General features: G+C 40.4%; 7 protein-coding genes across 20 annotated transcripts in view; 6 read left to right on the forward strand and 1 right to left on the reverse strand.

Annotated features, from left to right (window-relative positions):
* The window catches only part of LOC114547427 (alcohol dehydrogenase 1-like), a 6,125-nt gene extending 5,017 nt beyond the window's left edge, over positions 1 to 1,108 (forward strand). The window contains exons 6-9 of the mRNA XM_028566805.1: positions 1 to 60; positions 265 to 397; positions 524 to 662; positions 767 to 1,108. The exon at positions 1 to 60 is cut by the window's left edge and continues 201 nt beyond it. Coding sequence (XP_028422606.1) covers positions 1 to 60; positions 265 to 397; positions 524 to 662; positions 767 to 800 — 366 coding nt within the window. The 3' untranslated portion in view covers positions 801 to 1,108. The remainder of the gene's footprint in view (positions 61 to 264; positions 398 to 523; positions 663 to 766) is intronic.
* A 5,704-nt stretch (positions 1,109 to 6,812) lies between these two features.
* Positions 6,813 to 21,319, reverse strand: metap1 (methionyl aminopeptidase 1). Of its 2 annotated transcripts, XM_028565212.1 has the most exons (11): positions 21,080 to 21,319; positions 19,251 to 19,302; positions 18,951 to 19,060; positions 18,048 to 18,108; positions 12,598 to 12,689; positions 12,391 to 12,474; positions 11,674 to 11,812; positions 10,837 to 10,968; positions 10,170 to 10,313; positions 9,991 to 10,056; positions 6,813 to 8,560 (listed from the first exon to the last, which is right to left on the reverse strand). In XM_028565212.1, the coding sequence occupies exons 1-11, from the start codon at positions 21,194 to 21,196 to the stop codon at positions 8,394 to 8,396; spliced, it is 1,164 nt and encodes a 387-aa protein (XP_028421013.1). In that variant the 5' UTR covers positions 21,197 to 21,319; the 3' UTR covers positions 6,813 to 8,393. The 2 variants fall into 2 exon arrangements, with proteins under 2 accessions (XP_028421013.1, XP_028421014.1); XM_028565213.1 differs by lacking the exons at positions 18,048 to 18,108; positions 18,951 to 19,060; positions 19,251 to 19,302; positions 21,080 to 21,319 and adding an exon at positions 12,997 to 14,049.
* eif4eb (eukaryotic translation initiation factor 4eb) lies at positions 21,001 to 32,458 on the forward strand. 2 transcript variants are annotated; one of them, XM_028565214.1, is made up of 7 exons: positions 21,001 to 21,376; positions 22,625 to 22,728; positions 25,552 to 25,647; positions 25,796 to 25,859; positions 27,600 to 27,713; positions 31,407 to 31,546; positions 31,635 to 32,458. In XM_028565214.1, exons 1-7 carry the CDS (start codon positions 21,359 to 21,361, stop codon positions 31,747 to 31,749), a joined length of 651 nt encoding a protein of 216 aa, XP_028421015.1. In that variant the 5' UTR covers positions 21,001 to 21,358; the 3' UTR covers positions 31,750 to 32,458. The 2 variants fall into 2 exon arrangements, with proteins under 2 accessions (XP_028421015.1, XP_028421016.1); XM_028565215.1 differs by lacking the exon at positions 21,001 to 21,376 and adding an exon at positions 21,878 to 21,955.
* Positions 32,459 to 37,277: 4,819 nt separating this feature from the next.
* On the forward strand, positions 37,278 to 88,357 carry lingo2b (leucine rich repeat and Ig domain containing 2b). Of its 3 annotated transcripts, none has more exons than XM_028566129.1 (3): positions 37,278 to 37,350; positions 50,453 to 50,624; positions 84,950 to 88,357. In XM_028566129.1, exon 3 carries the CDS (start codon positions 84,993 to 84,995, stop codon positions 86,859 to 86,861), a length of 1,869 nt encoding a protein of 622 aa, XP_028421930.1. In that variant the 5' UTR covers positions 37,278 to 37,350; positions 50,453 to 50,624; positions 84,950 to 84,992; the 3' UTR covers positions 86,862 to 88,357. The 3 variants fall into 3 exon arrangements, with proteins under 3 accessions (XP_028421930.1, XP_028421932.1, XP_028421929.1); XM_028566128.1 differs by having other exon boundaries at positions 37,309 to 37,350; positions 50,310 to 50,624; XM_028566131.1 differs by lacking the exon at positions 50,453 to 50,624 and having other exon boundaries at positions 37,306 to 37,350.
* Positions 88,358 to 109,456: 21,099 nt separating this feature from the next.
* Positions 109,457 to 124,907, forward strand: c9orf72 (C9orf72-SMCR8 complex subunit). The gene is made up of 10 exons (XM_028566269.1): positions 109,457 to 109,819; positions 110,769 to 111,266; positions 113,351 to 113,446; positions 114,108 to 114,172; positions 115,342 to 115,414; positions 116,154 to 116,270; positions 117,115 to 117,350; positions 117,462 to 117,519; positions 118,578 to 118,687; positions 123,698 to 124,907. The coding sequence occupies exons 2-10, from the start codon at positions 110,820 to 110,822 to the stop codon at positions 123,882 to 123,884; spliced, it is 1,389 nt and encodes a 462-aa protein (XP_028422070.1). The 5' UTR covers positions 109,457 to 109,819; positions 110,769 to 110,819; the 3' UTR covers positions 123,885 to 124,907.
* A 4,017-nt stretch (positions 124,908 to 128,924) lies between these two features.
* Positions 128,925 to 220,101, forward strand: kiaa1109 (KIAA1109 ortholog). Of its 10 annotated transcripts, none has more exons than XM_028566582.1 (90): positions 128,925 to 129,068; positions 131,769 to 131,901; positions 135,046 to 135,162; positions 136,533 to 136,611; positions 136,707 to 136,771; positions 137,267 to 137,441; positions 137,742 to 137,823; positions 140,452 to 140,645; positions 141,711 to 141,790; positions 142,598 to 142,748; positions 144,318 to 144,474; positions 144,754 to 144,832; positions 146,064 to 146,155; positions 146,344 to 146,461; positions 147,508 to 147,663; positions 148,324 to 148,421; positions 148,636 to 148,820; positions 150,259 to 150,365; positions 150,563 to 150,795; positions 151,900 to 152,118; positions 152,599 to 152,736; positions 153,432 to 153,608; positions 153,957 to 154,085; positions 154,680 to 154,799; positions 155,413 to 155,744; positions 157,038 to 157,288; positions 158,029 to 158,269; positions 158,679 to 159,170; positions 161,693 to 161,978; positions 162,185 to 162,322; positions 162,518 to 162,588; positions 163,278 to 163,451; positions 164,224 to 164,344; positions 165,004 to 165,153; positions 165,863 to 165,990; positions 166,415 to 166,617; positions 166,948 to 167,148; positions 167,255 to 167,466; positions 168,375 to 168,526; positions 169,041 to 169,191; positions 170,309 to 170,461; positions 170,593 to 170,833; positions 171,634 to 171,782; positions 172,732 to 172,963; positions 175,017 to 175,178; positions 177,632 to 177,825; positions 178,142 to 178,317; positions 178,491 to 179,067; positions 180,954 to 181,152; positions 183,083 to 183,346; positions 183,894 to 183,987; positions 186,438 to 186,644; positions 187,296 to 187,531; positions 187,944 to 188,188; positions 188,292 to 188,397; positions 189,005 to 189,102; positions 189,319 to 189,507; positions 189,637 to 189,805; positions 190,339 to 190,550; positions 191,572 to 191,655; positions 192,649 to 192,847; positions 193,140 to 193,199; positions 193,349 to 193,575; positions 194,417 to 194,593; positions 195,190 to 195,320; positions 196,596 to 196,719; positions 196,850 to 196,962; positions 197,423 to 197,513; positions 197,880 to 197,939; positions 200,066 to 200,334; positions 200,518 to 200,733; positions 201,029 to 201,209; positions 201,308 to 201,497; positions 201,851 to 202,012; positions 203,991 to 204,130; positions 205,779 to 205,974; positions 206,910 to 207,110; positions 207,266 to 207,442; positions 208,001 to 208,138; positions 209,168 to 209,413; positions 210,044 to 210,197; positions 212,673 to 212,830; positions 213,432 to 213,621; positions 213,961 to 214,178; positions 214,598 to 214,849; positions 214,982 to 215,185; positions 215,804 to 215,998; positions 216,482 to 216,616; positions 217,972 to 218,137; positions 219,103 to 220,101. In XM_028566582.1, exons 2-90 carry the CDS (start codon positions 131,799 to 131,801, stop codon positions 219,317 to 219,319), a joined length of 15,531 nt encoding a protein of 5,176 aa, XP_028422383.1. In that variant the 5' UTR covers positions 128,925 to 129,068; positions 131,769 to 131,798; the 3' UTR covers positions 219,320 to 220,101. The 10 variants fall into 10 exon arrangements, with proteins under 10 accessions (XP_028422383.1, XP_028422384.1, XP_028422387.1 ...); XM_028566583.1 differs by having other exon boundaries at positions 216,485 to 216,616; XM_028566586.1 differs by having other exon boundaries at positions 207,272 to 207,442.
* An 11,951-nt stretch (positions 220,102 to 232,052) lies between these two features.
* Positions 232,053 to 288,358, forward strand: part of sntg2 (syntrophin, gamma 2) — a 76,960-nt gene continuing 20,654 nt past the window's right edge. The window contains exons 1-11 of the mRNA XM_028565746.1: positions 232,053 to 232,422; positions 258,705 to 258,842; positions 258,958 to 259,014; positions 259,170 to 259,227; positions 260,465 to 260,508; positions 263,023 to 263,064; positions 263,921 to 264,008; positions 266,669 to 266,751; positions 275,450 to 275,574; positions 284,963 to 285,092; positions 287,128 to 287,166. Coding sequence (XP_028421547.1) covers positions 232,354 to 232,422; positions 258,705 to 258,842; positions 258,958 to 259,014; positions 259,170 to 259,227; positions 260,465 to 260,508; positions 263,023 to 263,064; positions 263,921 to 264,008; positions 266,669 to 266,751; positions 275,450 to 275,574; positions 284,963 to 285,092; positions 287,128 to 287,166 — 873 coding nt within the window. The 5' untranslated portion in view covers positions 232,053 to 232,353. The remainder of the gene's footprint in view (positions 232,423 to 258,704; positions 258,843 to 258,957; positions 259,015 to 259,169; positions 259,228 to 260,464; positions 260,509 to 263,022; positions 263,065 to 263,920; positions 264,009 to 266,668; positions 266,752 to 275,449; positions 275,575 to 284,962; positions 285,093 to 287,127; positions 287,167 to 288,358) is intronic.

Here is a 288,358-nt window from a genome sequence, read left to right on the forward strand (position 1 = left end):
GAGATGACTAACGGAGGAGTGGACTTCTCTCTGGAATGTGTCGGGAATGTGGGAGTCATGGTAGGGAGATTCGATTTAATCTGGTTCAGGAATATAGTCCAGAGGTGTGACCTAGCTTTATACCAATCAAAGTCAACTGAGCTCACTTGCTCTGTTTCAGCAGTAGTTAAGTTACCCAGCCCACATGTCCTCTGCTAGTCCAGAGATTTGGACCAGCACCCTTCTGGTTACAAGCCCCTGGCTTTGTGCTGTTTCTCCATCTAGCGCAGTGCCTTGGAGTCCTGTGTGAAAGGTTGGGGTGTCAGCGTGATTGTTGGCTGGACGGACTTAGAAGACTTTACTGCCCGACCCATTCAGCTCATCGCTGGACGCACATGGAAGGGCTCTTCATTTGGAGGTGAGACAAATGTGACCATTACCACTGACAAATGACTCTCTGGTAATTACATGGCTGTGCGCTTATGTTCTGAAACTCTCTAGCTGTATTCTGCATATGACTCTATGCTCTTATTTTGTTGCGTAGGCTTTAAGGGTAAGTATGGTGTTCCTCAGATGGTTAAAGACTACCTGGACAAGAAGTTGAAGTTGGATGAGTTCATCACTCACAACATGACTTTGGACCAGGTCAATGATGCCATTGAACTGATGAAGCATGGCAAATGGTAGATTTACACTCCTATACTTTCTCCACCATTCATGACTCAACTACAACACAGATAAATGAACAGTTGCATGACTGCTCATTTCTCTTTGTCTTGTTCCACAGCATCCGGACAGTCCTGCATGTTTCTCCACAATAAGAAGATTGTGGTCCAAAGTCCGTGGACTTCCGTGGACCCCAGGATGATTACCTGTGCTTAAAGGCACAGTGAATGGGGATCATAAAATACACTAAAGTAATTAAAAAATTCAACAAAGTCTCAACATATGACAGATAATACAGTGCCCACAATAAAGAGGAATTTCAAATTATGCATGCTATACATGCCTGACTTTGAATACGCAATAGTAAATCCCGTGGATTATTTGGGATCTGTAGTGTTCGTATAAGGAAAAAGCTAAACATGTAAGTGATTATAGAGCTAAATAAATGGTCTAAACAAATGGGTCTGTGGCTTCCTTGTTGTGATTTTGTTTTGTTGTATGTCAATGGTGTCCAAATTATCTTATTACTCAAATGTGTATTGCATTGTGTTTAGTGTGACAAAAGGGCTTTCTGGGGATTTTTCTTTTTATCCGTTTGCTGATAAAACACATTTTAAAATGTGCTTCTTTGGCTCTCAGGCAGCTGACCTCTCTCTGTCTGTCAGTCACCACTCTGTTAGTCGTTGCCGTTGTCAAACTTCCTTTGCTTGGGGAAATAACAACAAACTTCAAGCTAGCAAGCTTCACGCTGAAAATGTCAAATTTTGAAGAAAATTTGGATCGTGCAACCAGGCAAGCCTGCCTCTTTTGGGGAATGATTGTATTGCTATGGACGAAGTACACACGTTGATACACTAGTAAGAGCAAATTACATTTAACCATGTATCCTGCTAATTTAAATAACTCCCATTACTGTATGTCTTGAACGGTTAACTTCATTTAATATTGTATGTGGCGATTTATGGGGTGCAATTGTTCCACCAAAACTAGTTCCTTCCCAAGACCATTTTGCAGAGCCACCATCGCTGTGTCCGGAGCCAAGACGATTGTGATTGGTTTAAAGAAATGCAACAACTCACAGCATTTTTTTTCTCCTATCCCAGAATGTATGTGTGGTGAAGTAGCCAGACCTTACTCCACAGCGCTGTGAAGGTAGGTCTGGCAATGTGAGACTACCACTCTGTAGACTCACTCAATGTACCGACCAGAGTGGATGAATTTGTAGTCTATATCCGCAACGTTCCACTTCCGGGATTGCTCCGGTGCTAATGGTTAACTGCCCCTAAGATCTCTGCAGGGTAAATCGAGAGCTAGCTAGACTAACGCTGAATCTCATTTCTCTGAAATCGACACAGCTAGCTAGACTATCTGTCCAATCTGAGTTTTCTGTTGCACGACAAAACGTACACCTTTGTACGTACACGTTCCACCCAAACAAGTTCTTTCCCGAGGCTATTTTGCAGAGAAGCTGTTGGTCCGTCCGTTAGCACTACCCAAGACGATTGTGATTGGTTTAAAGAAATAATAAACCAGGGGAAGTTTTTCTCCCATCCCGGAATACTGTGTGGACTAGCCAGACCCTGCTCCGCAGCGCAGTGGAGGAAGGTCTGGCAATGCGAGACTACTGAATTTGTGACTCAAACTCGGATCTTTGAGAAATCACATGAAAACCTAGTGTGTCACATCCCGCTCTGCTTTCTTTTCTTTGGTTCTTGTCATTTAGTCTTAGTTTTCTGTTGTATTTTAAAATACTCTTCTCTTTCTCAGTTCAGATACTTCGCTTCCTGCCTTTTTCCCACCTGTGTGATTGTCTGCCCCACCCTGATCGCTTTCACCTGTTCCTTATCAGCCCTGCTGTCATCTGTCCCTCATTATCGCCGTCCTTTCCTTTTGTATTTAGTCTTTGTGCTCCCCTTGTGTTAGTTTTGGTCGCTGGTGTTACTTATTAGATGTTCTCCGTGTGTTCATCCTTTGTTCTTTGATTTACTGCAGCACGCTACTTCAGTTTAGTGGCCTGCCTGTTTCCTCTCTCCAACCAGCTTTTGAATGAAAGCTTGCCTTTGGGTCTATCATCCTGCCTGTTTGGTGTTGTGCATTTGGGTTCTCTTTTTGAACCGTAACATGTCATGGGACTCCACAACTTGGTATTTCACCCAGGGGCGGGGGCTTATGTCACACAGATTGTTGCAAAACTGTAACCTCTCTCTTGGCCGGTTTCTTTGTGGCACCATATTTTTTTTCTCCATATTGTCAAAATTGGTTTAATGGTGCTCCATGTGACTTCTGAAGGTAATTTGGGAGCACCAGATCTTTTTTTAGGGGCTTGTCTTTTTGGTCACTTCACCAATTTTCACTATTCTGTGTAGGTCCATTACATAAAATCCACATAAGTTAAAGGTTAATGCAAGAAAATGCAGTTTGAACCCAGCTATCATACAGGGGCACATAATGAGCACATACTGCACAGAGCAAACTAGTCATGCATTTCCTACAATGAGTGCTTTGTGCCTCTGAATTGAAGCCAGGCTGTTACACAAGCATTTACTCGTACACTGAACAAAAATGTGTTGATTTAGAATAATCATTCTTCAGTTTGTCCAAACTTCTAAAACAAGATATTTTTCACATGTATAAACATCTTACCCTTTTAAAAAAAAAAAAAAAAAAAAAAAAAAGTTTTGTAAAATTTAAAAGGAGTTTGATTCAGGGCTCATTTTACACTAATAAATGGCTCAGCTCACATTCACATATGCACACTTGTAATAACTTATTAACACTTACACAAGTTAAATCTCAAATAACTACTATCTTAAATTAATGAGCTCATTTACATACATGTATCCTTTTCCCAGGACACAAGAGTGTTGACAGTGTTCCCAAACTGGTGGAGTACGTAAACAAGAAGCTCAAAGTGGATGTGTCTATGTGTCTACAGTACATGTGTTTTTAACGGGTATGGACTGTTTTTCTGTGTACTGCACCAAATTCCTAGCAACTTAGTTGCATGGCAATAAAGGACTGAATCGTGACATTGTGACTCACTCTGCCCTTTATGATCACAAATGTTCATGATCTCATTCATGCTGTAAGCCTCGATTTAAGATACATTTTAAAAGTTGTTTGTTAGGTTAACGTGCGTCGTGACTTAGTGTATCTCTGAGTTTTGTCTGTTGAAGGCGTTGTGCGTCACTGCTGCCCTCTGCTGAGGACAAAGTTGAGATGTGATGAGATGTGTGAGAAAGGATTTCAGAATAACTTGCACCATGAGAGTTCTTTCTTCAAATAGGAGTACTAATTCAGTCAATAATGTATTTTAAGCCTAAAAAAATCAAACCCAATCCAATCCATTTTTTTTTTCTGTTAGCACTTGCGTCGTCCTTCAGTTCAAGATTCAGAGGAGCCCGGGAAACCATGATCTTATTCCATGTTTACCCTGCTCAGCTCAATAAATACACTTTTCAATTCCCGTTCAAGTGTTTTATTTGAACAATACACAGTCAGACACCTCTTTGATCTGCATTCTGCCCGTGATGGAACACACACATACAGTACACAGAGAACATTGTGTGAAGGAAAAGCAAAGGGAACCAACACAAGATTATTCAGAAATATTCTTTGATCTAGACCAAATGAATAATAAGGTAGTACAACCGCAAACAACCAAGTGGCATAAGTGTTGGAAGGTTGTTAATCGAGGAGGATTTTTGAGTGGCTCTTTTCGATAGCAGCTTGGGCATCAAGAGCCTGATGATGTTGTGTTCAAGACACTGCAGATAAAGTAAAACTGGCCTTGCAAAAGAGAACAAGGCTGGTTTCAGTCTGGTCTATTTCATAATGTTTCACTTTAAACGTGACTCTCCAAGCTTGGGTGATGCAGTTTTATTTCCAAAATGTAGACTTAAGGCCATTTTATAGTCATGCGTAAAATCGACAGTGTAGCCCCGCAGACCCCTCTGCGTCTACGCCGTAGCCTGACGCGCACCTCTCGAAAAATGTAACTACACGTCGCAGTGACGCACGTCGCTCGGCCGTGGCTTGGTAGCGTTGCATTTTCCCCCGGCTCATTTCCAGGTTCTCCTTCTCCATAAACAACGTGAAATCAAAGAGAGGGTTAACTTTTCCTGCTACAGATTTCCCACCATGGTCAGAAAAAAACATGGCATACACTTTGTTTCTCTCACTATGACTCCAGAGTCGGTACTCGCTCCAAAGCTAATCGCCGTCACTCTCTTCTCCCTCGCTCTATCACCCACTCCCCACACACACACACGCCGGCTCAACGCACACACCAGCGCACAAGTATAAACATCAGGCCATTTACCATTTACGTAGGCTACGGCGAAAGCTCTGCGTGGAGCCTCCGCACAACTGTAAAACGAGAGAATTACTACGACGGCTTGTACGCGGCTATGTCAGACTGAGTTAGGCGAAACGTGAACGGCCATGTTTCCCCAACAGCTTAGTTCATGCTCTGTAGCTGAAAAAAGCTGTTCTTTTGGTGAAGACCGGTCTACTGTCTGTGAGGCAAACATATGAAGGATTCTTGTACAAGGACAATGAGGGCACATAATATTGACATGGACAGCATGCCTTTTAGCGAGATGGGGTTAATTAACTTCAAACTAGTTCTAAATTTTCAATAGGCCTTTTTTTCAAAGCACACATTTTGAAGTGTAATTAACATTCCATTCCATTCAGTGGGTATGAGGTGAGGTTTCTGCATTGTGAGGACTGAGCACGTGTAGCCTTGCTCTGCCAGACCCTCTTCCAAAGCACGCTGAAGGAGGGTCTGGCTACTCCACATAAAATTCGGGGATGGGAGGAAAACATGCTCTGGTTTAATGGCATTTCTTTAAACCAATCGGACTTGTCATGGGTGGCGCTAAACTCTGCACAGAGCCGCTGCAAAAATAGTCGTGCGAGAGAAAACTCAGATTGGACAGATAGTCTAGCTAGCTGTCTCGATTTACCATGCAGAGATCTGAGGAGCAGTCAACAATTATAGTCCTCATAAATCCACCGGATTTAAAATTCCAACACAAAGGAAGCGGAAGGAAATGGAAAATACATGCATCCAGCGATATTTCCTGCAGCACCGGAGCAATCCCGGAAGTGGAACGCGAAGGATATAGACCAGAGCATGTGTGATGTGATTTTGCACTTTGCATGCAAGGACAGCAGCATGTCTCTTTAAGGCCCCCTCTAGAAAAAAAGCCCATTCTGCTCCGACTGGTCGGCGTTTAGGGGTCTCCATTGTGCTCAGTTCTCGCCATCTGTGTACTGCCGGGGAATGACTGTAACCCAGCATAGCAGCACTTCCTACCATGAAAAATCATGATCTGCAACCAAGATTACAGACCCTATGAAAAAATCTGGCATGGGTTGACGGCACCTTGAGAAAAGTAGAAAAAAACTGTTGGAATTGGAGTGTTCAGGACCGTCTGAAATCGGAGGGATTTATTTTACATGAGCTCAGCACATTATTTGCAGCTTTGGTCATGTTTAATATGAACATCTGACATTGTAACATTATAGGTCTTCCTTTAAGACTGTTTAAGGCGGGCACCTGGGTAGCTCACCTGGTAAAGCACACACACACACACACACCCATATGCAGAGGCTCAGTCCTTGCTGCAGCGGCCGCGGGTTCGCTTCCAACCTGCGGCCCTTTGCTGCATGTCATCCCCCTTCTCTCTCTCCCCTTTTCAAGTCTAAGCTGTCCTATCAACAATAAAGGCCTAAATATGCCAAAACAAATCGGTTTAAGGCTCCGCAGCTTTGTTTAAACTACCACCAACTTCTGACCATGCATGAATTATCTTCATGCATGCATCAAAATACTTCATTGGCAAAGCTTTGAATAATCATGCTTATGGGCAGATAGAATCATGTATTTTTATAGAAGCAGAGAAACTGTCATTGTAACTTCATGAAGTTGAAAGTTTACCGATGTATTCACGCTAGCTTAAAAGTAAACTAATAGTGTCCAAATCAAATCTCAAATGCAGTTTAGACCATCATTGTACTCCACGGTGTTTAACAATGCATTAAAGCTCACAGGTACCCAGATAGTCATTTCTACTAATAAAAGCATTGTAAATTAAACCACTTTTGGGATTTAGATAACCAAACCAATCCATCCAAGGACAGACTCGCCCACACAGAGCTACAGAAGAGTCATTTATTACTCCATTAGAATAAATACAAAGATGGCAGAGAAACGGTGATCACATTACTCCTCTGCAAATAGAAAGAATGAATGCTGCTCACACCAGGAAAATCCGCCCGTCAAGGTAAACGGTGACTGACGAGATCAGGGGAAACATCAGTTAACGTGCTTTGAGTTATCCAGCATGTTTTAATTCCTAGACTCACATATTAAGGCTGCTACACCAGGGCTATTGGACACTTAAAGAGTATTCCTCAAAGCAGGATCAACAAGCTTAGCACTTGAACGATTTGGTGTTCAATGTCATAAATAGTCATTCTGGATATTGACTGTAGATTTCTCTGTGGTTGCGTCATAATTCTCCTAGCAACCACGGCTGACATAATCAACTGGAAAACTGTCGGTGCACTAATAATAGCCACATTTAGTATGTAAGGAGTTAAGAGCGCTTCTACTGGACACGTCACCAGGTAAATGAGACCGTGATGGGTTGCCTTGGTAGCGTGATGACTGCCCAACAGGCCGGTATGAAGCAATACATATTTCAAAACCAGTGCAGAAATTTTCCAAACATTTTTGGAAATATGCTAAATTGGCATTCTTGACAAGAGTTAGATGATAAGATTAATACAACTCTCATATCGGACCATCACATATTAAGCGCCAGCAAGGAGAGGTTAGCTTAGCTCAGCTTTCCTTAGGATAAAGACTAGGCTAGCTGTGTCCCCCAGCTTCTGGTCTTTATGCTAATCTAAGCTAACTACTCTCTGGTTGTAGCTACATATTGAAGAGACAGATATGAGAACGGTATTGATCTTCTCATCCAACTCTGGTCAAGAAAGCTACTATGTGGATAGCTTAAAATATATAACTACTCGTTTATATATGCCTAACTCTGCTTCTGTTGCATAAGAACTGATAGACAATAGTTTTTTTTGTTGTTGCCTGAAGTCTAAACTTAAATTATTATCTAGTGTTTTTTTTTTTTTTATATACCTAAAATATGTTTTGAGTTGCTAGTTGTTAAGGTTGTGAGACTCATTGACCACAGTTTTCAGGATTCCTCCCTTTGTCTCTAGTATTGCCGATTCTTTTCAGTTCATCTCTGGGAAAGTCATATGGAGTCTGATTACGTTAGCAGAGGTTGAGAGAAAACAGACGAAGCACAGCGTACCAGTTGGATTTGCCCTGAGCACCACACACCACAGACAACAACTAGCCAGCCAGTAAAATCTCTGGGTGACATGAGCTAGAGTTCAAAACAGGCCGCTAGGCAAAACCAAATCTCCTAAATAATTTCCTTCAGAGGATACAATTTTCACTAATAAAGCGATCCACGTTTGATATAAGACACATTCAAGTACTTCCATTTATTTAGAGGAAACGATATTTAATTCAAAGAACAATGAAAGCCACAGTTAAACTGAGCTCTAGGAGTGGTGCCTCTTGTTTGAGGGGTGTATGTGTGTGTGTGTGTGTGTCTGTGTGAGAGAGAGTGACTGTGTGCGTATGTGTGAGGCCCAGAGGTGCTGGGCGTCCGTGTCTGGAAAATCCAGTCCTTGTTGCGTTCAAGTCTGGCCTACACTTGGTTAAGGAAATGAGCGCGACCGTTGTCCTCCAGGCGGCGGGTGAGGATCTCGCAGCCGGTCTCCGTCACCAGCAGGGTGTGTTCGAACTGAGCCGAGCGCTTCCCGTCTCTGGTCACCGCCGTCCAGCCATCGGGCCACGTCTCGTCTTGCCAGCCACCTGAGACGTGACGCACAAACACACGGCTTTGGCTTACACAGCATCAATTAAACAGAAGTCGCAGAAACAGGCACTTCCAAGTCTGGCACCTGATACCTGTGAGGTATAGAGTGCTTTTTGGGGATTTTAATGACCGGTTTTAAAGCACGACTGGGTCTGCTGCATTACATATAATTGAACCCCTAGTGAGCCAGTTAACAGCCTCAAATGTTCACTCTGGAGTCTAGGTTTGAGTGACCTGGTTTTCAGGAACACACCAATTTTACAAACTTGCTTTAAGACACTTATATTTTTGTTGCTCTCCCTAATTCAATGACAAAGCCCCAACCCAACAAAGCTGAAATTTTTCTTCGCATTAACATTTGGAGATACATACAATGGTGCTCATAAGTTTATGAACCCCTGCTAAAGTTGACTAAAAAGAGGAATAAAAAAAATCATCTTTAGGAAATTGATCTTAATGCCTTAATTAAAAATAGTAGGAAAAGCCAACCTTTAAGGACACCAATTTCCTTTTGTGAACGAATAATGTATCATAAATAAAATGTTCTTCCTTAAAATACAGGGGGCATAAGTAAGCACACCCCTATGTTAAATTCCCATAGAGGCAGGCAGATTTCTATTTTTAAAAGGCCAGTTATTTCATGGATCCAGGATACCCCCCCCATCATCACATACCGTTCACCATACCTAGAGACTGGCATGGTTTTATTTCAGTTAGCCTAATAGCTGGTTTGATTTGCACTGAGAGATGATTTTATGGAAAGTACCCCATGCCAATCTCTAGGTATGGTGAACGGTATGCGATGATGTGGGGCTATTTTAATTCCAAAGGCCAAGGGAACTTTATCAGGATGCATAGTATCCTGGATCCATAGAAATCTGCCTGCCTCTATGGGAATTTAACATAGGGGTGTACTCACTTACGTCCCCTGTATTTTAAGGAAGAACATTTATTTATTTACGATACATTATTCATTCACAAAGAAAATTGGGGTCCTTAAAGTTTGGATTTTTTCCTAGTATTTTTAATTAAGGCATTAAGATCAATTTCCAAAAGATTGTAGACTGTAGTTTTCACAGGACAGCGATAGTATGTTCTATCACATATAATAGTATTTTACCCTGTTGACTGTGATATTTGTTTGATTTAAACAGTTTAATTAAGGCAATTATTTTTTTTCCCCCAAAATATATTTATTGGATTTTTCTCTTGAAAGTGCACAACAAAAAGACCATTGAATCCCCCTTTAAACCTCGTAATACAACATTTTCGGCCTAAATAATAAATTAAATTACAAAACAACAACAAAAATGAATTAATTAAGGCAATTATAATACCATTATTTATATCAATTGAAATAGTTATGGTCTCTTTAATTACCATTATCAATGTTCACATTATTTATACAAAAGGCAATTACACTCACCTTCACATATCATGGGCTCAATGGTAAACACGTGGCCAGGCTTCATAACTCCAACTGCTTTATTTTCTGGGAAATGAATGCATATAGAAATCATCTTGTTGTAGGAGAGCATGAACGAAATTCAATAATAACTTTCACAGATTAAAAACATGTAGGATGGCAGGTATGTGACTACTCACTGGCATAATGTGGCACATTGGGAGCAGTGTGGAAAAGTCTATGGATACCATGACCACAGTAGCTACGCACCACCGAGAAGCCGTTGGCCTGAGCGTGCTTCTGAATGATGTTACCTAATTCTCTGTAGCGAATGCCAGGCTTCACTGTAAAAAAATAAAATAAAAATAAAAAAAAATATGAGGGTTTTAGGCCTTGGAAAAATGTATTGTAGTTTATAGTCCTGTGGGGACTGGAATTCTGAGGGCAATATTGCTATTTGAGAGTTTAAAATAAATCAATAAATTGGAAACCCAATGTATTGCCAACATTTTGATAAGGGCCCCTTACAGAATTGTGACCACAGTGTCGTCCATGTTAGCTTAAAAGTTGAGATTGAAACTTCATTCTTGAGTATTGAAAAATACTGTTTCCAAGGTCAAAAATGAACATTCAAACTCAACTTGCTCTAAAATGTCAGTGCTCTCTGGTGGACAAACTATGTAATGGTGACACTGTTTCTAATTTCTATGAGGCATCTTCTGCATTTCTGTACTGCGATTTCTTGATAATTGACATATATGCCAGTACCCTATATCCCCATAGCCCAACATCCATATAATACTGCCGGAGTCTTCTGTATGCACACATTATCAGCGAAATGAAAGAAAATCAAGCTGGAATTCCTACCGGAGTCGATGGCTTGCATAAGGCATTCATACGTGGTCTGAACCAGTTTCTTTGCTTCTTCATCTACTTCGCCGATATAGAAGGTCTCGTTGAGGTCACCATGGAAACCGTTGTGGTAGACGGTAATGTCAACTGCGTAAGAGTGAGACGGTGAATGGGTCAGAGCCACAGTGTTACACGACAAACCAGATTCTATTATGTTTAACACAAAGGATTACTGTTATGAATAACCTGAAACATATAGGTATGCATTCATAAAACATATACATTCATAAAACATCTAACGTCATGTGCAAGGCCAAACAAAACGTGACAAACTGCTGATGAAATTGGAATCGCTAGTGGGCAAACTGGGACTTTGTTTCCCCCACTTAACGTGAAATACAGAGAGCAGCAGATCTGACGAGCAAATCCCCACTGGTAAAGGTTAATGAAACTATTTGTCTTGTCGGACCACGCAGCGAGAGACGAATTGTTGGCAAGTGCTCCATCAGACGCTCTGAGGGGAGTGGCGGATGAAAGACATCGCCTTAGCAGAAATATTCATAAAAAGAGGCTAAAATTGGCCAAACTCCCGCTGACACCATTTTAGGATGCTGGTACAATCATTTGTCATGGCAGAGGAGTTGGGGGTGTTTAAAAAACAAAAGTAAAGATCAGTGTTAGGTTTGTTCGTTGGGAATGTTACATACAAAGACGTACAAAACTGTCAAAGTCACATAAAAATGTGGTACCGTTAACTCTATTCTAACAAAAAGATATAAGGCAATCTCACATATGAGAAAAACCACTTGTAGAACCTGACCTGTCCCAAAATGTGTAGTGCACTGAGCATACCATTGAGGATATCTCCTTCTTGTAATGGTCTTCTGTCTGGGATGCCATGGCAGATGACTTCATTGACAGACGTGCAGCAGGATTTGGGGAAGTTGTAGTAGTTGAGGGGGGAGGGGTAGCAGTTCCTTGCAATACAAGCCTGAACAGAAAAAAAAAACATGTCAGTTATAGAGACAGTAAGAGCAGAAAGAGTTATATGTACATACCGGCAAACGCAGAAGGGCTGAAAAAGGTGACACATCTTCCTGTAATAACTATAACAATAACTTATTTCACCAGTAAATTCCTGTTAAACGACAAAAACAACCACTGGATGGGAAAAATAAAAACTCTTTGGATCTAGCTACACGATTCACGTGCATGACATTTTCCCATTCAAAACGGCGATTTCCGCCGAAAAGCGACTAGTTTGCAGGTATGTAATGAAGATGAGTGAGCCCTTTCCCCTCGAGTAGCTGCGTCACAGCTTAATGCATTTGGTAAGATCTGTATGTGTACACAGTGATTCTACATCACAATAGACAGGGAATCACATTGTGTTTGTGTAAAGGCTACTTTGGGTAAGAGAGGACCCTACCATCAGACTCCAGAGGTGGATGATGACACAACATCCCAGCCTCAATAACTGTGTGTGTGTGTGTGTGTGTGTGTGTGTGTGTGTGTGTGTGTGTGTGTGTGTGTGTGTGTGTGCGTGTGCGTGTGTGCGTGTGCGTGTACCAGATGCACAGCATGGTCGATTTCTTCTGTTGTAGCACCTGGTTTCACCAATACGGCTGCAATGTCCAGGACTTCCCGTGCTAGCTGCAGCAACAACAACAACAACAAAAAAACAAATGCATGTCAAAACCAAAATGCATTAAATGGAAAAACGAAAAATGCAAAGCACGACAACATCACGACAGCGACGGCAGTCAGTTTTGTTACCTTGCTCACTACTCTCATGGCTTCAATGTCCTCAGGACAAAGGATCTTGATCTGTGACGTCCCCTTCAGAAACTGCTCAGACTCAGATATCCCTGTGTGAAGGAAACAAGGCCAGACAACCGGCATCATTCACACGCCAATACTCAGCGAAGCCGATGAGCCGACTCAAGTAGGACCTTGCAAAGCAGTCGTCGTACGTCTATCAACTTTTAGACGCAGCATCAACTTGGACTGTCACAGCCAGACTGACATACTCCTAATCAATTGTTGTTGTTTTTTACATCATAAGTGACAGTTGACAATAAGCTACACCGCAGGCTAGCTTGGTGCAATTTCAACTAATACCGTATGCATTTTTAGTATAAGAGCATACCATGTGGATGGAGCCATTGTATTTACCTTTATTATTAACTTTACCTTCTGGGGTGTCTGGGGTGTCTGACTCCTGGCAGCTTAACACACAGTACACGATTAATACAATTCCAGACCATGAGTACAGAAGAGATTTTGTTTTCACTTGTGAATTTACAGAAACATCTTTCAAAAAACCAAATGCACATCTGTAGCCCAAACCGGCTCTCTTCAATGTAAGCGGCATCTCCTCGCAGCATTACCCCATGTCCAGACCAGCACGCGTTTCAGACGCCTTTTTCCCCCTCACAAGTCTCACCCTAACCCCAACAGATACGCTCTCATTTCAATCTGTGCTGCCTGTCTGTATTTAGCCCCGCCTCACGGGCGTAAACGCGAATAGAAGTGTTTATTTGCACTTTATTTTTCAACAATATATACGTGTAAACAAAAGGTTGATGTCCAATAAAAAAAGCCTTAATAAATATATTAATCTACATTTTGCATCCCAGGCAGAGCAGAGGTGCCGCGTCTCTGCACAGAGCCAGAGAGCAGCACACTCTGCTCTGCTTTTTAATCCCACAGACTCTCGCTCTACTTTCGCCCAGCAGCTGGGAAGCAAGACACGGGATCTTCTTGGTTACCGAGGCGCTGCGGTGTTTATTCATGAACAAACCCGAACCTACACGGTACAATTACCGCCACTACACGACGCCGCTCCGATCGCCAACACTTCCCTGTCCTTGCTGCTGAGGCTTTGAAATTCACACACACCCCAGCTGGAACCAGTATAGACAATTTGCTTCAGTGTCGCATCAACGCAGTCGGCACGTGAGCGTGACGCTGGCGGTGCATTTGCGGTCGAGGCGCGTCTGGAGTGCTAAACTTAAAATGATCACATTTAGTGTTGGGGTTTATTGAAATCGCTTAGCCATACTGGTGATGTTAATTCTTTGTTGTGATAAATGTTGAATATAAAAAGTAAGTACGACTAATTTCCAACCAGTTATCAAATTCCAAAATATGAAAAAAAAGGGACCTAACCCTTGCGTTGTCTTCCCGTCGACCATGCAACTTTTTGTTTTTCCTGGGCCAAAATTTAAACCTTTTTTCCGACACTTTTATCGCTTTCCCCAATGTTTTTTTTTATGCTTTTGCCCATTTTTAGTAACTTTTGACATTTTTTTCAACGCTCTTTTATAAAAAACAAATTCCCCCAAATGCTATAAAATTTGATAAAAACACCCAAATTCTATGAAAGTAGTGAACTGATCATTTATTTTACTTGTGAAGAGCGTTGTATGAAACGTTATTGCTTTTTGACAATTTAGTTGAAAGAAAACTAACTACATTTCTGATTTAGAAACTTAGTGAAAATGGGTCAAATTCGACCCGAGGACAAACGGAGGATAACATAATTTCACAAACAAGTTTTGTTATTTAACTTGTTTGTTAAATCTGCAGACATTCCACCCACACAGACTGCAAATTACCAGGAAAAGTAAAGAATTGCTTTTTTTGTCCCGATTTTGTGTCACAGCTTTGGGACTCCTTGCTTTTAGATTGCTTGTACATTTGTCTTTTAAATCCCCTCATCAAAACAAGACATTCTTTTACCGTAAATCACACATTGCTAACCAATGTAAAAGCATCTTGCAGTGCTATGGTACTATGGACAACTAGCTGCTCCTGCACAGAATAAGTTACAGCATCAGCACCTGAGCAGAGGCAGACTCTAATTAGACACTCACACTGTCTACTCAGAGGAACAGAGCAGGGCTGTGACATATACCGTATTTTCCGGACTATAATTCGCTCCGGAGTATAAGTCGCATCAGTCAAAAAATAAGTCTTGAAGAGGAAAAAAAAAACATATATAAGTCGCACCGGACTATAAGTCGCATTTATTTAGAATTTTTTTTTTTTCATCTGTCAACTACACAATAGCACACAGAACAACAGGCTGAATACGGTAGGTGTCCGATTTGTTAACGTAACACATTAACAGTTATTCAACTATACAATAGCACACAGAACAACTACCAGGGCGTGGAGCATGGATGTATTAAAAGACGTGGAGACGTAAGTGCACCGTTGACCAGCCCCTCCAGACTCGTTCCTCCAGCTCTGGTCACCTCGCTTTCAGCCCGCGATTAGCCGATTAGCTTTCTTTGTTTTATTCATTGCAGTAAAAGTCACCTTTTCGCCAGTCCCTCACACGTTTCTTCCTCATTTCAAACTTTCTTTCTGCTGCTCGATTACCGTTTTCGGCTGCATATTTTACCACCTGCAGTTTATCTCTTTTCTTTCTCAGTTGTCTTTAGCAGGAGCATTCTAGTTGTCACAAGCCTAGAGCGCCCTCTCGCGGGTGTAGACGGTAATGTTTTCAGTATTAATTAACATTTAAAAACACGTTAAATTATATATATTTTGATATATAAGTCGCACCTGACTATAAGTTGCAGGACCAGCCAAAGTAGGAAAAAAGTGCGACTTATAGTCCGGTATATACACACACATACATACATACATACATATATATATATATATATATATATATATATATATATATATATATATATATATATATATATATATATATATATATATATATATATATATATATATAGATAGAGAAGAACAGAAGCACAGGTGTCAGCGCAGTCACCTTGGCAACACATTACCTGCAATTTAACTACAGATTAAACACGATCAAATCATAATTCTTAGACTGAAAAGCACATCAGGATAGTACTTAAATACAGTACATGGTGTTCAAGGCACTGGAGTCGTCAACAATTTGCTGATCTATAATTTATCAACTCAACAAGATGATTGCTGCATGACCACAAACGGTTGCCTAGCAACACAGACTTTAGACAGGTTTGCGTACAAGTCGAACACAGCCCTGCTTTTGACCCGCGGAGCCGACAGTGTGAGTGCGACAATCAATTAGACTTCACTTACGCTCTGATACAGCTGCTCAGAAGAGGAGAAAGGTGTGAGAGAAACACAGAGTGTGTGCACATTATAATGTCTTCACAATAGTATGGTCCGTTAATTAGAAAGGAATCAGTTCCGAGATTTGACATTGGCTCGATAACAATGCCACATTAAAAAAACATTAGCCTGTAACAACTGTGCTTCGGTCCCTGACAAGGCGTCACAGGAGAATGAAAGAAGCCTGTAACCATGACTACCAGAGTATGGATTTATGCAGTCAGATGACAAGGATGTAGGGGTTGCCATGGTTGCACAATGAATGACTTGCCCAGAGAAGCATACGTTAATAAGCCAGGTTACAATTATAGGTGTTTAATAATTAACACCCAAGAGGCAGACTGGTCGTTAAAACATAGTGGGACAGCAATCCATGTGTTGCCTGCAAAAAATACGAAGCCCTCGACGGTAAGGGATCAGATATTATTGGGCTGTTTAACAGAGCAAAATAGATTGCAGTCATTGCAGTTTAAGATTCAAAATATTAAGAGAGTAAAGAGAAATGTCATCAGGAGAAAGGCACCTACATGAAGCTGACTCTTACCTGTCGAAATACTGTACTAAAAGAGGAACTGCATGTGCATACCACTCAGCAGAAATCAGTTTTAAGAGAAGTAACACTGGATCAAATAAAATCCAGCGAAATGATACTAGTACTACCAATCCTACTGAGAATACACATCTCATTCTGCAGCTGTATACAGCCGTCAGCCACTTGCTCACCCACATAACAAGGGCGAAGATGCGTGGAAAGAAAATCAGCTCTACCATTACACAAACTAGTGACAAAGCATTGTTAAACCGTTACAAGTGAGTAGCTTTCACTCTCAATTGCTAAAGAAAACTGGGGTGGTCTTGTTTTTCTTTAAGTCCCGTCTTCAGCATTGCCTACAAGGGTGCAGACGCTCTCAGACCACCCTGTTTATACAGAGTTCTTTAGCCTACAGCACAAGACATATCAGCTCATCTGTGTATTCAGGCAGAAAGTTAAAACGCATGCATGGATGGCCGCTTTGTCTACCATTGTTAACACGCTCAGACAGGCCTTCAACAGCTTGCAGCTCAAAATGGGCACTCGCAGGCTATCAAATCTACGCCATCAATGGCTAACTGTTCTGTTGAAGTCATCTAAAATGATCTGTGAATCTCAGAGGTGTCATTGGGCACTCTTCACTCTGCCAGTAGGCAATACATTTGATTGGTTCTCATTCAGGGTTGCACAAAAACCCTCTTCTTCCACCAATACAGCGATGACGCTACCAGATATACTGGGTATACATGCTTTGCGTGAGGCAATAGTAGAGGTGGTTGGAAAAACAAATCCATTACAGTATATAATAATCACTATTCCCTATCTTCTAAGAATCTGAATTGATTCACAAATGCCAAAAATCGATTTTTGTAAACATGTAAAACTAATAAACAGTACGTTGATGGAAAGAAAAAGGAAATCAATTGCGAGGGCACAGTGCAGCATTACGTTGTTCCCATTTAATGACTCAATAATTAGCTTTGCGAGACAAAGGTGAAGCATTCTGAGAATACATCGTACCTACAGGCTAAAATTAGCAGAGCACTGAACCCCGGCACTAACAAATGAGACTGGCTGACCAACACACACTACTTGCACTTTTACAAAACGTCAACCAACTGTGGTAGGGTAAAAAAAAAAAAAAAACTTGACCCATAGTCTTTCAAAAGCCCTGCGTCTGCACAGTGATTTGGATAACAATGGCTTTCTCCGGTACTAACACTGCAGTGTAAATGTCATGGAGCAACTTTGCCAGTGGAATGGTAGTGAATGGTAGTATTGGGTGATTGTCAATACTTATTATAGTTATAATCTCAGATTTTTGCTTTTTTTTTTGCCCATAACAAAGTTTTTCTCGTGATGCTAGGATGTTATTGCTACGCTTCCAGGTAAACGATATGTTACACTCGAGTGCATTGATTTGGTGTTGTTCCTATATATTTCAACAACAACAAAAAAAAGCTAAAATTGCCGTTTTGTGTATTTTGCCATGTCAAAAAAAGTCTCCCAGGTGATGAGCCAAAGTGATCAACTAAGAACATGGGTCCTTGAAAAAGAAGGAGGTTACCTCTGGGATGATCAGCATAGTCAGGTCGTTGGATGTCACCGGGCACGGGCCTCATGGGAGTCTACACCAGGGGCCAAGAAGAGGACAGACACATTATGGCATTCACATGACACATTCAAAGCAAATATACACAGACAGGTGTCAGTGTATGGGGTCACTTAGAAATTTCCATTCCACTCCATTATAGACAGAATACCAGCAGAGATCAGTTGCATTGTTTTTTATTAACCAGGGCAGCAGTTTTCAGATTACATTATGTGATTACATAATTGCAAAAGGGTTCTCCGATGATTTCTCAGTTAGCTTTTTAAAATTATAGCAGATTAGTAAACAGAATGTGGCTTTGGAACATTGGATGAATGGCTGCTGATAAGGGGCAATGTAGATATTGCATTAAAGATCAGCCACCCATTCAGATCAGCTGGTGTTCTGTCTATAATGGAGTGGAATGGAAATTTAGTGACCCCAAACTTTTGGCCGGTAGTGTTTACCCATTTTGGATTTTTCCATGTTTTCAAATGTATGATGTTGTGTGTGTGTGGCAGTTACTGTTTATCAGCTCTGCTTAATGTAATGTCCAAAGTCTGAAACCATGCTGAATACAGTGACATCCTTTAGCTGACAGAGCACAATTGTGTCACAAGGGAGAAGTTTGACATTTGAAACATTGTTATAAAACGTTTTTTTTTTTTTTTTTTTTTTTTTTTTTTAAAGTCATATATTTATCGAAACTCTCTTCCCAGTTGCTACCATTGTTACGGCTGTGAGTGGTAAATGATCGGGAGACTTGTGACAAAAATGGGTGTCATAGCTTATGCATTTCTGCACTACTTCTTTACATTTTTTCATTTAATAAATCATACATAGCTAAATGTATGCAATCATTTTTTAACAGCAACTTACCAGTGGGTAGTAAGGGTGTAGTTTTCCTGTGTAGCGGTAGCCCGGCCATGGGTCTGTGTTGATGTTATTCTCCACACAGTTCTTTGATTCATTCTGGTTCTTGTCCTCCTCTGACAAAACACAGCACAAGGTATCTGAAGCATCTGACACCACTGTGTTAGTTAACTGTTGGGTTCTAAAACCTCAACTTGTCTATCAGTACTTTTAACCAAACAACATGCGACTTATTCATATACTGTGATACGAGTCCACCACAGATGTTACCAAAGTACAGAGCTGACAATGATCGGTAATACATACTTGCTTTTTTGTGCAGCAACTTGTGAGACACCCAGCTCCCTTTGAAACATTCCTGGACATGAAAACACAGAGAGAAACTCTAAATGGGGATGTACAGTGACAGAGAGACAGAGTTATGCATTTGTTATTACTGATACAGTACATATTGTGCTCAAGAGTACACTTAACTAATGTCTGACAATCACATGCATGGTCACCGACTTTGTTCTAATGCACAACCTATTCAAACCCAACCAAAAAAAAAAAAAAATGCTCCTTGGTTGCACACTGTGACAGATATTGCACCATAGTACCTTAAAAGGTAGACACTTCCACAAAACTATATCTGTATGTACCCTTGAGACAATCACTCTGACTGAGTAACTAGCAAGTATTGCTATTTCAATGGTGGTGTGCGCCTTTATTGGAAAGTCAACAGCAGAGAGGGAGAGAGAGGAAATATAGAAAGCAGGGTCAGGTTACATACTCAAAAATGCAATCGCAGCAAAAATGTCTTGGGTCAAATACCATGGCACCACAACTTCATTTTAAACTGCCACCCAACCTAACTATTTATAAAACGTTTAACTCAAGAGAACATTGCGGAGCCCTTCTGCAGAGGGAGCAATTGCTGTAGTTTAATGTGTAATCCTTTACTGGCAGAGACCTTTTCCAATGTAGTGTCTGCTGCAAGAAAATGTAGCCTCAAAGCAGAATCCACAAACTTGAATCTATAGGATATTCAACTCTCACATGTGATTCATCAATTTAATCAATCATTTGTAGTTGTGACAGGAAATTGTACAAATTGCAATTACAGTGAAATGTATCCCATCAGCTCCTTCAACTTATGCATCATAAAGCAGAATGTGGCCGTCGGATCGACACACAGAAAAAGAGTCCCCTGGTTGAATGGCACCGGCGCTCAGGATCCAGCCAAGTCTCTGCAAAAAGGACACAACAGATCCCGACATCCCCGCTGGAAACCGACGCAGGCATGGAGGCCACCCAGCTCACCATCGGGCGCCTGCACACTGGCCAGCAGGATGCCCAGCAGAGAACTCGCAGTTAATGTTCAATTCCTCCACGCCTGCCTCGGTGCCCCCTCTAATGTAGAGATGGAGATGGACACAGAGATGGCCTTGCTTGTCTACATAGTCGTGATCGTAGCCATAGGTCATAGCCATCTCCACCTTTTCCTCTGTGTTTACATCTGTATTGGAGAGTAGCTTCTGTTGAGCCCTTAAGGGCTCAAACTACTGATGAGGTATTGTCGAAAAGAAACCCATCTTTAAACTGACATATTTGTGAGTGGGGTTTGGTCTTGTAGAAGACAAAGTACCAGGGTGAGGGTCAAACATCGTGACCACGCACTTCACAACTTATTGTATGCAGTCTATTGCATTGCTAGACTACCTGGTTCCTACCCAATATACATTTAGTTCAGATCACTTTTACGCTGTCAGCCTAAAAAAACAACTTCACACTAAATGCTTTTCATTTTGAGCAGGGACAATACATCACTTACTTTAGCTAATCAGGCAACAGTTAGCTAGCTAATGTTAACATTTCGTTAAAACGTTTTCCCTCGGCCTACAGTTAACGTTACGGACACCAGTTACAATCGCTCATTGCATTATTCATCCTATGCAATCTGTATAACATTATACAGCCAGAAGGCATCCGTTAACGTTAACCAAATACGTTATTAGCGGTTTACAAAGCACCTAACGTTACACATGTCTACCTAGCTTGACAGTTGACGTTAGCAGCCTCGTGATAGGACAGAGGGCCTAGGTGTGTGGCTACAGCCGACGTTTAAACCGGAGAAGCCGAAAAAGCAGCGGTACCTGTGAACAGAAATAGGAGCCTTGAATACCAAGCTTGATACATGTGGGACACTGAAGTTTGGCGTCTTGGCCGCAGCCATCTGTCTCACACTCCCTTCTAGCCTCGATGCTCGCCATGCCTTCGTCTGCAGGAGGGGTGGAGTCGCATAGAAGCAAGCAGCCAGCATAGACAGCCAGCCAGCGACTGCACACAGCGCATGTCCGCAGCAGGGCCGTCACGTTGCACAGCTCGGTCCAATCGTCCAATCAACGGACACTTTCCTAACAGAGATTTGTAAGATGGCTACCGCCGAACCGGTGAGCACTTTCTCTAAAGAATATATCAAACCATTTAGGGGGCTTCCTGCTTTTATTATAGAGCAAGTTCACATTTAAAGTTTACGTATACCTTTACACATTCGTCTTCAAAAGTAAATTGGTAGTTGTTATAAGCATACGTGCTGTTTTGACTAGTTTAAAGTGTGTCTTCTGTGCCACGACCTAACCGTAACAGAGGAATGCTTGTGAGTCGAGAGCTCCCAACTTTTAGGCTGACGTTACAACTAACCGACGTGCCGTTCACCTTTTGCATAGAGAGCGACGCCAAGTTCCATTACAAAATTAGTTTGTTTGCTATTAATTAGGTTAACCGCGGCAAAAAGTACATACCCGAGTGACGATTATTCAAGACATGTATGATTATTATGAACTAACAGTAAATTCGGCATGTAATATAAGCCCCAAAACAGAAGTAACAGTTTGTTTTTGTAGCTACAGTTTCACTGTCAAAATTGGTTGACAGTGCCCCCCGACCTCTACGATGCAACGTTAGCTAGCTACTTAGCTAGCTAGTGGCTGAGGTTAACGTTCACTTTTAGCTAACGCTAGATGATGATGGTAAGGCAGCTTAAGTGCAGTTTAAAAAGTTTTTTTCTTTTCTTTTCTCAAATAAACACTATTTGGTGTCTATAATTTAATTTGTACCAAGCAAGCAACTTAACGTTACCGTGACATTTTAAAATGGCAGATATATGAATGGAAATTGCGTGGTGTTATTTCTGCTAATTAATAAACATCTTGGGAATAATGGAGACGTGTCCAACAATTAGGTTAACGTTACCCCTTTTTCAAAATGACATGTCACCTGTGGTGGGTAACGTAAATGTTATCAGTAAAGTTAAAATTAGTTCAACTCTAGCTTCACATAACAAATGTGTACCATATGTTACATCGGGTTTCACTAGTGAACGCTTACGTCACGGATTTTTGTTTTTAACGATAAAGCAAATTAATTTGGGAGAAACAACACTATTGTTTTGTCAGATGGGGCTCTGTTCAAATTGTATCTTGTATTTAAGTGTACCAGCATCTAGTTGCCATGGCTGAAGTGTTAATTTATGTAACTTAATCAACAACTGGAAAGTTGTTGCTCAAGAGATTAGACGTCATGCTACTGTTGCAAGATTATTTCCCCAGTTAGAGCTACTAGTATGGTCATTTGCACCAGAGATAGAAACCACTGCCTACTTTCCTTAAATGCATCCCCTCTACCTCACTGCTTTTTAGGAAACCAACCCAAGTTCAAATCAGCCTGATGAAGATGGAGCTGAGGAGACTGGACAAGAGATTGTGAACCCAGAGGCCTACATCAAACACCCCCTCCAGAACAGGTTAGGGTCGCATTTCAAAATGTATTTGGGAAAGCCAGTTTAATTATGGCAATAATTAGACTGCACATTTTATTTTTTATTATGTACCAGATAGGTAATGTCCGATCACTCTCTAAAGCAGTACAATCATGTTCTCTCTGTGACATAAAATAATCTAGTTTTAGTGCTGCAGAACTTACTCTACTGTATACTTTTATATAGTATACTAGCATATGTATACTGTGCAAACAGAAACAAACTAAATATTAAAAAAATGTTGTGCCATAAACTAGAGCTGGGCAATATATCAATATTGTATCGATTTTATATCAATATTGTGATATGAGACTAGATATCGTCTTAGAGTTTGGATATTGTAATATCGTAATATGGCATAAGTGTTGTCTTTTCCTGGTTTTAAATGCTGCATTACAGTAAAGTGATGTAATTTTCTGAACTTACCAGACTGTTGTAACTGTTCTATTATTTAAAGCACCAATAGTCAACACTACAATATCGTTGCAGTATCAATATCGAGGTATTTGGTCGAAAGTATGGTGATATTTGATTTTCTCCATATCGCCCAGCCCTACCATAAACCCACTATATTAAGATCCGTTGCGATGTTGGGACAATTTAAGGGTAAGAAAATAGTTTTTGATCATTGACATTTTTTAACACAATTCATCAGTTAATCAGTGAGTGGATTGACAGAAAATTAACTTACTAAAAATACTTTTAATCGGTTATTTTAATGTTTCAGTAGTTAAGTCAAGCAGAAAATCTACTGCTTTTCTCAGTTGAATGAATATTTTTGGGGTTTTGTACTGTTGATGTTTGAAGACAGTACCATGGACTTTAAGACCGTGTTATGGACATTTGACTTAAATTAAATATGAATAAATAAATTGATTAAAGAAATCATTGACAGATTAATTGGTAATAAAAATACTATTTTAGCTGTTATAATACTGTAATAATTGCTTTGGTTTGCGTGTTGAATTGAAATGCTTTTGATTGACACAGTGTGGGTCAAAAATGTAATTTAAGGGCGCCCAGGTAGCTCAGTTGGTAGAGCGGGCACCCATATATAGAGGTTTACTCCTCAACGCAGCGGGCACGGGTACGACTCCGATCTGTGGCCCTTTGCTGTATGTCATTCCCCCTTTAATGTCTTCAGCTGTCCTGTCAAATAAAGGCCTAAAAATGCAAAAAAAAATATAATCACATATATTGGCCCTTTTCAGATACACCAGTGTCTGATCGCCCACTGGTTGCACTGGGCTGCACCCAGATGTGAGTGTGTGGAACTGTATAAATGTAAAGCTGGAATAACGTATGAATCATCAACAACAAAGTAAAGAAGGTGACTTGTGCGTCACATAATTGTTTGATCTCTAAGCATAGTTCAAGAACTTAATGACCCTACCTCCACACAACTGAGTGGAAGGCTCAAATACAGAAGTGAACGCGAGACATGAATTGACCAGTCACTAAAAACAATGTTCACCAGGAGGAAGCTGAGCAATTTATTAAATGGTCTGTGCATAGCGCACAATAAAGACAATGTCAAAATAAAATCAATACGATTGACTGATTACTTATTGATAATTTATGTAATTCTTGGCATATTGTAGAAACTAATTTAATATACCAAAATATATTATATATAATTTAATGATTATAATACTGTGCCTGTAGTTAGTGGGTCAGTGGTTAGGCTAGCTGCGTTACTAGTGGCCCCTGCTTTATATCTGTGTGTTTTCATTTTCTTTATGTGTTAAAGTGGATTTTCTCTCGCACTCGAAACAAATGCAGTCTGCCGGATGGGAGACTGTATTTCCCCACAGTAAGACTTTGATTGTCTGTGATGGTCCGGTGACCTGCCCAGACTGTTTCGGTGCTTTTCTCTCAATCCGTAACCGGATAGTTTCCAACTCCCTACTATGCTGAATGCAAATAAGCAACGATTGAATATTTTACAAAAATTTAAATTCCACATGGATATTTATGTCAAAGGGTCAAATAAAACATAGAAAAATAAAACCCTCAACAGAAAGTCTGTCGGCTAAAGGAGCTGTTGGACCGTAAACACTTGACTGGTGTTCCACAGCTCAGCTGTAAGGTTTAAAAATACATTGGTGGCATTTTAATAGCAACGTATTCCCACAAATTGACAATTAATTGGATACATTGGTACAGTCAGGGGTTGTGGACTGCATGAGGCTAACCCTGTAGAGGTTAATCTAAGAGACTATAAAATATATGTTTCCTCAGTTTATGGCCTTTAATCATACATTCAAATATTTTACCAGACAAGTTAACAAGGAATACACAAACGTGTCATAAACTCAAGCTCACCGACTGTTGGATTTTCATATTTGCTCATCAGACGTTCTGTCATGCATATACAATGCCACTCAAGGGAATTTCATTTGTATCCGTTACCTTATTCCATTTCCTGGCATTCATTTGGACTGTGCTCTCATTTAAAAACACAACCCAAACCCATTGACAGACTAGCTGCTTTAATTAATGTCTTTGTAATAGTGTCAACAGCCACAGTTTTCTTTATTATCCCTCAACCCAAAGAGCTGAAGGCAGTCACTGAGCCATTAGAGGATTCAGCGTCGAACAAGTATGACACAGCGTTCACAATGAATTGGACTAAGACAGTGATGGCATGATTTACCGAACAGTTTGTGTCAGCAGCATCCAGGGGCATCCATACGTTGCTCATTTGCTCCGAAGCTCAATGGCTTTCGGTTAATTTTGTTTTACCACGTATTTAATTAGGGGCTTGTTACATTTATGCAAATTCATTTTCTGTTTTCGCCCCAACAGCTGGTCCCTGTGGTTCTTCAAGAATGACAAGAGCAAAACATGGCAGGCCAACCTGCGACTCATCTCTAAATTCGACACAGTTGAAGATTTCTGGGCGTAAGGAGCAATAAATCCTTCCAAGTCTTTTTCTTTTCCTTTACTTTTATGGAGTGACTGAAGCAGTGAAATGTCACGACTGTAGACCATGTTATGAAATACTGTTAGATCAAAATGTTTTGTTAATGCTGTGCTCTCTTCATTTCAGTCTCTACAACCATATCCAGTTGTCAAGCAACCTCATGTCAGGCTGTGATTACTCCCTTTTTAAGGTACATTTGATTTATTTACCATTCATGTAAATGTGAGTAGTTCAAGTACAGATTAAAGTATAGTTAAAACTAGTTTTTTAAAATATGTCTGCATGCCAATATCCTCTCTGGTGCTGAGATCCGTCAACAATTGTTTGTGTTTATATTTAACAGTATGTACAAGGACAGCAGTGTTTTCTCTCTATTTCTGATGTTGACTCAATGAAAATAAAAGAACCATCTATAAGGCTATAAAAACCTCTTTGTTTCAAAGTGGACATATTTTGCAAACAAAGCAAAGGCCCGGGCCCTCACATCTGGCAGCTAATATCATTCAAACTTGAAGTACAAGGAGAGAATGCCATCTTTTGCCCGTTTGTTGAAAACGGGCAATAGCTCATGCAAACAGAAAAATACCTGATTGAATTGTCAACACAGTTTTAGTCAGGACAACCTTATTACTAGACGGGAGTCTCTCTGACTAAATCTGTCCCGAGCAACTAAGCTCATCAGCAAAAGAGCTACAGTCATGTGAAAAAATTAGGACACCCATGCTAAAGTTGACTAACAAGAGGAATACAAAAAAATCATCTTTTGAAAATTTATCTTAATGCCTTAATAAAAAAAAATGAGGAAAAACCCAGTCTTTAAGGACACCAATTTTCTTTGTGAATGAATAATGTATCGTAATGTAATTGCCTTTGGAATTAAAATAGCCCCACATCATCACATACCATTCACCATACCTAGAAATTGGCATGGTTTTATTTCAGTTAGCCTAATAGCTGGTTTGATTTGCATTGAGAGATGATTTTATGGAAAGTACCCCATCCCAATCTCTAGGTATGGTGAACGGTATGCGATGATGTGGGGCTATTTTAATTCCAAAGGCCAAGTGAACTTTATCAGGATGCATAGTATCCTGGATCCATGAAAAATAAATGGGAATTTAACATAGGGGTATACTTACTTATGTCCCCTGTATTTTAAGGAAGAACATTTATTTATTTACGTTACATTATTCATTCACAAAGAAAATTGGTGTCCTTAAAGATTGGGTTTTTTCCTCATTTTTTAATTAAGGCATTAAGATCAATTTCCAAAAGATGATTTTTTTTTTCATTTCTGTTTTTAGTCAACTTTAGCATGGGTGTCCTAATTTTTTCACATGACTGTAATTTAACCAGATGTGATGATAGAAAATGAGAAGCGTGTATGGAAGTTTAGTCATTTAAGTGGCAGGAGGCGGCTAGCAGCCACTAATTATACCATGGGAGATAGGTGGTGATGATGAATGGAAAAGCAGCAAACAAGTATGACTGCGGTCTATAATGAGTGTGCTTTAATTTAAATCATTAGCAGGATCACCTGTGGCTAAGACTACCTAGTGAACTTGTATTCATAGCAGGGGAGTTAGTTTATCAGCTCCTGTACAGTTTAAGTTTTACACTTCGTTACAAAAACCATCTGAGTCAGAACTGTTGAGGCAGAGCTAATATAAAAGGGCAAAACTGCAACTTGTGAAAAAGACGTTAACCCAACATTGAACCATCACTGCACACATGTTAAGTTCTTGCTACCTTTTTAGTATTCCAGCTGCAAACCTTTTTTTATTTAGATTTAACAGATGTCATCAGTTGAAAAAGATGCCTTTCATCAGGCAGTGTTGAAATCATGTTGAAACCTCACCATGAAACGTTGTTTTGAAGTTTTGGTGCAGTGGTTAGGGATGTGTATTGACAATTTGAACCATTGCTGCAGGATGGCATTGAACCCATGTGGGAGGACGAGAGGAACAAGCGTGGCGGGCGCTGGCTGATCACACTCAACAAGCAGCAGAGGAGATTAGACCTGGACCGCTTCTGGCTGGAAACTGTAGGTTTGGCTATTGCTGCTGTGCTTTATATCCTGCTCTGTGCTGTTACTCAAATGAGTGATGCTATTACTGATTTTTGAGCCTCTCGCTAGCACATATATCACCTGCATCTAGTGCTGGGCAGTATACCGGTTTATACCGTACATCGGTATTCATTTCCTGTGTGGGCCAGTGTAATCTGCGAGTGAATTGACAACGGGACCCCTGCGTGCGTACCCTTTTCACCCATGGTAGTAACTTCATAACACAACAATTGATAACCCATAACTAACTCACTTTAACGTGATGAAACACCATAGCGCACAACAATTTGTGACAAACAATTTTTAACACTACAGTAATAGTTGCACATTTACACCCCCGAACGGCATGCTGGGTAACATTATAGCTGCTAGCTTGCTGGCTATATTGACAGTCATAAAAGCCCACGCTCACGCGGAGCTCTGTACCCAACTGACAGACACACTTTTGGCTTAGAATTACAGTAGGAACCGCTAAAAAACCCACAACCTGGCCGTCCTCTCCACACGCCAGACAGACACACTTCTTCGGCTTAGAATTACGATAGGAACCGCTAAAAATACCTTCCCGTCCTTTACCACTTAACTGAAATACACCCTTTATTGGCTTAGAATGACGGCAACAATCGCTAAACACACTGCAAACTCACGGTCCTCTCTTCCCGATTTACAGCCCCCCTCTCTTGGCTTCAAAGAACTCACCGTTGTCGGCCACGGACGCTGAACAGGCTACACGTTGAAAACCGCCGTGACTCACTTGCCTGGTCCTCCGGTAACGTTAGCGGTTAGCATGGCGGCGTTAGCCACGGTTAGCCAGGACCAGTCGGGATCACTTTACTGGCTGTGTCTCAATTGTTTTTGCGAGAAAACCAACATCGGGTACTCTAGCTATATAATTCAATGTGAGTAGCTACACGAATGTTGAAATGAAATAAAATCAACCAAAATAAAGGACGACCGCCCCTCGGACGGACAATGACACGGAACACACCGAACAGACTCAAGTCACTGACTTTGCCAGACTGTCCGACGGCCGATTATCGGCTCTGTGTCTTTAGAAACATGCAATTTTTTTTAGGTCGGGTAGACTGTATCTCCGTTGATCCTGTTCGTTTGTTTGCTGCTTTCAAGGCTGTACTAACGTTACAGCTGTAGCATGCTGGGTTTATGGTTTTACAGGTATATCTGGCAACCTGGCCTGGCTGTCAAACTGGGCAGTTGATAACAACACGCAGGTCAAAACAGAAATTCCGTCACGGAACGGAAATTTCAAAAGGAGAATACTGGCATTAGCATCATTGTCAGAAAAGATAGTATTTTTAACTTAGCGTTTCCTTAATAGCTGATGACGCATTGGGGTCATTTTTGGATTTATTACGGTGAATATATTACATATTGGACCTTTTTAAAGTTGTTGGTATGTGTATTATTTGATTTAAGTTTATTTTACTTCTTTGCAGTTTGCACAATGAGTAATAGTTTAGATAGTTTAGGGAGTGCTAGGGGCACTTTTATGCTAGCCTCAAAATAGCTATTTTTAAAACGCTAAGAAGGCTCGACACAACATTAAACTTTGCTCAAAGTATCACCAGGGGCTCTACACCTTAACGCAAGCATTGACAACATTGTTTGTGTACCCAGAGTTTACTAGAAAAAGGTTTTGAACAACTCACCGTAGCTCTTGTTGTTTCCGGCCGCTACCACCTTGGCAGTCAAAACGAGTCGATATCCGAATGCAAATGAACAGACTCCATACGAGGCTGCTTTTTCAACTACAAGGTCAATATTGTTTTTCAATAACAACAAAACAAGAAATAATCCGTGCATTTATATGGAACTAAGCTTTAGGATCGTTCCATCTTTGCTCTCCTCCCTGTTATGTTGCATGTGTGTGTGTGTGTGTGTGTGTATGTATGTATGTATGTATGTATGTATGTATGTGTATATATATATATATATATATATATATATATATATATATTGCCTTAACCGTTTGCTGAGCTGATAAGGGGCCACAACACAGTTAAATGAGAGCAACTGAAAATTGGCTTGGTTGCTGCTAAATCTGCAGTCCACAAAGTGTTGTGGCGAGCTCTCTTGCTGCTTTAAAGGTCACTGACAGTGATACAGTCATCTAGGAAGCATTCACTTGCCAGTTAGCAGACACTTGCTTTATTGGCAATACTGCAACCAACCACTGGGCTAAAAGGGGTCACTTTCTTTTTCAAGGTCATTCTTACTATTTGTTTTTACCGTATTTTAAGCTGTAACAATATTTTTTAAACAACTGTGGACAGTTTTAAATGAACATATGTTGAGCTGGGAAACTGGGTTGTCTTGCAGGGTGGCGCTTTGTCCTGGTCCATCACCTGCATGGATATCTGCCTTTGCAGATCCACTCATACAATGTGTTACAGGAAGAATGTAGAAAATTCAAACTAATCGGTAGGTCTTCTTAGCGACTTATAAGCTAGGAAAAAATGTCAGGAGGCTGGAGTGCTGCTGAGCAGCGTAGCACTCAGTGCTGCCGCCGGTGGCAGGAAATTGTATTGTAGTCATACTATTTATTAAAACAGTCATCTCATTTATAAATTCTCTGCACTCCACTGCTGAGCAGCACTCCCGGTGGTAAGCAAGAAAGAGCCCTGCACCATCTTTCATTTAATATTAACCTTTCTCTATGAGAAAAAAGTTACGTTTTTGTTACATTACAGCCTCTTGAAGTTGCTTTTGCCCAGCTTATAGTTTAAGATGTTTTCCTACTACCCAATGAGTTTGCATTTCCGACCTACTAGCCTACCACATTTCCCCAAACTAATTTTATGAGCGGATCTGTGACTGAAATGTCCTAAGTTCTGGCAGATATCCATGCACAAAGTCCTGGATCTGGGATGGTGAGGCTGATCGTCCTTGTACTTTTTTCTGTCAGTCCGAGTCCTGTGCATGGCTTGTCTAGGCTACTATGTGTTGAAACAACCTTTTGGTTCTGTTGGGAATGCCATACCACAGGGATAATATGAGTTTGAATTATTGGTCCTTACTATGTTTGCATACAAAATGTACAAGGGGGGCTCCTGGGTAGTTCACCTGGGTAGCTCACCTGGGTAGCTCACCTGGTAGAGCGTGCGCCCATATATTAGAAGTTTACTCCTCGACGCAGCGGCCACAGTTTCGACTCTGACCTGTGGCCCTTTTCTGCATGTCTTTCCACCTCTCTCCCCTTTCATGACTTCAGCTGACCTATAAATTAAAGGCCTAAAATGCCCCCCAAGACAAGAATGAAATGTACAAGGGCAAAAGAAAAGACATTCGAATACTATTCAAATAATATTATTGAAATTGAAATCTTTTCTTCAATGTTCTTATTTACTAGAAAAAGTAATAATGTCACTGTACAATGCCACTATATAATATCTTACTACCTCCCTGATCTTCAAGGGTTGAACGTGAATTGCTCTTTCTTGTAAAGAACTGGTGCAGCTTGTAAAACTGGTGTAGCTTAGATAAAGGTAACAGCACCACACACAGTAATGAAGGTGACAAAGCTAACGATATCCAGGCCCTTACTCCTTTTATGAGAGTGTGGCGGATTTGTACTCATAGTCCAAGTCGAGATTTGAATCATCATCATGTTATGACAATGGCTTTTATTTCTCGCCATCCCTTCACCAGCTCCTGTGCTTAGTCGGAGAGGCCTTTGACGACTACAGTGATCAGGTCTGCGGCGCTGTGGTCAACATCCGCACAAAAGGAGACAAAATAGCCGTCTGGACCTCAGACTATGACAACCGGGATGCTATAACACACATAGGGTGAGGCGTGTCTTCAGTATCAAAGTATTTATATATACAGGTGATGGCATTCTCTGCATCTTCTTATGGTGTCATTTCCTGTCAACAGGAGAGTTTACAAGGAGCGCTTGGGCCTTCCCCTGAAGATGACTATTGGCTACCAATCTCACGCAGACACAGCTACCAAAAGCGGTTCAACCACCAAGAACAAATTTGTCGTTTGAGAAATGTGCCTCCCTATGTGCCTCTTTTATTTTCTTGTCATATTTGTTGTTCCTTCATATGTTTACTGTGCTGCAAAGACTCTGCGGAATGCAATCTAAAAAACGAAGAAAAAGAGAAAAAAAAAACGATCCAAGACTGCGTGACAAATGTTTCCATGACCTGCCCAGGACTTGAACCACATAAACAACATGGAAAAACAGATGAACATGTAGCTTCCAAAACACTAACCATGAGAGGTAATGTAGTGGATGAGATTTAGAGTGCTGCATACTCCTTCTAAAGAAATGTTTTTTTTTTTTTTTTTTTTTTTTCTCAACGTCAAGGAATCCAGAAATGCAAAAAAGAAAGTATATTTCTCTCCCATTTACTACAGCATTGTTGGTTTGCCATAATACTGAAAGACAGTAAACCCTTTTAATTTATTATTAGTCTGGCAACGCCGGACCTACACCGCTTATCTATCTAGCAAAATAGATAGCGGGGATAGCGGAAGGGACATCTGATGGACGTCAGGCTTTATCCCAGCAATTTACAGCCATTGAGCCAGACTAATTTATTAATAATTTGCTTGCATATGATTAGATTGTTAGACCTTTGTTTTATGCTTTTTATGCCTTGAACTGTTGCACGTAATCAACCTTTTAAAAGTACTTCATGGCTCATATTCTTTTGAGTGTTAATATAATTAAAACCTTGGTTTTGCAATTATTAGTTGTTAAACTGTGTAGTACTTTTTTGCAACCTGTAATTGGTACATTCCTTGCTATAAATGATTTGCCTTTTGACTTGCAGTGATGCTGTATTGTAGGATATTGACTTTTGGTTTGCTGAGGACATTTATAGTAGACCATCAAATAGTTTTCTACCGATGGTCTACTTTCCCCACTGTATCAAATATCAAAACGGTTCGTATGGTATCTTAGGAAAAATCATGCACAATCTTTGGTGTGTTATCCGATGTCCATCAACATGAGCGATAAGTGCGCCTGCGCAAGCCCCGGCAATTCAGAATCTGTTTAGGCAACAAAACGACTTGGTTAGGTTTAGGAAAAGATTGCTTTGGATTAAAGGACAATTCCGGCGCAAAATGAACCTAGGGGTTAATAACAGATGTGTACCCACTCTGTCGTTCTCTGGGACATGTTTTCATGCTAATCGAATGTGTTTGTAGCTTGAAACAAGCTAGCGCGGACCGCTGATTAGCTTACAACGCTAGTATTCGGGGCACAGGGAAAGTAAAAACAAAACGCTATTTATACCATAATATAATATACCTTAAATGTTAACCCAAGCATTGAGAACTTTGTAAGTGTACAGACAGTTTATTAAAAAGATAGATTATAAAGACAGTCGCGTTCTCGTATACAGACGGCCGCCGTCTTAGGAGTTACTGTCTTTCTAAACTTTCTTTTTAATAAACTGTCTGTACACTTACAATGTTCTCAATGCTTCGGTTAACATTTAGGGACCCTCATTATGCTACCGTTGAAGTTTGGTGATATTTTGAGCCTTTTTAGTGGTATAAATTTTTAGTGGTAAAGATTTGTTTTTACTTTCCCTGTGCCCCAAATACTAGCGTTGTAAGCTAATCAGCGGTCCGCGCTAGCTTGTTTCAAGCTACAAACCCATTCGATTAGCATGAAAACATGTCCCAGAGAACGATCGAGTGGGTACACATCTGTTATTAACCCCTAGGTTCATTTTGCGCCGAAATTGTACTTTAAAATTAAGTGTATAATTTATGTAAAAAATTATAATAATAAATGACCATAAGTCAAGGCTGACTTTTGCTTTCACATGGGACACAAACAGTGGTCTCCTGGGTGAAAGTCCTGTGTTTGTTTGACCCATTCTGCCAATCAAACTGTGTCGCTCTTTATACTACGTCGCCTGACTTCCACTTTAGAGGCAGCCCTGCACGTCCTGGCTCACGATTACGTGGGTCATATACTAATTAAACAGTGCATTACTTTTCGTAGGTATAAATACGAACAGTGAATGAGAACAGCCTGGAAATAAGAATACTAAAGGAGAGACAATCTTGGGGAAACGGGAAGTCGCTTCCTCAGCTTCCAAGTTGCTTGGGACTCACCATCTGCCTTAGTGAAAGTGCCAAATTCAAACCCACCCACCTCCAGCCCATCATCCTGAGATCCCTTAGAATGTCAGTATACAAAGAACTTGGAAAGAAAAGGTTACTTTGGGCAACATGGCTTCCCATCTCAGTTCATTGGCACCTTTAGAAATGTCACTTCAACATGACAAATGTCATCACATTCTCAAGGATCGGCATTCTTTAAGCCAGCGGGCGAAGCATCTACGACTAGATCCTTCTTGATCTGATGAAGCATTAAGTGGCTGATCAAGTCCTTGTTGAAGTTTTGCAATGCTTGTGGTAGTAACCTTTAAAGGCCAGCTGATCTCCTTTGCAAGCACAGACTCAAATGATAAACACAGTAGTGAGTGAAATGAATGTTTATAGCACCTTTCTAGAGCAGACATCACAAAGGGCCACACAATAAAAGCAACAGACAAAATAAAAGCAATATGAGAGTGTGCAAAACTAGTCCAAATATGAATAAGGCAAACTCCAACATACCAACTGAAATAATTATGGTAGTTAACACCTGTCTAACCAAATAATGTGGGGGGGCGCCAGAAATTACACACTAAGTTAGTTAAACATTAATAAAAAAGTACCAACTATTCGGTTTCATGTCAATAAACAACATTTTTAAGATGTTTTTATGTCTGATCTGGTCGCATAATTTTCATAATGTTACAGAATGTTATCTGAAGTGTCAATATTAAAAATTGAAATATCAAATAACTCATCTGCTTTGCTATGACTCTCATCCTTTGTGATTGGTATTATTTAGAATGCAGAATGGATATTAGATAATGAATTCATCTGTTTAGTAATCGTCATGAAAATCTTTCCCTTGCGGGATTAATAAAGTATATATATATATATATATATATATATCTATACTGTACACCCAGTTGCCAGTTTATTACAGCAGGTACGCCTATCTTAAACTGATGCAGTCTAATACAACAGACCTACCTTCATAAAGATTATCTACATCATTTTGTTAAAGCTGAGATGTGTTGACGGCTTTAGTGCCATTTTGGAGGCTGTAGTTGTGATGTTGAATTGTGTCATACTGAGAGGTGCTGATATAAATGGAGTGGACAAAATATTTAATCCCCTACATATTCAGTGTTAAGAAGCCGTGGTTTGCGTCTTTGACATACAAAATACAATTAAACAGTTTTATTTGTGAAGTTACGGCATTAGTAAAATGTGTTTTGCAACAGTCACAAAAAAATAAATGCAGGTTTGTCCACATCTTGCATTTATTAAAAACTTCCCACTAATAAAGATGATATATCTTTCTGCTGTGAATAGTAATAAAACCACATGCCCCAGTCTGTGCAGACAGGTAAACAAAAGGCCACTGACACGGTCACTTTATTAAATGGGGTTACAGGCTAACCTTGGCAGCAATGAATGCAATCTGTGGCAAATTGAATTGAGCACAGTTTCTCAGTCTCCAGTTGGCCCCATGTTACCACAGGAGGACCTCCTTGTTTTCCAATCAGAGACGCAGACAAAATCCCCAAACCCTCTGATGTGAGATAACCGGTCAAATCAATCAGGCAGAAGGACATAATCCAACAGGGGAAATATGAAATGAAGGCTAAAATCAGAATACACTTCCAAAAGAAATAGTATTGCTAAAGCAATCATATAAAATGCCGACCTCAATCTAAGCAGAAAAGAGCCTAAACAAAATCGTATCACTGGAATATTTATCCAGTTCACTTGTTTTAAGGCTTCACTGGGGCATTTCCGTTGATGCTGTGGCTCCAGGCAGGTTTTTAAGGTAATCGTTTCACTGCTGTCCATCACTTTACACTGGAGGGAGCTGCAACCCAAAATAACTTTAAACTGGTGCTTGTAAGGGCCAGTAGGCAGTATAGGGATGGATTTGTTTACAGCAGTAAGTATACATACTGCAGGCTTTCAACTTAAAAGGCAGTGGTTTAGGGGCTCAGTGTTGTGTGGATTACACTGTGGTCTTGTCTGTCTGCCTGGGTATTTCTTATCTGGGGCTTTAATGGTGGCAGCTCACAATTCAGAGGAAAAGGAATTAGACAGCAGCACAAGCTGAAAAAATGTATTGTGTGTGTGCAGAGGTGAAGAGGGAATTTCAGACAATCAATAAAAGCATAAACCTTTGTGTGTGTTGGTATGACTGGCGGCGTAGTGGGTGAATACTGATGTCTAGAAAGAGTGTATGCTATGAATGAGATTACACATTTAACAGTAAAAGAAATGTGTACTACATATGTCGCCAGTAGCTATAATTAGGACATTACACTGTGTAGGATCTAAGCCATGGCCATTAGTGAAGCTCAATGCTTTATCAGCTTACCATTCTTTTTATGGCTGATCAATTTCCCCAGGGTCTGTTTGGGCGCTCATATCTCTCCCAGCAGTATAGGGATCAATGGTGGGATTTGTTAACCCTGATTAAATTAAAGAAGAGGTTAACCAGAGAGGCCTTAGTTTTTGCAGCCTTGTGTTTGCGAATGCTTGGATTATATTTTAAGCCTGGACACATATACTTATGGTATATGAAGGACCCATGAGACACAATCACTGCATAAACACAGAACACAATCGTGCAGTGTGAAGCAGTTATTGTACACGTGGTGGGGTTTTAAGTATTGATTCAAACTCCCTGTACAACTGCCTGAGCCAGTGTCTGTAATGTACAGTATATAAGTCCCAAATAAAGAAACACCATATTATCCCCATTTTAGCTTCACATTGCTGGTTCACAGTGCAGTGTGGGATTGATTTTTATCATTTTATTGATCACCTTTAAGGCACATCTTGGAGCACCTATTTATTTATCTTTACTTTCAACTGTCTGTGAGATCCTAGGGGCTGAGTAGAGCTTTCTGTTCCCTTTGGCAACATTCCAACTGCGTGTCTTGCTTTAATGTACACCCTGAAAAAGGTATGAAATTCCGAAAGCCTGAAATTTCAGTACCCGGCCAAGGAAAGTGTGTGTGTGTGTGTGTGTGTGTGCGTGTGTGTTTGTGTGCGTGTGTGTGTGTGTGTGCGTGCGTGCGTGAGTGCGCGCATTGCTCTGTGGATTTAGGGTTATGATGATACTTTCACATTATTTATCTAGCACCTAGACCTGCTTTATAATTTAAAAAAAGACATGGAAATCTTTATCCCAACTTCCTTTGCTGTGTGGTCATTTTGTGAGTTTCAGAATCTGACTTTTTCTCATTTAATCATTGCAACAAAACCTCATTGCTCTTTTCTTCTTTCCTTTGCTAATTGAAAAGTTGACATTTACTGTAGTATGCACTGTGCTAACCAACACGGTGATTTCTCAATCCTGTTCTCAGGACCTACAGTGCTGCTGGTTATCCATCTTACCAGGTGGTTAATTGCAGTTAATCACAGTCACCTTGCATCGCAGGTGTCATTTAGTCCCTCATTAGATTGCTGGTATAAAAACCAGCAGGGCTGTAAAACCACAGGATGGAAAAAGCACTGCACAGAAAAGAAAGTAAGAAAACTTCAAAGGTTGTTTCTGCTAACACAAGTGGGTCAGTCAATGAGTTTGAGCACTTTCATAGCAGCTGGAAGATATTTAGTCAATAGAATTTCTTATTCATTTGAGCTGTGCAATCATCAAACATTCGAAGTATGGTGAGGTCACCACTGGCAGGGTTCACACAAACTAGAGATTAATTAGCGTAGACTTTTGTGACGTTTCACACTGTTTGCACTTGCAGTTATGTATTCAATTGGCTGGTTATAATAACCCCATGTGCACTCCATGCCTCATTCATCTGTAACAAATGACCTCAAGAGATTCAGTAGTCACATGTAAGATGTTGCCTCGATTCAGTAACGTGAATATTTCCTAACATTTAATTTTATAGTATTTTGTTATGTCCCACACACAACGCACTGGCAATGTAAACATGTATTTATTTATTTATTCATTTATTTATTTGTGTCCAAGATATTGAACAGGAATTTTTACGGTAAAAAAAAAGAGTCAACTATGTAACATTTTGTAATATAACCAAAGCTGCATTGATCACTTATTTATGGCCACTTGAGATCAAGCTGAACATTGAAATATTCTAACCTTAGAAAGTTGCTATGGCAAACATGTTAGCAAACAATGTCCTATGCAGACAAGTCAAGTCAATTTAATAGCCCAATAAAACAAATCACAAATTCACCTTGAAGGGGCTTTACACAGCATATGACACCAAAGGTAATTAATTTGCTGATTCAAAAGAGAGGGTGGATTCAAATGTAACACGAAGATTCTTGGCTCTGATTTTGGGATTTCATCTCGACTTACTATTACTTTATCAAACTGGTGTCTATGTCGAGCAGGGCCAATGCATAGAATTATCAGCATCTCAGTTGTATCAAAATTCAGCAGCAGAAAATTATGTGGCATCCAGTTTTTCACAGCAGACAATTTAATAATAATTTGGAACTGATGTCTGCTAGTAAAGGTAGCCTACATACAGCTGAGTATCATCAGCGTAACAGTGGAAATCAATTCCATGACTTTGTGTAATTTGGCCAGGAGGTAAAATATAGAGACAGAAAAGCAGAAGGCCACGAACAGAGCCCTGAGGTACTCCATAGTTCACGTCAGAAAAATTTTATGTAGGATTATTATAGGAAACATACTGTACCAAGCTATTAAGCTGAAGGATGCTAAACACATAGTCAAGCAGATACATTGCTGATATAAAGATATTATATCAGTGCAGTTAGCAGCTGATTTTACTAATTAGAACAACAATTAACTAATCAGTGAAACCACCTGGATGTCATGGTTGAAATGAAAGATCCAAGCCCTCTGTAGCACCTTACCTATTCCTCTAACTGCACATTTCAAGTCAAGATTATTTGTGTAGCCCACTATTACACACAATAAGTGTGTCTCAATCATAGACTGTAAATTGCATAGTATGTCTAATCTACTTTTTAATGTGTATTGTGTTCACACTGGATTTTCAAAAAATAGAAATGCTTTGATTGTGCTGTTGTCCCACAATCCAATGCACAAATGAAATAGATAAGCCGCTCAGAGCTGCACAACAATTACACTAATTGCAGGTGGTGGTGAGACAGCTGCATAAATATCTAGGAAAACAAAAGATAAAGAACCTTGACTTTGAACTGCAAAACACTGTACTATGACAATTAACATATTATGCATAACGTGTATAAAGTTAGTATACCATCAAAGAATTGGGACACAGCTATTGTTCCAGTGGAAAGTGGAAAGTGAAAAGTTGTAACAGTTAGTAGAAAATGAAGAAATTATGTCATACTTTAGGCAACTAAGACTGGCTAATGCATGCAATGGAAAGGAGATTATGTTGTCTGCCACAGTTTTATGGATTATCTATCCTTGAGGCCACTACTGCTCTATAGGACTTCTGCAACATTATTGCTACTTTTTGTGAAAAAAGCATGGTTGTACTTCAAAACATGGTTTCTCATTCATTTAAATCAGCATTCATTATACTTCTGAATACATAATTGTCTGTAATTGAGTCTGGTGAGATACAATGACTATTTATATTATACCTTTACAAAACCTGTTTTACAGTAAGTTACGGCTAGATGTTTGCTGCTAGTTTTTAGTGCCATGAGTAGGGTAAACGTACCCATTAAGCCCACCAAAATCTGAGTTCAGTTATTTTTCCTACATACTGAGATAGTTTATTAACATAATCATTTGTTAAAATGTAAGATTAATCTCTCCTTTGAAAATAAATTAATTTATTTGTGTATGTTTTATTATATAAAATAAAGATATTTTATGAATAAAGTCAAAAGTCTGGCATAGGCTTAATTGGTACAGTGGCACCATTTAAGTCCACGTGTTCCAAATAAGCCCACAACAAAAATGATTGACAAAATATAAGTAATTATTATTTTACAGTTAGTGAAAACACCAAATATGTATTCAATAATATGTCTTCATTAACAAGTATCTAAAAAAAACCCACTTCATTTTATGTTCGGCTTGCTTTAGCCAATTTTTCACTTGAACCAATAACGACCATCATCACACCACAAACATGACTTGAAGAGCAGCTTGTGAAAAAAGATAAGACTACAATTATTATTCTGATAAGCTACATTCATAGGTTTATTTATTTTTTTCAATATTGATAATATAACAATTTTTAAAAGTAGTAAAAACACTGACACTGCGTCATTAACCTGTCTTACGTTAACATTTACTTTTAGTATTTAGTATTTAAAAAAAAGTTTGTTGGCATGCTTTTGCCAACTTATCACCTACATTTTAACATCAGATATCAAACATGACTTGCAAAACAGCTCATAAAGTACAGCATTTTGATTTCTTGGTGGTTTGCCAGATGAAAAGGGTCAGCACCCTGCAGGTTAGCCCGGCAAAGGATGAACCTCCGACATGCCTGATGATTTTAGATGCTGTAATTCTTCCTCTTTGTTGTCATTTTTCTCACTGTAAACAAATGATTATGCAAATTAGGTTACATAACAATACTTCTGGCCAGTGTGTACTCTTGTTAATGACGTCAGTAAGATAAAAGAACATCAAAGTCACAGGATTACAGTAAAAATGACAAAATTACAAATCTTTACATCAAATATTCCTATCAAACTCCTCATTTAAGGATTTTGAGATGGGCTTAAATGGAACATACCGGGCTTAAATGGTTCTACAGTGACTACCGGGGAAATAAAGATGATATGTTAATACCAAAATGAAATAAATTTATAAAGATATGCCTGGAGCCTAAATATGTTGTAAACTTTCCGTCATAGTTGTCCCTCTGTTGCCAAACTTTCAGAATTATCAAGGTATTTTCATTCAAAGTTGGCTTGCGCTACCTGCTTTTTAGCTCACTGTACCATTTAAGCTCACCTTGGAAAAAAAGGCCTTTTAAAAAATATTTAGCTCACCCAAACCATTTATTGGGTCTTAATTTGTAGATTGATGTAAAATGAATCAGAAAACATTAAGTGTACATGCTTAACATTTTTAATCCTTCGGCAGTGTATCTATCAGTATGGCTATATTTTGACCTTGTGATTAGCTCACTACGCTAACTAGCAAAACCCATCTTTCCAAATGAAATCAAATAGTACAAATTGGCAAAAAACTACTTGATAATACACAACAATCAAATCATTAATCTCTCAATTTCATAATATGAATGTACTTACCAAGTTAGTGGATGTAAATTGTTGAAAATAGATTCCTTCTGAGGGGTCCCAAAACACCAAAGTTTTGAGGCGACTTTATGTGAGCCTCCTTTAGACTGCACTGATGTAGGCTGGCATATCTCAACACTGACAAATGTGATTGGTTCTCAACAAAAACTGATGTGTAATTAAGAACTTGTTAGATTGGATGAAATAATGAGTAGCATAAGACAGCCCCCCTTTTTTTTTTTTTTTTTTAAATTTACTTCAAAGTTGCAAGTGGGCTTAAATGGTGCCTGGGCTTAATGGGTACGTTTACCCTACATTACAGTCACTTGCTGCCTTTGTGCACTTGATGCAGCCTCCAACTTTTCAATGCCCACCTCAGAGCCGCTTGTCACATTTTCATGGTTGTTATCACTCAGTAATTCTCCAAACAAGTGCATTTGTGCAAGACTGTATAAAGGATTGGCTCGTGTGAATTTAATGTGCACAATAAATCGGCTTTGCCTTTGGTTTAATTGCTTCTCTGAGGAGTTTACAGCACAGAATTTTGCATGATTTACATGACTACAGCTAAAAATGATACAATATTTTGAGCCTAACTCAGAATAATGAACATTTAAACTAATTACAAACCCTACCGTATATTGTTGCAATAGGGAAGGAAGGCTAAATGAGGGTTATTTGATCTTTTTATGTTCGTTTTAGTATCTTGTTGTTCTATAAACACATTTTCACTGAGCAGACAAAGCATTTAAAAGCATTAAATTTGCCAGTTATCTTGACATTATCATAATATGCTGAATATTTTAGGCTCAGTCTGTCTCCCATGCCATTCCAATAATGACCTGTTTATAGTTCTGTGATCTGAATCATCATCCTCTGATCATTGCCTCCATGTTCTCATTTGCCAGGTATTGGTGGTAAAATGATTTCATTACACGTCTTGAACACGCAGCTGCTTGTTATTACAGGCGGTCACCGGGTCTTGCTGCTCTCTACTGACCAATTTGCCTCCCACAACACATTAAAAAGGAATAGATGTTGCAGTATACCTTGCTGGTGCTGTTAAGACTCAGGGCACTTGATAAAATGGTTAATACACCTGCCTGTTATGCTAACCAGACACTTTATCCTCTCCTTTCCAACATCCTGCATTTCTTTCCCTGTAGGCAAAGTCTTAAAATTGTGCAGGTGATCATAGCAAACCATTGTAAATTCTGCTATTAATAAAACATAATCAGTGCAACCATAATCAGTTTGTTCTCTTGTGTTGTTGAGGTAGTGTGGTTTCTGAAAAATAAGTTTTATATTCTATATTCATTGTCCAGTTACAGATTGTAAACCAAATCATTTTAAAGTGGATTAAATGATATCCAGCAACTGGACACACACACACACACACACACACACACACACACACACACACACACACACACACACACACACACACACACACACACACACGTAGTATACATTGTACTGTATATATTAGGTGGTAAGGTTAGCTTAGTTTAGCGTATAGTCTCATAAGGTTTTCTTATCAGGACCAGTGACCCTGATCCCGCTCCTGGCAACCTCACAGTGAAGACAAGACTCAAGAAATAGTGCCAACATGTAATCCCACGTAAAACTACAACCTTTCATTTTTTTTTGTCAGATTTCTTTGTGTGGACAAAGCCGTAGCTGGAACAGAACAGAACCACTGATCAGTCTTTATGCTAAGCTAATCACCTGCTGGCTCCAGTGTCATATTTATTTAGCGTACAAACATCAGAGTGGTATCAATTTTCTCATCCATCCCTCTGCAAGAAAGCAAATAAGTGTATTTCGTATATATATATAATTATTCCTTTAAAAAGACCCTGATCTGACGAAGTCCACTCCAGACTCAAGAAAACGGTTTCTTATGAGTCTGTGATATTCAGCAATTACTAAATGTCAAATAACATTTGACTTTTTGGCAAGGAGTAAGCGAGAGCAAACCAAACAGCTCTCATCTGTGTTCTGTACTGTGTTACTTTGCAGCATGACCTTTAAGCAGATTTCTGACAGCTCAGAGTGGCAATAAACAACCTGACTCAACCCCTGTACAGCAGCAACAACTTTGGCAGAGCACATCAGCTGGGGGTGCTGCATGGTCTGAGGCCTTACACAACCTTCTGTGGTTCACACGACCAACTAGGAGGCTGGTCAGCCATCAGCTAGGGACATAGTCTACATCCACGACGTTCCACTTCCGGGATTGCTCGGTTTTCGCCAGAAATTCCTCCGGATGTCTTTCTCTTCAGCCGGATGTCCAGTACCTTCCGCTTTCTTTGTGTTGTAGCTTAATATTAAACTGCGGTTGATTTATGAAGACTATGGTTAACTGCTCTTCAGATCTCTGCAGGCTAAATCCAGACAGCTAGCTAGACAATCTGTCCAATCTGAGTTTTCCGTTGCACGACTAAAACAACTTTTGAACGTACACGTTCCACCAAAACAAGTTCCTTCCCGAGGATATTTTGCAGCGGCACCGTGGCTCTGCTCGGTGCTTAGCGCCGCCGATGACAATTGTGATTGGGTTGAAGAAATGCCAATAAACCAGAGCCCGGTTTTCTCCCATCCAGGAATGCTGTGTTGACTAGCCAGACCCTGCTTAGCAGCACTGTGGAGGAAGGTCTGGCAATGTTAGACTACTAGGGACATGATGCCACTATGGACTCATGGAAGCTGTAAAGGGTTATGTAACTTTTTTTGCCTCAATGAACACAATATGTGATGCATATTGACAGTTCCTGTCCACAAGAGAAGGAATTAATGAGCTACCCAGGATCTAGCCACAACACTGGTGTTCATGGATTGCCTTGGTAATACCACAGGATATCCATGTGCTGAGTGCACCATTATGACACCAGCAAAGACACCCAGCGTTGTCCCAGGGCTCACTCAGTCCCAGAATACCTTTTGGAATGATAAAGTCAAGATGGCATCATAGTTTTCTTTAAGGCCTTGGAGGTGTTGCACCAAATGGTGTGCCTTCTGTCTCTGTTGTTTCTGCCTTTCTGCACAAGCTCTTCGTGAGTACAGGCGACATTTACAATGCAAGCCATATGCTTGTGATCCAGAGGCTCCACCGCCACCCAGCTCTGGGACAGGGGAAGCGTGAGCCGTGTTGAGAGGAGGGACCGACCTGCAGCCTGTCACTTTGTCCCCTTTGATCTTTCAAATTAGGTTTATTATTTCCTTTGCTGTTAGGTTACCCCAGGAGTTCAAACAATATTAACTATTTAAAGGCATCTTGTGTTTTTTTTGTTTCTTTTTACATGCTCCTATTTCCTGGCTTTTCTTTCTCCCAGGCTCATCTCCCAAATAACAAGAGAGAGTGGGTGAAGCAAAACAGATATTAATTATCACAGGTATTAATTCAGGACAAATTGGATGATTGCTAAAATGACTTTTACTTCATAAGGCACAATTACTGTCTCCCAGATGTGGCACTGTGTGCTCCTCATTTATGAAAGGGCTGTCAGTCTCAAATTAAGTTTACAGTCTCCTCTTCTGACCTTTTGAGTTAGATTAGAAAAAATAAAAATTGAAATGTCACGGACCCTATGTTTTAATCACTCGGGATATTAATACAGTGAAATAATATTTCCTGTTTATCAATCCGAAATGTCAAAATGCAAGCTGCTCAGCCTTACCTCCGTCATTATTTGCTTTCAGTCAAGAAAATATTCTCTCAATTTTGGGAGCAGTCAGCAAAAAAGACGTGAGTTGGATACCTAATATAATGCTTGATTATGTATTCACTTAATATATTATTTGTGCCTCTACTGTATCTATCTCCATAGTTCTCAGGATCCTGCTGGTTTTCATTGTTGTAGCTGTATTTAGGGGTTGATTTCCACCTGGTACAAAACTAACGTTTATTAGGATACATTTTAGGCTTGTAGCATTTCTTTTTTACTAAAATGTTTGCTACCAATATCAAGTTGTTTGAGAATGAACTGTTTTCTGTGGTTTAAATTGCTGGAGCCTCAGTTAAGATCTGCAAGACAAATCAAAGTATTGTCATGGGGAAAAGCAAATTAAATGTTGTTATAGAGCCTCATGCAAGTTAATGTAATTAAAGTTGCTTTACCACGGAAAAAAGCTGAGATGAGGACAATGCATCAAACTGGGAGAGGAAATATTTTATGTTAACATCACAAGTAATGGGAGCGTTATGAATGATGGAGCAATAAAAAGTGTGAACAGCTTACAGGGATTTTAGGTTAGGCTTTATTTCTTCCTCAGGCATGGCTGCCATATATGCCAGATCTTTTGGTCTCCGGTTCTGTCTTTACTGCTTCTATTTTGGTCCCCCTCTCAGTCCAGTGGCGCAGGAGGGGAGTGGCAAGCCAGTCTTTCACCACAGGGACAGAAGCAGTGTTAGGTTGTCTAGCCAGAACCCCCTAGAGACATTAGCCCCACAGGTACATGCTAATGAAGACAGTGGAATCAATATTCCTGCCATCCACACACACACACACACACACACACACACACACACACACACACACACACACACACACACACACACACACACACACACACACACACACACGTTTGTATTTCTATAGCCTACTTGTGTGGACCCTCCATTGACTTCATTCATTTAATTCATTACTTTTTGGGAAACACACTTTGCTTTAAACTGGCTCTTATAATTAAGTTAACAACCATGTATTTTATTTTTTATTTTACATGTAGGCTATGTGAAGAGACCAATAATGTTAAAGGAATACTTAAACATTTTGGGAAATACACTTGTTCTCTTTCTTGCCGAGAGTTAGAGGAGAAGCTCGATACCACTCTGACATCTGTCTGTTACATATGAAGCTACAACTAGAAGACAGTTAGCTTAGCTTAAAAGAGGAGGAAACAGCTAGCCTGGCTCTTCCAAAAGTAAATAAAAAAAAAAAAATCTGCCTATACCAGCACCACTAAAGCTCGCTAATTAACACGTTATATCTTGTAAAACAGCCCATAAAGCCACAACTTGCAGCTATTTTTCTTTTTGATTTTATATGAATTAAAGGAACCAGATAGGTAATGTGTTAGTCTTTTTATGCCGAGCTAAACTAATGTCTCCTGGCACATCATCCAAATACCTTCCTTGAAACAAACCTGTAGGCTATAAAAATGTCAAACCTTTTCTCACTTTGAAGGATTTTTCTCATTCCTTGCTGTCCCTGTGAGGACATTTGGTCCCCATAAGGATGGAAGTGTAAAAAAAAAACTCACACACATCTCATATCTTCATTATGTCACATGTGAGTCAGGGGTCCCCTATGATTCACAGTGTGAGCGTATGTCACAGAAGATTAAAATACAGGAAAGATAAGAGGAAGTGTGGTGTGTATGTATAACAAGGATAAAGGGAAGGAAGGAATCAAGGCTGATCTCTGGAATAAAAGTTGCACAGAGCAGATTGAGAAAGAAAGAAAGAAGAAATAAAAAAGGGGAAGTGGAGGTAGAAACAAAATACATTCCACATGCGCTCCTCTCTTTTTTGCCTTTGCCTTATGCTGTGAGCTGGTAATGGCAGACTGATTAACTTGGAAGACTGGCTTCCCACCATTCCAGGGGCAAGCCAGCCAGAATATGAAATGTGACTTCCTATGAAACCTTCAAAGTAAAACATTAAACGAGACGTTTTTCCACAAAAATCATTTTAGTCTTGTATGAACAAAAACCCCCGTCTGAAATCACATAGTCTCGCTTTGCCAGACCTTCCTCCACCACAGCGCTGCGGAGGAAGGTCTGGCTAATCACAGCATTCTGGGATGGGAGAAAAACATGCTTGGGTTTATTGGCATTTCTTTAAACCAACTTCTTGCAAAACAGCCTCGGAAAGGAACTTGTAAATTCAAAAGTTGTTTTAGTCGTGCAACAGAAAACTCAGATTGGACAGGTAGTCTAGCTAGCTGTCTGGATTTACCCTGCAGAGGTCTGAGAAAAGGTTAACCACAGTCCTCATAAACCAAACAGAGATTACGCTGCGTTCCAGACACAGTTTTTAGCCCGTAAATTAAGGCTTCAAGTCACGACTCACGAGTTGGTAGCGTTCCAGGTAAAGTCACCACAAACCCTTCTAGCTAGCGGCTACCTAACATTGACGTTAGCTATCTAGGTTACTTTACGTTGTCTATTTATGTCTATTTATTTCTACTTATCACTGTTAATAAACGGCGTCTGTACAGCCTCAACGGGGGTCGCCATTGTTGTTTATGTGTGTGTGACGTCAAAAACTGTAACTGGGAGTACAACGATCTGGTACGAGTTCACGGGTAGTAAGTTACGGGTTTGACTGCCGTTCCAGGGCACTTTCGCTGGTAAAAGGTTGTGAAAACACAAGTTACGGGTTGCCTGGAACGCAGCATTAAAATGCCAACATAAAGGAAGCCATAAGGCAACGGATATCCGGCCTAAATGAGCGAAATCCGGCGAAGCAATCCCCGAAGTGGAACCTCGAGAATATAGACTAGAAATCACAGTACTATAAAAATGAGGGTTTTTTTCTCTAGTTGAAAAGTAGTTGCTGCTGTCTATATATAGGCGTGAAATCAAATCCTGCTTAGGAAAAATGTGATCAAGGTTTGAGTGATCTGAGTTGCAGGTATCGACCTGTTGTTAAAACCCAGATAAGCTCATCTTGAACACTGCGTTGTCCACCTCGGACGTAATCATTAATTTGTTTCAACAGAAATTGATTGGAGAATTGATCAGTGGTGCTTTGTCTATGACAGCCTTTCAGTTGATGCTAATGTGACATTTTAATCTGATCCACACACACACAGACACACACGCCCACACGCCATCATTGTTATGTCATCTTCATTGTCTTCTAGTGCTTCTCATTATTCTAAATTTGGGGTTGACACAAGAGGCTTAGTATCCCATGCATAGTGATTTTGTTTGTTTTGCATGCTAGGGCCTGTGTGTGGTTGAGTTGTCCCACTTTGGTCAAATGTCCTGTCAGAGGGTCCAATACTGAGTTATTTGAAAATGAATATATGGATGGAGGAATAAATGGTCAAATATGTTGGGAAATAAATAACTTGAAATGTGACAAAACAGAACTAAAAAAGATAAATAAATCAGGAAATGGATCTCTAAAATGTTCGGAGACAAATAAACAAATGTGATCAGAACTGTTAGCGAGATGCGGGGATCCACTTGGGTATTAGAGATATTGACAAAACGACAAACCGCAGCTGAAAGAGACCCTACCTAGAATTGATTAGACTAAAGATAAAGTATTTAAGATAAGATTATATAGTCTTTATTGTCTCGAAGGAAATATGTCTTGGACACGTACACATACAGTATCTGCTGTTGAGGAAATACAACATAACATAGTGCACACATACCGCAGCCTACATACTGTCATGGTTGTGGTTTTCTGTTGTGATTTTCCCTGTTCATTTTAGTAATTCATTCCCTGTTTTTCCTCCGTGTCTTCAGTTTTTCAAGTGTTTTTTGGGATTTTGTTTTGGACTTTCCTTTAGCCTGCCTGCCTGCTTCAGGACACCTTTGTTTTGTAAGCCGTTACTTTAATAAATCTTCTTTATCTTCCTCTACCTCCTCGTCCCTGCATTTCTGGGTCCAATCCTCACAAATCCTGACACACACAGACTGCCACTAGTCCGCATGATCACACTAACAGTTTGGACCCAGGCCGACTAGGTTACCATAAACTAGGGATGTCACAAGAACCGATACTTCTTTAATTTCGTTGAAGACCTGTTTCTGTGTCAGGAACAAACTCTCTCTCAAGATCTGGCAAGATAGGCTAAAGTTAGTCTCGCTTTGCCAGACCATCCTCCAAAGCGTGCTGATGGAGGGTTTGGCTACTCCACATAGAATTCGGGGATGGGAGGAAAACGTGCTCTGGTTTAATGGCATTTCTTTAAACCAATCAGAATCGTCATGGGCGGCGCTAAACTCTGCACAGAGCCGCTGCAAAAATAGTCGTGCGAGAGAAAACTCAGATTGGACAGATAGTCTAGCTAGCTGTCTCAATTTACCCTGCAGAGATCTGAGGAGCAGTCAACAATAGTCCTCGTAAATTCACCGAATTTAAAATTCCAACACAAAGAAAGCGGAAGGACACGAAAAATGCATGCATCCAGCGGAATTTCCTCCAGTACCGGAGCAATCCCGGAAGTGGAACGCGAAGGATATAGACTAGGCGTGTAAATATCTAATGTTAGCAAAAAGAAAATATAAATTATGCAAAATAGTTTTCATTTGTTCCGGTAAGTAAATTTAGTTTTAAGGCCTTGTTTTCAGCCAAAATGTCCATCCCAGTTAATATGTTAAAGTGAATTACGGGAACACCTTGCTAACCAAGCTAGCTAGCTTGTGCTCGTGTTACCTGCCTTTTAAAAGCAACCTCCTCCCCAGCTCCACGCTCTCGTCCTAATATGGTCACTTCTGGCTCCAAAAAAAACACTTCAGGCTTCAAAGCGGTAGTCGGTAGGAATTTATGTCTCGTATCGTCACTTTAAAATCACACTGAACTTTGCTCTGTTCAGAAACAAACAAATTGTCCCGGATTTGTTATTAGCCGAACTGTAGGCCTAAGCATTTGTTGCATGCAAATGGAGCAGTGATCCCATGTGATTGGGCTACTTTTGGTCATAAAATGTTTATATGAAAATAGTTACCGTACATTAATGTATTGGGTTGGAATCATTTAAGCACGTTTTTAAACTGAATATTAGTCCATCACTGCTGTTGAGCAAAAACAACCCTTATGAGACACATACCATGACATTTTTTATTTTCTCAATGTATTTATTTCTTCATTTTATTCATTCACTCCTCCATACCACAACATCAGGATCAGGAGCACATCAGTCTTGCTCTGGATAATGAGCAGTGTCCTGCAGGTTTTTTCTTTTTTCTGTGATCCAAGTCTATGCTAACATTTGCAGTGCATACATGTGACGTCAGCCACCTTGTCTTTCGTTATTTATTTATTTTATATTGGGGGGGGGGCTAAGTTATAGCCTATTCTATTTTAGGCTTTTACTCTGAAGGCAAGCACGTCAGCTTCGCTGTGGCTGCAGCTGCTGGCTTAACGCATCTCTCTCTCCCTCCCTCTCTCTGCCCCTCTCTCTCTCTCTCTCTCTCTCTCTCTCTCTCTCCCTGCCTCTCTCTCTCTCTCTCTCTCTCTCTCTCTCTCTCTCTCTCTCTCTCTCCCTCTCTCTGCCTCTCTCTCTCTCTCTCCCCCCCGTCATCCAGCGCTGTGCCGATGCCTCGTTAAACCTGGAGCCGCTGCCAGGAAGGATGAGCTGCCCGGTTACCGGAGAGAAAACCAGATTTTTGTGGAAAAATTAAGAAAGGGAAAAAAAACCAGATAATTTTTTTTTTCTTCTTCTATAAAGGTAGTTTTTCATGGAAGACAGAGTGGAAGGAAACCAACTCAGTGAGAGGACTGCATTCACAGTCTGTGCAAGTGTGTGAGCGTGTCAGTCAGAGTGCGTGCCTCGGACTCCCCACTCAGCGATGTAAAACGTGAAGGTGGATTTTGGCATGTGGAAGAAGAGCAGGTAAAAGGTAAGACTCCCGACACTTCACATGGGCACTGAGCAGCTTTCACACTCCAGTTTAGAGCTCCTGTCGGTTTCAAGCTGTTGCCAAGATGAATGGAAATCATTCCTTCCACAGGTCAGTGTTAACTCGCAGGTTAAAAAAATAAATAAAAAAATATAGATATTGACACTTGGTTTCATCAGCAGACTAATAGGCGTAGTCCCTATATCTTGGGCAGGATGCAAATTCAATAAATGAATAAATAAATAAACAAGAGAAAATGATGAGCTCCCCATGACGTCTGTGATGAATGAGAATGGAGATAAAAAAAAAAAAAAAAAAGCTCAGCCTCAGTTTGGGAGTGATGTAGGTGTTGAGGGAAGAAAATGTGGTGCATTCACTGTTTGAGTTTTGGGTGGATGGCGACACTTCCCTCCCCACAGCTTTGTGGTATGAAAAGGAAATCAATTAAGTGATGTTACATTTTTTTTTTTATTTATTTAAATGTGTCAAATTTGCCCTGGGCGAATGGTTTGGTGACGCCTGTGGATGTGAATGTATTTTTTTTTTTTTTTTTTTTTTTTTTTATCCCACTGAAGATTGATGCAGCATAGAGATTGCATCTGTGCCCTGGACGACATGATGACACCAACACACTTCACAAGGTGGATAAAAAACCCTCCCCGAGCTGCACAGCGGGGATGACACATGCACTGTATGAAGTTGCCGGCGGGTGCTCTGCTGTGAGTCAAAGTGGACCTGCAGCACAGGAACACAGTCCTTTTTTTTTTTTTTTTTTTTTTTTTTTTTTTGTACCCCCCAGAGTGGACCAGGATCTCTAAAAGCCTGCGGGGGTGAGATATAGTGTAGAGATACATCCTTTCATGCGGATGAGTGCTTGCAACAAAAAAAAACTCACTTTACACACTTCTTAGCCTGACCTTAAGTATGAGAAATAGGACTGAATTATAAATGAGTTATGCTCCAGCCAAGGGACTCAGCTACTACAAAATCAGCTTGTTCCTATCTTCCTAATGGAGAGCAAAGTTCAGGGGAAATTGCCAAGAATGCATTTGTAAGATATATAATATAATAAAAAGAGGCGTTCAGGAACAACAGTTTGGTGAGCCGTGTCAAATAATTTATCACACTGACCAAACTATAACATCTTGTGACCATCAATCCAGAATATCAAAGAAGGTTTTTAGAACTTTTTCTCGTGACAAATGGATTCAGGCGCGGGGACTTTTTTTTTTTTTTTTTCGACAACTGCCGCCCCTGTTGTCTCCGAGCAAGAAATATGCTAAAAGAGGAGAGAGAGAATACAGGCGTTACCGCTGAGAGAGAGAGAGCGAGAGTCTGCGAGATAGTGTGTGTGTGTGTGTGTGAGGCGTTTCCATAGCAACGTGTCAGGGGCGTGTTTGGTCCCTGGAGACGGTGAGGAAAAGAGGGGAGGAGAGAGATGAGAGGCGAGGAGAAAACTATCCCTCGTTAAGGGTGAGAGGGGGATGGGGAAGGAGATAATAGAGGGAAGAGGGGAAGGTGGCATTGTCTTCCGCCCCCCTTTTGTTTTTCTCTTTTCCCGTGCTGTGTTCTCCTCACGCCACCTCCTTTCCTCACGCCACCTCCTCTGTTCATTTGGAAGTAACTGGCAGGGCTTGTCCAGGCTGCACTTGTGTCATCTTGGAGGCTCTACATTTTCATCAAGTGCACGGAAGTGTTTGAAAGTCCTTCTAGTTCTCGATCATTTCCTGTTGACTTTGTTTGCACTTGTGTAATTAGTAAGACATACTAACCACGACCAAAATCTTGAACTCCACAGCCTCACTGGTCAGTTTCAAACCCCCGCATTTATTTATCACTCCTATCTTGGTGAGCAAACTAATGAGTTAACATCCCATCCATGTGGCTGCACACCAACCAGCTGGTTGCTTCTTCTTAGCACTTTTATTTCCCTCAGCAATGTGAAGAAGCAATGCCAGCGTTTGGACTTTATCTGCTCCATGTTTATCTCTGTTTACTGATTGTCTTATTCGTATTATTAGGACCTACATGATCTGTGGCTATTAGCTTCAACTCAATAGACACAATGCAGCTCGCTTCTGGCCACATCCGCATGACACACCCACAGCAAACTGCTACCAGTATTTCTGTAGCATCCAAAATCTTAAGCCAAATGTAAGAATTTAGGCATGAACATGAAATTTCTTAAATTGATGATGTAATATATATCCTTAATATTTGTTGTTATTGTAAAAGGACAGATGCCACATGTTGTAGCAACAAGTGTCACCTAGAGATCCAGATGTTTGATGCGTATGTCTACTACTTGCACAGACGTTAAACATATTATGCCTTAGTGAATTTGAATAGTTCATAGCCGCATGAATTTTATACAATACAAGAATATTTAAAATGTGTCTTTCTCCTATGATATGAACACAGGATAAGGTAACATAATGTAGGTTTTGAATGCAAGGTGTATTGCACTGACATATCGCTAAGGCCTACAAAGCAGGAGTCCACTGTGTTTAAGTGCCTCATTTTAGTAATAGTTAATGATCAGCTGTCCGGTACCAGTGCCTGTTTTATTGTGCTTGGTAAAGTAAGAATGGCATGAATGAGCTAAATTAGAGAGTGAAATGATTTGTATTCAGACAAATTTGAGCTGCGTGTATTTTCTTATTTGTGGCTCTTACACCCCATATTCTGCTAATAGTGCACGCATTTAAGTTATTGTATTGCAAAAAAAACTATTATAAGCACAATAGAAGAACAGCTGGCTGCTGAATAGCACCATTATTAATGCAAGGACTTGGCTAATTCACACGCACGCACCCACGCACACACTTTAATTGCTTTAATAATTATCTTTTGGGTTTAATTTTCCTACAGCATAACTAATAAATAAAATGCTGTTCAGCAGTCACCTCGTATATCCCAGATGTTGGAGCTTCCCACCAACATATGAACATGCCATACTATAAATCAGCACTTAACCAAAAATGTGTCACATTTTTTTAATTGCATTACTAATGTAATGATATATGTGTGTATATATATATATATATATATAGTAATGATATGGTAGAATGTAATGGAGTACTAAGGCCGAGCAAGTTTGAAGTCTCATCACCTTTATTTAAATAGTGTACTGAGATTGCCTGAAAACAGGTAGCTGTTTGGATGATACACTCAACTGTCTGCAAGACAGCTATGTGCTTCAAAGTGGTCTGCAGTGTTGTAAAGAATATCTCATTTGTAGTACGGAAACATGTAGAAACTCCAGTTTAGGCCGGCCACACACTGGCTGCGTGGCGTGAGCGTGGCGTTTCTGTTGCGTGTCAGCTGCGTGGCGGCTGCGTGGACTTTTCTATGTCTTTGCACACCAGAAACGTGTCTGATGCGGCGCTGCTGCTGCTGCTGGCCTTGTACACATGTATGTTTCCCATTGATTTACTGCACTCAAGCAGTATACTTTATGTTAAACATAAATATATGCTGATTTGATTACAGCAAAGACAATGTTGGCAGTATTCGCGGCAAAATAGGCTACAGAATATTTTGTTCTTTATTGAAAGGTGAAATAGATTTTTTTTAATTACATTTATATCTGCATTTAAGTAAAAACCTAGAGACTTTCAAACATCAACATGTCATTTATTTATATGTATTTGTGTGAAAATGACATATGAACATCTTTTCCTATTCTATTTTGCCTGGAAACGCTTCCAACATGCTTGCGTGTCGCGTGGAAAATAGGCGTTGGTTCTATTTCTAGCGCACTCGAGCCGCACCTGAGACGTGCGTGTCACGCAGGCAGTGTGCAAGCTCTAACCTGTTAACATGGGAGCCAAAATAAAAACGGACATGCACGCAGCTGACACGCTCGCGCCATGCGGCCGGCCTAAGCCTTTACAGAAAACCAAGAGCAAAGCGATTGTCAGTGGACAACAGCCACGTTTTTCTTCTAGGCTTCCACTTTTTTGTGCTTAATAGCATATTGTATTCAAATTCAGTCACGTTTCTTGGGAGTATATCATTAATTCCGGTCCTTTTCTGGAGGTTTCTTTGTAGACTTTGGTAACAAAAGGCCTTATGGTCATCAGCTCGTAAAGCAGCAAAGGAACCGCCATGGTTATTGTGTGTAGGCTACGAGTCAGCGCCAAAAGCCTTTCTCTTTTTTAATGTTAATGGGCAGTAGTCAGAAACTGAATGGAGAATTAACTGTTCTAAACTACCTTCCTCTAAGCAGTCCAGTTAGCAGAGCAACGTCGAGCTCATAGCAAAAATCTCCACTTTCATTGAAAAGAATGTTGTCTGCAGAAACAGTGACCACACCTGAAGAGAGAGATTTGGCCCCAGTGGTAAAATTCAAAAAACAGTAATATGTTGTATAAGGATTTTCCCTGACAAGATTAAATAATATTGGAGATAAAAGCTACGGAGGAGTACTTTCATGTAAGTCATGGATTTTTTTAATCAAAAGAAGAGGATGCTGCAAAAAGAAAAAAAAAAAAATCATCCAAATGTTGAATTACAAAGACTTGATGAAGTGCTTCAAATTGCAGGGATGGAACCACTCCTGAACTGCAACTGCTTTTTATATGTGACATTAAGAGCTTTCTGAGAGTATTCTCAAAATAGGCAGAGGTGCTCTGCCAAAATGGCTACAAAGCTAAAAGACAACTCTCAATAAAAACGAAAGAAAAGTTTATGAATCTTGCAATGTTTGTGAATACGTTGAGGTTTGACCTAAGTTATGTAAAGGAGGTGGCAGACAAAGGGATTCACAGATGTCTGAATTAATATAAAAGCACCGACAACATTCGCACATACTCACCAAAGTAACAGGACAGTGAAGTTCTCTCTCCAGATGTAGCCCTGCAAAACATTAGCCTTATTGGAGACACATTATTTTTGGTTTAGTTTCACAGGAAAAGACGAGGCTTGTCTGTGGGGCCCTTTGCTGGAGTGTGATTAGCATTGCAGATGCAGGTTTCTGTAGGCGTCAGTTTCAACAAACTCAAGGTTCTTCCTCGAGATACAAAGGACAAAGACTGCTGAAAACCTTTCAAATAATTACAATCCTGCACTAAGTTCATAGTCATAAGCGTAGTCATAATTATATTAATAAACACGACACTAATCATAATAACAGATATACCCATTCCCATAATAATAAGACTAACAATAATACCATATTCATAGTTACGTAATCCTGCTGACATGTTACATTAAAATCAATGCAGGGCACGGCCCTCACACAGGCAACCAGCGTAGTATTGATCCATTTCAAAGTAAATATGCAATCCATCAAACTGCATCATATCCATTGCTGTAGACAACAGTTAGAAGCTTATTCTTAATGATAGCCTGTAGTATTGTGGTCATTTATCAGTAAAATCAATATACTTGATTGGTGTCAACCTACTGTGTATATATATAAATATATATCTCTATCGGGGGTGGAGCTAGTTGATGTACAGATGGTATGATATTTTGCTAATAGAGGGTGGAAGAAGTACCGTGTAGAAATACTCTTGTTACAAGTAGAAGTCCTGCATTCACATTTTACTTAAAATAGCTATGTGTAACTTTCAGTTTTTGTTGATTATAATGTAAAAAATTGTAGTGTTTTTACCACATCTGCTGTCGTAAAGATATTTTCTTTACGGTGCTGTATTGCCTGAATTTAATGTCCGCTACTGACGTACAACCACATCGAGCATTGTAAAGTTAATTTATGAATGAAATAGACATATTACATACATGAGGGCCAATTCAGGGACGGTTTAGAAGCATTTACAAGCCTGTAATTTTCTCCATCTGTTGAAAGCCCGACCGAGATTGACTCGCACGTCGTCTTTCACTTTCAGATTTTAGTTGTTCTTCGTTTAATTTCCTTCTTTCCTGTGATGGCCCTGCCCCAGTATCAGCCATAACTACAGCAGATAACTTCTAAAATAAAATTAAAATACAATAAGGTCTATATGAAGAAATCCCCTGCTACCCTTTACCTGGCTGGATACTCACTAACACAGGCTTTTCCAGTGTTACACCGAAATCTGTTTCCTTCACAATGTGTTACTGTAGCGCCGTCTACCTGCCGTAAATCATTTTGTGACTTCTTGGGAAGAATCGGACCCGGGCAGAAGCATTAATAAAAACTTTATAAAAATAGCGTTCTTTTCACTGTTAGTCTGGTTTGCTGTTACAGGTCATTTATAATCATCAGATGAAAAATTACAGTTTCAGAAACATTTAAAAGTTACATTATAATAACTTTAAGTAATAGTACAAAAGTATCAGCATTAAAATACTAAAAGCAAAATGTCAGAATAATGTATATTATATTATTATAATTGTGTTTAATGTTGTAGCTGGTAAAGGTGGAGCTCACACTTTATTTACTGCTGCATAGCTTAACATATAACAATGTATCATCATTTAATAATTGATGTATATGTCATATTAATAATCAAAATTTGTAACTAGTTATTGAAGTTATCAAAGAAAACCTCAAAAAAAAGGATTGAAATAATTCAAAGGAAAAGCAGCAGCAAATCTTTACAATGGCACATGAAATGTTTTTGCATGAACAGTTACTAAAACAGTTAAGGAGTTGCCAACGTCAATCAACTAAATGACTTTGACTTCAAATGTTTTGTGTGCAAAAATCTTAATTTGTAAAGTAACTGGTAACAAAAGCTGTCAAATAATTAGTGGAGTAGTGGAGTAAAATGTACAATATTTACCTCTGAGATGTAGTGGAGTAGAAGTACCACCTGGACATACTCAAAATTGTACTTAAGTACAGTTCTTGACTAAATGTACTTAGTTACATTCCACCACTGTATACGTGTAGCAGTTTAAAAGATCATTGTGTTTTATGAAATTAACTGTAATGATTTAGAGATCGATATTAGTTAGTTATATAGTTCATACTGCTCTGTACAGACTTGACCAACTGCAATTACAGATTTATTATTATTATATGTTATTTGTTTCCTTAATGCAAGGCGATCTTCATTCTACCTCGTAGCACATTACATAGTAGAGGAAACCGCTCCAGTCTGAAAACCCATTTAAAGTGCTAAAAGTCAAAATGTTTATAAGTGCCTGTCACTCTTGCTGCTATATATAAAAATGCTCAGTCCTCAGCAATGTCAAGAGCACATAATGGCTCGCATCCTTCCCATTAAGAAATGAGTGATCAAAGCAACAGGCAGGCCTCTGGAGGACACACTCCTGTAAGAGACACTGGTAAAATGGGGGGAAAAAAAGCTTTCAGCACAATGGAGTTCTCAGATTAGTGTGGGCTTCCCTTTCTCTGGCATCATCACATACTCAGAGGAAGGTTGACATTAGCTGTTTCTCAGATGCCTATTTTTAGATTGTTTAAGAGCACTGTCGGTAAAAGGAGCTGGGTGCCCTTTATTAAGCAGTACATTCATTAACTCGGTAGTGTAGTTAAGTAAGATATTTATTTTTCTGCCCTCTGAATGACATTTTCTGAGCTTTTTAATTAATGCGAGTTGTGTCATCACTAGTTAACGAGGAGTTTTAGCATATGGTTCTCCTGGGTGGCTAATAAACTGAATATCCAAACAATTTCATATTTTCACAACCTTAAAAGAAAGACTTGTTTTTTATAGACCCCCTATAGTTCTGACTTTATCCAATGTCTCATTAGGACATAGGAAGCACAGGTATAGGGGTCCTGCCCCAGAAACATTTTAATGTTTTTAATATCCTTTCCTGAATTCTGGCAACAGGTGGTTTGATACAAGCATGAGAAAAATGATGGGTCCATTTTGTAATTATACCCAGAGGAAGTGCTTGGCCCCAGATTACATTTGAAGATATTATACAGCACATCTACAGAAATTGATTTGATGACAAATTCAGAGCCATCTTTAATAGTAACCTCCTTGTTCATTTAAACTTGAGGATCTATGTATGCTTGCTTATCAAATCAGTGACTGGGGAAGTGGAGAGGACAACTGTAGTCAAAGTGCCCCACTGCATTCTCCAATAACCTATATTCATCTTCCAATCATTTTTACTATGAAGAATCACCAGGACATCTCAAAGCTAGATTATGTTGTTAGCCAGTTATCTTGGTGGCTGTGTTTACACACATTTTTACAAAAATCAATGCAACACTGCTACTGAGTAGCTCCCCACTACCAGTGATGCGCGGGTCGAGATGACAACCCGCAGGTCAGGCAGGTTTCGGAGAAGCTTACTAGATAATATCAGGGGTTCGGGCTGACAGGTCAGAAAGTGACAAGCAGCATTCTGAGTAAATTATTAATACTTTACAGAAACATTACATGACATAGACCATGGCATTTTCTTAAAGGACAATTCTAGCGCAAAACGAACCTAGAGGTTAATAACAGATGTATACCCACTCGATCGTTCTCTGGGACATGTTTTAATGCTAATCGAATGTGTAGCTTGAAACAAGATAGCGCGGACCATTGATTCGCTTACAACGCTAGTATTCGGGCATAGGGAAAGTAAAAACAAATCGCTATTTTATACCACTAAAAAGGCTCAAAATATCACCATACTTCAACGGTAGCATAAATGTTAACCGAAGCATTGAGAACATTGTAAGTGTACAGACAGTTTATTAAAAAGATAGATTAGAAAGACAGTAGCTCCCAATACAGCGGCCGCCTGTATACAAGAACGCGACTGTCTTTATAATCTATCTTTTTAATAAACTTACAATGTTCTCTCACCCTTTTGCGATATGACTCTCTGATTGAAAAATGACATTTAACTTAACATCAGTGTGTTTTTCCAGAAACAATGTCCTGGTTATTGTGGATAATACATCTTGATTTCATTATTAATACTACGTTTGAATGAAAAGCATTATACCTGAGCTATGGAAATTGTGTGGGTTAACATCTAACAAGTCTCAGAAAGGAAGAGTTAGGCTATGTTCACACTTTGCGTCATTTTTTAAGCTGCCACAGCATCTGTTTTACATTATGATCCTATGGAGTAAACCGTGTTTTCCAAAAAGTCCTGAACGCTTTTTTAAACATCACTGCCGACCTCTTTTTTGCAGCTTGGAGCGTCTTTTTGAAGTTTAAAATAGTTCAACTTTTCTGAAAAAAAAAAACAGCCTACGTCAAGCGCTTTTTTGACAGCCAACCATTGACAAGCGGAGTAGTCAGTCCTGTTGTTTTCATAACAATAAAAAATGGAGTCGGAGCACAGCGAGTTACGGTATGACCGGGTGCTCCCTGTACACGGAACTCGCTTTGTTTTATGTAACGTTAGCAGCACTACTTTCTCTCTCTGTTCTTTCTCTAGCTTGCTCCACCACTTTGTTTTATCTAACGTTAGCACCGCTCCACATAGCGCTCTAGCTAGGATACTGTAGCAGTAGCTGTTGTTATAGCAGCTGCCGGCTTTTTTTTTAACTACAAAAGCCCCGTAATCAACTTCTTCTTGTCAAAAAAGACGCCAAGTGTAAACATAGCCTTACAGACATATTTTGTGCCAAAAAGTCAAACTTTTTGTAATACCAGAAAAAGATGACTTTATATTCTGTTTCAGTGGGTTTAGCAGCAGACAGACTATTGTGGAAACAAATTGGAGAGGTGAGGAATTAAATGTGACATAAGCCAAGAGGCAGATTTGATATCTGAATCTCAGAGTACCTGCCGGCCCTCCCGCCTCACCCTCATCTCTTTCCATTTTGGTATTTATTAATTTCAACAGTGAGGCCCGTAACTCTGCATCTCCTGGAGTTCTGCCTGTATCTGGCCCATATTCTATCATTAGCTCCCCCGACCTCTCTCCCGCTGCCTCCCTCCATCTCTGCTACAGCAAATTTACTGTAGTCACATATACAGTAAAGAAAATGATAGAGGGTAATATATTACACATTGTGCAGGTGATAGAAATGTGAACCCAGAGGGGTTTATGAAACTAAAACAGAAGGAGACCAAAATGAACATGAAGAGGTTATAAAGACCTTACTGAATTGGATATTAGAGTGGAAATGATGCCAAAAGTCAACAGGGAGGCATTTTTGAAATGTCATTTAAAGTGCACGAACGGCACAGCATACAATAAAGTAAATCTGATACAGGAATTGAAAGTGAGAGCGGTGGTAGCTGATTAAGGAGCGTGATCTGAATGAGATGTTTTGACTTAAAAGCATAATGTTAAGGCAAATCAAAATTTCTACAGTCCTACATTCTGAATCTTACCATGTTTCAGGGCAAATATATGTGAGTGTGCAGTAACTTCAAGGCTAATATTGATTTTTTTATGCTTTCATGTTTTTTTTGTATCATGTATTTGGTGCGTTGGATTCTGATGCGTTTGCAGCAGCAATGAAGACAAATTACACATTATACAGTTAAGCATTTCATTGCCCTGTGAAGTAAAGATAAGGCAACATAATGCAGCATAACATTTTTATTATTAGAAAAAAAGAACTCCTGTATAAATAGATACTGTTAGACCAACCACAGTGTAATAAATGACACCAGGTGATAGACAAACACAAATCATACTGATTTCCTGACATCGTATGCGCGGTAATAAAAACAACTGCTGATTGCCTGTCATGATAGAGGTAAAAAGAGGGCCCGCTGTTGCACATTTCGGGAACAAATATTGTTCCAGTCTAGGATGGTCAATATGGTTTTATTCACCTCTGTGACAGGAAGCGGGATGGCTATGCTGAAGTGCTCAGTAATAACACAAATAAAGCCAGCGAGTGCAGATACAAACAGGTTGTTTGCTTAGACAGGGAACAGAGCGGCACTCCCAGGGAACACCTGCTATACTTTTAGTAACCACCCTGTCAATACGATTGGCCCAGCGAGCTGTAGCCTTAATGCACTCTCCTCCTCGCCATTATAAAGCACTTCAAAGAACACAAAGGCCATTAAACCGACAGTGTAGCGCCAGGGCCTGCGTGTTTCCAGTTGTGGAGCCCGTGGCCTCTCAGCTGTCCTGTCGTGTGGATGCCAGCTCTCTGGCTGATCCTCTGTCTGAGAGCACACTCCTTGCCGTGGGGCCATGTGGCTGGTTGCCGGCCAAAGCCACAGCTTCAGTGACTTTTTTAGGATGACAGCATCAGCGCCACATGCCCTGCAATAGCTGCGTCCTTGTGTGCTGCTGCCACACTGAGCATCTGACCCAGAGGTAGTGTGCAGAGCTGCCTCTCAATCAGGGTAACTATTATTTATAGTTTTCTGTTTTAGTTTGGTTTTTGATTTTAATATATAATTGAGTATGTTACTTTTTTAGTTAGGTCGATTGGTGGCACATTGTAGTGTTATATGCGTAGATAGAGGTTACAAACAGGTGTGAAAAATTCCTCTACAAGTTATTTGTATTATTGGTTAGAAAATCAAGTTTGCTGCTTAGATACACTAAATGATCTTTAGTGCTGACTGGTTGTATCTTCACTGTTGAAATGTGCATGCCCCACATGTGCAAAGGACTGGAGGCAAAAAGCAGCAACAAATTGTCCTTGGCATATGACATTGTTTTAATTCCCTCTGGAAAAGAATAGGTGACCTAAGAGTTACGGTAATTTAAATTGGGAAGTTTTATGTAATTATGTCGGTAGATTGTGACTCACTGATTGTGACTTTCTCCATTGAGAAAACACGAGGGAAGTGTTTTGTGTAGTGTTTCCCAATGTGTCTCCCAGTTAGTGTGACCTGTAATATCCTCTGAAGTGTTTCACATGTCCATGCAGTGAAAGGGATTTGACTGGAACTTCGGTTGCAGAAAAGGTTTGAACTGATGTGGGTTGTTTGTCTGAATACATCCAAGATTCTACAGACAGCCACAGAGGAATTTTCTAAGTATTTCTAGTGTGAGACAGGCAGAGAGGAGGATGACAAAGGAGCAGTGGAAGTAATTTCATTCAATTTCCATTCACCTCCCCTGTATTGCAGTGTCAAATCTCAGCAGCAGACACCTCAAAACCTCAGCAAATAAAAGTGAGACTGGATCCAAGCCGTGGTGAGAGACTACAAGTGTTTTTTTGGGAGAATATTTGGGTGAACTGACCCATCAAAGTTCTGTTACTGTAGGTGTAGTCTATATCCACGAAGTTCCACTTCCGGGATTGCTCCGTTGCCAACGGAAATTCTGCCGCATTTCACTCATTTAGGCCGGATATCCGTCGCCTTGGGCTTCCCTTGTGTTGGCATTTTAAACTCTGGTCGATTTACGAGGACTATGGTTAACTGTTCCTCAGATCTCTGCAGGGTAAATCCAGACAGCTAGCTAGACTACCTGTCCAATCTGAGTTTTCTGTTGCACGACTAAAACAACTTTTGAACGTACACATGTTCCACCAAAACAAGTTCCTTCCAGAGGCAATTTCGCCGCTGCACCATTGCTCCGTACGGCGATTTGCGTCACCCAAGACGATTGCGATTGGTTTAAAGCAGGCATGTCCAAAGTCTGGGACGGGGGCCAAACATGGCCCACTACCAGATTTCATACGGCCCGCAGCCTCGGTTTGTGAAAGACAAGAGCTTGTTGTAAACTTAAATGTTAGCAAACTTTGCATTACTAATAATAAGTCATAAGTCAAATTGACATGAGGTCAAGATAATTATGAACTTCATGGAAGTTTAAGGTATTCCATACAGTTTGTTCTGTCGTCTGACTACAGATGTAAAAGTAAAGGCAGAACTGTTTTTGTTTTTTAGATTTGTTCACACCTGAGTGGGGTAGATTTGGTAACACAGCCATTTTAAAAACGATGAAAATAAAAACCTCCTCCGCAGCGCTGTGGAGGAAGGTCTGGCAATGCGAGGCTACTGTAGGTGTGGTCAGAAGTGGGCTTTGTTGCACCTGTGCCACACAGCAGTGATGTCATGGTGTACTGATAGACTGAAACCACTCAAAGTCAGCAAAAAAAAAATTTAAAGTTAAAGTAAACAAATTGATGTAAAAACTTAGTAAACAGAAACATTTTCACAAACTGACTAAAACTATCTTTCATCCTTGAAAAAACGTAAGCAGAAATGTTCCCTGGGTAGAAAAGAGAATCAATTTTATCACAGACTGCAAAACAACTTCTGAAAACATAAAGTAATGGTTCTAAAGTTGAATATATGATTCTGTCACTGAACTATGAATCTAAATAAAAGTGAACTAAATCCAAATGTTTCTTTTCACACCCAAAATTAAACCTATTTTAAACTGAACAAAAAAAAATGTAATTGTAATTAATGTAAAAATAAAAGATTATATTTTATGAAAAATCGGACATCTGTAAACATTCACCAACAGAATATTAGCGTAAATAGGAAGAATCTGAGCTTTGCAAATGGGATGTTGTAACTCCACACTGAGATTCAGACTGATAAGATGGCTGAGTTTCTACACAAGCATCTTGCTGTGTGCAGCACTAAGGCAAGCTCTGTGAATTTTAAGCAATTGTGTGCTCGTTTGCCAAAACAACTGCATTTGCTGTAATGCTGAAAGATTCTTGCAATCCAGCTGGCAAATACACTGGAATGAATTAAAGCTTCTGACTGTAGAAACCTGCACTAAAAGCAAGCAAGTGTTTGGCGAGAGCCAGATTTTGCTGAACAAATATTGCCGAACAATCTCAATGTCACACTTTGGAGTGGGTAAGCGAACAGAGAGCTGCTGTTGGGACAGTGTCAGTTTGACGAGAGAACATCCTGAATGTGTTGCATTTCGCTAATCTTGCAAAAATGTGCAAGCAGTCCATCTTGCTGTGTTTGTCAGCTGCTTTGGGGATTAATTAGCATAGCAGTGTTTTGAAATGGATCCACTGCAGAATAAGACTGTCCCTTATTTCACACACTGTTAGTGGGCCAGCATCACGCTCTCACAGAAATAGACGGCTCGTGGTTCAAGAAAATGAGAGATAGAGACTGCAAACTAGTTGCTACTTGCAAATGTCACTTAATAATATTGAATGCACCTTTCTGTAAAACAATAATGTGACCTCTCTATCTTCTTGTTTTTAAAAATACTTGCTTTAGAAGAGAATCTACGCTGCAATGTTTGTTTTTTTCATTTTAATGAAGAAAAATCAATTCCAGTGTAACGTCACGTGTCAATGTGATATTAGGATGCTATTTTTTTTTGTAGTTTGACACAATTTAGGATAAATTGACGACGTTTAATTTACGGGATAGTTCTGGTGTCTGCCGTAGGTTCCGCCAGATGTCCCTCACCTTCCGCTTTCTTTATGTTGGCATTCTAAACTCCGGTCAATTCAGAAATATCAAATTATGTTTATCTTTTTATATTTGAGTAAAATTCTCATCAGACACTCGACAGCCATTTTAATTACAAAGCTTGCTTCTCTACGTGCACATGTTCAACCAAAACAAGTTCCTTCCCGAGGCTATTTTGCAGAAGCACCATTGTTGCATCCGGACAATAAACCAGAGCACATTTTTCTCCTATCCAGGAATGTTGTGTGGACTAGCCAGACCTTCCTCCGCAGCGCTGTGGAGAGAGGTCTGGCAATGCAAAACTAGACACAATTTAATTACAGCATTATAAACCCGGTAACTTTTCTCATATCAGCCGTAAATTCGGGGTGAAACCAGACTTTTTACAGTAATTCATAACGGGCACTAGGCGATTTGAGGGAGGATGAGGGGGGGTGCCAACCACCTTGTTAGGAACATGAATAAAATGCATGCCCCTTGTTTACCTGCCATACCCCTGTCCATCCCCTAGAAGAAGAGAGAGAGTGCAGAGTCAGAGGGGTTGTTTAGTTGAATAAGTTAGTCTATTCTTCTCATTGATCCTTTTTCTAGCTGAGGTTTGTGCAAGTTAGAATCTATGGCCCCGACCAAGGCTCTGAGATATCAGTAGGCTAACTGTCAATCGATAAATCCATGGCACTGTCCGTGGTGCCTAAGGTAGCAGACGGATTTGTCATTTCTACTTTTTCTCTGAGTCCTTCTGTCAGTTTAATCTTGATTATATGTCATGATGTGCTGTGTGCACATTCAACAGCTCCTGTCTTTCCAAATTCGTGTTGAGCAAGCATGCGTCATCTTCTTTGAATCCTTTGTGCATGCACATTCTATGTGAATGCGGCACGGGAATGGCAGAATCCATGGCTAACAATGTACACTATGGAAAGGTAACTTATGGGTGTAAATACATTTAATGACCAATATAAATAGTATCAGTAGTATCATACAATTGGTTTCTTAAGGACTACATATTTAAATTCTAAAACCTTGGTATATATTTGTAAATTGAGTGGATGACAGAACCTAATAATGCGCTCAACGTTTCTAAATGCTGATACCGTCAACTTAATTAACTGAGAAGTTGGTGTGGGTAACGGTAATGTGCTCTCCTCTGTTTGGAGACATAGTTTGTTTGTAACTCACCGTGGGCTTCATTAGAGGAAGAATGATTACTGGAGTATTTTACTTAAGAACAATTCTGTTCCTTCACTTCCATTTTCCCACTCAGAGTTGTCATGAGAGGATTGCCTCTAATTTCACCGTCAGACATTTTCTGTGTTGCACAATATGCCATTATTCTCTTGTTAAGTGCATTAAGGGATTTCTGTTGTTGACACAGTGTTGTAATTTACCTTTTTGTTGTACCCACTTTCCTTTAAACTGCCTTGCCTACTTCAAAAAAGTAAGTATGTTCAAAGAAAATGTCATAAAGAAAATGTCATAAAAGCATTCAGCTGGGTTTTACACGTCATGTACATGCAGCATTTAAGTAGCAAAATATCCCCGCATAAGCCTCGTTTGAGACTTAAATAAAAATATCCTGTGGCTGCATTGCATTATGGTCTATTGAATCTAATTTGGAAATGGAGAAATCTGCACACTAACCTTAGCCAAACACAACAAATAGGACATGGCTTGTTGAGCTACAAAAGCTTGAAGGAAATTAATTAGGCAAGTTGTTGCTGATCGCTCTCTAAAAGTAAGAATACTATTTCTGTGAGCATTTAAGTGGTTGAAATGTTTCCGGCCATTTATTTTAATGGGTCATTAACGGATAGGGAACTATCAGGGTGCACTCAGGTTGCCAAGACATGTGCTAAGTGCACTCAGCATTCCCACATGGACAGGACCTCGATCACTGGGCTTTGCCATATTTAATCTCATGTCTCTAAAATCAATATCTCTTCATGTGTTATTTGCACGCTTTCCATCCCAAAACTTACCAAGACTTAGATATCTTGTTTTTCCAAAAATCCTGGTAAAGTTTGTTTTTTTCATACACCCAGCATGGAAATGGGGACAATCACTGAGTATGTTAACACGCACACCAATATTCCACTATTATTCCGAATATGACAATATTCCAAATTTGACACAGGTCATGTAAACAGCATATTCCGAATAAGGCCTTTTTCCGAATATAGCATTTTCCGATTAAGACATGTGGGATATTCCGGTGTTATTCAGGTTTTAGATAGCCTGACAAGCCAGACCCACATCGGTTAGTCTGGGACCCGGTCTGGGAACTCACTATTGACAGGGCTCAATCCGAGGGGCGGGATAAACGGTTATCTTTCAAATTCCCTCTGCACGTAATAGGATAGCGCTACAACCAGGCAGAGCAACGAAGAAGGTAGTGAAGCTAGTTGATAGATTAAACTTTTGCCATATCCGGTCGGCAAAAAAAGGTTAAAGGAATGAAATAGAGATGCTGTATTCGCACGGTCCAACAAGTCTGCCACCGCTGGTAAACTTTGAAAAAATTGTATTTTGCACGGCTACATGTAAACGGGAATATTAGTGGAAAATTCACTTTCATTAGCCATGTAAACGGCTTAGTCGGAATATCGTCTTTTTCGGAATAAGGGCAAAAAACAGAATATTGGGTGCCTGGGTAGCTCACCTGGTAGAGCAGGTGCCCATGTACAGAGGTTTACTTCTCCATGCAGTGGCCACGGGTTCGACTCTGACCTGCGGCCTTTTGCTTCATGTCATTTCCCCTCTCTCTCCCCTTTCATGTCTCAATTTGTCCTATAAATATAAAGGCCTGAAATGCCCAAAGATAATCTTAAAAAAAAAAAGGAATATTATGTGCATGTAAACATAGTCAATGTTAATCTCCATTGTTCAGCTTTCTAGTACAAGTGCTTATGCTCATCTACTGCCCAAAAAAAAACTGTTTAAGAATATTCAGTTGGATTGTCATGAAGATGACAGACAGAAAGAAACAAGCAGTGAAATGCATGGCTTGTGACTGATCTGGAACCATCATCTCTGCATTTAAAATATGAATGCTCAAAATGCTAATGTGAAGGACAAAGAAATCCAAGCTTTTGTAAAGGAAAAGGCCCACCCAGAATGCCACAGCACAGTACACTCTCCTTGATCAGCCGTACAGTGATCTGACTTGAGCCCTATGAAGAAAAAGAAACAGCTTTCAAACGTATTAAGATCCAGATTTCAAACAATAAGTGAAAAAGGTAGTATCTGTTGCTGAGAAATGTGTCTGGTTGCCGGAGCAGGTGCCACTATTTACTATGCTGCTCTGTGTTCCATTGATAGAAAATAGATGAGGTGCTAATGGATGCATGCCACCAGTAGTTCTCCATCCTGTGTGAGACATTGACTTTAATACAGAGGCCCTTTTGTCCTCAGCTTCCCTGTAATGATTTCCTGGCATATGCTTGGCTTTCTTGAATGGTACAAATTGCAAGATTTAGAATGTCCAGAATTCAGGACAGATTAGCCGCAGAGTTATAGACAGAGTTTGCAGAAGAAAAAAAAGCGTGGCTTGACTTTGCCAAAAAAAAGAAGAAGAAGTCGGGTTTAATAATTTGATGTGCTACTTTCTCAACTGGATGGTCGTTTTGATGACTACATGAGGGAAACACTGTTCAAACATATGATATGATAAGCTCTATCCAAACCACAATTCCTTTGAGCACAGACAGTATGAACTCAAGTGCTTTTGCAATGGTAGAATTCTTCCTTCTAACTTAGTCACAAGGCTTTCAAGTGGATAGCAGACTGTACATAATGTTTTTGGAATATTTATGCATGCATGTGATGTGAATATGTGTTAGCCTGGGATTTTCGTGCATTTAAGCACATTTAAGTGGTCCAAACCCGCTTCATTCCCAGAAGAGTACAGTTTTTGGCTTGTCGTTATGTTTGCAAACAGCCAATTAAGCAGCAGGTGTAAAAGGCAGCTAATATCCTGCAAAAGCATCCAGTAAGCTCAGACTCACTAATTTGATGCCGTTACAATAATTCTGGCGCAAACAAATCACAGGAGAAGAGCTTGTGTCTCAGTCACAGTGAGCCTTAGGCTTCTGTCACATTTGTTGTAGAAATCCACAAACAGTACTCTGCAGTCAGCGCTTTTTATTGCTGCAACAGTTTCACCTAAATAACAGATACTTTGGGGGATTTATTGGTCTTTGTGAATTACTTCTTTTTAATTTTTTATTGTGGTGTTGAGAAAAGTGACTTAAATAACAAATGTGTTATTTCTGAAAGACATTATGCATACCTTTGTGGAAACATGGCAAACACAAAACATCCAGCGAAGAGGTAACCTAAGTAGTAATAATCTTATAAATACTTAAATAATAAAACTAATTTGGCTTTTGTTTACTGGCTAGGGAACATGGCTTTCAAGAGTGTGGGAGTGAAATTGTTGTGTAGAGCCATGGCCGGATTAACCTGTTATGGGACCCTGAGGCAAACATTTTTTGTCGGGCTCCTATTATTGCACCCCCACCACCCCTCTCCTCATCAATGTGCATAGAAACCAAGAAGCCAGCCAACACCTGATGGTGTACCAAATGGTCTTTTTCTCTGTCAGTTAGCTTGAGGCAATATGATTTAACACAACAAAGAAAGGGACAGAATTATTGTTTCTGCAGTGCATAATAATCCCAAATAATTTGGCAAATAATCAAGTTACGTACAAAGACCTGAAACTAGGGCTGCGGGATATTAGGAAAATATCTAATTGCGATTATTTTGAGTGATATTGCGATATGATTCACGATATTGGAGGGATTGATAATTTTTGTATTTTTGTATTATTCTTATTTTCATTGAAAAATATTTAAAAAAAAAATGTTTTTAAAGGATTAAAGTGTGACAAAGATTTTTTCTTTAGTCTGTAAGATACGATTTGTAGGGCGGGATGTCTCTGCAGCACCACAATACTTTATTTTAGAATGGTTTAACACATATTTTGCCTTTTAACAAATATTGCGCCCCCCCTGCGATTTGGATATTCCACTTGTTCATTTTGCGATTTCGATAAAATTGCGATTAATTGTGCAGCCCTACCTGAAACATGGTGAAGCTGGGGTTGTCTTGTCCCCCGAGGGTGGCGCCCCCAGGCAGTTGCCCACTTTACGCAGTTGATAACCCAGTCTTATGCATTAATACATTCTCACTTCCAACTTCACAGACACTCGCTTGGGTCAGGACACCTTGGCGTCACTTTTTAACGCTTTGGGTACTCCTTTAGCATCATTTCTTTTAACGTGCAGGGTATTCCAATAGACTTCAACACGTGGTTAACGTTGTGAATAACAAAAACAAAAACACTTGGGTTTAGAAAAAGATTGTTGTTTGGGTTAAAATAAGTATGTTTTATTGCGTAAAGTTAAAATGAGTTAGCGTTGACTTTTGCTTTCACATGGGACACCAACAGCGGTCTCCTGGGTGAAAGTCCTGTGTTTGTTTGACCCATCCATCCACCAAGCCTTTTTTTGGATTCTGTCACTCTTTATCCCCACAGACTTTGTCGCTCTTTATACTATGTCATCTCACAGCGGCGCCCTCGAGCAGTTTCTCTAAGCGTCTAATATTTCCGTGGAGGGTTTTACATTGGAGTTGAAAGCCTGTTGCGTCTCATACAGACTCCAAAGGGTGCCTTTTGCGTCGGTATCAGACGCTGAGAACCGGTTGTATTTAGAGAGACCTTTCAGAGAGACATTGTGGTGACTTTGGAGAATGTTGAAACCCCCAGTTAGAATAGATTCTGGGTTTCCTGTTAAACTTCGATTTCCACCCAGATACCTTCCTCACTTTAAATGTGAACTTTTACATATATATTTGGTGCAGCTGACAAAATTGGCCCTTGATCTGTGGCTGATGCACTCGTTCAACCGTATGGAAGCCCACCTAAATAGCTTTAGCTCCCACTAAATGTCCGTCACGCTATCATTGTCCATGCTGAGCGTGGTGCCAGACTCTGAAAGGGTTCAGAGAAAAAAAATGACTCATTCCCTTTCACTCCAATGTCACCTTGGCTGTCGCGCCAACTTGAATTCGTTTGGAGCCGGAGTGAATTCTCGAGAGTGACGGTGGAGATTGCTAATCCGTCAGAACGATTTGGTGACAGGCGAAAGTGCTAATCCTCCCATGTTATTCAGTGCCAGTGAGGTCTGCCTAATCCCTCGCTGAGGGTCTGATGTAAAAAGAGATGACGCTCACTAAACAGCTCTCTAGGAAAATGAGAGGAGAAAGTTCACGCTTCCAGTACACACTGACATTAACACCGCCAATATTTACTGCTGCTCTGTGTATTATGTGGTAAATATCTTTTGATTCTCATCCAAAAACCTATTCACGGGATGATTGACAGCAGAGTGAAGACATTTTGTTCCTCAGAAATCATGACTTTTGGGGAAACGAGGGCTTCTGTGGGATTTAAAAAAAATCTTGGTGTGAGTTATTTAAAACTGTTGCAAGTGATGCCGCTGCAGCTTATTTTTCTCACCCCCTTCCTAAATACAAACTGATTTGAAGCAAGTGAGAACATGTTGCGGCTTTGGCACAAAACGTCCACATGAGTTCAAACATCTGTCTGAAAAAACTAGCTGCTCCAGAGATCCAGCCAGCATTCAGGCTTTCATCAGATTCTTGTTATTAATAATTGGTAACAGGCAAAATTACTACCTAGAAATGGGAAGCTGAATACAGAGAAAATACCAGGTCCCATGCTGACATAATTTGTAAGTGGAGAAGACTTTCCAGGGAATGAGAGAAGTGTAAGTTCTAAGAGGAAAGAATTGGGAATGAGAGCATATTATGATCGCAAACCCCCCCTGGCAGCTAATAGGAAATGACTTTTAAAAGCTAGTGTTAATTATAGAGCGCTGTCAGGGGCATCTTGCTTTAGTTTGAGATACCTAATGTTTTTATTATTAGTTGAAACAATTTATTTTTTAAGAGGAAATGAGGTATGCAGTGACCCAGAGGTAGTGTGCAGAAAATAGAAGCAAAAGTATGTCCCCAAGCACAGCAAATGAATTGGAAACTTGTATTCAAACTGCATGAGTTAATCACCTAATTATTAGCACTCGGATGCAATACAGTATTGTTGACTCTGGGCCTCTCGCTAACAGAGATGAATCATCGTTTCTGACTGAATGAGAGGCCTGAAGCATGGGAGGAAATGAGCACGAGGGATTTGACAAAATAAGTGTCTAAAAATATATTTTGATTGTAGAGAATGCATGTAGAAACGGACAAACCTAAAGAAATAGTTTGACATTTTGGAGGAAAAAAGCCTATTTACTTGCTTGCCAAGATTTAGCTTGTACGATTTTAAAGCTTGTAAGATGTATTTATTTGATTAGGACAATGCACATAAATCAACATTTTTGTAAATGAGCCCGTTTTAGCCAGACAGCTAATTTTCAACTGTAGTCCTTGCTAGTTACCTAGCATGCACGTCTTTAGATGATGATGAGAAAATTGATGCCACTCTTGTGTCTGTCTGTTAATCCTGTAAAGCCTGACACAATCTCATTAAAAAAAAAAAAATGAGGTGCTTATTGAACCTTTTGACAGATTTTTTATTTTATTAAATTTGCATATATTATTTTTTGTTTGTATCATAGAGTATACTTTCATGACAATTTATGTATCTCAACTGTGTTTTTTTTATAAACACAATTGTGTGGTTTCATGGGGGATTATGTGTGGGGCTATTTCTTGGCCTGCAGTGACTTTCTGGAGTCTCCGCTGACTGCCAGGGCAACCTCTCAGTAACAACAGGACTTCAGGAATCAAAGAACACAATAGTCTGGAACATTACTTTCAAATATTAATTGTATGAATGATTAACAGTTGGCTGGTCGGCAGTGTCCACTCATAGACCTAATCATTGGCGTATTTTTATTTATAAAGCTATTCTCTGTCTGCTTCCATCTTATCTACAGCGCTATATCCATGAGAACAAAAAAAGGAAGTTGTTGTCTTCGTTCCCAGGGCTTATTCCTCTTATCTGTCCCTAAAGTCTGCACTGAACTGGGTAGAAGGGCGTTTTAATATGCTGCTCCCTCTACTTGGAACGATTTGCAAAATTGCCTGAATCTTGGTGAGTTGGTCTCACTAGATGCTTTTAAAGTCATTTTAAATGACATGAAGGCAGGCACATCTGGCGGTAAATGTCTTTGACTGATTGATCTGTTTGATCCAAGTTGTATAACTTCTGGCGAACATTGTTGAATGTCTTGATATTTCATGATCCTGTAATTTATTATGTATTTTCATTGTGAATTGTTATATGCTTTATGTCTGAAACTCTGGTAATTGTGCTGCTGCCTGTCTGGGCCAGGAGACTCTTGTAAAAGAGACTCTTAATCACAATGAGTATTTTCCTGGAGAAATGAAGGTTAAATAAAAATAAAATAAAGCTGATATGAGGTGTTGATTTACCTTTGGACAGAATCAGGCTAGCTCTTTTCCCCTTCTCTCAGTCTTCATGCTAAACTAAACCAATTACAGTATCTCCTGGCTCCGGCTTCACTCTGAATGGACGGAAGTAGATAAGCATATTTCCCAAAATGTTGAACTATCCCTTCAACTACTGTTTTGGTTATTGTAAACTGAGATTGTACCAATACCTGTATACAGGAGGCAAAATGTGTTGCTCCCTGTATTTATGTATTAGTGCTTTGATGGGTTAAACTTGATTCTTTTCAATATCCAAACATCTGTATATTATATAAAAAAAGTCTGTTGCGTTATATCTGCTTATCTCTCCTAATATTTGAATCCAGCTGTTCATATTGACTCTTATCAAAGATTCCGTTCTTTTGAACACAACGTAGACACAAGATGTAAAGGAAGTCATGTTTCTCTTCTTAAAGTCGATTAAAATGCCTTATTTATGAGGTCCCTGGCTGTTTTCAAATGAGAGAAATTTCCATTGTTCTCATTTTCTCTGAAATCCAGAAAAGCGCCTGTTGAATCTTAAAATCAAGGACAGACTTTAATCAATACTTGGGATCAATGTGGGCACCATATAATTGCAACAGGCTCATACTAGGACAGTACAAATGTGTCCCCTGAGTTTTGTGGCAAACATAAAAAATGTTGACAACAAGAGACCGTCTAACATCAGTGGGCTCCTTTTTTCCCTTTTATGTCTAGAGGTAAGGAAAATGTAAGTTAACGCATGACCTTTTAAAGTGGAGACGCCTCTTTGCCGTAATCTGAAATTGATTGTAGCCACGGAGTTCCTTCACCTACTGAAAAAGAAAATCATATGTGACAATTTGTGTAGATTTTCTCCAGTCAAGCCCAAAACCTTGTATGTGGGCTATTTTGGTGTTTTCAATATGGTTGTTAGGATTTCACACAAGCTTAACCGAAGATAATCCCATGCCCAGCTGCAGTGAACCTTGGCTGGCACTCCTACAAACGGCTGTAACTTGGAACTAAGCGATAATGTAGTGTTGAAACACATAACATGGAACTTGTTTGCAGCAGATAACATTGGAATGGGAGCGGGAAATGCTAAGACAAATCTCGTTTTGGTGAATGGGGAAGAGGCCTTTGAATTAGTGGTGGTAAAAGTATACCATGAAAAATGGATGAGTTCTACCTCCCAAGACTAAAATTAGACGGGAACCTAATATGGCGAGTGTCCTTCAAGTAACACTGGGATTTATAAGCAACAACAAGAGACACGGTGAGAAAAATCTGCTATTCCACAAAACACTTGCCAAGATAGGTAGAGAAGCCTAATGCCAGTCGACACACCGTGGAAAATCTGATTATTCCTTTTGGAGGAAACCAGAGCAGCCATTGAAATGAAGCAATGGCCTCTTTTCAAGCAATCATCTCACACAATATGATTACTGTGTGACTGTCCTTCAATGACAATGGTGCTGAGGTAGAATATCAAATGGCATAAAGGATAAATGTATAATGTAGTATGAATATTGATACACAGTTTTCTGTACCGTTAGCTACAGATTTGTGTGTGTGTGTGTGTGTGTGTGTGTGTGTGTGTGTGTGTGTGTGTGTGTGTGTGTGTGCATGCTAATGTTTAGGGGAATACATTTTAAGTGGGATCATTTGGCAAGCAGCTAATAGATGAGCTACTCAACTAGTTTGCTAATTAATGAGGAAAATGAGGAAAGACCTTAATTGACTTTTTTTGGGTCCTTTACCTTCTGGAAGAATCATCTGTAGGAAAAAAAGCCAGTAATCAATTACTTACTGACATTTAAAAGTAAAAGCTTAATGGCTTTTTAATTTCTCAATTAAAGCTTTTGTATTGACGTTTTACTGTAAATTAGTAACTCACGAACTACCTCTCAAGTTTTTGTTGTGGCTGAAAGCAGAAAGTAATAGCTTTTTGTCATCCAAACATAGGTGTGAATATTCAGGCATGACATGGTTGTTAAGGAAACATCCATTACATTCAAGCCATTGCCAAATGAGTTGCTACAAAGCTAATTAAGCCTATCAGCTCCACACAAACTCTCTCTGAATTTCTCAGTATGAATTATGTTCAGAAGATTGTTGCGTCCGGTGACTTTCCCGCGCAGCGGCTCGAGTGAAGATACTAATTACCTCTTCTGAAGAGTCCATTATGTTTTTTTAATTCCTCCGTGTCCTCCTTGGCTACTAGCAACTGCGTTGGGGGGCAGTGCGTGATAACGTAAGGCTTGTATCATGTCAACACGTGGTCAGTTTTGTTGTCATTACTCAGAATTCCTCATGGGGGGGCGACAGAAACTACGCACTACAGCTTTAATTGCATCTACCAAATGTAAGTCCAATATTCCCTCTCTTCTTTTGCTCTGTTTTTGTCTCCACCAACGTCTGAAGGAAATATCTGCGCTCTTTAGCTACGAAATGCTTCAGTATGTTCACCAGCTTGTCGCTAACATCTTGCGTTTGGTGCTGAGAGAGTTGTGTACAGTAGGTTTTTAGAGCTTTTTGTGGTAAACAGCTGCCTGCTGCGTCTTAAACGCACAATATGCAATTCTAAGAAAAGGAAAAAAATTAAATAAAACATAACACTGCAGATAGGGGTTTCTTCTAAATCAAAACAATAACAAAAGATTGAATTCGGTGACATTGTGAATTAGCATGGGATCAGGGGAGTTGTGGTCTTCACCACCATTGCCGTCGTGGCAGTCAGCCTCTCCCGGTTAGGATTCCTTCAGTGTTCATTGTTCAGGAGGTTTTTACCAGGAGCCAAATTATCCATAGGGGTGTCCTCCTCTCCAAAACAAACTAATCCGGTGATTCAAACCGGTAAAAACACTGACTAACGCTGTTAATATAAATATCAGGGTTTGCCGATGCTGTTTGGCGGACAGAGGACGAACCAAAGTGGCTCAGCTGAACTTAAGAAATCACCAAGATACAAAAAGTGTATTGGAAAAACTGTGGCTCAAAACTGAATAATAAGTCAATTTAGGACAGCTTCTGGCAGACAACAACAATACTGATGCATGCTGAAAGGGGATTTGACTACATTGAAAGGCATTACTTTGATTAAAATTACAGATTTCTCTGGGTTTGAACATTGCTGGAAACATCTGGGAGAACATATGACTCAACAAAAAATATAACATAGGTCTAGTTGTTTTAAAGGTCCCATGGCATGAAAATTTCACTTTATGAGGTTTTTTAACATTAATATGAGTTCCCCCAGCCTGTCTATGGTCCCACAGTGGCTAGAAATGGTGATAGGTGTAAACCGAGCCCTGGGTATCCTGCTCTGCCTTTGAGAAAAGGAAAGCTCAGATGGGCCGTTTTGGAATCTGCTTGTTATGAGGTCATAAGGAGCAAGGTTACCTCCCCTTTCTCTGCTTTGCCCGCCCAGAGAATTTGGCCCACCCATGAAAGAGAGACATCATGGCTTTCAAACGAGAAAAGTGGCAGTTGGTCAAGGCCACACCCTCACCCTCCACCTTGCCCCTCCCACTCTCCTCCTCAATAGCTTCAGACACAGAAATGGCACATACTAAGGAAAGCTCATTGTGGGACTGGCTCTAGTGGCTGTAATTCTGCACCAAAGCTGAATTTCGGGAAAGAGACTTCAGATACAGTATTAGGGGACCACTAAGGTCTATATAAAAGCATCCAAAGAGCACCATGTCATGGGACCTTTAAGACCTTTTATTGCGCAAAACATAGTTACATAGTATACTTCTAAAACAGCAGTGAAACTAAATCACAACAGTAAAACCCAAAACGGTGAACAAATAGAGCACAGTTAGGCTGATCGTTTTCTGTGGGTTTGGGACTACGAGTGACACCTATCACATTATACGTAGTCATTGGATCCATTGCTAATCTGACGCCATTGATTCCGGCGTGTGCCGACAGTGCCATGTCACAGAATTGTGATAAGGTCTGAGTGAGTAAGATTGCCGTCACAACCTTAACATAAAGGTGACTTGTGTGCTTATTCAGACATGAGCCCATCATGTAAAAATGCCATCATACAGTGTCTATGTAACGCCTAGCATATCTGAAAGAGCCTTCAATATGATTTTAAAAGTAACAAACCGGAAGAAAGAAATGGCACCTGCTGCTGTGACATAAACACGTTATGTTCACATTATTCATGTCCACAGCATGGAGGCTCTGTTGCTGCTGTTTGTTTCAGTTCCAGAGGCTGTAGTTTCGAAGCACTAGGCTGTCCCTCCTTCTGTCTTTCAGTATGAGCAAACACTGACTAAGTATTAACTGGACTTTTCTAAATCCAGAGACTGCAGGGTGAAGCTGCATCCCTTCTGAGCCTGCAGCACATCAGACATACAACAAGCCACATGGTGGAAGACAGGATACACTGTTGATGGCTTAACAAGGCACCGTTTCAGAGGAAACATGGCCAGTGGTGCAGAAAGGAGCTGCTTAATTGGCAGAGTTTGAATGCACAAGCATTAATTAGCCCCGAAGAACACGATTCAACTTCCGATTCCCAACAGCATTCTGAAAACTCCGCTGCCATTTTGCACTCTGCAGGGTGGTCAGTGGGTGTGCAGAGTGCCACAATTCCCCAGAATAGAAAATGCATTTGGCTTGTTAGCATTTGTTGTGAATAGACAGTGAATTATCATTAAAATGAGCTGGTGCTACACTGACAGTTGTGCTTTTTGCACAATCCACATCTCAGTTGTCTCAAAGCTTAAAATGCCTGCTTCTCTTTCTCTACATCTTCTGTGTGCTGTAATGGTGTGGACATAAAAAGGGTAATCAACAGGGATTTTCTTTGATATGTATCCCTCATGTTTTCTTTATTCGGTGTTAGACATCAAGAAAACGCTTGTGGGTCGTTTGTTTGTGCAACAACACAGATGCAAAAAGGATGATCGGTTTAACGATGTGTCCTTTCAGGTCAATTGCGGTGTATGTTATGTCACATGCGGCAATAACCGTCTACATGTGAACTCTCTCATGTGAAATAATTCCATTATTCATGCCACTATAAAATCTGGAAATGAGCTAAGCAGAACAGTCAGGCCCATGTTTAATATTTCAAGGGAAAACATCAGGATTAATGAATATTGTACACTTTTGTACAACTCCAGTTATTCAAAGTGACAAATGAAAAAAAGAAATATATATATATATATATATATATATATATATATATATATTTTTTTTTTTTTTTTTTTTTTTTTTTTTTTTAAATAAGTGTAAAATAGGCATTTAACTTTTTTGCAGAGGCTGTATTGAATATGATTTATGTTGAGGAAAATAACAATGGTTTTTTTCCAAGGAAGCTGGGTGCAAAATAATTGCATCCAGTGAATTCAAAGCCTCATATTTGCAATGCTGTGCGAAGAGGAAGAAAGGTTATTATGCACCACAAAAGCCACCCATGCTTTTAAATGTTGTATACCTCTAACCGCACATCTTAGGGTAACCGTGCTATTAACGTTAACTTAAAGTTTCTGTACTGCAGATGGTACTTCTCACAAAGATACAACACACAGAATTGATTTAATGGACACCTTAGGGCACAAAGAAAAGTCAATAAGATCATTATTAATTCATAGATAATTTTGTGTCAATCAATACTGTAATTTGGACAGTCCAATTAAGTCCTCCTCCTCGTCTAAAATGTATTTGCTCTGCTCCTGCCAAATGCCGCAGATTTAGAAAGTGGTGTGATAATGAACAGGGCTTTAATGGTGCTCGTCTTGAAAGATTAAAAACAACATGTGCACCGAGCATTGCTTTGAGTATTTCCGAGATCTGTTGGAAGAGCAGATTCTCAAGCTTTACTCGGTTAAATGTACATTAGAAATCACACTCAACTCGAGCAAACAAGGGTTTTATCTAATCTCGTAAGCTTGGCTTTCCTCATTTCTTCATGTATTTCTGCTTTACTCATACGGCGCTCTCTTTATTCTTCCTTCTTCTCTCTCTCGCTCTCACTCTCACAGTGACTCATGCATCACCCTACAGCTCCTTTTCGGCTGTCAGATTTTCTACAGTTTCACTGACTCTAATCCAATTCAGAACCAAATCCCAAAATGCTCAACCCTGTAGGCTGCCCTTCTCAATGACCCCCGTCACCATTACCATTTACCCAGAATTCTGTGGGATCTTGTATGTTTTCCATCTTGCCCATGACACGTTTGGCTCCTAGAGTTTCTAAAAAAAATCATGGCTGGGCTTGAAGGGAGTCAAGAAAGGGCCACCACAGTATTATATGTGTGCCACCTAGGTCAGCCTGGGTCAGAAACATAGGCCACTCAATCATAAGCCAGTAATGTGCCATTCAAGTCTGTAAATTCTTTATTTGAACTTCCATTAATAATTACATTATCAACTTGTAAAGCTGATATTGTGAACATGTGGCAAACAGCTTATTTACACACAGAGCAACATTAGCATTAATTTGGAGTCACGCTTCTGTCCACCTAGCGACTCAATCCAATCCATTCACTCTTCTTCTAGCTCTGTTTTGGTCTCCACCAACTCCTGACACTACATTCTCCACTATGTTCAACAGCTAATGTTGGCTGCTAGCTTTGTCTGTCTGCCATGCAGTGCTATAGGCAGGTAATTTGCAGTTTGTTTTTGTATCAGAAATGCTGGAGAGGCTAAAATGCTCCTTAACTGCAGAGTTCAGTGATCATAATTGCTATGAGCAACACATTACATGTAGTAATTTTCTTCATTGTTCATTTACAAATATTGGTGCAGCTCTAAAAATTGTCAATTGTCTAATATACTATTAGATGTGATACAAATTAATGAGATCACAGAGTACAAATTTGGTATCCTTCCTATGTTACTTGTAATTGTTTTTTTTAAAATATGGTACCACATTTCCCACATTTCTTACTTCTTACCATTTTGGAAGGGATTTTTATTTCCATCCGCCATTCACTCCTTCCACCATCTGCCATTGCCAGAAAGTTCGAAAAGCTTTAGCTCTATTTAGCTGGAAAAACACAGGCCTCGTTAAAACAAGCTACTAAATCTCCAGCTAACCCTGAACAGGTGCCACACAATACAAAAGAAAATATAAGCTGCAAAGGCCACCATTCTTTTCAGTAATTACCTCACATATTTATTTTAATCCCAATGTTTGAACAAGAATTTGCTAAAATGCTAGCTACAGTTTAGGGATTTTCTGTTCAGATCAGTTACTGTCATTGTTTCTCAATAATTTTGGATTCTTTGAAACTGCTTTGAAAGGTTCTGCCATACAGACTTGAAGGATCACATGCTGTTATATTATATTACATTCTGCCAACCCTTATCAGCTGTCCGTTCAGTCATTCTGTGGTGGGAGAAACATGTCTTAAAGGCAAATAATTGAAAACCTGAAAACTAAAAGCAGTTGGAAGACAGTGGGCTTCGTATGCCAGATATGGATTGGTCTTCAGCAGAATCAAGCTGTAATTTTTTAAGTTTATCTACTTATATGTGCTGAAATGGTATTTTGATCTAAAGATATGATTTACAGTATTTGGGGAATCATTTTTATTTTATCTGCACCGTGAAACCTGGATCTGGTAATATTTAGATTTAAGATAGCTCATGTAAATGTGACAGAACTGTTAGGATTACAGCTTTAAAATGCTGAAAAAGTCTCTGTAAACTCGAATACATTCACAGTTAAAGGTCCAATGTGTAGGAATTTCTCCCATCTAGCGTTGAGATCATATATCGCAATCAACTCTCTCGCGCCACGCAGTTCAAAGTACGTATTACAGCTATTGTAGCCTTCACACTTCAAAAAGCCGGTCTCTTGCTCTTTTCAATATCCTTTTTCTTTTTCTGGGTGAAGAAGAAGACTCCTGCTCCTGAAATTTGGATTTTGAATACGTGTGGTCCTCCATGTTTCCTTCTTCAAACTTGCCGGGGCCGGGAAGCTACCATACCCATTAGCAGCATTAGCAGCACCTGGGAGTTATCATGTGACAGCGAAAACGTGAAAGGTGGAGCAGTATGTCCTGTATGTCCCTTACCGGCTAACGTATTTCAAGATGGCGCATGAATATGGAGCGTCTACCCCTTATATACTGTCTATGGTCTACCCCGGTTCATGTGAATGCAAATGTACAATTTCAAGCCAAAAGGAATACTTGGAATTGATTGGCGGTGGTCAATATTCATGAAAAAGGACAAGTTTGTGAACAGGCAACACAGATTTTGATAATGAACAACACGTTACACAATGGAACTTTTAAAGAAATTAGATGTCTTCAGTGGCCTGTCAGAGAAGCTGAACTTTCTTTCTTTTAAGGTTTAACTCCAGACACAGCCACAAAAAGGTCCAACTTACAATAGTTTTTTTAGCACGTTCTTTTCTCTGATATGAGCTTAAATAACTTACAAGGCTGTCGTGTTTTTTCATGTGCACACCAACTCTCTGAGCAGAGCCGTGGTGAGACAGCGTGATGCCTGACACACAACTCTCCTCCAACACATCACCAGACCAGTTCCCCAATGCAGCAACAGACAACTGGACTGTAATTATTAAACAGAGAGGCAGACAGGCAGAGACGTACAGAGGCTGACGGCTAAAGGCAGACAGATAAATACACAAAAACCGAAGCAGGCTTGTGGATGGATAATAAGGTAGACAGACAGAGATAGTTACCAGAGCACCAGATTGATGGGCAACAAGACAGGTCGACAAATAGCAAGGCGTCCAGAATGACAGATTGGAAACACCTTAAACTCGACTCTGCTATACCAATGAAACAGAATTTCCAGGAATGTATTCAATTTGTGTGTTCTCGTACTGCGAAGACCAAAGGAATATGAAACAAAAAAAGTCAAGCTCCTTACTCTATTTCTTCCTTCTTTCATTAATGTGATTGGCACACTACATAGAGCGGATGGGAGTAAGGGTTTGTAGTTGCTGTGGCAACGGCCTGCTCTTTGTTAAAGGCTACATTCCTGGCATCTGATGTTTCTGCGCTGCGATCGATGAAAGCCCAGCCTGCAGGGACTGATGAACAGACTGGGGCTTTTCGCCAGGCCAGGCAGGACCGGGGGAGAGAAAAGGAGTTAGGTGGAAGATGTGTGAACAGGAGGACGGAGAGATAAAACAGCGATAGGAAGAAAGAGGAGAGATATGGAGATGCGAGCAGTGCAGCTGCTGAGCCGGGCGGTGTGGGGTGAGTGCTGTGGGAAAGAGACAGAGTGAGTGTGTGCGCTCTCCGGCTCCTTCAGCCTCATCTCGGCTATTTTCTGAATGTTACTCACTTCACTATCAAAGCAAAAGGTATGTGTCTGTCTGCGTGCTCATCATCTGCTCGCCTTGGCTGGATTTGATTGGCTTGGATTGCTTTGCAGTGACTGACAGAGCTCTGCAAGCAGTCAACAGTCTTTTTAAAAAGCACCTTTCATATTTCTAGCATTTTGCTTTGCTTTTTATGATGTGCACTCAAATTTCCAGCGCTCGCAGATGTGTCTTACGTTTTACACACCTAATTGGCAAAGATCGCCATGAGCAGAATGCAGATACTACTGGTAATGAGGCAATTACAGTCGGCCTCACTGTCTACATAGCCATCTGTCAATTCAACAACCTGTGGCTGCTGGAAAGTGTTTTTTTCTGTCAAGGTCTGTGACTTTCCAAACCGTTAGGAGGCAAGGCTCTCATAGAGCATACTGTTTTATGTTGTTTCATGTTTGACTTGTAGATTCTTGCCCTCATTACCCGGCCGTTATCTTCTCTTTCCATAAAAAAAAAAAAAAACTATTGTGGCTGGGAATTGGAGCCACGGTTCACTGAATAAGTGAACAAAATGTAAGAAGAAGAAATGACCAGGAAATCACAAAAGCAATCCAAAATATTTCAAGAATCACTGCAAACTTCCTAGATTAATTTACTCGTATTCTAAAAATACTGTTAAATTTATAAAGACAAAATAATAGCCTACGCATCATTTTCATTTTATTTATTGATTTTCACACACAGTGCAGTTATCCTTTTTTTGTAAAGCGGAAAGCGCTGCTATGCCAATATGCTTTTTATCATCATGAGCTGAGACTGTGTGTGCTACAGAGACAAGCACAGTGACTGGCTGCAGCGATGTTACTCTACCATGCTGTATATATATTGGGATTTAGCCTGCTTTGGAAAAGCCAGGTCATTTTAGGAATAAAAGTCATACAACAAATATAGAATATAAAGAAGCAGTCATTTTCAGTAACACGCAGTAAACAGAAACTAATAGAACATCAAAGCAATGAAGCAAATAGACACTGTTGTGTCGATTATGTAAATGTATGCATCTGTTATTTTTCACACTACTTGCGCTCACTGCTTGCTTTTTTATTGATTATTAAAGGTCCAGTGTGTAACGTGTTTAGTTGTTCATTATCAAAATCTGTGTTGCCCGTTCACAAACTTTTTCATGCCAGCAAACTTTGTCCTTTTTCATGAATATTTACCACCGCCATCAACTCCAAGTATTTCTTTCGGCTTGAAATTTTACATTTGCATTCGCATAAACTGGAGTAGACGCTCCATATTCATGCGCCATCTTGAAATACGTTAGCCGGTAAGGGACATACAGGACATACTGCTCCACCTTTCGCGTTTTCGCTGTCACATGATAAACTCAAAGGTGCTGCTAATGCTGCTAATGGGTATGGTAGCTTCCCGGCCCCGGCAAGTTTGAAGAAAGAAACATGGAGGACCACACGTATTCAAAATTCAAATTTCAGGAACAGGAGTCTTCTTCTTCGCCCAGAAAAAGAAAAAGGATATTGAAAAGAGCAAGAGGCCGGCTTTTTGTAGCGTGAAGGCTACCGTAGCTGTAATACGTACTTTGAACTGCGTGGCGCGAGAGAGTTAATTGCGATATATGATCTCAACGCTAGATGGGAGAAATTCCTACACATTGGACCTTTTAAATAGGTGAAATATGCATTCTCTACATAAAAAAAAAATTACGTTTAGATTTCAATGACAAATATAGAAACTGTAAAGTGCATTCCATGTAAAGAAATACAACAAGGAGCCAGTGAGATGACTCAGTATGTTGATTACTAAACGGAGTAATATATATGCCTGGTAAAAGCTGCGGTAAACTCTGTGGATTCACTTAGAGAAGCAAAATACAAGCCGCCATTTCATTCCCTGTTTAGTTTGTATTTTAGTTTGAACCCTTGCCACATAGTCAACCCCCTCAGAAACACACACCATTACCGTTGATGCAAAATACACAGTCACACACTTGCAGCAAGACCAAATCTGCATGGGCATTTAGCCTCACTCCACTCTAACGAGGGTAATTTCCCACCATCGGGCATTGAAACATCTTCCATCCTCATGAAACATCCCCAGTTAGCCTGCAACCTTTTGCGCTAACACATTGATGAACATTCACATTTTTCTGCAGCTGATATTTCTCTTGCCCTGTCTTGCCCTGCTGTGAGTTTAATTCCATTATATCCACTTTGCCAGGAAAAGGGACAGGTCATTAAGGGAGAAAAGACTTTAGCAGTTTAAAGAGACATAAAGTGTAAAAGGTTGAAAATGTAAAAAGGCGGGGGGGACAAAGAGGTGAAGACAGTCTGAGTTGAATGTGGAGTATTCTAACACATTTCTTGTTCGTGTCTTGTGTCTTGCAGGGCTTGTTCGTGATGGTGCTCTATATGAACAAGAAGCTGTGCCATGACAGAGGGCAACGTGGGTAAAAGAGACATGCAACACCCAGCCCTGAACCACTGCCACCTCTTCCTGGCCGGGGCCTTGCTGCTTCTCCTAGCCAGCCTGGCTCTGAGCTGCCCCGCCCGATGTGAGTGCTCTGCCCAAAGCAAGTCGGTTAGTTGCCACCGAAAGCGCCTGCCCACCATCCCTGAAGGCATCCCCATTGAGACGCGCATCCTGGACCTCAGTAAGAACAAACTACGTATTATCACGCCAGACAACTTCACTTCATTCCTCCAGCTGGAGGACCTGGACCTTAGCGACAACCTCATCAGTGTGGTTGAGCCAGGCTCGTTTCGTTCTCAGCTTGCTCTCCGCTCACTTAACTTTCGCAGCAACTTGCTTCAGCTGGTTCCTGCCGGCGTGCTGTCAGGCCTGACCAACCTCACCCGCCTTGACCTCAGCCACAACCGACTGGTGGTTCTCCTGGATCATGCCTTCCAAGATCTGCGCAGGTTGACGTCCCTTGAGGTGGGTGACAACGAATTGGTTTTCATCTCTCAGCGGGCTTTTACAGGATTACTTGGACTCCAAAGTCTGACTCTGGAACGTTCCAATCTGACCGTTGTTCCTTCTGATGCTCTGGCACATCTGCACAGCCTCGTCGAACTGCGCATGCGCTACCTGAGCATTAGTTTTCTCAAGCCTTACTCCTTTAAGAGGTTATTTCGTCTCCGCCGATTAGAGATTGATTACTGGCCCTGGCTAGATACACTGCCTCCCCTCTCACTGCATGGCCTCAACCTCACAACGTTGTTCATAACCAACACTAACCTGTCTGCCTTCCCCGGCGCAGCACTGCGCGACCTGCCCTACCTCACACATCTCAACTTGTCCTACTGCCGCATCCAGCACATCCATCAGGGAGAGCTCGGCCAACTCCCATACCTGCTGGAGCTCCGCCTCCAAGGGGCTCAGCTGATTTCTATTGAGCCCTTTGCATTTATGGGCCTCAAATCTTTGCAACTATTGGATGTGTCGGAGAACCGCCTGGACTCTCTGGAGAGTGGAGTGTTTGCCTCGCCAGACAGCCTCCAGAGACTCTGTCTGGGTGGAAACCCATTAGTGTGCGACTGCAGATTGCTTTGGCTGCTCAATAGCCATAAGCCCCCGTCTCTGCAGATTCTGGATGTGCAGCCACAGTGTAGCGCCCCAGAGCACCTCTTGGGGAAACCTCTCCGTGACCTCAAGGAGCCTCTGGTCTCCAGATACATGACCTGCACCAAACCACGGATTGGACCCAACACGACCCAGCTGCTGATGGCTGATGAGGGTCAGCCGGCCCGCCTGAGCTGCATTGCAGAAGGAGCGCCTCGGCCCTCAGTGGTTTGGATTACACCTCACCGACGCAACATTACAACCAAGAGCAGTGGCAGGGTAGAAGTCCAACAAGATGGTACCCTGGAGATCAAGACAGCAGAGCTGCATGACAGCGGGGTGTACTTGTGTATTGCCAGTAACCCTGCTGGCAAAGCTAGTCTCTCGGCCTCTTTAGCCGTGAAGAGCCTGGGCATTGGGGACCGATCTCACTATAGCAACAGGAGCTCAAACTATCTGACAGATTCTAACAGCACGTGGGGGAATGGGACAGTACTGTACAACATGACAGTCCCTATAGACATTAAGACTATCATTATATCGACAGCCATGGGCTGCCTGTCCTTCCTAGGTGTTGTCATCTTCTGCTTCCTGCTTCTGTTCGCCTGGAGCCGAGGGAAAGGACGCCATAAGAGCAACTTTGATATTGAGTATGTCCCTCGCAAATCCAACGGGGCGTCAGCAGACGTGGCAGAAACAAGTGGCCCACGACGGGTCAACATGAAAATGATTTGAAAAAAACAATGCAGACTGATGAATAGGATAGCAAAGTCTACAACAAAGTGCACACATATCAGCTGAAAAAAAAAAGTTTTTTCTAAGACAGTGGAATTGTGACAAACGAAAGTGACGTACTAATATAGTGGGTGTCAATATGACGGTGGTCTAGTGATAAAGTGGGCATGTGAATATAAAAGTGAAAACCGTGGATGTGTTTATATGAAATAATGTTCTCATACAGTACATTGAATATATTACTATAACCAACATATCAATATGGGAGTGATATAGTGCTGCACTAGGCATGTGTTTCAGTGGTGATGTGATGAGTAATGATGTTGTCGATTCACCGTGACATCAAGGTGAAGGAGGGAGCCGCTGGGAGTGACGGGACATCTTCGCGTGGCAGTAGAGCTATCATCGCTGCAACATGTCTGGACTCAATCGTCTAATACCCATCTTAGCTGCAGTATGAAAGGTAGTGTGTTGTGTTCATGTGTGCGTGTGTATGTGAGAGTGCATCAGTGCGCGAATGTTGCATTTGTGCGTTTCTTTGTGCATGTGCACGCATTGCCTTTCTCGTTGAACGGAACAATTAAAAGGATTGATAGGGTCCAAAGCATTTTCCAGGCCTTTGTTCTCGTTCGGTCGTTGTAACAATGGTATTGTCACTGTTGAGTAAAAGAGAGTTTGTAAGTTTGTATGCAAAATCACAATTATTATATTCAAGAGAAATGCTGCATACATTTTGAAATAGGTCATTGTTCCCCTTGGAATGACTCCAACATTTTTCTAAACTCAAGGAAACGTTGAACACACACAGAGACAGTGCAGTTACAATGTAAGGTCTGAGGTTTGTCTTTACCATAGAGCTCACTTACCAGACATTTTTCCTGAGAAATAGCAGTGGTGAGTGTTGTTATTACTCTGAAAAAATGCTTCCAGCTACAGAAATGGCATGTTAAACCCATTTTATGACATAATAAATCATGGGCAGATTTTCCTGCCAGACAAATCCCTTGATATGATATAAAAGAGTCGGTGGCCAGATATAATGGCAAAGATTTACTGGCCGGTACCCTCTTTGGGACAAGACAAAGTTGAGCTTCACAGATTTATGGTTTGAATTTCCCACCTCTCACATTTTTCTTTGATCGCACCACTTCAAACTAGTGTGTCCGGATTCTTCCCTAGGGCACCATGGGGTTGTGGGTATTTAATAGATGGCAATTTGAAAGTTGTAGCGGAATCTTGTATTCTTTAGTTTTTTTGTTGAAAATGTTTTAAATGTTAAGAAAAAAGAAACAACTAAAGGGCAATTATTTGTAATGCAGGGATGTGGGTGTTAACTTGTGTGATCCTGTTGTGATAAAATGTTCAAGGTTGTATAATTGTTTTCATATGACAAATTTATGGGTATATTTTCAAATGGAAATAAATCTCAATCATACCCCTAAAATTGGAGTTTCCAGTAGTTGAAATTTTGTTTACGGACTTAACAGTGATGTTAACATATTTCCTTTTAAGTACTTTTCTATGAATCCTATTCCCTAATTGATATCAGTTGTAATATTTTAAAATGTTCCTCTAACCCACATCTCTCTGTCACTGAGTATTGTATTGATCAGTAATGACTTTTTCCAGCTTTATTTTGCTATTTATATCATGTCATATAGTAAACATTATGTTGTAACTATTCAACCTTTATGTCATTTTTACTCGTATGGTCAGTATAATATTACATGGGCAATGTTATTTGTATATTATTGGATCCTTCTTGCATCTATGCAGGCTATTTTGACAGCTCAGTCTGTGCCTCCTGTCCAGATGCTGTCTACCAGTTGGCTGTTACAGGTGTTAATGCACTAGTCAAGCTTGAACACTGGATTCATTACACACTCACACCAGGAAAAGTGTACAGTACCCAACATGGTGAATAGCATACAGAGACACAACAATAAAAACATAGTGACATAGCCACTGATGTCCACACTATAGGCCTTCAAGGCCAAATTACTGCTCTTATCTGATGTGTTCTCATATGAACTCCGGACAACGTCTGGACCAGATTTTTCTGACAGTTGCCCTTTCACACATGTAGTACACAACAGGAGATCGTTCGTATCAGATGTGTCCCCATCTGCTGGAAATACTCCATTTGGTTTAGACGTTTAGCGGTGGCGCCTGGGTAGAGCGTGCAGAGGGCAGAACATGACACGGACTACAACCCTATCACGTAGCCGGTTCGTAATTTGGTCATAAACAGTCAAGTCTCTTGCCGTTCCTTGAATAAGTCTGACGATTTTGGCGTCGGCCCTTGGCGACAGAAGTTCCCGAATCCCGTCATCTCTCCAGTTAGACATTGTCGTTGGCGTCTTCGTGCAAATCACCCTTGTTCTTCACTCTCAGATGTTTGTATACTTCTAGTTTCGTGCCAGCCTGCCCATATGATAGAAACAACATCAACACGCCCACGCTCACTCTGAATTCTCCGGACAGTGCCCTGCTCTATTCCTCATAAATGGGCTAAATCGGACATTAGACAAACTTTGTACTAGGGATCTGGCAAGGTAAATGTATGAATTTTAATGTCTGGTCCAACTACATTCACATTCTCACATACAGCTTCCTTGAGTCATTTCTAGATAAATTCAAGGTTGCAGTGCATGTGTGAAAAGGGCTTAGGATGGTGGACAAACTTTACATCAACATGTTAATATTGTCACTGTGAGCATGTTAGCATGCTGCCGTTAGCATGCAGCTCAAAGCACCACTGTGCCTAAGTAGCCTCACAGTGCTTCATGGCTGTAGACTTTGGTAACAAAAGAAGGAATCTCCTGCTTATTGTCCACAGTTCACTTACAGTGTATGTCTCCTGGTTTGGGCCTAATTAGTGCATCTTCTCACACAGTAACAGAGCCATGGCAGTGCTGACAAATTCTGGATTGTATATTAATATTCAATCTGCTGGATGATGCGGACCCTGATCCCATGTTGTCCAGTCGGGAATTGGAAAACTGTGACTCCATGCAGCTTCACACTGATCAGAAAACATCAAAACTGGGACACATGAAAAACATCAGAATTGGGACACTTTGAGCTGTATGTAGCCCAAATAGTCTGTAAGCGAAACATACCACACATTACATGACCTGACACGTAACTATGGTTTAACCCTGCGTGTATGGTCATATCAGTATATTCTCACCAAGGCTGAAGGCTACGCTTGATAAAGAGTTCTTCACAGCTGCCTCACCTGATGATCAGATTAAAGGAAATGATAATTTGGCATCCTGCAAGCGTCTTATTCAGACAGCACTTCATGCTATCATGCTAATGGTAAAAAGAAGATCTGTCTTTTGTGTGAAAGCTCACAGGGAATATTCAGGACGCCGTTATGGCATCATGAAGACAAGATCAAAGTCCCTCCAATAGGCTTTTATTATTGTCATTGTAGTTTCCCTTTTAAACAATGGAGTGGAAATGCAATGAAAAGATTACCGTCTCAATTCCTCACATCGTATCTCTCTTTGATGGAGGATTTACAAATCTGTTCTTTAATGATTCAAGCTTATTCAAACAGAGTGTAATTTATAGTAGAATGTAAAAGATTCACTTGGTCAGTGATCTGGCAAAGAAACCTCATATTATTGGCTTAGTTTTATGACTGTGATTAAAACCTGAACCAGCATCTATTACAGTAAATGTACGATGCCAGGACGTAAAGTGAATTAAAACAGTTGGTGGCTCTCAAGTAGAGGTGTTCTCGCTCAGGGCCATGTACCCCTAAATGAATAATTTCACACATCATAAAGGATCTTCATAAAGAAGATGCAGCCTCATCAAAGAGCATAAATCAAAGTGAACCAGATTCTGTGAGCCTGGGTGCTACATTACTGTGAGTTTTGCTTGGTCGTTAAAGAGGAGTTTCGTCACAGTAGACATCTAGATTTCCGGGGGTGAAAGTGGGATCTTTGACCCGTTGGCCAGTGATCGAAATGAAAAGATTTTTTTTCCCATGCTGTTGGCTAGTTTTGCAGTGGGGGTTATAAGTTAATCCTATCTCATGAGATCATCATTCTGTGGAAGAAAGCCAACTCTACTTCAGTGCTTACTACCTCCCCAAAAACTGAGCTGACGGGAACTGAGTGATTGGAGGGAGGAATTTACATTCTCCAATTGAAAAAAATGTTAAAGGTCCTGTATACATCTTTTTTTCAATCAGCTTCTAGCTATGAGCAATTGGGTCCTTCAAGAACACAACATATTATGCTTAAGTTAAAACAGTTTTTCATATGAGAAATAATATTTGCTATTTTCGCTGGTTTGAAGTGGGCGGGGCAAAGCTGGAAGAAGATGATGTCATGTGCTTCCGTGCACCAATCAGGATTCACTGTCATCAAATCCTTTCACAGTCCCAAAGCAGCGAATTAGCATTTGAGTGTGAAACTCGAAAAATAGTACCTATTGATATAGTGTATAGTTATATGTATTATTACAAACTTTAACTTTGGTTGTTGTTATTTGTTTCCCCAGTGTGACAATGTACACATGAAATCTCACATTTGAATTCGTTATCTTATTCAACAATAGGCTTTTTCACCAATTACCAGACTGCCCCTGCCTTACTTGTGTTACCAATCATTTCACTGTCTGTTTGCTCCAGATGTCTGTGCTGTTCTGAAGTATGCTACACAGCAACCCGAAACCATGAAAAATATTGGAGTTTGGAGCAGGGGCTCTTCCCAGTGGCCTGAGGCTCGCTGATGATGGACAGATGATAATGAAAGGTCAGTTGCTAATCGAGCCGGCCTGCAAGTTCATGCCACACAGGACCCCAGAAGGCACCTCAGTAAGGAGCTGTAAAAGTGTAATGTTATAGCCTGTTGGTTTTGATGGTGCTGGTGTTGTAATGTTGTAATAAAAGCTGCTGCGCTGTAGCCACGTAGTTGAACTAATTCTCCTCAGACCATCCATCAACACAGCCTTCTTTGCATTTACAGTACATTACTACAGATACAGTGGGTACATTAATCACTCTTCTCATCTCCCCTGATACAAACTACATGATGTTAACTATTATTGAGCTATCACTTTGCATACGTCTAAGAAATTAAGAATTATTTGGAAACTTATTTCGCTGATAGTTTTTAGTGCCATATTTTTAAAACAAAATGGCCCATGTTCAGAGCAGAAGTAATCATACGCTTAATGGTGTAATAACAGATGGAGCCCCAGATTTATAGTTGTGTTTACAGCTCCTAAAGTTGCAGCTTAGCATTTTCCGCAGTGTTGGAAATGTTTTTCATCCACAGCATCCACAGATACTAAATTATATCTCTGCAGAAGTGAATGACAGAATGAAGCAAGTATCTGATGTTTTCATGAAGATGAAAACATTCACAAGGCTTTTATGTGACTTTTTTTAAAGAGGAAATAACACATTATTCATCAAATAAAAAGTTACATTTAGAAGCAATATTACACACATTGGCTTAATTTTAAGTTACACTCAATGATTTTGCTACTACAGCTACTTGGTCTGGTAGTAACTTTATGGCTGATGTGGGGCTGGATGTCTATTGCTTGCAGTTTCTCAAGTGGTCAGTGTGATTCCAAAGTACAAACTGATGTGGCTTTTTTTACAGTGCTAATCTGTAGTCCATTTGCATTCAAATTTAGTGCCAATTTGAACTGCATATCAAGAAAATCTGCAAAAGAAAATGCAAAGGAATATGCATTTCCATCCACTACTGTTGATGTGCAAATGTAGGCCAGATCACGAAAACCAGCGGCATTAATTCTCCAGTCGGGTGGCATAAAACAATTGCAGAAGAGGGTGCAGCAACATAATTAACAAACTTCAAGCCTCAGGCGGTGGAAACTATGTTGAAAACTTGATGGAAATATTTCTTTGTTTTATGTATGAGGAACGTTACAGTCCTCCAAGAGGAAGATTGAGTGACAGATATTCAAAAATCATAATTGATTCACTACATCTGTTTCATTGCACTCATTATCACATTTCATTTTTAAAATTTCCAGAATTTTCACTCAACTGAAAATGCACATAAATACATGTAAACACACTTTGTGATGTTAGTGCAGCTATTTTCTTCTCTGTGGAAATGTACGGTAATGATGTTCCATGCTGGAGAGGAGTGAATTTTACCATCATTTGTCAGTGATGGTGAAACCGCACTTACCAGCAGCTTTCCATTTAATCCTGCTCTGGTCAAAGTCGAGCACCACTCCTCTCATCTCTGTGGAACTGCCACATTAAAACGCAGCTTGTGGCAAGTGTCAGCGAGAGGTGCAGTGTGAAAGATGAGAGCAATAACAGAAAAGAATCCCATTGCATCAGTAGTCGACCCCTTGGGTGTGGATTGAATTGATACATCGTCTAAACCTCTGGGGGTAGAAAATGTAGAAGGTGACGTCATTTTACAGACTTCTCCCCTGAGTTGTGTAAGACTTAGTCTATATCCACGATGTTCTACTTCCGGGATTGCTCCGGTGCCGCCAGAAATTCCGCCGGATGTCCTTCTTTTTGGCCGGATGTTACCTTCCACTTTCTTTGTGTTGGACTTTCTGTCCAATCTGAGTTTTCTGTTGCACAACTAAAACAACTTTTGAATGTACACATGTTCCACCAAAACCAGTTCCTCCCCCAGGGGATTTTGCAGAGACACCGTGACCCAAGACGATTGTGATTGGTTTAAAGAAATGCCAAAAAACCAGAGCACGTTTTTCTCCCATCCCGGGAATGTTATGTGGACTAGTCAGACCATCCTCCGCAGCGCTGTGGAGGAAGGTCTGGCAATGCGAGACTATGTGAGACTGGGCCAGGAGTTTATGTAACCTCCCTGTAGAGAGTTACATGTGTATTAAGAATTACAGCTGGGTGCCTGAAGGCATGCAATGTGATTTGTGCTGAGGCCATGGAGAATTACAGTCATATCAGAAATGTCCTCTGGGTTTCACTTGCCACACATGTGAACACTAACCCTGTACGCGGCTAAGTGTTCAAGCAGCCCTATACTCAGCAGCACTGCGGTATTGCTCCTATAAAACCCCAGATCGATAACTTTATTTTGAAGGATAAAGAAAAACATGTCATTTATATATTGGTTTATCTTATCAGTTAATACTGTTGCACTGCAGTTAGCCAACAAGTGTGACGAATTATTATAAATGATTAATTTGTGAGTTATGACTCCCTGACCCGTTTCCCTCCCGCAGATACTAAATCACAGAGGAAGAAAAGCAAAGCTAGGTGCTAATTAATTCAAACATTATTCTGCTTACAAAAAGCCTCCCAGTCAGCTTTAAATAGGGCCCATTGTTCAACTGAAATTCGCTTTCACAAGACACAGACGTCTTTTCATGCCAGTGTTCTTGTGAGTCAGTGAGTCACCAATTAATTTGGTGCATTCTGGAGGGCTGGCCAATGGCAGTCAGTTTTACACCAATCGCATGTATTACAAGTCGGTTTAAACACCCAGATGTGACCTACATGCAGCCTGCTTGGACTTTCCATGGGACACCCGTGACAAAAGTATTAACTGCTTTTTATTAATTAGCATAAGCACAATTAAAACTCCTTTAAAAGTGCTACAAATACTGTGTTCTAATTGCACGTATTAGCCCAAGAAGGATCCATCCTCCGTTTAGCGCTGGCCGTGTGTCAGCCAGCAGTCAAAGTGATGAGGCCGATGTCAGCGCCTTTACTGGATGAAGAGGTCATAGCCGTGCTTAGAGGGTCAGGAGAGCTAATTAGACAGAATGAATGACTGGGACCTGAGGGGGTAAATGCAATTACCAACAGAATGAAAGGCATAAGTAGAGGAGATAAACCCATGAGATATCCGTTGATGAAAGTATAAATCTTTTAACTTTAAGCCCTGAAATACCTGAAGTGAAAATCGGCGCTGTTAGGTGGGTCAAGCTTTGCGATTGGAGGAAGCTTGCCACACAAACAGCTTTTGGCTTATTACCACACAGCAGCACACACTAATCATGGTTAGTTGCAGGGATGATTATACCTCCCTTCTGTCAGGGAATTTATGGACAATAGACCTTTTTCACGGCAGACATGTTGACATGTCATAGTAGGAAAAGCACAGGTGTATTCAAAACCATTAATGATGGCTGCATTCCACTTAGGAGAGGCCCTGGTATTGTGCACTCACTGACTCACTGAAATAGCTTACTGGGACACTCGTTAAGGTTATCAATTTCAGCTGTGCTTTTCCTACTATGACAAGTCAAAATGTCTGCGGTGAAAAAGGTCCATATGACATTCATGATGACTATGTAAATTTGCCTGCTTGTGTAACTGGCAGGTAAAGTCCACCTTTGTCAACCAATGCTGTGAGTCTCCAGATCAGTCCTTCGGTAATAAAGCCCAGTAGTAAAACCTGTTCGTTGGCTCTGCATGTTTCTCCCTGTGAGGTAGGCCCTATGTAGCGTGCTCCGGTGAGGTTTTTTTTGTTCAAATATGTCAGTCAGCTTGTAAAATGTATTCCAGACTGATGTCCCGTTTGCTGCTTGCTTCCACGCCACAGTCGGGAAAGGCTTGAAGTCGGCTCGGGCCGAGAGTTTATTGTTAATCCCGATTAGGAGCGTTGCTACAGCCAAGGTAAACTATTTTGTCAGTAGCCTACTGGTTGATGGTAATACTATTTAAATAATTGTTAACACTAACACATGTAGGTTATTTGTGTCCCTGCAGAGAAGAAAGTGTCACTGCTGCTTTGTTTAGTTAGAATTTTACACAACCTGACTCAATTTTTTATTAAAATTTTTGCCTGGTTTTCATTAGACGGCCTTTTGATTGTTTTAGTTAACCGTTATTGTAATTTTGGCCATTTGTAATTTTGGCCATTTGCTGTGTTTTATGAAGTCTTCGGCCACTTGTTTCTAGGTGCCCCCTCCAGTTGAGTGTGGCTGTAACTCCTGTCACTTTTTAGTATCTCCTCTGTTTGTTTTATTTCTGATTATTTGAAATTCCAGGCATTAGTATTTCACATTTAGTTTTCATCTTGATTTAATTGTGTTGTATATGTTTTTACTGATTATTTTAATACAGTAAATTTATATTTTAATCTACGTCTCTGAGTTCTTATTTGGGTACTTGCCTGTGTTCAAGGGAACCCCTGGTTTAAAGAAGTAGTTGAAGCTATTGTGCGTAGTTTCTGTCGCCCCTATGAGGAATTCTAAATAATGACAACAAAACTGTCCAGGCGTCCACATGATACAAGCCTTATGTGATTGTGCGTGCGCCCTTACCCTTACTCCACGCAGTTGCCTGTAGCCAAGGAGGACACGGAGGATTAAAAAACATGATGGACTCTTCAGAAGAGGTAATTATCCTCACTCACTGCGCGGGAAAGTCACCGGACGCCACAATCTTCTGAACATAGCCATACTGAGAAATACAGAGAGAGTTGTGTGGAGCTGATATTGTTAATTAGCTTTGTAGCAACTCATTTGGCAATGGCTTGAATGTGACAGATGTTTATTAATATCAAAAAGTTACACACTAAAGCTTTAAGAGTAATACAATTGGGTTTGAATCCCAAGCTTTGGGTATTCTTTGGGTGGAAGTCCCAAGGTGGCATTGTCAATATTTTATCTGTTATACAATTTAGCCAACACCCCAAAACGTGTTCGGTTTCACTTGCCAAATTAAATGGTGAGCTGAAAAGCTGCGGTGTATCGGAGTAAAAAGGATCACCTGCTCCTAAATATATACATCCTTGACTCGGAAGGTGCTGCAAGATGAGTTGGACTGAGCCTGCAGATGGCAGAATGTCACTTCAAGCACGTATGGAGAGAAGCAGCCTGAATAATCATTATAGCCTGTTCAGCTCTTTCCCCAAAAAGGAAACAATAAGCAGAAGAAGTACCGGTGCTGCATGTTTTATGTCGTCTGTTTGATCCAGGATAAAAGGTGCACGGGAAACCCAGACGGCTGTCTGCTTGGCTGCCTTTCAAAGACTGTCACCATTTGGAAATGACTGGGAGTCCCTTAATGTCTTAGCGGTATAGGAAGGATGTCAAGAGGAATTTGAATCTGTAGAAGTAAGACCAGTGTTGACACTAAACAGTGTCTGAAGGCACAATGGTAATAAGAGCAACAGGGCATAAATGAACCCTTAAGAACATTTGTGCGTACATGTAAATATCACTATTAATACTAGAATAAAAAATGACTTGAATGAAAACCAAGCATATCCCAGACAAGATGTACATAGATACTGGAAGATTCTACAAAACCCCAGAAACGCAATAAAAATTCTTGCTTTCTACATGTATAGCAACTATGATGCAATGATAAATGTAAAAGTTAAGGTAAGGCACCTAAAACACTTAGTTAATGTTAGGAAAAGATTGTGGTTTGGGTTAATAAAAAGGTCAACACAAACTCTTTAATACCGACTAAAAGTACCCTTGGGGTCAATGAGACGCAAAGGGCTTTCAACTGCTCGGCTGCAGGGCTGTGCGATGTCAGTGTAAAGAGTGACAAAGTCCGTAAAGGGAGGATAACAATTAAAAAGCAACAAAGTCTGCAAAGGGAGGAGGTCGGAGTGGACAGATGGGTCAAAACGAACACAGGACTTTCACCCAGAAGAATACTATTCTCGTCCCGTGTGAAAGCAAAATTCAACATTGACTTATTTTAACTTACGTTCCATACGTTATTACCTTTGTAAATTAAGTTACATATGTACTTAACTAATGTCATGTATGTAAGTTATGTAACAAATTATTTATTTGAGCACAAACTATGATCTTTTCCTAAACATAATCAAGTAGTTGTTGGGTGGAGCAGGGAATGGTGGACCTAAATGCAGAGAGCAGGCTGAGGATTAGTTGCTTGAAGATTTATTTCCAACACCAAAATCCAAGAATCCAAAATTGCAAAAATGTAAGAAACAACACAAGGAGTACAAACGAGGCAGGCAAAACTAAGACGAATACGCAAAAAGGGAAACAGAGCTTAATAAGAAAACGAGAGCACAGAGATCGCAGGGAAGACTGAAGCCATGTCCACACAAACACGGGTATTTTTATAACTGTGACTTTTTTTACGCGGTTCGGCCTTCCGTCCACACGAAAACGCAGTTTCAGGGCACTGTAACCGAACATTTTTGAAAACTCCGGCCAGGGTGAGCATTTTCAGAAACGCCGGTTACAGTGTTGTCGTGTGGACAGTATAACCGGGTTTTTTGCCTTGCGACGTCAGAGCGTGCGCCGTTATCCGCTGTGTTTGACGTCATATTGTGCGCCGCTAACTGCTTTGTTGATGTTTGTTGACGATTCTTTGCAATGGCGGATGAGTAGGATGTAACTTTTTTCTAGGCTTCTGATTGGCCAAGGTGACTTTACGATTTGGGTTATATCGCCGCCTGCTGGTGTGGCATGCTCTTGACATGTGTGGACGGGTTTTTTTTTTAAAACGGAGGAGAAAAAACTCTGGTTATAAAAATACCTGTGTCCGTGTGGACTAGGCCTAACACATAACTCAGAGACTGGATACACAGTGGGTAACAAGGTAACAAGAGGCAGGTGACACAAGGGCTGGGAAACAGGTGAGAAACATCAGGCAATCACAAGGGCGGGAAAACACAGGAAGTAAAACTAGACAAGACAGCACAGAAACCCAGACTATCACAATAAAACAGGAAACAGAACATAATACAAAACCGAAAATAACACAATCACGAGGAGACAAGACATAGAACCCAAACACCAGATCAGAATAGAACAAAAAACAAAGCAAAATACCGAAACCATAACAGTAGTATTGTTTCCTAAACCTAACCAAGTATTTCAAACATATTGTACTTTATTTTAGGTTAACCCTAACCCCTAACCCTACAACGCTACATAAAACGCTTCCTACTCTGTGCATTGGCACTGCACATTAGCATTACATTAGCAATAGATGTAAATCGTATGGTGCAGAATCGTCCAATATGGATGCAGTTCCTCTGATAAGGGCTGATGGTAGGGCTACACAGCGTTGTTGTGTAGAGCAACAGAAAGCTCTACAGAATATTGAGTGAATTCTGTGCCTGACTGCTCAGATCTGAGTTCTGAGTAAATCAACCCCACTGAGTGCCACTGGCACATATGACATGACATAGGGAATTGGAAAACAAGTTCAAAAGAATTGTGGAAGCTTTGGTCTTGCCCCAAGAAAACCTGCGAGGGACAAAGCAACAATCTTACTCTAGAAACAGCAGGCTGCTAGTAGAGGTGGTGTATTGCAAGAAGGATGTGCCAAGTTCAGTTACAATAGACTGTCAAGCCAAGACAGGACGGACTGTGAAAACTTAAGAGGAATTTTGTCATAGAGAGACCACATATATTTCACATATAAAGACCAGTTCAGAACAAAGGTTCGCGACAGGTTGAAACTTGCAACTTCTTGCAGTGTCTCCATAACAACACCTCTTTGTACTTCCATTCTAATTTCTGACTTTTAGGCTTTTTTGTAGCTGGATATATCATTTGTTTCGTCTGAATATGAACATGGATAACGTTAGTGATATTAAGATGCTTGCTACAGTTGCATTTCTAGCGATGAATCGGCGAAAACAGGTTTGATTTCTCTGATTCATTGCTAACGTTACCGTGTCGTTGAGGCTCCGTCTAAAACTTTACATTTTTACCAGTTATTTGTAACATAAAAATAAAATGGATTATGGATCATTTTATTTCCATATAATTTATAGCTGACTTTACCAGCTGACTTCTCTATTGGCTGTCGAAACAGGTGACGTCCCTTACATTCTAAAACCAGGCTCTGCGACTTGAACAGCTGAGTCGCAGTGACACCATCAGCTGGTTGGAGTCGAGCTGAGACGGGCCGGTTCAGACCGCTGCAACTTTTCCCTGCGATGTTCTAAAATGGTTTCTTCTGGTCACAAATCTTTGGTGTGAACTGGGCTGGTTGTAAAGACAGGATACGTCCCATGGACATTTTGCTAATATTAATTTGCAGGCTCAGTCATCTCCAGTCTACCGTTGAGTTGGTGCAGAGTGTGGGATTCAAAGCCAGAGAAGGCAGCTTTGAAACTGGCTGAAAAGAGCATGTGCATAGCTTTTTCATCATGCATCATCACATCAAATGATACAGAATAAACAAATGTTAGCCGCAGATAGTCAACTGAGCATACAAATGCATATTTGCATGTGAGGCTGACCAGAAAACACCAGTATAAACAAATGATCTAATCACGGCAAAATGGTAGAGCAGAGGCAGGTGTTCAAAGGGTTCACAGCTTCAGGCAGAGCAAATAAAGCATGATGAGCACATGTGGGGCATGAAATCCTAACACAAACACAGCGTGTAGGTCTGGACTGGACAATAACTGGTGGCTTTGAGCCATAAATGCTAAGTGCATGACCTCTGAAACAACAGCACATATTAAAAGACATATTAGCAGCTAAGATAAAAACCCGGCAGTTATATGCGACATTAAAGGGGTGATAGAATGCAAAACCGAGTTTACCTTGTCATAGTTGAATTACGACAGTTTGGTGGGTAAAAAGGACATACAGAGAACCTCTAGACATAGTTGATTTCTCGCATAAAAATACAATGTATACAATTTCTGTGTGACGTGGTGTGCATGGAGCGGCACGGAGTGTGTGTGTGTGTGTGTGTGTGTGTGTGTGTGTGTGTGTGTGTGTGTGTGTGTGTGTGTGTGTGTGTGTGTGTGTGTGTGTGTGTGTGTGTGCACGCGCACTTCAACCAACCAATCAGTGCGCTAAATATTCATGAGCATGCCATATAAGGGAGAAAACCTGTCATTTCAATCAGGCCTATTTCACAAAGTTGCATTAGGGCTCATAGAACAGCACCCGGGCCATTTTCAGCCCAATCAATGTTATGTACATACCCTATTAGGAGACAGGAACAGTGTGAAATACCCTATATAACCATTCTATCATCCCTTTTAAGGAAACCCATAAACCTCACTTTTTGAATGCATTTGAAGTGGAACTTGATCAAACCTTAAGTGAAGCATAAAAAATCAAAGAAGATCAGAGGTACACTGTGGTCAGACTTTAAGGTGAAATGCGTCACTAAGTGAGAGTGCTCGTCATTTTTAGAAGACATGGCTTACTGACATTGCGACTACTTTCAGAGTTTAACTTCAACTAAATCTTTAACTCCCTTACCCTCTTTACCCTAAACTGAAATGTTAAAGTAATTTCAGGTCTACACTTTTAAACACAAAACACTTTCACTTAAACTGATACGTCAACTGGACTTTAACAATTAAAATGACACACTTAAGGTGAAACTTATAACATTTCAATTTTAACTGTCATTTCAACTTCTCTCAGTATTTGTCCTGTGTTTGTATTGCCAATTGCCACTGCAAATTTCCGTTTTTTTTCTTCAGAAAATGTAGCCTTTTCTAGTTTTTCTAGTAATTTTTGTAATTTGGCGATATTGATAACACCAAGTTGTAATGGAACATTTCATAGTTACATTTATTACTGATGATGCTTAAAATGTTTCAACCCAGGGGAACTAAGATTCTTTATATCACTTACACAAAATACAAAATTCCAAATACTGCATCATATCCCATCTGTTATTTATTATTATTATTATTATTATTATTATTATTATTATTATTATTACTATTATTATTATTATTATTTATCACACACCCATCTAATTGTATTGCAAGTACATAAACTCCCATTAAATCTCCTGTTGTTGATCATCCAAACATCTCATGATCAGTCTTTGAGACAGTATTTGAAACAGATTTCATACAGTAGCTTCCAGTATTAGACTGTTCAGCTGTCTATTCAAAGTGCTTTTATTTAACTCATTATAATGATTGGCCCGTGGCAGCGAGCCACAGTGCAGCTGGGCAAGAGAAAATTAGGTTCTTTGAAGTTCCCTCTTTTGAATGGTAAACACAGATCGTTGTTGTTGTTGTGCCGTGTTTCAAACCTGGATCCTGCTTTGAAATTATACAAAGAGATTGGGCTTATTATGGCCCGGTAGCCTGTCCATACTTTGCTTTAAAAGAAATTGTGGCGTAATTGGAACTGGCAGGATCAGCCCTTGCTGAGCGTGATTTTAAGCGTGACAAACTTTGGATCTTTGTGATCATACACACTTATTCATCTTCATTTTTGTTATTCTTGCCACTCTATTTGCAATGTGTATTCATGTCAGGGTTTTATGTTGTCTAATCTTATATGTCAATGTGCCCAACACAGCATTTACTCAGCATATCTACCTTTTCCACCAATATGTGTGATATTTTCAGATCTAACACAGGGTGTGAAGGAAGATAGGTTATTTCAAAAAGAGAGTAGTGTGGGGTGGCAGGATTCATGGAGGCCCCAGAGGCTGCTCTGAGGGCAATTTTGCCCCATTTCTGGTGGCCATGTAGGTTAGTGGGGAAAGGACTGATGTTAAACCGATCCTAATGGATGTTGGCGGTGTGCATCAGGCTGCCGGCCTGGGCGGAAACAGGAGCCCGTCTGTCTGTCTAATGTCAGATGAAAAGAGATGCTGTGCTGTCACTTCTCTCAATCATGTCTCCCTGAGCAAAAACAGTGACACTAATGAAGTAAACCACAGACACAGAGACACAGCCAGACTCCATAACCTCAGAGCTTTTAGCACAGATCACGGCTCAGTCATCCAATGTAGCTCTTTGTACTTAAGATCCAAATTGAATTGTGTTTAATCCAAATTGAATTAGCAATTCATAAGGTATTTACTGTGCCAAGCACATTAAAGATCCATTTGAAATGACTAAGCAAGATGCTATTAAGTGTCTTGACTCTCTTCATCAAGACTAGAAAATGTTACATTCTTACCTTAAAGCTAAGTTTAGAATAATGAGATAATGAGAATTTATTTGAATTTAAAAAGATTAATGATAATGAATTTTAAATGCTATTTAGTGTTATCACAGGGCCTTTGTCTCCAAGCCAAAAGAAAAGAGCAGGCTGCCAGTTAGTTTTGTCACATCATTATCACTTTCTTTCTGATTTTGCTCAGACATGTCAAGTTCACAGTTGAACAAGACTAAGAGGTAACAGCCACTCTAATAGCTCTGTGAGGTTGTAATCTTAGGCAAATCGGTCATTTCAGCTATATGCTAACATCAGCATGTGGTGGAGAGTTAATTTGGACATGTTACTTTCCAGGAGGGAACACTATTGGATCCATTGTTTGAGCACCCTGTCACCTAATCAATCAAATATAGATTATGACTTGTAGTGTTTTCTGTAAGGTACCTTTACGCATTGGATGTTTAGACAAAGTTGTTTATGATGTTCATCTAGAGATGAAGTTTAACTTTTGCTATATATCTATGAGGAATTATTTTCCATATCTATGTATTTTTAACATTTAAAGGAACACGCCGACTTATTGAGAATTTAGCTTATTCACCGTAACCCCCAGAGTTAGACAAGTCGATACATACCCTTCTCACGGCTCCAGCAGCATCAGGCCAGCACAGAACATGCAGGTGAATGGTTCCAGCAATCCTACTGCTCCGAATAAGTGACAAAATAACACCAACATGTTCCTATTTACATGTTGTGATTTATAGAGTCACAGCGTGTACAAAAAAAACAACGTAACATGAGACACAGCCATCTTCTAACTGTAAACAAACCGGGAACTATATTCTCAGGCGAAAGAATATAGTACTTGGGCGGAGTGATATGCTCGCAGCAAGCCTGTCTGAGAATATAGTTCCCGGTTTGTTTACTGTCAGAAGATGGCTGTGTCTCATGTTACATTGTTTTTTTGTACACGCTGTGACTATACAAATCACAACATGTAAATAGGAACATGTTAGCGTTATTTTGTCACTTTTGTCACAATTCGGAACAGTAGGCTAGTTGGAACCAGTTACCTGCAGGATCTGTGCTGGGCTAAGCTAATGCTGGAGCTGTCAGACAGCGTTACAGCACGCACGGAGATGAGAAGGGTATGTATCGCCTTGTCTTACTCTGGGGGTTACGGTGAATAAGCTAAATTCCCAATAAGTCGGCGTGTTCCTTTAAACATTGTATCGAAAACTGTAATCTCTATATATTGTATGAAACATAGTGGCTCTTGTCATTTAGTTTGTAGTAATGTGATTTGCTGCAGCTTTTGCCACGGTTTTGATTTGCTAAATGCCTCTTGATGATTTGTTCTTACCATAATGGTGGAACATGATTATCTAATCACCATCAGATGTGTTACTATGGTGTGGCCTATATATCATAAGTTAGGGTGACCATATTTTGATTTCCAAAAAAGAGGACACTAGGCCTGGCCTCTTGTCCACTTTTTACCTACTGTCCGGGGCGTCCGGGGGGGTTTTATAAATTCATTAAAATGTCCGGTTTTCAAAGAGGACGTTTGGTCACCCTACCATAAGTGCATGTCTGACTTTGATTGTTGGTTTTGAAGCAGGCCTGAGGGCCGAAATGTCATGAAAATAAAATAGAGAAATGCATATGGAGCCAGAGTGTACGAAGCCTTTGTCTTCCAATGTCAGCATGCTTACGTTTGCATAAAGACCAAGCTGGCATGCTGCTGTTTAGCAGGTATAACATTTACGTTGTTAACCATGTTAGTGTAGCATGTTAGCGTTCTAACATTTGCTAATTAGCACTCAATCCAAAGTACAGTTGATGCTGATGGGAATATCATTAGTTTTGCAGTTAGCCTATTTGGTCATAATCCAAAGTTTTAGACAAATTACAATTTTGATCTGATGATGATGCTAGAGGAAAAGTTAAGGGATCACCAAAGTGATTACAATTCATCCAAAGGGGTATATGAATGTGTGTATCAAATTTCATGGCAATCCAGCCAATAGTTGTTAAGATATTTCAGTCTTAACTGACCAACTTAAAGACCAACATTGCCATCCATAGAGCCACGCCACTGACAAGCCTAAAAAATAATCAGCTGGCAATCCATTTGCTACATCTTTATGATGAGTAATGCAGTGGTTTATTTATCTTTAAATAAATTAATAACTCACACACTTTCCATTCATGTATTAGGTCAACTGCAGAAATGTAGAGTGCTGTGTCAAGTGTACTTCTTATAGAATACCTATCTCAGGACAGAGCATTGGCAGTTGGTGGATTCACAACTATATATGTGTGAAAGTGTGAAACAGAAGGTTTTGTTTATTGAGTGATCATCATGACAAAACAAAGGCATCATTTGGAGCCAGGGCTACTGAAGTTTAGATCAATGACCAGTGATTTCACACTCATTGTAGCAAATAGGCAGCACATGAAGAAAACGGTACTACCGCATAACAAGTCTGCTCGCCAAGTGGGATAATGAGCTAGATTTAAATACAGCCTTCCTACTGTCAAAGAGAACAGAGTCTACATTGAAAAAAGAGGCATTTCAAACAAAGCCAGAGGCTGAAAAGTTGAGTAAGTTAATACAATCTCAACAGACGAGGTGTAACTTGTTCTATCTAGCTATCAATCAATCAATCAATTAATCAATCAGTCGATTTTTTATTTGTCACACAAGGTACAATTTCATGTGAAATGTTATCCCATCAGCTCCTATAACTTGTGCATGATTCCTCATAAATCAGAATGCATGCTCTTTTCCTTTAACTACAACAAAGAAAAAAAGTCACAGGGGTTGAATGGTGCCGGGCACTCCAGGATCCAGTCAAGTAAAAAGGTCGCCATAGCTCACAAAATTCCAAGGTGCTGGTAGGTGGATTTTCTTCTTTTTTTTAACCCTTGAACAGACTTGCTGTTTCCCCATTTCCAGCTTCATATTTTTTTGAACAAATATTTATATATTAAGTATTTCCAAAAATGTTCTATTCCTTTAACTACAGCAATGTAATAATGTAAGAAGAAATGGCTATATCCCAGTTTCCAAGCACAGTATCATGTAGGCAGAGTTATTTTTGTAAATCTAATATTCAGTGTAATGATGAAAATCCAAATGTCCATCTTACTGAAGCAGGTGGGAAGTAACAGACCTCCAAAAGAGATATTTAGAGACACAGATATTGTGGGCGACATACATGATTATCCAAGCATTGGTCCTGGTATGAGAAAACCTGCAAGGAACAGAGTAACACCATTACACCGGCTAACGCTGCCAGTAAGTTGGTTATGGTTCGGGTCTGTTCAGACTGTAGGTGGTTAGAGAGTCTGATTGCATCTTTGCGGTGATCTGCAGCCACAAAGTAACTAAATAGGTAAATCTAATATGTAATGTATTTCTGCCACCCTATCATCATGTTACACCGTCATACCAGCATACAGCAGGTGGCTGGCAAGTGGCAATAAAAAAGAAGAAATGTATTCGTATCTTGTCCTTGACCCAAACAATGGAGGTAATTGTTCTAAAAATGGCATGTGTGAGAATTGGAAAGAGCCAAGCACTCAATCAATTTCTCATGAATTGAGATCCAGAAACCTGTCGGTGCTTTTGAAGATGAAAATAATTATAACAGGAATGGAAAAGATCTTGAGGCACTTTAATGTAAAGATAGTTGATGAGGTACATTAGAGTCTTTTTTATCTGGCGTGACCGTGGTTAAAAATAAAGACCCTATACTTTTGAAATGGTTCTACAAATATGCCACAGGTTATAGGTAGGTAGGCTACTTTTTACGAATGCTTACCCTTAAAGCCTCTCACCTCTGTTGCAGTAGTAAAGCTACAATGCTGTTCACAGAGTGCAATCACATCAGCACGATGGCCAGGAGGTACAGTAAACAGTTTGGAGTGGCTGTTAATGTTCAGTGACCTTGAAAATTTTGGCTGGAGCGAACTTTTATTTTTTTCAGCAGACTTGTTGGCTGACCGTCCACACATTGTCCAAGTTTGCTGTTGCTAAGCTCTGTAGAAATAATAGGACTAAGTGTCTTGTCCTTCATGTGGCTCATAGAAATTCAGTCATAGAGGGATATGCAGGCAATGGAGCAAATCTTTGATAGGACATAATGTAAGCATTTGGAAAGGATAGAGGGAAATGAACAAAGAATGGTATGATAGAAATAATGTGAATGTGTCAAAGAATATTTAGTATTATTTAGAGCAAGTTCGTAATTATTGAGGGACAACAGCACTCCCTTTTAACTGCTGTCTGGATGTAATTAGTTTAGCTGAAGGACAGTACAATTGCCTTTTCTCTTTCTTGCAGAGAGTTGGATGAGAAGATTGGAACCACTATCATGTCTGTCCGTTAAATATGAAGCTACAACCAGCAGCTTGTAAGCTTAGCTTAGCATAAAGACTGACAACAGGAGAAATAGCTAGCCTGGCTCTGTCCGAAGGTCTGCACACCAGCACCTTTTAAATCTCACTAACTATCACGCAACATCTTGTTTGGTTTACGTGTGCAAAAATTGAGATTAATTCATTTCTTTTTTTACAGAGGGTTATGTGTCGGACTATTTCTTGGCCAGGAGCAGGGACTTTGTAAAATCTTGTCATCATTGTGAGCTTGCCAGGCAAAAAAGCGAACAAGCATATTTTTTCCTGAAAATGACAGGACACCCCCAAAAGTGTCTTAGTACTGAGAATACAATTTTCAACTCTCTGTGTAAATGTGTTACACGATTAGGGCTTGTTATTATTGATGTTTGCATTCACTCTGATGAGCCATTTAGAGCCAACAGCGTCAGCCATCCCATTAGTGTCTTACTGACACCATTAGGAATAACATTGTGAATTAGGTGCAATCTCAAGTGTGTATAGAGTGTGTAGATCAATATATAACTCTTGTGTGTATATGTGGTCCAACAGTAGCCTAATTCAACATTTCTGTGATGGAAGGGGCTAACTGGATTACTGCTTTGTGTTGCACACGCTTTCACCCATATCTATTTTGTTGTTGTTCTTTTCTGGGAATGTGTGAAAGAGGGTGATTCCTAATTTTCTTTAAGGTAAAGGAGAACTAAGGGCATTTCAATAAATTCCTGTACATTTGAAAATATCACATATATCCTCAAGGAAAATAACACAATCACACCTGTTGATACAGTGAAGGTTCCCCTGGAGGCGGTCTGCAGCAGGTAAGCTACTTATGGGAGATGTTGTGAATGTAATTTACAGTGGTAGATTGAAGAGGGGGATTGAAAAACAGGACTTAACCCTTGTGTGGTGTTCATATTTTTGTTACACAGCCAATGTTCCTGGGTCTGGTGGACGCACCACATTATTAGGCATTTAAATCAATACAGCCATAACAATTTATGTAAAAATACTTAGTAGATGTTTACTTGAGATCAATTACCAATGATATATACATCATTTATGGTTCATATTTTCCATTTACCCCTGTGAGATCACATTTATGATCATTTGATCATTTTCGTTTTTTGTGAGAAAATAAGGAAATTCAATTATAAAAAAAAGGTAAAAATAATAAATAAATAAATAGAAACAAGATTTTTGATCATTATTGGTGCTTATTCTTATTCTTAGAACTTAATCAGAACAGGGGAAAGTGCTTGAAATGTAACACTTTTGTAACTTTGTGTGGGAATAGCAGGTGCAGAAAGACAACATAGCACCTTCATTTAAATACACTCGGGTCCAGTAGACACAACACCTCATGTGTAATAGTTATGTGTAGGGGGGTATCATGTGCAGTCATTGAAAATAAGTTATTTTTTATGTTCTTCACAGAAAATGAGCCAAGGCCAATGAGTTTGAGTTAGAATGAATAATATAGCATAATCTTTCTTTTAGCAAACATTGAAAACTGATCCCACAGACCCGATCACCATACAAGGGTTAAGTGTGTTGCTATTCATTTGACTCAGCAGGCCTACCCTCAGAGGATGAAATTAAAAGGCAGCAAATACATCCATTCGTATGACCAGGCGCCATGTAAAGGAACTTACTGTACGTACACACCGCCGCCGACTTGAGCTGCAAAGAAGCTCTGGACGTGTCGAGGACGCTTGTCAAAAAGTCCGAGGAAGCTGTTTGACGCTTTGGCCGCTCTGACGTGGGAGCATTCTTCGATCATGTGCAACACACGATTGAAGAAAAAGCACAAGCAGCCACTGCACGGCCAATACACTGACACTAGAAACCTTTTATAAATTACATATATAAGGACATCATTTGTATTGTTTGTTGGTCACAGCGGTGTCTGTTAGCAGTTAGCCGCTGAACCGCAGCAGAATGCAGGCAGAGCGAGCAGCCGCCAGCTGTTGACCCGTGCAGGACTTCACTGTGAGCGGACTGTTTGTGTGACGGCACGTTAACTGGTCCTTATACGCAAACAACGTTACATCATAAATGATAGGGGAACCCAGCAACGGCGATTATGAGATTTCCCTCCATTTTCATGGAACTAATGTCTTGGTAGGAACAAAAGTTTACATCGTATGTTTCTCCAGAATCAGCCAGCGAGAAGGACGTCTATATTCCGATTGGTTGCTGCCGTTTGCCGCTGCTTGCCGCTGAACCGCGTCATATCTCATTACCATAAAGTTGACCAAAGTTCAACTTTCTGATTGACGCTCAAAACGCTCAAAACGCCCAAAACGCGACGCCGACAGTTTTGACGCTCCTTGCAGCTGAGAGAAGCCAGCTTCCATTGAAAATTAATGACTTCCGGTATCTTTAGACGCCCAAGTCGGCGGCGGTGTGTACGTACAGTTAAACTTAACGTTATAATTTTCTGCAGGTGGCTGCCTGGAATGATAATGACATCATGACTCACTGTCCACTGCCACGCCTCGTTCGCTAGAGGACGCTGTGCATCTCTATCAATGGTTGACGTAGGGCTGACGTACTAGGAAGTGTGTTGAAGACAAAAACACTGTAGCTGGCTAATCACTATAAGTGTTAACATTGGCAATAACAGAAGAATGATGACTTGTCAGCAACATCTAAAACTCTTCCTGTAGAAACGCGGCGGCGTGGCGATTAATAAGCACCGAAACGCCGAACAAGTAAGTCATTGCGATGTCATTCCTGTGCGTTGCCAGTGTTAGTTTGGCTAACGCTAGCTAGTTAGCAAGGCTGGTTTCACAACCCTGTGTTATCCTGCTAGCTACACAACATTGACCGGTTAAAGTTATTTGGTTCCATTCTGTCATTAAGATATATATTAACACCCCCCCCCCCACCCTAGGCTGTTACTTGAGTTTACAATACGTAAATCTGAGGCGTAAGCCCTACCTTCTGTTCTTACTTGTGTAACGTTAAATATGTAATTTAACACTAAATTCGGTTGTAAAAGCTGTTAATATATCCCACATTGCTTGCTGCCGATATACGGAGCTGCTTAGCAACACAATAACTAGCTACAACCCTTAAATGAATTGTAGTTGCTTAATTCGGAATACATATAATCAATCAAGTAGCAGTTGTATTTCTTTTCTTATTTAGCGTTATACATGAAGCTATGTCTGCCATATCCCACTTAACGTAGAGAGCTAGCATGTAGTCAAAAGTGAAAAGACAAATTCTACTAAAATTAAGTGTAAGTATATTAATTATGAATGTGGAATTCCACAGAAGACCATAAAGACTGGAATGGGCAAATTGGATAAGCCTTTTTACAGATATTTTGCCCAAAAATGAATGAAGCATGACATTGTCACTTCTGTTGAAAGGATTATATTGTCGGAAAAAGAGAAGTTGCTTTTGGCTTGGTCTAAGCAGTATCAGCTGACTTAAACAACATCCTAAAGGATCACTTTCATTTCCACTTAAAGCCTTAGGTTTATTAGATTTATTGTACAATGTGAGCTGAAAATTGGTATTCCTGATCATTGTGCAATTACAAGTGGCAAATCAGATGGATTGCTTTGGAACCTTTTTGAAATTACATTTTCAATTCTAATTTTTACCAAGAACTGATGTCTGTTCTGTTGTTTTCTGTGTTTTATGATATAGGTTTATTATAATTCATTCTGACACTTGGGAAGACATTTCCAATCCTCTCTAATGTCCTCTGGCTGTCCACCCCAGTCACCGGCTGTGGCTAAGTCCGAGGTAGCAGTGGAGGGAGAATGCCCGCTGCTGGCTGCCACCTTTGCTTACTGGGACAACATCCTGGGTCCACGGGTGCGCCACATCTGGACACCAAAGGGAGATCAACTGATGTTCCTCAGCGATGGGGAGGTCACATTCCTGGCCAATCATACACTTAATGGGGAGATTCTGCGTAGTGCTGAGTGTGGCGCTGTGGATGTGAAGTTCTTTGTCCTGGCAGAAAAGGGCGTCATCATTGTGTCGCTCATCTTCGATGGCGAGCTGAAGGGGGACAAGAACACGTGCGCCTTGTCCGTTATCCTGCCTCAGACAGAGCTGGCCTTCTATCTGCCTCTGCACACCATCTGCGTGGAGAGACTGAAGCATGTCATCCGCAAGGGACGCATTTGGATGCAGAAGGTAGGACCCTGCTATTCTTGCCGATCCCCTGACTTCTCAGTATTGGACACATGAGTAGGCAAATTACCCTTTATACCCAAAAACCTACTTTAAAACCTGATCTATGCTTAGTTTTTAAATGGGTATTAAGTCATCTATCACCTCTGTTTTACTCAACTGGGAGTGCAGCAACATTGGCAGAATAATAAAGTTGCAGTCTCCCAACACAGAGGACTAAACTAGCTAATTAGGTCTGAGAGCTCCTACAGGGGAAGCTAGTGACGAGAGGTTATAGTAGGGGTAGACAAAATCATGTGACGCACAACACTAAAAATCTATCACGTTTGCAGACACTGCTGTAAAAGTGGGTCTACTAGGTTGAATGGCAACCAGTAGAATATCAATCTATTCTGTGCTGTATGTGTTCATCACATCCCTGTTTGTTAGTTTTACCTTTTGAATGGTGTTTCTCTTGTCAGACTGTATCCCCCCAGACATAATAAATATTTTAGTAGGTTCTTTATTTTTACCTGATGCAGCCGCAGTTCGGCCTTCTTTGGTGCCCTGTTAGTCATCTTGTGTTGCTTTTAGAGATGGTCCGATACCATTTTTTGCTTTCCGATACCGATTCCGATACCTGAACTTGTATATCGGCCGATACAGAGTACCGATCAGATACCAGTGGGTCATATATTTTATTATGTTTTAACAACTGTATACTACTATCCCTGTATGGATGTGATATGATATAACAACTGTATACTGCTATCCCTGTATGGATGTGATATTATTTCTATCTTTGTTGTCTGTCTGGCTCAGGTTAAACTCTTTGTAAAACATGAACAAACACAAACAATGAATGTCGTACAACTTTCTTTTATTCTCCAGTTTGACAGTCGGTTATAACGAAAAAAGAACATAAATAAACTACTTTAACGTAGATTTTCTTTAGGGCTTTATTACGTTGTATTGGATTGGTTCATAAACTCCAGTGCTTCCCGATACCGATACCAGCGTTTTAGGCAGTATCGGAGCCGATACCGATACTGGTATCGGTATCAGAACATCTGTAGTTGCTTTGAAAACATATATATCAGAGTCCTCGCCGCTGACCATTACTGCTGACGGCTTTAGGGCTCGATATTGATCCTCTGACACTGACCAAAATCTTCCTGTATGTATCTGTACCATTACGTGTCAAGAACTGCCATGTAAAGTTGTATATTGAATGTCTGGTGAGAATAATAATCTTGTTAGTTCTTATACCTTGATCAGATATTTTGATTTGAAATAAAAAAAAAAGATTTTACATTGTATTGAGTGTTTATAATAGTTACTAATTTACATCAAAGCAAAGTTCCATGATGCGTTTCATTGTCCAACCAATACTGATGTCGAAATATGAGCATTAAAATCAATGAAGTTATTATTTTCATGTCCAGACAAAAATAGAGCCCTTTACATTTTATAAACAAAGTGTGACCAATATATGTTCTGAACGGGACATTTTACAGTTGAAAAATAAACTAGTCAGTGCTCTCTGGAAAACAAACCATGTATATCTACCATAGCTGATTTGTCAGTCCATCTCCAATGGCTTTTATGTTTGTATTTTTGCATATCCACCATGCAACATCCATTAGCAACAACACTCAATTATTATTGCTATTTTTGTTTTCAGTTAAAGATTGGGGCTTCCGGGCGCCTGTGTAGCTCACCTGGTAGAGCGGGTGCCCATATATAGAGGTTTACTCCTTAACGCAGCAGCCGCGGGTTCAACTCCGACCTGCGGACCCTTTGCTGCATGTCATTCCCTTCTCTCTCCCCTTTCAGTTCTAAGCTGTCCTATACAAATAAAGGCCTAAAATGTAGAAAAAATTATCTTAAAAAAAAAAAAGATTGAGGCTTTCACAGCAAGTGTCTTTAGACCAACTGCTTGTAACCCCCATATTGTGAATTGAGTAAAATACATTCAAATGCAAAACATGCCATTTGAAAGCCAGAAATCTTTGCCGCTAGCCCAAAAAATTGAATGTCGTCAGTCGCCCAGCGTAGTATTTGTGCAGTGCTTGAGTTAACTGTTTCCACTTTCCTTCCAACTTTAGGGCTACAACATCATCTCGGTGCTGAGCTTGGAGATTGTCCCTATCATGGAGCTGTTGGCCTCTATGAAGACATACAGTGTGCCAGAAGATATAGATGTGAGCAGCACACACATACTCATACACGCACACATTACCTATCGTACTCGAAAACTGAACAATAAACGGCTGAAGAATTGGACATCATAATGATCTGATTCATGTTTCGCATGACAGCAACAGGAATGTAAAGTTTAGAAAAAAACCACGATGGATTTGTGAATAATTTTCTTGTTGATGGCAGAGTTAATAGCTTATCATCCAAGCATCGTGGTTTCAGTGATTGACGGAAAAGAAGTGGATATCTTTATTGAATGCAATCGCATGTGACTTTTTGAAGAAAAAAAAGCCTCTGTCCCCAACTTATTAAATAATAATAATAATAAATTACAGTTGTTTCGTTATTTTGCTGGTTCAAATTGTTTTCATTTTTCATGAGGTTTGAATTATCCAGGTTCTGTGCCTAGATTACCACCCAGTGCGATTCAACACATTTGCTCCCTTCTAATATGCAAATGCAACCAAAAAAAAAGCAGCACAAAGAAGCTCCCTGGAATCTTTCTCGCTGTTTCCTACATTGTTAAACGATAGTGTTTTTTTTTTTTTTTTTTTTTTTGCATTTTATTTTCATTGCAGTGCCTGCAAATGTGGTCATCAGCACTTTTGTCTTTGTTCAGACCAATTTTAAAAATGACTCATTTGTTTCACTCCCGCTGAGTAGATAAAAGACACCGTGCTAAATGATGATGACATCGGGGACAGCTGCCACGAGGATTTCCTCCACAAGTAAGCACTCTCCCGTACAGGCAAATGGAGACAGATGATGAACAATGCCCATTTAACACCCATCAACCTTCCAATGATGAGTAATGGCTCCTCCACTTAGCCGACGTTTCCTCCAGAGAAAGGACGAAAGCTAAATCGCTTGTCTCGAGTCCGGAAAGTCCATTCCAGCAATGAAGCTCCCAATTGCTCAAAGTTGAACAGGATTAGCGCCGGATCCTGTGGTGATGACAAAGCACCTGTACACTGGAATTTATTTTATTAGAAGGATAGTTATAGATGATGAAGACTAGTTGTATGTTAGAGGCAATTAAGTTTAGAACTAATCAGGCAAAATAGTTCTTTTTTTTGTGACCAAAAAAAAAGTTAGTTATGACTTCAAGTCACGACTCACGCCTTGGTAGCGTTCCAGGCAAAGTCAAGACAAACCCTTCTAGCTAGCGTTAGCTAACGTTAGCTAGCGGCTACCTACCGTTGACATTAGCTAGCGCAAGCTGATACCATGGATGTATTAAGCTGATACTAGCCATTTCTAGTCTGCAACATATTTTGGGCTTCATTTAATAAACATAACCTGTAGTAGTACACAATCGTATGTGTATTGTTTTGATTACAATGTGCGGAATTACTTTACGCTGCCTATTTATTTCTATTTCTCACTGTTAATCACCGGCGTCTGTACAGCCTCAACAGGGGTCGACATTGTTGTTTATGTGTGTGTGACGTCAAAAACTGTAACTGGGAGTACAACAATCTGGTACGAGTTCAGGAGTAGTAAGTTACGGGTTTGACTGCCGTTCCAGGGCACTTTCACGCGTAGAAGGTTGTGAAAACACGAGTTACAGGTTTCCTGGAACGCATCATTAGTCCGACTCAGTGGGGAGTAAAACCGAAGCAGGGGGACAGACACAGAGCTGTAGCGGAGCCAGAGTAGGGCACTTTTTAATTCATACCGATATCGGTCTATCCCTAAATTTAATGATTACCAGGCTAACTCTCCACCCGCCCAGAGCCAGTTACCATCTTAATTCTCCATGTAAAGCCTCTTGAGTGTTTTTCGGACCCAGTTTTTCTGTCTCAATCCTTATTCCTGAAAGCTGTCATTAATGATCAGAGCAATGCCGATGAAGCTAATTGGCTCTAATTTGCATGTCTTTGTCTGTGTGGTTCAGGGCCATCAGCTCTCATCTGCAGACTTGCGGCTGTTCCATAGTGGTTGGAAGCAACCCAGAGAAAGTAAATAAGGTACATTTACCATATTACTGGCTGCACACAGCCACATTTGCAATGCATTTACATAATTTAAAATGTTTTGAAGTGTGTTGTGCTGTTGTCTGGGTTTGACAAGCCTCTGATGCACTCAGATTTTGAATGTCTGTGTTGGCTTTGGCAGCACAGTAACGGCTGTGACTGTTTCCGTGAAGATGATGAGATGAGAAAAGCCTATCAGCTGTTCCAAATGGGCAAAATATTGGAATTAAGCGAACAAAAGTTGGCCGTGCTAACCGAAAGAGAAAACCGATATGGCACACCGATGAATACCAGCCTTGAGTTCTGAGCTGAACACCAATTAAATCAAGACTTTTATTTCTATCCAACAACAAGCCGCAAGCCCAAACGCCAGATTAAGGTCTATAACCAAAATGTGGTTTAAGTAATTTTTTTCATGCTGAGATGTAGCTCCATGAATACGTTTTGTGCTGACTGTGCTGAAATCCACCACTTTTAAAATCAAGGGGAAAAAACAAAAGGCCATTTTATTTTTTTTATGTCCATTTTTAAAAAGAGGAAACCTAATACAGCATGATTGGATATGTTTTCGCACCCCTTCTAGTGGCAAAAATAAAAAAAAGTTGCAATGATGTCAAGTTTCAGCTGTTCTCCTTCACCTAAATTTAGCAAATTAATACACCATGTCACAATCAAACCCTGATATTTCCTGAAGGCTTTTCTGGTTGACTGTCGAAACGTTGATTTTTCACAGATTGTCCGGACTCTCTGCCTCTTCCTCACTCCGGCTGAGAGGAAGTGCTCTCGCCTCTGCAAGGCCGACTCTTCTTTCAAATACGACACAGGCCTGTTTGTTCAGGGTCTGCTCAAGGTAGCCACCAGTTAGCTCTTATTATACAGCACAATGTGATTTGAATTCAAGCCTGGTTATTGTTCTTTTTTGCCTGCTTTTTTGATGTTGGCCGATCCATTGTTCTAACCCAGTTTCTTTTTCTGACAATAAAACATTGTTGCAATGAGATTTATTGCGATGCATGGTCTGTTTAAATACACTTTGTGCGGTCTTCATATGGTTTCTATTTTGAATCGTCCAACTCTAATGTGCAAATGAGGAAATCGCCATAGCTTCATGTGATGCAAATGTTTAGTTTAGTTCTTAATGTATTCTCCTCAGAGTTTTCTGCATTGCAATTACCGGGTGTCAAGTGCAGAACTGAGGGTTTTGTGAAAGTCAGCAAAGTTTAAGGTTTTTGGAGAAGTTGCCGTATTATTTCCTGCTGGCGCTTAGTGTAACACAGCAAAGGTGGCTCGTTGTGTCAAGAGCAGAAAAAAAGAACAGCAAAAGAGGCAGCTAAAAAGACCTGGTGGTGCTTGTTAGTTCGGTCATAAATAGTATGCTACACATTGGCTGTGTTGTGGAGCTCCAGCGGGATCTTCTTATAGAATTCCCACATAAAACGCAGCGTAGCGCAGGAGAAACTGGCCCAGGGAGAAAACGACAACAACAACAACGAAAGGAAATGGAAGGAGCTTCCTATTGTTGTTGTTTCCTCTTAAAGAAACCGAGTGTCTGCCCTGGCTGCTCTTGAAATTTGGACAGCATGTGGTGGGAGGAAACAGATTTCCGACACACTAAGCGGAATAATATTACTACTGCTCTTACGCGTCACAGGTCGAACAGGTATTAAATATGGGTTTTTCCTTTTAATTCCCAGGACTCCACAGGCAGCTTCGTCCTGCCCTTCCGCCAGGTGCTCTACTCCCCTTACCCGACCACACACATCGACGTCGACATCAACACAGTGAAGCAGATGCCGCCGTGCCACGAGCACACGTACAACCAGCGGCGCTACATGCGATCGGAGCTGAGCGCTCTCTGGAAGACGGACAGCGAGGACGACATACCCCCTGACACGGTCATTCACACTGACGAAACCTTCACACCTGACCTGTGAGCCATGCACGCACAGCATCCCTTGTGTTTGTGGGTTACAAGAAAGTTATAGTTCTGCATTTTTAATTGACCATAACCATATCATAACCCCAATGCCTTTTTTCTTAGGAATATATTTCAAGACGTCATGCATAAAGACACTTTGGTGAAGTCCTTTATAGATGAGGTAAGACTATAGAAACACTTTTTTTCCATATTATTCTTGAATATAAAAAATAAAAAGAATAAAGACATAAATAGAGAACACTCCCAACCGAGTCAGAAGAAAAGAAAAAGTAAACCCTGCAGAATATTGACAAAAATATTATCATAATAGATAACATAACAGCAACCATTTGTATCATTATCCTCTGTTTTGTATTTTTTGTACAACATGTTGTTGCAGTGATATTAAAGGAATAGTTCAGATATTTTGAAGTGGGGTTGTATGACTTACTTATCCATAGTCAGTGTGTTAGCTACAGTAGATAGCAGCAGTACATTGCTTAGCTTCTGTGTCAGTACTCCTGTCTGCTTCTTCAAACTGGAGGCGTGCCGACCGCCATCTACTGTAGCTAATACACTAACGTTGGATAAGTACCTCATACAACCCCACTTTAAGAAATCCTAACTATCCCTTTAAGTTCTTGAATGGTTTAATCAGAAAGAATCACAAGGGTTTTTTCTGTTTTCAAATAATTAATTTGTCTCGTTTGTCAGGATTCCACCAGCTAATACTTGTGAGGGGTTAAGCACTGCAAAATCAAGACTGTGAAATCACCTAGAAGTGAATTTGGTATTTATTTGTGTTTTTTTTTTTTTTTTTTGTCTCCCTATTGCGGTCCGAGACTAACCCTTTTTTGTACTCCAGTGTATAATATTGTGAAGTTGAAAGTGGCAGATTCCTTTTCATATTTTGTCTGTGGTACAATGCTGTTGAACACAGACCAGGCCTTGTATCAGGCTGCAGAAAATACTTGAATGATGTGCTCCCTCCTCACTGATACGGTCTCCAGAGGCCATAACAGACACAAAACAGTAGACTTTATTCCCATGGGTCACTCACAACCCATCATCCGTTCCTATGAAAGTGATCCCAGAGTTGCGGTTACCAGTTTTTCTCACGACAACAGCAATATGTTTCTCTCTCAAGGTTAGCACAAAGGAATGGGGAGTGGATAATTCCAGCCTTTTCCAGCAGAGCAGTAGCCTGGACTACTAATTGACATCCTGTGTCGTACCCAGGTGTTCATGCTGAAGCCAGGCCTGTCCCTGCGGAGCACCTATCTGGCCCAGTTCCTGCTGCTGCTCCACAGGAAGGCCCTCACACTGCTCAAGTACATCGAGGACGAAACGTAAGAGCTGTCATGAATAAGACTTTAATCCAAATGCCGGAAAGGATTATTGTTTGGCAATAGACCCCTGGCACACGTCCGATCCACAGAATAAAAAGAAAAGAAAAATCAAAAGAAAAATCAAAAGGTCTAAATACCAGAGCAGATCATTTACTTGTCTGCCATTGTTTTTGCTTTGACTTTGCACTGCAGCCACTGATAGTCACTAACGCTCACCACAAAACCCATCCTAATCCTTGTAGTGTGTGGTCTCATGTCACACAGTTTGGAGTCAAAATAGTCATGTCAGTGTTTCTCTGCATCTAGTAATCTTATCTCCAGGGTTTCGTTTGTACAAGGGTGAAGGTACGGCAGGCTCATGGGGACAAATGACCGGGAATGATAGGGATAACTGACGGCGTTGACTCCAGTTGAGAAACATCTGTTGGTCCCTGGGTGAGGATCTCACACACCCCCTAAGTAGGTGTACAGTGGGCCTACAGGAGAGGGACACGTGGGTGCGGGTCGAGCGCACACCCTCAGAATTCTAAACCAAAACAACGTTTCAGACGCACAGAAGGAGAGAGAGTAGAATATACAGTATACTGCAGTTACGGGAACATGCAGGCTACTTTTTGCAGAAAAGTAGTGTAAAGACACAGGCAGTAGAAAAAAACTCATCAGGCCTTTACTACGAATCAAGATCGACATGCGCTGGATTTATTTCAGTTACCCAACTTCTCCTAACAACCGCGGTCCTGCATAAGCTGTATCACGACGGTGGTTAACAACCAGTTCAGTCAACCCAGGGTTTCCCAATTCCAGCGATGCGCGCGTTCACATAAAAGAGAGGACAATCGCAAACATCTACCAGAGCTGCATATTTGACATAAATAGAGCAAACTATAATTCTACATAAATATGAAGAACACAGACACGGTTTTAAAAAATAGTCTTAGTAGCGCTGTAGATGTGTAAATCACAACGCTTGTCATTATCACTTTCCCCATCAGTCAGGACCCAGATCTGACCATCATTACACTTGTGCTTTCCATAAACTGTCGTTGCTTTAGCCTATTATTTCAGTTGCAACCCTGGCAGTGGTAAGCGATCATGAGAGAATATAAAATATATAAAAACATAATTCAAACCGATGTGCGCAATGGCGACACATGGCTCAACAAGCCGACAAATAGCCTATACGTAATTCCCTCCGCTGAAAATCTATATCTTTCATAAAAATACCCATCAGGGAATGTTAACGGGGTTGTCGTTCTCTAAATGTTTTAACTTTTCTGAGCGCACCTCTCTCTCTCTCTCTCTCTCTCTCTCTCTCTCTCTCTCTCTCTCTCTCTCTCTCTCTCTCTCTCTCTCTCTCTCTCTCTCTCTCTCTCTCTCTCTCTCTCTCTCTCTGCACACCGAGCTCCACCAGATCTTCTAAGAATGATGACGCAGTTATCAATCATGTATTGATTGGTCGGTAGGCGGTGCTTTTACACCGGTTGATCTCTAATCTCAACATAACCTGCTCCTGACCACGTTAGGCGTCCAGCATAAGTTACCACGGTGATTGAACCCGGTAACAAGTGATCCCCTTTCGTGATACAGAAAACCCTGGGTTGAACCTGAAATTACCTCATTAACGCCACATCTTGCTTCGTAGTACAGGCCTCTGGTGAGTCATCCTTCACCCTGTTCTCAACAAGCTGACATTTTTCCTTGTGAACTAGTATTGACAAGTTCTAAGACATCTATTCTTAGTTTTGACACAATAGATCCATAGAACTTCCCAGAACGATAGTTGATGTAATACCTTTTTATTTTACATGGTATCCACACATGAGTGTGTGCAAGCATGTTTCTAGCCAACCACGTTTCTGAGCTGACAACTGATTTTTCCACTCTGAGGCTGGAAAGATGTAGAGATTGCATATTTAATAGCAACATGCAATCTGTATTCATGATCTCCCTCTGTTTCTCTGTAACACCAGAATAGCAGCTATGATAATGCATGCTTTGTCTGATTGTTAAACATCACACACATCCAAGGGGTGAGGTTAGCACGTTTCTGTCCGATGAAACAAGTGGAGACATTTAAATAATGTTGATATTCTGTCTTTTGTAGATGTTACTTGGGGCTCCGGAAATTATGGGCAGTTCGCACAATTTTCTGACATTCTATAGACCTAAACGGATTATCTAAAAAATAATGTCAACAGATCAATCGATAATACGTATGATTTGTAAGTCGCAGCCCTTAGTTTGTATGTACCAAAAGATACCTTAAACGACATGAGCTAAATATATCCTGGTTGATGGTGAGCCGTGCTCACAGGACTGGTTTATGATGGTGATTGGTGTTGGGGAAGACAGTGGAAGGAGGCGGCAGGTTGTCGAGCTACACAGGGTGATTAATCCCCAGCATCATCCCAGAAAGACAGGCCTCCCATCTATATGGCATGCGTTTGGTGAATAATGTGCCGAGATATAGTCCTTTTTTCACGGCAGACATGTTGACATGTCATAGTAGGAAAAGCACAGATGAATTCAAAACCATTAATGATGGCTGTATTCCACTTAGGAGAGGCCCTGGTAATTGTGCATGCTGACTCACTAAAATAGCTTACTGGGACACTTGATGGAATACGCACAACCGGCACATACGGGTACTTCGCCGGTTGTGCGTATTGAGCCATCGTTAAGGTTATCAATTTCAGCTGTGCTTTTCCTACTATGACAAGTCAAAACGTCTGCTGTGAAAAAGGTCCATAAAGCACATGCCATGGCCTTCCCAGTGGCCCTTATCATCATCAAACCTCTAAATTATGTTTTTATGATCATCATTTGATTACTGACAAGAAATCCCCCCCCCACACACACACGCACACACGCATCTAATCCACCTTAAATGATGTTGGCTGTAAAACCTATATACCAGGTGGCACGGTGACCTGGTGGCTTTTGAAGGCCTCACACCAGACTTTGCATTAATATGTCATTTAGGCAGCTACGAGAACATTCACTAAATGATAAGTTAAGACAACAGTGCTTTACCCTCTTCTAAATCTGTGGAATGATCCTCCTCTCTAGGCACTGTTCAGTTCCTAGAAATAATTGTATCTCTAGTCACGTTCTAGTCCCATCAGGGTTACTGTAACCACCTTCTGGCTCTGCTCTCAAAGCAGCCTTCCTAAAGGGTAGTTTTGCTATTTTTCAACCTGGACCCTGTTTCCCTATGCTTTGGTGTCTTAAGTGACTAATGTGAACAAAAATCTTTGAAATTGGTCCAGTATTGAGCGAGGATGCTGTAACCGGCAGCCACATACCGGGCTGCAACGTAATCCTATAGGGCAAATGCACAGCGTCAATTTCCGTCCACTAAAAGCACTGTTTTTGCCACTGACAGGCTAACATTGTTATTCTAACTGTACGTCACTGTTTATTTAAATGGAGTCTGGTGGGTTTGGCCATAGCTATTTTTGGGGCTGTTTCATGTTAAACAAAAAAAGGATCTGTCTCTTTAACAAAAAGGTCGACATCTGTAGGGATCCTTTCCATAATGTTGTCAGACAGAATAATAATGTGAGCGTGTCAATGGCCAAACAAGCAAGTTTAGTGGATTTAAATTAAAGGTGCGCAATTGCCCATTCACGATACATTGCAGCCTGTTTCGCCATGGCTGAGTGCAGCGTTCTTGCTTAAAACTTGACCAATTTCAAAAATGGTTGATCCCATCACGTCACTTGGACACAAAAACATTCCCGCCCGTCAGACACCGCCTACCAAGAGCCTGGGTCTGTCCGAGGTTTCTTCCCAAGAGGGAGTTTTTCCTCGCCACTGTCGCACTGCTTGCTCTTGAGGGAATTACTGTAATTGTTGGAATTGTTGGGGCTTTGTAAATTATAGAGTGTGGTCTGGACCTACTCTATCTGTAAAGTGTCTCGAGATAACTCTTGTTATGATTTGATACTATAAATAAAATTGAATTGAATTGAAAAACATAAGATAATGGGGTGCAGGTTGAAAAATACAGAAGTTACCCTTTAAGCACCAACAATTAATCTAAGGCACTACAGCCCACCATGTTTTCAGCTTTCCTTGATTTGTATCCATGCCACCGTCCCTGTGCCCAGCTGGTCATCGCTCCATCTGGGCTCCCCAACTGTAGACTGACCTTACCACTTCTTTAAGACAGCCGTAATAATTAAGCAGCATAATTTGGATTTTCTCATGTTTACAAAAGACATTTAAGGACGCTTAAGCAAAATGCTCCTCTGCTTAAGTATGTAAGCAGTCAGGAATAGTGTGTAACATGTTAGCTACATCAGCTATATGTCAATGTTGTGTTTACAGCTTGCTTACAGCAGCTGCATCCCAAAAAAATGACAGATTTATCACACACAAGTGATCAAAAATTTGTACTGGGGACCATAATGACTTCATATGATCAATTGTAGATCACAAAAAGAAAAAAAGCACAATGCTTTAATGTTTTTGGATTACTTAAAACAGCATTATGCAGTGATTTATAAATGTATATAAATTTTATTTCAGATATTCAATTGAATTTTTTTTTTTTTCTTCCCCTGACTAAATATTACAGGAAACCTTACCATGAGGTTACAAAGAATTACTAATTAACTTTTATGACATTTTGCCTCCTGTCTGAAATGGTTTCCAGAGCTGTGATTTTGAATTCATAAATGCCTGAACATATCTTACTCCCCAGACAACAGTAACTACACAAGCAAAGTCATTATTTGTGTGCTCGTGTGAAAGGATAAAAGCAGTCTTGTTTATGGTGCTGCTAACAGCCCGAGGTGTTAAGGGCATACTATTTTACAGGTGCCTTGACAAGATTGTTTATGCTCAGTTGCCATCCTGAAGCAGCATACATCATTCATGGTGGCATGGCATTCCTGTGAACAGCTGCAGCCCAACTAGATGCTAATGCAAGTCCTCTGACCCCCCCTGAGTACTGTAGGTTGTTAACAGTTGCAATTCCAAGTCTCTCCTCTACTTTCTTCCCAGGCAAAAAGGGAAGAAGCCGTTTCGATCGCTGCGCAACTTAAAGACGGACCTAGATCTGACGGTGGAAGGAGACCTGAACATCGTAATGGCCTTCGCTGAAAAGCTCAGGGCAGGACTGCACTCGTTCGTGTTTGGCAAGCCGTTCTACACCAGCATGCAAGAACGAGACGCGCTCATGAGCTTTTGACTCTATTCTTCCCCTGCACTTTATTGTAATGGACAGTTAATTGAAACGGTATCGTCTTTGGTTTGTTTTGTTGTTACATTAATGCATGTACGTGTATTTTTGAGGCAATCGTTATCCTGAATATTTGTTTCTGCTTTTCTGAAATGAAAAAAAGAAAACTAACATTTTTGCCTTGCTTTTGTGTCTTGGTTCAATTCAAGACATTATTTCAAAGATTGATTGTTACTGCTGTTATGAGCCAGAGCCATTGGAATTAAATTTTTTTTATATATTGCCTTGATCAACTGTAAGCATAATGTGAGTTTAATGCTCTTTGAAGACTTAAGTTATTCTCTGGGGGATGAATAATTCATGTATTCTATGCCTTCTGCTAATAGTTTCTGTTTTAATTTATGGTGTGGAAATTGACACAGGTGCCCGCCAGGACATTTTAATTTAATTTAAAATGATATTTATGAAAACATTAGTTATTCATTTCTTCACTGCCTGTGTTATACAATAACCTCAAACCTTTTGAACTTTTTTTTTTTTACTCAATTAATGAGCTTCAGTGACATTACAAAAAGGTTGTGACTTATTATGACGCAAATGAAATCGTATCACAGTCCCTGCAGACAAAGCAGATCAGCGTGTGTGTAACTGACAGTGAGTGTCATTAAATGCATTCACCCAGCTGTGCGTACAATGCATTTGCATTTGATTTTTTTTCTCTCCATCTTTACTGCTAGTCTTGCCAAGTCAAGTCAGTGATCTAGTTTATATGCTGTGAGTATTGCTTCCAAAAAATGCAAATTGTTTTGACATTGTAATATGTGGAGTTGATAATGTTGTGCCATTCTCCATACATTAACATATCATTGTGAATTCAGAACATTTGCTCCCACTTGGAGAGACAGTCAAACCATGTTTATCAGAAATGCATCAAATGACAGACATGTTCTACATTTAATCACTCTGCTTCCTTCACTTTTACTTTTGTCTACTCGTGCAGACGGAGCAATAAATAAAGACCGTAATAACAAATTTAATATAACATCATTTACACTGTTTTCAATTTACACAAATGTTTATTTGCTTTAGTGCTGATAACAAGAGTAACAGTTTACAGCCATGCTAGCGGCTCTGTGTGGCCTTAGATACTGCAGTGCTTTGAGCTAAATGATGCTAAAGTTTAGAAGGTATAATGTTTACCATCTTAGCTTAGTGTGTTAGCATGCTAACATTTGCTAATTAGCACAAAGCTGAGGCTGATTGGAATATCATTAGTTTTGCAAGTATTTGCTCATAAACAAGTTCTGGTTGAATTTAGTTTGGACCTGATGAAGCCGCTAGAGGAAAAGTCGGGTTCACCAAAGATATTACAATGCATCCTGAGGGCGATTTGAATGTCTGTACCAGATTTCATGACAATCCAGCCAATGAGACATTTCATTTAAAAATACAAATTTCCACCTCATGGTGACACTTGAGGGTTAGAAATGTTGGAAATCCACTGGCACTTCCTCTTTGGTCCACAGCTGGTGACCAAAGAGGAAGAGTCAGTGGATTTCCAACATTATTGGGATTCATCTTCTGGGAACCATGAATGCCTGGCTCTCTATAACAGATGTATGTACGCTACAGCTGGGCGATATGGAAAAAATCTAATATCACGATATTGTTGACCAAATACCTCGATATCGATATTGCAGCGATATTGTAGGGTTGACGGTGCTTACAAAAAAATATTTACACAATGAGATTTTTGATAAATAATCATCATTAATTTGTATATAATAACTAAGTGGGTAAAGGCAAATAATAGAAAAGCTACAGTCTGGTAAATTAAAACAATTACATCACTTTACTGTAATCCAACCATTAAAACCAGGAAAGTCAACTTTTAGACATTCAGTACGTGACGTATTGATGGAAAGTAGTTGAAATGGCAATACATTGGTGTCCGGTGCACGGTAGTAAATGTTCAAAGAATACCGTTCGTTTATTGGTAAGTTGGAAATAACTTAAACTGAGGCAGTCCGTGAACTCTGAAGTCCTTCACAACCCGACTGCAAATTATTTTTTTTTAAATTCGCCGAGATGTGGTTATCCATAAATGATATCTGTGAGGGAACTGCTGTTCTCTATACCACTGGATGAAAAAGGCAGCTTGAAGATCATAGTCTAACTATTGCCTCAAGCAAGAAAATTATAATTAGGTGTCCTCTAGAGGACCTTGAACTGATGCATATTTAAAACAGGAGGGGAATGAGCCAAAAGTGAAGGAGCTGTTAAATACTGTAGCGACAGTATCAGGGACTTCCTTCAGGAATTTAGTTGAAATAACATTCACAAGACAGCGAAAAGAATTCATGTGAGATATGGTCTCTTTTCAAGCCACTGCCAAAATACCTTGGTGTTGAGGGGGAAGGCTTGATTGGCAGGGAAAACTCTTTAAGCCTGTTGTTTGGCACCTTTTCAGTAAAACGCCTTCTATGTATTCTTTGGGGAGGCTTTGTTGTTGTGACTGGAGGAGGACATGGCAACTGCCTCTTACATTAAATAGTACCCTAGAGTTCTGGCAATTCTTAGAGATAACAAGAGAAGTTGATGTTTTAACCTGTAACAGTTTCTGGTGCTATGACATTATTGTTTTCGAATACAGGAAACCAAAATGACCTCTGTATTCTTTCCTTTTCGCAGGTCAGAGGGTTAATTTGTGTTAAGTCAAGCATTTTAAGAGTATCACTGATCAGTACAGAAAAATACTGTGCACATCTACAACCTGAGACAGGTGTATTGGAGGGGAACAAGCAGGTCAAAAGTTGCAAAGAAAACTCCTGCACACTGTCTAACTTGCAAAAAATATATAAAGTTTAACAGTAAACGTTTCGGTACTAGACCATCTTCAAGCAAATGGTGTTACATCCTGAGAAGCCATCTTTTGTAGGCCGTTTTTTGTGCACCAATCAACAACTTCCACATCAAATCAGGCATAAATACATAACATTCATTCACATATCCATAACTATAGATAGAGTTTAAACTTCAATACAATCCCTCTATAGTAACCATAATAATATATACGTATATCTATACCAGAGCAATCTGATAGATGTCGATTTCTGTACATTGAATCCACAAAAAAAAAGTTATGTAGAGCATTCATATTCAGGAATATTTCCAAAACCTGCTAGTACCTTATAACCTGACTCCGCCAGATGGATTGCTCTTGTCTCACGAGGCTAGGTACCTTATCGATTCATAGATAAAAAAGAGGAAAAATATCACACACATAAACACAACAAGAAAATAAAATCATCTAAGGGCAATAACTTCATACTTTACATTACTTTTTGTGTTAAATAACACTAAAATGTATAGGAAAATAACAAAAGTATATATATCGCTTACAAGACTCCACACTATTATACAAATACAAAAAACCTGGGCGCCTGGGTAGCTCACCTGGTGGAGCGAGCGCCCATGTATAGAGGTTTACTCCTTGAGGCAGCGGCCGAGGGTTCGGCTCCGACCCGCGGCCCTTTGCTGCGCATCGTTCCCCCTCTCTCTCTCCCCTTTCATGTCTTCAGCTGTCCTATAAAAATAAAGGCCTAAAATGGCCAAAAAAATAATCTTTAAAAAAACATATATACAAAAACCTTCATGGCCTCAGAAGATTTAAGCTGCATCAGTGCATACATATATAAATGGACACCATCAACAGGATATAAGGTATATAAATACCTATATGTAAAGATATAAAGGTCCTAATAACATATGTGCCTATCCATACGGATCCAGGACTGTGTAGAGCTGGACCGGGAATCCCTCAGGTGAATCTTAGGTAAAAAAAAAAGATTGTATACAGAAAATAATTAGAAAACATGTTCAGAATTACAAGAAAATATAAAGCATGATAAATTCAGTATCACTGATAGAAGCAGCTAAAAATATATTGTTGCAGAGGTGAAGTTGGGAACGGTTCAAAAGGAAAAACAAAACAGAGCTTCAAACACATTTAAGTATACAGGTGCTATATGGGATGCCAATGTAGGTCGGTTGGTTGATCCATCACTTTGGTCCGGACTGAAATATCGCAACAACTATTAAATGGATTGCCATGAAGTTTTGCACATACATTCATGGTCCCCAGAGGAGGAATCCTAACGACTTTTCCTCCTGCACCACCAAGTGCAAGTGTTGACTTATCCTGTGAAATGGGAGAGTCACCGGACGACACCATTTTGTAAACATAGCCATGCTGAGTACAGAGAGAGCTTTGTGGAGTTGATAGGCTTAATTAGCTTTGTTTCAACACATTTCGCAATGGATTGAATGTAATAATGTGATGTTCATTAATATGAAAAAAAGTTGAGCACTATAGCTTTAACCAAAGAACATTCATGGAATGTTTGGACTATTTACGAAACTCCCATACACAAATGTTAAAACGGCAAGAAAAATAAAGGGTGATTGTTATAATTCTTTTGAATGTGATATATAACCATTCTGAAGAAACAGGATCAGCCCATACACAGGATTAGCCTTTGGGAAATCTGAGGAAATGTGGTGCTAAACATAATAAAATGTTGTGCAACAGGCTAAATAGAAAGTGTTGATTTTGTTAGTGTGACCAGCCTACAAATTTCTTTTCTCTTTACTGTTAAAAAAGTGTATTCTTATATATTCCAAACATTATTTATTATATAAATAATATAAAAGAAATTAACTTGTTGACATTTTAATGTGTGTATAGTTTAATTGTATTAGGCTTAAACACTCTTTTTTGTTTCCATTTTTATAATGCTGTTGTTATTGGTTATTACACTTAATAAACATAGAATTAAAAACGTCTGAATCCTGTTGAGCCTGCTGCGGATTCAACAAAACAGCACTGCCAAATCCCAATACTTTAAAAACATTCATGTTGGTTGGTAGATAGAACTGTCTGTCAACTGCGTGTGGCCCCGCTCACGCTTTCCTCTGATTGGTCAGCTTCTGACTTGCCTTTTTTCCTATTGGTCAATTAACTAGCTATGTGACTACTCTCGACAGAACAGGAAGAGATGTTAACTGGCCGCCTGCCAGGTAAATATTCAACAGAGGATGCTAGCTATACCCACGTCTGACACGACAAAAGGACAGCAACTCCTGAATAACTGGAGCAAAGATGAAACCACATGCTTTATTGGGGACATTAAGGTATTTTACAGTCACCAAGTGACTTGTTTTTACAGTTTAAAAAAAGAGAAGTTCCAGGGCGCGGCCTGCTGTCATTAGCTTGCTAGCTTATCTCAGTGCTAACGTTATGATATTAAGCGCTAATAACGGCATTATCCACGAGCTAAAGCGTCATTGGCCAACAGGCAGGCTGGCTAACTGCACTGGACGGGTCAGCAGCCTCTTGTAGTAACGTTACAAACGCCAAGAACAGTTAAGTGTAACACGTTAGGCAACAGTTCGTTTATGTTGCTAGTGCTGAGGATAATGCTCAGAAAAGACCTGGGATTAGCTAGCTAGGTGTATTGTTATTACATCTGAAGTCAGGTGAATTGTTTTGTTTAGCAATCGGTATAAGGTCATATGCTGATAAAGAAACACACCGCGTTATAGCAAGATAGAAAATCGTGTCGATGAAAACCCTACCAGTTCAATATGTAAACAAAGATAAAAGACAGTCAAGTATCCTCAATAAGTTAACTAGCTATTGTTCTCTTTTCTCTTGTCATCCTCATCGTCTTGTTTAACATCAAGCAACACACACCACGTCACCACCCAAACCGAACCGAAAGTTATTTGAAAGAAATGTTTAATTTGTTGTGCTTGCTTTGTGGGTCACCTGTGTACCTATACGCGTCTCCAGTGCCGAAAAAGGTCTTATTCATTTAGGTTAATATTCAACAAGGCGAGCATTTTGTTTATCAGCTCAGTAATGTCAGATTTAAATGACTGGCCAGATTTTCAGTTAAGTTTGGCGAGGTGAGCAGGATCAAATCTGCCAGACATCTTTGCTACAGACTGGTATTTATTTCTAGTCCATCCATTTAGTTCTATGTTGTTTTGAACATGGGTGTACTGAAAGCAGCATCAGTAAATGTCTTGGTAGTTAGTGTACCTGTGAAATGGTTAGTGATCAAGTAATGTCATTCTTGTGCGGTGCTTGCCAGACTCCCTAGTTAAATAGATTTTTGTATTCACTCTTAAGAAGCACAAGTAATCCAACAGTGACTGTTAAGATTTATGTTTCCCTCAGCCCTGTTTCCCCTGTTATATAAACAGGTACTTCCCAAAACAGTAGTTTTGTTGATAATGTTGTATTTGGTCTGCTAGTGTCCTTTTGGATGAGTCGATAACTTAAAAAAAGCTCGGTAGCAGAATATGGAGAGGTAGTTGCTTTAGCTGACAGAATTACTCTCCTCGCTGTACCTAAGCCACTGCTTAAACCAAAACTGAAAACACTCAGGTTACAGGTACCTGTGATGAGTCACTGACAACACAGATCTTTCTGGGATGGCAGCATACTCTGCTTTACAGGAATATCTGTGCTGTCATCCATTCAGATGGACTGAATGACAGTTAGGTGGTAGTGTACATGTAGAGATACACACATTGTAACGCAATTGTGCTTGTGATTTAAAAAATGAAAACAAACCACTGTAGTAACTTTTAAGTAAAGTTGAACACCCAAATGAGCATTTGCCTCCTGATTAATTTGACATAGTAAACAAACAGACCCAACAGCCAGAATTGGATTAGCATCTGGCAGGTCAAGTCTCCTGTGAGATCTAGATCTTTCATTAAATTATTTTTACTCTAAAAGGTGCACTGTTTGGCTACATGTCAGTGGTTTTACAGCCAACATCATTTAAGGTGTCTGTGACTGTTTGTGTGACTGTTTGTGTGCATAACAGTATTCAAGCTTTTAAGTCCTCGTAAGCATGTGCTGACTGGGATTACAGCGTACACTTGTAGCCACACATCACTTCCCTCCCCCCTGTAGAAGTCCACATCACAAATCAAAGCTTATGTCCTCAAGCATGTAAAGTAGGTAGTATAGATAATAATGGTCATGTGTGGTGTTACACACACACACATCCAAATGGCCTACTGTTAAAGGCAGGGGCTGGACCAATAGAAGACATAGTGAGACCTGTAACAGATTGTTGATATAACTAATACCTGACCATGTAGACAGGATCTTTTTGCTTTATATCTAAAATATGAAAACAGCAAGACCTAAGTCTGTCGTCAGGAGATTGGGGCAGCCCATTTCCTTCTTCTACTTAGTCTCAACATTTATAGAATCATTACTGGCAGAGTGGGAGCACCAGTTGGTGACATGTATTATTTTGTTTTATTTAAATGATTTACTTGTTTATTTAATTTAGAATTTTTCTAATGGTATAGTAATATCCTAATTACCTTAACTTTTGCATGTATTTTGCAGCAAATAAAGCTCATGCCATTTGTTAAAATAAAAAATTTGATTTGAAAAGCTTACATTTGGTATTTTGTAAGCTAAAATAAATTGCTTAAATTTTGCATTTCTACTTTAAATAATTGATTTCATTATTTTTTTATAGAATTGTCTAATTTTATAGTTAAATACTTTTCAGTTTTGTGGTAAAAATAGGTGTAAATTGGTATCATTATTACAATTTGATTATTTCCCCATGTCTTTTTATCTGTATGTCTTGTATCTACCATCATTTTGATTTAGAAATTAATTGAGAGATTTTCTGTCTCCTGTCATATGCGTATGTTGCACCCATTGATGCATTAAACTGTTTCAAAGGCATGTTCTTGTAAACGTTGTCTCTTTGGCTTTCTTTGCCGTGGTGCTAATGTCTTGCTAATGTTGCGGTGACATGGACGGTTATCTGATATTTGATTTGATTCTAGCTTTAGGTATCCGACTGAGAGCCTGTAGCCATGGATGGGCATCCCAAAAACAATGAAAGCACTTTTCCCAGCTTGGGGGACCTGGATGACTTTCTTACCAAGCACAACTCGAACTTCATCTGGCTCCTCGTCGGTGAGTGGGGGAAAAAATCTACAGATCAATGGATATTTTTTTTGTGTGATATGTAAAGTGCAGACCTGTCAGCAGCACTGGATCAAATTGTATTTTAGTGGCTTAGCAGTTTCATGGGTACAAGCGACCAAAATGGGTTTCCTCAGGAGGGTGGCTGGCGTCTCCCTTAGAGATAGGGTGAGAAGCTCAGTCATCCTTGAGGAGCTCGGAGTAGAGCCGCTGCTCCTTTGTGTCGAAAGGAGCCAGTTGAGGTGATTCGGGCATCTGGTAAGGATGGCCCCTGGGCGCCTCCCTAGGGAGTTGTTTCAGGCACGTCCAGCTGGGAGGAGGCCTCGGGGAAGACCCAGGACTAGATGGAGGGATGATATCTCTGGTTAATGAGAAGAGCTGGTTAATGTTGCTCGGGAAAGGGAAGTTTGAGGTCCCCTGCTGGAGCCGCTGCCCCTCCGACCCGACCCCGGTTAAGCGGACGACGATGGATGGATAGCAGTTTCGTGGAAGATGTGCCATCACTTCCTGTGGTTTAAATTATTGTGCAACATTTTTACTACTTTGATTTTGTTCCCTTATTTATTAAATATAGTTTGGTAACGTGCTTTCCTGCCAGGTACAAATACTGACTATTCTGAGGAGTGATGGTATTATTTCAGTCTTACTGACTTTAAATAAGTGTCTGACATAATTTACCTTCTTAGGCCTTCATACTCATTATCTAAGACATAATTCAATATTGAGGGCATGATAGTGGTTCATTTGGCAAGTTATAAGGACGATTTTGATGATATGGTGGCATGAGAAATTCTCTCTGTCAGTTTATAATACGTTCTGTTGACATATGTGCCCATGGTGGTTAGGGCTGCACGATTATGGCCAAAATGATAATCACGATTATTTTGATCAATATTGAGATCACGATTAATTATCACGATTATTTGTTGATTTAACCAAAACAAATTTTATTGTCACATAGGCCAATTATAACTGCTTTTACATCCATATTGTGCTAAATTCCTCCTTTATTGAAGGATACTGTGAAGGAGTATGCCATTTCAGCTGTTGTGCGACCGCTTTCCATACATGCAGGTTTGCCGTATGGTATCTACCTGACGAAATAGCAACACGGATTTCATTGGCTCATTACACTGCCACTTACATGTCTGCGTTGCGCTCTGATGCTACGAAACCCACGTTAGGGGCAACATAAACATTGCTGCATGTCACGCTAGTAAACACTAATAACACGTTATACAGCAGGTAGCGTTAGCTACAGTAAACACTAATAACACGTTACACAGCAGGTAACGTTAGCCTACTGTTAGCCACAGTAGTAACTGGATTAAACACAGCTAAAAAGCCGACAGCTAAACGGTGTAGTGTGAATGTATGTCCAACAGTCTGCTGCTAAAGCTATGAGCTAACAGACACAAACTGGCACTATAGTCACTGCTGTTGTCTGAAAAACAAAACATACGGGACATAATGTTGCGTTTACTGGTAAACTGGTAAACATTGTGACCGGCTTATAATGACCGACTGCTACCCGTTGTGGAATTTTCCTCCCGTTACTCCTCTGTCCTCTGTGACGGTCCACATCTAGAAACTAAGCTGCGCGGTGCAGGGAACAACTCTGATTGGCTCACAGAGGCACGTGATCAGAGAGTGGTTTATGGAGCGCTAGAGTGGCTTTGCAAAAACTTTGATAATGAGCGTTCTCTGACGCATTTTCAATATCGCTCGATCACGCAAATTTGATCGTGGGAAGCCAAAATCGTGATCGTGATTAAAATTCGATTAATTGTGCAGCCCTAATGGTGGTAAATAAATGATGTTTTTTAACAATGAGCTGCATCATATAAAGTATGATAAAAGTCTGTAATATTCCCCAATGTGTTTAAAATCTCACTTTAGGAAGGGATTTAATTAGTATTTGCTTTAAATGCTTTAATCCAGCTGACTGTGAGCGTTTTGTTTGTGATTCAATTCCATTCAAGTATGACAAATGACAGCTTCCACTTATTGTTCAGTCCAGGTGCAGCTCTCGTTTGAACAAAGATATGGGATGTCACCCAGAATGAAGCTGCTGCTTTCTTTGTAACATCTTCAGGATGAAAAAAAACTCTTTAGGGAAAAAGATATCAAACAAAACCTTAGGTGCAGAGGTAAAACCCAGCTGTCAGCCCAGCTATGAAATAATAAGTAGTTTACTACATTAATTCCTTCTGCATTGCTTTTTACCTTTTTTTAAAGAATCATAAACACATGAGTTTCCAAATGTATTGGACTGGTGTGACTACGACTGTAATGCTGCAGTCTTTTCTCTGTGCTAAGGGGCCTTTGTCACGTCAGGAAAAGTAGCATCTGGTAGGTTGTATTCAAAGGACCAATCACGGTTTGTTGACCTTTATAAACGACAAGGTAATTCACACGCATAATTGGAAAGTTTGACTTAAAGCTACATTGTGTAAGACTTTCTCCCATCTAGCGGTGAAATTGTATACGACAACCAAGTGAATATTACTTTCTAGCTCTTCCTCCTACGGTGGCCGAACCCAAAATTAGCTCTCTCCATTGTTTACACGCAGCTGTTCTAGCCCCTCCAATATTAACTTTGGTCTTGTTGCTTTGCCTTTCGCGTTGCCGTTTTTAATTCTCTTTTTCCCTTCCATGGCGAGTAATCTCACCATTAGGTGTAAGAGGGGGAAATGCGGAGGTACTGTATGTGCCTCTTTGGCTAATGTATTTTAATGACTGAGGCGCTACATGGCTGCTGTCATTCGAGCGAGTCGCTCGTATGTATTCTGAATGATTCTGAATGTCAGATTCTACACTTAGGAGAATACTTTGATTAGTTGGTGGAAGTCATTACACATGAATGAGCACATATTTGTGAAAGAGCAAAGTTTTTTTTTTTTTTGCTAAGAATCAACTCCAAAAATTATACAATGTAGGTTTAACAGAGGCGAAACCAGACTTAGTGATCATATTTAAAAGTAAAGGCCTACTTCCCTGTCAGGTTCACAAACACTGCTGGCGTAAACAAACTATTCAGAGCATCACAAAAAAACTGTAGTTGTACTTTTTATTGTCTCATTGTATAATTCCTCGTATTAACAAATCTGACCATGTTGTGTTGTTGTCTTTCAGCCACCATTCTGTCCTGTGGATGGATCATCTATTTAACGTATTACAACTCCCGCAACATCGGCCTCATCCTCACCCTCATCATCAACCGACTCTACAAAGATGGCTACATTCATATTGGTGTGTTCGTCAGGAACTCTATCACACAGTGATGAATAGGGAGGAGGAACGCTGCCAAAGCTTTTCAGTTCAAGGCGTTCACTCAGTCTGCTGAATATTTCATGATGAGCCGGCTTCTCTCAGTGATTATCACCATAGAGTCTGAGTAGCAAACTGCAACCAACGCCAGATTGAATTTCTCTACATAAGAACTTATTTCATAAAGCACCTCAAGGCCATAAATCCCAGTGTAACTCTCAGCCACTTCGTTGTGATTAGTTTCTCCCAAAAACATCAAGATACCTTGTCAGAATCATCCGCTCTGTAATACAACCCTAAGTACCGTACAGTCCCAAAATGAACCAAACAAAACGCCTGAGCACGTCGAAGTGATGCTTACTTTGTAATGAGACATGTTTGAAATTTTTCAGTGAATTAACAAATTCACAGCAGAGTGTGTTGACAGGCACCTGCAGCTAACTGGCTATGGGTAAATGGGACGTGCAAGAACGATTACCAAAGCAGCATTCAAATTTAATGAGGTAACGTCTCTTTGCCAACATGTGTCGCTACACAGTGTGCAGTCACCCTTGTTGCCCCCTCATCTATTTTTAATTATTTTTTTTTATTTATTGATTCAAACTTAAGTTCTAAAGAGTTAATTTCTCTGTCTAGGGGTAGCATTTACACACACACACAAACATGTAAGGGCACAAAAAGTTTGGAAATAAACCGAAGAAGAGCAAGCCTTCATAACAAACGGCACAGTTTTCAGTGTACCTTCCAGACACAGTTTATAATGTGTTAAGCAGGTTTAAACAGGCCTGAAGGTGCGTCTCAACGGCAGGCCTGAGTTGAGTCAAAATTCCTGCAGAGATTACAGGGAGACGCTGACCAAAACAAGCGTCATGTGGGAGGAGCTGAGGCCCAGTACACCGTTATTTTTGAAAACAGGGTTTTTCCCGCCGTTCGAAAAATAAAATAAAAAAAATCCTGTCCACAGATGCCCTGTTTAAAAAGAAATCTCTTGATCAAATTAAAAAGGAAAGACATAATGAAAACGCTGCCAAGTATTGCTAAGTGACAGTTTCTGACCTATTTGTTGTACAGTTAGATCCTAATTAAGATAATTTTTTCCAGGGTGAGAAGAGAGACAAGGTGATTTATTATCCCAGACTGTTTTTATTCATACCAGGGCTCACACAACCATCTAATTACATCTTTGTTTTAATTAGCTTCTTTGTTGGCTTGAATTCACAGCACTGCGATCAAATCCAAACCACTTTACACTTGCTTTTGGAAATTGTAATCATAACTTTACTATAAATACTCTGCACTGTTATTTATGGAAATATAACGTGCACTTTTTGTGTCTGAACCCCCCCCCACAGGCTCCTTCTCCTTCTCTGTGCTGTCGGGTAAAGTCATGTTCAGAGATGTCTACTACATCAACCAAGACATGTCTATCAGGTAACCTGACCGGTGCTGCATTGTGTGCTTCCCCCTCTGTTCCTCTATGATCTTATAGCTTGTTTGCTGATTGATTTAGTTTTTCTGTGTTACAGGATACAGGATGGCTTCCTCATATTTCGTTGGTGGAAAATGTATAACCCAAAACAGAAACAGCATGGTGAGTAGAGGGATATTTGTTGACAGAGGAGCAAAGTTCTCAAGATTATTTTTTTGGGCATGTTTAGGCCTTTATTGACAGGACAGCTAAAGAAATTAAAGGGGGGAGAGAGGGGGATGACATGCAGCAAAGGGCCACAGGTTGGAATTGAACCCGGGCCCACTGTGTTGAGGAGTAAACCTCTATATATGGGTGCCTGCTCTACCAACTGAGCTATCCGGGCGCCCAGACAGAGGAGCTAAGTTAAGAGTTTATCATTAGCCTGATACTTGAATAAATGCAGCTTTATTGAGCTTTCCTTAGATTTAAAGTTATTTCCTTTATCTTTATTTATTCCCTACATCATAATTATCAAATTAATTTATCTATCTATCTATCTATCTATCTATCTCATAAATTTGTATTTTTTTTTTTTACCTCCCACCTCAAATGAACCAGTTATGGAAGGAAACATCAACATAACTTCTGAGTTTCCTCTGTGTCCCTTGTCACCAGACCCCAAGGCAGAGACCAGGCTTTACATGACAGTCAACGGCTTTGAGTTTCACGTCTACAACCGCACCGACCTCTACGCCCGACTGCAGGAGACCTTTGGACTGGACCCCACACTCATAACACCCAAAAAAGATGACGAGAAGGGACGAGAGGACAGAAACAAGACCCTAGAAAGGTACGACCAAGGCCCTCATCCAGCAGCTTTTCCTTGTATTTAGTGTTTGTGGTAAACAAAAGTGCAAAAAAAAGCATCCAATTCATAGATGATTGATGAATGGAGGTTGGATGACAAGCAGCCTGAAAAAGCTGCACAAATGCACATTTTTAATCTGTTTGACACCAAACGCATTGGAAGTGTCGGTACAGATAAGAGCTGTTCTCATTTCCCGCTGACGGCCAAATGAATTGTGCTGACTGGAATTGTAGCACTATTGAATTGTTGTAAGACTGAATGTCTTCTGGCTTCCCATTAAAGTGTGAACATCAAAGCAGAGAGTCCAGACCACACGTCATCCTGGCGCTCCCTCATTCCTGTCGTCAAAGTAAACATCAGCACTGTAAGTACCTCGCTAATCCAGCAACAAGGTCTACGAAAGGAAGCATAATTCCCCTTTTTTGAAATCGCTTCAAGAGCATTATTGAAGGTTAAAGGTGCCTTCATTGTCATTTCTGACCATACACAGAGAAACAAAATGTGTCCAGTGTTTCCTTTAGGGTTCATTTTAGCAGTGGGGACAGACCCCTCCCAGTCCCGCGCCCCGCCGCCAAATGTATGTATTTTTTAGGTATTAAATGGAACTGAAGATATTCACACATGAGGCATATTTTCATTTTGTTTTGATTGAACTGTATTTTTGAGGAACTGTAGGTCTACAAAATGAATTTTACAAGACATTATTCATAGGGAAACCAAAACCCAAAGTAGGCTATAGTATGAAATCATTCATATTGAAACTAATTGCGTATTTGCCTCAGTGGCAAAGTTTGCAGCCTTGCTGTGTGCATTTGATTTATCTTGTCTTTTGCAAAAATAACTCCAAGGCTCGGCTATAGGGGAATTCAGAAAGAGGTGGCCCATTAATGCTGAGTAGCATACAGTACATGCTGCTAGATGGTCCCCCTGTGGCCTGTTCTTTAACACTAGAATGGCCAGGACTTTTTGAAATTTATATGTGTAATAACTTTGCTAAATAAAAAAAATACAATCCTGCTGGTACCTGACTTTTCCTAAAAGAGTCTGTATTTTTATTTAAAATTGTTTTTATATAGCCTACATTACACAAAAGGCAAAGAAAATACAATCACTTTTACCTATTTTGGCCATTTTTTCGCGGTTTTGTTTTTAATCTTTGGCGTGGTTGAAGATGCATCTTGGTTGCTTAGTAATAATCATAGTCTCTGTCAGAGAAACGTAAATCTTGAGTAACAAGTGTGGGCATCACCGATGGGCCCAAAGGCAAAGCCAGAGTCGGTAACGTAGGCTACGGCGTGGATGGACTCTGTTCTGAATCAGAAGGAAAGCACCGGGCGCTCACTCTGTGAAAGGCGCAGTACACATAGATGGCGGGTAGCTGTCTACGTGTTCATATAACTTTATACATGCTACAACTGGCTGGAATCATTGCACACATCCTCTCCAAGGAGTGCACCAGCTGTAAAATGTCCCTCCCGGAGGAAGTTCATGCAGCAACTGGCAAAGTAGCTGAGAGCGGAGTTTATGGAGGAAAAAAAGGGAAGCGGCGCCCGGTCCGAACAGCGCTGTAAGACGGTAAGACGCACGGGCTGTGGATTATATAGAGGACCGCCCCTTGTGCGTCTTGCGTCAGATGTGGCCAGCCAATCATAGCTGGCGTAGTGAGAAAGTGCTTCTGAGGGATACGCGGGGAGGCGTACCCATATGTGAGATACCTCACTCATGCTATCAGAGAACCGGGGTTACGGTCGTAACCTTAAGATTCCAAAGCGCTCTTCTTTTGGGCAGAACCAAGGAGAGCGATCGCGGATAGGTCCGTCCTTTGCACCGAAACTTTTTACAATGCAACAACATATTTAAAGAGCATCAAGCTATTACAGTCTTTATTATGTAAGCACATATAATATATATAATATAACAGTATATTAGCTTATATTAGTCATTTGTATTAGGTTAAACAGGGATTTGATAACGTTTTTTAATTTAAGGCCCACCCACAATTGGTCTGGCCCATCCAAAACTGGAATCCTGGCGCCGTCCCTGGGTTAGGTTAGGTTATAAATGTTCAAATAACAAACTTTTAATTGTTATTTGGCTGTGAATTATGTTGAATGAATTTCCCCCAATATGTTTCGGGACATGAATGTATGAAATAATCACAGTTTAGCCTACTATGCCATGATATGATATCAAGGGCGTTGTATAGAATCAACAGCCACGTGCAATTTAGCTAGCAGGTGAAGGTGAAACTAAAAATGTACAAGCACTATGGACTAATACAGGCTTAAATGAACTGACAATATAAGTTATACGACTTACAGTTCTCAAGGATGCACACATGCCATCTCAACCGGGTCCTCCGGACAGCCTGTCTCTTTTTTCTTTCTCCCTTTTCTCCGAGTGGGACGTGTGCCCACTCGCGTTGTGAAGCGCGTGTCCGCGCTATTCTTGGACGTGCTTTCTAACGATCACTGCTGATAGACGGCTTTTTGTACATTTCTGATACTGTGGCGGGAGAAATCTAACCGTGGCGTACCGCCACTTGCCAATCAACATAGAGGAAACACTGGCTGTTCTCTGCTCCCATGTATAGGATGGGTTAAAGGACAATTCCGGCGCAAAATGACGTGTAGGCACGTGACATGTAGGGACCCTCATTATGCTACCGTTGAAGTGTGGTGCTATTTTTAGCCTTGTTAGTCATCTAAAATAGCGATTTACCATCTGCCCCAAAAGCTAGCGTTAGCAGCTAACCACTGCTTTGCGGTAGCTTGTTTAAAGCGAGAGACGCATTCGATTAGCATGAAAACAGATCCCAGAGAACATTTGACTCGGTACACACATGTGGAACCTAGGTTCATTTTGCGTTGCAATTGTCCTTTTTAAATGCAGTGGGCAGCCGCAGGCCCCTGTTGAGGAAGAGAAGTGATGAATAAAAAATAACCTCTTAAGTGTTGAAGCCTTTATTGCATGTACGTTTGCTCTCCTGTAGGGTCGTTTGGCATTTGGGAACCACCACCTCCCCCAAACTCTGTGTGTGAACTTTGAGGATGCCTTCCTGACATACACCACCAAGCCTCCATCCAGCCACCTGGACCAGTACATGCACATTGTCAAAGGCTCGCTGGAGAATGTGCGCGTCATGCTGGTTCCCAGTCCACGCTACCTTGGCATGCAGAATGATGAGTAAGTCCAAGTCACTTACTGATGAAGAAACATCAACATTTGACTTAATTTTGTTCATTTAATTTAATCGCTGTAAAATCCCATTTTCAAAGGCTGGTAGTTTCAGAGGCGTTGCTGTTTAAATTCAAGGGTAACATTCATATGAAAGTAATACCATAGAGATTGAATAATGTAGCAGACTGACACTTGTTGTCAGTACCAAAACTGTTTTGAGATAATACTCTTGCCTAAAAAAATAATGTCAAAATATCTATAATTCTGTGCACTGCTCTCTCTGTTTCTTCCTTTTTTTTATCCTGCAATGTGTGTGATGTGAATCTTAACAAGCAGAGGACTCGCTCTATATTTCTCTGCTTGTTTGCACAAAATAAAAAAAATGCGTTTTGTGCAAGGAATTCATTCCAAATAAATAGTTTTATTTGAATGAATGAGTTTCTTTGCTTAAAACATTCAAGTAAGTTTACTGTATTTAATGGCTGACTCTGCTTTTAGTTTGCGGAGTACGGGAGCTAAAGCTTTTTTTTTTTTTTTTTTTTTTAAGTATAAGCTATTGGATATAGAATAAAGGATGTGTAAATCAAAATTTGGCAATTGATAATTCTGATACCAAAAATGTAGGCAGAATGTTCCCTTTTTTTTGTTTGTAACTTGGAAGCTTTAACTGTATTGCATTAAAAGCAGGGATACCACAAACCATTATCTACACTTCAGCTGAATGAAACGACATGGAGAGTAACATTACGTTTATCTTCTGTGATTAAGAAGTCACTTTCAATATAAACTTGGCAGCTGTAGCCTCTGGGGAAAAAAGCCATCAGTGATTTCAACCTCTAACAGTCCTTGACGTGTCTAAAAGCTTTGTTGGAATGTCTAGTGAGATGAAGCAAAAATATCTAAGCGGAATGCCACTGCATTTATGAAATTGCCTCTTCGTGCCAGAATCAAGCTTCAATGTGGACTGAATATCTAATTGCTGTTTAACCTGCTGTGACCCTATTTGTTCTTAACCTGTACATAAAACTGTACTTTGCTGTTAAACTGTGACCTTGTGAATTTCTCTTCTAGACCTCCCAGACTGATGGGAGAAGGCTTTGTGGTCATGCAGTCAAACGATGTTGACATCTACTATTACCAGGATGAACCCGGTATGCTCATGCATGCACACGCACAAAATCTAAAAATGGTAACCAACATGTTGCGACAATACCAAAAAAAAGCAAAATAGTTTTTAAGTGGGACATACTATATTTTGCTATCGAACAACCCTGCACACTTTAGTGCTTGCAGTAAAATATACAGTAAGCATGACCAATGGACGTTAGCTAGTTGATTATCAAGGAGCAGTAGTATTATAGTTTCAAGATTGTTGTGTTTATGTTTAGTATACGTTGTCAGAGACCGAGTCATCTAATATGGAGGACGACGCTATTTAGTGAAGTTTGAGAGCAAGGCATGTATAGTCGATCTATGCAGAAAAAAACATGACACACACTGAGTGGCATTTGCATAATGATGAAGGAATGCATAAAGAAATGTATGAAGAAAATAATACAAAAATAAATAAGTTGCGTGGGGAGGGGGCAACAGGACAATAATACATACAGCAAATAAAAACATACATACATAATTACATAAATATATACATTCCAAACATTTAAATTAATTTTAAAATTATTAAATAAAGAGGAAAAAATTTAATTGAATAAATAAATAGGGTAATTTATAAATACAAAGGTGAATAAATAAAGAAGCAAATTAAAACAAAGTTCAACTTACGTCACATTTTATCAATTACTTAATGGCTACATTTATTTAAAATTATTTTTGGCACCTTTATTGGCATATTAATTTATTTATCGAGTCATTTATTTATTTTAGATTTTGGCAGTTTACACCCTCCATAATTAGGCTAATCTGTGTCTGTGTGTGTGTGTGTCTGTGTCTGTGTACAGGGCTGGTGCCTGTGGAGCAGGAGGGTGGGGAGGAGGCGGAGACGTGCAGTGAGGACGATAAGCTTCAGGACCTGCCTCCATGTTGGGGTCTGGACATTGTCTGTGGAAAAGGAACTGACTTCAACTACGGCCCTTGGGCGGATCGTCAGAGGTTAGTAAGATCGTAAATCTCAGCACAGTTCAGTGCTTATTGCATAAAAAGTGGCGTTTGTTGAGAATTGGTATAATGTGATTGACATCTTAGCAAGTATTAAAGTGCCCATATTATGAAAAAAATCACTTTTTCTGGGATTAGCTAACGCTAGCATGCTATGTCGTTCTCAATAGCAAAGCACTGCTACAACACACACAAGTTCACCATAATCTACAAAAGAACTACTGTACTTACATGTGCGCCCTCATTTAGAAGTCTCCCAGCTAATCCTGCCTTGTAACTGACCAAAGTTGGAGAAACAGGCTTTATTTTACTGTCTCTAGAGTTAGCTAGCTGACATGCTCTACATCTGAGCTACTGAGCATGTGCGAGTGCAATCAAAGATAGTAGTGAAGAAGAAGATGAAAAGAGGTATCACTCTGTAATTAAAACAGAGACCAGGTGAAAAGAAGATCTGCAGCAGTGAGAGAGAACTGTGCAGTACAACAAATATGGTGTTTTTTGAAAATTAAACCATGTAAACCTATTCTGGTACAACCTTAAAATACAGTTATGAACCTGAAAATGAGCATAACATGGGCGCTTTAAAACACAGATGAGTACAAAACTGCACCATTACAGAACCTCTCCTTTTGAGTGACAGGCGACATGCCAGTTAACCTCAGGCCAATTTACTTGCAATGGTACAATTTGTTAATGAAACTTAGTAGGAAAACATGGCACTATTTTTTTTTTTATTTTGTATCTTTAGTAGGTACTTAAAAAGCATATCAATACAGATGCAAATGTCATAGATTTAAGATGAGTGTTGTTCTGGTCAAGTGAGACTCAGGGCCCTATTTTAACGATCTAAGTGCACGGCGTGAAGTGCCTGGCGCAGGTTCGTTTAGGGCGTGCACAAATCGACATTTGCTAGTTTAATGCCGGATAAAAGGGTTTGTGCGCCAGGCGCATGGTTCAAAATGGTTGTACTTAGGGTCTTCAGTAATCATAGGTGTGTTTTGGGCGTAACATGCAATAAACCAATCAGTGTCATCTTGCAGACCCTTTAAAAATCAGGCACATTTCTACCTGCATTGCTATTATGATGGCAGATTTGCACCGTAATATTTTTATATGTAATCTTTTGCATGTTTGTGTGTGTGTGTGTAACAAGCATAGTGTGCATGCGCTGTGCATGAGCCTAGGCACATTTTACTAATGCGCTGTTAAAACAACAATGAAATGCTGCGCTATTGACTTTAGACCAGGTTTTTGTTGGTCAATGGTGCGATCACTTCCCGCTGCCTTAAGATAGCAATACGCCAAGAATTCACCTGAACACACCTCCCCCTGTAAGACCAGCACGCTCATGGGCGCACAGATGGCCGCAGGTGCATTTGCTGTTTAAACGACGCGGGTGCTGGAAGGGAAATTGACAACTGCGTCGGTCTTAAACTAACAAAGACACTTGCATCGGGCTTTGCGCTGTGCTGAGCCGGGTGCAAGGTAAAGGTACTTTAAAGGCTTTAGATTTGGGCTTTATGTACAAGGTCTTGGATTTATGCAAACTCTCAATTTCCTCAGGGACTGTCTGTGGAAGTTCTTCCTTCCGGCTGACTACCAGGCCATGAAAGTGACCGAGGTTGCCCAGCCAGGGAAACCCAGGCAGATCCAGGCCTTCGAGCTCCGCATGAACATCATTGCTGACGCCACCATCGATCTGCTTTTTACCAAAAACAGGGTGACTCTTGCTCTTGTGTGCTTTCTTCTCTCTTTGTGTCTTCTTCTTTCTTTCTTTCTTTCTTTCTTGCCAACCTCCGTGATCTTTTTTTCTCTCCCTGCTGCTCCTGCTTGTCTTTATTTCATGTCTCGTCGTACGTTATCTATTGAAATTGGTACCCCTAAAGTGTCTGGCCGTTCTAGTGTCAAGGCAGTAAAGCACCCATCATTAATAATTTGACAGCATGTACGACTATTCTACTGCTCTCTCACCCCCCATGCTCTTCATCCCTGTTACTAGGAAACCAATGCCATCCATGTGAATGTAGGTGCTGGCTCTTACCTGGAAGTCAACATCCCCATGACTGTAGGAGAGAACGGTAAGTGTGTTAAAATCTGTTGCTCTTACTAATGACAACAGACATGATAAGAAGCTTTATCAAATGTAAGGATGAACTCCTACTTAGGACAATGTCAAAAAGGCTTGTAAAATGAGAATTGATGATTTAAAAAAAAAAAAAAAAAAAAAAAATCAAAACTTGCAGTTTCCATTTAGTTATTGAGCCACGTGCCGGATGTCAGGCACTCACCTGGAAATGTACTTGAGTTGATCCACGCTAAGCCCTCAGCAACACAGAGGGCTACATTTTCACATTTACAGTAGGTCAGTACGTAGGCATGGCCATAGTCAGGAATACCTCAGTATAAATCAGTTCGAAGATCAGAGAGGGCTTGAGTCAAATTCAAAATCAAGACTAAAGTAAATAGCCCTGCTCAAGACTGAGACCAAAACAGAGACTCGTTAGTGACTGTGTTTGCACGTACAAATTAATACTAACAATGCAGGAGCTCTGTACGATATTTTTCTAACCCCAGTTATATAGAGCATATGGTTTTGACTAATGATTGTATTTTTACAGTTACATGTTATCCACATAAAGGATCCACTTAAATTATGTCATGTCCTGTGTAAATGACATTGAAAACATCCAGTATTGGCAGAGACTGAGGAAAGCCCATGTCAAAATTGGCACGAGACCAAAAGAAGTACAAGACATCATCAAGTGGACAAGATCACATTGACCTACTATTGCTGTGAACTGTAGCCTGGGGGAAATTACTTTCTCTAGTTCTCCATTGCTCTTGATTTGCTGTAAAACCATGCACACACGTAAAGTCAGTAAACTCTTCTACATGAGACTCCATTGAGTATGTTTGTTTAACACTCGCCACACCTCATGGGTCAAGTGAGCTGAAATGTAATCGTGATGTTCCCCTCCCCATTATACAGTAATACAGAATAAAAGATCAAGTAAAACCATCAGGAATTAGATTTGAAGCCATATCCAGAATAAAACAACTGACCTCGGGGGAACATTGACATTCTCAACTCTGATAGATGTGAGGAATGTGTAATAATTTATCACACTGAGCAGATAATATTGTGTCAGTCATCAGTCAATGCTCTCCTCTGTCTCCAGAAATGCAGTTAACATAAGTAGCTTTTCAAGTTTTTGCTGGTAAATGACGTTATTTGCAAGAACTTGGCCCTAGCTTTGGGTTTTGAGAATTGATGGGCCCTGCTTTCCTGTCTGTCTCCTCTGCCCTCAGGCTACTCTCCTACCATTAAAGGCCAGTTGCTTCATGTGGACACCACCAGCAGCATGCAGTATAGGACTCTCCTGGAAGCGGAGATGCTGGCTGTACGTAGCAGGCAATTATACAAGAAGCTTTTCAGTTCAACACTTTGGAGAGAAATTTGAAAAATTGTTACTTCTCCATCGACTTTAGATGCAAGGGAAAGCTGAGCAAATGCGTTGTCGAACGTGCATTAATACATAGTGCTCTGCCACAAGTAAAAAATCGTGTCCTGCCTCTGCCTATATTTCAGTTTCACGTCATAGCCGGCTACCCTCGGGTGTGGAACATGCCTCAGTCATGGCAGTGTGAGATTGAGGTGTACAAGGCCACCTACCACTTCATCTACGCCCAGAAAAACTTCTTCACCGGTGAGTCCTGCAACAAACAGACTTAAAGGGTAACTACCGGGTTTTTTTTCAACCTGGACCCTATTTTTCCTGTTTTTGTGTCGAAGTAACTGATGGTAACGACAATCTTTGACATTGGTCCAGTATTAAGCAAGATCGCTGCAGTCTGCAGCGGCGAAACAAGCTACAATGTAAGTTAATAGGGTAATTGTACAGCTTGTATTTACCTTCACAAAAGTGCTTGTTTTGCTGCTGACAGGTTCATATTAATATTCTAAGTGTCTGACAACATATGGAAAGGATTTCTGAGGAGGTTGACCTTTCTGTTAAAGAGTAAGATCCTTTTTTAAAACATTAAAACATCTGTGAAATTGCGTTCGCTAAACCCACCAGACTCCATGTAAATAAAAAGTAATTTTAGCATCGTAAAATACACTTCATTCAAAGTTGACAGAAACAAAATAAAACTATTTAAAGCCGTTTTGGGTCGTCTTTCCACTTTTCCAACCATCACAACTCTAGTTTTGGTTGAAATAAATACATAGTTTACCGATTTACATATGAAAATATGCTGGCTCTATACACGGTAAAAGCATTTTTTTTTTTTTTTAAATGGAATCTGGTGGGTTTAGCGCTAGCGACTTCGGAGCTGTTTGTGGTTAAACAGAAAGGTCTCAAAGAGGTTTTAAAGGTCTATCTCTGAAGGGATGCTTTCCATAATGTTGTCAGATACTGAGCCGGTCAGCGGCAAAAAGAGCACTTTTGTGAAGGTAAATACAAGCAGGACAACTGCCCTATTAACTTACATTATAGCTTGTTTTGCCACTGCAGCGATCTTGCTTAATACTGGACCAATGTCAAAGATTGTTGTTACCATCAGTCACTTAGACACAAAAACATAGGAAAAATAGGGTCCAGGTTGAAAGAAACGGTAGTTACCCTTTAACCAATGATAGGACATCTTGTGCAACATTTAGCGCTTAGCATTTTAATAGTGAAATGTATAAAAACTAAAAGGAAAAGTTTCAATTTTTTTCACTTCATCACTCTTCCTTCTTTCTTTTTAGATTTGATCCAGGACTGGGCGAGTGACAGTGCCCCAGACATCTACTCTTTTGTGCCCTATTCCTGGAAGTTCAAGATCCTTTTCCACCAGTTTGAGATGATTTGGGCGGCAAACCAGCACAACTGGGTTGATTGTTCCACCAAGCAGCAGGAGAATGGTAAGAAAGATGCTCTTCTAGATGCAAATAACCATAGAAGCAGTACAAAACTGTATTGGGTAAAGCTAAATTATGTAAAAAACGTATTTGATATCTTTTAATATTTTTTACACGTTATACCGTAAACACATTAAAGTAAATATGACAAAGGTGTGAAAACGCCACAGATTTTTGCACTTCTTACATTTACAGCAATTTTATCTAACAAGCCATTCACATAGACATGACATTTTTATCTACCTATTCTGAAGTAAAGTACACAATTTATTCCTAACTGAAATAAATAATATTTGCTGTTAAGAATGAAGTTACATAAAAAAAAAATCACATTAAATTTACAGGTTTATAATCATTTTGTAATAAAAATATAATAAGAATACATTAAAAATAAATACAAAAATGCAATAACAAATAGGCCTACTGTTATATATGAGTTTAGCGTTAGCACTAAGGCTAAAAAAATTTAAGAAAATCGAAATCCAGCCATGGAAGGCCATCAATAATCAATCAATAACGTAATGCCTCTTAAACACTGGAAGCTGATGTCCATGACTGAATATGTTGTCTCTATTAAGTCATGATATATTGTATACACAGTACATACTCCACTTAATCCCAGACCAGGGCAGACTAATCAATTGCATTATTGATCTTCCACAGTGTACCTTGCAGCCTGCGGCGAGACGCTCACTATAGAGTTCACTTTGCCTTTCAACGAGTTTGTTCCAACCACCTGCCGTACCCGCTTCAGCTTGAACGTGAGTCACGCTTTAAGTGAATATGATTTGTGTCAAAAACAAAAGTCCTTTATTTGAGTGTAATTGTAAAGATTTGTTTCTGTCTGGAAAATGTTTCTACAGAAGTATGACTGCACATAAAGTGTATTTCTATGTGCCCATAAATGTGAATTCTTTGACAGCAACTATGAATATGTGTGGGTGCATGCACGTATATATGCTTTGTCCTCCTCAGGCAGAGGATACAGATATGCGATTGTCCCTGCCAGAGTGCCACCCAAGCCGCTACCCCCTCCTCACCCTGGCCAAAGACTACCAGAACGTCAAGCTCCCCCCAGACATGTTCATGCCAGGGGAAAACCAAAGTGCTCCCCCTCCCAAACCCACCAAGTCCCGCTGGAGGAACATCACCCACGCAGAGTGAGTTAAAGCTGGGAATTATTTCTCTCTAGTTGTGGGCAAAAAGCGAGTGTGTTAGCAAAGAGCAGGATGACTCATCATCATATTGCTGACTAACATCAATACTTGGGTAGAAAATAAATGTTGTCAAGGTAGTAGGTGGTAATTTAAAGCTATAGTGCGTAGTTTCTGTCGCCCCCATGAGGAATTAATGATAAAAGTAATGACAACACCACTGTTCAGCCTTTCGTAATCGTGCAAGCGCCCCCACACAGTTGCTAGTAGCCAAGGAGGACATGGAGGATTAAAAAAAAAAACCTAATGGACTCTTCAGAAGAGGTCATTATCTTTATCTTGAGTTTCTGCGCGCGAAGTCACCGGAGGAAAACAATTTCTAAATACAGAGAGTTTTGTGTGGAGCTGATGGTCTTAATTAGCTTTGTATGAACTCATTTGGCAATGGTTTGAGTGTAACGGACGTTCATTAGTATAAAAAAAAAGTAACGCACTAAAGATTAAAAGAAAATGTACCTCATACCTTTTTATGCTTTGCATTGTTCAATAGTTGCTGCCTCGCTTTATTTTAAGTGAGATGCAATAGCCTGTTTAATTAGGCTTTTTTGGGTCAACTATTCTGTATCCATCTAAGGCCTAGTCCACACGTACACAGGTCTTTTTTTAAATGTAGCTCATTCTATGTGTTTTGGCCTTTTGTACACACAAAAACTGCGTTTTAGGTCACTGAAAACTGATTTTTTGGAAGACTCCTTCCTGGGTGAAGATTTTCAGACATTCAGTTTTCAGTGTTGTCATGTAGACAGGGAAAACAAAGAGTTTTTGGCTTGTAAGGTCAGAGTGTGCGCCGTTATCTACTTGCTAACAGGACTTTTTTTTTTTTTTTTTTTTTTACACATAAATGTGCACTTACTCTTCTACTTTATTGAGAAACAGAGGCGTCAGAATTGGCTTTGAAGTGATCGATGCACCTTTGCAGCCAAGTAGCCTTACAGTGATTGCGGGTTTTTTAGGCTTCTGATTGGCCAACATCCCTTTTGGAGAATGTTGCAAAGCAGGATCTGTTTTCACATTATAAGCACCAACCTAAAGGCCAGGGAGATGCTCGAGAACCTTTGCTAGTTGGTTAGCACATGCACTGTTCATGATAGCTCAACATTCCGATCATTTATAATGGAAAAACCCAGAGCCAGACTATACTCATGTAGTACTAGGAGAGACCTTCTTACCCCCTGGGAGGTTACGATCAATATCTCTCTGGACCGGTGCGCTCTGTGCTGCAGAGAAATCAGGCGTGACCCATTTGCTGTCTCTTGCCTCTACTGTATGTCCTTGAATTGAACGGTTCATAAAGCGAACAATGTACTGGAAAATCCACTTGAAATGATGATAAACTCTCAATAATGACTGTGTACTGAGTGTGTGTTTTTCTTCCTTCCATCAGAGCTGGCTGGGTGGATTGCTGGAGTGTACCCAACTTCTTGCTCATCATTGACTACACCTGGCACCCCATTTATCCCCAGAAGGCTGATGAGCAACTCAAACAGTCGTGTAAGCTCACCGCTTTAGTGTCATTGTAATTGTAATTCTTTGTCCTTTGTTCTAAAGCCAACCATGACCGAATTATTGTGAACTGTGTAAGAAAATGTAACCATGTTTAAAATCTTCCCTCAGTCAGGTTACTTCAGTCTTACCGAGCTGTTTTACATAATGTTGCGTAACTTGCCTGTGGTCTGTGTTTTTTAAAGTGTCTGAGATGGAGGAATCCATTCTGTCAGCTCTGCGTCCCCCGGAGCACACCTCGGTACACCACAACGCCCCGCCGCGCTACACCTCCACGTCTGCTTCAGCTGCCCATAGCCGGATGCCCGCTGACCCCACAGAGCTCCCCCCCGACAGACTTCACGTGGAGATGGATGTGTCCCCAAATTCTCAAATCATCCTCTATGGGCCTTTGCTCCGAGCACTGATCTCCATCAAGGTACGAAAGTCCTTGAGTCAGTCTCTAATAACAAAATTCTGGATTTTAATAGTGTGGATGCATATTTTGGATAATAATGAAAGCATCAGGAAAGAATTGGTGAAATGAAGAATTCGAAGTCTACGACGCATTAGTCTCGCTTCGCCAGACCTTCCTGCACAGAGCTGCGGAGGAGGGTCTGGCTTGTCCACACAGCATTCCTGGATAGGAAAAAAAAAAAATGCTCTGGTTAATTGCCAATTCTTTAAACCAATCACAATCGTCATGGGCTGGCACAGGGAAGAGCCACAGTGCCATGCAAAATAGCCTCAGGAAGGAACTTGTTTTGTACGTGTACGTTCAAAAGTTGTTTTAGTCGCGCAACAGTTAACCATAGTCCTCATAAATCGAGCAGAATTTAGAATTCCGACACAAAGAAGTAAGGTAACGGTCATCCGGCCGAAAAGAGCGAAAACCGATTGACCGGCTGGAATTGGCCGATTTTCACGTGATCAGACATATGCCGATTTTATTCCGGTCAAATGCTGTAAATAAATAACACTGTAAAGGCTACCATACACAATGCATAGGAATTATATATAGGCTTGCAAATAATAACAATAAACCCACTATTAATTACATTATCTCAAAGCAGTGGAACTACTGTAGCATGTAAATAATGCACATAAAATACAAACATGAGTAAGGGCGTTCAACAATTGCCAATTATATCGAATTAACAGCCACGTGCACCTTAGCTAGCAGGTGATTAACATCGCGCAACATCAGCATCACACGTGCACATGGAACGCACATGTAGGGAACCTTAACCTGCAACATGTCAGCTGTTTGGAAATTCTTCAGCGTGTGTCAAGAAGATAACAAGTTTGCAATATGCACTATATTTATATAGTTCTGTTTTATAGCGATTGATTATTTGTTCAAAAAAAATGTCTACCTTCTATGCAAAATGTTCTATTAAAGAAATCGGCTAAATTCGGTATCGGCAGTTTAAACTCAATGAAAAATGGGAATTGGCCTAGAAACTTGTAATCGGTGCATCTCTAATCTAGACTAACAAAGCATTAAAGACCCCTCTAACCTCCCTTCCATCTGTTCCCACAGGAAAACTATTTTGGTGAGGACGACATGTACACAGACTTTGAGGAGGCAGTATCCAGCCCCGTGTTGTCCACCTCCACCTCCTCGGGCCTCGGTTGGTCTCCTCTGGGGATGGAGGACAGGGGACAGAAGGACAACTCAAACCTCCACCCCTTGGACCTGCGCCCCTGGGACATCACCGTGCTCATCAACCTCTACAAAGTCCACGGTCGACTGCCAATGGTAAAACTGGAGACTGCCAATAGTTTGTTTGAATGGTTTGGTTTTAAAAAAGAAAAAGAGCATGGGAGAGAGATTAGTGTAGTATAGCAAATGGGCTATGATCAAAGATTATGAAACTTATAATAAAAGTCAATGGAAATGTGCACTATATAAATGCACGCAAGACATGCAGCAGTAAATAAAAGAAAATGAATCGTAAGTTTCATGTATAGAAATAGATGAAAAATCAAGATGCTGTAGGCAAGTTATAAAAAAAAAAGAGCGCATATGAGAAAACAAATGAATAATACATTGTGAACATTTCAAGTAAAATGTGTAAATATATGTTTATTCACCGGCATTTGTTTCCTGGCTTGCAAGGAAGTATTTTTTGATTTATAACTGCCAGCCATGCTTTTTGAGTTGATGTGCGTTTATGTTTACGAAAACCAACCTCGATGCATGAGTCCACATGTTTTCTCCCTTTCTCGGGGCCGCCAGCACTGCAGCAGTGAGGGTCCCGAAGGTCCATCCGGCTTCTTGGAGCGGCTGTGTTTTGAGATGAAGAAGGGTTACAAAGAGACTATGCTTCAGCTGCTCCTGTCTCCCATTCACATCTTCATCAGTGACAACTACCAGGTCAGAAACACAACCACACGTGCGCCTGATGGGATGTGCTGCTTATTTTGGCTGCATTCTAGTGCAGTCATTGCCTAGATTTAGACTTTTATCTGAAGGAAAATTGCTTTTTTTTTTTTGTCTGTGTGTCCAAAAGCACATAAAAGCTCACAGAATTATTCTCGGGGTAAAAGTGACAGGTTGACCCCTACATTCATCATTTTAATTTAAAAAAGGAACAGTAATACAAACTTAAACTATGTGGCACATCTCATGTGCGAAAACAATGAATGCACAAACAGCAATTTTTTTCATCTGAAGGCGTGACTCAATCCTTACAAAATACCCTGAATAAAGCGTTTCAGGTTGGAGTTGCATAATGTTTTCACCAGCCACATCTTTGCATAAGCACCTGCATATTGTATAACCACACCGAATTTCTAAGCTTTAGCCATGAGTTGGATCCTATTTATAGCTCGGGGTAAATATCTTTCCCTAATCCCTGACAAAGAATGTGTGGCCCTCATCTCTCTCCTCCAATGAGATAGCAAGCTCTTTTTTGTGGCACATGCAGGGATGTTGTGGAATGAAACTCTTTTTTTTTAGCTGAAGATTGCTATGTTCAGTTTCTGTGGGTTTACCCACACTTACAAGGTAGAGATGTTATGTTAGATAAAAAAATATTTGTGTGTTTGAATCCGTTCTTTTTTCCACAGCGTCCCACAGCGGACGGGGTGTTGAGGGACGGCCACCTGAGTCTGTCTGGCCTGCAGATGAGGGCCCATGCTATGTTCTCCGCTCAGGGCCTCCCAGTGGGCACTGACACGCTGGAGTACGCCTGGCTCATCGACATGCAGGCTGGGGGGCTCACCGGCAGGGTCACTCTTCCACAGGTGTGTGTGTGTGTCTCTCTCTCTCTCTCTCTCTCTCTCTCTCTCTCTCTCTCTCTCTCTCTCTCTCTCTCTCTCTCTGTGTGTGTGTGTGAGATTTGGCATGCGGTAGGGATGAATATGTGCAACCTTAGATTATGATTACATCATAGATCTTTAGGTCAACTAAGTGGGAGTATGTGTGACTGTTGTAAAGTATTTTTCAAAACATGTTTTCCTTGTAGTTTGTCCACCCCCGCAATGACTGTATCAGTATGTATGTTTTTGTATTCATTTGCCCTAGCACTAAATGTATCTATTGGTTGTTTTGGAGTACTAATGTGTCTGTGTGTGTGTGTCTGTGATTATTAGGTGGCCAGTATGATAGAGTGGGGTGAGAACTTCCTTTTCCACGGGGTTTCCCGAGAGTTCCAGCTAGAACAACCCAAGCCCTCTGTCATCTGCCAGCACGGCCTTGACCGTCGCATCTGCGATGCCAAGGTACAAACAGGCAGTAAACGATGAAATGCTGCACAGTCTGAGCCTCATTTATCACGTTTTCCCTTTTATCCGCTGTAGCTGTCGAGCATCGGTTTGAACTAGATGGCAGACGTGTGTGTCTGAACGTCACGCTGGAAGCTATTACATTAGCTCATTATGGCTCATTTTTGGGGAGATTTGACTGTTGCTCAGAACTGTCCGGAAAATGTGCAAATAGCAGCCAATAATAAAAGGAGACCGCTGTGAACCTTTTGTCTAATGATGCATGACTCAGAAAGCACACTTTTACACAGCTGGAGGAACTGCCTGTGACAACGAATTCTAACACAAGGCTATTGATGTACAGCAACCATGCACGACATGCATACACAACACCATGATGTGCGAAGTAACTTTGAGAGAAAACAAGTCTGTTTCACAAACTGTCTTGTTTGTATGTGAATACTAACAAGGATATTTTTAAAAACTCTGCCTGGGAGACCCTCATTAGTTTCAGACAACCACGCAGCTGTGGCTACAGGCTATGCAGCGGTATATAAAGCACAGCCAGACGGAATTAAAAGTTTCTGCTCCTAAATGATGGTTGTCTTTCAGCTGAGCTGCCTGCCGGGTCACTGTCGCACATCAGAGGAGCTGAAGTACACCATGACCCGACTGGCCATGGATGGAGTTGACCTCTTCGTAGTGGAGCATGGCTGTGCTGCCAACATCAAGGTAATTGGCACCAACTGAGAAACTCCTGCACACTGTCTAGCTTGCAAAAATTATAAAGTTTAATAGCAGGCAACGTTTTGGTACTAGACCGTCTTCAGCAATGCCTTGGGGTGGCAGTAGCTCAGTCCGTAGGGTCACAGGTTGAAGTCCCTGTACGGACCGAAGTACGCAGTGTGGACTGGTAGCTGGAGAGGTGCCAGTTCACCTCCTGGGTACTGCCAAGCTGCTCTTGAGCAAGGCACCAACACCCCCAACCGCTTGGGGCGTCTGTCAGCAGTATACTTTTTCAATAAAAAAAAAAAATTTATAAAGTAAAGATGGTCTAGTACCGAAACGTTGCCTACTATTAAACATTATATTTCATTCAGGAATATTTTCATTCAGGCATCTTAGCCTGTAGATGGTCTAGTCCTGAAACGTTGCCTACTACTAAACTTTATATTTTTTTGCAAATTAAGACAGTGGACGATAGTTTCTTTGCAACTTTCGACCTGCTTGTTCCCTTCCGGCGCACCTGTCTCACGTTGTAGTATTTTTCTGTTTAAATCCATGTCAGTTTGTGAATACACTGTTAGATGTGTAAATAATCTTTTCTTACTTTCGTCCTCCCCAGACGGCCATCATTCGCGTAGCCAACTGCAACCTGCACAACCAGGCAGTGGGAGAAGGCATCAGCGCTGTGGTGCAGGACGTAAACATCCGGCAGTACATTGAGCAGCAGCAGCACAGCGAGGCGACCAGGCTGCAGCCAGCCGGACAGGGTCAAGGTCTGGGTCAGCCGCCAGGTCTCGGTCAGCCCCCTTTGCTGCGACGTTCTGTCTGGCTGGAGGCGGGTTCAGTCAACCTGAACCTCATCACAGCAGACATCGCCCTGGCCGCTGACCACCCAGCCAAATGTGAAGTCCAGAGGCATTTTCTGGAGCAACACGATGCACAGAGCAAAAGGTAGAAAACAGAGTGTCAAGGTTATTTCCTTTTCCAAGGTGTGCGTGTGTGTGAGTGTGAGACTATATTCATGTGGTCCAAAAACCGGGAGCCCAGTATACCTGTGGGATCCCGACAGTTTGTGGGGCCAAAATACTGGACCCCACAAGTTTTAAAGGGCTGTTGAGGGTTAAGACTTGGTTTTAGGATAAGAAATATAATTAGGTTATGGTTAGGGTTAGGGTTAGGCATTTAGTTGTTAAGGTTAGGGTAAGGGGCTAGGGAATGCATTATGTCAATGACGGGTCCCTACAATGACAGTGCCACAAATGTGTATGTGTGTGTGTGTGTGTGAGTTTAATCAAGGGACACTGCTGGTAACGTAAAAGCACTGTTTACAAAAGAAAAAGTCAATGCTGAAACTTCTTTTTAATGTAAAAATGACTCACTGGCTTTAATACACCTCGGTATAAAGAGTCAGTCACACGATGTTCAGCTCGTAATGTAAAATAGGTCATTCAAACCAAACAAGATGATTCGTTTTCTGTCATGTACAGTGATCCAGCTCATTATATTTGATAATCAGCTGGTACAGTAGACTAGTGTTATAATGAATTGAAGATCTCATAAAAAGTCTGCAGGGAGCCATTATCAGTACAGATGTTCTTGTCTAGCTTGGACTGGACATGGCGGTTTCTTATTTCTTTAGCTAAACACAGTTCATGTGGGTTATAAGTAATGGTAAAGAATGTATGTATGTTCATTAACGATTCAATAGGCCCTTTCACACATGGTTGTCAGTAAATTACTGGGATAACCTTTCAGGCACCGCTAGTGATTTTCACTATTCACTCATGCAGCCACATTAAGGAACATTTCAGCCTTGTGCCTTTTCACACTTGCCATGGCAATGCCAGATTAGATGAGGGGGAAAGGACAGTCCAACAGTGCTTATAGCTGCATGTTCCTGCTTGCATTTTCCCTGAAATGTTACTACGTCTTGAGGTGGGAAACTGTCAGTACAGATTTCCTTGCATATCGATCCCTGCTCCCATTCACACATGATCGCATGCAGGAGAGGGCCCTACACATTTCAGAGAAAGACTGCATGTATGAAAGGAGCGTATGAGTGTATCCAATGCAAAACCGAGTTCTGGAAACCTATCAGGACAAAGAATGAGGTCACTTAGGGACTTAGAAAGGGAGACCAATGCAACATTTTATCCACATGTGCCTGTCCGCAAGACTAGACAAAATCTTACAGACATACAGCAACTTCATCTTTCTCTTTGATCGTCTCTCCCTTTACCTCAGGCTCTGGTTCCTATGGCCAGAAGAGGCTGGCATTCGCAACAAGCGCAGCAGGAACCGCTGCGGCTGCCTCGGAGGCTGCAGGTTCTTTGGAGGTACCAACATGGGCCTGGACTTCTTCAAGCTTGAAGAGCTCACACCTTCCTCCTCGTCTGCGTTCACTTCTTCCAGCACAGAGTCAGACATGTCTTATGGCCAGTCTTTGCTACAGCCAGGGGAGTGGATTATTACCAAGGAAACACCCAAAGTGGATGGTATGCATTTGCAAAGATTTAATATAGATTTCTTGATACTACAACACCAAGCAAATTAAGAATATTTATTTAAATGCCACGATGTTGAATGATTTACTAGAAAAACAGTTCATCTTCCAATACAGGGACTACTGGGAGTTATATTGCAGGTCTCTGTTTATCTGGGGGTTCATTACAATGAGAATTATTGATAATATACAGTATGAGCTTTTTAATCATTATCTTGTCTGCCTAACCATTGATCTTAAAAGGGGTGCAAGATACTGAATGTAACGTATTGAGTGTGTCTACATGGACATGAATAACCCGTTTATAAGGCTTATCCCGGTTATGATCATATTCGGGATATGGTGTTTACATGAGCACAGAGAAATCTGGTTATCTATATTCACTGTATACATACTGTATATGATAAGTACTAGTGACACGGTTACTGATTACTGCATTCTGTTTGGGAAGGCGCTGTGTTATTTAAAAAAACAAAACGCGAAAACAGCAGAAATATTAAACACTACACTGTACATTTACTACCACCACCAACGTTATTGCTAATTTCATCTCTGTTCTGACAGCCTACACCGTCTCTCTCTCTCTCTCAACCAGCACACACACACACACACACACACACACACACACACACACACACACACACACACACACACACACACACACACACACACACACACACACACACACACACACACACATTTAGTTACTAAACCAAATGTATGTTTTCTTAGGGAGAGTTGTCGGACTGAAGACAGGCACACACTCGCCCTGCCTGCCTCCTGAGCTGCCTGAGAGACGTGGTCAGCACCTCCTCAGTCTCCAGGTGCCCCAACACTCCCACAGCTCCGCCTCTTCCTCTGAAGAAAATAGTTGCTCTAGTGCCGCGTTGCCCCTGCTGGCAGGAGAGAGAGACACTCCCTCGCCAAGCACAGAGGAACGCATGTTCCCTGTGAACGGCAGGAGCCCCGCTGAGTGAGTAACATCAACATTCTGCAAATATAAGCGACAAGAGCATGTACAGCAGGAAGCACTAGAAGCAGGACTTTCAGCGAGGGTGTAGTTACTCATACTGTGCGTGTTAGTGGATTAAAATGCTGTTCACCTTCTCAGGGATCATGTAGCCCACTGCACATCGTTGTGTGTGTGTATGGGTATGTGTGTGTTAGGTGGATGGAAGGGGGGGGGAAGGCATATGGAATATTTATATTTATTTATATCACTATTTATATTTGTATCTGTTTTTATGACCTTGACCACCCAAATTTTCCTATTTTGGGATAATAAAGTTTACCTTGACTCTTTCAGTACAATCTTAAAGTTTTAAGGGCCTCACACAGTCAACAATGTCTTCCAAATGTTATTTCCTCCTCTTTCTGTGCAGCACCCTAGAGGAGGTCCCAGAGGTTTCGCCAGTCTCACCCAACAGCTCCCAGGACCGCTCCTCGGTGCGCTCGCCCCTCTGCTCCCCTCTCAAGCGCCAGTCCTCGGTACACTCAGGTCGGCTGGGCAGCACCAAGAGCCTGTCAGCTGCCGTCTTCGCCGACAAGCCACCACCGGTTCTGTCCGGAGGCGTCCAGTTCAGCAGCGAGGTTTCCCGAAGTGACGAGAACGTCCTGGATTCGCCACGTCAGCGTAGGAGCTACGGCTCCTTTCCCTTCACGCCTTCGGCAGACTCCAACACCTTCCACCAGTACCGCTCTGCGGACTCCAGCATGTCCGTGGCCGACAGCGAGGCCTACTTCTCTGCTGCCGAGGACTTCGAGCCAATAAGCAGTGCCGACGAGGGTCCGGGGACGTACCCCGGTCGCAAGAAGAAGAGGAGGCAGCAGATGCAGCAGCCACAACAGCCCCCGTATCACATGGAAAACTACAGGTCAGCTTGAATGATAATGTGCTTTAGAAAAATGGAGCGTGGCATATCGATCTCAGCTTTAGTGGAACTTACAAAAGTTCTCAAAGTTAAAGGGATTGGAACATTTGAGAGGAGACTGAGTGGATGGTCAGATCAAGTACAAAGTTAAGCATGGGATTAAGGTGATGGCAGAGTCTCAGCTCACAGTATCATCAAAGGGTCTCTCGTTTCTCATCTGTAAAAGCAAATGAATTAATGACCTGTCTAGCAAGTTGTGACTTTGCCAGATTGCTTGAAGTGTTACCCTTTTTAAATAATGCTATAGGGGCCGTTCTGAAGGATTTGTGATTTATGATTTACATTTTAAGATTGCGATGAATGCAGGAACACGATTTTTTTTTTCTCCAATTTGTCCTTTCCTGTATAGGGATGTCACTGTAAAATTTCGAAGGTATTAAGACGTATTTATTAGGACAGTCAATGCACATTAATCAACATTTCTGTAAACGTGCCATTGTTAGCCAGTTGGCTCATTTTTAACTGTAGTCCTAGTTACCTAGCACGCATGACTTTATGGTGGGAGGAAACCGGAGCACCCGGAGGAAACCCACAATAACTTATTGTTGTGTTCTGATTGAGACCTTTACCCACTTAGTCATTATATCTACATTACTGAAGATTATTCATCTAAAATCTCATTGTGAAGATATTTTGTTAAAGCACCAATTGTCAACCCTATAATATCGCCACATATCAAGATATTAGGACAAAAATATTGCGATATCTGATTTTCTCCATATCGCCCAGCCCTAGTTCTAATACAATATACAACATGTACTTTGTATTCAAACTACATTTAAATAGAGCAATATAATGTATGTTAGGTCTTTTTTAAGTGTAATGGTAGCTGGAGTTAGAAGCAAATACTGTAATACAGAAGCCTTTTGAAAACAAAAACTAGTATGTGGGAGGCACAGTAACAGCAAGGTCTTTAACAGCATGTGCTTGAAAAACATTGCAGATTTAAGTGAAAAACAGGCAGTAAACAATGGCTTCAAATAATTCTGATGACTCACACTGACATCAGTGATTTCGAAATGTCTTTATGGCACAATATGCAGGAATACATTAACTGTGTTGTGACATTTTCATGTCTACTACCCAACAAGTTTTACATTTCATTGTGTTAAGCAACTTGCCCCGAAGCTTAACACGTTGCAGTTTTCATTTATTACTTTGATTCGATCACTCAACGATGGATGTGATCCAGAAGGGTTGTTGCAAATGAGATGTTTGATCCATGGGCAGCCACTTCCTGCTGGTGTGTTTTGCAAATTGGATTTTAGTCTTGCTCTGCAACTACCTTGTCATGTTTCTATTACCCAAAATGTTCTCACTCATTGATTTGAACACGCTTTTTTGATTGATACAGCCTCCACACAAACACAAACAATCAATTCCGTCTCCTGAACGGTTCCAACTGGCACAAGCCTGTGGAAACGCAGGGCTGAGTTCAAGAAAATTAAATCGTATACAGAAAAGAGGTATTATAGATTCTGGCTGGCATTCTGTTAAAAAAAGGTGCTTAGTGTTGCCATTGTTAACACTTTAGCTGTATTGCTATTAGAAGAAAATGTATAGCTAAATAATGAATCAGAAAAATCACAACACTTTAAGTGTTTGTTTTATGCTAACAGGAATGTCATTCATTCAAGTGCAAAATAAGGCCACAAAAAAATAAAAAAAAATATATAGGAAGAAGAAATCAAGGGACATTTAGAATAGATAAAAATTTGAGATAAATTGCAAATTAACTATGACATTAATGCAATTAATTGCGTTTATCTATTCTTTTTTTCTCATTTTAATGCTCTTATCAACATGGAAAAGTGGATCAGCTTGCTTTGTGCTTTTGTTGCCTGGCTTTGACGAGGGGGCGGAGAATTGGCATCAGCTGTGTGCTCAGCCATCAAGTGGTATTTCAGCCTGGACGTGCTGCGACGATAGCTCAGTTCACAACGACAAAACACACAGATCACTTTGGTCTTGTCAATGGAACCATTTGGCAACTTTTTTAAAGTAAACGTTCCATTCAGAATCTTATTGCCATCCATTTCGGCGTCTCGCGCTCGCCATCCGCTCAAAACGTAACGTTAGCCTACTACTCTCTGGCGGCTCGCAAGCCCAAACAAGTGTGTGCGGCGTGTCTGTTGTTTAGTTTCCGGTCTAGCTAGATCCGGTGTGGTGTTGTAGTTTTTCTAACGTTACTAGTTGTTGCAACAGCATGTGAAAAAAAACGACAAAGTTTGCTGGGCCAAAAATAACGTTAATCTCGCCATTAAAAAAAATGCCGCCAGTAAAATGGGTTTGCGTTAACGCATTTAACTGACAGCAAAATATATAATATATATATACACACACATATACACTGTATATGTGTGTGTGTGTGTACAGTATGTAACTAGGCTGTAACTAGCTAGAACCACACCTTGACGTATACATTTGATGCCCATGTGTAAATATTTTGACCTCTGCCCCCCTAGCCGGAGTTCCATCTACCACAGTGTTGAGGGACCCCTCACCTACGTTCTTAATGGTGAGCTGATCACTGAGCCGCGTCCCCTGCCCATGCCCCCAATGCTGCCCCCACTGCTGCCCCCACTGCCGCCCCAGCCCCTGCCCAGCCACACATCACAGGCCTCCTTCGTCTCAGCCCTGGCCATGGAGGAGGAGAGCTCAGTGGAGGCAGAGAAGACGGCTGAACCTGGCCCTGTGACCCGCCAGCCGCACGTCATGGCGTGCTACCAGAGCTACTTAGCCCACTACCAGGTAAAGTCTTTCACATTAGCCCACACGTGTGCAAAATCCTAGGGTCCTCCAGTAATTCAAAAACAAATAACTTGCATCTGAGTGTTACTTTGCTCCATATAATGCTTTTTTGTTTTTTTATTAACTGTGGTGATTCCTTGCTGGTTTATTTTCACTGTGACTGATCTTTTGTCAAATAAAAACCCTTTTTGCTTCACCTCTGCCAGGTCTCAAATTGGTCCGTCAAGCAGCCCACCAATAAGAGGACCTCCAAGTCTTCTCTGCACCGCCCCTTAGATTTGGACACACCCACCAGTGAGGAGAGCGCTGCTTCCTTCGACCAGCTCTCTGTTCCAAGCTTTAAGGTCTTTAACTCAGAACTAACAGACTTTGTGTGCGTGTAGCAAGGTTATTGGCTCCTTCAGCATGTAATACTATAGTTCAATTTCAGAATCTTGTCATATTGTTAGGTATTAGCTGTTGAAATGGTTGAATGATTCCACCCCTTATACACCCAGGACATCTCTTTTGGGGTGTAACACTTTCTTTTTGCATTACAGGTGATAAAGCAGGGCCTATCAGCCAGCTCTCTATTTGACCGAGGACTTCAGCTGATGGGAGAGAACAACAGGTATTTAATAGGGGGGGAGAATCTAAAAAATCCTACGTATCGTGATTTCTTTTGCGTCGATGTTTGAAATCGATTCTTTTCCCTTTTCGATATTTTTTATTTTTTTCATTAACAGTGATTCACCTAAAAATTTTCTGTTTATACGGTACTGCTGACTACATCATATACGCTTCCAGCATAACGGACCGAAAGGAGAAAATCCATGTCATGTACTTATTTACAAATTAATTAAATGTCAGACTGACTAACATGTGATGTGCATTCTTCTTAGAAAACAATTAAATTTTAGAAATGTCTTATGATGATATATTGTCTCTAGAAGTGTATTATTCAACTTTTGTTTTTGTTAAAGAGGGAAAAGAAGATTTCAATACAATCGAATCGCAATAAATGAAAATTGCAATACAACTCGAATCGGCAACCATGTGTGGCGAAAGAATCGAATCGGGACAAAAGCATATCGTCCCAGCCCTAGTCTTTAAGCTATTGCCCACCTTACCCTATATATTCAATTAAAAACCTATCCACTTAAAAAAGTGTGTTTTTTGTATTTGTATATCTCATTATACTCAACAGCATCCAAAGTATGTATTGTTTCACACTGCCCTTTCAAGCAGCAGTCTATTCTGTGTTTTTATTATTATTATTTATAACTCATGATCTGGGATCGTCTCTTTGTTCCACCTCAGTACACCATACACCCCGCTGGATAAGAGGGCCATGGAGAACACCGACGAGGACACGACGACAGATGACTGGACTCTGGAGCAGCCCTTAGCTCAGACCAGGACCACTGCCATCGTGGAGGTGAAGGGAGCCGTCAATGTGGTGCTCACGCCCCTTGTTGCTGAATCCCTGGACAGGTAGTAACTATTTTTCTTTTAAAGATGATTTTTTTGGGCCATTTTCGGCCTTTATTTTGATAGGACAGCTGAAGACATGAAAGGGGAGAGGGGGGGGGGATGACATGCAGCAAAGTGCCGCAGATCGGAGACGAACCCCAGCCCGCTGCGTCGAGGAGTAAACCTCTGTATCTGTCTGTTGTAATGGAGTTTGGTTTTGGTCATGCTGCTTTATTGATCACATCTCCCTTAAAACTAGCTTTTCAATCTCAGTTTGAAAACCCTATTAAGAATAACAAGATTGGCTAACCGTCTTTTTCACACCACACATTCTTAGTTGTTTTTTTTATTTTTTTTTATAGCCTAAAGCACAACTTGGACCTGAAGCCAATTTAATCCCTAAGCACACTGTATGTTAGATCTTTAATTCTGCTGACCGTGACTGAGAGTCTGGTCCCGCTCTTGGTTGTCTACCAGTGTGAATCTTTGCCAAAGGCTAACAGTTCTGGGGTTGTCTTACAAGCATTTAGGCCTTGGTTAGTGCAGTAATGAGATGGGTAAACTATAGAGAGGCTAACCTCCAAATACTGACATAGTACATTTTGATTCTGCTTTTGAAAGGGTGTTTTTTTTTTTTTTATATCTGAATCACTTCGGGTCAAACATTTAGTGTTTGAAGTGTTTGTTGTTTTTTTGTTTTTTTTTCAAATGTAACTAAATAAAACAAAATATATATAACCTCATGAAATTGTATTGTTTTATTACAGTGGTCTGTCCGTTTGATCTCTTTCAGGTACATCGAATCCATGGTCCACTTCGCCAGTATTCGTCATCCTGCAGCCATTCTGGATGACCTGCATGGGAAAGTCCTCAATGAAGCTTATCAGATCAGCAAGTCCACAGTCACTGAGTCCGTAAGTACAACCGTGAACAGAACGGAGCAATACAGCTTGATGTGCTCATATTTATTCATCGTGATAGAGGTTTTTGAATGTTGGCATACTCAGTGTTTAAGACTCAAATCTCTCTAATATAACTTGATTCAAATCACAAAGGGATAACTTTAAAGTGCCCATATTATGAAGAAAATCACTTTTTCTGGGTTTTGGGGTGTTATTTTGTGTCTCTGGTGCTTCAACACGCATACAAACTTTTACTGACTGCAGTTAGAGAAACGGCTAGCTAGCAATTGTGAGCCTTTCCTAGCTACTGCGCATGTGCCGAATCCCAACAAAGATGGTACAGAAGTAGGATGTGTCACTCTGTAGCTAAAATAGAGACCTGAACACAGGGTGAAAAGAGGAGCTACAGCAATGTGCAGTACAACAAAAATATGGTGTTTTTTGATAATTAAACCATGTAAACCTATTCTGGTTCAACCTCCAAATACAATTATAAACCTGAAAATGAGCATAATATGGACACTTTAATTCCTGTGATAGCGTCACTCAATAGTATGAAATACGTGTTTGTATTCTAAAGGTTTTGAGATTTGATAAAAAATATGCTTCCAAATTTTTTCAAAGTAGCTTTTTTGCCTCATGAGTGTTTTTTTGGATCTGGATCCACACAGAGCCAAACAGGCAAGCAGGAGCACAAGCTGTCCAAGACCGAGGGCACGACCCCTGGCTCCCTCAACATCACCCATGGCCAGACGGACCTGTCCGTCAAACCAGATAACGTGAAAATCAAGGGCCTCCAAGCCAACGTCTCCATCCCCAAGGTAAGACCCGTGACCCTGAATAATGAGAGGCCAGCAGCGGGCTGTGCTCTGACCGAAAGAGGTTCAAGAGCAAGCACAGAATCATTAGCATCGCTGTACATCACTTTACATTTAAACAATGAATATACAACGCGCTCAGCATTTGTGTAGAATAATACGAAATGAAGCATATTCAGCTTCGTGGCCACGTTGGCTCAGTTGGTAGAGCAGGCGCACATACAGTATATAGAGGTTTACTCCTCGACGCAGTGGCCGCGGGTTCGATCTGTGGCCCTTTGCCCTTTTGTGTCTTCATCTGTCCTGTGGAAATAAAGGCCTAAAATGCTCAAAAAATTATCTTAAACAAAAAACATTCAGCTTCTTTTATTTTTATTCCACTGAATGAAATTAAGTCTGTTTGCACTAAAAGTTTGAGTGGATATATAATACATTTTTCCTCATTTATAACTATTGCACTATAAAAAAAAATGTATTGCCCTTTGTATATCTTCATATAGAGTCTATAGACAAATAACAAAACAATCTTACATTTGGGAAAGCTAATCTTTTTATCACTGTATTCATCCCTGTGGAACAATAATTAGATTCTTGTGGCCATCGCTATTATTTACGTCCAGAGCATCAGTTGTTTGTTTTTTTTATTAGAGAACAATATTTTACAGCACAGTGGGGTTTAGTTGTCTTTATGTTTGGTTCTCTTTTCCTGCAGATGAACCTTTGCCTCCTGCAGGCTTCTGTAGAGGAGGGGTCACCGTCATGCTCCAATAAGTGTGTCACACATGTGTCTCTGGTGGCGCTGTGCTTCGACAGGATTGCCACCCAGTTCAGAATGAACAGGTAACTCCTCCACCACTCGTGTGTGTGTGTGTGTGCAATGTGTGTGTGTGCAATGTGTGCGTGCGTGCAATGACTAAGATGTTTGGAGTATATGTGCTCAGGGCAAATGTGTCTTTAAAATGCCTGCTGGCACGTTCAGTTGTGGTTGTTTGGATGTCATTCAAGAAATTCAAAAGTACCATTCGCCATATTTGTAGGGTGGCAATCTGTGAATTTGGAAATAATTCACTTAGATTTATATCCTTTTATTTATAACTAATTCTCATTTACAAAAGGTGATGTGTGTTTTGTACTCTGAACAACAGTGTTACAGAGTACCGAATCAACGGTGCATTTCTTTGACTCCACAACATCTGACGTGCTTAAATGTGACCGCAGCCCAGCTGAAATACAAAAAAACACATTTTCTTTCTACTCGTTTCAGGGGTATTGTAGAGGAGACGCCTAACACCACGGAACATGGCCGACCATCAGTCATGTTGGAGAAGTACGCCTCAGCCACCAAGATGCAGCCTCAGTCTTCTGGCTCGCTGCGCTCCAACGCGGGCATCGAGAAAGGCAAAGAGATCGCCGCCAGGCTGAACATCCACCGTATTCACAGCCAGCTGCGAGGCCTCGACTCCACAGGTTGGTTCAGGAGGACGGCAGCCCTGTTTGATCCCTTGTGCCACTTTTTAAAGTGGTCCACTGTTCTTTTACATAACCTACAGCCTCTTTCTTAATATACTGTACTAGCTGTCCCTAAACAGTATGCAAAAGTGTCCTCACTTGATCTACAGTACCAAGCAAAAGTATTTAGATGCTTTCACTGTTTTTACATTTTATTTGTAATATAGTCTTTTTCCAATTTCTTTTTTTTTTTGTTCTTCCCAAGCACTTTTTTGTCAATGTTTAACAGGAAACATCCTAGTAATGTAGTTTTTTCTAACAGTTGCATTGTTTCTTCTGCTTTCGTAGACATTGGCACATGTGCAATCACAGCAATCCCGTTCGAGAAGTCCAAAGTGCTGTTTGGCCTGGAGGAAATGGAGGAGTTTTCAATGGTGGATGAAACCGAAGCCCAGGCCACAGCAGGCGATCTCGGCCGCTCTGCGACATCACTTGAGAAATGGGGCTGGATTATGTTTGAATGTGGCATCGAGAACCTCACGGTCAAAGGTAAAGACGTCCGAGTCATCGCTTACATTGAGAACAACAAGGATGAGTTGCATCACGAGGGAGTTTGTGTACAGATTTGTGAATTTGGTTACGCTTTCTGTTGCAGGGGGCCGCCAGTCAGGAGCCATTCTTTACAATTCATTTGGTGTGATGGGACGCTCAGACACTGGGGGGAAGACTGGTATGTCCAAGTCCAACGGTTCGACCGGCTCTCAGACGGGCAGCGGTTACAGCACCGACGTCTCTGATGACAACCTGCCACATGATGCTATCAGCCCGGCCTCTGATGCCAACGAACACTCGGACTCAGACGACCAGGTTAGAAATGATATGCTAGTATGCTATTGTGAAGTGGCTAAAAAAAACCTGCATCTATCCCTCAGATCTTTATTGCTCAGATTTAACAACAAAAAGAAGTTGGAGCCAACATCAAACCTGCTTTAACACTAGCCAAACCTTAAATCTGCACTATTTATTTCATGAGCTCAAACCCAGTTAATATCAGAATTTTTACCATGGCATTTGAGTGTCACAGTCCATTGCAGAGTTAAGCCGCACGTCTTCTCTTAAGGTCGACAAAAGCTCCGCTGACACTAACCTCAAAGATCAACTTATGTGAGGACAAAATTAATTCTTTGAGCCAATTTCTTCATTTTATCTGCACCTTACGGTGTTAAAACATAACTTAGGGCAAGCTAACTCGCTCCTAAATGTCATAGAAAGTACAGGTGGATGTGGACTTGTTAACAGAGAATCAAAGCTCCACGGCACTGATCTGACAAGACACGTGCAGCTAGTCTCATTCAAAAAAATTATGGATTATTCATTTGTTTTTGTCTTTCTTTTCTGTTTCTACATTTTTATATTTTGAAAACATGCAAATCAGACCATTACCCCTGTCTTTGATTCAGATTTGAGTAACGGTCTTGTTCATTAAGACTGGTGCAGATCCATATCAAACAATGACATTTATTCAAAATATTCTGGTTGAGCCTGATCAGAGCGAGAAGAAAGAGATTAAAGTCATCAAACTTGAAAACATCCACTCTGATCTAGAAAATAAGCCACGATGGCAAATCAAAGCTGTAATCGGGCCGACAGTGATGTCTTGGGGCTCCAGTCACACACGATAGCCATAAAATCTAATCCAAAGCTGCAATACTGGAACTTATTCCCACCAGCCTGTCCCATCCACCTGTTAAATCGTGTGATCTTGTGCTCTGTAGGATGAAGGAGTGGAGTCGGACGACCTGAAGAAAGACCTCCCCCTCATGCCCCCGCCACCTGATTCCAGCAGCATGAAGCTGACTATCAGGGAGATCTGGTTCAGTTTTGCTGCTCCCACAAATGTGCGTTCACCTTCACAGGCCATCTCCAGGTATGACATGTAGATCTCTTTAAACACATGTTGACATACACATTTAGACAAAAACAACTACCGCATCACACTGTCATCTGGTTGAGATTGAAATGGCAGTGAGTCGTAAGTACAATATTATCTATTATCTGCTAGAGAAATGTTTTTATGAAAATTCATGCCAGCCATTTCAAAAACAAGAAAAAAGGCTTTGCTGCTGATGCAGACCTGTCAGCCTCACAGGGCCGGTTCATTCTGAGTGTGTATTGTGGACCTGAGTTTTAATTAGAAGTCAACTGCCCAATTGCAACACATGTCTTGTGTCTGCGGTTGAGAATAAAGGAGCTGAAATCAATTCCTTGACTCTCAAGTTGTGAGACAAAACAACATGATGTTGACATGTTGTTGACATCATGATAATTACATACGGTGTTTTATCTATAAGAGGAGAAAAAAAAAACTTAATTCAGGATACATTGATCAATAGTTTTAACAAGGTGATCAAAGCTCCTCTGACTCTTTGTTGTGTTTACAGGCAGTTGAATCTGCTCAGCACAGCCACCCCTGCCATTGGAGCTTGGTTGGTTCCCATCGACCAGCTGAAATCTTCTCTACGCAAGCTGGACATGGAGGGCACTCTGCGTGTGTGCGCCGTTATGGGCTGCATCATGACCGAAGCTCTTGAGGTCAGCAATACATCTAATTCAGTTCAATTCTATGTTATTTATAGTATCAAATCATAACAAGAGTTACCTCAAGACACTTTACAGATAGAGTAGGTCTAGACCACACTCTATAATTTACAAAGACCCAACTATTTCCAACGAGCAAGCATTTGGTGCGACAGTGGCGAGGAAAAACTGCTTTTTAGGCAGAAACCTGGGACAGACCCAGGCTCTTTGTGGGCGGCATCTTTTGCTGCCGGTTTGGACACTGATACAGATATACAGATATAGAGAAATATGATCCATAATAATTGTAGCAGTTGGAATGATGGCAGTTATAGTAACGATAGCCTCTTTTGGACGAAGTAGTTACAGGAACGTAGTTATAGGAACAGTCCACTTCTAAACAGTTCTACTAACTACTCTCCCTCAAAACAGCTTTTTCCCATTTGCATTCACACTGGCCAAGTGGCCATAGGAACTGACCTTTTGTTATTATAATCACAGCCGTCTAACCACCACTATGCAGAAAAGACCCTTACCCTGAAGTAGGAGCTGAAAGAGTTACAGGAACTGTGGCCAGAGGAACTTAATAATCCCCAAATTGGTCCAGTCTGAACAGGAGAAAAAAAGGGTTATAGGAACTGCAAAAAGCCCTCCGGTCGGAAAGCGGCTAATAAAGATAGTGGAACTATGACTAAAAATAGTAGTTGTATCAGTTTAGGGCGTCAAGCAAGACCACTGCGGCAGCTGCAACCATGATTTAGGTACCACCCCAATCCAAGGAAAACTCTGGGCGAGAAAACACAAGGACTCCGCGGAATAAGCTCCCCGGAGATAAGTTAGTAACAAGCATTTCTGGGACATGGATGCACGCAGATGGAAAGAGAGAGGAAACCAGTGTGTCAAAGGAAGTCGTCGTCCCCGGGAATCTAGACCTACAGCAGCACAACTAGGAGCTGGTCGACCCAAACAAATATGAAGAATGTCCAGTATCCTCCTCCTCGATTTAATCAGTCAGCATTTTTATCAAACCACATTTTTTAACCAGCTTTTCAACGAGAAGGAGTCCAAAACCTCCAACGTCTATTTTCGCTTGACGTGCACTAGTTTGAAACCTTTTGTCATTGCCCAACAGAAAAAGAGCATCCACATCCCCATCCGGAGCAAGTACAACCGTGTGACTAAAAGAGCTCGCTACCTGCATGAGAATCCCTCCTGTATGCTTTGTAACATCCTTCACCGCTACCTGCAGCAGGCTGACTACTCTGTCATTGAGGAGGCTACCATGGTAAGTGCGAGGCCTCTGACTCTATTCTTTTCCATTAGCTACATTTCAGGAAACTGCAACTCCACGACCATGTGTATTTAAATGGCTAGTAAAATAATTCCAGTTCTTTCCTCTTATCTTTTCCATCCCAGAATGATGGTGTTCCAGCCCTTGTGACTCTAAAAAAGGGACTGGTTGCTTTGGCCAGACAATGGATGAAATTTATAGTGGTCACTCAGGGCTTCAAAGCTATTGGTCTGATGAGGCCCAATCAGCTTGCCAAACCCAAGGAGCCACAGCAGAGCCTGGGTGAGACGATCTTGGGCCTGGACAACGGTGCTGCGCTGCAGAGTGACACCAGCGCCGATGGAGCTGAATTTGAATTTGACGCAGGTGGGAACTTACAGCTTTCAGCGTGCTAATACTATTTTGACCATACCCATCCGTTATAGAGTGCGGATCGGGCCGCGTTTTTCTGTCCGAGCCCGGCCCGCATCCTACAGAGCAGTAACCAAACCCGGCCCGAGCCCGACACAGTTAAAATAAAAAAAAAATTCTCATACTAATGACACATGTACGTTGGTTTGTGTGGAAAGCCCGCTTTTATTAAGCAACTGTAGGAAGGCATTCGGAAATGTCAACAGATGAATCCACATCCTTCATTTTTCGGTGGTTTTAAAATCTCCTGAGGCCAACTTCTTTTTAACGTCTTCCATCGTTGCGCTGCCACATGTAGCCTAATATGCACGTGTTTCGTTGTCACAGCTAAATTTTTACATTTATTTTAATCACAAAAACAAACCTTTGCATCGAGTGAAACAGGCCCATAATACGTTTTTTTTTTTTTTTTTTTTTTTTTTTTTTTTTACATTTAAAAGGTTCAGTGCCTTATTGCGCTGATGTGACCGAGCCCGAACCGAACCCAAACATCATTTCTAAATATCTGTCCGAACCCGGCCCGTCGGGTACCGTTGGGCTCAGGTCGGGTATCCATCCTCTAATCTGTTACCACAGATGGACAGTGAAACTCCTAACCTCTATTTCTCAGTGTTTGCACAGATATAAGTAGAGTGTTATCACTTGTAAGCAGAAAGTCGATTTAGACATACATGATATAGTGTAAATCTTCAGACTTTACTTTTGCAGCACTTATGGTTCTTTTGGGAGTTTTATTTGATGTTGTTATTGTGAAGCCACAGTGAGTGAACACACCATGTTGCTGGAGGGAGCATGCAGTCGGCCCCCGCCAAAAGAAGCAAACTCTGGCCCTGTCAGCGGAGTGGAGATCATGAGGAAACTGTCCAAGTCCCATACACACAACGAGTCTGCACTCAGGATAAAGGTACACCTTTGAGAATTTTGTTCCTGTTATCTGTTGAAAATCCTTACTGGGTTGCATGAGATTGTGCAGGTATACCTTATAAATGCTATGTATACAAGCCCATTCTACCTCCAACTACCATTATTTCCATTATTGATTAGTCCGCTGACATTTTATAGGGGAACAACTGAGAGAAAAATCAGTTTCAGCTCTACACATTTTCACAGCTGTACTGTGCCACGCTTTATGTTAACCAGGTTGTGTAGATAACCGTATACAATTTTCCTAAATCCAGCCTACAACATTGACAAACATTCTGTAGCTCCAACTCCTCAAATGTGTCTTCCATGGTAGTCAATTTGGGATTTGGACTGTTGATTGGACAAAACAAGCAGGCAGCATCTGACATTTTGCAGACCAAACTGTTATTTATCCCTGTGTGTGTAAAATGTGATTGTTGTCCTTTGCTCCAGTGTTAGGTTTCCCTTTTCACAGAGATGTTATTCTCTGTTTCCTGCCCGGGGACTACAGATGAAAATAAGCTTATAGCTAACTCTGGTACTGCCAAGGAGCTTAGTGCACTGCCCCTGTCAAATAAATAAAAATAATGAAATAATCAGCAGATATATCAATTAGTTGCAGCCGTAAAAAAAAAAATTAGTACTTTAGGAAAGTGACATTTTACAGCAGACAGTGCTGTCCTGACTGGTGTGAAGGTGATTCCACTGTTAGCCAGAAAAGAGCTGGCACTGAGTGGAGGGATGAAAATTTCCTCTCTCTGCCTAATCCAATGTGTTTGTTTATACCATCTCAGGGTCTGCTTTTCAGTTGTTCAAGTATCACCTCAACTTTTTTTTTCCCCTAAATGGATCATGGCCATCACCATGTATCCCACTCAAGTTTGCCTATGGCTTTTTTATATTTCAGTGTGGTATGGTGTGAACATAATCTGTACATCTGTCACACCCAGGGCTCCCATCCATACCAGTCGCTGAGCTACACCAGCGGTGACACAGCAGCCGACTCACCAGCCCATGTGAGCCGTGTCGGCCTGCCAGCCAAGGACAGCCCCAGGAAGGAGAGCCTCCTGAGTAATCTGACAGGCAGCTTTCGGAGTCTGCACAATCTGCTCGAGGGCATGCCCCAGAGGAACGAACCGTCTGCCGCTACCGCAGCCAAGAGCAGCTCCCTCACTCGCACAGGTACTCGTGCCCCCCCGGACCGCTGTTGTGTTGCACGGCACCACAGGATGTGGAAGGTCCTGGTAACCGCAGAATAGTGTTCACTTGATTACAACATGTCTTCTTGTCATTTTTTTTTGCTGCAAGGCTGACCTCTGCCGTTCAATAGTGTGATTCAAAAATGACTCAAAAATAGATTCACAGCTGGGTCCCTTCTTGAGCACATGCCCACAGTGAACGGATATGCACAGTCAGTGTGCCTTTGTGTTTCATGCTCTCAACATTAGGGCTGGGTATCGGTCAACATTTTTCGATATCGATACCAACACCATGACTTTGATTCCGGTTCCTAAACGCAAATTTTTTTGATACCAGTTTTAAAACATAAATAAATTACAACACAGATATTTTTTTTTCTTCTTTAAGATTAATTTTTGGGCATTTTTACATTACATTACATGTCATTTTAGCTGACGCTTTTATCCAAAGCGACTTACAATTGCTACATATGTCAGAGGTCGCACGCCTCTGGAGCAACTAGGGGTTAAGTGTCTTGCTCAAGGACACATTGGTTGATGTATTGCAGTGGGAATCGAACCCTGGTCTACCGCACCAAAGGCATGCATCATATCCACTGCGCCATCACCATTTTAAGCCTTTATTTGGATAGGACAGCTTAGACTTGAAAGGGGAGAGAGAGGGGGAATGACATGCAGCAAAGGGCCGCAGGTCGGAGTCGAACCCGCAGCTGCTGCGCTGAGGAGTAAACCTCTATAGATGGGCGCCTGCACTACCAGGAGAGCTACCCAGGCATCCTGCACAGATCTTTGTATTCCCTACGTGAGCCCTGTTTCTGTGCATAACGTAGAGTTTTTCCTGCGTGTCTCTAAGACGTGTAACGTTAGAGATTCCAGCCAATCACAAACATGATTATTTCTTGGGAGAAGCATGCAGCGTACTTATTGGATCACTGACGCTGACAAGATTTACTCTTTAGGTATTGAAATTGGGTATTGAATGACGAGGCATTTTTCAATACTTGACACTTTAGAGGCAATTCGGTCTGTGCCTAAAAAGTATTGAATTCGGTGCACAGCCCTACTCAACATTAGGGGTGGGAAAAATGATCAATTCTTAGATGCATCGCGATTCTCTCTACAACAAGTCGATGCTTGATTCAGATTTTAGAAGTTAATAATTGAAAAAAAAAAATTGTTAATTTTTATTTAAGTTACTGTTTCCAGACAAGTACAAATCAGAAAACAGAGTGACTGAAAGAGGATGGGATAATGGACAGAGTGCAGGAAAAAAAAGGCCAAAAAAATAAAGTTTGTGTACACACACACACACACACACACATGATCTAATAAGACATACAGAAAATAATTAGGCAAAACACATATAGGCTGTTCATCTACTTTATTACATTACATCTGACCAACTCATGTTTCTTGTTCTAAGAAGCCAATTATCCACCTTTTAAACATGACTGGGCCTCTGACATGGAAGATTACTGGGAGAGAAGGTGACTTTCACAAGCATTTTTAAGGCTTAAGCATGGAAAGACTACAAAACAAAAACCTCAGTTGACAAAACATTTCATTAAAACTTCTGTGTTACAAATATATGTCAAAATCTAAGCTTTGTCTAGCTGCTTTGTCTAGGAAGTGATTAGCAAACTCTGAGTAGCAAACTCAGATTCATATGTATATTTTTTTAAATCACGCATGGAAATGTAAAAGAAAAATGTGTTGCATTGATAATCAGTTGAGAATCGAATCGTGAGGTGCCAAGAGATTCCCAGCCCTAGTCAACATTCAGCATCCCCTGCTCCTTCTCTACATGTTTTGGTTCCTTATTGTTGTTAAAGACCATGACTGTTAATGAGAATGTGAGTGTGTGTGTGAGAGCTTGACAAATTGTTCAAACCCTGTCATCGTCACGACTTTTATAACCCCCAAATTTAAATTTACAATACCACGTGTGCCCTGATGATGCAGGATAAAAAATGTTTTTCTGTGGTCTTTTCCGTGATGTAATGTGCTCTTATTCTCTTTTTTTTTCCGGGGCTCAGGAAACAGTTTAGGGACAGACATGCTGACGGAGCACCCGCTGCTTTCAGAGCCCTCCTCCGTCAGCTTTTACAATTGGATGTCCAATGCTGTTGGCAACAGGACGGGGGCTGTCACCCAGGACTCCCCGGTTAATCGCTCCCAGCACAACAGCCTGCAGACAGGTCAGACATCGTTTGCCTTGGATGGGTGTTTTCCAATTGTCAAATCCTCATTGTATATGTATTAAAAACTTATTTTAATTCAGAAGACCCCTTAAATGAGGATTCCAGTTTATTAAGATGAACTTCTCTCTGTGGAACCTTGAGGCCAGCTATGTTTTCTTTGTTATTAAATGTTTTCTTTTTTTGCTGTTAGAATAGATACTAAAATTTAACACATTTTTGAGCTTCAGCTAGTACAGCAGCTATAACGGATCAGAATGTATATTTTGTTGCTGTTTTACTAGACCCGCTGGATTCACCTGTCAACCACTTCCAGTACCAACAACTAAACGGCCCCGAAGCAGAAGGAGGTCAGGGATTGTTGCTCAGTGTTGTGCTGATGGTATTGGTGACCTAGTTAGCAAGTTAGCAGTTAGTTTTTCCCGCTTTTTTGTGAGTTAGTTCAATAGTCACCTAGAACTCTGACTGTGTCAATCTATCCCACAGAAAAACCTGTAAACAGGTAGGTTGTTGGTGTGTAAATACAATAAGATTACCATCATTCAGGGAAATTGATTAGACATTGAACAATTAATACTGTACATTATGGGTCAAAGCCACTACGTATAGGTTTTTTTTCTGTGATTATAGCGTGTATTAAATTATTTTTGATTGTTTTCATTCAGAAGTTTGTATTTGTTGAAAGATGAGACAAACTCAGTGGCAGTGTGCATTGCTGTCTGTCACTGTCTTTTTTTGATACTACCACTGGGGGGCACCAAAGTTGGGAAATTCAAATCCTGCGTATAGTGCTTTTTTTTTTTAAAGATTATTTTTGGGGCTTTTCCCTTTATTAGACAGTGAAAGTGGATAGACAAGAAAGGGGGAGAGAGATATGGGGGACGACACACAGCAAAGGGCAGCAGGCCGGATTCAAACCTGTGCCGCTGCAAAGGACTCAGCCTACATGGGGGCGCATGCTCTTACTGGGTGAGCTAAAGGCCGCCCCCAGTATAGTGCTTTTTAAACCATAAGATCAAGATGACATTTTATTTGCAAGAAGTTGTCTTCACTGCCATATGTGAAGACATCTTGTCAGCAATTTAGACAAGATGTCAAAGCAGTTTGAGCAAACAATGCAAACCTATCTGTACACTAATACCCGTACAGATACCGTACGTGGCCAATATTGAGTATCCATCGAACACCAGGGCTTCCTTTTATCAGTTTTGAAATCTTTATACCTCCTGGGTTATTAGTGGCCATGTGGTCCAGCAGCCATCTGACATGCCATTAAAAATGGGCTTAATCATATCAAATGTGTAGATGAAGTCATGTTGTTTCCTCACTGTTCCTGCCAGACATTGTGTGAGAACCAGAGCATGTTGGTGGAGTTTAGCAACCTGAAATGTTTGTTCATGCCTCACAGCGCTGCTCTTTCCCACCCTCTGTGACTCAGAAGATGTGTGGGAGTACAGAGGAACAAACAGCAGCATTTTGCACTTGTTTTATCCTCCCTCAATAGTTGTTTAGTATTTGGATTCACCCACTTGAGATTTGAAAAGATACATCTTACCATCACAATTTAGCAGAGCACTTTTGATTGTGTGGATCTGTGCCCAAGACAGTAAGCCATTTCCCCCCCTGTGGTCTGTCTCTGCTGTCCCGGCTGCTCGTTAAGCAGCGGCTGTTGGGGATTCTCACTCCTTCTTCGGAGGCAGACCGATACATTTGCAGAAATAAAATGACAAAAACCTGAAGAAGGTCTCCTCTGCACACCTCTGTCCAAGGGAGAAGTTAAACCTCCTGTTAGCTCTCATCAGCGAAAATAGCCAGCAAAAACTTCCCACTCTGACATTCATTGCAGCAGAATGATTAAGTTTCCTGTTGGTATTGGAGGGCAATTTGAGCAAAGACACCACCAGTTGATTGTTTGCTCTCGGCAGCTGAGGTTCTGGGGGCTTCCTGCCGCCGGCCATATCCTCCACGCTGCATCTGCAGCCTCCGTCGGCCTCTCTCTGGCGAAGTACGGATACGGCTGAGACACAGAGAACCTAAAAAAAGAGGAAATAACTGCATGCTTTCTTCACACCATGTCCCTATCCCAGATAGATAGATAGAGATAAAGTTGAGGAGGTTTAATTTTTTCCTTTTAACAGAATGTAATGTGGCTGTTAATGTCTATAATGTTGGCTCTCTGCAATGCGATGGTCGCCTTCCATTTAATTCACTCTTCAACATCTTTGTCATGAGGAGGTGGAGTGGTAAAGTGTATCGCCCTACAGCGCTCCACTTACTCACTGCTGCTTATACTGACCTAGCCGTCCGTTTTCAAGTAACATGCTGTCACTGAGCTGCTCCTCTGCTCGCATGCTCTGGTGTGAACACATCCTGCAGGAAAACACAGCAGTAGCTCCCTGGACCGGCCTGGTCTCACACCACATGTATCCCAAACCTCTTTTCCAATCCCCTAGGCGGGGCGTGTAACCTGCCTACAATCCCCTCAGCATCAGACTTCAACACAGTGCTCTCCAGCGACCAGAACACCCTGGATGGGACCCACTCCCAGCACTCCCAGCACTCCCAGCACAGCACCAGCCAGGACGAAATGGCCGACATCGAGGAGGGCAACCAGTGCCCAGCTGCCGTTCAACTGGCTGATGCTCAGGTGCTGTGACTACACCTGTCAGCGTTTCTTTGTCTTTTGTTCCAAATGTTGTGCTTGCTGTCTAAACCTTCACCAGGCAGACAATCCACTAAAATCAGTTTTGTTATTTTAATTTGTGTTGATAGCATCGACATGTGCACAATATTTAGGACTAAAATACATTGATTTTCGAATGCTGCAGTGTCACTTATGCCAGATTGAAAAACATGGGAAAACAAAGGGATCTACCGTATATCTGTGTGTCTGATCAAATGAGCATCACCTCTGCAAACGCCCGTCTTCATCTTGTGCCTCGATATCGGTTTCCCACCCTCAGGTTGTCTTCAAGCCTTTGCTGAACTACACGGGCATCCAGGCCCAAGACGCCACTCCTCTTAGTTACAAGATGTATTTCGGAGAGCACCTGTCTTTTTCTGGCAACCTTGAGTGTCTCAGAGCAGACATTGTGGACTCCGACACCTCCAAAGAGCGGAAAAACAAAAGATCCAGGAGGTAAAAAAAATAAATAATAATCATTACCAAAAATAAAAAAGGATTTGGAATTTTTTGCTTTCTTGTTGACATGTTTTAGTGTTTTGTCACTCTAAATGTAAGTATAGAATGTCTGCTGAATATCTACATAACCCTCTGTCTGTCTGTCTGTCTGTCTGTCCCTCTATCTTTAGACAAGGCATGGTGAACCTCCCTCCGCTGGAGTTCAAGCCTGCGCTGCTGATTGAGACGTTCAGCTTGAACGCGGTGGTGATGGAGAAATCGGCCAGCGCTCCGCAGGGCCCTACTGCCGCGCCGCTGTCCTTCCACGACCTCAACCGCCGCCACTACAACACATTCCACTGTGATTTCACCACGGCCTGTCAGGCCATCAGCCAGCGGGTCGACATGGCCCTGGTGCGCCTCATCCACCAGTTCAGCACCATGATTGACGACATCAAGGCCACGCAGACCGACATCAAGCTGAGCCGCTACACTGCCGGCTCTGCCTCCCCGACACCCACCTTCAAGGCCCGGCCGTACCGCCACTTCAGGTCCTCTGACTTTAGCCGCAGCTCCCGGGGCAGCCTCAACGGGGCGGGGCGCAGCGGAACCCAAACCCTGAAGAGCAAGAGAGGGGTGGGCGGAGGAGGAACAGGCGTTGCTGGCGGTTTACCCCCTAATGGGCCTCCATCAGGCATGGACACGCTGGGGAAAAGGGAGCCGCGAGGACGAAGCTCCCTCGGACGTTCAGAGCGACGCACCTCAAAGGTAACTTTTATCAAGATTTTTGATGGGTCATCTTTTAAAAAAACACAAAGGTCAGAACCTTAACCTTAACCTCACATTTAAAGACATGACGTGCAACAGGAAATAAACTTGCTATTCTAAGTTATTTCAAAGTCTAGGAACCCAATTAGATAATTAAAGAAATTGTTAAAAGTCTATGAGGGCTTAGTACATTATGATGTGAGTGTATGGCGGCCATTTTAATGCTTACTTATGTCTCATAAGTTGTTGCAGAAGTTTTTGGGTTGATAACATTTGTTACACAGATTTGGTGTGCAAATAACCATTTTTTTTTACAACTTTTTTTACAAAAAAATTCTGAAATCCCTCAAAAATACAACATTAACACACCAAAACCTTGAGGAACACAATAGAAAAAATCCATGCTGTTATTTGGTGTAAAAGATGTTTGACATTTGGAGATTTCTGTAATGATTGCATTTCTTTGGTGACTGGATGGTGAGCACTTCTGTTCTGGAAACTGCTGAGAAACCCCCATTTTTGTCAGTGTACCTTGGACAGCCATACATCTTCTGAATGTCCTAGGTCTCTAGTTTGTGGTTGTAAAGTTTGACAAGGCTGTAATTATCCCAGAGGACACAACAGGTCATTTTATATAGTGACACAAGTTTAAAAAATAAATAAATAAAAAGGTCTCACTAAATTGAAATGGCTACTATGAGGACTAACGTCATCGCACAGGAATACAATTGCTCTTGTTTAATCCACTCAGTTTTCCAGTCATTCCAAACGTATGCAAATCCAAGATTGTTTAAAGACCCCCCAGTAGGGCTGGGCAACATATTGATATTATATCGATATCATGATATGAGACTAGATATCATCTAAGATTTTGGATATTGCGATATGGCATAACTGTTGTCTTTTCCTGGTTTTATAGGCTGCATTACAGTAAAGTGATGTCATTTTCTGAACTTACCAGACTGTTTTAACTGTTCTTTTATTTGCCTTTAACCACTTAGTCATTATATCCGCATTACTGATGAGTATTTATAAAAAATCTCATTATGTAAATATTTTGTGAAAGCACCAATAGTTAACACTACAGTATCGTTGCGGTATCGAGGTATTTGGTCAAAAATATTGTGATTTTTTTCTGTATCGCCCAGCCCTATCTCCCAGTATGCAGAAATATTCAAAAATGGCCTTTTACATTTTAGAAAAATAACACATGTATACTGCATGAGAAAAACCGCATGATTATTGCCTAAACTGCATGGGATTAGCATGGTCATGTCTGTAAAGAGGTCAGTAAGAGTCATGACCATACTGACAAGCTAGCATGACATGATTGGTGCTGTTGGATTCCCCATCTACTTTCATGTTATACCAATATCTTCACACTATCTGCATATGATCAGTAAAATAAGAAAATTAATTCTGAAATTGTCATTTTCTACACATAAACCCTAGAGGGAGCCACTAGATAATAAGAATTGCTTGATAGTTCTCACCAGGACAGTTCTTTGTTGTCCCGACAGTTGGAACATGTGCTTTAAACTTAGCTAAACATATTTTTAAGTGAAGGGATTTTTATTAAAGTTGAAGCTGTACGAGAGGGACGACAGACTTCCACAGATATAATCTCAACCAGAGCTCCTAGAGATCTCTCTGCAGAAATAACTGTGTAACTCTCCTGCTTACTAAAGTTATTGTCACGCGTAGGTGATGTCATCTTACAGATCTCATTACCTGTCTCTGTCGTGACGGCCTACAGTTACAGTAAACAGTAGGGCAATAAAAGAAGAAATAAGTCGCTTGACTGTTTATTGACCTTGGAGGCCAGTGATGCATATTTTGAGATTTCTATTTGTGTTATAACCTGGAATATTGTGTAACGTCTTCAGGTGTCGAGAAAGGGCTCCCGTGACGTGGCTGACCACATGGCCATCCAGATGGACGACTCTGACTCCATCACCGTGTCGGAGCAGAGCGAGCCATCAGCAGAATGTTGGCAGAACATGTACAAGCTGCTCAACTTCTACTCCCTCATCTCCGATCCCACTGGCATCCTGGAGAAAAGCTCCCCAGAGAACTGCCTTTCAGGTGGGAATCGGCTTCCAGCTGTCTTCCAGTTCCTAATTGCCATCCTTTATCCCACTCATGCATTTCCATCCTGCTTCACTTTTCTGTTTTAGCTTTGTATACCTTCGTTCCACATATTTTTTTTTACGATATTGCTACTATATGCTACTATGACTTTTTTTCGACATACTATACTTTGACTTTTTCGACATAATATACTGTGACTTTTTTCAACACACTATGCCATGACTATTTTTGATTTTTTTTTTTTATCCCTTTTTTCAAAATACTGTACTATGACTTTTATATCACTTTTTTCGACATACTATATACTATGACTGTTTTCAACATACTTTATTTTGGTTTGCACTGCTCTAGAGTCTGACCCAGGTTTGATTCCCAGTCTGGGCTGGCCCTTTTTTTGTGGAGTTTGCATGTTCCTCCAGACTTTCTTTGATATACTAGGACTGTACTTTTTTATTTCCTGTCTTCCCTTTCATCACTTCCATCTGCACCCTTAGCTCTGCCTTACAAACCTTGCTGTTACAACTCAATTCCCTCCTAACACGTCTTCCCTTTTCCCTTCCTGACCTGAAGTGCAGATTTGCATTCTTTCCTTATGTCATTCAGTTTTTATGCTGCACACATCACACCATTTCTTGGGACATTGTATGGATCCTAATTTATTCATTTCTTGTTAATGTATCCTGATATTACCTCTTGCTGCTGTTGACACCATATTCCCCCGAGGAGTTCATCAAGTGTGAGAGTAGCTTGTAGTGGTGGGACAGTGTTTAAACAGAACCCACCTTGATGCAAAATGGAAGAATGAGTTCCTTTGGTACTAAAACTTTGCTCAGTCCTTAAAGTGCAGTGATCATCACAAGCCACATGTGATCCTGCAGTTAAAGGGTAACGACCGGTTGTTGTTTTTTTTCAACCTGGACCCTATTTTCCTATGTTTTTGTGTGTAAGTGACTGATCGGAAAACAAAAATCTTTGAAATTGGTCCAGTATTAAGCGTGAACGCTGTAACTGACAGCCACAGACTGGGCTGCAGTGTAGCCCTATGGGGCAAATGTGCAGCGTCAGTTTGGTCCACTAAAAGTGCTGTTTTTGCCATTAAAGGACTCAGATTATTATTCTAAGTGTCTGACAACATTATGGAATGGATCCCCACAGAGATAGACCTTTTTAAAACCTCTTTAAAACTTTTCTGTTTAACCCGAAACAGCTCTGAGGTCGCTAGCGCTAAACCCACCAGAGTCCATTTAAAAAACAATGCTTTTACCGTGTATAGAGCCAGCATATTTTCACATGTAAATCGGTAAACTATGTGTTTATTTCAACCAAAACTAGAGTTGTGATGGATGGAAAAGTGGACAGACGACCCAAAACGGCTTTAAATAGTTTTATTTGTTTTCTGTCGATTTTGAATGAAGTGTATTTTACGATGCTTGTTTATTGACATGGAGTCTTGTGGGTTTAGCGAACGCAATTTCGCGGATGTTTTTATGTTTAAAAAAAGATATGCTACATTAAATGTAAACAACCACTCCATTTGGTCGTCCCCAGTACACCGGAACATTTCAGGATTTAGAACAGACATTTCAATTAAGACGGGTGTTCTTAACTCATCATAATAAGGACAATACAACAGAAAATGGGATTCATTCTCAACTTCTCCTAATTCACATAGTTGGCACAACCTTTTATCTTCTTGGATGTTTTAAAATCTATCAACTTCAAGGGCAACAACCTCTGACTCCTCCATAAATTTGCTGTAACATAAAGTTCAGGACCATAAGAGTTTTGATCACACAATAGCAGCATAAACACCTCTGTACGACTTTTATTTTGGCATGCTCCTGCAATGATTGAATTGTGATATGTATTCTACAAAACATCTCCTCTACACGTGCACTTTGCTTTTCCCATCTCGTCTCTGCAGAAGGTGGCCGTCGGCCCTCAGAGCAATTCTGTAAAGTGATCTTTGAGAACGAGCAGCAGGAGCCCACCACGCCCAACAAGCCCCCTGGCGCAGGCGGGCGGCGGCGTAGCCTGGTGAGCTCCGAGCCCCAGCACGTCACACTCATAGTGTTCGGCATCGGCATGGTGAACCGCACCCACCTGGAGGCGGACATCGGCGGGCTGACCATGGAGGCTGAGCTGAAGAAGATCCATGGGAGTTTCACCCTTAAGGAGAAGATGAAAGGTGAGGGGTTGAGATCTGTGTGGGTGTTAATTAGGGCTGTGCAATTAATTGAAATGTAATCATGATTATGATTTTGGCTCCCAATGATCACAAAAACAGAATAATCGAGAAAAACAATTATTTAGCTCATTACGTTTTGCAAGTAAACTCTTATTTTCTATTGTGTTCTGAATGAACTGTTGATTTATTTCAACGTTTTCCACTGTTTAAGTTCAATAATTCCAACATCTTTCCAGAAGTCAACAAGTAATCGTGTTAAATTATCGTGATTTCAATATTGACCGAAATAATCGTAAATTATCTTGTCTTTGATGCATGAAATCAATTTTAATTTTAACATTTGTCTTTGATCCTGAAAGTTCTAGCATCTATTCTTCTGTTTAGGAGTTTTAAGATGTAGTAGATGAAGTTTCAGAATAAAGCCCTTGATTACATTTTTGACTCCATGCGTCATTTCTTTCTTGCAAAAAACAGGTAGTCAGCAATAGGTAGGTTGCTTCTGGTTGTTTTTTTCTGTTTGATGTAATCAATGTTCATGTGTCCACAGATATTCTGCACCAGAAAATGACTGAGACGTGTGCATCGGCTCACATAGGAGGGGTAAACATTGTTCTGCTGGAAGGCATAACTCCTGACATCCAGTACGTACAAATTCTCCTTATTAGGGAATTGATTTAACAATTCCTTTTTTGAATATAAAGGTTTTTGTGTCTCATCTTGAAAGAAATTCTTTGAATAGCAGCTTCACCAAGTATTCTTGTGTATTGATCTTAACCCTCGCTGTTTGAAATTTTAAGTTTGTAATAATTGAATCTTTTTATTTTTTTAATTACAACAAATAATGATTTTTCTTTTAATTCATCATTCTTTCATTTTTGTTGTACCTAAGAGAACAACATCTTGATTTTCACTGTGGTCTCAAAGATATAGAACTTACATTACAACTTTGCCAAAATGGTAACTTTTTTTTAAGATCTCAAAATAATAAGTGAAGTCAAATAAGAATACATTGTACTTGGACAAGAACACAGCGACACAACTTGCACGTAGATGCTTGAATGTCAAGTGCCTTTCGTTAAAGGTGGTGTTGTAGCTTAAACTAAAAAGTGGATGCCGTGTTTTTTTACAAGCTCAGCGGGACCCAATTACCGACTTCTTTCCAGCTGGGAAATTTTAACCGCAGTTTTTGTTTTTTACTGCATGCAATTTCCTCAAAACATAACCACCCTAATCAGTTTACACGCCTTGTAGTCATGCATTGAGGCGGACTGATGCATCTCCACGCTGCTTTGATTCAGTTTAGAACGGCTGCTTCAATAAGAAGCTTTTTTTTTTCCTCATCTCATTCTATTTAACAGATGCTCCCACTGTGAAAATAAAACTGGGACTTAATCCTATTGTCATACTGTGTACTCGGAACTGCACTCGTGTGTTTAAATGTGCCACACAACTTGGCACTTTTTAGTTATTACTGACATTGCGATGTACGTAGGAATGATTGCAATACGACAAATACATTAAATAAGCTATAATTAACAGGCTCCAGTGCAAATGTGTTGACTCACAATTAAAGCATTGTGTCTGCCATGTTAGCAGTTGTTTTGAGATATACTTAAACAATTCAATGCTGATCCTTAAACATAACTGTTTTTTACTTACTGCGGTGGGTCAGGGGCTGCAGTCAGGCACAGTAATATAAATATATATAAAACTTGTATTGAAAAATGAATAACAAGTGGAATAATTTATGTAAACGACTAGATTGCTTAGTTGTTCTACTTTAATAATCCAGAGCCTTTTTTATCACAAACTTGTGCATCTAAAACAAAGGGTGCATGACTCTCTGTTTATAGAAAACTCTGTTTTCACCTTTACAGTGTCCCACAACTGTTTCACACTTTCTTCTGCTCTTCTTCTTTTTGCATTCTTCCTTTTCCAACTACTTGCATAGACTGGAGGATTTCCCAACATCTCCCACCAGCACAGCTAAACAAGAGTTTCTGTATGTTATTGCTACCATTCAGGGCTCACACGCATTAGTACATCAAAAACACAGCCTTGCACTGAATGCACACCCTTCATTTGTCTGAGTCGCCAGTCATCCATGTGTATTATCAGTTTCTCAGGAATCAGTTTGTTCAGATGTTACCTGTTTGTGTGTGTATGAAGCCACTTTCATTGGTTTATGAAAGCAGAAAGTTGGCAGGTTTTATTTTTTTAAGTTATTTGTGAATCTCTTCATTATTGACTCTTCCGTTAAAGATGCAGTAGGTAAGCCTTATAAAACGAACTTTCTGTCATATTTGCTGAAACTGACCCTATGTTCGAGTAGAACTACATGAAGCAGGTAATAATAAAAAAAAAAAATCCGGCTCCTCTGGCACCACCTACAGGCTGTAGTGCGATTTGCAAAAATCCACCGCTCCTTGTTGAGATGCACCAATCAGGGCCATGGGGGGTGTCTAACTGCGTGTCAGTCACTGCTCAGGCACACGTATTTCATAGGTTTCCTCCCCCCCCTTCACTCTATCTTCACGCTCTATCGTGCACAGCTCTCCCTTGTGGGGGGAGGGGCTTAGGAGACCGGTTTGGGCTTTAGCGGAAAGGGGGGAGGGGCTAAGAAGTTGTTGATGTTCAAATGTTTTGGCTCCTGGATCTTCATAATCCTACCTACAGCACCTTTTAATGTTTACAGCCCAAATACTGAACTATCTTACGTTCAGTCTGATATTTCAGCAATTTTTCCAGATTTAGTAGAATAACACATAATAAGCCATCTTAAGAATATAGACAATGTTGTATTTGCTACAAGAGGCAGGATCACACAAAGAAAAGTCACCTTAAAAGACCTTGCATTCGGCTACCATATTGTACAATTCATTACCTTCTTCATTCATAGTGGAACGTGTCACTGTTCTGGTTGCTCATTCTTCCTGTGCCCAGAAAACTGTGTGCTTTCCTGAATCTGCATGGTGTTTCACTGTTTGATGTCCTCTCAGTAAAGTTGCACATCCATCATATGTCCACATCACCGGAAACAAAAGAGAAAAGAAAATTTGTGTTGCTCATTTCAGTTAACTCTGTGTTTCAGAACGGTGGTCAAATGCAACATTGCCAAGTCCCAGGCCTTGTACAGTGCCCAACGAGGACTGAAGACCAACAACGCAGCTGTCTTCAAAGTGGGCGCCATCATGATCAACATCCCCCAGCACCCGGCTACTTTGCACAGCATGATGGTCCGCAGCTCCCACCAGCTCTCCAAACAAATCTCTGACCTCATCCGCCAGCCCTCCAATGTGTATGTCCTCTTCGCTCTTCGTTTCTCTAGCTTTATAAGTCTCATTAATAGCATTTAGAAGTAACGAGAAGCTGACTCTGAAATGTTGCACACTTGTAACTATATTTCAAATCCTAAATGAATCTGTCATGCAAACAGTAATGCCATTAGATTGTAGTCTCCACTTAATAAAATCCTCATAAGAAGTCTTTCATCTCCATAAGTGACAGGTTACTGCAGCATATCCACAGTGTTGCCAGTTAACTGCTTTCAAAGACTGTGTGTGGTCTGTTTCCATGGTAATATTCAGAATTATGTTAATATATTCATAGAGTTGTAGGTGTGCTTAGGGTATTAACAACTTTTCTATAATTTGATGTTCACAGGAATATGAGCCAGTATCTGCAGAGCTCTCCATAATAACACACACATCACTAAATCAGAGCAATTTTTGTGTGTGTGTGTGTGTGTGTGTGTGTGTGTGTGTGTGTGTGTGTGTGTGTGTGTATTTCCAACAACAGTATTAAGTGTTGTTGTCCAATCCAGCTATTAAGATAGCAACAGTTACTTGATAGAGCACAGCCTTCACATATTCAAAGCCCACACCTTTTGTACATTATGAACCAATCCTGACTGACTGAGTGAAAAAAAAAAATATTTCTCTTCTTACAGTCAACCTCCTAATAGGGAGGACACCCCTACCCCGCAACCCTCTGACAAAGCATCCAGCATCAATCAGACCCCCATAGAAGCCAACGAGTTCCCTCAGCTCCCCGAAGGCCTGGAGAAGAAGCCCATCGTCCTCAAGTTCAGCGCCATGATGGATGGCATCACCATTGGGGCTGCGCTGCTGCCCTCACTCAAAGCAGAGTACAAAATGGGTCGCATGAAGAGCCATGGCATGACAGGTGGGTGTGTGTGGGTGGGGGTGTGTATCTGATTTCTATACAGAGCTTTCCTGTGTGAAAAGACAGATTTCACATCTTGTGGTTTCCTCATAGTTCTAGTTAAACTAAATTTAAAAACAAACAAACATGACTTTTTTTCCTTCTCAAGATTTTTTGTTTTTTGGGGGGCATTTCAGCCTTTAATGGAAAGGACAGCTAGATATGAAAGGGTAGAGAGGGGGAAGAAATGCAGGAAATCATCACGGTTTGGACTCGAACCCTGGACCTTCTGCGTTGAAGCATCCACCTCTATATACGTGCGCCCGCTCTACCTACTGAGCTAACCTGGCCACTACTTTGTCTTTCTTGTGTTAATATCACTGTTGAGGCATGCCCAGAATAAGTAATACTAATGAATGCTTTTTTTCTTTAGGGGCACAAACCAGTTTCACCTTTGAGTTGCCAAACCACAAGCTTTGCTTCCAGTCCAAAGTGTCCCCAGTGGACATGTCCACCATGCCGCCATCAGCCAGCCTCACCCTGCCTCCAGTCACCATGTCAGGAGAGTACATCATGGAGGACCACGAGAGCCACTCGGACCAGGGCTGGGCACCTGACGACTTCCCCGCAAAGCAAGGAAACTACCTCCAAGGCAACTACCTGCGCTGTGTGGCCGAGGTAAGAGGCTCCAGGACAATAAATAAAAGCTATATAGATAGATTAACGGAGCAGCCAAGTGTTGCTCTTAACTTGCCTCTCACTGGTCTTCTCTGATGTGCAGATTGGTTCATTTGAGCACAACCTGACCACAGACCTGCTCAACCACCTGGTCTTCCTACAGAAGGTTTTCATGAAGGAAGTCAACGAGGTCATTCAGAAGGTCTCAGGTACTTTACCAGTGACCAACACACACTTTTGCATATATATTTTCTTTACTGCAAACTTACCTCATTAACATATTGTAAAGCAAAACTTTTCAACTTTACTGTAGTCTCTTTTAAACCTTTAGAAAAGTCTATCCTTCTCTTTGCTGCTGTAATGGCACAGTTTTCCTCTCAGATCAATAAAGTTAATCTAATTTTAAACATCTCCCTGTTCCCAACAGTATTATGTAGCCTATAGCTGCTACTTGAGTCAATAAAAAAACACTTTCTTTTCCTCACAAAACAATGCACAAGGCACGTACACAAATCCAGTCATGTTCATTTCCGCAACAGTATTGATTTTAAATTGAGAGAGAGAGAGAGAGAGAGAGAGAGAGAGAGAGAGAGAGAGAGAGAGAGAGAGAGAGAGAGAGAGAGAGAGAGAGGGTAACTATTCACATCAGAGTCTTTCAATTTAGTAGCACTGGGACACGTCAGGCAGATATCAGGGCTGACATACAGCGTACAGGTACACAGACAATATAATCCCACTAAATCACACATTATCTAGCACTTCACAACAGCCTGTGTAGGCTTGTAAGGCTGACTTGTATTCTCTCTGTGCATGAAGGAGGAGAACAACCCATCCCGCTGTGGAATGAGTATGACACCTCAACGGATGCAGACAAGCCAAAAATCCTGCTTTATTCTCTCAGCCTCATGTTCAAGGTATCTCATGTTCATTTTCTTTCAGCATGGAAAACCAAAGCAGCATATCAGTCACAGTGGCCGAAGCCAGCAGGTCAAGTTTCTGGTCCAAGCTTTTTGTTGTTGTTTAAAGTAATAAAACCAGTAAAAGGATACTCTCTAGAAACCTTTGTTTAATTTTGAGTCTTAGTTAAGCTTTTTAGGACATTTCTAAATGTTGTTTTTATTTGTTCACAGGGAATCCAGATGACCGCTACCACTCCTTCTATGCGAGCTGTGCGCTTTGAGACGGGCCTCATCGAGCTGGAGCTATCCAACAGGATCCAGTGCAAGGCTCAGCCCGGTGGCAGCAGCAGTTACCTCAAACTGTTTGGCAAATGTCAAGTAGATCTCCACCTGGCTCTTGGACAAATAGTCAAGCACCAGGTACAGATCAGCCTCATGAAATAAAAAAATGAAGAAAAATGATATAAAAGGTCTCAGGTTTAGGTCTAGAATTGGCTTAAAGATTACAGTAGATAGCTAGGTGATGCCCTTTCTCCCCTCACTTTACAGGTGTATGAAGAAGCTGGCTCAGACTTCCACCAGGTGGCGTACTTCCGAACCCGGATTGGTTTGCGGAACGCTCTGCAGGAGGAGATCAGTGGCTCCTCCGACAAGGAGGCTGTCCTCATCACGCTCAACAGGCCGATCGTTTTTGCCCAGCCGGTGGCATTTGACAGAGGTTCAGTTTACTGTTTCTCTGCATCACACTTCACTTCACATTTTTCTCTTGGACACAGACAAATTTTATGATTGAACAACAAATTATTTGCTGTATAACATTACATATCCATGATGGGAAAGGAGCTGGATGAAGACAACATTTTACAGCCCCTTTTTCACATAATACAACAAACAGAAATAGATAGACTGTCGGTCAGTTAACAGTTGATTTTACATTGAAAAAATGAAATGTCAAAGCTTGTCCTGTGTACCTTAACAAAACTTTTAACCATTTCCTGTTAACTTTGTTTGCTGACACTGAAGACATCATCAACATAGCAGCTTATGAGACTGCCCATAGTTACCGTTAAGTAGTCTACCAACTCAACACTGATAGTAAAAGAAGGATGGCTCAGTGATGGAATTTTTCACAGATTTTCACACGGAACAAATAATAATCACTGATGGCTGGAAGTCTAATGGGACTTTGTTTACATGACATTCAGGATGTCATTCTAAATCCTTTCTAACCACGTGTTTGCCCTCCTGCAGCTGTGCTCTTCTGGCTGAACTATAAGGCAGCGTATGATAACTGGAACGAGCAGCGCTTGGCCCTCAACAAGGACATCCACATGGCCACTAAAGAGGTAGTGGACAAGCTGCCAGGCATCCAGCAGACCTCAGCCCAGGCCTTCAGCACCCTCTTCCTGCAACTGACCGTCAACGACCTGGGCATCTGCCTACCGATCACCAACACATCCCAGGTAATCCGCTATGCTTGTTGGTTTGGAACTGTAATATTTTTTACATTTTAACTTCCTGATGTAGATTTCCAAGTTCTACTGATATAAACAATAACAGGTTTGCCATTTGTTGGTTTTAAGGTCATACAGTTAAAAAGTTCACATTTATTGTGATTTTATCTTTGATTAATCATTGAAATAACGGTGTTTCACTATTAGGCATATAAGCCATGGTTTGGCATATGAAATGCTTGCCAGGTTATTGTTTTAAAAGCAAGTTGTTTTTTGTCTCGTCAGTAGATTTTATTGAATCAAAAGCACTTTTATTATGAATCTAATTCTTCCTAAGGAAAAGTAGTTCACGTCATCCCCTCTTTAAAAATAAAAAAATTAATTTATCATTATCTCCATCAGCACTTGGCACCAATTAACTGTACCAGTGTTCGTGACATTCCCTTTGCTTACATTTATAGCCTTAGAATCGCAATTGCATTTTTGTTCTTTACTAAAAGAACAATTTCTCTGTTTTAGTTTGGATATCAGAGTTTCCCCTAGCTAAGCTGTTTGTAATCTGCCCCACCACACACCTTCATTTCCCTCAACAAATTCTAAAAAGAATAATGTCAGTGACGTGTTAGTTTTATTTTTGTCCATAAAATCCATTTTTGTATGATAATAAACCATCCAGGAGACGTGCACCAGTAGTACTTCTTTTGATGTCATGCACTGTGTGCCATTTTAGTACTCCTCAGACTTAGCTACTGAAATGTTTTGCCAGATTTGTTATTTATTTTGGATGTTTATTTATATGTCAAATAATTTAGAATTGCTTTAACATAAATGAAAATATTATTAATGTTTTATTTTTGATTGAAAGCTTAAAATGACCACCCCTACACACTAATAGAAACGTTTAGGGGAAACACTGGATATTAATGAATGTTCATATGGGTTGTCTTGTTATACTCCAGTACTATGCTATACTACAGTATGTCCATAGAGACAAGATATACCAGCTGTTATGTCACGCTTATTTCCATAGAGAGGACAAGTACCAGTTACGGAGGGCATCAACTCTGAAGCTGGGGCCAGCACATCAGTAGGCCGGCAAAATAATGCACGAAAAGTAACCTACAATTTATTACATCTCTTGTGATGGCTTTTTGTGGGACAATGACTTCCTGTGATCAATACTCTTCAATGCCACAAGCACACTGCATCAGAAGTGCTCTTTTTTTTGTTTAGAAATGGCAGGTCACACCACTTTGCAACCATCAAATTTCCCCCACAAAGCTGGCATAGCAACTAATTAAGCTTGAGCTTGTGCCTGAGGTTTTTGGGTCTTGTAATTACCTACTACTAAAAAAAAGAGATTACGCCAGTTGGTGTCCAGAGTATTCCTTATCTGTTGTTAAAGTGGAAACAAGGACATTTTCCTTAGGCAAATCTTTCATGAGACTGCCATGAAATTGTATAAAATTGCACACACAATACCAGATCTAATGACCCGGTGTAGTGGTGCGCATGGCAGGCTCCTGATTATTCTTGAAAGAGAAAGCATTTGGAAATTACCTGGATTCCTGCAGTATAAATTCCAAAACTGCGCTCTGATTTTGATCCAAGTCATAATAATAGATAACCGGGTTAGTCAGGAGGTAAACAGGATTTGACCTGCCTCCAGTAATGACTGGGATGATGATCAGACCCACTATTTTTGTGTTCATTTTAAGTTAATCCAGAAATTTAGGGAAATATTTTTCCCCAATCCTACAATTAAACACAATCTAACAAACTGAAAAGGTTGGTAACATTTCACTCATTGCTGTATTTATAGGAGCAGTGCTTATTAATATGTCTGTCATTTGTGGACTCAGACAGAAATTTATTTACCAGTTTTGCAAAACTATAATGATCAGAAGTAAATCTACCAAAGTAGTGATTTAAAATCACATGAAAATAACTGCATTGATCAGCATTACAAGTGCATGTACTGTACTATAGAATGAAGTGTTACCAGCTAAATCTACCTTTTCCGAAACAAATGAAAGTGGGTTCTTTTCCATGTACTTTCCCTTCCTTGAGGCCTGGGTAACCCTCCCTCTCCCTGCCCCTCTGCCAGGCCAACCACAGCATAGATTTTGACACCGGTTCAGCTATGGTCCTGACCATTGAGAGCACGCTGATCACCGCCTGCTCCTCGGAGTCCCTGGTAAGCAAAGGCCACTTCAAGAATTTCTGCATCCGCTTTGCCGAAGGCTTCGAGACCTCCTGGGATGACTGGAAGCCTGAAATCCGAGGGGATACGGTCATGAATGCTTGTGAGTGACTCATTATACACGTGTGAATTTTATCTTACATATGGTTCATTTTGATTCAGTTTAATCACATTTAATACATGTCAAAAGCCTTGATTGAGTGAAGAAAGTAAAGGTTAAGTGTTCAAAATAAAATATACTCTTTTCACATAAAATACAGATTTTCAACAAATATATGTGATTAATGACCCGACTTCAGTATGTAGAAACCGATATTCTTATGTAACTTTCAATGCACCCACCTCCTCTAAAATATTGATTGGCTGTTGCCTGTGTGTCTGTGGTCTGTATACAGGTGTAGTACCTGATGGTACATACGAAGTATGTTCCAGGACTATAGGGCAACCTTCTGCAGGCAAGTTCTTTCTGGTCCATAAAATATGGATCACACTCGAGAGCTGCACAATAAGCATGAGACAATTGTTTGAACATTTTGTTTTGGCATTCATTTAATCCGCATCCTTTGCCGTTCTTTGTCTCCTCTTCCTCCTCCTCAAAAAACAGAGAGCAGCAGTGCCGGTACCTGGAATCTGAATGTACTTTGGAAAATGTGCGGTATCGATGTTCACATGGATCCTAACATCGGCAAGCGCCTTAATGCGCTGGGTAACACGCTGACATCACTGACGGGCGAGGAGGACGTGGACGACATCGCCGACCTAAACTCTGTCAACATGGGCGACCTATCAGATGAGGACGAAGCCGACTCCATGTCACCTACCATCCACACGGTCAGTCAATATTGCGTTTATCTACGTCATCATTCTTTTTGGGCTATTATATATGATATCGTATAAATGATTGTATAAATGACACATTGTAATGTTTACAAAAATATGCTGTCAACAGTAGATGACATGTTCTGGTTTGTGACTCCAATTAGGAAGTTCTCAGACAATATCCATTCAATCAATTTCTTTAGATTTGGAAGTTATTAAATAAATAGTGAACTTCAGCTGTAGAGCTTACTACTGGTCATTGCCCCTAGTTAAAGAAATAGTTCATCATTTTGGCAATTATGCTTAACAGCTTTCTTGCTGAAGGTTAGATGGCAATATTGATTCCACTTTTAAATATTTGCGTTGGATTTAAGGCTACAGTAAGAAGACGGCTAGATAGCTTAGCTTAACACAAAGGCTGAAAATAGTGGGAAATAGTAACAAAATCCACCTACCAGCACCCTTTTTAAAGCAACAGTTTGTGGTTACAGGTTACAACCTTACAGTGATGACAAGACTTTGTTTTTTGTACAGGTTAAACAAATTACATATAATGTGTTAGTTTATAAGCTTTAGAAATGCTGATAGGCAGATTTAATTACCTTTGGGCAGACCTTATGCTAAGCTAACTGGCTGCCCATTGTAGCTTTATTTTTAATGAGAGTGGTATCTATCTTCTCATCTAACTCTCAGCAAGAATTTCCCAAAAATAACCAACTACTCCTTTTATTATCCCTTCAATACATTTGAACAAATCCTAACTGGCTTACCTTAAAGCTTCAGAAGGTAAAGTCTGAACCGAGTCCTCCATTCTTCCACCTCTCCATCCATCTGTCCGTGCCGTTGTTTACAGAGTCCAGGAAGCCAGTTCAGCCCTCGGCTGACCTTAAGGAAGCGTCTGGTAAACCACATCCTGGGCCTCAGCCCCAGGCCTCAGAGTGTGTCTGGTCCAGCTGACTACTTAAACTGTGCATCGCCTTGCCTCCGAGCGGGCAGTGCCAGGGCCCAAAGACCTCTCTCCTGGGCCTGTGTATGTAGCCACCCACAGTGTAAAACTTCTTCTTTGGGCTGACAAAATCACTTGCAAGGTGGCGTTGCATCTCAAGCACTTGCAGTTAGCAGATGAAGGTTGTTGATTCCAAAATGCTGAGCAATGCTATTTTACAGCATGCTTTAACTAAATAGCATTGTAATGGAGAATTGTGTTGCTTAGCATTTGATTTTCACTGCCCTCCTCATTAAGCTTCAATGATGGGTGAAAAGAAATAAATTACACAGTTCCCTGTGGCAATAGAGCTTTATTTTCCCTCTTGCACTTTGAGTGGAGTGGAGTGGAGTGGAGTGGTGATGGTGGTGGCGGTGTTGTCTCCTGATTTGTGACATTCTGTGTTATATGATACCTGGTGTTTGGATTGGACTGCATATAATGTACTGTACATGAATCATAACTCGTCTTTAATCAGACAGATTTGAAAAAGGATGCATTCTTATTTACAGCAGCTGCCTGACGGAAATTCTACATACAAATGTTTTTTTGGGGTTTGATCAGCGGGTTTTTTTCATTCTGTTTTATTAGTTTTACCAGATAAATATGTTCGGGTGTGTATCATTGCATTGGCCCAACAGGAGACGATTGACCCCAGGAGGCAGGCGGCGATGGGGAACCAAGTGATTGACCCCCGTGGGAGGAAGTTCACCAAGAGGGTGGTCGACATCAGAGAGCTGAATGAACAGGCCAAAGTCATCGACGACCTCAAGTAAGATTCCTGCTTACCCACTTGTTGATTCTCATTCTGTGTGATGCAATCAATGGATAGCCCGTATTGTAATTGTACATGGTAACATACAGCAGAATTTGGAGAGCTCTTCTGTTCAGTGAAAGACAGTTTTAACAATAAAATCAAGACAGTACATGACATACATTTAGGACAGTTAATCTTAAAGGTGCCCTGCCACATAAAACCGTTTTCACTTGCATTTTTTTAAATGTGTTAGGTCCATATGTGTATGAGTTATGTCGTGAATGTGAAAATGAACTGCTACCTCCTCTGTCAGCTCTAGCCACTGAAAATAAATAAGCAGAGAAATCAGGCCAATTACAAAAGTTGGTCAGTCTGACATCATATTGCCTGAGCTCATTACTATTCATGATCTCGCCCAATTGCGCTGGGTAAAGGATACTGACAGCCAGGCTCTCATTGGCTAGCTGTTAGCCAGTCAGATTTAAACAGCTTAGCTTGTTGAATATTAATGAGAACTGGCAGAAATCGAGCTGAGTCTTCCTGCAGGCTTTCTATACCACGCTAGAATGGCTTGAAACAAGGTAACTAAGGCATTTTTTCCACAAAAAATGTTACAGAGTCCATGGTAGAACTTCAGACATTACCACAAAGTAATGAAATACGTGTGGCAGGGCACCTTTAACTATAAAGCAAGGAGTCTCTGTGTGTATGACTGTCCTTTTGATTTTCTCAACAACCGTTCATTCGATCAACTTCACACTTGGCGGGTGTATTGCTGATTTTCCAAGGAAGTGCAGCGTTGAGATCTGCGGGACATATTTATTAGTATTGCGATATGTACACTGTACACATTTTGCTGTGTATTGAGAGGGGAGCCCTATTAACTGTTAGACCCGCGATTGGCATGCTCTGTACAGCTTGCTCTCTGTCGCTAGCTGCAGTACATTTAAGAACAGATGAAGAAATAAGAGACCGAAGATGCTACATTGTAGCAAACTGAAACATTTCGAGCACCAGTGATTATAACCTCCGAAAAAAAAAAATAGCTAGCTTTTAGCAAATGACATGTATGCTCTAGCTTTGCTAGGGAATGCAGCTATGTCATGGCAGGAATCATGGTGGAAGTTGTTTGGATGCGTGGTTCTCGAGAACGCTGCAAGCAGCAAAACCACAAGGCCGAGCAGTCGTTTTCAACGGGCACCGTACTGTAGTAGTATCAATAATTGTAGTTCTGGTGAAGAAATGTCTGTTTTGTCAAAACTAATCTACATCCTCTTTTCTTGACCACAGGAAATTGGGGGCCAGTGAAGGCACCATCAACCAGGAGATCCAGCGCTATCAGCAGCTGGAGTCTGTGGCCGTCAACGACATCAGGAGAGACGTCCGAAAGAAACTGCGTCGCTCCAGCATGAGGGTAAATGCTCATCTATTTACCTTCCCCCAATTAGCTATGTATTCACCAAAGAAAGCTTGGACACCGTACAATACAATATTTCCTGTCATACCTTACAAAAACCTGAATGTGTCTCGTTGTTCCTCGCCAGGCGGCCTCACTGAAGGATAAGTGGGGTCTCGGCTACAAACCAAGCTACAATCGCTCCAAAAGCATCTCAGCGGCCGCAGGCCGACCCCCTCTGAAAAGGATGGACAGACAGAGGTAAAACAAAAACAAAAACGAGGGCAGGAGTAGCCACTTTCCCTGCAAATGACACTGTTGGTGCTTCATCCAGCATTTACTGTAAACAAACAAGCCCGAGTAACCTCTGTCTCACACCACTGCTGTCGGTGTTACGTTATTTTGAAACACGTTTCCCATTAACCTTCTGACAAAGAGGATGCAGTCTCATTTGTTTATAGTAATTATGCAGATCATTTTGAATTAATGTAGTAATGATGTTTAAACAGTTGACACGCTGTAAGACCTTTAGCAAGGGGAAAACATTAACTCTGGGAATAAATGAGTACAAAAACTGGAAATGAATCTGATTAGTAACAATTTGTGTTCACCTACGGTATTTCCTGTAACCAACAATACTGTAGAGTATGTTGTAACAATGTCACTTAACAACTTTTAAGCATGTGTGCAGTGCGTTTATATCACCTTACTGTGTCCATAGTTCCCGAATAGGGGATGTGGATGACCTACCAGATATGCGCGTGGATGCGTCCTCTCCTGGACCCCGGGTCACCTTTAACATCCAGGACACGGTAAACATCTTTCTAAAAACGTATCTACGTATCCCATTTACTGACAAAACAGAGAAAGCCTTAACACATTCACATTTTATGTACAGATTTGATTGCACTGTAGCAAATAGGTTCTTGACACATTTGTTGTAATTAAGGCGATGATGGTATGATGAAGGTTTTAGTTTTGTACTTCTTTATGTTGAAAGTTGAAAGGTCACCATCTCATCCTTCATGCGCTACTGTAATGGATCTCCATACAACATATTTACGTGATCCTTTGACTCATATGATGTCTTGGGTTTCTAAAGGCGGCTCACAGGGAGAGACCTTTATGCTTCATTTTGGATGAGCTCCTTTTTAAATAACTCTTTTGTTCAATTGAAGATAAATAATCAGGACTTGGACGCGGCACATGCACCTGTCAGTCCAGAAGAGATATTCAAGGTATATGGCTCAAAAGATGACATTTAACAAATTGAAAAATACCTAACCAACACCAACAAATACTTCTGTTTCCTCTTCTTCTCTGCGATTGCCTTGAAAGCTCCGATAGGAATTTGAATATGCAAAATCAAAACTGGGTGATGAAATACTAGCCTCTATAGAGACATACACCTATATTATATTGAACAACAGTGGGTTCATTTGCATAATAATTTATTGTAATCCTGCTCTCAGCAAGGATGTGTTGGCACATGTGCAACCAAATTAAAATGTATGTTCTACTGTCTTTATTACTACTCAGTAGATGAATACCAGCAGCATTCCATCAAACAGAGATTTGTGAGATAGCAATTTGTCCCTGATTTTATTCAGATAACACTAACGCAAAGCATGCTTTCAGAAAAGTAATTTCCTTGCAATTTTCTTGCATAATAAGACTCACCTTTACATACAAGTTTATAGTTGGAATGCTGCCTAATGAATTATGGAGTCACATATTCTCACCCTGTCTTGAAACTGCATAAATAACTAAATTGGCTTGTCTTCAATCTTAATATATTGACTGATTTCTAACAACTATGCATGGTGAGGCTCTAAATCACAGTCTGTCAGCTTCTGTTTGTCAAAACAATAGTTTCTCTCTCACACCCAACAATATCAGATCAGATACATATTATAGACGGACATAGATCCAGCTTTAAAGGTCATCGGTGCGTAATTTAAAATGGCAATCATTTGGTGTAATTACCATAAAGCAAAATGCTTATGACTAAATCAAGTTTAAAATTCTAGCCAGCACACCTTATTGAAATTTCACTTTTTATCTCCCTGAAAGTCTGACGACTTACAGTAAACAGCATCGCCTCCCGTGTTCATGCAAGTCTAAACAGTCAATAGGTCTGAAAGGAATAGCCCGACATTTTGGGGAAAAAAACTAATTTGCTCTCTTGTTGAGAGTTAGATGAGAAGATCGCTCCCACTCTCTCATATGTGTATGTTAAATATTACATTAAAGCCCTCAGCCGGTGAGCTTAGCTTAACTCAGCTTAGCATAAAGACTAGAATCATGGGCAAACTGGTATCCTGGCTCCGTCCAAGTTAACAAAAAGCTCACAATTTAATGTGTTATATATTTTGTTTAATACACACAAAAACCAAAAGACCAAAATCCACTGAATAATAATAATAATAATAATAATAATAATAATATGTTTATTAATATAGCACCTTTTGAAGAACAAAGTCAAAAAGTGCTTTACCAGAGTAAAATTGTTAAAATTAAGACCAAAATACAGTAAAAAGAAACGGTAAAATAAAACTCTTAAAACTGCTGAGTCTTGAGCTGCTTTTTAAAAGCCCTGATTGAATGTTGATGAATCTATCCAAAGTGGTATTTCCTGCTAGAATGATCCAATAGTGTTCACTGCCTAAATGCCTCCAATGTTCACTCTTTAACGATGACAGACCCAGACTGACACCGCTTAAGGCCACATGACTGAGGTTGCTTGGTTTGTCAGTCCTTCTGCCTCAGTCAGTGAAAATAAACAACCAATAAAGAGAAATATTGTTGCTGAGGTGATATTTTTTTAAGTCCACATTTTCAGCATATGGCGATGTTCAGCAGCAGTCAGCCTCTGTACCTATCTCTGGGATCTGTTGTTACTGTTGGCAATTGAGATTTCTTTTCCCAGCTGTCGTTACGGATAGCGGACTTGTATACTTTCTTGGGCATCTTTCCATTGTCACCTTCTTGAGTGTGTTTCTCCTTTTCTCCTGTCGGGGTGGCACGTCATTCTCATCTTCGTCCTCGTCTCACACTGTCTCTCTTTCATTCCTCCCTCAGAGAAAGTGCATGACCTCCCAGCTCCAGGGGAACTGTTGCAGGCTGGTAGTGTTCTGTCATTGGACACATAAACTGCTGTTAGATTTTGATTTCAGCATTAAAATATGGACTACATGGCATAAATAGGATAAAAAACAAATGCCTTGTGGTCCAAATAACAGAACACTATCTCCTTCAAGACTCCTTTGCTACCTTCCTACTTAAGACCTCATGGGTTTAAGTAGGAAGAGTTTCATTAAGACTGTCTCCTTGTGTGAGTTTGACACTCTGTCCTTCTATGAAGTTTCCTGAGGAGACAGAGGTGGACCTGTTGTCAGCCACCATTGATGAGCCATCCCACCCTCATCATCACCTTCATCTTCATTATCCATCCGTTATCGATGGCCAGCACTCAGTTTTCAGTGCCCCTGGCACCCCTGCTGTCTTCTCACCCACACTTCCCTTCCAGCACGACGACATACGGCGCGATGACTTGTCCTCTTCCTCCTCCGAAGACTCCGAAAAGGAGGACGAGTTTGAGCGTGAGAGAGTGCCGAGCTATCGAAGGCCTTTGTGAGTTGCCTTTGTGTTTTTCTGCCTACTCGAGCATTCTTGCGATGAATGTGAGATGAAAGGAAGCACCAATTATCTCATGTTTGCAATTGCGTTTCTTTTTATCATTTATTTTGTGTACTATGACTAATGGTTCACAGTTTTCAGCATTCACTAAACATTCCCTTTCTTCTGTCATCTCAGCCAAGCGTCTCACAGAAAGCCCTCAGGGTTTTCTGCGGTGAGTCAGCTGTTCAGCGAGCGCTGGCCGAGCACACCTGCCAACCGCAGCTTCAGTGGCCCAGCAACCGAAAGAAACATTGACTTTGAGCTGGACATCCGCGTGGAGATCGACAGCGGGAAGTGTGTCCTTCACCCCACTACTCAGCAACCAGAGCATGAGGACAATCCCCTCAGGAGGTACGATAAAATGCCCATTTGTTATTCTGGTAACTACTGTGGAGGGAACAGAATTTAATTTAAGGTCTGACTCACTTTTACTGATATTTTTTTGAAATAACATCCCGTAAGGAGTCAAACTAACTCTACATTATGAAATCCACTCGGGAGAATTTGCCAGATGTAATGTTACGCTGTAGCTTGCCCTCAGTGGATACAAGAAATGCAACGTTCTATGTGCAGACAACTAAACAGAATAAGGCATAAGCACATCATCATATGACAGGAGTCTCTGTCTCCCTGTGGGTTTTTGTAGGAGCTGCGAGCGCAGCCTCAGGAATCTGGACCAGGAGTCTCCCCCCAAGAAGAAGAAGCTGCAGCCCACCTACACCTCCACCTCGCATCTCCTAGCTGGCAAGAAATGTCCCTCCTCCCTTCAGACCAAATCCAACGACATGGAGACCACAGTCTTCTACATTCCAGGAGTAGACGTCAAGGTCAGCTTCTCGCTCAGTACAAAATTGTCCACACGTTATCTACTTCTTTTTTTTTGTGCTTTAAATGATCAATTCTTTTCTTTTTACCTTTCCCTCAGTTGCACTACAACTCCAAGACACTGAAGACGGAGTCACCCAATGCCTCGCGTGGATCCTCTCTCCCTCGCACTCTATCCAAAGAATCAAAGCTGTATGGTATGAAAGATAGCGGCCCTCCCAACCCTCCCAATGCAGTCCAAAGCAAGACTAACTCGCTCCTACCTCCCCCGCCCCCACCTATTCCATCAGGTACTGAGCATTCCCTCGTTTTTCCTTGCATGCCCGAGCACCATCTGTAAACACAGACACTAGAGTGCCACGGCTCTCCATTTTTGATGATTTAACATCTAGCCGTGGACCCACCGAATCAAATGCATGTGATTTCATCCTTTTTATTTTAAGGCATGAATCCAGAGGGCACCTTTGAACAAAATGGGCTCATGCATATTGATGCGTACCACAGAGGGGAAAAACACATTTGAAAAAATAGACTCATTAATATGGTTCCAGTTTATTTAAACTTTAAGAAATGAACTTTCAAAAGTGTTGTCGACATAATAGCCCGGGCTACAGATGCTTTAAACTCCCATGTGTCTTTGCAGCCAAAGGTAAGGGCAGCGGTGGGGTAAAGATGGCTAAGCTGTACGCCTGGGTGGCCCTCCAGACTCTGCCAGAGGAAATGGTCATCAGCCCCTGTCTACTGGACTTCCTGGAAAAAGCACTGGAGACCATTCCTATAACTCCAGTGGAAAGGGGCTACGCAGGTTTGTTTGTTTACACTAGGGGTTACACTAGGGGTGCACCGTTCCAATATTTGGATCGGGTATTGTCCCCGATATTGACAAAATAGGTGAATCGGTAAAATTAACAGATCTACGGGCCAATCCAGTTTTCTTTTCCAGTTTCACGCCGTGGCAGCACTGGGACCCCTCTTAACCACGTACGCTTTTCACTCATGGTAGTAACTTCATAACAACAATTAATAACCCATAACTAACTCTCTGTAAAAGGATAAAACACCATAGCATATAACAATTTGAGACTTAAACAGTTTCTAACACTAATAATTTTACATTTACAAATGTAGCTACACCGCCGAATGGCATGCTGGGTAACATTACAGCTGCTAACCTAGCTAGCCAGGTAGCATAACAGTCTGTTAAGCTGGGAGAGGCTCCGGTCGCTACTGCACATTCAAGAACCGAGAAGAAAGTTAGCTAGAAGATGAAGAAAGACCGGAGATACACCAGAACAACGTGTGCTCAAGAGAGGAGCTGTCTGTTGTTCCGAAGTTTTTTGTTTCTAACAAATCGGACATAATTTAGCCACTGTTGTTGCCCGTCGCTCTAACGTTACTCGGCCGTGCTAACGTTAGACCTGTCACTTCAAGCATGCAGCGGAGCAACATTATGAACGCAATCCACCTCCGGTCACTGGATTTAAGATCTCTCGACTCGCTGAAATACGTCCGCCAACCTACTAACGTTATTCAAACAGCGAAGGAGGCTGACAGCGGAGCTCCGTTCACTCGCCCAGTACAACCACACTACAACAACATAACTTACCTGTGGCCAAGGTAGTGTTTATACAACTAGCTTACAACTATTTGGTTTTGAAAGGGAAACAATGTTAAAGTTGTTTGTATGTGTATTCATTCGATTTGAGTTTATTTTACTACTTTGCAGTTTGCACAATACAAATAGTTTAGCTTCTCATGATGACATTAACATGTTTTTGAGATATTCTATGTACTCCTGATAGTAGAATTAGCCATTATAAACCTATATAAAGGTGGCCCATTATTATTTATTTAAATTTATTTTAAGAAGTTTAATTACATTATATTTTCGAATTGAATGCACAGTTGTTTTTTAAATAACAAATAAATAAGAATTCAATACATTACATCTATGTTATTTTGTCTTAGTTAGGAAAGTAATGTTTAGTTAGGAAGGTCTGGTGCCTTTACTCTCTTCCATATGGTGGAAGGAAGGTATGAGGTGGAAGGTATACAGTTTATTATTAATTTAGCAACGGTATCAGATCGGTATCGGGTATCGACAGATACACAAAGCCCTGGCATCGGTATCGGGACTGAAAAAGTCGGATCGGTGCATCCCTAGTTTACACCATCTAATCTTAATGGTTCCTGTTCTCACAGGACTTTTCTTTGTGTGTGTCTGCCATTCATTAGTCCATATCGATGACATTTCATTTCCGGGATTATTCAGGTGCCACCGGAAATTCCGCCGGATGTCCCTCTTTTTCGGCCGGATGTTCCTCACCTTCCGCTTTCTTTGTGTTGGCATTCTAAACTCTGGTCGATTCATGAGGACTATGGTTAACTGCTCCTCAGATCTCTGCAGGGTAAATCCAGACAGCTAGCCTAGACTATCTGTCTGATCGGAGTTTTCTGTTGCACGACTAAAACAACCTTTGAACGAGTACATGTTCCACCAAAACTAGTTCCTTCCCGAGGCTATTTTGCAGCGGCACCGTCATTGTGTCCCGTTTCCACCCCGCCCATGACGATTGTGATTGGTTTAAAGAAATGCCGATAAACCAGAGCACGTTTTTTTTTGTTTTGTTTTTTTTCCCCATCCCGTAATGCTGTGTGGACTAGCCAGACCCCCCTCCCACCCCCCTTCCTCCACGGCGCTGTGGAGGAAGGTCTGGCAATGTGAGACTAGCCATTCATAGTAAACTTTTGTTGTGTTTCTCTCTTTGTGTACCTCCTATCAGCTGTGGCCACCCAGGAGGAGGACATGGGTCAGTTTGATACAGTGGAGCAGCTGGAGGAGTCCACCACCTCTCTGGTTTCCTCTTCCACATCGGCCTACTCCTCCTTCCCTGTGGATGTGGTCGTCTACGTCAGAGTTCAGGTACTGACAACCTGACTGTAATTCTTACAGTTTGTCAGTTGAATCTTTATTGTGAAGACATTTGCAACATTAGGTAACACCACTAACAAAAACAAAAAAACCTTCTTCCCTATCCCTCATAATAACTATTTGACTTGATATTAACAGTATATTATCCACATATCTGTGGCTTCCCATTAAACCGTCTTAGATTCTGGGGGAAATGACAGAAATAAAATACCACGCAACTCACAGGAACCTTATATTCTAATATACTGTATGTTGCATTACTTAAAATACCTTTTCCCTGTTATGTTCAAACATTGATCCACACTCTATCCAACATATCTTATGTCTATGTAACTGCTTCCTCTATGTAACATTTACCTTTCAAATTTTGGTAATAATTGCAGGTCATTTAAATCTGTAGCTACTTAAAAATAATTGAAAGTAAGCTATGGACGTTATGTTTTTAATTGTTACCTTTCAGCATATTTATTTAATATCGTCAGTCCGCGTTCGTTATCTATGAACCTGTAAAGCCATACCTTTTATACATGCAGTTACACACCTTAAGTGTGATTTATGGTCCTGCGGAGGCTCCACGCAGAACTTTCGGCGTAGCCTATGTAAGTGTTTGTGTGTGCGTCTGAGAATTGCAGGGCCAACGTGTGTGTATGTGTGTGTGTGTCTGTCTGTCTGTCTGTCATGTTTGTTTATTTATTTTTATATATATATATATATATATATATATATATATATATATATATATATATATATATATATATAATCTCAGTTTATAATTTTTATTCAGTCCAGGCTTATCTACAGTAAATGTACAGTTTGTTCCAAAGCCAAAAAAGAAGCATTAATATGCATTAACATTTTAGCAGACATTTAGATCTCTACTTTAATTAGATTATCTATTTTGAAACTTTTTATCATTTATGCCAAATAAAGGCTACTGATGGGTATCATATTTTAGTTAATTAAGTGCCTACTGATTAGGGCTGGCTACCAAACTTTTAGGCACTGACCAAATTGCCTCCATAATATCGAGTATCGAAAAATGCCTTGCCATTCAATACCAAATTTCCTCAAATTCAAATACCTTCAACTTCAGTGAGCCAATAAGCATGCAGCATGCTCTTACCAAGATCTAATAATGCAGGTGATTGCCTGCCTGTCTAATGTTACACGTTGTAGAGACACGCAGGAAAAAACACTAAGGTACGCACAGTGACGTGTGTGTGTGTGTATGTGTGAGAGAGTGACAGCGATTAGCTTCAGAGCGAGTACCGAAGTGGCTCTCCCTGTGCCTTCTGACCACGATGGGAAATCTGCAGCAGGAAAAGTGAACCCTCTCCTTGATTTCATGTTGTTTATGGAGAAGAAAAACCAGGAAATGAGTCGGGGAATGCAACGCTGCCAAGCCTGCGTCCGAGCGGCGTGCGTCGCCACAACATGTAGTTCAATTTTTCGAGAGGTGACCGTCATTCTATGGCGTAGGGTCCGTGTCTCCACGTACCTACGTGCAGAGCCACGGCGTTGATGTATAACCATAGACTGTTATATACAGTCTATGTGTATAACGCAGAAGCATAAATCGCGCTTCACACGGAAGTGAGAAATTCAAACCGAAAAAATCCATTACCATCTGTGTTTGCAGCCCTCTCAGATCCGCTTCAGCTGCCTGCCGATGTCCAGGGTGGAGTGTATGCTCAAACTGCCCTCTTTAGACCTGGTCTTCTCTTCTAACCGTGGAGAACTGGAGACCCCGACAGGAACCCACCCCACTGACGGACCGCACCCCCCCTCCTCCACTCCACCAGGGCAACATATCCCCAAACCACCTCCCAGCAAAGGTATGTGGAGCATGTCTAGCGGAATAACCATGCGCTTACATGTGCAGAGATATGTGAAGAGCAAAGCTTTCTCAAGTCTATCAAACACAGTGAGCATGTCTGTTAGTCACTTCATGCCGTGTCTGGGCTCTGTGTGATTTAATGTTGCTCACACAGCTTGCTCTCATCCATTTATTACTTTGCCCTCCAGTCTGTCTTTTTGCAAGATCATGCAACTTCTGTCTTCTGTTCAAATGTACAGTACTTTCCAAAGCCAAAAAAGAAGCGTTAATATGCATGTTATGACATTTAGATCTCTACTCTAATTAGGTTATCTATTATGAAACTTTTTATCATTTATGCCAAATAAAGGCTACTGATGGGTATCATATTTTAGTTAATTAAGTGCCTACTGATTAGGGCTGGCTACCAAACTTTTAGGCACTGACCAAATTGCCTCCATAATATCGAGTATCGAAAAATGCCTTGCCATTCAATACCAAATTTCAGTACCTTCAGCTTCAGTGAGCCAATAAGCATGCAGCATGCTCTTACCAAGATCTAATAATGCAGGTGATTGTCTGCCTGTCTAATGTTACACGTTGTAGAGACACGCAGGAAAAACACTAAGGTACGCACAGTGACGTGTGTGCGTGCGTGCGTGCGTGCGTGCGTGCGTGTGTTGTTTTTTGAGAGGCTTGACTACAGTGTGAGTAACATAGGTGTAAAGGAAAGACAAAAAAAATAAAGTACTGTAATGTTGTAATTTCTTTTTGTTAAAATGGATGTTATAAAATTGGTATTTGAGGAAAAGAATTGTTCAAGAACCGGCATCGAATTCACAGTATCAGTACCGGTATCAACATTTTTTTGGAATGATACCCAGCCCTACTACTGAATGAGACTGTTTGTCTTACCTCCTCTGTGTTTTGACGCCATCCTCTGCCTTCTTCCAGCATCTCCGTTGCTGGGGAGCCCTCTGGGCAGGAGCCGCCACAGCAGCAGCCAGTCGGACCTCACCGGCCCCCCCATCAACTCCTCAGGTCTCAGCTTCACTGCCTGCATGTCAGACTTTTCCCTCTACGTCTTCCACCCCTACGGCGCCGGGAAGCAGAAATCTACGGTTACAGGCCTGGCTCCGGGCCCAGGGCCATTAGGTATGGGAAGGGGAAAGTTCTTTTAATATATCATAACATGCTAATAATAATACGGGGCTGCAGTTTCTAATGTTACTGCTGATAAGAGCTGGAGATGGGAATACCCATGTTCCAAGTTCAGCGATCGTCATGGTTGTCGCTCTTTTTCCACGAAGGTACAGTGGACGAGGAGCCTTCCTCAGTAACAGGAAGAAAAGACTCTCTGAGTATCAACCTGGAGTTTGTGAAGGTCAGCTTATCTAGGATGAGGCGCACTGGAGGCCCCACCTTCATCGAAAGCTTCATTCCTGCCAAAGGTGGCAAAATGGACGCGACCCTCATCAACATTTCAGGTACATGGTCGGCCCCCAGGAAAAGATGTTCCTCTATCAGACATGCAATACATTATTCTGACTGTTCCTGTTTAGTCTCTCCAAGATTCACTCTGGAAGACTTAGAATGTAGTTTGTAAAGGTTTATTTTCAGGCAGGGGTAGTGAAAGAATTTAATAAATTCCCAGCAGAAAGGAAGGAATAGTAGGGACATTCATAAATTGTATTTGAGGTGATATACAACAGAGCTGAACGCTTCCGGTGTAGATTCTTTAGGAGATATGAAATAAATGTTTAGGCACAGTCATAGAAGTGTGTCAGCAGCGCTGTGGTGATGTGGGCTACGTTGAGACAAAGGCAGGATTTGAAATATACCTATCACAATGAGTCCATAAAGGGACAGATAGATAGAAATGAGGCTGGGGAGCATGCTAGATAAAATTTTAAAAAAATGCACCTTTCCAATCCCTAAATGTCAGGATGCATTAGTGCTTATTATTTCCCTGTATATTTGTTTTAACGAGCGTATGCTGCCAATTGACTTGCACTGTAGAACCAATGGAATATTCTTCCCCTTAGCTGTGTGTGACATTGGCTCAGCTTCCTTCAAGTACGACATGCGGCGACTGAGTGAGATCCTGGCCTTCCCGAGAGCCTGGTACCGCCGAAGTATCGCCAGGCGTCTCTTCCTGGGAGACCAGACTATCAACCTGCCAGGTGACTTTCTTCCCACTCAGTGGCTTTGGTCTGTGTTATGGTTGGTTTGTCGAGCGTTGCATAAGTATAGTATGTTTCTTACCACTCTACTGTTTTGTAGAATATAACCACCAGCTGTTGCGTCAGCTTTTACTGGGCAACTAACACAAAAAATCTGAGCTTTTCTAGCTACTGAGCATTAAGTATTGATGGAATTGCTTCCTTTTAACATGGCCCTCATGAATGATATATGAACTAAAAAATGAAAGTAGAGCTGGGCAATATGGATAAAGTCAAATGTCACAATGTTTTTGACCAAATACATTGATGTTGATATTGCAGCGGTATTGTAGTGTTGACAATTGGCGCTTTCACAAAATATGAACACAATGAGAGTTTTGATAAATAATCCCCAATAATGTGGATACAATGACTGAGTGGGTAAAGGTAAATAATAAAATAGCCAGTAAGTCTGGTAAGTTCAGAAAATTACATCACTTTACTGTAATACAGCCTTTAAAGGTCCCATGGCATGAAAATTTCACTTTATGAGGTTTTTTAACATTAACATGAGTTCCCCCAGCCTGCCTATGGTCCCCCAGTGGCTAGAAATGGCGATAGGTGTAAACCGAGCCCTGGGTATCCTGCTCTGCCTTTGAGAAAATGAAAGCTCAGATGGGCCGATCTGGAATCTTGCTCCTTTCCGGAAAGAGACTTCAGATACAGTATTAGGGGACCACTAAGGCCTATATAAAAGCATCCAAAGAGCACCATGTCATGGGACCTTTTAAAACCAGGAAAAGAGAACAACTGTCATATTACGATATCCAAAATGTAAGACGATATCTGGCCTAATATAGTGATGTCGATATAATATCGATATATTACCCAGTCCTAAATGAAAGGAAAAGTTTTTACTGTTTGCAGAAATATGCAATTACTACACCATCTCACTGACATTCCTTCAGCGACATTTCCTCCCACTGCTCCATTTTGACATTTCTGAGGCTGTTCTTTACATACACCTCTCAACCTTTTCCCTCGCTTCAGCCTCCGGCCCCGCCACCCCGGACTCGGTCGAAAACGTCACCCAGCATCTGTCCCCCGAGTCCAGCCGGAAAGCCTACTGGAGGACGTGGGACGGCAGCACCGGCACACAGCACATGCCCCAATCCCCCAACGTCTTTTCAGAGCACTCCACTGGAAGCAACATGTCCCCGGGCGGCGTGGGCCACCTCAAGTCCCCTGCACCCGGACGCACCAGGAGCGTGTCCGATTCCTCTGCTCCTCGGAGAGGTGATTACAAACACTCTTGCCGTTCCCAGATGGAACTCAAACAAAAATATCCAAATGCCTTGTGCTGTAAGTCAGGTGAGATTTAATACAGAAGCACAATTCAGATGTTAAATGACAACGTAGAAACCCATTAACCTTCATGTTGTCCTCGGGTCAAATTGGACCCATTTTCAAAATTTTGACATTTGGATTTTGTTCAACAAAATTGTCAAAAAAAATAACCGGGATGTTTCCATACAACGTCCTTGACAAGTGAAATACATAATCAGTTCACCACTTTCATTGAATTTTTGTGTTTTTATTCAATTTTATAGCATTTCAAGAAAAAAAAAAAAAAAAAAAAAAGAAAATGATAAAAGAATGTTGAAAAAAGTGACAAAAATGTTGGAAAAGCTTCAGAAACGTTAGAAAAACTGACAAAAACATCAGGAAAAGCAACACAAGTGTCGAAAAGGACAACCAAAATGTTTTTTCAGACCTAGAAAAAACAAAGTTGCACGGTCGATGGGAAGACAACATGAGGGTTAAATGAAAGAGGGGGGAAAAACAATGCAACGATGACTTGTACAAGACACTCATAATTTATCCTCTAGCCCCCCTTTCCTCTAATCTTCGTTCATTCTCGTCTAGACTCTGTGACAAAAACCTCCACCCCTTCCTTCAGTAAGAACGGTAAGGCAGCAGGTCAGCAGGGGGCGCCGTGGGAGACACTGGTGGTGTTCGCCATCAACTTGAAACAGCTGACCGTCCAAATGAACATGAGTAACGTCATGGGAAACAATACGTAAGTGGTCACAGTTTCTGCAACTTTTTCTGTAGATACGTTTAATACCCATTACAAGACTTTGTGGACAATGCTAAGAGTTAGATGATGAGATCAATACCAATCTCAGACAATAGCGGTATCAATCTTCTCATCTAACTCTTGGCACGGAAGTGAATGAGAGTATTTTCCAAAATATCAAACTATTCCTTTTAAGGGTCACATAATTAACAGTAAAAAATCGTGCTAATAAGAGTGGTGCAGGAATAGGTCCTAAAACCTGGTGTCCTTCCGTATGCTGTCTGGAAGTTTAGTGAGATGCCTGAAATAAGGACTGTGGTTAACACAAGCTTAAGAGATTTTTTCACGTTTTTTCCGCGACATAAAAAAAGTCGGTAAATACCCCCACTCGTGAATTTTGAAGCTTTTACGTGTCTTTAAAAAAAAAAAAAAAAAAAAAAAAGGCGGTTGCTAACAAGTGGCTAAATGAGACTACAGAGGCTGTCGGGGACATCAAACGTCACCGTCAGATCAGCGGTGGTGACGCTGAAGTCATGCGACCGTGGTGTAGTGCGTTTCTGGCCGAACGTTAGCTTTTTACTTCAGGCGGTTGCATTTACGCTTCTAAAATCATCAAAGTGCTGTTCATTTGTGATGATTATCGTACTGAACAAAAGGTGTCATTTTGCAGCCAAGCTTATTTTCTGCAGTAATCAAACACCCATCAGTAGCCTTTCCAACTCCAATGTAAAAATCTCATTGGCTTTTTGCGGCTGTGGCTCAGGTGGTAAGAGCGGTCGCCTACTGATTGGAGGGTTGGCGGGTCGATCCCTGGCCCTGCAGTTCAATGTCAAAGTGTTTTTGGGCAAGACATTGAACCCCTAGTTGCTCCCGATGCTGCGCCATCGGACTGTAAAGTGTGTAAATGTTTATTTGTATACAGTCCATTTACATTTACTTTTTTGTCGAGGGATCCAGAGCAATGCTAACTTCTAGGTCAGGGGTGTCAAACATACAGCCCGTGGGCCAGAACCGGCCAGCCAAAGGGTCCAATCAGGCCGACTGGATGATTTTGAAGTGTAGAAATTGGAACAAAGTAATTGATTCCAATTGCAAATCTACCACTTTAATCTCAGAGAATTAAATTTTGCCAACATCAAGCTGACAAGAAACTACTGGTCTGGCCCATTTGAGATCAAATTAGGTGTATGTGGCCTATGAACTAAAATGAGTTTGATAAACCCTGTTCTAGGTTGTCCAACACAAATGCATCATCCCTGCAGCATTCTATAGTTTTTATGATGGTATTTTAGGATAAGAAATATCCCTACTTTATGAACTCTTTATTTATTTATTCCTAATGTTTTGTACACTCTGCAAAAATATAATAGATGATGCCATAGAAGCAATATTTATACATAAACAGACATCAGTAGTTCCACCCTCAGGGCTTGGATAGATACATCCTCTGTGTTAAAAAAAAAAAATTGGCCTCAAACTTAAATGTGAAAGTAATTCTGGCAAATGAGTGCATCAGGGATTCATGTCAGCCATGAAAGCTGTAAGTGACAAAACAGTCACTATATTTAGTGAATGTGACTCCTGCTGTCTGTGTCCTGTTGGGCAAAGATTTCCCAATCACGTTATCCAATACGGTCTGGAAAAACACTGTTTTAGTGAGAAAGAACCAATAGAGAAGTAAAGGTGAAGAATGCAAATTTAAGATAGGAATGTTGACTAAGCTGGACATTGTCAGCATCGTTTATTAGAGTAATCAGCTGCTACACGTACACTGGTGCAGAAATATGTCTCTCTGGCGTCTCCTTGCTGCAAATTGCACTTTTATCGCCTGCTACACAGACATTTCAGCACTTATGGTCCTCTATCGGCCACTCTTATGGGCTCAATTCAAGTCGTACGATCTTGTATTTCACCGGTCACCAGGCTATGCGGTCGTTACAACTTTCATCACTCCAGTTAAGGCAGAACTGCAGAAAATCCAGAATCATTGACAAACACACACTTATAACCGATGCAGTACGGTTTTATGAGCATCATAAAGGGGGAAAAAAAAATATCTTCTTCTCTGGAAATGTGTGGGCTCTCTGAGCAAAACATACATCTTCTGCCTCTTACTCACCAAGTCCGAGTACATTATTTAAGTCATATTCTTCTGTCAAAAAACATTTGTTCATATGTGTAGAAAGAAATGTATTTATAAGAAAAACCCACAAAGCTTAGACATTAGCAAATTGGCTAATAATGACATACTGTACACGTGTATGATTAACATGTTGAAATAATGACTAGCTCAAGTACATGTTGACTTGTCAATCAGATTTAGTCCGCCAGTTTTGCAGTTCTTTGCCTATTCAGTTACCTGTGTTTATTCCTGGACGAGTTGTCATCATGAGAGCCTTTCATGTTTCATAGCGAGCACTTCTACATCACTCAGCAGCGTTTCAGGAGCGCTCACAGTTGTGTTTGTCCCAACAGCTGGACGACCAGCGGGCTGAAGAGTCAGGGACGACTGTCTGTAGGTAGCAACCGGGACCGAGAGATCAGCATGTCTGTCGGCCTCGGACGCTCCAAGCTCGACTCAAAGGGCGGGGTGGTGGGTGGCAATATCGACGTCAACACCCTGGAGATGGTCTGTAAGTAAACAAGGCATCAACTTTTCTGACACCGGCTGTTTTCCTGCAATTCGTTAGCAGCAGACGGTAAACTGGATGTGGACCTGAGCCAGAGTCCAGTGCTGAGTGCTCACACATTACTGGGAGCTGTGCACTGATTTAAAACCACACATCACATTATGCTATCACTTTTTTACACTTTAAAATATATACTTTTTTTTTATATATATATATATATATATATATATATTGCATTTGGTGTTTAAATCTACATTGTTTAATTTTCTTAGCAAAAAAAAACTTTGTTCTTTCACAAATATGTGCTCATTCATATTACTTCCACCAACTAGTGGTTGGTGGAACTGGACTTTTTACACTGTTTTTTGGGATGCAAAATCTTTTTGAAAATTAAAATATATATATATTTTTTTTTTTTGCCCAAGAATAACAGTTGCTCTTGATACTGAAGTAAATATTTGTTTGTTTCATCTTAATTTGACATCACCTTAATCTTTGGCAATCTTTGTTTCTTTTTTGTCTCTCATCCAGCCTGATGGCCAGGTCACTGTATAAGTGTTCACTTAACGCTGCCGTGTTAACCGGTTACTGTCTGTTTTTCTAGCCCACATCTCCGAACACCCCAACCAGCAGCCCAGCCATAAGATCCAGATCACCATGGGGTCGACAGAGGCGCGTGTGGACTACATGGGCTCCAGCATCCTGATGGGAGTTTTCAGCAATGCTGACCTGCAGCTGCAGGACGAATGGAAAGTCAATCTGTGCACCGTCGACACCAGCCTATCGGAGAAAAGGTGTGAAATGATGTCAGCGGAGGCTTGATACCTATGGTTCTTGAAATATAGCCCACATGATGGAATTCCAAGTGTTTTTCTTGATGGGCTAATACCTCCTGGATTTAGATAGACACAATATCTGCATTAAGAGCATTTGAGTACGCAGATTTCAGTTCTTGAGACCTTCATTCTGGGTTTTTCTAATTACTTGGCAAGAAGATACAGATCTGTCATTCCAGATGCGGTGGTGTTTAATCTACACTACAACCATCTGCTTTGTGCCTTGCTTTACTGTCTTAATCGTATATATATCTTCCTGTTTTTCACCTGTTCCCTCTCCATCTTTTCTCCTTCCAGTGAAATCTTCGTCCATGGAGACTTGCAGTGGGACATTTTCCAGGTGATCATTTCACGCTCCACCACGCCAGACCTCATCAAGATTGGCATGAAGCTGCAGGAGTTTTTCACTCAGCAGTTTGACACCAGCAAGCGAGCCCTCTCCACCTGGGGGCCTGGTCCCTACCTGCCCCCCAAAACCCCTGTCATCAACGCCGAGAAAGGATCTGCAGAGCTTTGTAAGCATGCCTATTTTGCTGTGCCGGGAGAAATATTTAATGCAGACTGTGGCGTAATAAGGTATGCACAGCGAGTGCAAGTCGTGCTGGTAATAGGAAGCGAACTGATTTGTAACTCTAATACGTTTAATTGGTATCCCACTTTTTCAAACCGTTCAAAAGGTAGTTCAACAACTGAATGTAATCAAACTAGATGATTAAAAACAAACAAAAGGCACAAACAGCATACATTTAAAAAAAAAAAAAAAAAAAAAAAAAAGAAGGAAAAAAAGAGTGGAGGCTGTAAAAGAATAAAAACAACATAATACACAATCCTGTTAGCCCCAGCAGCATGCCTCATGTTCAGTCCCCCCTACCCCCGCCCCTCCCCCCACACTCGCTTTCTCATTTTGTGTCTCCTAACCGTTTTTGTCACACAGACATGGATGCAGCCCATCACCGCCACTGGCCCGGGGTGCTGAAGGTAATCGCTGGCTGCCACATCTCCCTCTTCCAGATGCCTCTGCCTGAGGACGCCGTGCAGCTGGGCGGTTCAATGAGCCTCCATGGCAATCACATGACGCTGGCCTGCTTCCACGGGCCCAACTTCCGCTCCAAGTCGTGGGCTCTATTCCACCTGGAAGAGCCCAACATCGCCTTCTGGACCGAGGCACAGAAGATCTGGGAGGACGGTGAGGCAAACCGTTTATTGTATAATAGTATTGAAAAATGATTACATAATAAAAACAATCGTTCGTAGCACTGGGTTTGGCCCCTGTAATCCCTTTTTTTTGAAACGGACTTTATGTTTCTGTCACATCCAGGCTCCAAAGATGATTCTACCTACATTGTTCAGACACTGGATTTCCACCTTGGTCATAACACTATGGTGACCAAACCCTGCGGTGCACTCGAAAGTCCAATGGCCACCATAACCAAAATAACCCGCCGGCGGCATGAAAACCCCCCGCATGGAGTCGCGACAGTCAAAGAATGGTTCAACTATGTCACTGCCATGAGGAACGAAGGTAAACATTTTTTTTTCCAATCCATTTAAACCATTTATTTTGTATCCCGATGTCATGAAACATAGGCAAATACGATCCAACTTTGTCTTTTCCCGATACCGATTCTAATACCTTAACTCCCAGTATCTGCTGAATCTAAGTACAGATCTGATACCAATGCCCTCTTTTTCCCAAATTTTAAATCCGTAATGTGTGGAACTCATTTGGATAATTTTCAAGCCAGGGTTTGCCATTTATATCTGATAGTCAACTGTCGTTTTGTGCTTTGTGTCGTTTTTGTTTTAAATATATACATATTTTTTTTAAATCTTTTTTTAAAGTATCGGTTCAGGCACCGTTTAGGTACCGGCACTGTTTTAAAAGTATCGTTTTAGCACCGGCATCGAAAAAAAAACAAAAAAAAAACATACCCAACCCTACTTCAGACAGCTCTGACTAAAAGAAGACGGACACAGCGGTTGTGTGTTTTTTGCCAGAGAGCTACATTCTGTCTGCTTTTCCTTGCAGCTGCTGCCTGTTATCTTACATGTAAAATAGGTGCAGATAGTATTGAACGAAGCAGAGAAGTGTGAACGTAACCTTGGAAGAGTTTTGACATGTTTTTATCTCTCGTTCCAGAGTTGAACTTGCTCCGGAACGTGGAAGCCAACAACCAAGAGAGCGGAGCGGCTGCCAAAAGCTCGAGTCTGCTGAGCAGCTTCCGCAGCTCCTCCAGCTACAACCACGAAACTGAGACGATCTTTGCTCTTCCCAGAATGCAACTGGACTTTAAGTCCATCCACGTACAAGATCCTGATGAACCTACTCTAACAGGTAGGGCCTGGAGCCCGCAAAGTAATGGAACAGTACATAAAGGCAACATACAATACAATCTGTTGGGAGTCTTTTCTCTGACTGCTTTCTTTTTTTTTATCATGTTGGTCAGCAAATATTGTGTTTAACTGTTACCCTTAACTAACATGACCTCAGCACACTCACATAGACTTTGCTGCACAGTAATATTTGATTTTGCAACCCTAAAAAAACCCTTCTGTTTTTCTATCTGGTTTAGAGAAATGTGGTTTCAGTCCAAAATCAGTTATCGAGCATTTGTAACCCACTTCCCCTGAGAAAACTGTGTCCCAAATCCATATCCTACACTAATGGTATAGCTGCATACTTGTCGCTGAAATATATATATATATATATATATATATTTATTTTTTGAAACTTTGTTCCCTGGACGATGTCGTTTTTCCGCCATAGTTTATCAGGCTTGCCAGTGCTCAATTATTCATTTGTTTCTATTTGTTCCAGAAGCCAACAGCAAGCCCAAAGTGGAGTGCAGCGTTGTGACAGAATTCACAGACCACATCTGTGTCACCATGGACGCCGAGCTCATCATGTTTCTTCATGACCTGGTGTCTGCCTACCTGAAGGAGAAGGAGAAAGGTTTCTGGCTTTACTAAATCGCCATTCATTCATCCATCCATCCATTCATTCCTTAACCCTTTCAGGCATTGAGTTAAAATAAAACAATGTTTAGTCATTTTGACTGTCCACGCTCATTGATAACAGGTGTAGCAATGAAAGTGGTTTTATTTGAGAGTGAAAATAGCCTGCAAAATGACTCATCAAACCGTCCAAGGAGAAATAACAAAATGAACCACGTCGGTCTGCCTCTGTATCTGTGAAGCTGTTTGCCTGCTGTTGGAGACTCGTTTCGGACAAAGCAGCATGAAATGCAGGCGGCTGAGTGTTATTTCGACACACAGCGGGGAGGTCAGAGTGCCCAATGCAGGCAGCCTTTTAATGGGTTTCCCATTGTCACAGAGGGACAAATTAGCACTCTTTATGCCGGCAACCTCGCATTCTTCATGACAATCACAGCAGTGCCAGGACTTTGTAGATTCTGCAGCTGAATAGAAAGAGAAACGAGGCGACCACCGAAGACTCTCATCAGCGTTCGATCCATCCTGATTAATTGAAGTGTAGATGGGTATTTAAATGTGAATAGAGTCCAGGGGCCCTATTTTAACGATCCAAGCGTACGGCGTGAAGCCCATGGCGCAGGTTTAGGGCGTGTCCAAATCCACTTTTGCTAGTTTGACGGCGGAAAAAAAGGGTCCGTGCGCCAGGCACATGGTTCAAAAGGGTTGTATTTAGTGTCTTCAGTAATTCATAGGTGTGTTTTGGGTGTAACATGCAATAAACCAATTAGAGTGTCATCTCCCATTCCCTTTAAAAATCAGGCGCGTTTGTACCTTGGCGCATTGCTATTATGATGGCAGATTTGCACAGTAATATTTTTAATCTTGTGTGTGTGTGTAAGTGTAACAAGCATAGTGTGCACGCGCTGTGCACGATGCCTAGGCGCATTTTACTAATTTGCTGTTAAAATAACAACGAAATGCTGCGCTATTGACTTTAGACCAGGTTTTTGTTGGTCGATGGTGCGATCACTTCCCGCTGCCTCAAGATAGCAATACGCCAAGAATTCACCTGAACACACCAACCTGTAAGACCAGCACGCCCATGGGCGCACAGATGGGCGCAGGTGCATTTGCTATTTAAACGACGCAGGCGCTGGACGGGTAATTGACAACCGCGTCGGTCTTAAACTCGCAAAGACACTTGCATCGGGCTCTGCGTTGCGCCGGGTGCTAGCTAGGGCCCTAGATCTATACCATCAAGGTGCCGACCTTGCTTTCAGGGATACAAATAAATGTTTGTTGTGTTCCACTACTGGATGTTGTTGAAGAATGTTTTCGCAATGTTAAAAAGAAAACCTCCCCATGTGTCCTCAGCCCTTTTTGCCCCGCGGATGTTCGCGGCTCGGCCAGGCCAGAAGAGCCCCACAGCCCTGCATGACGAAAGCTCCACAGACCAGGACAAGGACGACGGCATCAACTACACCACGGTGGACTGGAGGGAGTTCATGTGCAACACCTGGCACTTGGAGCCGACCCTCAGGTCAGCTCTGCTCCACTGCACCACAGACCTTTGGAGTGCTTTGTTTTTGATCCGTTGACAGACGCGCACCCTTTCTCGTGACGGAGTCCAATTTGAGTCACAATGCTCATTTGTGAATAATGCTCATTCGAGAGAGGACACAATAGGCGTCATTCTTTGTGACCAAGGCAGATTTCTACTGTGACGCACGCAACCCAACCTTGGAAATCAAAATATCCAAGGCTGTCATGCATCACTATATAGGACTATTAGAAATACAAGCCACACAAATTATCTTAAAATGTCTTTTTTTCACACTGAACTAAACCGTTTTTACAGTAAAGAGTGACTTAGTGTCTGATATTCTACCATGTATAGTAGGAAAATAAATGCAGGCAGCTGAGTGTTAATACTATTTCAACATAAAGGACGCACTGAAATTCCATTTCAAGCTGTTTGTTGGGTTTGTGTCTGTTGTCAGCTTTTAAACTGGGTAAAAGGTCTGCGTTTTATATTATCTATTTATTATATTATTGAATTATTATTAGTAATGCATTCATGTGTAAGCAGCATGGTTGAAATGGAGCTCATTTTAAATTGAATACTGTTTGATAGATAAATCTGTATCGATTTTATAAGCTCATAGATTTTGTTTATAACCGCGTCCTCTCCAAAGTAACTAGTAGTGAAGTAAAAACTACAAAATATTTCTCCCTGAGACGTTTTGGGAGTAGAAGTATAAAGAAGCAGAAAATGGAAATACTCAAGTAAAGTAACTCAAAATGGTACTTAAGTACAATACTTTAGTAATTGTACCGAGTAACATTCTGCTGGTGTTAGTGAGGACATTTGGACTGAAATAAGTTGTAAAGAACAAGTTGGTTTCCGTAGTTAATAATAAAATAATTCTCCAATCCTCGCGTATTGCCTATACTGCCTGAAATGCATTTAGCATTGACTAAACTAAACATATCCTCGTCCTTTAGGCTCATCTCCTGGACAGGACGTAAGATCGACCCGGTGGGTGTGGACTACATCCTGCAAAAACTGGGCTTCCACCACGCCCGGACTACGATTCCCAAGTGGCTGCAGAGGGGCGTGATGGACCCGTTGGACAAGGTGCTGTCGGTGCTCATCAAGAAGCTGGGCACCGCCCTGCAGGACGAGAAGGACAAGAAAGGCAGGGACAAGGAGGAACACTGAGGAACACTCGTACCACTGTAACGATAAGCTGTGCATACCTTCTATGCAGGTCACAAACACTGGATTACTGGATTACAACGGCCACTACTGTACAACCCATTTGTTAAATGTACCCATTGTTCCTGCTACAGCCTGTGAATTTCAGCATAGTTGTTTACTGTGGAGCATGCCACTTGCGGCTCTGACTGAAGCGTTTTGCACCAATGTTGTTTTCTGTATATTTTGAACAAAGTAGCAAATGTTAGAATTATTTGACTGCTTTAATGGTACAAAAAAAAGAAAAAAAAGAAAAACTTGCCTCTTTTACCTTTTGTAAATGACCTTACTGAAATTGCTTGAAAGTTTATTTTAAGGCTTACCAATATTCCATGAGAAATGATTTCTTATACCATTGCCTTTTCTTTGTTTCCCATGGAACACATGGTAGCTATGCTTTATGTATTTTATAGTGTAGCTTTAAGATATTTAAGAACAATTCAGTGACAGTGTTTTTGATTATTATTATTTTTTTTTTTTTTGGATGTGAACAAATAAATACTGAGAGGTTACGGCACATCATCCACTCAGTTATGAGGATAACATGAACTTGTAATTATAATTTGAACCAAGATCACTATTTATAAGTATGTGGGATGCAAAGTCTATAACATGTATTAGCTTGGTGTGTCAAGCTTATTTTTGTCCTTTTTTTAAATCCATACAGCAGAACCAGTGTATATAATACAATTTCTTAAATATGATTTCCTAACTTAATAAAAATATTGCCATTCAATTTTAGATGACGCTCAGGTCTGTTATTTTTTTCAGTGGGTTAATATCAAACTCATACTTTTAAAAGGTATTATTAAAAATCTTTAGAAATTATTAAAAATTTCTGTTAAAGGTGCATTCCACAGTTTTTTTACGTACAAAGGTCAGTTTCCGTGTCATGAATTCTATTCAGCATGTAAAAACAGTTGTGTATCGGTTCATTCTCTTTTCTTTTTTTCCGTCTGCCTTTTGTGAGACTCCCAACTTTATGCAGGAGCAATACTAAATCACTAAAGCACCCCTTTTAATGACGTTTGGTTTCTGTAGATGGCGCTCTTTTTGTTATTTTGAAGCATTTGTGGCTTTTACTGCTCATTTTCCAATCTGTGAAATGCATCACTTCATGTGGCAAAGGAGTTTTCCCAGGAAACGGCTGTCAGACAGGTGTTCAGAACTTCAAATTAAACTTTAATGAACCGGGAATGGGTTATGTTCCTTTTGAAAATGTCTCACATTGTTTGAGTCAAAGCTTTAATGGCTTCAGCAGTATTACATTTTCTTTCTTCAGGCAGCAATTTGTTTCTGTTCTGGCTTTTTAGGTCAATTAATGAGTGCTTGTGTAAGTCTAAAAGATTGACTTATAATTCATAACAACTTCTACTACCGGTAGTTTCCTCCAATGTTTGTCAGAATACCTCCCCACCATGCATCACCTTGCCCCCCCCCCCCCTATCCATAAAAAGCCTGCTGTGCTCACTGCAGGGTTTTGTTAATACAGTCCTTTGACTGAAAGACTCCCCCTACTAATGCTAATCCCTTCTGCTGAGATACCCCCCTCACCATGAGCCATGTTCCACTTTTGGTTCCATGCCATGGTTTTGCATTTTTGATGGTGTGTTGGCGGGTGAAGGAGAGCACAGTGGCACTGTGGTGAGGGAAGGAACTGCGGCGTTCCTCTGTGATGTCTGCTGTGAGATTACAGCAGTGTCACCTGAGGAAACCCAGACAGCTCAGTGTGAGAGCGCACTTGAGTTTTTGCTCTTGCTTGCCTGGGCCGGACATCATTTTTGATTTTTATTCTGCTTGCTGCACACGCTTTCCTTTGAAGTCATTTCTATTTTACATACCCCCCTGCACAGTTTTTTTTTTTTTTCTTTCTTTTACCTTCACAGAGCTAAAGTGTATACGTATTAACATGAAAGCCAAGTGAGTGACCAGTAGATGGAGTCAAAAGCCAGTCGTCCCGCAGTCTGAACTTTTCCTCAATTACACACCAGTTCCCTAAGGTTTACTGTCCTGCTACTGAATTATAAAATAGAAACAGAATAGAAAGCATTAAAAAGTCATGAAGTGGCCAAAGATGTCGGACATCTTAACTTGCCTGCCTCTGTCCTCCCTGGCCTGCAGGACCAGACGGTGCTCGGATGGTCTCCACTGAGTTCTCCCCAGTCAAGGAAAACTGACATATAGCAAAACGTGACCAGCATACACTTACAATGACAGAAATACTGTAGTCTTCATTAATTATAATGTGGGAGAGGTGGAGTTAAAACCATCTAGAATGCCATGCTGGAAAATAAATATGTTATTTACAGAATACAGATCTTTTCAACATAAAGGGTTTTAAGCTTTTAAGTGAACCAAATACTAGTTGAGCGTTTGATTGTTTCCTAGTGTATGCAGTTTCAGGGAAATGCATGTTCTCTTTCCAGAATAAAGTATTTTTTTTTTTTTTTTTTTAGTAGGGAACTTATAGTGTATAGAAACCAAACTGACAGGATATTATTATATGTTTTAACCCTGGCCACGGGCCTTTTACATTTTGCCCATACACAATAAAATGTGCCTTTAATGGGACATTAAAGGCACATTTAGGCGCAATAGCCCCATAAAACGCTTCATCATACACAATATTACACTGACTTTGTCTTATTAGCTCTTTCATTTATCAGTAAGATGGATTCTTGTAAAAACACTTTATTAATGACTTGTTAAAGGAATAGCTCAATATTTTGGGCAATATGCTTATTTGCTTTCTTGCTGAAACAGGAAGATTGAAACTGCTCTCATATCCGTCTGTTAAACATGAAGCTACAGCCAGAGGGAGACAGTTGGCTTAGCTTAGCCTAAAGACAGGAAACAGTCAAATCTGCCAAAATCAACTGAGTTGTATTTCTTGCCATGAGCTAGATGAGAAAATGAATACCACACTAATGTCTGTACACTAAATAGGCTATTAAACTACGGTCAAGAGACGGTTAGCTTAGCTTAGCATAAAGACAGGAGAATAGGGAAACCGTTAGCCTCGCTCTGTCCAAAGCTACTCACTAACTAACATGCTGTATCTCGTTTGTTTAATTTGTACAAAAACTGAAGTGTAATATCGAGAAATAAAACCACAACTTGTCGCGCTTAGGTCTGTATATGAATAAGATATAAAATGTTAATTAGTGAGCTTTAGAGGTGCTGGTAAGTGGATTTTGAGCCAGGCTAGCTCCCCTTGTTTCCATTTTTTATGCTAAAGCTAAATCAAGCTTATTGGCTGCTGTCTGCCTTTTACCGTACAGACAGGAAAGTGCTATCAATCCTCCCATTTAAAGGTCCAATGTGTAAGAATTTCTCCCATCTAGTGTTGAGATCATATATCGCAATCAACTCTCTCGCGCCATGCAGTTCAAAGTGCATATTAGAGCTACGGTAGCCTTCACGCTTCAAAAAGCCGGTCTCTTGCTCTTTTCAATATCCTTTTTCTTTTTCTGGGCGAAGAAGAAGATTTTGAATACGTGTGGTCCTCCATGTTTCCTTCTTCAAACTTGCCGAGGCCAGGAAGCTACCATACCCATTAGCAGCATTAGCAGCTCCTGTGAGTTTATCATGTGACAGCAAAAACGCGAAAGGCAGCAGCAGTATGTCCTGTATGTCCCTTACCGGCTAACGTATTTCAAGATGGCGCATGAATATGGAGCGTCTACCCCAGTTCATACGAATGCAAATGTTAAATTTCAAGCCAAAAGGAATACTTGGAATTGATGGTGGTGGTAAATATTCATGAAAAAGGACAAGTTTGTGAACGGGCAACACAGATTTTGATAAAGAACAACTAAACACGTTACACACTGGACCTTTAACCATTTAACTTTTGTCAAGAAAGCAACTACCGGTAAGCGTATTTTCCAAAAAATATGCTTACAGCATTTTTAACTTCAGACTCAATGGTTTAATTGAAAGACCAACATTTATAACTGCATTATTGCAAAATAGGATTTGTCACAACCTGACAACCCAAAACTGTTCTAACTGTTCTGTTCTAGCATGTAACTGATCTATAAAGCATTACTAAATGATTGATTAACCATTAAAAAGCCTTACTACTTATGATCCCTTTACAAAGGGTGTTAGAAAGCAGCAGCAAATATTTTCTACATTTCCTATTTCCCCTTACTTTATTTAAAAAATGTGAATTATATTTTTATATCACGTTTAAGCTTTGCACTGAACCAAGATACAAGCTTAAGCAAGAGCTGATTGAAAAATACAGGAAAGGAAGGGCAAGAGTACAAAGGCATTAAATATGAGTGATGTTTATTGTTATCTATTAAATGTATAATCCCATCACTAATCCCATGCACAGCTCCACTCAGCCTAAAATTTACATATGCAAGAAACAGAGATTATGTTTTCTCCAAAAACTATTATCTTCACAAACCTAATGGTTTCAGCGTTTCACTTTCATTTCTGAAAATGGCCTTTAAGGGAGGAATATTTTTCACATCTTTTGCAAATCATCGCCCTGCTATGAAAGCCCTCATTAGCCTAATGATGGATAGAAAGAGTAAAGGCATGATACCTTTAACAATGTTTGAAACCTCTTCAAAGCTGTCTTCTAAGCATTGCCCTACAGAACAAATGTGCCCATGTGGGACAAATCAAGACTGAACTATATTAAATGAATACAGCAGAGTGCCGTTATGATGTACAGCAACTAAACTGTCTTAATACAAATGAGCAGATTGAGATTTGAGCTACTCTTTCATTGACTTTCTAATTGCTTGTTCCACTTCATCAGCTTTACCTTGATTTAATAATTTGGTGTAACAATATGGCTGAAGTGTTGAAAGGAGAAGCTGGTGGATAGTATAATAGTCAGACTGTTCCGTTCCCTGATTCTCTGCTCGAACTGTCAAACGCTGCCACGCAGAAAAGATTAGAGTCTTCACTCGCTTGGTGATTACCCCCCACGACCGCCATGTTGTCTGAACCCTCTCGCCATGAACAGCTGCCAAAAGCTACTGCAGCTCCCTTATGTATGCTAGCTTGAATATGGTGCTTCTGTACTATTGCCAAGGTAACGGGTTCAATCTCCTTGTGAGCCCGCTAGCCAGCAGTTTGAAGGCTGTCAGATGTTGTGGATATACAGCTTGTCAGTCAGTTTTTTTCTTAGGGAATGCAGAATTATCACCCAACTCTGCAGTCCCATTAAGCGTTTTATTTTAGCACCTTATAGATCATTGTTTTGCTTCTATTGACCACAAATTAAACCTATATTAACACATTTGGGGCCACTTGGGCAGTGCACATGAAAACACTGATATATTATCACCTTGTATTCATTTTGAGTCATGTTTCTGACCACCTGGCAATTATACGTCCATTATTCACTCTCCTTTTAGCTCTGTTTTGTTCTCCACCAACTCTTAGCTTTATACTTGTTTTAACGTCTTATAATTTCTATGGCTTCAGTGTTTATACTTGTATGTGTGTATGTATGTATGTATGTATGTATATATACATATAATGTATATGACAATAACTGTCATATATAGATATATATTATGACAGTTATTGTTTTAATCATTTTATTCATTTTGCATTTGGTTCTAAATCCATTTTTATTTTATTTTTTACTATTCCTTTTGCTTGTCTGATGTTTTTTTCAATTACTGTTCAGCACTTTGAATTGCATTATGTTATGTTTGAAAGGTGCTATATAAATAGAGAATGATTATTGATTAGCTAGCGTACTTTGTCTGTCTATTAATTGGTGCTGGGCAGGTATAGCGTATTAGTGGGTTTAACAAAGCTGAAAACAGCTACCTGCTCCGGCTGACAATGGCAATGACAGAAACATGACTAATGCAAGCTAATGTTACTATTTGTCTGCTACCTGTGTATTTACAGTACTTTACACCACACAGTTTACACATTCGCCATATCCACTGCATAAGGTGATAACATGCCATGTGTTGTTGTTGCCATGTTGACCGAAAAAGTTAATTGAATTGATGTAGGTTAAAAGCTGCATTTATCAATATTTTTGTATGCACAATGGATCTAATGACGTAATTTGAAAGGACTCACTTGTAGGAAGGCAGCAACAGAGAATTATTATCCGCCTCTGTAGGTCCCCTCAGCTCAGCATTTTAGCATCTTTAAAATCTCATTGTTTCGTTTTGACAGCCTGAAAACTGAAACTGTTTTGTTTCAGCCACTCATCAGCTACATTTCCAGATGCAAAAGGGAGCTGTTTTCATGGGACAAGCTCTGATACACCCACTGTAGGCTACCTGCCCAGCACCAAACAGCAGACAAACAAAGTTAGCAACTAGCTGGTGAACAAAGTGGAACATTTTGCAGCTAAATATAGTAGTTGGTGAAAACCCAAACAGAGCTAAAAGAGATTGAATATTGTACAAAAACTTGACTCAACAGGAATATTGCTCTGTGTCTGCTTAATGTGGTAGTAGGCCACTTTGTTCCCCAACATGTTCCCCATAACAACGTATACATTAAGGTGTTAATATGCGACACTACTTGCTGTGAAGCCCATTCAGCTATTTGACTGTGATACAAGGAATGTTTGTGGACATTGTGGAACAGTTGAGAACAGCTAAGAATGATATCCAACCCATCCAGTTTACTCTCAAGCTGTGTCCTGCCACTCTCTGTTCAAAGACACTGTTTCAAACCAGTCAATTCTTTCAGGAAATGACATGCCTTCAGGACCAGAAGGCGTGTCACACCACTGACTGCTCTCACCTGTGGCACTTGTCAGACTTATCTCTGGCAGCGAGAGATAAAGTCTGCGGGTTCACCCAAACAAACCACAGCCTGCAATGACACAGCTTTATCACCAGAGAAACACACATCAACACACACACACACACACACACACACACACACACACACACACACACACACACACACACACACACACACACACACACACACACACGCACCAATTGTTTTGCACAGTAGTCTACAAGAGCCATTTTCAGCCAAGGTAGCCAGGGTGCTTTAAAATCTTGATGCACGAACTTTCGTTGGCAAATGTCATATGTACAAGTTGATTCTATTCTTTCAAGGACAAAGATGCAATACATCTTTGCATATTAGCTGCAGGTTTGCTCTCCCCAAGCCTCTTTGCTTTTGCTTTTTGATTAATTCATCCAGACTGGTGCTTTGGTTGAACATTTCTCAAGGCACAACATGAACTTTAGATATGTCTGCCGTCTCACAGCTTGTTCAGTGACCCACCATTATTTAGATTTATGTAAACAAGGACGTGTGTTTCATCCTAGGAGTATTTGCATTAAATGCATCATGGGCTAATCACCACTTTTTAAAGGGGTGATGAAAATGCAACATGAATGTACTTGATTAAGACTGAAGATACTTATGTTCACCTTTTGGCTGATACTATCTCAGCTACTTTATTGTGTCTTTTCAATCAAGCAATTCTAACTAATGCCTTCAGAGACGGCAGAATCAATATTAACACAGTAGGTATTTGATTCGGGACCCTTTTAATGGCAATAATTATACACTGCAGGTCAACAAGATCTCACATTCATTTTGAGAAGTTCCCTTAGAGTTTCGATGACCCCAGCCAGAGCACACTCAGTTACCTCTCCTAAACTGAAAAAAAAGAACTAAATGGATGCAGCCAGGAGATTGCTCAGTCTTACTTCTTTTAGAACCTTGTGCAGCATTTGAGAATTTGATCATGAAATTTTAATTGACTCACTTAAGCACTGAGGTGGGTATCTGGCTCAGCACTGAGCTGTCTCAGATCCCATCTTTCTAATAGACCTTTGTCTGTTAGACAATTCATCTCTCGGAGGCAGACAGCTCTTAAAAAGTCCCACAGAGCTCAATTCCAGGTCTCGTCCGTTTGTCCCTCTACGGTACAAGCTCCCACTTGGAAATGTCTTTTAATAAAAGTGTATGTCTCTCCAACGGTGTGCAGAAAACACAGATTAATACAAGCTGTTACAATAATGACACAGACAGCATAAACCTATAGCTATACTGTATGTCTTGATGGAAAGATCTAATTAAAAACACTCTTACCTCTTAGTCAACTCCTTTTAAACAAACTGATAGAGATTTAGATTTTTTGACCTTTAGTTTTGAACTTTTCGGTTCATTTTAGAACTGGAGATTTAAAGGTCATCTCGGTAGTATTTTGTGTCGGGCACTGACACAGAAAATTGTCTTCAGATGTATAGGTTGAAATGTATTGACAACTTATTAACAGCAAATCTGTGTCCATATTATTTTTGTAGGTTTTTATTAGAACTTTATTTGAATTTTTTCCTTGACCCATGACTGATTTCCATTATAAAACAACAGTGATCTTTATTAGGGCTTTGAGACCACAACGTTTGAAATTATTTGTAGGTTATACCTTTATTTGGACAGCATTTTAAAGAACAAGGTATAAAACAAAATCATGACAAAAGGCACACAATTACACAAGGTAAAGTGGACACACCAAAGAGGTAATTTCCATAGAGAAAGCTCTTTTATATATATTTATCATGGATAATTAAGCTCGTAATGCTTGGGGAGGTTGGTCATAAAAAAAAATTAAAGGTTCTTTTTTGTGTAATCAAACATTTTAGGCTAAAAGGAGACAGGAAAATACATAAAAGATAGGGAGGGTGACAAAGGTCCTAGGGAGGATTTGAATTTAGAGCATCATGAGTTAATTGTTGCGTATTAGCTGTCAGACTTAGCAGGAAGCCACTCACTCCATCTGTGCTAACAAACACCCATTATTAATGAAACTCATGAAATGGAGAGAGCATTTCATGTGGCAGCGTCAGTTAAAATCCTAATGGCTGCCAGATGTTGGAGAGGTGTTTGACTGAAGCAGGAAAGAAAGAGAGTTACAGTTGTGTAAAATAAAATCAATTCCAGATTCTGAACAATGAACATTTGTTATAATATAATGGGGGACATATTGCAGGCTACATTTGTAGCCATGCTACATAGCATATTAGGCACCTGGACACCAGGACATCCCTGTTAGCCTCAGCTGTACTTTGTGTAGTGCTAATTAGCAAATGTTAGCATGCTAATGCACTAAACTAATATGATGAACACTGTAATATTATACCTGCATAATTTTGTTAGCATTGTTATTGTGAGCATGTGGCTACGCTAGTGGGAGCATTCAACAGTGCCTTAATACAGCCTCATAAAGCTTCTAGCTTGTTAAATTTATGGTTTATGAAGGTTTTAGATCGATTAACCAGACATATTTATGGAATTAAAACCATCTAGCCAAATAATGTACACATGCATCCTAATACGGTAGTACTATTTGCCATCAAAACAAGACTTAGTGGAGCTTAAAGGGCCACGTGTCAAACTCCCAAGGTGAACAACAAAGTTTAAAGAATAATAAGACACTTAAAGTAGTGCTGTCAAACGATTAATCGCATCAATGTCATAGTTATTAATTAATTAATTAATTAATCGCACATTTTTATCTATTCTAAATGTCCCTTGATTTCTTTTTGTCCTATTATTTTTTTCTCATTTTAATGCTCTTATCAACATGGAAAAGTGGATCGGCTTGCTTTGTGCTTTTGTCGCCTGGCTTTGACGAGGGGGTGTAGAATTCGGATCAGCTGTGTGCTCAGCCATCAAGTGGTATTTCAGAGTGGACGTGCTGCGACGATAGCTCAGTTCACAACGACAAAACACACAGATCACTTTGGTCTTCTCAATGGAACCATTTGGCAACTTTTTAAAAGTAAACTTTCCATTTAGAATCTTATTGCCATCCATTTCGGCGTCTCGCGCTCGCCATCCACTCAAAACGTAACGTTAACCTACTCTCTGGCGGCTCGCAAGCCCAAACAAGTGTGCCTGTTGTTTTGTTTCCGGTCTAGCTAGGTCCAGTGTGGTGTTGTAGTTTTTCTAACGTTACTAGTTGTTGCAACAGCATGTGAAAAAAACTGCAAAGTTTGCTGGGCCAAAAAGAACATTAATCACGCGGTAAAACAATTTACGCCGTTAAAATGTAGGTTTGCGTTAACGCCGTTAAAAGCGCTTTTAACTGACAGCAGTAACTTTAATTAATGTAGACATTACTGTATGGCTATGTCAAAGATTTAATGAAAAGTTTGTTTTTGACTATGTGGTAAGTTGATGAGTATGAAAAATATAGCAAAAAGTGACTGACAGAATACAAGAAAGAAAAAGACCCTATAGGCTGAACTTTTGAGGAACCCTGCCCTTGTTATATTCTGCAGAGGATTACTGTCTGATGAATTACCAGTTTAAACAGAAAAGTTTGTACAGTATGAGAAAGATGAAAGTTGAACCAATTTACAGCAGCACACTTAATGTCAAGCAGCGCATTTGGCCACACAAAGGCTGTGCTAAGATATGGAAGGATTAAAACAGACGTTTCACCTAAATTCTGGACACTGGATAGTTGAATCAGCTCAGGCTCAAGCTTCTGGGTATTGTAAATGGCAAGTTCTCCTCACCTGCTTCCTCTGGAGGAAAAGTTTAAAAGTGGCCTCTGCAAGATGTTCCCAGAGTCTGATATGTAAAACACAACAGCAGAAAAGTGAGCATTTTCATATATAATATCAGAAAAAGAAAAGTCCCTTTGAAGCTCTCACACAAGGTTTTCAAAGCCTGACAGAAGTTAAAGATGCAAGAGATAGATCCAGAGCAATATGCTCACAGCCGAGAGTGGGGCCGACGGAGCTTTAAAAATAACTGATTGATGGTTCGGACATATGGAAGTCTATTTCTTTCCACACAGTAGAGCTGAAACCAGATGCTAGAACTACATCACACTAGAATATAATTTCCCCAACATGATAATTTCATATTAAAAAAGTTTCAGCTCCTGAAATTTAGGGCTGAAATACAGACATCTTACAACCTTATGAAATGTTGAGCTACATAATAACGACTGAACTAACTAGAACTAGGAAAAATACAGTATACGGAGTATTAGAAGGGCACAAGAAGATCTAATAGTTCGTAACTTATAAGAAAAGTTCCTGTTTATTATGCAAAGAGGTATACGTACAGCTATCTGTACCTGCTTTCTGGAAATAATAACACTGTTAGAAAACTTTCAAATAGGACTACCTACGTAGGAAAGCTTTTTTGCACACCTCTTTTGTCGGGCAGGTGCGTAGGATATGATCAAAAGTAGCAGATGAAAAGCTTAGAGAAAGTCCCGTACACTGACCATTACGCAAGCAATAATTTATTTAGAAAATACAACATTTCGGTCTCAGACCTTCATCAGGTAAATTTACCTGATGAAAATAGGACTACCTAGAAATTATGAGCAAAATAGTGGGCTGGGTCTGGGTCACTCCTCCTCCTGGTAAACGTCTCCCAAGCTGTGTGGGCCCGCTGTCCTCCAAGCAAGCTGCAACCATGGAGGTATAAGAATGCTGCGACACATTTTACGGCCCCACTGATTTGGGTTGTCACCATGACAACTAACAACAATAGCCATTTTGTTTTGTACTAGTCAAAGTACCACAACAAACAGCTCAATGTCCTTTCTATCCAATTCTAGATCTATGGTTTGAGCACAACATGACCCTTACTCCAGACAGTAAGTAAGCATAATGGACACATTCGTTTTCTTTGGCATTATAAAGATGTATTTTATATAAGCTGATTTATTTAAAGATTCCATAAAGTTTGGTGTATGTATTCTTGCTATTAGGCTATTTTTGAGCTACCACTGACACAGCCTGCTTTATTTGCCAACAATAAGTTGGGGGGATAAATCCATAACCGTGTTCACACATCATCTCACGATTTTAGCAGAAAGATATTGAGTGGATGCCTGTTACTGAAGTTTGAAGGAGCTTGCCTAAGAATCACACCTTCACAACCAATCCTCTGATGATACCTTTTCATACTCAGATGACAGTGCTATGCTGTAGTATTAGTAGGCCTACACTGTAGCAGTACAGCATTGTTACCCCCCAATGCACATAAAGCTATAATCCTGATCATTAAAAAATAGCAAGTGAAAGTCGGTCATAAATTATAGGCGTGCAGTCATACAAAGTAAAACCATCTCTCAGGTACTGTCTGCACTTAGGTGTTTGAGGGTCTCTATTTATAACCTCTATTGCTCCTGACAGAGTGATGGTTATTAGAAGAGGTATAGGGCCTACACCTGTCTATACCACTAAAATTTGGTTCTGAGTCTGAGGGTTGCAGGAGTCAGACAGTAGGCCCAGCTGCCTCAGGCTAGCTGTGAGGAGTTAGTTAGTGGTCACCATAGACTGTATATATTAATATATAGGTACAGTCTATGGTGGTGACTGAATCACAAATTTATCTCCGACCCATCTCCCCCTCCTCGTGGAAAATGAGCAAGTTCCACTCCCCTGTCCACAGAAATTAATTTGTGAAAGTATGAAGATGTAACATGCTCCGGTAAGCTGGAACAGAGTTGAAGGACAAAGTTCTAGGTCTATATTGATTTGTTGTTTTGTAAGAATTGGTGGCTTTGAGGCAGTGCTGAATAAAAAACAAATTGCAGGCTACTGATTGTGATCTATAGCCCGACACTACATTGCACTAATAAAGATGCACAAATCATAAATAAATCCATGATTTATGCTAAACGCCACATGCTTTCAGGATTTAAATACCGGTGAATGGGTTAATGGTGGTTTGACGCAGGAATGGTTAATAGGACAGGCAGCAGGTGGAGAGACATGCAGACTGATGAGCAGCAGCAGTAGGAGCCACTGTGTGCTGACAGTCCGGGCTGAGCTGTGGAGACATGAGCAGCGATTTACTAATTTGTCTCTGCAGCAGGCACAATTGTTCCAGTTAAAGAAAAGAAGAAAAAAAAACAGGCTTGGTTTCTCCGTCTGCCTCTGACGTTGAACGGGACGCCAGCGAGTAGCACTTGCAGTCAATTGCTGGGCAAATGACTTGAGGAACTCTCGTCGAAAAATCAGCGGACAGAGAAAGCGGTTTTATGGGAAATGAATGTGACCGGGAAACAGCAACCTGAGCTGATCGAGCGACCCGCCAGCCTTTTGGTTCCAACTTCGGCAAGTAAACCTATTAATTTAAATGCATTTGAATCAAGTGAAATCACAGTGCAGTTTGCCCTATTCCCGTGAGATGTACTATGTGTAGGGGGGGCAGTTAGAAAGCGTAAGTTACGCCTTTTATCTCTGATGGACAGAGTAAACTCCAAACTACCTTAAAAAAAAACGTCTGTTTAGTGTTTCCTTGCTTATAAATACTTGAGGATAGTTAGAAGGCTTTGAAATAACACTGTTTTCCACATAAATAGCAACTGCACAATTCGGCACATGTTTGGCGAACTATGGTGCTCGTACTTGAACAAACTCATAACTTTTACCAATAACATTTGGCAGCACTCCTCCATGCAAATACCGTGATCGTCTAGGGCGGGAGCGAGTGATGTTTTACAAGTTTGGAACAAATGTCATTGACATACGTCATTGCTTCGTTTATTATGCGAATACCGAATCCACCAGAAGACCATGCTCATTTTCCAAAGTCCCTTTGTCCGTCTGTACGACATATGGAATTTGGCCGATAAGCAAGTACATCTTTAACTACTGGATATGTGAGTGCAGGCTGGTGTGACGTTCTTTCCTATGAAACGGCGCGTTTCGGTTGATTTTAATCCGTTGTGATTTGATGGGGTACAGCAGGTGTGCTGTAGGCTACTGACTCACAAACACTAGAGTAGCCTATTACAACTATTTTAACTTAGAATTTAGTTGACATTTCTTAAATTTTGTAGAGATTTTTGATTACCAGTATCTTATTTCTCTGTAGCATATATGTCAAAATAACGGATACCAGATTAATTTTAAAAGCCTAACCAGGGACAGGGGTTGCAAATTAGTCATGGCTATAAACATGTATGCATGGCATCTACTTTGTATTCTTTCTAAAGCAATGTTCTATGCATTTGTCCCTGCCAAATAAACATTAAATAAATAATAATAAGGTAGGCTATTGCTGTCTGGTTAAGTTGAAGAGTACTGCAGCTGCATTAATTATATAAAGACTATTCTCACCATTATTTTTCTTTTGTCAGACAGTGTGTACTGAGCGGAGTGGAGCTGAGCTTTCTTGGGGGCTTCATATGTAATTGGGCATGTGGTTAGGCTGCTTGAACAAGAATTATTTTGGCCTTTTTTTAACAGCCTTTTCATCTTCTGTGTCGACTGCTTGAAGCAAAATACAACACATAACACATCATATGTTGTCTAAGATCTGATTGGGGGGGAGGGGGAATTACATTTTTCAGTTTACATTACACTTGATGATGATGATTTGACTTATCTGCCAGTAGACCTCTATCTATGTTGGCCTACACCTTGCATTGTTTTTCTGTACCGGTCAGTCTTCCATCCTAGTTGGCAAAACACGAGCCATATTTGCTGCATGGTATTCAGCTGTCGGTCGGTTATTGCCTCCACTGGATACATAGCACCTTTTTAGTTTTATCTGTCCCTGGAGTCCTGCTTTGTGGGCACTTCCAATTCACAAAGCATTTGCTTTTAGAACTTAATTCTGCTTAGAGTGTGCTCAGTTTTTGCACATTTCCCACTTACCACTGACTGATGGCTACAATTATCCAGTACACAGTTTCCTGTTGAAATAGGCTCTCCCAGAAACTCTGTAATGTCTGCAAGGCTTTCACTCCATAATGCATATTTGTGATCACCTGCCTGGTTAAGCGTGGACTTGATTGCATCTCCACAGTAAGTAAACTTTTTGCAGGTCCTTAAACAGCTGTAATCAGAAAGGCTTGCAAGTGGCCTTCAATCAAATTCAGTGAGCCTAAAACAGCTCTTTTTAAATTCTTGCATTTGGCTTTTTGAAACATGCAGAAATGGCTTTCCTCATGTTTTTAATTGGCAATCACTGATACATTAGATTAAAGGGCTGGCTAAGCACACTTCTTATTTTAACATGGTACACTGGGTGCATAAGAAATATCAGATGTCTCTTATGATTAAAGTGTCTGAATAGTGATTAGTATGAGGATTCTTTGTTATCCAGGTCGCAGTAGAAGTAAGTAATCAAGGTTTGTGTTTGTGAAGGTCTATTTGGTGCTGAAGGTGTTTTTAATAGCCGTCTAGATGACAAGACTTGTACAAGAGACAAGCAGGACGTTCGGTGTCTACAGTGGGTGCATGAGTCTGGCTGTGTGTTTTGAATTGTTTGTCAGGGTATATTAGTGCTGTGACGGACAGTCAGCGTTTGCAGGGTGTTTACCTGCCTCCCCACGTTAAGAGAGACTTCATCCCCGTCTCAGTTCAAGCAGGATTTTTGTCATGCGAGGACTTTAAAATGCACTTTGTACACTTCTGTAGGCAATAGCATAATTCTGTCCTGGAGTGTAAATCCATTACAAAGTGTGTGCGTGTGAAGTTAAGTCCTTAAGTTCTTAGTAACGGCAAGCTGGTTTCATAGTGATTTTCTAAATTGGGTGGCACTCTTCAGAAAACACCTGGAGCTGTTTGCACCTAGCCTCGTGAGACCGTCCTGATCTCGCGAGCTCCAGTTTTCCACTCGCAGATCAGTCTGGCATCTTGAGGCAGAGAAAATTTGGAGCCGTTAGCCAAACGACCGGGCCAATCAGCGTTGGTTTTGAGGTGGGTTAGGTGGTGATAGACCGATGGTTTATCCAATCAGCTAACTAGTATTATCAGCCAGCGGTAGCCCTAATTCTGTTAGCCGTTCGCTAATGCTTTTTTTTCTTGGATCCTTCTTTTGGAATATGGTCCGGGAACCTGAAATGGTGCCTTTTATTCCTAAATTCTCGTTACACAAACGGCAAATATCCTTTACCGACATGTTGCTTGCATGCTGAGCTTACGAGCTATGCTTTGCCTGCAGCAGCAGGGGCGGGCTTGTGGTTGTATTTTCATACGCTTCGTGGATCTGATTGGTTGATTTGGCCCGTCTATCACCAACATAGGTGATAGACAGATGGTTCATCCAATCAAATAACCAGTATTCCGTAGGGGTGGGGGAAAAAATCGATACAGCATAGTATCGCGATATTTCTCGTGGCAATACTGTATCGATACACAGGCGCCAAGTATCGATCTTTTATTATTTAAATTGCACATCAGAATTTAACTTTTTGGTAGTATAATAATAAAAGCAATTGCTTATTCAGTCCACCAGATGGCACTGTTTGTTTTCTGGTGAGGTCAGCGGGGTGACTGTCAGCGTGCAGGAGGATGTAGATAACATGAGATGGACATGAGACATGGGATTTGCAAGGAGTGTCGTATGCAAATAAAATACTCAGGGAATACCACAAACATGAGGGCTCATCTCACACGCCACCATCCAGAGTTAGCGTTAGCCGAGGACGGTAAAGCTAATGCTAAACCAGCTCCGCCGAAAAACCAACCAACACTGGACACACTTAGCTTGACAAAGCTACCTCCCAATTCAGAGCGAGCTAAGAAAATAACTCAAGCCATCGCCTACTTCATGTGCAAAGACCTGCGTCCATACAACGTTGTGGAAAATGAAGGATTTTGTCACTTGCTAAAAACACCGGAACCAAGGTACGTGACTCCGTCGCGCCGTTTTTGTACTCATTTTAATTGTAAAAAATACCTGTAGTAGCACAGCAGTGCATACCTGTTGGTATTACAGTCTAGTCCACCTTTATTAAAAATGCAAACAGTTCAGTTTGCCAGGTGTATACAACATTTATAACATATTCATTAAAGTGCTGGTTAGTTAGTCAGCTTGACAGTCACATTTTACAGCAATAAAATTCATGTGAGATGAACAAACCGATGTTGACAAAGTTTTCCTTTGGGGACATAATAATGAAGTTGGAAAAAAGGTAATAAATTGCAATATATTGCAGAATATCGCAATATGTTTAAAATCGCAATAATATCGTATCGTGACCTAAGTATCGTGATAATATCGTATCGTGGTACCTCTGGTGATTCCCACCCGTAGTATTCCGCCCCTTCCCAAAAGTTCTCCAACGGAAAGTTCCCAGATGGATATGCCGAGCAAATGCGAAGCAATCCATCTGGCGGAGTCAGGTTAGTTTGCACCAGCTGTTCGCAAGTTTAAACTTAGCCTATAGTTGCAACGTAGCCTAAGTGTTTACTACGTGGAGTTTTACGCATCAAATTAAATTTTTTTTTTTATTATTTAACAGGTTGCATCACAGAAAGTAGTTCTTACGTAGAGATTAGTTACTAAATATGAACACCCACTATTGCCAGATGTAACTGTAGCTAACTGAACAAGCTCTTCTCATGAACAATTTGTGCATTAAGCTAAGAAAAGTAATGCACTGTAATCCATATGTATTCAACATTTATTACTGTAAGCCCCACATTGACTGCCGCTGTAAGGCAGCGACCGCCAGTGGCTGTAGTACATATCACCGGATCAGGTCGGTTGGGCATTGTTTGGATTTTAACTATTCTGATTCCGATTCTTCCTTTCGATTCTGGTTCTTATCAATTCTCGATTCCGATTCTTTGACGGGTGGCGTTGAAACTGGTCACATGCTTATTTCACAAATAAGAGGACAGTTTTATTTTGATTCAAAGGTGGTTTGCTGTTTTACGGGGCTTTTCAATGTAAAATAAAGCCACACTAGAGCGCCGCTTACTGTGCTCCATGGCTGCAACACAATCGCCTGGCCGCTACAGAAACCAAAACTTGCGCATGTTAAATTTGCAACCCATGATCAGATTTGAAATCAAATCCTCCAAATGATTCCAATAAAGAAACAATTCCGATGGAATCGTAATTTTTAAAACGATTCCAAGTAGGAATCGGTTGTCGATGCCCAACCCTAGTAAGGAGGAGGTCTGGTAGGTGGATGGGTCCGTTACTTTGTAAGACATCATACGAACTGTTACGCATACGATTACGTACAATATAGTCTCTCATTGCCAGACCTTCCTCCACAGCGCTGCGGAGAAGGGTCTAGTTAGTCCACACAGCAGTCCGGTATGGGAGAAAAACATGCTAGTTTATTGTAATTTCTTTAAACCAATTGCAATCGTCTTGGGCGGCGCGAAGCTGCAAAACAGCCTTGGGAAGGAACTTGTTTTGGTGGAACGTGTACGTTCAAAGGTTGTTTTAGTCGTGCAACAGAAAACTCCGATTGGACAGATAGTCCTAGCTAGGTGTCTGGATTTACCCTGCAGAGATCTGAGGAGCAGTTAACAAAATAGTCCTTTTATAAATTGACCGGAGTTGAAAGTTACAACTCAAAGAAAGCGGAAGGTAACTGACATCTGAAAACGGACATCCGAATTTCCGGCAGAACGAGGGCAATCCCGGAAGTGAAATGTCGTTTATATAGACTACACAATATCGTACAAACCCGTTGAATGCGTCGAACTGAACCAACTGACAAAACTGTTAGCTTGCTCATATATGAGAGTAAAAGAGGAACAGTAACATGGGTTGACATATCTGACCTAAACTTGATAAATGCTGTTAAATAATGTTGTAAAGATTTTAAGTTCATCTCACCCAGAATTCACACACATCCGTACATGACTGCACTGACTGTTGGTGATATCGACTTGTTAGTCAACATAACCTGTACAGAGGGAACAAGCAACAAGGTAAACCCAAAACTCGGATCACTACAAATGGGATTAAATACAGTGTGATGCAGTATGATTATCAGGCAATCAAACCCTTGTCCCTTTCTAAAGGCATAACAAATAAGTGGCATGCATGTCATAGGAAATTTCCAGCCCCCTGTGGTCACACGCCTGAGGGTGTCTCTTGGCAGGAGCTGCAGAAGCATAATTATACCCCGGTGGAGTGTGAAAGTCGATGCTTCGTATTCAGGAAGTCAATCATATTTTAACCAAATCACTCCCGTTGGAGCATGAATATGTATTCTCTTAACTTTTCATTTTCCCAGAGCTATTCAGGCAATTGGAAAGCACACAAAACAATCAGACCTTATATTGTCGCACTGAAATTCAGTTTCTTAAAAAAGGTAATATTTAGTCTCTTTAATGGCCTGAACAATATTCAATTTTCCTCCTGTCATTGGAGTCAGTCCTTCAAAATTAATGTGTAATTTAATGACCCCAGAGTAAGAATGCAAACGTTGTTTTGCTCCTTCAAGAATTTCCTCCTTATGCTATATTAAATGTTAGTAATACTGAACATGTCTGTCTGTCTGTCTGTCTGTCTGTCTCTGTCTGTCTGTCTGCTCCACAGTTTCACTTAAAAAACAGAACGTCTGTCTGTTATGTGTATATCTCTCAAACAGTTAGTCCGATGGATTTCAAACTTGACAGGTGTCTTGCTACGGGCATGTAAGTGCAGTGCCAAGTTTGACTTTGTGTGGATTAGAAATGCAAAATATATAGGTAAAAGAAGCACACATTGGCTTTTGCCGCTCTAGCCGCTGGCCTCTCATCCTGAGGACCAGAGACAGAGAGCAGCGGAGCTTTGGCAGCTAAAATGTGACATAGCCTACACCTCAGACCCATAAAAATGTGCAAAGTAGCACTACTTTGGACTCTCTTTGAGTTTGAATAAACAAACGACAATTCCCGAATTTAAGGACATTTCAGAATCCCACACGTGCAAAGCACAGCAATGCAAAGCACAGGTAATGTCTCACTACTCCACATTTTCATTGTTATTTTGTGATTTAAATTCTGAATCTGCCCCATTCTCTGTCAGGTAAATATAGTAGTACAATGTCTTCCTCTGATGTAGACGTAGCCTACACTGTAAGTCAGTAGTAGACTATACAGTGGAGGAGCAAATTAAGTGGTTTGGGGTCCTTCTTTAAGTAATTTTGGGGTACAATTTGGTTTTGAAGAATTCTATAAGCAGCAATACCACAGGCCAGCAATCGCCCGTTCCAAACAGGCACATTTTCAGCGGGCACTGCACTAGTATGAACTAATGACGGGAACTCGAGGAACCCATGAGATTTGTGCTTTAGGCCAAAGGGCAGCCTCTAGTGTTATATCATAAATTTGTATTTTTTTTTTTAAAGCTTATAATTAGTCCCTCTAGGAAGTGCAAAGATACATATATAATAGTTTTATGCACGCTCGTACTCCATAATTCAACTAACTACAAAACCAGGCTGTAATTAAAGTCGTAATTAGATAGGGTTTTTAATTTTTAAAATGTCAAGAGGATATGTTGTCATAATCCTGATACATCAAAACAAGTGGTGCTGTCACTGTTTTAGAACCTTCCTTGAAATGTTTTCTTAGCAAATAAAAGGAAACTGGTCTTCTGCATAATTAATACCCACAGTGTTTCATTAGCATTCTTATTTAGATTTGAGGCAGGACATTTATGCATTTCAATGTCCCCCTTCATTTCCAAGTGAGAGATAAAGAAATCTACCATGTCACTTTACCAACTGATAGTGGATTGTTGTGGACACTTTTATCACCACTTAAGACAACTGCACGTTACGAAAACGCAATAGTTGTTTTTTTCCTCCTTAAAATGGGAATAATAGACTGTTGGAAAATATTCATTGTCCTAGATTAGTTCCTCAAAACCTACATCCACCCCAAATTACTCCTCCCATAGTGCCAAAACATAAGAACACCCAATCCCCACTCATGCATAACTCCTGTTACTGCATTTTTGGATTGTGTGTGTCTGTGTTTGTATTGGAGAGAGAAAATGACACATGCATTATACTCTTAATATTCAAAAAAGGAAAGATAATGTTTAGAAAATGTACAGACCAGACTGTTTTCTAGTCTATTTCCCTTCTCTCACGTACAAAACCACATGCAATAATCGCACACATGTTGGACGGATTTAGGGAAAGTGCGGCTATCACACAGTCGGCCGTGCTGCTATTTGAGCAGTACAGCTCTGTGATACGAGCCTATTCAAACAATGAATACACAAAAGAGAGGAAATACTTCAAGCGGCTTTGATTCCCCATGGGGCCACTTCTGAGTAGAAGATTGAACCAGGATGATTGCGGAAGATATATAATACAACATTTCTGTGAGCTTTGTGCATATAAGGATAGTTTCAGCCTGGCTACGGTTTATTGACCTTCCAGGATAATGACATACAGTGCGGTACTGCACACTGATACATAGGGAAATGATCTACAAAATGCATAAAATGTAATTTACCTACAGAGCAATTTAAAAAAAATTGTGACATAGAAACACAAAAAGAAGTCCCACATTATAACACACCTACTTCCTTTCCTGCAAATCCCTCCTTTACATTTTTAATCTCTGTCTGTTCATACAAATGTGTATTGCTCAATTGTTGGTGAACATATGAAACCGCATTTTCTAATTAATATTTGTCACAATTTTTATGAACAATTTACTTAGAAGCTAGCAGCTGGTTAACTTAGCTCAGCAAAAAGACTGGAAACAAGTAAGCCTCCCAGTGCATGTAAAATGCAGTTATTAACACCTCATATTTTGCTTGTTTAATTTGTACAAAAACCGGACTGTAAAAACAACAACTTGTGGTGTTGAAGAGCAAACTAGGGTGACCAGATTTCCCAGAACTAAAACCGGGACACTTTGCGCGTGACACTTTTTAACGTGAACATGTGCCAGCCCAGGTCATATTTTTCAGAGAAAATTGAGTCCTGCTTCCATATAAATTGTCTTTTCAGGAAACCGTGACCTGTAGTAAGTAGCAGTGAGTGATTGGGAAGTACTACAGCAATCAGAATGAGAAAAGGCCCTTTTATTGAATTCTGGTGAATATTTTTCAAAGAAAATTGAGTCCTGCTTCCATATAAATTGTCTTTTCAGGAAACCGTGACCTGTAGTAAGTAGCAGTGAGTGATTGGGAAGTACTACAGCAATCAGAATGAGGAAAAACTAATTTTGTTGAATTTTGTGAATATTTTTAAAAGAATTTTGAGTCCTGCTTCCATATAAATTGTCTTTTAAGGAAACTGTGACCTGTAGTAAGTAGAAATGCATGATTGGGACGTAGCGTACTACAGCAATCAGAATGAGAATTACATTTTTATTTCATATTTTCCAGAAATAATAACTGAACTGGGAAGTTCAGTTATTATTTGATCAAAATCAAAAACTTGTTTTTATACAGTTACAAGCCTTTTGCAAATGAACTCTGTGCTTGAAAAATTTCAGTCTGGTTTCAGATCACGTCACAGCACTGAGTCTGCACTGCTTAGAGTGCACAATCATATTGCCCTGTCTGTAGATGCCAGGAATCCTACTATTTTAGTGCTATTGGACCTCACAGCGGCGTTTGATACGGTGGACCATGCAGTCCTCCTCTCTCGCCTTGATCAGTGCGTAGGCATCCGAGGCTCGGCACTTCAATGGTTTAGCTCCTATTTGGCGAATAGAAGCTTCTCTGTCATGATTGGTGACTGCTCCTCGTCAACCGCTCCTCTCTCTTGTGGGGTACCCCAGGGTTCAATTCTTGGCCCCATCCTGTTTTCTTTATATATGTTGCCATTGGGGGCTATTATAGGAAAGCACAACCTGTCTTTTCACTATTATGCAGATGATTTGCAAATTTATTTGCCTATGAAACGGAATGACAGTGTCGCACTACACTCACTGCTTAATTGTATTAATGATATTAAGTTGTGGCTGTCACAAAACTTTCTTAACTTGAACGAAGATAAAACGGAGTGTATTATCTTCAGTACTTCAGCCACGACAAACGGTCCATCTTTGAGTTTGGGAGCACTGGCTTCATACTTTAAACCAGCTGTCAGAAATTTGGGGGTTACTTTTGAATGCAACATGAAATTTGACAAACAAATCATTGTTGTTAGAATGAGCTTTTTCCAGCTTCGTCTCCTATAGTTAAGCCATTCCTTAACAGGCATGATCTAGAAAAGGAGATCCATGCTTTTATTAGTTCAAGGTTGGATTACTGTAATGCTCTCTATGTTGGTTTGAATCAAACCTCCATCTCACGCCTTCAACTTGTGCAAAATGCTGCTGCTCGGTTTTTAACAAATACATCTAGACGTGCACACATCACTCCCGTTCTTTACACCCTACATTGGCTCCCTGTGCGTTTTTAGAATAGATTTTAAGATTTTGTTTGTTTTTAAGACCCTTAATGGCCTGGCCCCGGAGTACTTATCCGAGATTTTAACCCTGCGTGAGCACAGTCTGTCCTTGCGGTCTTCTAACCAACTGGTTTTAGAAGTGTCAAGGTACAAACGATGGGGTGATCAGGCTTTTGCAGTTGCTGCCCCGAGACTCTGGAATAAGTTAGCCCCTGATATTCGCACAACTACAGATGTTGCTCTTTTCAGGTCTAAACTCAAAACCTACCTGTTTAGAATGGCTTTTGATACTTAGTAGTGGTGTGACAATTTCCTCTTCCTGTTTCTATGTAACCTTTTTATGATTCTACTGTTTTCTACGTTTCATTCTTCTTATTGCAAGATATGTTGTTCTATTCTTAGTTCCTGATGTGAAGCACTTTGGGTACCTGCTGGTTGTTGTAAAGCGCTATACAAATAAATTTTGATTGATCGATCATGAAAACGAATTATTATTGAGTATTTTTTTCAAGAAATAGCCAACGTTTTGCATCCCTGCTGTCATTGCTAATCTACCAAAACGGTAATTTGTCGACAATCCCTTACACAGAACATAGCGATAGAACAGATGAAGTGCTATGAAGCTTTATGTTGGATACAAATCTCTAGCGATAATAATTGTAGTTGTTTTCTCTTGATACTCTGTAATAATGTCAACTTTCTTCGACCCTGATCACGTCATTGACCTGAATTGCGTTGTTGATCTTGAACGAAGGGGAAGTTAAAATTGAATATCAACTGAATATCAAACCAGCCAGCCAACTTCACCGCGCTTAAAAAGGAGACCGGTATGAAGAGGCATTGCAACAATGTTTAGAAATATACATTGTAACGCTGGCTGCACAAATTATGCAGACGCAGACTGCTACAATTGACTGTCACACACACACACACACACACACACACACACACACACACACACACACACACACACACACACACACACACACACACACACACACACACACACACACACACTGTTAAAAATCATATGCTGGACGCTTTATTAGTCTTTCTACATGGGTTTAGTTAATAATTGGGCTATAATAAGACCACGTCGGCTATGTAATCGCTGACAACTGGGACAATTTCCTAGTGGTTGGTGTAAACCGGGACATTTGAGTGTCCCGGTTGTCAATTTTGTGTTGGTACAAACTAAAGCAACGAGAAAGACCATGTTAATAATAATTGCACTTCAGAGATGCTTGTAGCCACATTTTGTAACCTTTGGATGGAGCTAGGCTAGCGGTTTCCCCCTGTTCCCAGTCTTTGTGCTAAGCTATGCTAACTGACTGCTAGCTGAATTTTCATACAGTATTAGCATACAGGCATTACAGTGGTATTGTTTTTCTCATTTAACTCTCAGCAAGAAAGGGGAGTGCGGAGAGAGTGACTCCTTGGCCAATGTGTCCATCAAAACTTAAGTGAAGCGTATCATTAATGTGCATTGGTTCTCTTGTCATGTTTAAAAGGTACATAAATAACGTTGCAACTGTTTTTAAAGCCACCTTCCTGATATGTAATATTAGCTAAACTAGCTTGCATTAACTAACTTCATGATATTTCTCAGCTCAGTTATCAGTGGTGAAAAGTACTATACTAAAGTAAAAACATGAAATACTTGTACTTAACTTGAGTATTTCTATTTTCTGCTACTTAATACCTTATACTCTCCTACATCTCAGAGGCAAATATGGTTCCTTTTACTACCATCTGACAACTTTAGTTACTTTACAGATTTACATTGACATAATTATAACAAAATGATATTGTATTTTTATATCAATAAGGATTTATTGGTCCCCAGGGGAAAATTCACAAGCTCCCAGCAGTATGTAAAATAATATATAAAATATATATAAATAAATTAAAATAAGCTCCATATTTAGCCAATTAGCTGCAACATTTAAGATATATATATATATATATATATATATATATATATATATATATAGTTTTGTATCTTGTCACAAGTTCCACTACTCTAGAGTTTGCAGGTCTTGCTATATGATAAAATAATAATTAGATCCATAAGAACTTTTTATGCTGCCTTAACTGTAACTCCAGTGCAAGTCTGTGACGAGTCAGGCACTAAGTATTTACTGTACAATAGTCTGCTGCAGTTTTACCAGGCATCGGAGTCAAAAACTCCTACTGTTTTCCAAAATGCATTGCAAACCGCTTGAGCAGTCATGCTGCTTCATGAATGAATATAAACCATCACTGTGAATCAGAAGACTGGTTAATATCCCTTATAGAACTGGATAAAAACACAGATATTGTGGTATTTGAACTCGGTCTGTTCTTCTGCAGTAACTGTGAACACCGGTTTTCACATTTAGTTTTGCCATTTTGCTGCTACCACTGTTATGTGAGAGTGTGTCTTGATGGAAAGAAGTGGTAATTAGCAGCGTGGTAAAGCCATGTTTTGTGAAATTACCAAAGTTGTCTCGTTTTAAAATGATGCATTAGGCTCATCCGTGCAGCTGCATCTCTGGGCTGTTTTTAATGGATTTTTGGAAAATCCATTGAAAATTTCAACCTTTTTTAACTTAAAAGCTGTCAGGAAAAACTACATATTGGTATTTCAAAACAATAGGTAACTTTGCCACAGTTTGGCACGATTTCTAACTTACATTTTTGCAACTTCTAAAATGTGAATGTTGGCAAAAATGCAAGCTCACAGTTTGCAAAATATGTGCTTGCGCTTTTGCTGTGGAAGCCAGACTTGTCTGCATATTAACTATTGCAAATAAATGAACATATGCCCCATATCTATTTCTTATGGTTGTTATAAATACGGCAAATATTTTACAGCTTTTTGCTCCAGGTTGTAGCTCTCTGCTTGGATTTATAAGATGATTTTTAATAATAATAAAGAAAACCTAAACTTTTCTAAAATAAATCTTAGGCAAATTGACAGTAGATGATAAATTGACATGCTTGTGTAACTGTAAAACTGTACATCCATAGCTGTTTCACTGCTGACACAGCTTAGTTAGTTTTAAATGTGAATATCTTTTTTTTTTTTTTTTTTTTTTTTTTTTTTTTTTTTTTTTTTTTTTTTTTTAAGGATCCAGATAAAAGTGCTAAGCTTGACACTAGTATTAATCATCCAGTAGGATGGTGAGGCTTTGTGTATCCAAATGTTTGTTGGTGGTCTATATAGTTAAGTGATTTAGACTGTTCTGGGTGTTTTGTGGTCTTTTAGCAGGAAGTGTTTTTTTTTTTTTTTTTTTTTATTTAATTTAATTTTTTTTTTTTTTAGTCCAGTCAATATTTCCTACTCATTAATAACCCCTCTTCACCCCTTCAAAAGAATGTTGTTTTATTGTAGTCAGCTCTGTAGCCAGAGACAGGGAAATTGGGAGCAATGTCTGGCTATGGCCCAGAGACCCTTCCACTCATCACAACTTTTATTTAAATTAATCATGAAACTAAAATCTACGAGGCGTTTTATTGTGAAACTGAACTGATGGAACTAATTTGTGATTCTTCAGAGAGGGACCTTGTCAATTAATCTGTTGATTTATTTTCACGATTAGTTGTAGTGTGGTTTATAAAATGGTGAGAGATGTCAATTAATGATTTCAAAAGCCAAGGATGATGTCCTCAAATGTCTTGTTTTGTCCACAACTCAAAGATATTCAGTTTACTGTAGAAGAGAAAATAAACTAGAAAATATTCACATTTAAGAAGCTGGAATCAGAGAATTTTGATTTGAATACTACTGCATATAGACTATAAAGTCCAATACATGATTGACTTGCATAAGTAAAAACATTTATCAGGGATGCCTAGATGTAGGACACCTTGCACCAACACCACTGTCTCTTTTAAGCATTGTGTCTTCTGTACTAAATAAATGACTCCTGGTGTGGGACATTCACATAGGCTACAGCTAAAGTGCAATGTTAGAACAATTTCCTTCTTCTCACATCCAATATCACACTAAAGGGAAAAAAAAAAAAAAATATATCACACTGAAGGAAAAAAAAAAAAAACAAAAAAAAAATTGTATATACATACACACACACACACACACACACACACACACACACACACACACACACACACACACATACACACACACACACACACACACACACACACACACACACACACACACACACACACACACACACACACACACACACACACACACACACACACACACACACACAAAACAAAAAAATATAGTCTTGCAGTATAAAGATATTTCTCAAAACACACACGCAGGCCTGTTTGAACGTCAACAGTAACGTTACCTGAAAACATAAACGTCACACAGATGATTTAACGTCCCCACTCATTTTACACACAGTTTAGCAACAAAACTAAATGCTGGGGGAAGATTACTACGTTTTTAATGTTGGTTTGGAGCGGTATGCATCCCCACTAACCTGGAAAGCTAACGTTAATACAGCGTGTCGACGGACTACAGCGTCTCTTTTTTTATTTGTTGCAGCGGGGGCGGCAGAAGGACCGCAGCGTTCGCTAACGTTAGCTTCTTGTCTCATCTGGGGTCTGATAAACAATAAATGAATCAAAGTCAGTGTGCCCAATGCTATTTTCCGATAAACTGTAGCGGTCAAATTTCACGGGACCCACGTGAGTGCGGTTTTCATGTTCCAGTTGTTCAGCCTCAGAGGGGAGAGAGAGCGGCTGACCGTTCACCTGAGATCAGTAGAGCAGACGGCTCTGCAGAGCCATAATTACGACTTTATGACATTTTGTAAACAGCTGATTGAGTCATGTCCTGGCCGGTCACTTGAAAATCGGCCAATTCCGGTCACCGGCCGGTCAATCTCTAGTTCTATCACAACTTATTATTATGTCACATTCTATCACATTGTGCTTTATGATGAATCATGCACAAGTTGAAGGAGCTGATTGGGATAACATTTCACTGGAATTGTACCTCGTACGATTTCATGTGACAAAAAAAAAATTGATTGATGTCCCCCCTTTAACCTTTTTTTATTATTAGCAAAGGTAACTTAAAAGTCCCCGGAACTTTAAGTTGAAATGCAGTTTGACACTTTGAATTGAATCAAACAGATCTGTAAAACTGAGTTTCTCCACAAAGAATCATGCAAAAGCACCACTTTAAGTCTTGTGCTTACCAGAGATTTGCTGAGAAGATTCTTGGAAATAAATCATTCAGCATAAAAAAAATGACTAATGGCCTTAAGAAATATGACCATAGCGCTTCATTTCCAGTAAACTTTGGAAGGTGAAACAATAAGACTGGCTCTTGACAGCAATGTTTTAGCAAAAGAAAAATGCACCCTGGCACTTTCACTGAGATTACTCAATGATTTTTTTTGTTTCCACTTCAATTGTGCCAAGTCAAGTAAGATCTCACTCTGATTCACTTCTTTCAACTCTGAAAAGTGTACTTTACCCCCTCCCATAGGAACCACAACTGTGATACCTTGGTACAAACACTAAACAGTTGAGATGATGGTTGAGACAGTTTGCAGCCGCTGTCTTACACAATTTAGAGGTGTCAGTGGTTCTGAAAATCATAACTCATCTCTCCCTTCCTGTTGTAGACTGTTGGTACTTGTGCCGTTTGCTCAGGTGAAAAAGCAGTCCTGTTGTGCTTGAAGCAGATACACACTATAGATATCCCATGGAATCTAGTCAGCCGCACACAATGTAAATTACAGCCCGGAGGCCAGCAGTCTGTGTTAATTACTATATATTCCAGACAGCCTTTGAAGACGTTGTGATCAACAATGGCCTCAGCACTCTCTCAAATAGTTCATTTCTCTATGCCCTCTTCTTTTTTTATTAAAAATGATACAATTTTGAGTGAGAGTCCAGAATGTACTTGCTTTGGGGGCAGAATAGTTTCCAGTCTATTTTTTTTTTTTTATTGCCGCTGAATACTGCCCTACAAGGCCAAAAGACTATAACTTGCTAGTGTAGAACGGAGAAAAATGACTTTAAACTTATTTTGTTGTCCAGCCAAATGACTTGTAGGCAGGATATTGGAAATTTGGCAGTACTTTTTTTTTTTTTTTTTAATTAAATTATTTATCTACATAAAAATCTTAAACTCAAACTTGACCTTTGACCCTTATTCGGAAGTTACTGTACTCTGCCTTTGTATTATCTAAAAGATTATAAGGGGTTATGCAAAGGCGAAAGGCATTAACTTCCATTTTATCACTCACTTGGGTATTTTATTACCCTATTCAATATTGTTGTATAGATCAATTGTAATAAAACAATACTATTTCTCATCCTATTTTATGGTACGACTGGTATTCCTAATATTGTGGTCAGTGAGTGTATATACCATCATATTTTCATCAATGCCAATCCTAACAAATTGGACCTAGGCCTAATACTGTATCATTGTGCACATTTACTTAATTAATACCTAGTCCTAGGTTTTGAGCCAGAATACAACCAGCAGCAGCATCATCATCAAGAATGAAGACTTGAGCCCTGAAGGGAACGCAATTAATTGGGAGATAGTTTGGGACATTTCAAATGTCCCCCCCCGCTTTGTATAAAACAGTGCTTGGTGTATTTTCTAGACATAGTTATGCTTGAGCTCTCTACAGCAAGGATTAACAAAGCCAAATCATCAACTATAGATCAAGAGTGGACTGGCCAGACAGATCACATTGAAATATATTGCTTCCTACATGTGTAAACCTGTAGACAGGTGGGTGGGTATTGATACTCATTTACTTTTAGGTGTTATTGTAGCCTACCTACAACATTCTGAAGCACCATGAGACAAAGAACCCTAACTGATGTTACGGTATTCTGCCTTGGCTTCTCTACGGCTTTTGAAGTTACGGCAAAGATGACACACAATTTTCACCCCAAAACAATAAAATGTCTCAAGATATTTGTCCACATGATAAAGCAGATCTTTAATGTTCCAATGAGGATTTGCTTAGATTTTTTTTTTTTTTTTAACCGTTCATTATTTAATGTGTACACACTGTACTACCCTGAGGGGGAGGGCTCATGTGGACAAGCGAGAGAGAGAGCGTGCAAGTATGGACACTAGTGTACTATATAGCAGCCATTGTCAACTGGCGGCCACATCCGGCCCGCCAAAGCTTTCAGTCCGTCCAGCAGAATAATCATGAATTCAGAAAATGTGAAGAGGGAAAAAATGCATTCTGGTATTTTGCATTTCAAGCTGATATGGCATATATTGATATTGTTGTTTTTGCTGATTCTGCCCGTCTGAAGTGCATCCCGACTAAAGCCTGAAGAAACCAGAGGTTTAATTACACTTTAGAATATAGTTTATTAACATATAAAATAATAAAAAAAACATGCTTTTACAATATTCAGCACAATGTTTTTGTTGAGAGCTCACATTACAAATTCACATTACGAGATGCCCCACTGGTCAACGGAGCAGTAGTGCCCTCTACTGGCAAAAGGCAGTAGAGGGCACAGTAGAGGCAACCGGCTTAATTTGCTCCTCGTCGCTTTTGTGAAATCCGAACCATTTTCACATAACTGACATTGTGTAACATTAACCCCTTTTAATCAACAATGTCTTCAGCTTGAGAGGATAACGCAAGTTCACGTTAATGTCCACCATCACTTTCGTTGCCCTACCTATTTTAACACACTTCCACACAACACCGGCAACAGACAAGTGCCCACAATAGGAAGTGGGCGTGCCCGGCAAGCTCAAAAGGCCAACTCTTGCAGTTATCGGGTTAATATGTACAAAGCTTATCATCATTATTAGGGGTGGGAATAACCCGAGGCTTCCATGATACGATATCATCACGATACTTATGTCATGATATATTATTGCGATTTTAATAATTCTGCGATATATTGCAATTTATTACTTTCCCAATTTCAAATTATGTCCCCAAAAGGAAACTTTGTCAACATCTGTTTTATTTAAAAATATGTATTTCTCGGTTTCACTTCAGTTTTATTGCTGCACAATGGGATTGTCAAGCAGACAAAGTGACCAACACATGTATAATAAAAGATCGATATTTGGCATCTCTATATCGATACAATATTGTCACGAAAAATTATCGCGATACCATGCTGTATCCCCACCCCTAATCGGTATCGGCCTGAATTTTATTGCGATCCCGTTCCAAGATCATTTTATAGCCCAGCCCTAGGTCCTACATAAATACTATTATCTGCCACAAAAAAAGAGTTTTGGTCATTTCAGAAACACTTTTGTCTGTGCTCTTCTCACTGATTTTAAAGTGAGTAGGGCTATTCTGGGAAAAGGTGATGCTGGGTTAATGGAGTAGAGATATTTTTTCAGTGCCTTTTTTGAAGTATATAATAAAGACACAAGGCTTAAGACGTCCATCTTAATATCTGATTTAATCTATAGGCTATATTCTGCACTGTCTGTGCAATCTGAATGGTCTATCATTTAGTAATGCAAATAAAAGCATTCAGTCAACAAAAAGATATCAACTCAGCCTCTCCTCAGACATACCATGATGTGATCCCCACTGCAGACATGGTTATAAGCACTCTGAGCCAGTGTGACAAATCTGGCTAATCACCAACTGTCAGGTCAAATTGCACTCCAATTCACAAAGGACTGAGAGTGTTAACAGAGTATGTTTAGGAGAGCCCTTAAACGTCAACAAAAACTCCAGTTCAGAAATCTCCACAGCAGGTGTGCCATGGGTTCTGTCCGTTCTTCAACCAATGCTGTGATTTGTTAGTCGTATTAGACTTCAGAAAAACACAACTACAAACAAAACCATTTAATGGTTTAATAAGATGATTGTCTCTCTCTAAACTAGCCATGTGAACGCTGCGATTGTTAATTGCTTAACATGTTTTGTTTTTTTTGTTCCTTCTTTGAAAATCATTTGTACTGTATTTTATAATTTATATTGCTGTGTTGGAGTGAATTGCAGGGAACAAGTTGAGACCTTATAGTGCATATGACTGATGCTGTGCTCTCTTGTTTTGAGTTTGCTCACATACTGTGTGAAGATCTGTCTTGAAGCCTCCAACAAAGCAAATTAACTATACATGATCACCCTCTGGCACAATTCATACTTTCACAATCTATAATGTATACAGACAACTTGTGTAGCTTTTGGTTTTTTTATAAATTTTGTACATAGATTCCCTTCTATGCCACGGAGGATTTGGTGACTTTATGCCTTCTGTATATCTTTGAGTTAAGTTGGCGGTTGTTAAGTTGATCGATTTGAAAAAAAAAAAAAAATATCCTGCTGGGAATTTTCACCCTCCAGGACGGTCCAGGGGCATGCTCTCCCAGAAGAAAATGTTGTACGTCTTATCAATCTGTGTACTTTTCAAGAGAAGTTTATGCTCTAGTAAACCATTCAATCTCAGATTGGTTTTATAGATATTATTATCCTGCGTAAGTGCAATTATCCACCATCTCTCGCGAAACAATGTCTGATCATTTTAATGAAATGAGCTGGTTTGACCATGGAGATGCAAAAAAAGTGTGCACTAGTCCAGTCTTGGCTACTAGGAACCAAGTGCACCTGTGAAGATTTTGAATGTCAAGCTCTATTGACACCCTAATATATTATTTTTTTTAAGATTATTTTTTTGGGGCATTTTAGGCCTTTATTTTGTCAGGACAGCTGAAGACATGAAAGGGGAAAGAGACGGAACGACATGCAGCAAAGGGCCACAGGTTGGATTCGATCCCGCGGCCGCTGCGTCGAAGAGTAAACCTCCATATATGGGCACATGCTCTACCAACTGAGCTTCCCGGGCGCCCACGCTAATTTTAAACGGGTGATAAAATGGCTCTTTCAAATATCACTTATGGCACCTTTTAACGGCTAGGCTGCCATGAAGAATATTCATCAGTCAAAGGTCACTTCATCACAGCGCTTTGTAAATGTAACAACTTGGGTCTCACAATTCTCGAAAAACTGATCCGACTTTAGCAGCTATGATTCATCCACATATTACAAACGAGCCTGACGGATGACCATGACTTGAATCTAAACCTCCCCAACCGTCTCACTACAACAAGAAAACTGGACATTTCAAGCTTCACAAATATGTGATGTATTGCTGAGCTGTTATAGTGGATTGCATTGGGTTGTCAGCTTTGCCCCCCTGGTTTGGCTGTAAGGTATAAGTAAAAAGAGGACACAATTTGACAACAGTCAGCACGATGAATATGATATGCTGTCACAAGATTTTAACTCTGTTCAGCTTTGAATATATTGCAAATAACGTGTTTCTGCAACGGCTGTGTGATTTGAATGTTGTCGGTGTTTTTTTTTTTTTTTTTTTTTTTTCCCATTGGAATAAAGACATTTTCACAGACTAAGGAGAATATGCGACCAGCGCGTGTGGTGTCTTAACGAGATTGTCATACAGGTGTCCCACAAGGCGGCTTTTATCCCCTCTATTGTTTTCAATCTACACAAATGAGATGAGCTTGCGAGACGGCACCATAGTGACTAGAATATGCTTTATGGTCCCATATGCCTGCACACCGTCACACATGGACAGGCTGGCAGAAGCACAGAGCTGATAAATGATAATCCCAAGAGCTGGTAACTTTTTCGGGGGCATCATTTCCCACTTCCCACACATTTTTACCACACTGGATTTCTTTCTTGAGGGCTTCATTACTAAATACTTGAAATATGCAACTACTTCATGAGGCCTGGTGGTTGTCAGTTGAGGTCATGGGTTGGTAGGTAATTTATTTTATTTTATTCACACACACGCTAATTTTAAACGTGTGTACTTTTTGTCATAATACCATAATTCAAATATTATAGTTCACTTGCCGTCAGCAAAAATGAGCCTTGGGTTTATGCTCTCTGGAAGAGAAAAGCCCACGACCCGGGTCCGCAGGCTCCCCAGAATGTCATTTTTCAGCTCGGCGGGGGCAAATGAGTACGTTGCTGTGCACGAAACAGCATCTCGAATGCGGATGGAGTCAGGGTATTTTGGGCTGTGGAGGGCACGGATTCTGGCTCTGGGGTGCACTTCAGTGCTAAATACCTGTTAAACTTCGTGAAGGATGTTTTCAAATGATTTTAAACCCAATCTCACAATTTTGGTTGACACGCTAGTGTTGCATCATTGTAAAAGAGAGAATAATATGTTGATATGCTAAGGACTGGACTAAAGTTAGACTTACTGTATATTACTTACTCTCCTTCTACACATTACATAGCCTATATACTGTGCATATTGTTTTCTTGCCACCTACTGGCAACTATTCAGAACACAACAAAAGTTACCAGTGCCTTTGTGACGACGATTGTCTTTGAGAACGACCGTGTAGCTGCCTCGTTTGTTAGCATTGCTGGAGGACAACAGGCCATTTGCATCGCAAGAGTGCTGTACAAAAACGGTGTTGTACAAAAAAAACGTAATTATAGTTTGCCTCAAACTTTGTATTTGTGTATTTATTTAATTTGTATTATTTCTTCTTTAAAATAAATTTGTCGCACATAAATTGACAGGGTCAGTTGGAAATCGCAACCAAACAAAATGTTTTTTTTTTTGCCAGATCACTTAATAAATCCGCGACTCCTCATACTAAGTAAAATCAAAGAAAAATGTGGCCTACTGGTAATGAGCTGTTTTAGGGCTTTAAATAAGGAAACCCATTAAAGCGCTTCCTGTCAATCCAGTCGTGTCTCATTAATGAAGCCAAGCCCAATTTTCCGTCAAATGCCATCATTATTTAAGCACCAAAGCAAGCATCACTTCACTGGTTTTAATTAGTTGCCCAGCAAATGTGATAGGTCTTTGAGCTCTATCGGATGTATTATCATTGTAGATTAGTATACATACGATATATAAAATAAAAGATAATTGTGCATGTTTTTCTCATAAAAAAACTGGAAGCAGTGTCTTCAGTTTCATGCCTATGGGTGGGCGTTTTCCATGGCAGCTGTGACTAACATCTGAGAGCCAGCGTTGCTAGGAGATGTACCGTCAACCTCCTTTGCATTACTGACCGGAGCATGTCCTACTGTATAGCCTATTGAATGTTGATTAGGAGTGTCACTTTTTTCAACTACTGATAGGTATTTTAAGAGCGTCCTCTGCTGGACCACAAGGCAAACTATTTAAAATGGTCTGTTGCGCTTATAGAAGTGGAAAACGAGTCATTACAGTTCAAACATATTAATTTTTATCCTTAAAAGGCCTATAATGTTCAATGATTCAAACTAGACTTGCTTTTTGTTCATGTCATTTTAACACCTGCTGAGTTATTGGCTATAAAATAGAGTAGCTCTACCTAGCATTAGCTGTCACTTTTTCATGGATCCAGTTGTGGTTTATGGCAAATGACCAAACAGTCAAACTCGTAGCAATGAGTAGTCCTAATATACTACGTGTTGTGATACAAATCACGTCACGGAGCAAAGAGTTAAAATCACAGTTGGGAATGAGTATCTGCTAAGAACCTCTTTGATACGAAGTGCACAATAAACTAGTTTTGCAATGTATTTTTGTAGCTATGTAGCAATTGGCTGGTAGCCAAATAAAATGTGAACAAAATATTTATTTTATTCCTGTTGAGTCAAACTCTTCAACAGAATAATTTAAAGTGTATGGCCTTGCAAGTGTTTATGGTTACATGAATGTCCAACCCTGACTTCTAAAAAATTACTTTCCCATATGAATAAAGTGCATTTTTTCTTCTTAAGTTTCAAAGGGAAATGTATTTTCTCCCAAATTACATTTGTTTCAACGCGTCCTTCAACTACTGACAAGCGTGCGTTGTGAAGCGGTTTGCAGTAACCAACCACTCTCATGGATGAAAGTGTTTGTTTGACCCATCCATCCACCCCAACCTCCTGTTGATGCGGACTCTACGCAGACTTTGATTAGAAATGTATTTGTGATGCATCAAGTACAAACATAATTCATAACAAAATAAGTTTCCCTCAAAACGCAATTGAGAATGCAGTTTAATTGTATGGGAAGGTAATTTTTGGGAGACAGGGCTGGAATGTGTGATTTAAAAAGATCAAAGACAACAAACGATCCGTTACATTAGAGTTACCTAGAGATTGAGCAGTGACCTAGTAAAAAGTAATGGTAGATTGTCCCTGGGACTGACTTATGCTGCCTTTGTGTGCCATCAAACGTTTAGACTTGTTTTGTGTCCCCTGAATGTATCTATTGTGCTGCTCAGCATCCATATTTCCACAAAGCTCCCCACCAGAAGCCTTAATTTACACTCGGTCTTCTTCTTTGGAAGGAACGGAGCGCGACCTTCATTCCAAAGTCTCTTAAAAGAGAATTGGTCGACCTCACTCATATATTGATTTACTTTTGTTCACCCACTCTGACCCCTTAAGAGTACATCCTCTATAAAAAGGTCAATCTTCTGCTCCTTTGCTACAGAAATCTGCCTGCGAAAGAACAACAAACTGACATTTGTATTTATCTTCTACTGATCATTGAAAATAAAACTCTGGATAAGCTAAGATAAGCTAAAATGCAATTGTAATGAAAATAAACATCATTCACTTCTGCATACGATAAGCAAATGCAAAGCATTGATAAAAGGGTTAAAAAGGCAAGGTACTCGTACATCGTGCACTACTTATTATCAACAGTGTTGTAGGAGGCATTTGATGATGCTTCAGCCAAAAGGGAAACCTAGAGTAAAACCTGCTTCACTATCAAATGGAAGAGGGGGTGGACACAATAGCTGAAATACAACAGAAGCATATTGCAATAAATCATATCTATGTGAAGCATCTAATCCCCATTTCTGGTGAGACTGTCAAAAACATGCTGATTCAAGTCTATAGTAACTTTTGAGGCCATTGCTTGGGGTGCATATGTATTGGACTGCATTATGCTGTATTTATGTTCCTGTTGAATGTGTTCACTTGTTGCATATTAAGCCATTTCCTAAATTTACATTCAAGTCACTTCAGTTAAACTGGCAATAGCTTTTCCATCGAACACAGTCCGCCCTTTCATTTGTTTGTCAGATCATCCATCAATTGTACAGTGGGGAAATAAGTATTTGACCCCTTGCTGATTTTGCAGGTTTGCCCACTTACAAAGAATGCAAAAATCTACAATTTTAATCATATGTACATTCTAACAGTGAAAGACAGAATCCCAAAGAAAATTCCAGAAAATCACATCATATGAATTTATTAAAATTGATAACCATCTGATGAGGAAAAACAAGTATTTGACCCCCTGGACAAACCGCATGTTAATATTTTGTAGAAAAGCCATTATTGGCCAGCACAGATGTCAAACGGTTTTTATAGTTGGTGACAAGGTTTGTGCACATTTCGGCAGGGATGTTGGCCCACCTCCCTGCAGACAGCCTCCAAATCATTCAGGTTCCGAGGTTGTCGCCTGGCAACTCGAATTTTAAGCTCCCTCCAAAGATTTTCAATCGGATTCAGGTCTGGAGACTGGCTAGGCCACTCCAGAACCTTGATGTGCTTCTTCTTCAGCCACTCTTTTGTTGCTTTGGCGGTGTGCTTAGGGTCGTTGTCGTGCTGAAACACCCATCCTCGACCCATCTTCAGCTCTCTCACTGAGGGAAGGAGATGTCGGTCCAGAATTCCACGATACATGGCCCCGTCCATCCTCCCCTCAATACGATGGAGTTGTCCTGTCCCCTTGGCTGAAAAGCACCCCCAAAGCATGATGTTGTCACCACCATGCTTGACGGTGGGGATGGTGTTCTTTGGGTTGTACTCGGTGTTCTTTGCCCTCCAAACACGACGAGTTGAGTAGAGGCCAAAAAGTTCTATTTTGGTCTCATCTGACCACATCACCTTCTTCCAGGCCTCTTCTGAGTCGTCCAGGTGGTGAATGGCGAACTTCATGCGGGCCTGTACATGTTTCTTCTTGAGCAGGGGGACCTTGCGTGCGCTGCAGGATTTCAATCCATGACGGCGTAGTGTGTTACCAACCGTTTCTTTTGTAACTGTGGTCCCAGCTGCCTTCAGTTGATTCATTGGTTCCCCCCTTGTGGTTTTGGGATGATTCCTCACCGTTCGCATGATCAGGGACACCCCACGAGGCAAGATCTTGTGTGGAGGCCCAGACCGAGGGAGGTTGGCGGTGGTGTGGTGCTTCTTCCATTTCCTGATAACTGCACCGACAGTTGATCTTTTCTCTCGAAGTTGCTTTCCGATTCTCTTGTAGCCCATTCCAGCCTTGTGCAGATCAACAATCTTGTCCCTGATGTCCGTAGAAAGCTCTTTGGTCTTGCCCATGGTAGTGATGTTGGATGCTGGTTGTTTGGGTGTTGACAGGTGTCTTTTATACAGGTAACGAGGTGAGGCAGGTGTATTTGATGTAGATAATTGGTTCGGATTGGGGCTGTGTCTTAAAGAAAGACTAACTGGCTTGTAGGAGCCAGAATACTTGCTGTTTGTCCAGGGGGTCAAATACTTGTTTTTCCTCATCAGATGGTTATCAATTTTAATAAATTCATATGATGTGATTTTCTGGAATTTTCTTTGGGATTCTGTCTTTCACTGTTAGAATGTACATATGATTAAAATTGTAGATTTTTGCATTCTTTGTAAGTGGGCAAACCTGCAAAATCAGCAAGGGGTCAAATACTTATTTCCCCCACTGTATTACCTCCTGTGACTCAAGTTTGAGGAATCTTGGGGAAATATTGGACTTCACGACTTCAATATTAAAAATTTCAAAACTTGAGGGAATTATGCATCTCACCGCTGTTATCGGTGCACCCCTAATTAAAAGTAGTCATAGTAATTTGCTTGTTCTGTAGACAAAGTCCAGGTTATTAATAAGAGTTACATAATGGTTTGGTTGTGTGACTTGAGGTGTTTGCAGGTAGTAGACAGAGCAGGGAAAAATCTGAATAATGCATGGAATTCTGCTGTTGTTGTTTACATGTATCCGTGGCACCTTCACCTACTCAGAGATAGTCGTAGTGTAAAGTGTGATGTGTGTGCTGTGTTCTTTTATGAGTTTGCTGTTGTCGACATATCTGTCCTCAAAGTGTCTCGTGCAAGTGTCAACTTTTGTTCATCCCTTTTCTTAAAAGGTAAATATATGAAATTCAAAGCATGCAATTCCTTTTTTTTTTTTTCTTCTATTACACAAAGGTTCACGCTTTCATAATGTCAAGCAAAACCAATTAACCCAAACCTACACCAGGAGAATGGGGTACACAAATGACACATTGAGAAAAGAGGATTAAAATGCCCACTGTGTACATAATTGCTCTGCTAGGCAAAATGTCAATGCTCTTCTCAATTCCAACAGACAAAATCTGGAATTGCTTTGCTGTACAATGAGGAGACCAACAATACCTACGACGTCTGCCTAAAATTGATCAAAGAAGTATTAACCATACAGAAACTGGATGTGGTTTGCACAAGTGGAAGTGAATCCCAAGTAAATGTAAGTGCGCCCGAGGGCTCCAGACTTGCATTGTAATTCATGCCACATATCTCCAGAATAATGTTTCAATGTTCACAATATCCTATTGCCAATAAAAAACTCCCACTTTCTAAAGCACAGAACTGTTGTACTGCGAAGACAGGCGACTGGCGGTCTGGGCTTAAGCATCAAAGTAAGCGGATATGTTTTGATTATGAAGGGACTAAAGTGGAAATGAAAAAGGCTTTGGGTTGCAGAGATGACTGTTTGTCTGAGAAAGCAGTTTTGGCAGCAGATTCCACCACCACTCCACAACGTTGATCCTCATCTTTCTCCCCTGCTTTTCAGGGAGGAGCGGAGCACAACGTGCCTGTGGTTATTTCTAAAATTTTCAAAGATCAAGTAGGTAAGAACGTGCTTTTCATTTTTCAATACTGCAGTGTGAATTTGGCAATGGTTTTCAGTACAGTGTGAAATGCCATTAATTAAGTTGAATATGGAAATGTCAGAAGATTGATGAAATTGATCCAATTTGGAAGGGGAGAGGAATAATTCAAATTTTGACATGTAATTTAGCATTCTTTTTTTCCGAGGTGAGAATTTTGATATAAATCTCAAAATCTGGGAAAATTTGTGCGAGAAGGAAGTAGTCAAAAATGAGAGCAGCAGAGCCTACTTATCCCATAATGCAATTAAGAAGCATCTTCCATTAGACCCTTCCATGCCTGAAAAATGCTTTTTTCAACCCCAGTTTGTAACACAGACTTCCTGTTAGAAACGTGTAGTCTCGACCCTGATGAAATCATCAGGGCTATTTCCTCAGACTTCGCAAAACTCCCTCCAGAGCTACAGAAGATATTGTACAACTGCGCGGACTGAGCAGTACTCCTCGTGACGAGTAAACTAAACTTCATGTGTAAAATCTGTGCCACTGCATGCTCCTTTTTTAATATGGAGCTGAAGTCAGGAGGTGTGTTGCCTAGCTTAGCATAAAGACTGAAAACATTTAGCCTGGCTCTCAAAAATATGCTTTCCTCTAACACGGACTCCGTTACTTGATTTGTCTTTGTTTAACTCGCTGTTTTCAAGGAGGTAACCTAGTTTGCTCTAAAAGAAAAACACAGAGGAAGTAAACAGTCGCCAGATTAGAAGAGTTATGCACCAATGCTGTTTGCTAGATGCAGGAGAAAATACTTGAATCATGTCTGTCAGTTAAATTGTAAGAACTGATGACATCTCACTATCCTGTTAGGATGCAATATCAGAGCATTGTGTGAGTGAATCATTCCTCTGTAATTTTTCCTTATTTGCCCACATCCCTCTTAATACCTTTTTTTGGGATACGAGAGAATCATGTCTTCATATCCCCGGGGACGTTAAGAGCCCCTTCCACAGAACTTTACAAATCTTTTCACAACAGCGCTTTCATTGTTTCCTCCCATGCCACTGCAAATGACTTTATATCCTGATTAGTTTCAAATTTCATGCTTTCGTGTGTTCTTTCTCTGAGCTGTAGGATGTTGCCAGAGATTAGCCAGACAGAGACACTGATTGCTATTCCCACCACATTACCATGTATGAAATGAGCAATTATTTTGTAATGTTTTCATTAACCTCTGACACTTGACAACTGACGCCTGCAGCTGATCAGACGGGGAAGCTATTCGTCGGGGACGCCGTGTTGCAGGTTGGTACATGAGTTTGTGACTTATTCCCTACGAGGTTGATTTGGGTCACTGCCAAGAGTGGCAACTTGTTGCATCTTAATTTCGACCCTCCTGTTTTAACGGATGTAATTTCATTTAGAAACTGGGAAGAGGGAGGGTGTTTTTAAAGTTTGAACTGTGATTTTTAATCAAATTCATCTTTTAATGTCTCTACTCCTTGTTTTGAAGAGATAATATTGGGCTCAAATATTTTCTTCTTGAATCATAACGCACTTTCAATTAAACTAAACAGATACCTCATTGTCAGATTCTGTGGTAGATTAATCATAAGGTCACCAACAAATAATAGCTTCTGTTCATCAGAATCATGATCAAAACCCAAAGTGTCTGGTATTTGGTCATGCTATTCATTTAATCTTTAAAAAAAAGTTAATTTGAATCTGTCTGGCAGGTTTATTGGGTGTGCTGTTTATCTAGAATATTAAGTAGATTCATTAGACAGCCAAGCAATATTAACACTCATATTAGAAGTTCTTCTGAATGATATTATGAAGTGAATTGCAATTGCTGCCACCTTTTGGATCACCACGGCTTCATATTTATTTGCAACGACTTTCAATTGTCACACAGCAGAATATTGCATCTATTTGCATACTATAAGTCATGGCAGCAGATCAGGTGGGTTTAGAAACTTATTTCAATATGAAACGATATCAATGTATAGCTGCTACAGTCCTTCATTTTCATTTTGTGTGTCGGTGCGTTTGTTTTGCATCTCTTTAGTGTGTTACTTTGCGTCTCTGGTGTGGTTGTTTTGTGCCTCTTCATGGTCATTTTGTGTGTCTGGTGTGGTCGTTTTGTGTCTCTTTTTGATTGATTTGCGTCTTTGTGGTTATTTTGTGTGCAGTAGTTATGCTTCTCTTTCTGCGTTGTTCGTCGTTTTGTGTGGACCTGGGGCCCGTTTCAGGAAGGAGGTTTAACAAACTCTGTCCATCCCTGAACTCAGAGTTGGTTTTCCCTGAGATGGGAAACTGAGTTTTCGGTTTCAGAACAGCTGATTTGCGTGGGTTCAATCAACTCAGAGTAGGTTGACTCAGAGTTTAGTGCATGCACCATCACTATAAAAAGGCAGCATGAATGGAGCCATGATACTTCGATTCACCATGGTAACAACCACAAACTGGTCGGCGGAAATACTCACGCACATACAGCAAGTTTGAACATATATTTCGTTAAAAAAGCAACACAGCGGCTGCTGCAAAAGAGAGAAGTTGCGTGGGAGTAAACTGCTGCTAGAGTAAATGTGTAAGTTCCAATATAGTGTATTAATATCATATTTAATCATAAGTATAATATTTCTGGTGAAATGGTATTGAACCTACAATCTATTTCATTTATGTGCAATCCTGCGGGCGAAAAAGTAGGCCTACTAATCCTGTTCTGAGGCTGCAGCACCATCATTAACAGAATTATAATTCATAATCTTTTATTTCCAAGGGTTTACATCATTCACCTGCAATACTGTGGAACTCCTTTTTAATGGCTCTTACTGGTTTGTTTCTAGGGAGCACTACAAAAACGTTTAAAACCGTGGCTTTACTAATATGCTCCGCATCGCCGTTTGCAAAAAAAACGTAATGCGACACAAAGAATCTGCTGGGATGTAGAGCATGTCCACAATGGGTGACTCTTTCTGAAACGGGCTGGAGTTACCCCTCTCTCTCAGGTTTGATTAACCTCCCTTTCTGAAACCGAAAACCCAGAGTTTACCCTCATCTCAGGGTTAACAAACTCAATTTTCACTAAACTTGCTTTCTGAAACGGACCCCAGCACCCAGTAGGCCCATTCAGTAGCGGTGTAATGGTCTCAGAAGTCACAGTTTGGTCCATGCCCCAGTTTAGGAGTCATTGTTTGCTGTGAGTTTGGTGCAGTGGAAAAAATGCTCGGTTTCTTTTCATTTATTTTAACAGACAGTAGTGCAAGTGTCAAGAGATAGAAAAAAGCCTCTTGCTGGGGACTGATGTAACATTACCAACTTGCAACTTTGGTAAACTATTTACATTATAAAAATAAGGAACGTTTTAAAATGCCTGTATTTCACTGTACAAACACTGAACAAACACTTTCCCAAAAGGCAATAGATCACAATAGGCTATACAACTGAAAAGCATCTCTTGAAATTGAAAACACAATATGGTTTGCTTTTTCCCGTCGCAGTGATTGGCACATTTGGGTGATGCGTTTCCATTCCCATACCCTCATACCCTACAACGCTGGAGCAACACACACACACCCCTAATCTTACCGTGGCGGTTTGGCGCCAATACACGATATCCGTAATCCATCCATGATACTAACAAGCCAACTATCTATTACCTTCTGACCCTGGTGGGGGGGCTACCAGGCGTTGCCAATCATATACTACCCCTGGCCACCCATCTGGCCGAAATGAGCATATAGTTGCTAAATTTCACACTTTCTCCACTATAAAATTACTTATTTGCTTTTCCACTCTCTCTGTTGGTTTCTTTAGGTCAATGGCATAAATGTCGAGCCTTGTACTCATGAGGAAGTGGTAAGTATATTAGTGATTAACTGTTGCAAAAATCCACTACCCTGCTCCATCCATCGATTGCTGTTCCATCCTCCCAGGTTTAACACCAAATCCCAGTGGCTATCAACAACACGGAGGTGCGCCTTAACAATCTGAGTTGTCATCTTGTCAGGAGGCTGTTTTCCTTTCGGCTTACCAAGTGACAAATGGAATTAAAAAAGGAGTAGATCAGTATCAAAAACTGCACAGGAATTGAGGATGCAAATATTTGGCATTTAGCTTCTTACTTTGTTAAATATTACACATGCTCAGGCTAAAGTAGGGCTACTACACAATGTTGGGAGAGGATAGTAAGGGATCTGATGGCAGATGTGCATTTAGGGTATGTAGAAGTGACCATGCATGTTAGATGTGACCGTTAGTGTTATTTTCTCGCTTTTCCAAGATGCACCGAACATGGACCGATGTAATATATTAATCCTGTAAACCTAACCATGCTTGAAAGCCTCTTTGAAAGTAGGACTCGACATGTTTGAGGACGCATTTTCTGTCACTTAGACATCAGATAATCAGACATTCAGAGCATAATTACTTTGTGGTGTGAGCTGTCACTTTGCTGCCGCCTGTCAGAAGAGAAACGCGGGCAATTCCGCCTTTTGATGATTTAAGTGAAGCAACTTCTGTCAGGCTTGAACTTCTGACTACATATTCTTTACTCCTCTTCTGTTATATTTGTGTACAGCTTGACATGAATGTGGCATGTTTCATTTATAAGATTACATTTTATCTTGCTGTATCACTCACAATCGTTCTCACTCTCTTGCTATCTATCTCAATCTCAATCTCTATCTCTCTTTCCCTCCCTCTCTCCTGTCAGGTTCACCTCTTGCGCACTGCAGGAGATGAGGTCACCATCACTGTTCGCTACCTGCGAGAAGTTCCATCATTTCTAAAACTGCCTCTAGGTAAGAGTCCTGTAGTTTGGATGCCATGCAATCTCACAATAAACTTCATTTCACGGAGCATTTTTAGCAATAAGGGAACACATTTATGGGAGATTGTCTTTTTGCGCACCTTGGCACTTTAAAACGGTTCAATAGATGAGCATTTATTTCAAGATAATAAATTGTTATGCTCAGTGTCCTGAGGCAAGCACTAACGTTAGAAACACCCAGAGCTGCTATCCCCCTGCTCCTGTATTTACCTCCAGCAGTTTGAAGAGATGAAATGACTCCGTCTACTGTAAAAAATAAGGGACGGAGCTGCCGGGCCTGAAAAGTGAAGCCAATGCGGAAGTGCCTTAAACCTGCATTTTGTCTATTTTCCAGCAGGGGGCGACTCCACTGGTTGTAAAAAGCAGTCTGATTGCATAGACGTCTATGAATAAATGACCCTATTTCTTACTTGATTTATTACCTCAGTAAACATTTTCATAACGAGTTTATGGTCTCAATGCTACTTTCGAGTCTTAAATACAGCATGATTTTCAAAACATACAGTATATATTGGATTTTACATGAATAGTTTAAAATTAGCTTTCTTTCTAAATGTCTGTATGCTAAATATGAAGCTACTGCTAGTAGACGGTTAGCATGGCTTACTCTAAAGACTGAAAGTGGGGGAAACAGCTAGCCTGACAATAACTCCTGCATCTTGTCATTTTTACACTTCAGTTTTATGGACGGATTAAACAAAACTGATGTGTTAGTTAGTGAGCTTTTAGGTGCTGATAGGTGGATTTTTAACTTTTGGACCAAGCTTGGCTAGCTCCCTTCTTAAAATCGGTATGCTAAGCTAACCAAACCAAACCCTGGCTCAAACTTCATTTCAAACGGAAGATATGAGAATGCTTCCTCATTCTTCTCATCTTACTCTCGCAAGAAAGCGAATACATGTATTTCAAAAAAATAAATAAAATCCTTTTAAACTCTTAGTGACATAGCCAAGACACACATGATAGGGTGCATCATAGAGCTTAGATCGGGCACAAAAAATCAAGCCCGACCCAACCCGAGCCCGTGCACGTTGTGTCCGAGCCTGGCCGGCCAGACACATTAACTGGAATTATGAGCCCGAGCCTGATTTCAACCCAACGCTTTTTTTAATACGTGGGCCGTTATAACGGACGTTCTCAACTACAATTCAAAGTTGTATGAACTGCAGAAATCTGTTTTAAAATGATCTCAATGAATAATACAACAAGACCGAAGCATGTAAACTGCGTTGTTTGTTTATTCAGAATGGAATGGATCCGAAGGAAGAAAAAAACAAAAACTAATTTCTCTGTGAGGGTTTGCCTTGCCCTCATATTTGGAGAAGACAAAGAGGACGTTGAAGGCTGACTGTCATCTTTCCTGCCATGGCGAGCCTGCTTCATGTGTCTGTTCATCATCCAAGTCCCTGTTTTATTTGCTGTCATAGGCGAGCAGCGTGCTGCGCTTAATGCACTCAACAAAGCCGACACATATGTTGTCCCTTCCCATGACTTTTTTTAAAATGGTTCCATACCTCAGACTTTCCTCCAAACTTGCTCAAAGGTAATTCTCCTGTTTTTCTTTTTTTCTTTACATCCTCAAGCTCCACAATACAGCCCAGCAGCCCCGGTGTGATGTGTGCGAGGGGAGGATACTCGCGCATGACACGTGTTGCATTTTGTAACTGTAGTCCAACTTGTGTAACTTTTTGGACTACAGTTACTGTCTATTTGTTACTTTTGGCCTAAATATAGCCCATATAGATATTTCTGATTATGGCATAGCTTTCTCTTGACCCAATTAGGCTAATAAAGTAATGAAAACTAAACTCTAGTGCATCATAGACACTTTACATCTGGGGCTTCATCTGTTCACAATCGTGTGTTACACACAAACATGCAGCTAAACCACCAATCATTTCTAATCTTATGAATTAGCTGCATGCACAAAGTGAATGAAGAACATGTAATTCAGTCTCCACCTGCAATCCTAATGGTCATTTTGTATCATTTACTGTACTTAATTATGAAGAGCCCACAGATGTAGAACAATAATACTAATATACAGTATGTACCTGAATATTTAAAGCTGATTTCATAAACCACCACAATCTCACAAATTCTGTGAGATATCCAGCCTTCATATCTTGTGGTTAAAATTCATAGGAATGCACCGGTGCAGAGACGCTCAGGTTTTGCTGTAGGGTGTTTGGCCAGTGAGTGATGTTTTGTTGCCTGAGAACAAAAAGGTTCAACGGTTCTAAGCCGCTCTTTGTTTCACCATGGCACAAATGACAAGCAGGAGATGGCCAGGAGCAGTCTGCGACACTTAACCGAGTGCGACCGAATCCGAAAGAAGGTCCTCTAATGCCAAGCTAATATCATATCAAAGAGTAGCATTGGTCTCTTTTGGATGCTGTCTGTGAGATTAAATGTATGGCTTAAAGACGGGGCAGCCGAGTAAAATCAATATCAAAACTTAACACTATGGTCTGTGTTTGAGGTCTAGGTACAGCGCTTGACTTATTTTCTTTGTTTCTGAAGGAAGGAAATATTAATGAAAACACGGCAGGAAGTTGGACTGAATGTTTAACCGTGATTCATCCAAAGCCTTGTTGTAAAGAACATGAATAATTCTCCTTGCTGTCTCAGGTTCTCCTGGGCCGTCCACTCACAGCCGAGTATCCTCTCCGTTGTTTGACAGTGGCTTACATTTAAATGGGAACGGAAACACGGTAAGAGAGATCCATTTGGTATTGCATGTATAATGTTTGAAAGTAGCCCCTTCACTCTGCAGTGTGTTTTGTCAGCATGGAGATTTCAGTGTGTGTGTGTGCAGTATGACGTATGATGTACTTCAACATAACATTGAGTCCATTAAGACTGTCTGAGCCATTCATGTTATCATTTATGTGCACATTACAAAACGACACCCAAACTAATTTGAGTACCTTACGTGTGGTTTCGAAGGCTAAGGTGAAAGAGCCGCTATCTCAAGCTGGCTCTTCAACTAAGAACGGTTAGCAGCTGTACGCGACGCATACATCATGGTAATCTAAATTCCAATAGAATGGTTCATCTCCATTTGGATCTATAGCACATAGTAACAGACAATTATAACCTTTATTTATTCACGGAGGTCCATTGAGAGCAAGCGCTCTTTTCCAATGATGCCCAGATTACAGCACAAATTAAAAGAGAAATGATCTAAAAAAATGACAATACAAATAAATAGGATCATAAAAATAAGCTGATCATAAAAGATTACCCAAATTACAATATGTAAAAAACAAAAACGCAATCACGAGATAAATGTGCCTGATTCTTGTCATTCCAGTGCAATCTTTAATGAGGAAATAATGACAATATCATATAATGAAAACCCTGTACACGGATGTCTGTCTGTCATTCGTGCTCATTAGAGCCCTTGCTAAAGTAAAGGAGGGCTGAAGTGATGCTGGGATTTCATGTGAGGGTCACAAAAGTAGCTAGCTAGAGGCACCAGCAGCACTATCGGCTGCTGTCTGAGCATCTGCCTCTCTTTGGACTGTGGCTCGTATAAATCCACTATGACTTTGACATGTTATTAAATGTAAAGTAATCCATAATGTCCTCTACACTACTATCGGCACCCATATTTTGGACAAACACCGTAATGAAACTTGTCTCAGCCAAACTCTCCCTCCCCTCTTGTTCTTCCACCCTCCACTGATGTCCAAATAGGTCAGAGGGTGATATAAAGAAACTAGAGTTATCCATTTTTCAAAAACATTAGTTGATTATGTTATCTACAAACTAACCCTGTTTTCATAGCTCTACACAAAAAGTAACAATACAGCAACAGAAATTCCTCCAATCAGCAGCTGGGCTTTCTCAGATCACAAGGAAGAACAAATGTCCAAAATCATTCATTTTTGTTCTCTGTTATTCTGCAAAACTTTTATTAGCTCCTTGAGCTTGCCTGATCTTAGAGTGGTGATGGCTGTGATTACAATGTGATTGTGACAACTCAACACCCGAAAACCGAACAAATTCAACTCTAGCTTCCAAAAACATACGATAAATGATCCGTAATGCTGCCCATTGTGGAGGAATGGCCCAGGTAACACTCCTAATCACCAACTATATCTATTAGTACATAGTTACAACTGTGTTGCAAATATCAAGAGCTAGAGCTCTTCTAACCAAACGTTGCATATCTTTTTTTTCCCACCACAATTGGCATGCAGGTTTTTTAAGCGCAGGTAAACACAAGGTGATGGACTCTTTTCTTATTGCAAGTAGACAGGTATGCCTTTCTGCTTTTTTTTCCTGGTGTGTATGACTAATTTTGAATGATATTGTAGCGCTGCTTGGGCAGAGACTGATGGAATTTGTGGCCGTGGTGACAGAAATTACCAGTGGCACATCATAGCGTCGCGCCGGAAAGCGGCAGAAAGTGTGTCCACCCCAAGCCTTTAGGAAGGGTGCCGGGCTTTAAATCCAATTTGACATAGTGGCCAAACCAGGCTATTGCAACTACCGTCACATGATGCCATGTCGCCCAAAAAGACTTTTCCCCATAGACTTGCATAGTGAATGAGACGTCAACCCCTTGTAAAATGACTCGTTTCACGGTCAGTTTGTTCAGTTCGGTCCGATAAAATTTGATAAGTCTAAATAAGCCGCACGGTTAAATCATGTTATTCCCATTTCAGTTAGCAAAGCGCTTAACTGAAAGTAGCAGACTCGTTCCGGCGAAAGTCTCCAATGCGCCTGCCCTATGGGCCACACAGTGCAGAAGCAGTGCCGATCATCTGGTTAGTTTTATACATGGCAGTTGAACTTTTTTGGCTTTTTTTTTTTTTTTTTTTTGCTGAGCAACTTTCATATGAATGAACGGGGCGCCGCCTCATACCCTGTATCCATTTCTCCTTATACATCCATGGTCCACCTGGGTGTCATGTTTTCACCACTGCTGATTGTAGCAGATAAATAGCTGTGACTATTTTTTCTCGGGAATGAATGCCGACTGTAACTTTTCCCATTTAAAGACAAAAGCAATATGTGAGTGCTTTTAATGGCCAGTGGAAAACGGGCTATACTTATAATGAATGTGTAGTAGTGGCAAAAAATGTAAAAGTTTTTTTTCTTTCTTCTTCAAGCCAATATTTCACCGTTTTGAATGGTAAGGCTTGAGAAAATTGCATATTAATATGATAATCTATAATGAAAGGAGTCAACGTAAAGACAGCATCTCTTGCTCATCATTTCACATGAATTATTCAGAGAACACACGAAGGACAGCAGGTGGCCACTTTAACCTTTCAAAGATAATCTAGATTTAAAGTGTTTCCATTTAAATCCCTTGCAGGAGCTGGAGGATGCAAAAATCCCTGGGACCTGGGCCATCACATTGTCTGTCTGCTTTTCTTTCAATTCCAGTATGTGCACTTGGTTTATCTGAGAAAGAAAATAGACCCTGAAATATGCTTACCTATGCAAAAAAAGTTTTGATTCAATGTGACGTAACCAGTCAGCAGACAGCAGGGATCTTTACAATTAATTCTATGGTTGAAGTTGAAGACTAGGTGGCTGACAAACACAATTAGACAGGATGTTTCCTCACCTCAGAAATAACGTTCAAGCAGTGAAAAACACAGGAAGAGGTGGCCTGCAGTTAGATTTTGCTCATGTCAAGTGAAATTCCTCCCAAATAAGGATTATGTGAGTAGTTGTTTTTAATTGCTTGTTGTGTTTTTTTTTTTTCTTCTTCTCCCAGTACAGGAACAGTTGTAAATTCACTTTAATGTTAAGACTATAATGATAGGAAGCCTCCAGACAAAGATTTGCAGCAAAGTAGGGCAACTCATAACTTATTTTCTTTGTCACCAAAATAAAAAAATGACCTTGCATTCTATTAAGCAATTCTGCATCATATGAAATAGTCTGTACTGGAAAGGGTCATTAAGCCTGAAGTTGAGCAATGGTTGGAATAGTAAATGACCTCAGACGTGCTACACAACTTCTGCACATTATGTATAGTAAAAAAGATGAACTGGGGGTACCTAATTTATTTCTTCAAGAGAACGTATGCTTTTAATAAAACAAAAAGGAAATTGACTTCAAAAGAGTCAATGACCATAAGATCAATTACAGTTACATAATGTTTCCTAACAAAATTATTAAATGTGCCTTGGAATAAAACTATACAGTATATAAAGTAAAACATAATACCATAGCATGTTAAAATAACTGGTGATTGAAATACTGCACTGTCCTTACAGTAAAGCCGCAGGTTTCACCCACTCAACAAAACCCAGGTCTTTCCTGAATGCAGGCTTACAATTAAATAATTTTTCATTTGAAGTGTTCCTTCTGTCCTCTTTGTCTTAGCCTCTCTCCATTGCACTTCTTCCCTGAATGGCTTAAGGTCAGCAGCAATATTTTTTTTGTTGCTGTCCTGAAAGGCTGAAAATAAGAAAAAATAATTGAAAACAGATTTTGAATGTGGAAGTGCAGAAAAAAAAGTTAACATAAAAAATTATATTGCACTACTAAATCCAGCAAACTCGGGGGCAGGATGAAAACTTTACAGATAAATATTTGTTCTTTTGAAAGACAACCATCCACTTAAACTTCTTAAAGCTACAGTATAGTGCGTAGAGGAATTCTAAGTAATGACAACAAAACTGTTGGCGCGTCCTCGTGATACAAGCTTTCCGTGATCGCACACCGCCCCCACCCCTCCACCACGCAGTTGCTAGTAGCCAAGGAGGAAACTGAGGATTATAAAAACATGGACTCTTCAGAAGAGGTAATTATCGTCACTCGATTTTCTGCACGCGAAAGTCACCGGACGACACCAGTTTCTGAACATAGCCATACTGAGAAATACAGAGAGAGAGAGTTGTGTGGGGCTGATAGTCTTAATTAGCTTTGTATCAACTCATTTGGTAATGGCTTGAATGTAACGGACCTCCATTAATATAAAAAGTTACGCACTAAAGCTTAAAGTTAGCATTTACATCTGAAAATACAAAAAACAATGTGTATTTAATTATATTAGTTTAGGCAGAACGTGCAAAGGTGACATTTAATAGTACAGATATCTGCAGGAAGTTTGAGTATTAAACCTTACACTACTTGGTTGTAATTTAAAAATAAGTCTGGTGTTATGATAGTGAAAACATTACACTCTATTTCAGCATCTGACATGCTAATGACTAACATTAGCCTAATACTAGCTGCCACACTCGCACAACTTAAGCATCATCCTCCTCTGTAGGTGATTGAAATTCACTAAGTCTTCAGTAGGCTCTCTCGACATTGAAAAGGCTGCTAGTTTTCCTTCTCATTGCACCCAGGACCGTTTACCTCCCAGAGTCATTTACGTGCAGTCAAATTATTATGTGTCATTTACCTCCTGAAGTATCATATTCAAGAAGTAGTGTTTGACTGATGTGAAGAACTCTGTGGCTTGAGTTCCTCTTTTCCAGTTTCCTCAGTTGAAGCAGGTGCTTTGTCAGTGTAATCCACTCTGACAGCCTGATAGTTTTCCATTTCCTGCCACCTCACCTACTTGCTGCAGCACTCCACTTGAGACATAACTAAAACATTTTGTCCTGGTTTGACATAAATGGAGCAAAGCATGACAATTTCTTCAGAAATGTAGTAATTACTGCATGGTGAGGAGCTGACAGGGGTCTGCATGCGACATGTTGTAGTTCAGCAATGATGTGCTTCACTTTGCGAAGGTAGACCGTTTTACTCTGCTGTTCACTGTTGACTACATTCATCCCAGAGGCTATTTTAATGCTCAGGTAATATGTTCTGCCATTTTGAATTCAGGGAAAAGCATGTGACTTTTTTTTAATGAACTACCTGTACTGTGTGTGTGTATAATGCTACAGGGGGCTGCATCAGATTGTTTGCAGTTGTCTGGAGGAGTTTGGGGATTTTGTGCTGACAGATGATCTTTAGCTGCAGGAATGATTCATTGTTTGATGGCGCTAAAGCTTCACTCATTTGATCCCTAGGCTTGTAACTCATTTGATAATGTGTAATGCATCTGTTCATTGAGTGCGGTGTGATTTGCATTTAAATGTGGCACTCTTCCAGCTATCAAAGCTTTTGTCAACCTATGGTTCCTTTTTGAATGCTTTTTGAAGCTCTGCCATCAGTACCAGAGGGATTTTGAACCATTGTAGAGGCATCTGAAATGCGTCACAATTGGGTGTTTTGGGCTGTGAAGCCACAATTCTACCAACTGTAATAATCATGGAATTAATGTTCTCTACCACACTTTTTCTAAAATTGTTAAGTTCTTAACCAACCACATGTGCTCTCGACAGCATTCTAGGCAACCCTACAAAATAACTGTTCTCTCTGCTAGGAATCTCTCTGCTCAGCATCATTAATAAATCTCTCGGTTCTGGTTTTGTACCCACTGCTTTTAAAACTGCAGTGGATACTCCAACGAAAAGACCTAACCTCTGACCTCGATCTAAGCAATTACAGACCAGATCTTGCCGTCATGGCCAAGCGGTTAGAAAAGGTGCTAGCCAACTCACAGCCTATCTATTCAGAAAGCATCTTCTTGATGAGTTTCAATCTGGGTTCAGATCCAAACACTGACCAAATGACTTCTTAAGTAACTGCCATGGATTCTGATCTTGTATCCTGCTATAACTAGATTTGACACAACTGCTCAGCTTAAGTCGCTGACTGTAAAGGCCACAAACCATGACAGAAATCTTGGTGTAGTCATGGACTCTGACCTATTTTTAACATCCACATTAAGACAGTTAAAAAAAAATCTGTTTATTATCCCCTCAAGAATATATCCAAAACTAAATGGCTTATGTCTCAAGAGGATTTAGAAAAAGTGTGCATGTGTTTATTGTTAGACTACTGTAACCCTGTCTTTACAGGTCTCAGATCAGAATGCTGCTGCGTTCTGAATCATATGCCACGCAAAGAATTTGCTTTAAAATTCTACTGTTGGTTTATAAAGCACTGAATGGTTTCGGACCAAAATACATTTCTGATCTGCTGCTCCGTTATGAACTGTCCAGACCTCTCAGGTTGTCTGGGACAGATCTGCTTACTGTCCCCAGAGTCGAAACTAAACACAAAGAAGCAGCATTCAATTTCTATGCACCACATATCTGGAGAAAAAAAAAAATTAAACATTTAAATTTAATTTAAACGTTTCATGCCTTTATATCTTATGTAAAGCACTTTAAATGAATTGCCTTGTTGAAATGTGCTATACAAATATATTTGCCCTGCCTTTATTCTTTCCGTACGTTCATGGACATGGGAAAAACATGTGGGAATCCCAGTTGGTGACGCGTTGTTGACAACTGACGAATGATGTAGGCGACTTTGGTTCACTGTTATTCCAAGGTGGCATGAACGCGCCATGAGTAAAGGATGTCCTCGCTGTTATACGGCCATCACCCATTATTTTGTTAGTTATATAAAGCCTTCAAGCCACTGAATATGAGAGCACGGAGTGGCCTATCAGACACAATATTAGCATAGTAGACTGCTAATGTAGGGATACAAGTGTTGGCCATTATAGTGATTGTGTATTGCTGAAAAGTGCATTCTAAAGTAATTTAAAGTCTTGCTTGCCACTATGTGTATTGCCACAACCAGAAAGTATCCATAACCATGTCACATTCACACATGTATTATTGCTACAAGCCAGGCATGTTAAGCTTCAATTTGAGTTTTTTCTAATGCTTATTACTGCCTATGAAAATCCTCGTCTTACAAAAATCCATTAAGTGTCACAGTTGAGTGGAGTAGGTAAATCTAAACGCAAGAGACTGCAGACAGCAGGAACTTGAGGACCACTCAAGGCAGGCAAAGGGTAAATCCAGACAGCTAGCTAGACTATCTGTCCAATCTGAGTTTTCTATTGCACGACTAAAACAACTTTTGAATGTACACGTTCCACCAAAACAAGTTTCCTTCTTGCAGAAGCACCATTGCTCTGTCCGGCGGTTAGCGCGCCCATGACGATTGTGATTGGTCTAAAGAAAGTGCACGTTTTTCTCCCATCCCGGAATGCTGTGTGGACTAGTCAGACCCTCCTCCACAGCACTTTGGAGGAAGGTCTGGCCAAGCGAGAATAAGGGAACTGTGACCTGCCATAACTCAATGTCTAATGGGACGTAATGTTGAAGTGATATTTTATACCCACAAAGGCCAAAGGCCAACTCAACTGCCATTATTCAGCGCCATAACTCTGGAACAGAAGGGGAGACATTTGGTTGGATACTGAATTGGTGACGCTTAGCTTGGGTGCCCACCTTGAAACTGTAGAGATTGTATAGATCTTCTTTGCTGGGGCGGTTGAAGATGTGTGTAAAGCATCCATGATTCGCCAAACGATACACTTAATACCTTTTTTTTAATCAATTGCTTTAAAGTCTTTACTACATACTGTATATTATGAGTCTAGAGGGACATGGATGCAAACTGCAACTCGACTGGTTGGCGGAGGCATATAACAGCGAAGTGGTAATTCTAGTTTTACTGGATGTATCTGTGCACAGGGAAGACGGAAAATTCATGCTTACAATCTCATCCATTGTCAGGACTGTTAGCTTCATCACCAACTAGTATTGGATATTGGTTGTTTTTATTAACCTACTTTTTAAATACATATTCATATTTTCTTTAAAATATTATTTGCACTCTCGTAAAGATTATTCTGCATTTGGATTTGAATTGCCTCAAATTGCTCGGTGGCCTGATTGGTAGCTGATGAAAAGTAGGAAAAAAAGGTATTAAATACCATATGCACCAACATAAATTGTCTGCAGATAGCAGCATCTTAAAATACAGTGGCTATAGCAGCAAAACCAAAGTGTGTAGAATGTGAGTCTTCTAAACCAAGGAGAAGATCAGAACAAGTAACCTCTTTACTGTAGCCAGAGATGAGTTTCCTTTTTGTAACCCAATTCTGAAGAGAGCAAAAAACGGAGAGAAATTTGAACATTTCAAATATTTACGGGAAAAAAATTGTTCAATTTAATGCAGAGCTGACTCAGCAAAGAGTAGAAAATGCAGTCCGGCTCTGCTGTCTGCTTCATTAATACATGATGCAGAATGAGAGGAGGGAAGGGGACTTCTCTTATTGCAGAGAAAAGAAAAAAAAAATAAAAATACTTGTTTACAGTACATTTGATAATCAGGCATATGGAGAAAAATTACAAGTGCTCAGGACTTTCACTAGACAGTAATGTTCAAAAGGGCAGTTGTTCTCCTTAAAGGAATTCTCGGTGTCACAGTACATTATTTTGATGTTTACATACTGTACAGCTGGTTAACCAGGGTTAAGAAATGAATTATGTGTTAATGCAAATGGTGCGGAATACATCCTAAATGACCAAAAGGGGCAGAAAGCTCATTGCGTTGTTCATGTATTCCACGCAGGTTCCTTCACCCCCGTCGCCCTCTGCTAATGAACCAAAGTATGAGAAGCGCTGGCTGGATGCCGTCTCCCTGCCCTTGTTGATGGCCAGAGTCTCCAGATACAAAGCTGGCACAGATAAATTAAGGTAAGGGTAATCCAGCATGATACAATTCACCTCGAAGGTGCACAGTTCACTGAGCACAGTTGTTGGCTTAGCGAGCACTTTTCATTTAAGCGAGAGGGCGTTAATGCCAATATCTATGCACAGGCATAAACGGCTTAAAAGGTCACCGCTGCTGTGAGGCTCGGGTATAGAGGGTGTGACTGTGAAAATACTGGTCGAACTTGTAAATGCATTTGATTGCTGCGCCTGTCCTTTTTGTATTGATTTCCATGTGTACAGTAGTTTCACAGTTGTTTTCCTTTTAGAACCTTTTTCAATCAGCATTTTCTATTTCTAAACTGGGACAAAAGAAAACCTTAGAGGTGAATTGTTTTACAGAAATAACTAATGGTGCTACTAACATTTTCATAACCTCCAGATCCCATATATCTCACTCCTGTTTGTGTGTGTGGTAGACTCGTGACTAATTACAGAATTGTTATTATCAAAGTCTTCCATGAAGAGATTAACCCCTTTTTACATTTACATAATTGGCAAATAATCTTTTGGGCTTTTTAGCCTTCAATAGACAGAACAGCTGTAGACAGGAAAGGGGGGAAGAGAGAGGGGGAAGACATGCAGCAAATCGAACCCAGAGCTGCTGTGCTGAGGACTTAGCCTCTGCATATGGGCGCCCGCTCTACCAGGTGAGCTACCCAGGCGCCCAATCAAATTTTATACTTGGGTAACTTTCCTGGTCAAAGTCCAACATTATTGTGACGGTTTAGTTTTTATAAGAAACTCATATTCAAAGTGAAACTGTGGTACATTACAGTACAACTGTATTGGCAGTTTACAATAAAATGTTATGTGGCATCCTTAGACATTATCAGTCAAGACATTTACAAAACACATTCTAACAGTCATGACAATTAAACGTATCACATTATATCCTCTGGATTCAGATCACATTTAGCAGCACACAGATTTTGGTTTAGCAACAGGATAAGGGGGGATTCTAAATCAGCTGTTGGATGGCAGAAGTTACCAAGTGACCAATAATCTTCGTACACATTTTGATTTGGTTACATATAAGTTTAACAGAGAGGCTGCTGAGCCAGGCCATGCTACAGTACAGCATGACATTCTTAGCCTGGGTAAACCCTGACGAACTTCCGGCAAATTTGAGATTTGCTCTGCAGGTCAGTCTGGCGAAGAGCCCATTCAAACCCATTTCCAATGTCCTCAAAATTGAGGCACCAATCACAACCGCTGAGGCGGGCTTAACACCAATCACAACCGTTGAGGCGGGCTTTACGCAACGAGGATAGCGCAGCGACGGCGAGCCGCTTTTTGTTTACATTCAACATGACTGCTACCGAAGCCGTGCTTCACCAAGACCAGGGACCGGCAGGTCAGTCTGACATATGCCGATTTTATACCGGTCAATGCTATAATTAACTGACCACATAAGTTATACAAGTTACAGTTCTCAAGGACGCACGCACACACGGACAGAGACACAGTCTCTCTTTTTCCTTTCTCTCAACTTCTCCGCCGTGTGTATTGTGAAGCGCGTGTCCGCGCTATTCTTGCACATGTAGGGAGCCTCGTGAATGAACCTGCAACATATCAGCTGTTTGGAAATTCTTCAGCGTGTGTGCAGAAGATAACAAGTTAGCAATATGCAACACCTGCAAGGAGAAAGTAGGGCGTAGAGGGACCACACCAAAAACCAAAATCACATTTATTTTGTTGGATGTGAAAAGCGTCACCCGTATCGTTGGTCTGATTGGTTGAAGGACTATCCAATGAGCCCAGAGGCATTTGAGTGGCGTCCGTTGGTGACGCCCCTTTGGAAATGAACTGTCAATGAACCTTTCCCAGACCCACTCTCAGTTACAGCTGAGAAGGGTCTGGTGTTAACCAGGCTATGACATTCTGAATCACTAATTTAAAACACCCCCCCCCCCCCAAAAAAAAATAGTCAGCCTACTGGCTCCAAAAGATCAGAGTCTACGAGGAAAGTAAATGCGCTGCTGTTTCTTCTTACAAATCCATGGAGTCCATGATAGATTGGCATCTTTCATAACACCACCCAGGTATGTTTATGAAGAGACTTGTACAATTTCTACATTGTGACTTGTTACTGGAGACCCCTGACAATCAGGAGGAAGGCCAAACCTAATTTCTCTTAAGAGTGTTTTTGTCACACCACTTTCATGCAAACGGGGAGCCCAAAGAAATATAATTTAAACTTTTCTAATCAGGTTTTTTTTTTTTGTTTAAATTAAAAATGATTTGCCTTACCTTTTTCCTTATCATTTCTTACTCTTGAGGGGGTTTCCAGTTGCACAATTAAAAAAACTAAATGCAGGTACATAATGATAAATAAATAATGGAACTCTGCACTGCTGAGTTAATTAGAAATGTTAATTAAACTTGTTTTGGACACCTCTGTTGGTGTAATTTAGTTTTAAACCTTAGGCAGCTGCCCATGATAAGGAAACATGCCATACTCTACAGGAGACTGTCCTCCTGTCCGTGGCGTAGAAAGGGTGTGGTCCGTTAACAGCAGTCAAAGCAGCTCCACTTCAACCTGTGGTTACACTTGTACTAAAGTTTAGAGTACAATAGAATAGAGATGATGGCTCCAAGCAAATGTTGGATCATTGTTAATGATAGTAAGTATGATAATTATACTTATAAGTTATCATAATAACCATCATCATGGATAAATAAGCCGACAACGAACCATATACTGTAGGTACATTGAAAAGTATAATTTGATGTGATTGATGTACTTTTAAGTCAGTGCAGCAGTGCATTTTATAACTGTAGAGAATTCTACAACACCTCTATTACTGTAAAACTAATATATTCTCTGGTTTTTAAGCCCTAAATCGCAACACTGGTCTCTCTTTCTTGAGTCAATTATTCAGTCAGTGAAATAATAAATTAAAGAAGCACTGAACAGTTCACACAAGTGAGCAAGTTATGTATAAAATTGAATAAAAAACTATTGAATGATCACAAACTCGCTGTAATTCTATAGCATATATAGCCATAAAAATCTTAGATTGTAAAATGTTCATAAAATAAATAAAAAATAATTGATCCACAATATTACATATTACATGTAAGTAAATGTACTCACTTGTCTACTACTGTATCACTATGTCCGCCTACAGTAAAACCGCTGCTCTCCAGTCCACATCCCTGGCTGAGCAGTGCTCACACCTCTTTGCCTCAGGGCTTTTTCAACAACCCTGTAATAATAATTCTGCCAATCCAATCAATAGTTTAATCACTGATTAGTGCAGAGTGAAATATTGAAGAAATGTATTGATGGGATTTGGATTTATTTACACTAAGCCGTATCAACCCAGTGCTGAATCAGACCTAGCGGAGTGCAGTCAATAAGAAGCCCTGGAGGCAGAGAACACATCAGTATCAGTTTGCTCTACAAAACATGGCTGACATATATGACCTACCAGAATTCACACATACAGATCAGATCATTGTGGATGTTAACAGGGGTCAACTGCTGAATCTTTGACGAGATGATCTCAGAGGAACATGCACACTTACTGTTTTATTTCTTTCTTTATTTAATCTAGTGCTGTTATGATCTGTGGCTAAAATACATTTCTCATTTTATCAGTGACATACAAAATAATGTGGAATGAAAAAACTATTTGAACTTTAGAACACAGCTACAAACTACAACTGAGGGTTGTTGTAATAATAATAATAATAATAATAATAATAATAATTATTATTATTATTATTATTATTATTATTATTATTATTATTATTATTTATACTTTATTAATCCCGCAAGGGAAATTACGATGTATGTTGTGGCTTTATATCTGAAACACTGAAAATCCAATTGACTTTTACATTTTCCAGAACACAAGTGTATTTTACCCCTTGTCCAGATGACAATTTTGAGATTAGGGGAGAGAGTGTTGCAATGGCATGCAACAAAGGACCCCCAGGCAGCCGCATGGTTGGCACCTTAACGGCCACCCAGGTTTTTTTTTTAAGAAATCAAGGATTATGCAGGACATTTTCAAAGTCACCATCACTCACTGATAGCACAGGGTGGAAACAAACCTCTGCTGTATAAGCATACATATATTGCCATAAGTGTAAAGTAAGCTGCTCCTTTTTATACCTTTTTTTTAAATACAGATGTGATGTGTATAGTATTTTTCAGTTAGCAAACTGGCAAAGGAGCTTGAATTCTTATGTATTATTGTTTTAAATTAATAGTTGGAATCAGATTTATTGCTGAGTTTTCTGTCAAACATGGTTATAAAAACAGTAAAAGTAAAGTTGTGATGTTCAAATCTATTGATCACGTCCTCTTAAAATGAATGTGTGTCCAACAATTTTTCATATGGTTTACACATAAGTAGTTTTGTTACAGTTTAGGCTAAGGGTGAAGCATGGAAACAAATGTTGTTGTCTCACAGTAGGCAGGGCAGGTTTGGGTCTTTTGTTGATCCTGTATTGTGTTCTCCAAAGTTTTTATTTGTCATGTCTCTGCGTATAAATGTCTGGTCACACTAGGATTTAAAAATATGAAATTTTGTGGCGAAATCAATTCGAGTTGAAGGTAATGCAAAATTGAGCTGTGCAAATGTTACGCATTAAGTTGAACTTAGGTGATGAGCTAAGTCTTACCGTTGACCAATAGCAAGCCGTCTCGACAGTGACTAGGGCTGGCAACTCCCACACTCCGACACCTTGAATGCGAGACTCGAGCAGTCCATTAATAATTAAAAACAATCTTAAACATACAGACCGTTACGGGCTGATTACCACTTATTGTGGTGTTTTATTCAACATGTTAATGATGCATCATGTTTCAGATGTCCACCCTGTCTGTCCTCAGGATCATCAGCTGTCAGTTGTACTTTCTCTACAAGTCGATGGTTAGTTGCTGCTCTGTGCGCACAAGAGGACATGGGAGGCTCTATTTTCATGACGGCACAGCCAGCTCGCAGTCAGTTGCGCCCTGCCAAGTAATGTCAGGGTGTCCCAACCACACTTTTGTTTGCTCCGTTTTCAGGCGCACTTGGGCACACGGTGGGACCAGAAACCATTTTTTTTTTACAACAGTAAATGCTGGTTGCACAACATGTAACCAGTGGTTTTGCTGTGCGTAATTGTGGCTTGACAGCGTGCAACATCGTACAGTTAAGAGACTGCTGATGGAAGAGATACTTGCTGCCTTAATATGGCTGTAAAGAGAGTCACCAGTGTAAAGGAAAGGCCTTCAGTATAGTACTAACTGTCATGACAGACAGAGCTTTATTCTGCCTAGCTTAATTATCGCATTAATGCATGAAAAAACAGCATTATCATGTTGTAGAATTGTTATTGTTACTGTCCCATCAATTAACTACTCAGTCCCCCTTCCACCCCCAGTCCAACACCCCTGCCTGCAGTGGGTAATGTCCCAGAAGACCTACTCATAACATGCACCAACTTCCCCGATACCGAATCTCAATCCAAACTAAATTGAAAAGTTGGCAGCCCGAGGGTGGAGTTTAGCTTTGGTGGCGAGTAAGTTTGTACCGTCGAGGGGACGGAGAGCCGGAGAGTCCAAAATATAGGATGTACTGTAGCGTATTAGCTGTGTTGCACCATTCACTTTTATTTAACTGCCTCAGACTGTTGGAGTTAAAACTTCCACAGTTACAAATAACATCTTTGAATACACTGTGTAAACTTATTGCCCTGTTAGCAAACTAACTAAGCTAACAAGCTAATACGTTTGCTAATTGGCCATTAGCAGTAAAGAGAACATAGAGAGAAGGTCTGGGAGCTATATTGTGTTTGACTGGCACTAGTCTGGCTGGTTAGCTCGCCAGCTACATCAGTTCAACAACTAGCCCTACTAGTCTTTACGTCACTAAGCTTCTGGCTCCACTTTTTTTATATACCTAAATACTTAGGTAAACTTGATAAGGCTAATGTATTCGTCAGAAGGTATTATGTCTGTAAAGCTTTTCTAATTTTGGTAAATAAACACATTTGCAAGCAGCTGGAATGTGCAAGGCCTAAAGGCAGGGCTGTAGTCAAGTCCACCTTTGTCGAGTCCAAGACCAGGACTAGTCGAGACAGAGTCAAGACAGAGTCCAAGACCAGACAGAGTCCAAATGAGAGACAGTCAATACCGAGACAGGGAAAAAAAAAAAGAATCCTCTTCAAGACCACTTACTTACCTGTCCATAATGTATGTGATGTGAGACACAGTATATCTTCTACTTAAATATGATCATTTTGCTTTATTATTTGTAATAATCAAAAAACAAGTGCAGAGTAACACACTATAGGATAAAATATGAAATGGAAATGTTCCCATTCTTGAACTTAATACTTGTCCTGAAGAATTCATAGTAGCTGAATTCTGACATTGTGTCTGTGGCCTTAATGAAAATGATTGATACCTGATGATTGAGGTATATGATGCAGCCTGGCGTATTCCAGGCGACCATCAATGGTTTTGTTTTGAAGGAGGAAGTCACTCCAGAACAAAAACATGTAGTGCCGGACTCGGTCGAGACCAGCTAGAACATTTGGCGAGTCCAATGGCCAAGTCCGAGACAAGTCGGAGTCCAAATACCAACGAGTTGGAGATGAGTCTGTGACAACGGCCCTGCTTAAAGGTTCCTTAAAGTACCTTTTAAAGTCATACAGTAAATCATTCCTTATTGAAGAGGTCAATTGTGATCACTAGAAGTCCCAGTTCAAGGGAAAGCACGAGGAGCTACCATTTAGTGTTAATGGAAAGGTATTGTTGACTCAATGTTGATGTGGACTCTGCAGACCCGGTTGTTATTGTGTCTAGAAATCCTTGCTAGTATGCTCCCATATGGGATGACAAATAGTTTTTTCTCAAAGCCTTTCTTTTTATACCCAAATTTAAATCCACTCCATGAGTGGAACTGGGGAATTGTTCTTTTGTTCATGTTTTATTTTTTTAAAAGGAGTCTGAAAAGAAGGCCACATGTAGCTGATAGTGAAAAGGCAGAGAACAGACCTTGTTTCCTTCCTTTGCACAGATTCTCGTGGCAACACTGAGGTGTCAGACCAGGTCCACAGTCTGACAGTGAGGTATTCTCAGCCTTTTGTTTAGGCTGTCAAAACGGATATATTTGAAAGGGAAGGGAACTTGCAAATGAATAGTTTATGTAAAAGTAGGCATTTTGCATACAGTAGTAGCCATTGGTTAAATTGAAATATATTAAAAAGATATCATGTTAGACTTTGATGATCCAGTCCTATGTCTTAATTCCAGCTGTGTTACTAGTTTGATCACTATTATGATTTTTGAAGTTGAACTTGTTTTCTTTGTAGAAAATCAAAAGCAAACCCTTTTCTGTCATTAATTATGCTGAAAACGAAATGCCCCGAAGCATGCCTATTCCCCGCCTCACTAATCAGTAGACATGGCACATTTTCTCTCTCATTGCCATGCACACTATAACGAACAGTTGGATTCCTTCCAAAATCACTTATAACCCCCCATATATTCATGTATCATCCTGCATGTTGACCAGGTGATGCGTCTCTGGTCTGCCTCAAAGGATTTATAACTGCATAATCAGCAGGCATAGTTTGTGCCGTTGTGAGCGCTGTAGATGTCTGAAAGAATCTCACTAGATCCCATCTCTCAGTGAGGATTTCAGTCCTGCTCACTGAAGGTGGAAGAACTTCAGCAGCTACATCTGACAGGGTTGTGTTCTCCTGACATTGATCCACCAGCTGTATGTCACTTTGATTAATTGCTTCCTTTGGAGCTCTTCATTCATTGCACTTTCATCCCTTCTTACATTGCCCCCATTACTGCATGCTATCAAAGGTTTTTTGCATTAATTGAATGGGATCTTACTGATATTCTGTCTAATGTCATTTCATCAGTTGCTCACTTTATCTCTGCAGTACAGTAGTACTGTGCTTACAGAACATTTTTTTTTTTAAAAGAATTGCAAACATCAATTAGAGATGCTTTATAATCATACAAATTACAGCACACTGTTAATTTGGGTCAAGCACACTGCCTGACACAAAGAAATTGCACCCTTGTTTAAGCAAAAAATGTCATTTAAGTCCAGTGAAAATCACCCCTGGAGAGGCGCTGGGTCAGTACACAGGCAGCGGAACATAAGATTTTAACAAGCCTATTGCATATACAGTATAAAAAGTCATGCTCACTAGAGGATTTGTTAGGAATGCTGACTTTGTAACCGCTAACCTTGAGGTGTGTGTGTGTGTGTGTGTGTGTGTGTGTGTGTGTGTGTGAGACGGTTTGGGAGCTGTCTTAGAGGATTTCCCTCTTCATGCTGTGCATTCGATGCCTCCTATTGTTTCTGTGTTTATCAGCCTTCACCTTACAAACCTGCACAACATCTCCCTGCTTCTCATATGCACTACCATAATCATCAAGATTTTAACAAATTATTCCTAATGTTGCCAATTCTGGGATTGCTTAACTATCACATAAGGGTGTCCATGTTCAGTGACCACTATCTCGGAGTCTAAATCTGAGTCTGAGCGTGCCGCTGCACTGAAATGAAATGTCAAAAAAGTGTTATATTTTGCTGATGAGTGCAATCTCTCTTTAGATGATGATGATCCGCACCCCATCTACTCAGAATTTAATTTTGTCAGAAAAGCACTGCACTTAACCTCAAGGCACACAGAGGAGATATCAGAATCCAAAACATTTACCCAAAATATTAATACAAAATAACTTGCGCTGTAAAATAATAAAATCCCCATCTCTTCTTGAAATGGGACTGCAAGGTGTATAATTTTGACTTCTCTTAACTAATTTGGAGAGGTCATGCAGGGGGCTTTCTTCGGTTCTGTTAAGTTCTTTCAGTAAATTTGTCAGGATTTTGCAGGCCAGATTTTCAACAAAAACTGGGATTTATTATGTTTGGGCAGATCTGGGCTAGCGGTCTCCCCCTGTTTCCAGTCTTTGTGCTAAGCTAACTGGCTACTGTACATTTACCATACAAACACGAGAGTGGTATTGATCTCCCATCAAACTCACTTCCAGAAAGCGTATAAAATGCTGAGCTATTCCTTTAAGCTTTTGACTTCCCCTACAGTATATTCATGTGCACTCCCACACTGTTAAAAACAGACAGCATCTGTCCATGTTTCCTTATAATTGACTCATGAAGTGCCTCTCCAGAGCATCTGTTGGGAAGACATTTTATAACTAGGTGTCAAAAGCCTATCAAGCTCATGAAAGATGTTCCACTGCATGTATTGCAGTACAAGTCTTACCGCTTAAAGTAAATTGAAAGAAGTAACGAGCAGCTCGAGCTAGACTTTGTGCAAGATGTCTCTTAATCTTCCGCACCGCTCCTGTCTAATTTTGACCTCTATCCTCCTCCAGGTCCAACTGTTTTGAAGTCTTCACCTTGGATGGAGCCAGCACCAATATTCTTCAATTTTGTACTGCAGCAGAAAGCACCGACTGGCTCCAAGCAATATCTACAAATATCAATGACTTGACACAGGAGAACGTAAGTCCATCTCTAAAGACTAGAGGCTTGCTTGGATCTTCTTGTGAGTATTTATTAATAATAAAGGTGATTTTTCACCTATTTGTGATCATTTAAAATATGTGACCTTAATTGAATTCTTTTGACATCCAGTAACTTAACCAAGGGGATTATTTCTGCATAATCACTGGCATAACATTGGGTAATGTAGTCTATTTTCAGTTTTTTATTTGTTCTTTGAGAATCTGGTATCTTATTGATCTATCAATCTATCTATTGATTTGTTTATCATAGTCACAATGGGCAGATAATTAATTTATGGAATTACAAAATTTGAGATGGTGAATTTCATCCTTTTATTCATTCGACTTTTAGAGTCGATAACGCCATCTTAATAAAGAGAACCTAAAAGCATACAATAAATGTTTTGCCCACTGTTATTACGTGTATTTCCCCTTGTGATTTTTCACAGCCACAAAGGCAACAGTGCAACATGGTTTTAATAGACTATTCCTGTCAAGCACTCATTGAGTCACAGTGGCACCTCTCCCTCTCTGCTGACAAAAAGAGCCTCTCTCATGCCTAATTAATGACTGCAAAGTAGTCATTCTGCATGTGCCTCTCTGTCTCATTTCCTCCTATTTCACTTTGATTATCACACTGATGATGTGATGCATTTTTGGTAGGGATGCAGACGTACTGTATGCCCGTGCTCGTCGATTGCACAACTGCCTTTTTTAGAAAGTGTGATTAATTCATGCCTGCATCACCTAATTACGGACGTGGAGTGTGATTGCTAAATGGCCAATCAGGATGTAATTGTATGCCGGCTTTGGGAGAGAGCGGAACTTTTGTTTTAATGACCTACAACCTTCAAATAGACTTTGTGACACCCTTGGGGTCCGTCATGTGCTTTTTATGTGGATGACTGTCATCTGGCAGGGTGGAGAAATACTTTATGCTGTTTGATGTTCTTTTAGATGGACTAAAGCAGAATGAATTGGACAGCTTGTTAGTGCCTAATTATATAAGGATTTCATGTGACAATTTACCTTCCCTTTGTAACTGAGATGAGGCGATACAGGAGCAGAGATCATGCTGAGCGTGATATGCTGACACAGCAGGGGTCTATTCAGTCTGAAAATGTTTTGCACTAGTTTGCAACATTTTTCATCATCATAACCTCCAAGATACACATTGCAAAAGGTAAATGATGTTTCTAAGACTTTAACTTCATACTTTCTTGGAGCCTCAAGGTAGTTTTCACATTACATTTTTCATCTCACAAACTTTTAAGTCTTTCTGCTGACTGAACCTTTTTAAATGAAAAAACCCCAGATTATATTCATAACCATTTATATACTGTATATATGTTTAGCCATTATTTGTGCATCCCTTATTGTGAAGTCTAGATTGTGTGTGTGTGTGTGTGTGTGTGTGTGTGTGTGTGTGTGTGTGTGTGTGTGTGTGTGTGTGTGTGTGTGTGTGTGTGTGTGTGTGTGTGTGTGTGTGTGTGTGTGTGTGTGTGTGGAAACTGCTTTACCAGGTAATTCTTTGCTGCCAGTTCATGCACTGTTATTTAGGTTTTTTAATGTAAATAGTCAAATGTTATACAGTAAAATCAAATGTTATTACTTGAGATTAAATTAATTATTGCATTTTATTGAATTAATACTAGCCATTATATAAAAATAAAACGAATTAAATGAAAAAACTTGAATTTTCTTATGGCACAAAATTTCACATCTAGAAATGAATGTTAGTTGCTACGCTAGTACTTAGTTAGCAAACCTAAACTCACTGGATAGACAGAATATACATAAAATTGAAAATAGTTATATCTTTATCTGTCAAGCCTCTTTAGATCTGCAGATTCATAGCAAAAAAGTATAATTAGGTTGTGGTGATGTGTGTGTTATGACTAACTCATGACTATCTCTCAACCATATCATTCCCGGATGATTTACAGGGTCAGGAGGATACTTATTATTATTATTATTATTATTATTATGTAAACTTCATATGTCACTAATATTTTTTTTTTTTTTTTTCACAGATAAAAATTGTCAACAAATACTGCTCTTCAGATGATCAGGTATGCTGACAGTAGCCTAACTCTGCATACCAGTCCAACATATCTTTTTAAAACCAGATACATAATTACAATTGTCACATTATGTCACTGCTGGCAGTTCTAAGTATACCTTTTATTTGGTACTGCTGGTAGAGAAACAGACGAGAAAGGCTTTGAGAGGTCATAATTGAATCTCTCCTTAAAAGTATAATGGACTTATTGGCTCAACGGCTCAAAGAAAATGTTTAATTTATTATCTCCAGATGGAGAGCTTTTGTGGAGGTCCCTTCTTTGCAGGAAATGTTATACAGGTGTACAAAATTGCATAATCTGCATACAAACGCAGCTGTCCTGGCAGCTCAGAATGTATCCATAGGCAATAAACAGCTTGGAAACAATTTTGGAACACTTAAGGCCGATTTATGCTTCTGCGTTAAATTGAAACCGTGGGTATGTATGTAGGTACGTGGAGATACCGACCCTATGCCGTAGCCTGACGTGCACCTCTCAAAACAATTCTCCACACACACACATGCCGGCCCTGCTATTCTCTTAAAGAGATCGACGCACACACCAACGTACAAGTATAAACTTTGGGCCACTTACATAGGCTACGCCGAAAGCTCTGTGTGGAGCCTCAGCAGAACTTTAAATTAGCCTTTATTCAGTCAGGTGGTCAGGAAGGAGTTGGGACCAGCATGTGGAAATTGATGTGCATTATTCATTACAAGATGTAGTGTAGATGGAGTGTAGCAGATGAAGCAGCACAGCACATACAGCACAGATATGCTGCTAAGAGGAAAGCAGAGAAACATCCCAAGTCAATCTGAGGTAGATACAAGGTTAACTGTTGCCTTTCAGCTGAGACTGCAGCACCACTGTACAGTGGGGTATTACATTACATTACATGTCATTTAGCTGACGCTTTTATCCAAAGCGACTTACAGTTGCTATATATGTCAGAGGTCGCACGCCTCTAGAGCAACTAGGGGTTAAGTGTCTTGCTCAGGGACACATTGGTTGATGTATCGCAGTGGGAATCAAACCCGGATCTCCCACACCAAAGGCATGTGTCATATCTACTGCGCCATCACCACCCCATCATCGGTATCTGTTAGATGTAGCCTGTCAAAGATGCCTCACTGCAGTTCTTTAACTCAACCCCTTCGATTGTTCACATTTTCTTATTCTGGTGTGTCTGGTCTGTTGATAG

Source organism: Perca flavescens, chromosome 20 (genome assembly GCF_004354835.1).
Source record: "Perca flavescens isolate YP-PL-M2 chromosome 20, PFLA_1.0, whole genome shotgun sequence".
In the NCBI taxonomy this organism is placed as follows: Eukaryota; Metazoa; Chordata; class Actinopteri; order Perciformes; family Percidae; genus Perca; species Perca flavescens.

Coding starts and splice junctions, on each gene's coding strand:
- metap1 (XM_028565212.1), bottom strand. CDS start 21,196: ATGGCGAGCATCGAGGCTAGAAGGGAGTGTGAGACAGATGGCTGCGGC. Junction 10,314..10,836: donor TATGCAAGCCATCGACTCCG/GTAGGAATTCCA, acceptor ATTTTTTTACAG/TGAAGCCTGGCATTCGCTAC. Junction 10,057..10,169: donor CAATGTGCCACATTATGCCA/GTGAGTAGTCAC, acceptor TTCATTTCCCAG/AAAATAAAGCAGTTGGAGTT.
- eif4eb (XM_028565214.1), top strand. Junction 27,714..31,406: donor ACCGCTTCTGGCTGGAAACT/GTAGGTTTGGCT, acceptor TCCCTTCACCAG/CTCCTGTGCTTAGTCGGAGA. Junction 31,547..31,634: donor GATGCTATAACACACATAGG/GTGAGGCGTGTC, acceptor TCCTGTCAACAG/GAGAGTTTACAAGGAGCGCT.
- lingo2b (XM_028566129.1), top strand. CDS start 84,993: ATGACAGAGGGCAACGTGGGTAAAAGAGACATGCAACACCCAGCCCTG.
- c9orf72 (XM_028566269.1), top strand. CDS start 110,820: ATGTCCTCTGGCTGTCCACCCCAGTCACCGGCTGTGGCTAAGTCCGAG. Junction 114,173..115,341: donor CACGAGGATTTCCTCCACAA/GTAAGCACTCTC, acceptor TGTGTGGTTCAG/GGCCATCAGCTCTCATCTGC. Junction 118,688..123,697: donor AAGTACATCGAGGACGAAAC/GTAAGAGCTGTC, acceptor CTTTCTTCCCAG/GCAAAAAGGGAAGAAGCCGT.
- kiaa1109 (XM_028566582.1), top strand. CDS start 131,799: ATGGATGGGCATCCCAAAAACAATGAAAGCACTTTTCCCAGCTTGGGG. Junction 208,139..209,167: donor CCAGACTATCAACCTGCCAG/GTGACTTTCTTC, acceptor CCCTCGCTTCAG/CCTCCGGCCCCGCCACCCCG. Junction 218,138..219,102: donor CACTTGGAGCCGACCCTCAG/GTCAGCTCTGCT, acceptor CTCGTCCTTTAG/GCTCATCTCCTGGACAGGAC.